The sequence below is a fragment of the Sander vitreus genome, chromosome 6 (assembly GCF_031162955.1).
Source record: "Sander vitreus isolate 19-12246 chromosome 6, sanVit1, whole genome shotgun sequence".
Taxonomy (NCBI): domain Eukaryota; kingdom Metazoa; phylum Chordata; class Actinopteri; order Perciformes; family Percidae; genus Sander; species Sander vitreus.
The window spans coordinates 5324831-5613188 of record NC_135860.1 but is presented as its reverse complement, the minus strand read 5'-3'; the positions used below and the strand labels follow the sequence as shown (position 1 = coordinate 5613188).

Below are 288358 nucleotides of genomic sequence, written 5' to 3'. Positions count from 1 at the left end.
GAAATAATGATTCCCTTTTGAAATGGTGATACACTGTAGATTGCGGGAATGAAACCTTTCACTTTTTCAAAGACATTTGTTCAGCGGTTGGCTGTTTCATTACACAGATAAGCCACAATTAACAATTAAGAACAATTAACATGTAAAGCTACACCAAGACCTGTTTTTCAGTCATTTTCTCATTCATCGCCTCCTTTCAACGACTGATACTAATTATGTTTGAGTTCAAAAGAGGATTATGATCATGTTGTTGGACTTCAAAGGCTGGCGTCAATCTGTCCTCAAGAGATTAATGTGAGAACCCACTAGCTTTCAGAGATGAATAAACAAACATATTGCACATTTTCTCCTGCCAAACATCTTGCTGAGCTACGAAAATAACATTTTAAAGATGCTGAAACAGCTTTGCTTACCTACCAGGCCTGGTACAACCCGCTGTAGGTCCTGAACATGGCTAAACACTAATCACCAAATTTGGACAAGCATCCCAAAGGTTTTGTTAAAACAAAATTCACTGCCTCTACATCCTAAATGTTCTAGTCTGCCTATCACCAGACCAAGCTCATTCTTTTAAGATTGAACATTATTCTGGGGAGTCTGCTCTGTATTTTCTCTGCACAAGAGGCGTAATCAACGGGCATAGGTCAAATGACTCTGTATGCAATCACGTAAGGCTTGTATCATGTGGACGCGCCAACAGTTTTGTTGTCATTACTTAGAATTCCTCATGGGGGAGATAGAAACTACACACTATAGCTTAAATATATCTGTTATATACAGCAAATGCATTTACGGCAACATCAAACCCCAAAGTTTGGTATGACACAAAATGTTTTATGGCACTTCAAAAAAATTATAATTTGGTACAGCATCCACAGATGAATTTGGGCTCCTTTCTTCCGCACAGGTGACCAAAGTGGCTGTGAATGTCGGTTCAAGTTACAGAAATGGTCGAACACAGACCTCTCCAATCCAATGTCGGAAAGGTGTAAGGCGGGGGGGTTCCTGAAGATATTCCACCATCAGATAAGCAGGTCTGTTTGGATACTGATACTTGCCCCTTAAGCAGCCACTTACTCTCATGTTGTTACATCTCAGTGTGTTTAGTGATGAAGTCTCCACTACTGTCCAGAGCTCAGAAGCTAAACACAACAAACTGTAACATGAACAGAAACAACTCATCTGTTAACAGTAAATTCATCTAACACTGTTTCCTATCCGCATAGCACTCCCCTGGAAGAGTATCTCCCCCCTCCCTCCTGCCACATTTATCTTCCATTATGTGTCCTGTACAGTACAGCAGTGTGTTGCTTGGGACAGCACAGCGATGAACAGCACGCAGGGAATGCAAACAAACCATTAATCTTCTCCCGCCGAGCAGAAAAACAACCCACACTGAGAGCATTTTTCTAAATACTTTTTCCTGCTTCTTTAGTCTATGTTGTTAAAGCTGGGAGAATGATGCAAACGATAAGGACACAGTGTGGCCACAAGGAACCGCAAACAACTGTTTATTCATATTTTACTGTGGGGAACACAGGGAGACGGAGAGGACGTCTGGAGTGTCTCTGGATATTAACAACGGCCCTGTGTGTGAATAAATAAGCCTAAATAGAAGTAGCAGCAGTGCATCGTTTTTCTCGCTCTCAATTACAGTCACAGTTGCAGCTTTTATTATTGGCCTGTAAAAGCACCTGTGCTGCCAAAGTGTAAAGAGGGAAAAAATAATAAATAAATGTAGGATAAATAGAAACACATGTCAGTAGCAGTAAAAAAAAATAACCAAAGATTATGCTAAAAGAACATCCACAGTGTATATGTGTTCTACTTAAATCCATGAGATCTCTGTCTGCGTCATGAAGAAGGAAACTTCTGGAAACTAACCAATACACACATGATGAGCAATCAGATGTGATTGTGTTGCTAATTGGAGAGATATTTTCTGTGGCTCCGTGGCACGACATGGTTGATTGTGTTTGAATAGCCGCTGATTGATTGTAGCCTCGTTGCAGCCAAGCTGCGCACGCCGTGAGGGAGAAAAAAACACCCAAAACTTGGTTTCCCAGAAATAAAGAGTTATACACTTCTACACTCGACACACTTGCAACGCTCTTTAGGCCCTAAGTTTAGTCCGACCGCAGGGCTGAAATGACTTGAAGAGTCACTGTTGGAAATACATTTCAAGGTCGGATTTTGTAATGGAAAAGCTGGGTAAAGCAAAGCATGCCGTGTCAGAAATAACACTGTAGCACTCTCAGTCTTTAACCAGCTGTTTGACTTGATTTTGTTAAACGAGTAAAAACAAATCTGACAATAAAGTGAGATATATATATATATATATATATATATATATATATATATATATATATATATATATATATATTTGTTTCAAGAATTCTTAAGAAATGTGTATCGTTTTTTTGATTCAGCTTCTTTGTTCAAAATACAAATTTCTAGAAACTTCCTAAAACATTAGGAACAGTTCTATAATTTATAATAATGTCACTTCAATGGCTACTCCATCTTGAGAGACACATTTGAAAAAAATGTAGAGGAGGAGTACAAGTAGTTTTTGGTTTGGATTATTTCAACATTATGGACTCTATGGTGAAATAAAACGTTTTGCTTTACATCTTGCTTGATCCGGTCTGTTTGTTATTGTGTCTAACGAAGTCTGGCTCTAGGAGAAGTCTCGTTCTGAAATCTTGTCTTCCACATTGTCTAAAATTATGTAAATATTCAGCCATGATATTGAAAATTGTTTAAGATAATCCTAAGCTACGCTTTCTGTCGTCGAACACAACAAACCCTTCCCCGGCACTCCTCTCTCCAACTCTCACTCACAGGTTTCTATTGCTGTCTTCCCACAACAAGTAACTTCTCCTTAAAGCTATAGTGCGTAGTTTCTGTCTCCCCCATGAAGAATTCTAAGTAATGACAATAAAACTGTCGGCGCATCCACATGATACAAGCCTTCCGTGATCGCGCAGTTGCTAGTATAACGGACTCTTCAGAAGAGGTAATTATCTTCACTCGATTTTCTGCGCGCAGAAGTCACCGGACGATACCAGTTTCTAAACATAGCCATACTGAGAAAAACAGAGAGTTTTTGTGGAGCTGATAGTCTTAATTAGCTTTGCTTGAATGTATCGGACGTTCATTAATATAAAAAAGTTACGCACTAAAGCTTTAAGCGAGACTTAGACACTAGAGTGTGGATCAGGCCGCATTTTTCTGTCCGAGCCCGGCCCGCGTCCGACAGACATTAAGATATTTATGTCAGAGCCCGACCCGAGCCCGACACAGTTAAAATCTCATTTTTTTTCTCATACTAATGACACATGTACATTTGTAGGAAGGCATTTGGAAATGTCAACAGATGAGCGCATCAGCACACACGGGGCAACAAGCGCACGTTAACACAGGTACGCATCTACATAATAAGCTTTTTTAAATTTTAAATGTTCAATGCCTTATCGCGCTGATGTGACCGAGCCCGACCCGAATCCGGACATAATTTTCTAAATATCTGTCCGAACCCGGCCCGGGCCGTACTTACAATGTGTTACTTAGTAACATTCCACCACTGGATGTGACGTGGAGCAGGATTTCTGAGGAGCTGAGTGGACTTTGAGTTGAGTCACCTTTTGGTCGACAGAGAAGTGGAGTGTGTCAAGGAAGAAGTGAAATGACAGCTGTAAACAGTAAGAAGCAGTTTAAAGTCTGACAGCGACAGCATAATGGTTAAATCAGATGGGTTAGAGTAGTGGGAACTCCAAAAGCCGATCATCAGATGACAGAACAGGAGATATGCTTAACTATGCTAAAAGTATTTTTCTGTATGAACTTTCACTGAGCTTTTAAACTTCCACTTTGAAGTAAAATCCATTTTGACGGTTGAAAATGAGACTAAATTGCAGTGACGTGACACAACAGATGTTTTTGCTGGACTGAGGCACGGAGGACACCCAGCTGCTCCAGTAGACATGTAGGCCTACTGACTGGCCACCAGTCCCGGGGAACTCCCAGTTGTGGTTGTGTGTTGAGCACATGAATAAAAATCTGATTTCTGATGAAAAAACAGCATGCTCCATAAACCTGCTCCCTGGATGCATAAAGGTGAAGAAACCCCGAAAAAGCATCATTAATTCTGCTAACAGAGCTGCAGGGGCGAAGAAGGAAAACTTAAAAACCATGTGTCTCAGTTGCACTAATGGCAACACAAACCCCTTAATTCCAATAAGGGTAATATTTTCTCATGTCTGCACTGCAGCAGCAAAGGTCTTCAGCTCTGACTCAGAGCGAGTTGGAATGCGTCCAGCAGCTCCACTTGAAAAGTGAGTTTCACATGATTGACCCTGAAATAGAACAAGACAGCCATAAAGAGCTCTGCTGCACCCTTGGATGAGGTCTGTGTGGGAAAACCTCACGTCTCTAGTTTTGATGATTTTAATGTTTTATTCTAAAGGGACTAATCAACATTTCCGTCCATTCTGGGCCCAGAAATGTCAGAATTGGGGATGAAAAGTGGACCAGACAGAGTCGCTGGTGTGAAAGTCAGTCAAACATTTGTCATTACCTGAGAAATGTAACATCTCTTCTCTCCCAGCCAAACTTCACTTTCATACCAACCTATACATCATTTTAACGATTCAATACTAGCAAAGAAAAGCTGTAAAAGTCCCTTAAGACCAAATGCCTTTCTGTGACATTTCAGGAGGGCGATTACACCTGGTAAAACAATTTAATGCCTTGAAGGATCATTGAGCATCAAACGATTCTGTACCGGGAGTTAATTTTTCCATGCTTAAGGGACTATGGGGGAAGCTTTTAAACAGCCCGTCCTCCCCATGCTTCGCTGCCGTGCCCGTCCTACTTTGAATAGAGAGATGATGGGTTTGAGTCACCTTGGCCTGCTGTGGTCTGTCTCGTCACAGAACGGCAGTCCCGTCCAAATCAATGTCTCCCAGACTCAAGTGCTGCCATCCCTGAGTGTTAGAGGGAAAACAAGACCCCCAGGAATTTGCACACACACACACACACACACACACACACACACACACACACACACACACACACACACACACACACACACACACACACACACACAGACTTCATCTCCCACTCTCGTCACGCCTTCTTCACTCCACCACCGTAAATTACAATGACAGCGGCACCAACATCACCACAGAGGAGAGAAAGCAACACAGAGAGATGAGAAACATGAGAAAGGAAGGTCTGGTGATTAGCACAGGTCTCACAGCCCCACCTTGTGTTCAAAGGCAGGAAGTGACACACACACACACACACACACACACACACACACACACACACACACACACACATCAGGACACACATCAGGGTGGAGAGAGAGGATGAGTATTGCTACTCCAATGGTCAGAAAAAATTGATTGGTCAGGTGCCTAATACACAGCAACACATTCATCATTTACAAGGTAAAGCAGACTCACACACAAACATTTGCTCACATGCACACTCATAAAACTGGAGCTGGGCTCCTTATTTAGAGTGTGAGAGTGTTATTTAGAGTATAGAGTGTGTAAAGTGATTATCATGCCTTATTGTCACTCTGAGTCGCAATTGCACAAGTATAAAACAACTGTTTTATACTTTTATTTTTCTAGGGATGGCAGTCTGTCAGTCCACTACTTTGGTCTAGTGCCAACATATATAACAAATATTGGATGGGTTAAAATTGAGTACAGGCATTCATGTTCCCAAGAGAATGAGTCCTGCCCAGTTTAGTGATCCTCTGACTTTTCCTGTAGCGCCACCATGAGGTTCACAGTTGTGGTTTGAGTGAAACTATTGGATTGCTATGAAATTTGGTAGACATCGGCGCTTCATTTAGTTTGAATTATAATTACTTTGCTGATCCATCATCTTTTTTTAGCACCGTTATCGGATCAAAAATGTTTGTCCCCTTGGTGTTTATGACCAAATACATGCAAAGAAACTGACATTCTCATGAGCATCAGCTGTACTTTGTGTTTAGTGCTAATTATTACTACATTTTAGCATGCTAACACACTAAATGATAATGGTAAACATGGTAAATATTACCTGCTAAATATCACCATGTTATTAGAGTACGCTTTAGCAGTGCACAACATTGTTGGAATCACAATGGACTGTAGGATCAAAATCTATGCAGCAGAACCAGAGATATTCTATTTTTGATTCCACACATTCTTCTTCCTTGTCAAAATCTGGCGCCTACATTAACCACAACGCAACTTGAATGCCACCAACTAGATATGGGAAGGGAGTGGAGCATCACATGGCAAGTCATTAAGAACAGGTTCTTATTTACAATGGCGGCCTGACAAGTGGCATAGCCACTTAGGGAAAGGGCAGGAGGGTTAGATTATAAATACAATAGAAATACATACAGTTTAGAAATTACATAAAATACAATTTGAAATACTACACAGACAACAATAAACACTTATAACGAGATAAGTGCACAGGTACAGGACTGTTAAAGACAGGTAAAAAGCATGTACAAGTCATCAGGGTTTTATTTAAATATGTAATATATATTTAGAATGTAACTTCTTTATAAAGTTTTTTTTTTTTTTAGTGTTGGTTGTTTTCTGTATTTGTTGCTGTCATGGTCATTGATGTGACTGCCTGCTGCAGATCAAATTTCCTTCAGGATAATGTTGACCACCAAAACAAGTTCCTTCCCGAGGCTATTTTGCAGCGGCACTGTTGCTGCGCCCAGCTCTTAGCGCCGCCCAAGATGATTGTGATTGGTTTGAAGAAATGGCAATGAACCAGAGCACGTTTTTCTCCCATCCCGGAATGCTGTGTGGACTAGTCAGACCTTCCTCTGCACAGCTGTGGGGAAGGTGTGGCAATGCGAGACTACATATGCAGTAGTACTACATAAGACCTGTTAACATATTTGGATGTTAGCATTAGCATTTGCTCAAAGTACAGCCTCACAGAGTTGCTAACATGGCTGTAGACTCTTGTTTTTACTGACGGCTCCTAAAGCAGATCATATCCTCAGTTTTTAAATGTGCCGTTAAAAAGTAAACAGTCAGTTTTACAGATTGCAGCCTGGAAATGTGATCGCACGCTGCTGTGCAGAACAGAGAGTGAGATCATGGTGAATCAGCAGTACAGCAGAACAGATGAATCATGCTCTTCTTGGCATCAAAAACATTACAGTCAGCCAGCTGACTTGGAACAGATTTACTTTTATATTCATAGTGGGTATGTTTTCAGGGTGTATGGCGGTATATATACGGTGTCTACACTGATTTTATTCTTCCTGCAAACATAAAACAAGCTGAGCATGGGGAGTCGTGATATTTAACTTTTCCCTCCCAGGGGAACTTAGGGCTGGGTGGTCCCAAGATATTTAAAACATTCTTTGTATGTGCCACTGTGGGACAATATGAGCCTGATTTTAGCCAAGTTCCCAAGCTGTACTGTAAGTGAGTCATCATTGCACCAGGAAGATTCCATCTTATCTTGAATTACATGCTTGTCCCTTCTTATTGTTGGATTAATATCAGTACAAAAGTCAATTGCAAATGAATCGATCATCCGTGCACGTTATCACAGATGGATTTCATTCTCTCCATTTCTCCCTTCCACCCCCGTCTCTTTCCCCGCAACATCTGTGTCAAATCTAAAGAATACAATGCCACCCCACTCAAGCATACTTAACACTTATCCATCCAATCTGCAGGCAGGTCTCATAACAAGGATCTGCCACGGGGCCCGCAGCCTATTGCTTCTTGATCGGAGCAGGGGGGGACCAGGAAGGGGGGCCCGGCGAACATGGAGGACCAGGTTTTGGATTGTTCTAGGGGTTAAACTTAATCCACAGGATTTCCATCACAAAAGCCTTCTCAGCAGCGAGCAAACGTGACCTTGGGGCCTGCCAGGGACATACTGAGGAAGTGAATTCACTGAAGCGTCCCCTATTCACGTGAAGGCCTTATAGGTCGCTGTCTATCACGCCGAGTACCCGACCCTCGGCCCACCTCCTCCTCCTCCTCCTCCTCCTCCTCTTACACTGGCCAGAGTCCCTTTATTATGCTGATCTAATGACTGTGGAGGGTAATCCAAAAGACCTTCATTAGAATGAGGGTGGCGTGTTACACACTCAGCCAGATCTGAACTGACACCGGGCGCCATACCTGCCAAATTGGGTGAGCTTCAAAGGCATGCAATAGAAGCAGAACCCTTTTTTTTTCTTTCTATAATTCTTAAATTATCATGTGAGACATTCCTTTATCACTGATACACCTTCAGCGATACAAAGAGCAATCAATATGATGCTCACTTGACAGAAAGCAACAGTTCCACACAGGAAGACATGTTGCTGGAAGGCCACTTTGCAGAAGATGTATTTTCTGATACGTATGTATAGTTATGTTGGGTAATAATGCAGAGGAGATAAATATCTCAATGGAACAGTGTTGTGATAGCACTTGAATGCCAAAAAGTCATTCAAAAACATTGTATTCATGGTCTTGGCTGTCCTGGCTAAGACGCTCAGTATGATTCGAAGCATACTTAAAAGAGTATATCAAACTTTAAGACCGGAGTAGATGCTTGAAACATACAAGTTTGTACAATTTGTCATCCAAAAACATCTTAAAGTGTTCTGAACAACCAAACTCAAAGGCAAAATACTTTTATTTTGCACACAAAACGTGACAGAAGTCATTTTGGGAAGGACAAAAAAAAAAAGAGAGCTTGAAAGAGAAGTTAAAATCCTGCATACTTTCACACCTTCACACACACGGCCAATCAGATCATTGGCCGTGATTATCGGATTGTCAATCCCAGAAAGTTACAGAAAAGTGCCTGAAGGGTGTGTGCTGTTCGATGATCCAACAAGCACTTTGTTTGAAGCACACTGATCCACTTACGCAATGATTATACAACCGAGTGCAACATCATGAATGCTGCATTATCCCTGTTTGTTCAATTGATTGCATCAAGAGTGTGTTGCAGCCAGGAGGAAGCTATGATGGCAGGGTTTTTTTTGCTATTTCGTTTTGTACAGACATTCATGGTCCCCTGAGGATGAACTACTGTATAATGGCTTTGGTGTTCCTCTAACATTTTCTCTAGAATTGCCAAAAGGTCAAATTTGTCAATTATTCAGTGAAATATCTCAAAATCTACTGGATGGATTGGCACAAAATTCCCTAGACGGTGTATTCTAAGAACTTAGGTGATCCCCTGACCTTTCTTCTAGTGCCACAACGAGGTTGATATTTTCATTTATTGAAAACCCTCAACAACTATGGGATGGATTGCTGTGACATTTGGGAGAGACATTTATAGTCCCCAGAGGATAAACTGCCATCATCAGGTCAAAATTGTATCCCATCTAATACTTGTATGATCTATAATACTCTAATAATCTAATACTTATGATCAAATACCTGCAAAACTAATATTCCCATCAGCCTCAGGTGTAGTTTGTATTTAGGGCAAATTTGTGCATGTTAGCAAGCTAGCACGCCAAACTAAAATTGTGAACATCCTCCTAAACATCAAAAATTCTAGCATTTTATTGGTGAGCATATTAGCATTCTGACTTTAGCATTTAGCTCAAAGCCACTGTGCCTACGTACAGCCTCACAGAGCTGCTAGCATAGCTGTAGCCCATAGACTCTTTGTCTTGTTTAATTATTAGTGATAGCATTGCACTTCATAAATCATTGTTCTCTCAGTGTTGCAGATAAACCTCTTCAGTCCAACAGACCATTTGGTGGGACCATTATTACAAACTCATGTTGTGCAGACAAGCATTGTTCAAACCCAGAGCATAATTGTTAATTATAGTCTAGAGTCCAATGTTTCCCAGAATACCAAATATGTTGCAGTAGACATCAAAAAGATTCCATGTAATGCAATTCTGCAGCCATAAAATTACCAGTAAGTGTAATACAGCATCATTAAAGGAAAAGACAGATTTTGCATATCTTATATGTGATGTTGTCCAAGAGTGAGTTTAATTTATGGGAATATTTGGTAACATTTTCTGGTATATCTCCACCTCTGACAAATGTCTTTATAATATACAATCAGAGAAAAGTAGCGTTAAAAGATACAATAAAGGTTTAAGGGCAGGGCTGGATTATCAGGAGAGTAACTGCTCCCAGGCTCCAGGCCTCAAAGGCCCCATATTTATCGTGTCTCAGTTGGTTTTGATGAATTACCAATTTGTTCAGGAATATGCACCACTAAATCAATATCAACTCAAATGATTAAGGGTCTCAAAGCGGATGCTGCATTACTACTTGTCCCGTTTACCTGTGTCAAAATGTACATGTCTCTTATTCGTAAATTAACTTGTGTTTAACCAAATTACCACAAACGGGGTCAGTGGGGGCCCACAGCAAATGTCTGCCACGGGGCCCCCTTGTGAGCCATGTTTTTGGGTCAAGCAAAATGAGCCAAGTTCATGATGGAGAGAGAAGTCACAGTTTAGCTAAATGAAATGCAGACTTTTCCCCCCTATTTTTAGAAAAGCATGTAAGCTGCCTACATGATGCTGTTCCCATGATCATTTGCCACCTCCCTCAGTCACCACTCGTGTGAATAAATGTATTGATTGTGCTGGATCAAGAGATCTGTAGTGACAAGCAGCAAGACTTTGAGCTGGTGAGCATCCACTCTACTCCAAAGCTGTGAAGGAGATTTGAGGCTTGAAAACTCTTTAAGAAACCCGTCATGTTACTTCTCTATGCTATTACCTCTCTTTCCCCACACTTGATCATTTTCTCTGCCACCATGTGACCTTTTTCTTCTACTATGTAAGGTTAGCCGAGGCAGAGGCCCAGTTTGCAGTCCAGATGTATTTATTCACAGGATGGTAACATCAATCTCGTGCAGCCATATTTTGTGCAAAGCCCATCCCAAGAAAATAAATTAACTAAAGAGAAAAAAAAGATTTACCAAGAAAAACATGGAATAACTAAATGCAAAACGGTGAACAAACTACAATTAAACCCCCTACCCTGGTAGCTATCCACACTTGCTTCAATCACTTTCCATGCTTGTCCATCAATGCCTCATGAAATCCAGCCTCCTCCCTTTATCAGCTAGGGGCCCACCAAAAGATGCTGATTAGTATTTGATTTTTAATTATCTTATAGAGAACAAGACCTGGTCCACAACTTCATCCACACATTTATTATTAAATTACAAAACATTCTAATAAACATTTTAGGCAAGTACTTTTGATTCAAATTGCATTGCTTAATGTCACACGAGTAAAAATCTGCAAGGTTTGGCTGCCTGGGTAGCTCACCTGGTAGAGCAGGCGCCCATGTATAGAGGTTTACTCCTTGACGCAGCAGCCCCAGGTTTGACTCCGACCTGCGGCCCTTTGCTGCATGTCATTCCCCCTCTCTCTCCCCTTTCATGTCTTCAGCTGTCCTATATAAATAAATGCCCAAAATATCTGCAAGGTTTTATTTTGTATACTTACACTTACATTTAGGTAGAAGGGGTAGTTAACCCTTGTGTTGGCTTCGGGTCACACTGGCCCGTTTTAAATTTTTGTTTTATATCAGAAAATATTGGACGTAGAAATAAGCGCTGAAGATGTGTAGACGAAAATTTGGAGAAACGTTGGAAAAAGCAAAAACAAATTGTGAAAAAAAGGCGTCACAAATGTCAGAAAAAAAAGGTTGAAGGGAAGACAACACAAGGGTTTTTTTTAATATATCCAGCATCAGTTCTGGCTACTTACCTATTTTACTTTAGTGTTAGAAACTTCACCTTAAACTTAAAGCACTTTAAATAGTGCCATTTACTGTGTAAAAAGAAGTGAAATGTAATGACTTATGCATCATTCTCAGCACAGTCTGGACTTTATTTTACAAGCACCTGAATCAAGATTTGTATGTTGAATTTGACCCAACATGGAATACAGAGCCTTTTGTAAAAGTCATAAATTATACCTTGTTCAGGCATTACAAATACAAACACACCTTTGACAGCCTCAAAGCACACTCTTGTAAAACCTGCCGTTGCAACAATCTGTCATGCAAATTTGCAGGTCATACATTTCACAGTGAAAATAAACATCCTCGGCCCAATAAACCTATGTAAACAGAAGAAGAAAGCATGCTTCAATCACACACTGAGCCTTTATGTGTTTTATTGATCCTCAAACAATCATCCCGCAGGGAGGTGAGACTGTGAACAATTTTGAATCATCATCATTTATAATGTTGTCTTTGTTTGAGGAAATTCTGCCCAAAATATGCATAACTGTAATTAACTTACATGTCACACAGGAGGAGTAAGTTTCACATTGAGGGCTGGTTTGGAGCCAGTTATTGAACAATTTATTCCTCATAGTTTACGACTGAGCTTCCCCTCAGGCGTTCCTACAGATCTCAGAGGGTTGACTCTTGAGAAGGCAGAAGAAAAGAACAGTGCTTCCAGTAAGCCATTACCTCTGACTATAGGGTTATTAATCCAGACAATAAAGGCTTTAGCTTCACAGCAGCGCATGTTTTACATTTACAGTGTGGGCTTTTAGAGAGAGTTACGACTGTGCAGGAAAATGCTTTGGTGTTAACAGTGGAAGGGGGGTAACAGGGGTAACTATATATCTTGTTGGGCGCCCGGGTAGCTCAGTTGGTGGAGCGGGCGCCCGTATGTAGAGGTTTACTCCTCGACGCGGCGGGCCCAGGGTCGACTCCGACCTGTGGCCCTTTGCTGCATGTCGTTCCCCCTCTCTCTCCCCTTTCATGTCTTCAGCTGTTCTGTCAATAAAGGCCTAAAAATGCCCCCCAAAAAAAACTATATATCTTGTTAACCAGTGGTGGAGGAAGTATTCAGATCCTTTAGCTAAGTAATAGTAGCAGGATAAGAGAAGATACAACTTTATTTATCCCGAGGGAAATTGCTGTGCAGCGGTTGCAATACAAAGTGGGAAGAGTGCAAATATAAAAAAGTGCACGTAATATGTAAAGTAATACAAACGTCTAAGATAACAATAAGGAGCAAATGCAAAACATATAGCCTATACAATGCCGAAATCAGGTTAACAAATGGATCATAAAAATATAAACAGGTTAACGTATACTGTAGGTTGCATATATAGATATATATGTACAGTATCAGATCTGAAGTATAGGTAAGTGTAAGACATGGTTCATACAGAATAAGCAGTAATGCAATAAAAATACTTCATTGTCCTGCAATGAAAATGTCACTTAAGTAAAGCACAATGAATTAAAAGAACATATTTTTCAGAAATATGGCTCCTGTTATGCTATCATATTATATTAGTGGATTAATATTACTGATGCATCAATGTACAGCATTAACTATTGTAGTTGGTCAAAGTGGAAACAATTTGAACTATTTTATATCATTGTATTTTATAAGCTCATCATATGTTTTGTGTGTAAAAACTAAACATCTTCACTAAAGCAGTGAAAAAAACTTTGTGGGATAAAAAGTATATTTCTCTCTGAATTATGTAAAGTAGCATGACATGGAAATACTTAAATAACGTAAAGTTGTTCAAATTGGCACACTGGCATTAATGCATCAAAGATCCACACTAATGGAAGAAAATGGTATTTCACATGTAACTGTCTCATAATTAGGGTTGGGCATCGTTTAGATTTTAACGATTCTGATTCCAATTCCGATTCTTCCTTTCGATTCCGGTTCTTGACGATTCTCGATTCCGATTCTTTGAGGGGTGGAGTTGAAACGGTCACGGATTTGAAACCAAATCCTCTAAACGATTCCAAACGATTCCAATAAAGAAACGATTCCGATGGAATCGTAAGTAGGAATCGGTTCTCGATGCCCAACCCTACTCATAATCTCATTAAAATTGTTGTGATTTTAGATCCAAACCATTTAAATGCTTTTACCTTCCCCTGTGTCGGCACAGACACTGTCCCCTATAAGGAAGATGTAATCAGAAGTGGCAGTCATATGGTTGCAGTTAGTTTTAGCTGTTTTGTATTTAACATAATGAGGGTCTGAAAAAGGCAAGACACGGATTGAAACACTAAACAATTATATGTAAATCCAGCCAGCAGGAATGTCAAAAATTTAAACAAATGCACTGGATTAGATCAGATGGAACTTTAACGACAGTAGATTCACAGAAATAAAACCCAAGTATGTGTTGTTATCATTTCACACTTTATGGTTTAAATTGATGTCTGTTTTCAGTCCCGCCAGGATTTCGCTGACTTTTTTTTAGATTGTTGGGCCCAAAATGCCTGATTTCGCGGGAGCTTTTGTAAAAAAAGTTTGTTGCAATTAAGTTGCGGGAGACAGTGAAAGTTGCAAAAAAGTTGTGATTTTTTTTTTTGTATAGTTCTAAATAAATAAATAATAAATAAAAAGGAAACTTGTTTTGGGGAGAATAAAATTACTCTGGGCTGAGTTTTCCTAGGAACCTTACCAAAAAGGCTCAGGATGCTGCAAATGTTGGTATAATATGAAAATGGCTGGTGGATTTAAGACAAAAAAATAATAATTTATTGAATGAATCAAATTTGAACATATCTATCAGTGGCTTGTTGATCTTTACATTGTTAGTTATTTTCCTATGCTGGCCTGGGCTGGGACACACGTTCATACGGTTTGATAAAGTACTGACTTTAACTTATCATTGCACTTACAATAATGAGCGTAGCTGTCCTCAATTTAGGTCATTGTGTCGTCTCATTGATGTTAAAATGTATCGGACGGTCTGAAATGTTTTGCACGGTCTTTCGCTGTACGTTTTGTTGGTAAATGAGTCACACACACGTCTCGTCTTCATATCAAAAACAAGGAAATGATCAACCCGTTCTCACTCCCGATTGGTCACTGGCTCTCAGAGTCCACGTGGGACTGCTGTGATTGGTTGAAGTCGCGGGAAACTTCAGGTTATTGGTCAAATGTGCGGAAAAGTTGCGTGATTGGTCAAAACTGCGAGTCGCACCAAATTCGCGGTGATTGGTTGAATTTCCGACGTCACGAAATCCTGGAGGGACTGCTGTGAGGGACTGCTGTTTTGGTTTTCAGTAACTTATTTACACGCTCATAGTATGCTTTATTATTGTGCACTGTCCCTGTAAAGAAACCAAAGGTTGTGGTTTCGGTTAGATATTGTGCTTCAAGTGACTTTTTTTCCAGCAAAAATCACATTCCCTTAACCCTTAACCAGACTTAACCATACAATAGGTTAACCCTCTGAGGACGAAAGACGCAACAGTGAGTCCTACTCAAAATGCGATGTTACAAAATTTCATTTCAGACATTTATTTACTATTTTTAATCATATACTGTATAACCTAAGACTTTGGTAAACTCATTTCAACACATCAAAAGTTAAGGTTTGTTTTCAAAAGAGATTTGAGGACTTTCAAAAAGCCAGCATCAACGTTTCAGCTGTAGCGCAAAATTATCTCTTTACACATCGCTCTAGATAAAAATGTGGCGTCACTACACAGAAAGCTGAGTTTGTTCGGAACACTGTGATGTCAAACACATAGGGATCAGTTATATGCAAATGCCTTCAAAAGGTCAATTTAAGAAGATATGTGAAAATGTCCTTATATGTTTTAGTTGCTATGAGTGGATATTGTATAGTAAGACATTTTGCAGATGTGTTCTATATGAACATTTAGTGACTTGACAAATAAGTTAATTAACATTTCCTCATTATGTTGATAAAAGCAAACAGCTAATCTAGGCTGCATTACGTTTCTTTCGAAACATATCTGCTGTTGAAGATCAATAGTGTATAAACGGAATGTTTAGGAGACTGGGTTAGTAAAATGTGAGCATGCATGTAAATCTGCGAGACAACATCATCATGTAAATGCGCTAAATATTCAGGGCCATATGCCTGAACCAAAGTCTATATTTTGAAAATATATATATTATTATATTATATTATTATTATTTAGTATTTCAAATTACTCTTGTTTGAGGAAAATGATACTGGTATAAAACTGCAAAAAGCAGTTCCTGTGTTACTACCTAAGACAAACTGGAAAAAGCAAGTGTATTTATTATATTATTCATTATATATATTATTATATATATATATATATATATTATATGGCATAAAACCTGACTGAGGTTTTCTTCTTGTGCGTAAAAGGATGACTATAAGACTATAAGGATGGTATGACTTTGACAGCTATTACCACTATGCCCCAAAGGTGTCATTTTGTTTAATAATAAGAGATATGTCTGATAATTCACCAGTAAATTGATGTGTGGAGGTGTGTTTGAACTGAGATTAGATTATTAGAGTGTAATTATATACACATCACTATACAGCTGGTTCAAGGCAGCTAATGGCATGAGTAATGGCTGCGGATCTGGATCCATTCTGGATCTTTTTTAGTAGACATTGGACTGAAACATGTCTGCCTTGTGATTGCATCACAAAGTGTGGATGTGGAACTGGTGTTGGAGATAGAATAAGTGTTTTAAGTGCTCTGTGGGTGCTTTGCTGAGAGTTTGCACAGTTTCACAGTGAGTGAGATTACATTCAATTTAAATATTCCATGAAAGTGCTGCGGCAGCACAGTGTTGTTTGAACTAAAAGAATCGTTGAACAAAGTATTTGATTCATGCGTTGACTTTTCCTCTACTGGTTTAGAGCTATTTCTTGGGTTTGTTAGTCTATAATATCTTTCTTCTGTCTAGTGTGGAGCCTCAGGCCCTGTTCACATTTGGGACACCAAAACAGACACAATTATTTTGTATCAGTGCTGCAGGCATTTCTGGATAATGTGGATTAATGGAGTGCAGTGAACATATCACAAACAGCTCTGTCAACAAAAATGCAGAAAATGTCAGCCACTGCCAGATGTTCTAGTGTTTCGTTAAAAGTTGCACAGAAGTAGCCAGGATTGGGACAGTGGTAGAGCAGATGCACATATACTGAGAGGTTTATGCCTTGACACAGAGGTCCATGGTTCAAATCCAACCTGTGACAATTCCTGCATGTCTTCTCGATCTCTCTCTCCCCTTTCTCACCTAGCTGTCCTATCAAAATAAAGGTGGAAAAGCCCAAAAAATTGGAAAGTTACATCTGCACCATCACGTTGATTTTTGTGACAACTATGAGGCTGACAATTACAGCATTTCACTTGCACTTTCATTGACACATCTGAGGTGTCACACCTTGTATGTGACTCTAATGTTCACAGTTGAACAGTCATTTATTTCACCATGTAGCCTACACTGTGTTGACTAATGTTCATACTGTATCAATCTCAAACTAATTTGACACAAATATCTCAACTCAAGGCAGCCTTATTCATTTTTTCCAGAGCTCACTTTTTCTGTTAGCTAGCAACTACATGCGTATGTGTGCCTTTAAAACTTAAACTTCAGTTTTAAGCATTAAAGTTCATTCTTGACTTTTTGGGAACAGTGTGTAACCTAATAGTTTAAACTCAAAGATCCACTTACACGTAGCTTGTTGCATCATGGTCTTCTTCGCTGAATCATGTGATTGACAGCTAGTAAGTGGACTGTGGAACATAGATGCAGTTATTTTCCTCCCTCTTGTGTTTTTGCTCCTGCTGCTTCTATAAAATCATGAAGCGGAGCCATGCTGCTCAAACATTTTCAACTCCAGTGGACACATCTTCACCTGAATTGGCACCATGAAAGACAACAAATCGGTTATTGTTTGTATGCATCCATCCTCAAAGCTCCTGATTTTAACTTCATGCTCAGCCTGAAAGCACATGTAGGCTCTGTGCGCATAATATGGCCCAGTTCCAATGTCCCCTCCTTATCCCTAAGAACTGAAACCCCAAAGACTTTAATGATTTCACCTGTGCCATCATTGTTAATCTAATTGTCAATGCACAGCTAACCCTCACAACACCCAGCAATGTTACAACCATCTTGAGTTATCCAATAAACGACACAAGTAATAAACATTGGAATCTTTCCAATCTCCTATCCATCCCATATGACGTGAACTGCCTGAGTGCAGGAAATGTGAAGGCTTCAAACATGAGGAACGGGACAGCACTTTTTTTGAACTCGTTACCTGATCAGACGCATTTCTTTGTACGGCACAATGTGAGACTGATGCTTCATTCTGTTTGTACCTTAATGAGCTTGATCGTTCGTTGTTCGCTCCCTGTTTATAAGCAAAATAAACATATTCTGAAGTCACTATCATGGTAAGGTTATGAACGTGTGTTGTGGATGTGTACGATGCGGAATTACACTGCTATTGCGGTTTTAAAGTCACAACACTCTATGCATTGTGGGTTATTCCCTTGAGCAAAGTCTGCAGACTTAATAGAAAGTGTGCATAAGGAGCTTGCTGGTTTCACAGTGGGACAGCCCCAGCCCGCACAGACTTTGCATAATCTGTGAGTGTGTGACAGGGGAGAACTGGGCCCTTGTGGGGAAAGTTTTCACCCACCCTGTCACGGCAATACCTCGTCCTGATTGGCTTGCTTACATTTTAAGTACCAGTTGATAGGGCAAATTAAATTGTGATAGGTTAAAAAGTTGGTCTGTCAAACAAAGAGAGAGTGGTTAAAATGTTTTATCTTGATGAACTAACTTGTATATTCATGCGCAAAACAACACTTGTATGTCTGCTGTCTGATGAATTGTAGCCTACTGCAGTAAATGCTGGACAAAATAAAACAATTATAACGAAATGTTGAATTATGATTCACACTTGCGATGATGTGATTATTATGTAACTTGCATAGGGGTGGACATTGGGAGTGGACCCATAGTACCCCTATGCTGTGTGCATTACACCTAGGGAACCATTGAATGGTTTAGCACCAAAATACATTTCTGATTTTCTGCTACATTATGAACCATCCAGAGCTCTCAGGTCGTCTGGGACAGGTCTGCTTTCTGTCCCCAGAGTCAGAACTAAACATGGAGAAGCAGCGTTCAGTTTCATGCATCTGAAACAAACTCCAAGAAAACTGCACGTCCGCTGCAACGCTGATCTTTTAAATCAAGGCTGAAGTTTGATGCTGCCTTTTATTAATTTCTTACACTGCTCTGTAACTTTTATTATTGTATTTTATACCTGTCTTATTATATTGCTCTTTAATGTTGTGAATCAATATGTGAATCACTTTGAACTGTCTTGTTGCTGAAATGTGCTTTATAAATAAAGTTGCCTTGCCTTGCCTAGGGAGGTGAGGTAGGCAGGGCAACAGTTCCTGCACATGCATGGGGCCCATAGTTTCTGTCTACTCCCCTGCATACACACAGAAGAGCGCGATAAAGACATTTTATAAAACAATGCCAATTTACATGTAACAGGACCAACATCTTTTATTTTTTGTATTTTAATTAATCAGTCTATGGACCATGGTCTCGCGCTGGCTACTTCTCTTACCAATGCAGCGCACGTGCTCGAGCAGTTCGCGCAGGCCGGGAGCGCGCGTGGAGGCGGTCCGGGGCTGCCTCGGTTTTCTGTAATCGCTTTTCTGCTGCTGCTACCTCCAGTTAAATAGCTAGGACACGGGAGCGAGCAGACGGCCGTGTGAGGATATACTTTTTTCGGTACCTTGGGATTAACGACGCGGAATTGCAGCATCGACGGCCAGCCGCCAGGTAATATCGACACACGCATTTAGCCGCCCCTCGTAATGTTAGAGACGCGAAAAGTAAGTAAATGTCCCGTGAAAAGTGTCGTTTTCCAGTGAAGAAGAAGAAGAAGAAGAAGAAGGAGGAGGAGGAGAAAAAAGGGGTGGATGTGTGGGACGAGCCTCCCTTTGTGCCGAGACAGGGTCACTGCTCTTCAACGCACAATGTGGACACTCCAGAAACGGCGAGGATCCGCACATTTTCCTCCCGCTGCTCCACTGGCCTTGCCGCTGACTGTCCTTCAGCAGCCCCGCCATCGGCTGTTTCGGACGAGTCCGGCAGAAACGCCTTCTTCTATGCGTATTTTCATTGACTTTAAAACACCGGGGCCTGTTCTGCTTTTCCCTTCTTTTAAATATCCCTCAAAGGTAATGTAAGGCACCCTACTCTCCGCCTCCTCCCCCACGGCCTTGTAACGTTAGCAACGTTAACGTTAGCGAGCTCCAAATAATGTTTATGGTCGCTTTTGTAGGACGGCTCGGTTTCACGCCCCCGGTCGACCCCTATTGTGTTTTTCATCCCCACAAATGTTGACCTACCCGGTTAACCTGAAGAATTTAAGTGCTGTGTGATAACACACAAACATCTGAACTTGTCTCCGGTGTTATTTTCGGGGAGTATAATGTCTCCGCATCGACCCTGGCATCTCAAATGATCCGGGTACATTTTAGCCGCCTATCATTACCGTGAAACGCCCCCCGGGGAAGGCGAGCTGTCCGCCACTTCACAAAATCGTTTTGATGAACTTCTTACATGTCACATAGCTTATATCTGTCTGTTTTTATATTACAATTCAAGAGCCAACATATCTATTTTAGCCCTGTCTTTGTCGTCTGTAAAGGGGGGTATGAATTAACCGGGGCACTGCTCGCCTTCACGGATGGGCTCTTCCTTTCCAAGTGTCTTTTCTGATCTGTCCCCGATGAGATGTGTTACTTTCTGCCTGCAGTGATATAAAGAGCTATTTTATTCATTTATTTGGTGATATAATTGACCCAAAACCACAATAACATCCATTAGCTATGTGTTTAAAAAAAGAAAAGAAGGGAGAACCATGACACAGGGCAGCAGTATGTCTGTTTTATCAATCTAGGCCAGTAAAGCTACTCACATAAAGTCTTCCAAACAATTAGCCTGTAATATATAACCCCTAACCGATTATTAGGTGAAAGGCTTGTTATATTCCTTTTTACAAGGGACCCATACATCTGTAATTCACAGCACTGTAGCCTTTGACAAATGTCTTTTCATTAGCTCTCACTTTGCACATCGCTGCTCCGCTTTAACTGTCATCCACATCCAGCTGTACATTGATTAAATTAAACCCATCTTGCTGTGGCTTCCCTCAAATCTACCCATTTTGCTGAGATGCCACAGTTTGACATGCAATTGTCCAGAGTGGAAACTTGCTTTCCCTGCTAACAGGTTGTTGTGTGACATTTCTTTCCAGGGCCCACGATGTCCAGCGAAGTGCAAAGACCGGACGACAGCCCCAGCACCAGCGGGGGAAGCTCAGATATTGAACAAAGGGAATCGGTACCACCTGAACAGGAGCGAGAGCAAGCACAGCCCAAAAAGAAGGAGACCAAGATCTCGAGTAAAACCGCTGCTAAACTTTCAACTAGTGCCAAGAGGTAAGAAGAAGTGAGAAAAAAAAGCTGGCTATGGAGAGTGGCATTTACAAAGGGGTTGTTTGTTAAATTAAAGGCCTCTCCCCTTGTGCCCTGAGGGTGTGAAGTTATATAAAAAGACTATAGTCCCACAGGCATTGTCATTTCAAACATCCACGCTATTCAGTGTGACACTAAACCCACAGAAAGGAGGTAACTTGCACAGCTCGGCAATCTAGTGTCATTGCTGTCATTCGAAAGAGATATTCCCATTCCGGCCTGTTTGTTTGAATAGATTTGCCTCATGCTCTGCAGCGCTCTTGTCTCCTACACCGCCAACACTTACCTCCACCAGTCTAAGCACTTATTCCCCAAAAAAAACAGGCGATGACAGAATTATTATGCAACCAGTTGTGCAAAGGGTTGGCTGAGGCTGCTCAATCTTTTTATAACAGCGACTGATGTTGTGAACATCTCCCTTTTGTACGTCTATGCTTCACTTAAAAGCAGTCTTTGTGAGGGCCTTCAGCAAAACAAGGCGCTGTAACATGGAGAGGCTTCACTGTGGTCTTAAGTACTGTGTTTATATTAGCGTGAGTTTAGCCTAAGCGTTTGCACTCGGTTGCCCTTCACAGTCTGAATCATTTTGCACGGCTATCTGAAATTCTTAAAGCAGTCGTGTTCATCCTCATGCTGATTTATTTTGGTTTTTGCACCGCAGACTGATTACAATGAGAAAGATCACATAAAAACTTAAATCTTTTTATATTATATTTAGGATGGAATGATAAACCCAGTTCTGTGGCCCTTCACATGGACAGCAAATTAAGTTATTTACAACTGCTGTAATGATATTGGGAATATGTGCGATGTTCTCAGCAGCTATGAGAGTGTTGGATACTATGTTGTTGGTCACATGGTTAAAGGTGGGATTAAAAGCAGTATTTACCTCATCACAAGCTTGAAACACACTGGCTTCACTCACTACAGACTTGTCCATTGCTTCAGCTTTTATTATCTGGAGATTTGCCCTCCCAAGATAGACTTTTAACAATAAAATCCTTCTCTTCCAGGATTCAGAAAGAGCTTGCAGAAATAACACTAGACCCACCTCCAAACTGCAGGTAAGAAGATGTTCTCTTTTCAAAGCATTTCTCTGACTCTCTAATGAGTGATGGACGTAGAGGCAGAAACATGCTTCTTGTCTCTTAAAAAAAAACAAAGGCCAGGCTGCAATGCACTCGCTTTTGTCTTGTTCCCTTAAAGCTGTTGTTTGTGTTTTGTTTGAGATGGTAATCTCAGGTGAATTACAGAATCTGTAGCCTATTCTGACGTTGTTGTTGTTGTTGCTGCATAATGCACGCCACAACCTCTGTTAAAAGCGCAGCTCTTTAGATGACAGTATTATGGTTGCACTGAAATGGTGCAAAATGAGCAGCAGGGTGACTTTAAAACATGTTTCGATTCTCGTGTGTGTGTGTCTGTCCCCTGCTCTGCTGGGGATTTACCACAGACAATGGTTATTGTGTGCTACTGCCACGGCTCCCAGTCCTTTTGAGGAAAGAGATACGGTCGCGAGCGAGTGGCACACCACATGTGCATCAGTCTCTCTTGACATGACAAAAGGCGTGCCTTTGGGATGTAGCAGCTTTTATTAGATTAAATAACACAAAGCAACACTGTCGTTGATTGTGCTGCTGTCTATTACAGCACAATAATTACTCCCCGAATCCACTACAAATTTAAGAAAGAAAATGGAGGCCAGTCCTCGCCAAAATTGAGGACACTTGTGGGAGATGCTGATTTTCTGACAATTTTTTAGATTGGCTGTATTCGTTCATAGGCACCTGCTTAAAATGACTAAGGAAAACAGCTTTGTTTGACTCATCTGGCGATTTGGAATTACTTCACCCGAGACAGCCTTGTTTATTGCATGAATTAATCACCCCTGCTGGGTCTCATCAGAACCCCGCCATCATTAACGATAAACATTGAGCTAACCTTTTCATTCCAGCTCACAGCCCAGTTTTGTTATTGTACTGGGGGCTAAAAGAGATGTTGTTTTCCTCGAGGACTCTAATCTATTTCAACCCCCCCACCCCACACACACACACACACACACACACACACACACCTCCTCACATGAAGGATTTAGCTGGAGGACACGAGTAAGTCATTTGAAAGTAAAATAATCGCTAGCGGAAATTTCACAGTCATCGTCTTAGCGGGGAACTAGTTGCCTGGGAAACAATTAAGCTTCTTTAAGATAATCCTTGTGTGTGTGTGTGTGCGTGTGCGTGTGTGTGCGTGTGTGTGTGTGTGTTCGCTTTCTGTAAACTCCAAAATGATACTAAAATCGAATAATGTGTTTTCTGTGACGCACCCAAATAGATGAGCCCTGTGTTAGTAATACCGGGGGGGGGGGGGGGGGGTCAAGACGCATCAAACTTAAAATTTCTCATGCAAACGATTACAGCACCATTTACATCCTCGCGTGAATGAGCGCAATCGGTGGAGCTAGTGTCGTCATTTGTATTCCACACGCTCCCCGCTCCCGGCCAGGTTAGCCTGAAAGGTTATTCATTTCTTTCCCTGTGACAAATGGAGTCACAGACTGTTGGCCCCCTTCAGGAGGCAGACAGAGAGTTGTGTTAAAGAGATTCACTTCGGCACATTCAACTAACGCTGCGCTGGGGGGCCAGTTGATGTATGTCACCTCATCTGTATCTCGGCTGAGGAGCCCCTCTGAGTCCCTCGCCACTTTGTCCTGGTCGGAGAGAATTTGCCATCATCGCGTTATCACGTTAGTTAAAATGTGCGGTCTCCTTTGGTATCATGTACAATCTCTTCAGTACCGCCTTCAGGGCTCTGTGTGCATTTCTCTCTGCAAAATGGAGAGCTGTGCTTCGTGTCTTTGGGTGTAGATGTGTGCTAAGAGAACAGAATTTATCATTTAACGCCTCGGAAGTGTTGAGGATCTAATTTAGTGAAACATCTGTGGCAGGAGGTGTCGGCTGATGAAGTCCAATAAAACGCCCACGCCTTTTTCTTCTAGCATCCATCTAAGGTTACCGTGTTAACCCTCAGCTGGGTTTAATATCACAAACTGTTGTTACAATAACCCGTCTGTGTTGATAAATCACACACTTACTGATGTTTCCTTGCTTTCTGTGGCTATGAAGAGTCTGTAATTTGAATGCTTAAGTTATTAAAAGAAAGTACATTTCCACACAGTGTGACTGAAAACTGTCATACCTTTAGTGCTATGTCACTACTTGGGAAAAGCAAGCCAGTATTTCAATTTGTCTCCAAGCTTTATCTCACTCTCAGCATTGTGACAGCTCGCTTGTCACCTTGGCAGTTGTCATGCATCAAACGAACACGAACACGTTGAAACCCAAGAGGATTTGACGTGGCAATTATTCTCACTGTCATACACACTTCAAGTATATTGTACAGGCAGCTTGTGCTTTTACACCTATTGATAGAAATGAAGCAGCATCTGAAAGGAAGAGTGTTTTCCTGTCCTGCAAGTTTCACAAATGTAGTAGTAATCTTACTGGGAATAAAATTTGCATTAGATGCACTAAAAGAGGAACTTGACACGCTCATTGGTGTTACTAAATTCTCACTGCCATAAACATTTAAATTCACGTTGACATCCAGTAAAAGCAAGCAAGAGGACTTGTGAACAAAACTGTAAATACCTAGTACAATTTGTCCAATTGCTTTTTTTTTTGCTCACCTTTTTTTACTTTTTTTTTTGCTCACCTCTTCCCCCAGTACATCCTCTGTGGAAAAGTGTTATACTAAATGCCTGACATTAGGGCTGCAACTACCATTTATTTTCACAATTGATTACTCTGCACAATTTTCCTAAAGCCCAAAGCGATGTCAAAGTCAATTTATTTATATAGCACATTTAAAAACAACTGGGTTGACCAAAAGTGCTTTACAAGGTAAAAACAACAATAATACAACCATTGAATACAGAGTACATCACACATGAAAATAATAAATGAATAAAAGTTGTTTTTATTCCTGAAAAGGCTTGTTTTTTCCGACCAACAGCCCAAAGAGCCAAAGATATTAAATGCAATGATATAAAACACAGAAAATCAGAGAATCCTCACGATGTATTGAGAAGCTGGAACCAATGAATGTTTGGCTTTTTTCTTCTTCTAGATTGAATCACTTAAAATATTATGAAAATACTTGAGTTTGAGCTTTAGCTGAATTGGTTTAAATATAATGTCCGTCCAAAACCACAGGAACAATGTTGGTGATTCTTAAACTGAATCATTCGACTTTGTCACATTCATGCCCCAATCACAGTCCATCTCTCCCACATTTGATAGGCTCCTGTCAAAAGAAATACTCCTTTCTGCTTCTCAGTTCATATTTCCATACTTATCACTTCCATTTGTGCATTTCAATTGCTGCTCTATCACAGGAATTGTTTTAGCTGCATTTGCTATCTCGGTGCTGCGGCTGTTGCGACCTGTTACTATTCCTTCCTTGTAATGTTGATCCACCGACGCCAACATTTCAAGCAGAAACACATTAACATTGTTAAAATAAAAGCTACTGGTGTTGTACCTTGCAGTTCTGGACCACTGTGCAGTTTCATGTGTTGATCTTCTTCTCACAGATGGCCAAAAAGATACTCCCATTACAGCTACTATGGAGTGATGGCAGAACAATGTTCAGCTGCCTAAAACATAATAGTACATGTCAGGTTTTGGGGTCAACCCATCTGGATTCAAAGATTGAGTTTTTAAAGCTGCTATTGTTCACTGACGTTCAGCAATCACAACAGAATTATCCATTACAGAAGAGGCAGAGATACCAATTTCTCATCCCGAGGCAGCTCCGATAGATTAAATGCAACACAGCCTCAAGCCATGGCGCATTTTGAGTAACAAATTCACCCCCCTCCTCTGTCACGTTGGCAAAAGGCATTCGTGGAGTGTAAGAAACCACTAACTGAGGTGGAGGTAGATAAGGTTGAGAGAGAGTTTATGTAGCAAGTAAGTCATTTACTGAACTTAATTACAGAATAGCTCCTGTAGTGCTTTGGACATTACAAACTGAACACTTAAACCGTGTAGAAATAAATACACAGAATTGGATCTTTATTCAAGCCAACTGACTGGTCGTTAAGCCCCACCCCCTTTAGTTACTGTTGCTATGCCTGTCACGCATGACGTCCTCGCACAGTGCACAGAAGTGTACATTGATGCCGTTGGCAGATTTACCACTCTAAATTCTTGATAATTTTTGGGGCCTTGATTACAGACAAAAGTATCTACTCATTTCTAGCTGGCGGCCCTCCGTTTCTGCCAGCTGAAATAACTGTCACTGGCAGATATTATAGCTGTAGATAGCTGGCTCATTATGTCACCGTTAGCTCCGTGAGTTGCTTGGAAACATTGAAACCGAAACAACTTTTTAATGTTTCCATCTGACTCTTTTTTTATTTTTTTTTTTATTTATTTATTTTAAGCAAGAATCTTGCTTAATAAGGGGTTTTGCATTATTGCGTCAGCATTGTTCTTGTCTTGCAATGTAGAGCGAGTTAGTTATTATACTACAAGTAAGAAAAGTAACAACACGACACACACACACTTTGTACTAGAAAAGGCTACTGTCCACATCAATTGTGATCAATATCACACACAATGTGCTCTTCAAATTTAGATTTTATGGAACTAAAGCTTCTTCTTTTTTTTTTACTAATATCTTACACTGTTTGCAGTGCTTCAGTATGTGGTGAAATCCAAAGCTTGACAGAATAATATTGTAAAAAGGTTAGCTGTAATATTTGGCTGGTCTTTGAAACAAATAGCCTTCCTCAGTCCCTGAATTTTCCTGGTGTGATGTAATGACCCCACGATGCCCAAAACAGAGCTGTCACTCCCAGGATGACATCATGCAAGCTGCAGGGAACGGCCTCTTCACGAAAACGCACGCACAGCTGGTCACTGCATCGCATGCTCGCTGGCTAAAAGCCTTGACATGAATATGTATCTCCATCATCATCAAGACTCGCCAAGAAATGAGACTCTCTATAATACTGTAGGTTCTGACCCGTAACTCTCTTCTCGCTGATGGGATCATCTTCGTGTCTGTGATAGCTGCATATTAGTTTGTGCCATGCCCCTGGGGGATCATGTGCCGGCGACACACCCAGCATCATTTGTCACAGCGTTACCATTAAGCACAGCAGGGAGGGTTATTAATATTCATGAGGGGGTGAAGGGATGTAGACCGGAGGCGCGAGGGGGGGGGGATATGAGCTGCAGGAATACCTCCTGGGTGTTCCTAGCTGATCACTGTGTTGTGCATGAATTATTGCAGGTAGGATCTTTGCAATGTGCTGTCAATTGAACACGAAGAAAACAAGCGGATGCTTTTTAGATGACGGCAACATTTGACCTCGGGTGAATCAGCCACCCTAATCAATGTCTTGTTGCATAATCGTCGCCTTTCATAAATATTGATGAATTCGAGGCGCCCATCTGTGTCTGACGCTGGCGCATTCCTGACCTTTCAGTGAAGGCCTTGTCCATTGACCACAAAAGCTAAGCACCTTCGTGAAGGCACCGTTTCAGAATTCGAATCGCTTTGTTCACCAAGCAGAATATATAAAAAGGGCTCTACTTGGAGACGCTTGTGTTTTGAAGCATGTCAAACATTTCCATAGGCACAAGGTGGGGTCAGAGGCTAATGAGGAAGATTGGGCAAAATCGACCTTCAGAGGTGATAAAATGCTTGTGAAATAAAGTGAGGAAATACTAAATGGAAACAAGGTTATAGAATTGACTTTATGTTTTTCTGTTGCATTATATGGAAACAAAGAGAGGCTATGAGAGTTTTTAAAAGCAAGTAATTACCAAAGTAAACCACGACTGAATACTTTTTTTAAATAAAGAGGGGGTGAACGCAGGGCTTTTAGTCTGCAGCAATGGAAAAGGCAGCAAATGAACAGTTTAAAGTATTAAAGTGCTATGCTTTTTCCACTTTCCTTTATCTTTTTTTGTGCACGTTATAGGTTTACAAAGTGAAAAAGCCCAAAGTCCACCCCAAAGGGACTTACAATCTCCAACAGAAAACACTGTTCACAAACTGCTCCAAACAGCTCTGTTGTAGTCCAGCCTTTACTTCCGTGCGTCACTTTGTAACACACGTTATAATGCTCGCCTAGCAGCTAGCGTGGCACTCCCTCATACTCTGCTTCTCACCATAGACAGTATATAAGAATGGACCAACAGATCCCGTTGCTCTGGACGGAGACCAGTGAAGGCCTTTTCCGGTTCCGGCTGCGCAGCCTCCAACTGAGAGAGACGACGTAAATGTGACGTGACCAACCTGTCTGAAAGTTGTAAGTCTTCTGGTAGCTGTGCCAAGAGAAATCTCAATCATTCCCAATCTTACAGCGACAGAGAGCGTAGGTATATGTAAGGAGATAACATGGACACAGGCTAATTATTGCTAACCAAAATGCTAGTTAACATTAGTATTTAAACTTAAACAGCTAATGTAAGTCGAAACTGCCTGCGAGCTTCTCCTGTACTATACGGTAATTCCTCTACTATGCAACAGTAAGTCCCGTGGTTATGACACAATCGTTAGCCTATTTTTACAAAAACGTCTACTACGGGACCATAACGTGAGATACAAGGTAATGGAGCCTTTTATACATTGTCGTGTTTCTTTAGAAATAAACAATGGACAAATAAAGCCTTTTAAACGCTTCAGATGTAAAGTTATTTGCTGTCAAAGTGGCGTCAAAATGAATGGCAGTCAGTGGAATGCTAATGGGGGGTGATGGCTTGTTAGCATCAAAATGGCGCCATAGTAGGTTTGGGTTGTGAGGAGACGCTTACCCCCTTGCTTCTGACTGGCTTGTAGTCCTTACCTAGCTACTGCGCATGTGCGACTCCCAACAAAGATGGAACAGAAGTGAGATGCCTCACTCTGTAGCTAAAACAGAGAGCTCAACACACAGGGTGAAAAGAGGAGCTACAGCAATGTGCAGTACAACAAAAATATGGTGTTTTTTGAAAATTAAACCATGTAAACCTATTCTGGTACAACCTCTAAATACAATTATGAACCTGAGCATAATATGAGCACTTTAAGATTTTATAATATTTACACTAAATGTATTTTATCTAAGATAAATAAAGTGCCCTCAAAAAGGACCATAAGACAGGAAGAAATATGCTATCTGAAAAAAAGCAGAAGCATATTATAGCATACAGATGGACGGTGCCAGACTGGGTTTTGCTGATTTGTTATGGCCCCCATTCTCCTTGTGCACCTATGAAACATCTGCTGAAAATAATTTCCTTTCCGATCAAACCAATCTGCCCTCATCGTTTTTCTCCTCACACAAATGTGCTCCTATAGAGCGACGGCAACATACGCTCTGCCTCTGACGCCGGCCTGAGTTTAATTTATCCTTAATGTTTTCCACTGCCGTACTTGTTTGACAGCAAACACAATCTGCCTTGATTCATGTGTGTCATTGAATTCTCAATGTCCTCATTTGTGAGGTAGTTTTCAGGCAAACACTTGTCCAGAATGTTATTAATGGGTTTGTGGGGAAGCCGAGCATGATGCACGCCGTGTGGACATTTTGTGGTGGAGTGTGGCCATTACACTGCCGGTTTCACAGAAGCAGCTGAAGTCATTGAGAGTGACTGACTGGTAATCTGACATGAAAGCAAATGGAAGAATCTTTTGGCAAGCGAAGAAATACAGTAACTCACAAGTAAACCATTTGCTTGAGGTCCCATTACTCGTGTGAGATCTCCAAACCTGATAGATTCCCCCCGGAATTCACAAATCATAACTCCTGCCAAGACGGTGTAAAGTGTCTTAATGACATACAGTATTTGCGGTTTGGGGGTTGAAAAGTTAACACTCTTAACATGCTGCAAATGGTGAAATGAATAATAATCAGTGAAAAACATCCCAAAGGAAGGCCCTTTTCTCTGTGCCGATTTGTTTAACTCGCAGCTTAAAAATCCTGTTACATTTCTCTTCCTGCAAACCTGAGGGCTAATATTATGTCAAGGCAATAGACCAACGGAGGATCAGGCTCCACAGCAGATCTGGCAGCTCAGCTTGTTCCAATCACTGACATTCTGGTAATAAGTCCATTCCCTCGGCCACAGGGCCAAATGTCTGCCCAGAGTGCTTTTGTGGAGGGAGTCTGAAGAGAGTCTCTAATTATGGCTGAATAGACTTTGGTGCAGGGCTGTGAAATTATAAATATTAACATCATACTCCTGACTAACTCAGTTAATAAATTGCAAGAGGCTGCAGTTTTGTCTCGGAGGCAAATCTGTTTTTAGGCAGTTTCCTTTCCTGAAGCAGTGTTCCTGTGTTACCCTGGACTGCACACCAATTTGCATGTCGGCACAAATTCTAACTTGTTTTATTCAAGTAAAGCACAGTGTTTCCTCTATGTTGATTTTATTGTGGCGGTGCGCCATGGCAAAATTTCTTCCGCCACGCCACACATCAGAAATAGGGCAGACGCACAATAGTTGCGGTTGCCTTTTAAATGATCCTGTCGCTCACATTGCAATTTAACAACAAGTAGAACTATTCAGAGGTTATTGGGCCCGTCCAGTTTAACTCCACACACACACACACACACACACACACACACACACACACACACACACACACACACACACACAGAGAGCAGAGCTGTGTTACAACACGCAGCACATGCACCTGACTGGGAAAGATACCGCTACGCTCGTTACTGTAAGTAGGCTACAATAAAACCTAAAAGTAAATGCGTATCAATACCCACTCACCTGTCTACGGGCATACACATGTAGGAAGTCATATATTTCAATCTGATCTGTCTGGGCAGTCCTCTTGTCCACCGTGCTGTTTACACAAACAAGGCTCTACTCTACTCTAAATAGCGAATTTTGACAAACAAGCTAAAACAAAAGCTGTCGGTTTGTAGTCTAACTGTTTATCTTAGTTTGCCTCAAGTCTTGAAATTTTGACAAATTCTTGTAAACTTAACTGCTGGCTAAACTAACCGTCCTCTGCTGGAGCATTTATGGATTTATTACAAGACCAAAACAAACCAACGTGGCTACTTAATATGCACGTGAATGACGCAGTCTTTATGTTCACATCTTCATTCTTGATGATGATGCTGGTTGTATTCTGGCCCTCATGACCCCTGACCTAGGACTAGGTATAAATTAAGTACATTTGCACAGTGATATGGTATAAGGGCTAGGCCCAAGTACAATAAAACAGGATGAGAAATAGTATTATTACAAATATATTTTATATTGAATAGGGTAATAAATTGGGGGGGGGGGGGTTGCTGTTCTGCCCCCACTGCTAAAAACAAATCCTAAAGGAAACCCTGAAAGCAAATGTTTATAATTACCCCTTGACAAGACACACACACACTTTATACTAGAAAAAGCTACTGTCCACATCAATTTCAATCGATTTTGTGGAACTAAAGCTTTTTTTTCTACTATTAGTTGTTGTGTAATCCTTCACCCTGTGTAAACTGCAATGCTTTGATGGTTAAGTGATCTTTTTATGACTCATGATGTTGTGCACTCTCCTTTATGCAGAGCCTGTGTGTTATGGTAATGATATATGCTCTGTATTATTCATTTTTAGCCAGAGGCAAACATTTGCACTGCATCAGACGCCGGCTGCCTCTAGCAGCTCGGATGCGGAGAAGAAAAATGCTTACAGCACCGAAAACTCTGTTGTACCTCAGAAGCATCTTGCTAAAGTTAAATGGCTGAGGAAAATAAACAGATCCCCTGCTTTATTTTCAGCTTTGTTAATGTGACTTTAAACCTCAGTGAGGGCAAACTTCCTGAGTGAAAGGCCAGTTCTTCAAACCTCTCTTTAGAAGTACTGTATACTTCCTCAATTCAATACGGACTGCTGTTTACATTGATTCAGCCCAGCATGCAGGGTTGCCCTCCTGTGAAAATAAAATGGTGCTATTCCCTCTGACTTGGAAAGCATGCAACCGCCTACTCAACCATTTCCCGTGTTGCTGGATAAACCGTCCGGTCAGTAATTGCAGTAGTCATTGTACACATGAACAATAAAAGGCTTGATTAAAAAACAAGCCATGTCATTTGAGACAATAAAGACAAGAGAGCAGAGGAAGGAGGTGGCACCTCGGCCGTTGAGCTGCACAGTAATTGGTCTTGGGACTCTTTCACGGTCGGGGGGGAAAGAAGATTGCTTCATTAAAGTTCCTCTTCTGATATCCGCAGCAGCCACAAGACAATCTTAACTGAATGAAGGTGCCTTTAGGGAAAAAAGGTGCCTGTGGGGAACAAACTGGAATGGCAAATAATGCAGATAATGGCTTTATTTGAGCATAGCAGTATTCACACGCTCCAAAACATACTGATTCACATTCAATTACGTGTTTACTTTCCTGTTTTATTTATCAGCCCCTTGGTGCAGTTCTTGGCTCAGACAGCTATTTACCTGCTCCCGTAAACAGCTCGCTGTGTGACAGGCTGCTTTGGGAACACGCTGGTGTTGTGCTCGGTGGTATCGCTGTGTTCAGTGTTGTTTTCCCCAGTAACATATTTGCATGATTTGTTTTCTCACCTGTGTATGTTCTAGGCTATCTGATCTTTTAAATGTAACCTAATCTTAAAGTATCAAACACCCGCGTTAGACCTGAAAGGTGGCTGTAAGATGTGTGTAGTTTCTCCTTTCACAGAGCAGCGGTGGTCGGCTTGGATTCACGCCGGTAACGGTGGATTTCTTCAGGGGCCAGTTTTTGTACTCTTCATACCACTCGTACAGCACTTCCTTACATATGCTCAGTATGTTCCAAACAGTCATACTACCGCAGAATAATTACTAAAATACTGCTTTCACCTAGGTGCATCTGTTACAGCACCCTGTGGAGATATTTGTCACAGGAACTAAATTCACCCAAACATTCTTGTGGTTTTGAAATCAAGCTGTATCTGTATCCGCTGCAAAGCAAAATCATTTCTTTGAAAGCGTGTGAATGTTTCTCGACAGTTTTCTGAGAAAAGAGGTTTTACTTTGTGGTTGCCTTATAAGGCCAGACATTTCACAGATTACTTAATACAACACGGTTAGTTTAATAGAACTGAACAATGAGTGAAAAAATTAACATCCTCTGCATATTCTTGAATTGTGGACCATGAAGCCTACTGTGAATTAACTGTTGCCAGTGCATACAGTCTGGCACTAAGACGAGTCTTTGAGGGCTTACCAGGGTACTCTTTGGTGCTGCTTCTGTGACAGTAGAGAGATGACTGTATGTTGTTTGTCAAAATGAAAGTTTCTGTTAGACTCTATTACTACCACATAGACCCATTTTAGGTAAACCAGTTCCTGCTGTTTCCATTCAACTGTGTTTTTTTTACTCTTGCATTATTGTATAGTTGTCACTTTCAGTTTTGTTCTTGATGTAAGAACTTAAGTTTATTCAGGTTTTTCATTGCAATCTGCTCTGGAGTGTGGGCTAAATTCCCAAAATGAAATCAGTTTGGATATCTAAGATGACATTTATTTTCCAAAAGAAACTTTTTTTCTGCCCATAAATATAATCAAGGTAGATGAATTCACCTGTGAGTGGCACAGTCCTATCTCATGACTACATCTCTTTCATCAACTTAACCTGAGCCCTGATATCTGTGGGAATCGGCTCTGGGTGACAAGATTGGTTAGTGATTTTGCAGAGATTAGCCCAGCTCTCATGCTGCAAGATAAAGGTTATCGTTTGCATTGGCACCAATCTGCAGAATGCCCGGACTATGAAATAAGGCAATGCGGATAATTACATGGAGCAGAGAGGACACCCTGGTCTCACATACTGCACTGTATCATGAGGAGGAAAGGTCATTCAATATATATGGAAATTATTATTACTCTGTGATTATGGGGCACAGCGTGGGTAGTTTTCAGGAACTGAGAATGAAAGGTAACAGCGATGAAGTAGGTCTGTGGTAAAGTGCTCCTTATATTTGAAGAAGAAGAAACCATTTTCTTAATCCTCCTTTACTCTCAGTGCGGTCTCAGGGTTTCAAAGTGTCCAATCTATCTCAGCCTTGTGTGCACTGATGAGTCTTTGTCGAGGTGAAGCACTGAGCGAGGTCAGTGTGGGATGCAATTACTCGCTCCCTCACAGGTTCCACAAACACTGTGACTGAATCATGGTGATGATGCAAGCTGGTGTTGATGCTACATTTAGTGAAGGATCTGAACGGTTGTTTCTAGAAAAAATAGGAATAATTGCAAGTAGATGATCTGTGAGCGGAAGAAAACTCAAAGAAAGAGAGCAGTGTGAATCTGTGGTTCAACACTATTTTGGTGCTCTGTTGTGGAGGAGGAAGCCCAGCTGTCAAAGTGGGTTTTACATGAGTGTAATCTCGCAGGACAGGGCAGTGGCAAGACTCCCACGGACACCCGCACCCTAATGCATCCCAGACCCCTTGAAACAAATGACCCAAATACTCACTGAATCAAGGCATTTGGCTGACAGGGCACTGCAGATGTCGTGTTACTTACACCGAGGTTAGTATTATTGCAGCCTCCAACAAAGCCCGTAAGCATCACTGTTACACCAGTCAACGTCATGTTTTTGTGCTGAGCAGCTCTGTCTGCTAAAGAGAAGATTGCTTTCCCGTAGAGAGAGAGAGAGAAAAGACAGGAGTGACACGGAATATTTGTCTGACTGTCGCTCTCAGTTTTAGGGCTTTGTGTTAGATTATCGTGGGTTGTTCTTCTTAACGCCTTCATTGACTTACCATTAATTCAATGATGCTATTTTTTAGGCAACAATGAGGACTTCGCAGCCGTGCATGACTAGTCAGAACCCTGAAGAAATGTTAGTTTGAAGTTGCTCTTGCAGAATAAAAATTCATATAATGTCTTGGTTACCCAAATATTACTGTGAATTGATTCTGTCAGTTGCAGAGCATAATATTCTACACGGCTATTAACCCGGGTCAAGAAATCATCAGCTATTTAACTCCTGTCATTAAGCGTGCGTTAATTAAAGCCTGGCGAATGGGATCTCATGCATGCACTCACTGATGCGGATTGACGATTTCCTCACCACTCCCCTCTCCCAAAACGAATGGCCAAGCGAAAGACTGTCAGATCCTGAATGAGCTGGCCCTCAACCAGCTGCAACAAAGCACCACAGGAACGCCCGAGCCGGTGGGGGGAGGAGGTCTCCAAGCAACAGCCAGCGGTGGCATGCACATTGAGCTGTTGACTTAGCCTTTATCCACAGCCCTTGTGCAGTTGTCAGATCCCCTACAGCAATCTCGCTGCTGAGTGAGGACCTCTGCCATACCCGCTCATCTCTATTTTTCCATCATCTCTGAGTTATTATCGCGGGTACAAACTCATCAGCCTCAAAAGGAATTGAGCATCTGCTTTCAATGGAGATGTTTGGAAATGGAATAGTCGGTTGTCTTCTTTTTTTACCATAGTGTCAGGGAAGCTTTTGAATAGTGTGGAAAAGTGTCACCTTGAGGTGTATGTGGCACAGAAATGTAAGTACAGAGGGGAGATTGCCCAGAGCAAGAGAAATAAGCTGTCTATGTGGTTCTGACAGGAAATGTAGAAAGTAATGTTTGGAGAGTTGGAGAGGGATCACAACAAGTTCAGTTGATAATTTAGGTCAATCAGTCAGGATCACACTGGCTAATTACAAGCCAAACAGGATGTGCTTGAAATGAACTAGTTTGAACAACACGTCATCGACCACATCTGAGATGTTTATAGCTGTTCTGAACGGCCAAACTCAAAGACGGGGTGAAAGACCGGCCGTCACAAGCTAAGTTTCCATCCAATTGTCAATCGAATTATCTAAAGTTCGGTAAAAAAAACTCATGCGAAATAAAGCTGGTGAAAGTGTGTTTCCATCCAACAGCTTCAAAGCGAAATAAAAACCTGTGCGTAATGACGTCACATGCTGTTTTGCGATCAAATTGGTATATCGAATTGATTTTAGACATCTTAAGGTGTTTCCATTCATTTTCGCACTGAATCGCACGACATTCAAGCAAACATTTGCGAACAAAGTTTTGCTAGACAAAATGGATCGCGATTTTTGGCCCGTCCCTTTCCCCAGATGTCGCAAGCTATCGCCCTCCGGTTCCAACCGAGAAGCGTATCGCCATTGCGCTCTACAAACTGGCTACATGCGCAGAGTACAGAGTGGTAGGCGAAACGTTTGGAGTCAGCAAAACCACCGTGCACCGGTGTGTTTACGTCGTGTGCAATGCCATACGAACGAGGATGATGCGAAGGTATAGATACCTACCTGGAGTGGATGAGGCGCATGATATCTCGCTGCGTAACTCCAGAGCGCACCTTGTGCCACAAGTGTATGGCGCAATAGACGGGACTCACGTCCCGATTAGACCCCCTGCTGAAGGCTACAGGAATTTTGTCAATAGAAAGGGCTGGCCATCAATCATACTACAGGCTGTGGTAGACGATCGTTGCATCATAAGGGACATTTGTGTCGGTACTCCCGGCAGTGCGTCTCTTTGTTCGTCCACTTCCTTCTGTCTTTGTTGACATCCGCCATGTGTGCAAACAGAGCGGAAATACTGGGCGGAAATGAACTAAAACTTCTTCTTCTTCATTTTGTGGCGGGTTGCAACCATAAAATGACCTAAAACTTAATCGCAATTCATTATTTATTCGGCAAATAACGTTTCCATCAGCGTTTCTCGCATAAGCCGTATATCGATCAAGATAAAATCTGATGAGACGAACATATTTTCTTTGAGTCGATATTCATGTAATTCAATCGAATTTTACTGTTTCCATAAGGCATTTTTCATTTGATATCGCTTAATTCGGATAAAAACGTGTGAATGGAAACATAGCTATAGACAGGAGAGAGACGCCATACTCAGTGAACTCAAATGTTGGGAATAAAGGTGAAAAGGTTTCGACAAGCTTTCCTGGAAGGCTTTCATAGTGTTGCACCCGTGTGCCAGAAGTGATTTTGTGAAGAATGAAGGGGGGGGGGAAGAGAGCTTGGGAAAGAGGTTTAATTTTTGCCTACACAAATCACATCTGTACACCTGGCCGATGTACAGATCGGTAGTGGGGGTAGCAGTGGGAGTGCTTGTCAGATTCAAGCGTACTGCTGCTTTGAGACTGCCCCTCTTAGCGGGCGTTCACACCGAACACGCAAGGTGCTGCATTGGTGAGGGGTGTGTTGCTTCAGGTAAAGGTGAGACATGAAATGTAATTCAGGAAGTCCAGGTTAATAATAATAATATATTTTATTTGTAATGCACTTTACATTTGGAGCAAATCTCAAAGTGCTACAGTTAAGATCATAAAAGCAATATAAAATACAAATAGTGCAACAACTTGCAGGGTTAGTTAAAACTCTAAGATAAAAACTTTTTATATAAAAGTCTCAATAGTTTGAGGTGCCCTCAGATGGTCGGGGAGGGCATTCCAGATCCGAGGAGCGGAAGAACAGAAAGCCCGATCACCCACGGTGCTGAGTTTAGTCTTGGGGAGAAGGAGGCGGTTTGAGTTTGTTGAACGGAGGTTAAGTAACAGATCCATGAATCGGAAGGTGAATCAGATGCACAACAGTTTTATAGTACTCAGGGACATGATTTTACAATTCTAGAAAGTTAGCACAGCGGCAACTATTTTATCTTTGGTCAAGACGAAAGTAATCCACCAGAAGTGTGCGCTTGCACACAATTGATCGGCCACCACAATATCAGCTTTTATAAGTTAGTCCTGTGTTTTGTTGTTGCGCTTACACCCGACTGTGTCACTGTACTGGTATCATTCAAGTAAATGGGCTGCAGTTGTTCTGGATGTGGCCTAATAGAAAAAAGTCAACTAATTGACAGTTGGGATCTCGGTCGACTGAAATTTTTTTAGTCTTTAGTTAGTAATTACATAAAAGTAGTCACAACTATGGCTATTTGATAGGCACCGCATCTAAAGAGATCCATTTGCATTTATCTGCAGAGGGACAATAAATACTATTAATATTACATGTGGACAGATTAATCGGTTAGTTAAAGAACTCCTTTTAAATTGTATTTCTTCAGTCAAGGGCATCCCTTCAAGTTGGTCATTTATTGAACAGAAATCTATTCTATCTATCTGTTTAACGGTGAAAAAAAAGGGTCTGTGCGCCAGGCGCAAGGTAAGGGGTAAGGGTAATGCAAGTGCAATAAATCAGTCAGAGTGTCATCTCCCATTCCCTTTAAAAGCCAGGCGCGTTTATACCTTGGCGCATTGCTATTATGATGGCGGATTTGCTAAGCAGGAATGAGAGATTTTCAGGAGAAGAAACTGATCTGCTCGTGCGTGAAGTGAAGGCGCACAAGCAGATCATATCATAATACTATTCCACATTGTAATATTTTTATTTTTAATCGTGTGTGTGTGTGTGTGTTTAACAAGCGTAGTGTGTGCCCACTGTGCACAAGCCTAGGCGCATTTTACTAATGTGCTGTTAAAATAACAATGAAATGCTGCGTTATTGACTTTAGACCAGGTTTTTGTTGGTCAATGGCGCGATCACTTTCCACTGCCTCAAGATAGCAATACGCCAAGAATGCACCTGAACACACCTCCCTGTAAGACCAGCATGCCCATGGGCGCAGGTGCATTTGCTATTTAAACAACGTAGACGCTGGACAGGGAATTGAAAACTGCGTCGGTCTTAAACCTACAAAGAAATTTGCGCCAGTTAATAAGATGGGGGGCCCCTGTGTCAAAACTCCAGCCATGGCCTGATGGAAGTATTGAATCCCTGTGCTCTAATTTAATTTCTGTTAAATAACACAACAGAAGAATGTAGGAACGGCTGAATATGACCACCAGTTTGTACTGCGGTTTGCCCTCACTTTATATTGTTATGACAGGCTTTCCAAGCACAAGTAGCAGCTGGCTATCATATGTCAACATCTGTCTCTGTGGCTATAAATCCTTGTATTTGGAGGTCATTTCCTGTACTTGGTTCAGATAGCGCTCTCTGTCTGACCAAAATGCAACACAGTTTGTTTGGAAGAGAAACACACAACCTGGTCATATAGATGAAGCATCATTTGTGCCTGCCAAAACGAATGAAACCAATGTTGTTAATACTCACTAACATGTCCTTTACCACCTTATTTGACAGCTTGTACAGCAAGCCCCCGCCATGTGCATGGTGGAAGTTATCAATTACTGCAGCACTAATTTAAGTATCAGGTTTACAAAGACCAGTACTCCGTATGTGTCCCCTTCTTACACACCAACAATGCACAGCTTTGTCTCTTTACATTCTTTGCTTTTGTTAATTTATTTCCACTCTTCTTTGTGCCTGAAACAACACAAGTCCAGATTGGGGACGTCCTTATCGACAGTGGATTTTGAAGTAATTCCCCAGAGAAGAAGTAATCATAATTAGCTAATTAAAGAAGGCTTAAGAGAGCGGCGGTGTGAAAGAGTGGCAAAGTAGATAAGTGGAAATGTGCAGTGTTGATACTGAAGGAGGAAGGAAATGTCTTATTTCTATTTATGGAGAAGGATCTGTTTTTCAAGGGCATGCTTGGAGCCAGATGCTGTTTTTAACAGTTTGCTGTTTTGAGGTTATTACACAGGAAATCTCTGTCTGAGATTATTTGTTTATGTCTGAATAAAAGTGAATACAACAGCCTTGAGAGAAAGCAAACCCTGTATGTCGGGCAGTTTGCATACACACATTTGTAAGCACATCTGCCAGAAAGCTAAGGGCTGGCGTTAAACACCATCCCTGGTAATTACATGAAATCGGAGGGATTGTTCATTGTCCCGGGCTTTGTGATCTGGACATTGTCCCGTTCTCCTTTTGGCTCTGTGCCAGCTCAGGGTCTTACCACAAACAACAGTGGGGGAGGGAGTTCTTAATATGGAAATGGCATTAATTACTAGGCCTATACAACAGATGTGACCTCCATCCTCCACGTCAGCATAAATACTCCTCTCATGAATGAAAACTGGCTCGAATATGAAATCATTTTACACTGGTTGGTCGTTAATATCTCTCTTCTTATTGTGTGAAAGATTTTCTTTCAATCTTTGTTTTTACTGAACACTTGATTAAATGTTTAAATGGATTCACTGGTGTGTGTCAGTGTGGTGCGTGTGCTTCAGTAACTCAACTCCCAATAGCAGGTAATCTAATCTTCCAATCACAGTTTTTTTGAAAAATAATCTAAATCCTACTAAAATAGCCTTGAACTAAAAAAGAAACCCACAAACCTCCACGGCTTCGGCATTCCCCAAATCTCGATCATTAACTTGTCAGAAGCCAGAATTTACCGCCTGAGCTGCTCTTTTTTTCCCCAAATCTCTGTCAGCCCGCCGGCAGTTTGAACACCAGGCTGCCAGGTCCAATGCGCTGTGCTGATTAACATATTAACAGGTCTTTTGTTTCAATTTTCTAGCGCTGGCCCCAAAGGAGATAACATCTATGAGTGGAGGTCGACCATCCTGGGACCCCCAGGCTCCGTGTACGAGGGAGGCGTCTTCTTCCTGGACATCGCCTTCACGCCAGACTACCCATTCAAACCCCCCAAGGTCAGCCGCCTGTAGACATAACTCTTATTATATTTGGATGTTTGAGTAGCTGACCAAGTATCAACTTCCTGCACAGAGTCTGGAAACGTGTGGCGAAAATATCTGGGTCATTTAATGATCAGGAAAAGAGATTGTGATACACACACTGTATGATCACACATTTTCTTCCATCATAGACACACTTTATTTATTTATTTATTTATTTATTTATTTTATTTTGCAGAACTATTGCAGGTTCATATGGCCATGTGGTCATTACCAGCAGATACGGAGAAATCTTATCTCAATATTAACTATATTATAGGCACTTTAACTTAGGTTTTAGTCCTTTTTTATATTAAAACCTATTCATAATTATTTTGAGGAAGGGTTGCTGAAACTACAAAATGGCACATGTTCTTCGGACGTGCACGGTCTGTCTGCTTTCCCATGAATATTAGGGTTATCAGAACAGACTCTCGTTACCTTAAATTATATGGGGCATGTTTTTTTCTAGAAGCCCTGTGACCGACTGGGAATCTGTTCAGGGTTTGCCCTGCCTCATGCCCTGTGTTTACAGGATTAGGCTCCAGCCACGGACCATTTTTTATATCGACAATGTCAGTCATCAGTTTGCAAACTGGAAGATGAAGTTATGGGGTCTCACAGGGTCTTTAGTTATTTTCACAGGTTCACACACCTGTTCACAAATCATGTCAGTTTCGGTTCAGACATCTCTCTAATTATCCTCCCAACACACAAATACGCCTTGAAATGAGTTAGAATATACCAGGTTAGGGACTCTCTAAGACTCTCATTATCTTACATTATATGGGGCATGTTTTTTCTAGTAGCCCTGTGACAGACTTTAGTTCAAAATCAGTGTGTTTGTGTATGTTATTGTTCTCGGGGGGTGTGACAGGGAGTGATGAGAAAAATGCAGTGCAGACAGATTGCGCCAAGCTCAAGGTAATCCCCACTAAATAGCCTATAATGGCTGATAAAGTTATGTAATTATCATTCAGCTTTTTTGGCCAATTAACATAGTTTCATCATAGCAAATGTTTCATGGCCCAGTACTTGGCCACTGCTCGGGGATTGGGATCCCCCACTGGTATAGAAAATGAGTGGATAGATGCACTGATGCAGCGTGACCTTTTTAATGCAGGTTGACGACAGCGTAATGGCAGAAAGTAAGATAGTAGAGTACATTAAATCACACTGGTTTCATGGCAGTTCAGGGTCCGCACTAAAGCTTTTTGACATGCTATACAGCTTGGTTTTCACTTTGCTACGCTTTTCTTTTATGAAGAATCGTCGTGATTCTTTTAGCTCACAACGTGGGTCGTGCCAAATCCTGACCTGTTCATTGCATAGCGTCATCTTGTTTTTTTGTGTCTGCAGAGTACTTTAAGGATGTTGAGAGGATGTCATTCTTGAACATGCAGCCTGTCAGGGCCAATCTCCCTTTAGTTTGCAGTGCACCCTATTACCCTTTCACTTGGCCTTCATCCCCCCCCACCCCCCACCCCTTTCTGTTATGGACACCCCTCCCCATGCTCGCTCGCCCTCTCCTCTCCCTCTTTCTCGCTCTTGTTGCTGTGTAACCACCAGCTCTGTGTTTGACAGCAGACTCAAACAAATCCACAGGCTCCGGCCCAGCTTTGTGTTGCCAGAGGGACTTGAGTGTTTCCGCCCCCGCCAAATACCTCCTACCCCTCCGACACACTGTGATCTGCAGCCAAACACCCGCACGCGCGCACACACACACACACACACACACACACACACAAAACCCTTCGGCCTGTAGCTGCCTTACAGTCCCCTCACTATAGAAATGCTCAAGTGAAGCTGAGTTGCTGAATGCACTCAGACCTCAGGCTTGGGAGTTTTAGACCCAGAACCTCGCTTTTCTAAAATCTCAAGACTCTGAAAGAGAAACAAGAGCTGACAAGTATGCCAGGTGGATTCATTTCTGAACTCAGGCCAGAAGAGGAGCTCTGTGTCTGCAGAGGTGGAGGGGTTAGTTATTTATAACGTCCTGCCCCTGTGTGATTTTTGGGAATGCCAAGGCTCATTAGAGGTTTCCTCTAGAGGGTCAGGAGGGCCAGATGTTGGTGATTGGAGCAGCGGGGGCAAACAGTGGTGTCAAGTCTCAGAACCAAACAGATGTCAAGCTCAAATCTGAGCCGAGGCAGACGACATAAACAGTGGGAGGTTTAGTTGTTCAGGGTGTTTGAGCGGAGCACATTTAGAGCCTAAATCCAGGGAACTTTAGTGTACATGTTATGGGTCACTGTTTGAAGCTGTGTGGTTTGGGGAGGGTGTTTACTGTGACGAGTAAAGGAATTCCTTTGCACTTGGGTGCTGGGGTCCAATATTCAAAGAGACAACAAAACTGTTGTTGTGGTGTTTGGATTTTACATCATGCTGCCCTCTGTTGGTCAGTCTGATTCAGTTAAATATCATTCGAAAGTGTTACTCGATATTAGATGGAGTAAATGCTGTTTTCAAGCCATTGAAAAACCCAGAAAACAAAAATCTAAATAATATATGTTTCAGTGACTGTAATAGAATACAGTCATTTTATACATCCTGTATATTTGTGGCTACATGCTCGTCCAGCAAAGGTGACAAATGGTGTTAAATGGAGCAATTGAGGAGGACCCATTACACTGCTACTGATGCTGATGCATGAGCGTTAATGTGAGAAAAGGAGGAAGGTGAAAGGCTCGCAGCAGCCTTTAACTGTCCTCCACGTCTCACCTTATTACTCCCAGTTATAACAAGCTTCTCAACCTGGCAGAATACACAGCAGGTCGACTTTCTTTACTCCATCTACTGCTAACATGCTCATATTTGAGATTACAGTATATCATAACTCTTTCTTTTCTCTGCAGGTCTCTGTTTTCTGTGTGTAACAGGAATGTTGCTTGCTATACATCTGTGGAGCAGTGGTTTCTGTCTGTTGGTGGTGGCAGTTACGAAATTAATTAAAAAGCCATTTCGTTTTTCAATTTATTTTAAGTTGCTGAAGAAGAACATCAGCAAATTTGTGTTACAATGGCAACATCCTGTTATTTTAGTTGTTTTCCTGGTTATTTATTATAAAGTGTTTATTGGCATGTAAATACTGGTGTCACGATTCGATTATGATTATCCTGTCAACGACTCGAATGGATTCAATATCCCAGTGCATCACGATGCGTCACCTCAGCAGAGCGCAGACAAAAGGCAAAAACAAAACTCAGTGGGCAATAATCGGTTATAGTCTGTCACTGCATCGATGCAGAATCGTCCAGGTCCGCATCGCGATGCATCGGTGCAATGATTCATTTCAACACCCCTGATAGATATTAGTACATCATTTACCCAGTACACAGTTATCTTTCTTCTTAAAGGTAACCGTTCCAATAAAGTGCGGAGTGAACAACAAGAATGAATTCACATCTTTTACACCTACATTTTCTTTTCACGCAGTTCCGATTTGTTGCTGACATTTCTTCACACTACCAGCGTCACTGTTAAATAAAGTCCTGTCTTCTTGTACTTGGCAAATGAGAACATTCTGTGTCTAAACGGCACCGATTTGTGTGTCTGCAGGTAACTTTTCGTACGAGGATCTATCACTGCAACATCAACAGTCAGGGGGTGATCTGTCTGGACATCCTGAAGGACAACTGGAGCCCTGCCCTCACCATCTCCAAGGTGCTGCTGTCCATCTGCTCCCTGCTCACAGACTGTAACCCAGGTAAGATCTGCATCTTACTGCATTGATCATCTGACGTTTGTTAAATGATTTTTATTATGAGACTTTCAGTGAAGTTAGTAGGTCTCTTTATCCACCTCAGTCAAACACGACTGAGAGTTGTTGTTGTAGTAGTTGGCCAAATATTACGCAGTCAAACACTATGTTTACTGGCTATTAACGGTGTATTAAGTACCGTAAGCCATGACCAATTCAAACCCTCATTGTTTCTCGATGCCATCTTAATACTGACAGATCTTTGGCACAGTCGCTGTTGGAAAAAAATAAAAGTGAGCTGCTGACAGGGGAGAGCCACAATAAATGTTTAAGGAAAAACTAATATCATGTAATATGATATATAAAAAGAACTGATGATATGTCAGTTACTTTTCTTGGATTGATAACAAAATGTTGTGCATGAGTGCAGGCTGGAAAATGTGTGAAAAGCAACAAAAAACAAACTCAGGACCTGTTATAATTGGGTCAGTGGTCCACCTTTTTAAAGATGTAAGATGGCCATTTTGTGCTGTCTTACATGTAGCAATTTTGAGTTCACTATGCGAGCGTAATGGAAGTTTGGGGAATTAACTTGCAAGATGGTGGTTTTATAGTCCTGTTACCACCTTTCTCTCTCTTTACAGTCTTAGTTGCTCCTGGAGGGGTTGTCTAAGCTGTTAATATGATTAACTGGTTATTGATACAGCTGGACGATGTAATCAAGTCTACTTGAAGGTCACCACCCCATAATAAAATGAATGCTGCATCTATCCCCCAGGCAAAACTCTTTATAGTTTGGAACCAACACCAGTCTGGTAGATGGCTTAATGATCTGGAATGAAATCGAATTGCATTTATATCAGTGTGGAGTGGGAAATTTAAGAAATCTAATACAATGTATGTACTTCTATTATAAGATGCTTGGATTTGCAAGTGATAACTGTTGGGAAAGAAATCTTTCTGTTGAAGGTAACTTCATTTTCAATTGACTTTCAATTCAATTGAAGAAAATACTTGTACTTAGTTTCAGAAGAAAACCGATGATTACTGATGCATTGAGAGCAAAACACAGCAGTCTGGTGGGATCAGTGTCAGGATCTTCTCTGAACTGGAGATGGTTTTATGTTGTCAGTGGCAAATGGGAAGGAGCTATAATATAGAAAAGTAACGCACACCAAGGGTTGTAGTGAGGTGCTGATCACCGGAAGTAGACTTGAAAGTAGGAAGAAGAAAAAGTGCCGCACACTCTGGCTCCATATGGTGAGGTGGTGAGGAATTGAGTCTGGGGGTTACCAGGATGATACATTTACATCTCAGTGGTACTGGCGTCGCTGTTGAAACTACAGAAGATCAAAAGACACTCACATGGCCAAAAGGTTACCACTTAATTGCTTGCTGATAACTGAGGGCAATATGGAAAACAGAGTAGTACATTTGTTTGGCCCTCGTCACCTTATGTCACATAAGCAACGGTAAATTAAAGTGCATGTAGAAGAGCAGTTATTGCAAATAACAAAGGAAGAGTGTATTTAACACTGGGATAAATGCGTGGTTTAGATCCGTGCATAACTAAAAGAGTGTTGGTTTAGCCTGACGAGCCAGACCCACATCAAGATGTTGGGTCTGGGAACTCACCATTGGCAGGGCTCAATCCGAGGGGCGGGATAAACGGTTGTCTTTCAAATTCCCTCTGCACGCAATAGGATAGCGCTACAACCAACCAGAGCAACGCTAGTTGATAGATTAAACTTTTGCCGAATCCGGGCGGCAAAGCTCCAAACACATCTTCCTTTTTTAAGAATGACTTCAGTGCCGTTCTTTGTTCTTTTCTCAAAGAAAAGCTTAACTCCAAGTCTTCCAGAGTCGCGGCCAAAGCCAATTCGAAAAACCGCCGTTCGCCAGCAGCAGCAGCCATAAGCCCGCCCCCTGACTCTATACACGATGTGATTGGCCCGGCCAGAGTTTGGTTTTTCCAGCTCACAAGCCAACGGAGAGTTGCTAGACGGACCCTGGCTGCGTCTAGATTTCTAGGCTAGTGTTGGTTGGTTGCTGGCTGCCTAAATACGTTTTACTGTATATGACACTGAAAACCAGCCACTACTGCATAACTGATAGCAGATATAAAATCCAGTATTTTGGAGATTCTGGATCCGGTTGAGTTCCTGTTTAATAGCCTCTTTTACAGAGCTTCCTCAAAACTGCCGTAAAGAAGATCCGCCATTACACCAGCTTTGATTTATTTATTTTTTTTAATTTTTTTTTACACTGAACCAAACAACAGCGGCATAATGCTGCCCCAGTGTGTGATTTTTAATTCGCATGCCGAAATTCCCGAAACAAAAGAGGCGTAACATGCAACGTCTGCATCTAGTGGGTTGTGCGTGTAGTCCCGCCATGCCGGCTGTCCCTTTTAAACAAAACGGCTGTTTATCCAATAAATTGAGGGTGTTAAGGAGTGTTTGTCATCTGCAAATTAAGTTTGCAAAATCATTTGATTTGTATATATAACCAAAACACTGCTGTTCCAAGAGATCCAAAAATAACTTGATCATTTTAGTTACACAACTCATCTTCTCTAACACAATCGTTTACATAATCTGAGCCTGAGAGGATGAAAAAATGTTTTTCTCTGTTTTACAGTAGATGCACAGTTTGTGACTCCTGCTCAACTGAGGTAATTGATTATACTTAAGGATTTACATATTGTCTCTCTGTTTTATATCTTTCAGCCGACCCTCTGGTAGGAAGCATCGCCACACAGTACCTGACCAACAGAACAGAGCATGACAGAATAGCCAAACAATGGACGAAGAGATACGCCACATAGACACCCAACCATCCCCTCCTTTACTTCCCTCACCCTTCACCGTATCTCTCTCTCTCTCTCTCTCTCTCTCTCTCTCTCTCTCTCTCTCTCTCTCAACCATAGTCCGTCAAAGCACACTCACTAAGTGCAACAGTATACCTGCCCTCCTATCACCCGCCTTGTCCTCCCCAACATTTTATCTACCTTTTCTGTGTTAAAAAAAAAAATCAAAAAAAAATCAAACAAAACAAAAAAAAATGTCCTTTGTTCCTTGTTGACTTGAAAGCTTCTTTTTTATACAAAGAGTAGATTGGGATTTTTATTTTCCAATATCTGAATGTTGGAAGTATTGTATTGGAGAGAGAAAAAAAAACACAGAATATTATAAATATGATACGCATTGTCCTCCAGCTATACAGTATGTATTCTCATTTTCTTAGTGGCACCTGGAACAAACATGCAGAATATATGCTTTTACTTTGTTTTCCTTGTTGTTTTTTTTGTATGTGTCATCAGTATGTTACCTGCATGGAACAGGAAGGTTTGCGTCAATGGATCCTTCATGCTTTTTAACTTCCTCTGATTTTGTTTGTACTGTATGTATTTTTTCAAAGGCTTTTGAGGCAGACCACAAAAGTATAGGTCTGCCTGTAAAAGAGGCAGGACTTGTATATTTACTGGCTACCCGCCACCTCTGCAATTGCAGAGTGGTTTGTTGTGCACTTGTATTACTGAAGCACCCAATAAAACACACTGTGGTTGGCTTGTGAGAAAACGATCGGCTCTGTGTGGGATTTGTGTTTTGACTACGGCCTCGAATATTTACACCTCTTCGCTGATCTTTCATCCACTCAGTCACAGCTCAGGCCTGCCTTTATGTCTCACACCCACCTGATTATAAAACTTTACAGTCTGAAACATTAGCTCAAATACAATAAAGTTCTTATCCGATATCTGCTCCCTTGGCTCATTATGACTCCTGCTGTATGCTGTAGCTTTTACTACCTCTATCAAGCAGGTAAGATGTTTTCATGTGTTAGACATTTAGTCTGCAGGATATCTCAGAAACTCATGAATGGATCGCCATGAAATTCTTCCTTTGAGGAAGAAGTGACTGTTTTTGGCGTAATCCACATCTGTGATGTCTTTTTGTTAGTTGAGCTTGAGGGCATGTTTACATGATTAAGATGTCAGATTAGATGGTATAGGAATTAACTGAAAGACTCTTGTCATTGTAATTAAATAGCTTTTTGATGTTGAAGTTGGTTATTTGGTTTGTTTTAGCCATGCTGGCATCGTGGCTCTATTGATCGGTCAGTCCACCACTTTGTTCCAGACTAAAATATCTCAGTATCTATTGGATGTAGTGGTACAGAATTCAGTTCAGACATTAAGATCTTTTGGTCACCACACTGAAATAAATACTGTTACAAGTGAAAGTCCTGCATTGAAAATGTTACTTAAGTAAAAGGACCAAGTCGGCTCTGTGTTTTACAGATTTGGTATTCCAGTTAGGATCCTGGAAAACCTTTTACATTTTATAAATATTCTCATTGGCTACTAGTCTGCATAAATAATTAGATGGCCATTAGTCTGCAAGAAGGTAGCCAGTAGGTTGCTTGCCAAACTGGCTAAAGCCTCCACGCCTGCATTAATGGGTGCTGAGATAACACCAGATATATATTTGCCAAAGATTAATGGAAAGGATTAGGTTCATGTGTTGCAGTAATAAAATGTAACTGAATTAATTAGTATTTGCTGGATCTTAAAACTATAACAAGTTGTTTTTACATGGCTTCCTGAGGTGTGTGGCCTTTGACGAGAGAATATTAAAGCATAAATCTTTGATACTCCACCGTGAATCATGGGTTTGACTCAGTGTATGCATTATACAGCGTCAATGAAGTGTTTAAAACAGACAGATGTAAAAAAAAAAAAAAAGGATTCTTCTTTGTTAACATTTTAAGACACTGAATGTATAATTCAGGATTTGAAAGAGGTGAAAGATGAGCACATACTACTGTCAAAATATTGACACTACAGTGTTCACAATTTGACAAGATTACCCTGTTACGGTACCTTTTAAACTTACACATCCACCAACAAGTAACGGTACATAATATGTGACTCATTTGACTGCTGTAAGTCACTGCTTCGACCTTACAAATCTCTTCCTAAATTATAAGTAATTGCACCAGATGCAGTTAAAATAGGGGGTTTGAAATGTTGGTTGCACATGATGGATGCAGAAGGTGCAGAAAAGAAATGCTCTTTAATACAGAAATACAAACAACATCATCTCCCTGAAACTGAAAATGTGCTCCATGCAGTCAATATTTTCAACTCAATGGCCCGATAATAATACTTTTTTATGAGTAATTCTTACATGCAAATGTGGTCAGTTTAAGTGTCTTTTCAGTTTCTGTGGCCAGTGATGCACCAATTCATGCAGTCATTGCTGAAGTTCTATTACACAACCCCCCTGAATATAGTACAACACATCACACTATCTAGATTATATCCTTTATTATAAATAAATAGCTGGCATTGAATTTGTGGACAGGTTTTAATTATCACAGTGAGGGTTTTATTTTGTTGTCTGTCAAATGTTGAGCAAATATCTGTAAAATATATTTATTTATTATGCTTTAGTTATTATTGGTTTGAAACTGAATCAGGCACATCCTCTGATTAAATAGGCTATTGAAGTTAATCAATGTAACTCAAAGTTCACAAGTTCGACCTCATGTTGCCAACAAATGTGACGGATCTGGATGTTAGATTCCAAAGAACACATTAAACCAATCAAATAAATGTACATAGGTGAGTTAAACTGTATACAACTCACATATATATATATAGGTGAGTTAACCTGCATTTAACTCATATAATGTAGGCTGTCCTGTTTCCAGAGTAGGACCGGAGCCGTACAGCCCACTGCAGCCGCGGTAGGCTACTTCCGTTCCGCAGAGGGCGACAGGCACCAGCCAGCCTAGACTGTGGCGGAGGTCCAGACACAATAGATTGGGTAAGTTTTATTAGCGAGAAAAATAGATGAATTAAGGTTGATGTTTTACCGAGTGGTCAAAGTATACGAAACGGTCTGCCGCCTGTGTGTGTTCCCAGGTGAAGTCGAAGGTCAGTTTGTTTGTACACCCGCTGAAAAGAAACAAACAACACGGTCGTGGATAGTTGGTTAGACGGAAAAAGGGCTCCGACTATGTACTGGAACGGAGTTGTTCCTGGCTGCTGTCTGACGCGTTTAATGTTTCGTTGTCACATTTGTCCTTGAAATACCTATCTGTACGCTTTGTTTTAATAGACATAACCGCAACGTTATGTTTAATAACCAAGACAACCGACGTGTATCACGGCCAGCCGGTTGTCGGTTCACTTGTAAAGGATGCTTAGCAAGCAGCTTTCCCCCACGCCGTTCCAAGAAGTAGTCTCATCCCTGAAGTCGTAGGGCCTGAGTGTTCGTTACCAGTTGGAGTTGAGAGGAAGGGGGGCAACCGCTAGCAGGTAGCACTAGCTCTGTTTAAGGCTAGGGGGGTCCCGGGTCGACACCATGATAAACTAACTATAACGTTACATTAAGGGGCTTTCACACCGCCGCCTCCAGTCATTTTAATGACGGGAACGCGGCAGAGGGAAAGCGGTTTTGATCGCGGCGCTAGTGGTATGAAGCGGTTGTCGCCAACGCGCACAGATTCTGCTCTGCCGCTCGGACCTAGTTCACCGAGCTGAACCGCTGGCGGTTGCCGCGCGGAGGTGTGAAACCAGCTTCAGTTGGCATTTAATTACTATATAGTTAGCAGTCTTGAGTTTACCGGTGTGAAGTGGTTGATTTCAGTAAGTGTGGGTGTGAAATGATTAACTTAAGTAAGTGCGGGTGTGAACTGTGCACTCGGAAACGTTAGCTAACGTTAAATATATGGAAAATAAAAGCGCATGAGCTATCAACAGATTTGTCTCTCACACACACCCACTCACACTCTTTAACTCACTTTCACTCTCGCTCTCTCTGCTGGAGCATAATTTCCCAAGTAATTCATAAATATTACTTTAAATCTAAATTTGATATTGACTCAATGTTTTTCTCGAGTTGCTAATAATTATTTTCACCAAAACAGGTATACAGGAATAGAGTAGTTTAAATACCAGAGTACAGAGAAGTGTGTCAATATTTATACTCTACCTGCTGCTGTGGCATGTAAACCAGCAGTTTCTTATGAAAACATGCAAATTAATGTTTATAAATAGTGAAAGAGGCCAGTGTATTATGAAACCAGCTAATCGGCTGTTGTGGCCACGCAGAGGGCAAATTAGCATCTGCTTTGGTTAGAAAGCATACTGAAACTGCTCCAACTTCTCGCAGCTGTGATGTTAAAGCTAGAGTATGGAACTTTTACATATAAATGAACGTCTGTAAAGGCTGTGACACACCAACCCGACGGCTGACCTTCAGCAGAAAAGGCAGTCGTTCTGACTGCCTCCCCGAGTTGGTCAAAAAAGTGCCTCGGAACACACCGAAGCTACGCCGACTTGAGCGTACGTTCTGAGCGTGCGCAAGACGTAATACGTCTTCATAGCAGCAGGCGGCGCTAATCTGTATTGTCGGCCAAAAAGATTAAAACCAGCAGCTGATTGGGCGAACGCGTCATGTGGGTCTGGCTTCTCCCCGACCATAATGGCGGCTCGTTCGTAAAATACAATCTCGTATTTTACGAAAATAGTTCACCGAAACGTGTTTCTGAAATCATTTTAAGCGAGAAATGGGCCATGCAGTTGCTGAATCTGTCTTCATTTCAGATCGACAAAGGTCAGTTTAAAAGATTTTTGTTCGATTTTGAGAGGCGTTCGTCAGGCTCATCCCGCTCATCATTTCCGGGTTAGCACTCCACCAATCAGATTGGTGGAGTGAGTCCGACTGCCCGCCTTCCGATTCAGCATGTCAAATCGGCCCAAATGAAGGCCGACGGCTCCTCCGACTGACGACACGGCACGGAACACACCGAATAGACTCGAGTCACTGACCTTGCCAGACCGTCCGGCGGCCAATAATCGGGTTGGTGTGTCAGGGGCTTTACGTTCAAGCCCTTGCTGGTCTCGCATTGCAAGACCTATCTACACAGTGCTGTGTCAGCGCTGGAGTATGGTCCGGCTACACTGCTTATCTATCTGGGATAGGAGAGGGGCACACTCTTATCTGTTTGTATTTCTTTAAACCAATCCCAACTGTCCTGGGTGGCACTAAGCCCCGGATGCAGCGACGGTGCACTTGCAAATTAGATAGCGGACGCCGGATGACATTCTTTATCCCAGCAATGTACATCCGGTGAGCATGACTAAGCCCTTGCTAAACAAGTTTACGCAATGCTGATTAAGCTTATCGCCGCCAGGGAAAGCTCTCTGTATTTCTCAATATACAGGAGTTGTGGTGGTTGGTTTCAGTGGCAAATTTTTTGTGCTGGCGCACTGTAATGTGTTTTTTTTTTTTTAAAGATTATTTTTTGGGCATTTTCAGCCTTTATTTTGATAGGACAGCAGAAGACATGAAAGGGGAGAGAGAGGGGGGGGAATGACATGCAGAAAAGGGCCGCAGGTCGGAGTCGAACCCGGCCTGCTGCGTCGAGGGGTAAACTTCTATATATGGGCGCCCGCTCTACCAACTGAACTATCCGGGCGCCCAAACGAGTAGATTATTAAAGCCACAGCCACGTTGTCACATGAGCAGTACACAGAGTGCCGTCAATCAACTTTGCTCACTCATGTACATTTCTTCACATTATAGCTGCTTATTCTGGCTGTCTGAATGGTTACACAGTATGTCAGTCTGCCTGTATTACCCAATACCTTAACGGGTAGGAAGGCGGGAGAGACCACGGCGACGCAGCATTGTTGTTAATGCCACTGCTTTTCTGAAGCACGTCGACAGTGTCTGTGTTCTCTCACTGCTAATGGTGGGAGACAAAAGTTCCGCACTCCAGCTTTAACTCGCCTTGTTTTGTTGTTTGTGTTTTCTGTCCCTTTTAGGTTCCGGCTCTTCTCCAATCCAAACCGGTATGTCGGATGAGGATTCCCGTGCAAGCACCAGCTCTTCTTCATCGCCGCCTTCCTCCAGCCAAAACAGACAGAGGGACACACTTTGCAAAAAGAAACGGGAGAGCAAAGCCAGCATGAGCAAGACCTCCAAGCTGCTTTCCACCAGCGCCAAAAGGTAAAAATAAAACCCCAGATTGTATTTTAAGAATATACAATTCAGTCAGTTGTTTTCTCCTGATATAGTTTTGCTTTAATCTGATTTCTTTCTGTTAGTAATTTGGGATTTCTCTTGACAAAATACCACTTTTAATAATAATACTTAACAAACTATGGTTGCATTTAGCTGATTTCTTGTATGGATAAATTGACAAGAGTAGGCATGAAGAAACTTCCAGTGCAGCTACAATGAGGTTTGAAAGCAGAAAAAAAAATGCAGAAGTGTCAACTGTACATTTCCGAAGAACAAGCTGTGTTTTGTAGTACTTCAACTTGCATCATCATTCAGCTGTCGTAAAGGAAGAAATTCATCATGGAAGAGTATGCATGATAATTTCTCGTCAGACAGTAGTTTCAACAGGCCATAACCTACCCAGTCACAAGATATGCTGTGACAAGATATGACTGGGCAGCTCAAAGCTTCCTTTTTATCCCCTGAGGAAGAAAAAAAAACTGAAGACCTCTCACAGCTTACTTTCACAGTCAGTGTTGCTCTGCGTTCACACAATCAACCGATAGCAGAAATTACATTACTCACAAACTGATAAGATAAATAAGGGTAATTGTAACCGGAAATCACATTTTATAATATTGCTCAGAAGATCAGAGATGGTTTATAAGTTTCATTATTTAATTTTTCTCGTAGCTGAAGGACGTCCTGTGGCATCTTTGTAATAATCATGTTTTTATGGAGGAATAAAGTTCTTCCAGTGACGGATTTGATTCTTTTTCTGTGCAGGATTCAGAAAGAGCTGGCTGATATTACACTGGACCCTCCGCCAAACTGCAGGTGGGTTTCATTCTTTTGCTTTAAAGGTCTGTTAATTTTCTGTCCAGTGGTGTACACATTATTATTATTATTATTATTATAAATATCACACTATTTCTACCTAGTAATACCTAAACTCGGATACAAAGTATTCCTCTGAATCCCGCTATTTTATTCCTGTTGTTTGAGGTAACACGAGGCTGTAACTCCACATTATTATAAGTGGAGATGTCCGTACACCAAAACTATTTTTAGTATTTGTGCAAATTTTAATTATGCTGTCCTCAACGATAAATACAATTGCGTTCCAATTTAGTAATTAAAGCCACTAAGAAACTAGAACTAAAATGGACTGATGACATGACTCGGTGTGCATGACTACTACTCGTGTACGGTCATGGATAATATTTCCTTTTTAGTCCATTCACATCTGGTGAATTACCATGCACCATTAAATGCACAATTAGTTGCAAAAATATTTAGAAAGTTATTTTTAAAATACAAAATGGGCTTATTTTCAGTTTAAGAATCTAGGGCTGTACCGAATACCATTTTTTTGATCTTCGAAGCTTCGGTGCTCTTCAACAGCAAATGTTCGAAGCTTCGGTGGCGGCCGCAGCGGCGGGGGAAACCAACATTTCCAACCGCGCCTGAAGGCAGCTTTATTTCACGGTAAAAGAGACGAAGCGAGCGATGACGCCACTGCTTTGTTGTTGCGGGACACAGCCACCTGTTACACAAACTGCTGGGCAGTTCAGTTGCATCTGTTTCGTTTTTTACCTTCATAGTGTTTAAGACTTTTCTTTTTTACGATCGAGGCAGAGATGTTCCCTGTTACTGTAACGTTACGGGACTCGCCCACTGCGATACGGACTGACTAGTCCGATAGCGGGTTAACGTTAGATGATTGAATATGTCACTTTTGGTTCTTGGAAATTGTGATGGGCATTCTTCACTATTTTTTTGACATTTTGTAGGCAAATTCGATCAACTGGGGAAATAATCCAGTTTAATTGAAAATGAAAAATAATAGTTAGCCATCAACTCATATGGTGATTAGCATGAGGACTTGGGTGTGACTGCCCTTCTGCAGCTCGGTTTACTTTAGTGTTGCGAGTTGAAAGATTATCCTTAAAACTAGACGGTCTGGTCTGAGCTCCCATCGCAGCAGGCGTCCTCCCTCCTGCGGTGTCCTGAGGCAATTCACTGAAGCCCTCCCTGCTCCAGGCTGCTGTTCTGCAGCAGAGCCTGACCTCTGACCTCCCTGTGAATGGAGAAAAGAAAAACAGAGGGGTCTCTCCCATCATGGCTCTTTAGATCAAACAAGCCACCTCAGGCCACAGGCCAACCCAAAAATGAACACAGTCTTTCAGTCAGTCTTAAAAAAAAAAAAAAGTCAGTTGCTTTTTTAAGTTGTTGTTACTGCTGCCAATATTTTCTTTAGACTTTTTCTCATGTATAAAACAACAGCTTCTCAGGCTGAGTCTGGGTGGGAAAATAGTGATTCTATTCTCTCTACCTTCCACCTTACAATCAACCAGCCTTCATTTGAAAGTTAGTTTGTTTTATAAAATCAAGCTATTAGTTTGCTGCAGGGAAGCCCGTGGCATGTGCAAATGTTTTACTTTACCACATAGCCCTAACACTTTGCAAGTGATGGAAAATTGCAGCAATCTGAGAAGACAGTTTTTATTATTATACAGCATTTACTTCAAATTATGTTTTCATGTCTCTGACTGTATCGGGACTACAACGTGACGAAAATGGTTATTTTGAAAAACGGAGACATTTCCCTTCGTTGACACGCAAACGGAGAATTCGCCTCTGAAAACGAGTCTTTCTAAAACCTCCGGCCAGAGTGGAGATTTTTGAAATCGTCGTTTGCATGTAAACTGAGACAAACAGAGGTTTAGGCAGCCGAGAGAGAGCGAGAGAGAGGAAGTGATTCATTGCTGCTGTTGCTATTTTCGGGATTCTGATTGGCTAACGTGGGCTTGAGCTTCTCGTTACACTGCCACCTACAGGTTTGGCATGCTCTTGACGGCATATATACACGGGTACATGTAAACAAACACTTTTCTGAAAACCTGACAGCTGTGCACAATGTTGTTTTTGAAAACTGAGAGGTTGAAATGTCCGTTTATGAAAATAGCCAGCCACGTGTAAACGTAGCATTTGAATTCTGGATTAGGGACGGATGACTGCAGCTGTAGGTTCTGACACTGAAGTAGAACTGCAGTTTCATGTTACCGCAAAAGACTTGTGACATTTGGGCAACTTCATTATGGACTACCTAATTACTACACAGCTTAAAACACAACCTGCAGCAGCACATGTTGGATTAAAAGCCATGTTTAATTAAGTACCTTGATAATGTATTTTGTAATAACTTGTTCATAATGTAAAAATACACTCAAGCTTAACTTGTTATAGATAGAGAAGGTAGCACATCCGCATTTTAGTGATATTAATGAAACTGAAGTCATTCAATGAAGTTTTGTCCTTCATTTCTTTGTGGCTTTTTATCATGTACTCATAACTTTATTGTAGAGATTATTGAAATTAACGGGCAGTAGTTGTTAAGAGTTCCAGCATCACTATAATGCTGCAGAATATTGATCAGTTGAATTATTTTTTTTGACCGCAACTAACAATTTTATTATTGATTCATCTGCAGATTTTCTTAATTCTTTTTTTTTTTTTTTTTATCAGAAACGAGTAAAAACTAAAATCTCATAATTCCCCAAAACCCAAAGGGACTTCTTTACATTTTTTGTTTTGTCTGACTCAACAGTCTAAACCCCAAAGTTATTCAGTTTGCAATAATATTAAACGGAGAAAAGCAGCAAATTCTCACATCGCAGAAGCTGCTGTCGCTTTAGTTGATTATTTTCTGTCCATCGATTAAACGACTGATCATTTCAGCTCTGTATTAAATGAATCCATCTCATTAAATCAAAACACTTCCTCTGAGTTAGTGATTGGTCCCCACAGATTTGTAACGGAAGCAGGTTAGAAAAATGTACAGGTTTCCAGCCTGAGCTGCAGGGCGAAATCAAATTGCCGGCAGATCGGGCTGGGTTTACCCAGTCTAGGGAAAGGCTTCTTCACGCCAGGTTTCATAACTGTATCAGATGTAGCTCAACCAACATATATCTTATATGATATCAAAATGATTTGATCCTGTATCCGTATCTTGCATCCTTTAATGGCTTATGATGAATGCAGATAAGAGTAAAATGTTGTTAAGGCTGAGTGGGAGAGTGTGTTTGAAGGAATGTGTTCATATCGTTAAAATCAACTCACTTGGGGCACCCTGGTAGCTCACCTGGTAGAGCGTGCGCCCCATGTACCAAGGCTCAGTCCTTACCGCAGCGGCCCGGCGTTCGAGTCCGACCTATGGGCCCTTTGTTGCATGTCTTTTCTCTCTCTCTCTTCCCCCTCCCCCCCCCCACTTTCCTGTCTACAACTGCCCTATCCATTAAAGGCCCAAAAAAAATCAACTCACTTGGAAGTCAAAGGCTTTCATATGGTGGATGTTTTCATCTGTCATATCTTTTTTAACACCAAGTTAATTAGTCCAAAACTGCGCTCTCTGAATTGATTTTCGATGTCGTAGCTGGCACTGAAACTCTGCCAAACGTCCGTGTTAACGCTGATCAAAAAGCACAGCAGTGCGCACCATCTGCCCCCCCCCCCACACACACACACACACCCAACATTTTCGGATCAATACTATTATGTCTTGTACGCATGGCCCCAGGGGGTTTAAGACCACATGTTCTGCATGTAAGGGGGATAAAGGCGGGGCAGCTTTGAGGAAAAATCAATACAGATTACAGATCATGACACATAACACATCACTGGGGATTTGCTTTGAACTGGGGCATCTTCTGAATAATGCACAAGGGAAATGAAACTTTCATCGCACCACATTTTTAAAGGGGGGAAAAAATTACATTTTTATGACTGGTAATCTGTGAAAGTCACTTTGCAGAAATGTATTAGTGCACGTTATGTCCAAATTGTAATTATGAATTAAGGGCACAGGAAATGTGACACATTATATAATTTGCACATGTTATATTTGCTTTCATCCATTGAAGGCAGTGCAGTAACTAGGTTTCCCATGATGCTTTTCCCTTGATGCTTTTGAGTTTGAGAAGTAACGGAAATGTTTCATACAGTATCTACTCCTGCATAATGAATTCGGGTAATTTTGGTGGAATTTCCCTTTTATGGCACACGTCGAGCACATCTTTTAATAAAAACTGGCATTTATAGACGGCTTTAGTTCAACTCCTTACTGAAAGTGCAACGCCCACAAACTAAAGTAGGCTTTAGTTGTGCAGCGATCCATCCAGTTATACATATGAATGAATATGTGGCATTCATACTGTAGTACACACTGCATTGATTACTCCATTGATGTAGAGCCAGTTGCATCTGCTTGAAGCTACAGAAGCCCATGAATTACATTTATATATTGACACGCTTCCTCCGTGCGTGGGTGTATTTTTCCCTCAGTCTTTTCCTCTGACTATTTATTATGCTGTATTTACTGTTAGATTGACTTTGTAATGGTGTGTTTGTTTTCCCTGGTGACATTTTTCTTCCTCAGCATCACTGATGAGACATTGTGATGTAGAATGGTAGATAAGAACAGAATGAATATTGATTCTTTACATTTTCAAATATGAATCATGGTGTGCAGTTGCAGATTAATCCAATCCATGTTTTTGGGAAAACTTGCAATGCAATAAATGCAGTGCATTATATATTGACTCGATATCGTTATCGCGCTATCACGTTGCGCAATATTATATCGAAAGTGTTGCGATAACTATGCAATATTTTGTTTATTTTGTGGAGCGCTGCGTCCCATCCGTTGGCTGCGTGGCTTAGTTGTGTTCGATTTAGAGCCCGCTTGAAGTGCTATAATGATCATGTTTCATTGGCCAGTTACCGTTCCACTTGCACATGTTAGTACATGTCAGCACACGGGTCCACTACTTAACAAACCCTATGAAGTGCACCACATGTGTGCATATTTCAACAGAGTGACAGTGTAAGTGAAGAAATGGAGACAACAAAACGGAACAATCGAAGCGAAAAAAAAGTGTCCTGTTCTTTCTATTTATTTATTTTATACTGTCCAACCAGTAAACATGTCCTGTCCTGTAGACATGGTCCTTATTTATTTATTTATTTATTTATTTATTTATTCATTCATGTTGTACCAGTCCAATATGACAGTCAGTTGAAATAAACCTTGTGTTGTATTTGTTATGAATCTATTTTGATGCGTTTTCCCATAACTTTTGTAATTTTACATACAGTAGGTTTTAAAAATATCAATTAATATCGATATCGCAATATCACATTTTGTCAATATCGTGCAACCCTAGCGCCTACACACAGGTAACGACATGCTGTTATCTCATTGGTTGCACTTTTGAAAGGTCAGCGGCAACTAGGTCAAAGTTGAAATCATTGAACTTTGAGCGCAGCGTAAATCCGAGCGGTGCGCGACAGCAGGGGTTGCGCAACGCATAGTTGTGCGGGACCACCCTCCCCATAGGAAATCAATGGAGCGGCCGTCACAAAACGTTTTTTCCGCCTATCGCGTGTCGGCGGCTTAAGGCTGTGGATTCAGCACCAGAAAACATTGTTCCTGTGTGGATGTTGCATTTCCCAGTGCTTCAGTTTTATCTAAGTGCTTGTGCAGTTGTATGTGAAGGTATTTGTTTGTGTCTGCAGTGCTGGCCCCAAAGGAGATAACATCTATGAGTGGAGGTCGACCATCCTGGGACCACCAGGCTCCGTGTACGAGGGAGGCGTCTTCTTCCTGGATATCGCCTTCACACCCGACTACCCCTTCAAACCCCCCAAGGTACTGATATTAGTACTACACGTCTGTTAGCACTCATGCAGGCTGTGATCAAAACTTAACGTATTGTATAGATGCCAACCAATAGTATCCTGACTCGGTTTTAAAACCACAGAGACAAAATGATAGAAAATCTGATTACTTTAATACAAATCTTTACAGCCGCATTTCACAGGTTGATGCGAGAGATTACTCTTCAGGCGTAAATTGGAGTGTATTACACAGAAATCCTTAAACCTGACATCAGTAAACTGCACTAAGCTGACTGACTTTCTGACTCAAACTGAAAGTTGAGATCTGACATGGGAGTTTTTTTTTTCTGCTGTCACAGATGTTTTCTACTTTTTTGGTCACATCCCATGAAAAGACCAAAACCAACAGTGTTACTTATCTCTGTTTTCTCAAGACTTTCTGACTTCCTGATCCTGTCTTTGACACTCAGCTTTGAGCACATTGGTTCCTATTGAAGATGTACATGTTTTTTAAGTGAAACAAATATATACTTTCATTTATTTAAAGGCAAAATAATTTTCTTAAACTGCACTGTTATAGGAAATTATTAGACCTAGACCTTATCTTAGCTTAAGGTTTAGGTTTTTAGTGACCATTACTCAAACAGGTGTTGGTATTTTTGTAGACTAATTTAAGCCACAGATTTGTTCAGTTTTTTCGACAACAATGGACACAGATGCTCTATGGCACAGAGCAATAACAATGAATTGTTGGTTTTCATCTTTTAATGGGTTTAAAAAGAAAACATTTAGAATATCACCAGACTTTAAAACGGAAAGAACTAATGCACCAAGGTTTTTTTTTTTTTTAAGTAAAATAAAGCCTCTGTCAGATCAGTTGCACTTAACTATTAGCTATAGATTGTGCTTTTGTTTGAAGTGTTGGAGCAGAAACAAAGTGCAGACTGTCTTTTTTTACTGAGGCACAGCTTCTCCTGTAACACAACAGCACTTACTATGATCCACAATACAGGATTTTCTGGAAAAGCTGCTCTCTGCAGTTAAAATGTATATACAGATTGACATTTTTGTTGGTTCTGGTTTTTGGAAAAACTCTATTGAAAACTCTGTTTGACCAAAGTCCTGACAAACATTTTTGCTGTTCTCTCTTGAACACTTTAATATGTTTGTATTTGCTAATTGATGTCTGTGATTTCTCCTTCATAATAAGAGCTTTCTTTATTTTTTTTTGTCTGTATATTGTGGATCCACAGCAGATATTCTGTGTCTTGAGGAGATGGATAGTGGTTCATTTGTTTGTCCCCACAAGGATTATTCGGACCAATTAAGCTACATTGTGTAATAATGTGGTCATCATGCACTTTGTAGCAGGTATTTGTTTCTGCTTTTTGTTTGGCGCTAAAGCAAATTCTTTACGTATGTTTCGCAGCTCTCGACCATTATATATTCTTGACAAAATATATATTTGGTGCTTTGTGTGTGTATATGAATGAAAGGTTTGGTTTACTCTGTAAGCATCAGCCGGAAAAGCAAAGGTGAACTTAAAGTGCTCATATTATGCTCTATTTCAGGTTCATAATTGTATTTAGAGGTTGTACCAGAATAGGTTTACTTGGTTTAAATTTCAAAAAACACCATATTTGTTGTACTGCACATTGCTGCAGCTCCTCTTTTCACCCTGTGTTGAGCTCTCTGTTTTAGCTACAGAGTGAGGCATCTCACTTCTGTTCCATCTTTGTTGGGAGTCGCACATGCGCAGTAGCTAGGTAAGGACTACAAGCCAGTCAGAAGCAGAGTATGAGGGTCTGCCACGCTAGCAGCTAGGCGAGCATTATAACGTGTTACAAAGTGACGCACGTTTGTCACGGAAGTAAAGGCTGGACTACAACAGAGCTGTTTGGAACAGTTTGATCAGATTTCGGGCTTTTACACTTTGTAAACCTGTAACGTGCACAAAAGATATATATACCACAGTAAAGGAAAGGGAAAAAGCATAATATGAGCACTTTCAGATTTAAAAATACCCACATAAGCCCCTCTTTATGAAATGCAGCTGCATCTTTTGATGCTACATGTTCTGCAGATCTACACTGACATTCCCACAACTCACTTGTTCTAAAATAAGTTTTATAAGAACATTTACTATAAATAGATTATATGTTTATACTGCTGGCCTATGTCCTGATAGCTTTAATGAGAAGTTCTTTAATGTTTTTTGTGAAAGCAATACAGTGACTTCTCTGCAAAGGTAGTGTTTCCTGGCATTTAAATGTACCTCTTTGGGGCAGCCTCTGGCTCACCCAGTAAGAGCATGCGCCCCATGTAGGCTGAGTCCTTTGCAGCGGCCCGGGTTCGAATCAGACCTGCGGCCCATTGCTGCGTGTCATCCCCTCTCTTTCTCTCCCCATTTCCTGTCTATCCACTGTCACTATCGAATACTGGGAAAATGCCCCCAAAAATAATCTTTAAAAATAGAAATGTACCTCTTTTCAACCACCAGAGGGCTTTCATGTACTACAAAAAAAGGTGTTCAGTGAAGCAGTGACTGCAGGTTTAATACTGAAGGTATAGTTAGTAGTTGGTGTTTCTGCATGATTCTGTCCAGTATTCACCTAAGTCCAGTCTTAATATTTATTTATAAACAATATAACAATTTATCAGTAAACATAACACCCGTTTTAGTTGAAATGGGTGAGACTTTGGTAAGTTTGTAGGAAAAATAACATAAAGCTTGAAAACATACATATCCTCAATACATGTCAAGGTCGGCATAATGCAGCAATATGTAACTTTACACATCATATCTGACTTTTATTGACTGTTTTCAGTGTTTGTCGTGGTCAAGTCTCCGGATAAACAATACTAGGAAATGGTTTGTTTGCACCCTGACTGTGAACGGCACCGTTTGTGTGTCTGCAGGTAACATTTCGTACGAGGATCTATCACTGCAACATCAACAGTCAGGGGGTGATCTGTCTGGACATCCTGAAGGACAACTGGAGCCCCGCCCTCACCATCTCCAAGGTGCTGCTGTCCATCTGCTCCCTGCTCACAGACTGTAACCCAGGTAAGATTAAGGCTCGGTAGTTGAAGCCCCATCACAGTGACCAAACTGCTGAAACAACAGGCTGATGACTTGTTGGCTGTCTAAGGTGGACTGCACAAGTTTACAGTGAGATGGTGTGTGTTCAGCATGCTGCAACGAGCAGCTAACATAAAGGTTTTCTCTCTGTTATTCTGGCTCGTTTTATCAAAATGTACAGCCTGTTTGCAGCAGGAGATAGTGACGGCCATGTATCAAGTGGACTCTTATTTCATTTATTGTCTCGCTGGCTTTTTTCAAATCTCACCGATATCCGCTCCACTTCTCACAGTGCGTCACATCAACAATATGTCCGTGAGGAGAGACAGGTGGAGGAAAATCAAACCCAAGGGTTCAGGCTGAGGTGCTTTTTCAGAAGGTGACTTGAGTCACACGACACGCTCTTTAAAAGCTACCTAAACGGCTTGTCCATGGTTTTCACATAACCGGAATCTGAAACTCTTTTGTCAGCTGCCAAACCCGACGGCATCTGGACATTCTGTTCTATTTTATAAATGTTCTTGGCTCGTAAGAGTGAAATCAAAGAGGGAGTTTTTGAATTTAGCTTTAGTCCACAGACAATATTAATATTGTGCCACAGATGACGCACCTCATTTGTTCTGACGTCCCAAGTGCTGCACCTAAAATTATTTCTTGTTTATAAATAAAGAGAAATGGCAAATGACTAGCGCCAGATGTTAATTCAACAAAACAAAATGTGCATGTCGATAACGACATTCACATTTTTGTTTTGTTGAATTAACATCTGGCTATTTATATTCATTCATAAGCCCTTTAGTGACTTCTTCCTCTCTTAGTCTGTGTTTTATCAATGCTATGTGCAGACAAACTTAACTTGAAACCTATTTCTCTGTCCAGCCGACCCCCTGGTGGGAAGCATCGCCACCCAGTACACGACTAACAGAGTGGAACATGACCGAACAGCCAAACAGTGGACGAAACGATACGCCACATAAAGCCACAGAGGACGGCAGTGGGGGGAGGAGGAGGGGTGGGGGGCTCCGGGTGGTTTGTGTTGGGCGGGTTATTTCTATCTCAGATTTTTAGTACTTTATTGTCTGGTATATTTTTTTGCTTCCTGATTAAGTTATCTTCACAAATATGGTAATAAAGGAACACAATGGAAAGGAAGTCTTGTCTGCCTCCTTTTTTCTTTGACATAGTTAACTAAAGGGTGGATTCCACATGCAAGCCGGCTGGAAAATGCCCAGTCATCCCTCACAATGATGCTGAGAACACTTGAATATTAGAAGTTGCACTTTAAGATTGTTATAATATTTTAATATGTTGATGACGTTGAGGGTAATTTCTGTATATGTCATTCATAAGCAGTATATACTCAATGAATGGCTTACAAATACTTTACACGTGTAGTTTAAAGGAGATAACATTTTTAAATGCCTAAGAAATGGCTGTATCGTCTTATGACATTGTTTTGTGATAAACCATTTCTTAAATGTTAATATAGTGCCTATAAATGCTATATAGGGGGGTGTTAAAGTACCAATAAAGTATAAGACAAGTGAAGAAATGTTTTTAATTTGTCTTCTTGCTGTAGCTGCCTATTTAAAAAAATCTAACTATATTTTCTGAGCCGTTTTAGGTCTTCAAAAGGAATAAATGATTTTTCAAATGAGTGAGATATAGAGTTTTGAATTGAATTAAAAATGAGCTTTGGCTGAGAGCCACAAACTAAAACAAGAAAAAAAAAGATATTGCCATCATTATCCTTTTAGAATGGTATCTTTTTTTATTATATTTTTATTTAACCAGGTCTAACCAAGGCCCAAAGGTCTTGATCTGGCTAGAACATGCATTTGTTTTGGAAGAGAGGGAAAGAAAGACGCAACTTATTTTTAAAACTATTTTAGTTTTTTTAAACCGCAGCTTGCAGTATGCATAGCAATGAGCTGATGTATCTATTTGTGGCTGTGTAAGGTTACTAACTGTAATGAAGAAGGTGAAATGTAGCCACCAACTTAAATTTAAAGATTGATGTAAAACCACATCTTACAAAAAAATACATATTGCATACTTGTCTAGAGACCTGTTCAGACCCGGTATTAACATGCGTCCTGGGTAAAATGTGTCCGATTTTGTGGGAATCGGACGCAGTGACAGGCATTAACAATTACTTTTAGCTTGTTTGCTTATGTAGGTCATACAGAGGCATCCGTATTGACTTGAGACAGTTTCATAACCAGTTCAAAACTCCTTGTTTTAGTTTTCAGCTCTTGAAATACTTGGGGTGACTGAAAGGTCTTGATGACCTTATGTCCTGCCAAGACTGAACCATTCCACAGAAGCCTGAACTCTGGCCAGACTGCTCAATCTGGTAAATAAATACACCCTCAGTCTTTACAAGTGTTAGAAGTATGCATGGTTTTTAAACTGACAAATGTTTGGCTCTATATTTATTTGAATAATCTCCTTTTGAAAAGGTTGAAAAGAACCCAGACTATTATTTTCAAAACACAGCTGGTTTTGTACATGTGCCATAATAAATCCCAAACATGAAATTCCTCTGGTCAGCAAGTGTAAATGTTAAACATTTACATCAGTCATTCACATTGTAGGTACATTATACAGTTGAGCATGTGATATTTACAATAGCCCAGAGAGTACACTCATGGTTACAGTAAACATGATACAGGTACAAGTAATTAAATGAACGTGACAAAAGACGAGAACATATTCTAACCAACCATGTTATTAGCTTCCAATTACATTAAAATAGATCTGCACAGATAGGAATTTGTACAGTGTGTACTGTGTTTTTTTATTTGGGAGTGCTCCAAGTACATTGTGGTTTCCTAACTGATCTAGTACACTGATCACATTTGCAGGTCACATATCCATGTGAAATATGAAGTCTCAGTGTTCAGTGAATATATATTTCAGAGCATAATTAATAATATCCTTAATAATAAGGATCACAGTGAAAAGAAAATACCTTTTTCAAGTTTTTATCCTGCGTAGCTGTATTAATTGTTCCATTGTCTCTTTGATTATGTCAAATGTAAATATAGTTGTTTTTTTTCTATTCTGGTTTATCAACTCAGAAAATCCTCATCTCACATAATCTCGCAGGTCAATGAAACAAATGTCATAACCCATGACCCAAATTACTTTGCTTTCAGGAATTCTAACTTGTACAGCAGCACCCAGGCCAAGATTAATCATGATCACTTTGTAGGGAGTGTAAGAATGTAATGCATTCTACCACTCCCAATGCTTTCTATCAGATGAACAGAATGCAATACCATGAGGAGTCAAACCTGGGCGTTAGTGGGAAGTGTCCTGGTCGTGGGTGTGCTCTTTCTGTTGAATTACTCTGTAAACCAGTCCATGCAAATAATACTTGTACTTCAAAAAGGTGTTTTAAAAGAGGCAGAGCATGTATTGTCTGAAAGAAGTATGTATGTTTAAAAAAAATTACAGGTGTGGTTGATTTAAAATGTGTATTACAATTTAGAAATTCAGAAAAAAAGCAATCAACAAATATAAAATAACTGTGATACTTCATGCTTTGTGTCCATTTGATCTGTTGATATAATGTATTCCTACACTATCAGTATGTAAGGAAGATTCAGCGTCGTCAGTGCTGTAAACACTATTCCAATTAGCATAACTTACATCCTCCAAGAAATGATCATCTGCAAATCTTTTGTATGACCATTTGTATATTATTTTGGCATTTGCTTTACGAATTTTACCCTTTCTACAGAGAGCGACCATATTGTGGTCGCTGAAACCTACAGGGACAGTATTTGAGCGTAGTTCAGGGACATGTGTGTATATGTGATCAATGCATGTAGAGGAAGTATGACCTGCTTGATTAGTGAAAACTCTAGTTGGAAGCATTTATGAATGATAATATTCTTTTCTTCCTATTCTATTCTATTCTTATTCTAAAGTATGGAGCTGCTCCGTACAATGAATGGGATACTGTTTGTTTTCTTTTTTATACCCAAATAAGCTTTATTCTATTGTAGTGGTCTCAGTTTTGAAACTGAAAATGTACTCAGACTCAGAACATTCCCCTGGCTGCTCTCAGTGTTATCTATAACATATTTTCCAATGTATTGTCAACGGAGCAGTTCCAGACTTTATACTTGATGACATTGAAATTTGAGTATTAGCACTCTAGCTTTTGGATTTGGGAGAGATTTGTTCATGTAAACTTATAGTTTTGAACGGTCTTAGACCATAGGGATAATATATGCATGGATTTTGAAAATGTGCGTAGTAACCCTTCAAGTAGATGTTTTTGTGAATACTTTTACTTGAGTGAAATCTTTAATGTAGGACTTTTCCTTGTACTCTGTAAAGAGTATTTTTACAGATCGTTACTGTTGCTTTTACTAAAGTATATAATGTGAGTACACTGTACTCCACTATATCTTTACATTTGACATTTATAGTTACAGATTCATATTCAACGTGAGTATTTCTTCCAATTCTGAAGTCAATGTGTACAGCTTCTTAGTTGCTAAAAAAAAAGTGATTTAATTGACTCAAAACAAGAATAACTTAAGACGTCAACATTCACGTTGTGCTCTGCAACGTGAGCTCTGGGTTACCACTCCTGTTACGTCCACAAAAGCGGTTGGCTCCGCCCCTCAGAATGTCCTGAAAGTGTGTCACTGGGTTAAAGTGGTAGGCTCAAGGAGGGGGCGTGGCTACGGCCGCCAAAATGGGTCAACATTGAGAGAACATTTAGTTCTTCTGACTGAACCGCAGTCACACACAACAATAGTGGAGCTCCTCCGATTCAGACGCATCCAAGTGACTTGCTCTCTCGGAGACTCAGACCTGTAGTTTAATATTTATTCTTCTCCGTCGTCTTTTCGTGACAGTGGCAAAATTCGTTACAGACAGTTGAGTTCAGCTGAATTATCTGCTGGAAATTTGTTTTTTGTTTTCTCGAACAGAGATGTCTGAGGACATCCGGACATCCAAGCCTGGTAAGGGGACACTCTTTAATACAATGTCGCAGTAAAATACAAAGGAATCTAATGTTTTCATTGCATGCATTGTGCACATACTTTGTTGAAGTGATGGTTTAACATGTAAGGAAATTACATCTCCTCTATAGAGGTCTAATTCATTCTTAAAAACTGATATCACACATATAATGCATCAGTAATGTGTATAATGCAAGTTTTATTATGCTTTATCTAATTTATGATACCAGTGGAAAGGAAGCCCATACAGTCATTTGTGGCATACATATATATATGTGTGGGTTGAATTCACTGAATGCATCATACTGAGCATTTTTAAATACATCCAGGCAATAAGAAACTATTTTTAGGAGAGCAGAACACAAATGAATGGCGTCCAGCCATTGAAACAATTGTTGTTTTTTGCTGTAGTGCAGGATCATATACACTGTACACTCAGTTTTTGTAAGTTATTTTATTACATTGTCGTGAAGGCGATCCGTGTTTAAAAAAAAAAAAAAAATGGGATTAGGAGTGCCAGTGCGGCGCTGCGTCGGTGCTACATTTACATTAGTCACACAACAACAGTATTTATCTTCCCCGTTCTGCTCACATGGACAGCGTAGCCTAGTCATGTGTCCGTGTGTACACGCGCTCTTGGAACACTCCTCTGATTGGTCGAGGGGCGTTCCTCTCCGCACTCACGCTTTCAATTAGAACTCTTCTCTGATTGGCCGGAGCGATCCGTGACGCAGAACATTGTATAATCCACACTGTACCAGAGCACTCAAGGCGCGAGGCTGCACTGCAAGGTACACGTGAGATGGTGAAGAGACAAAAGCCACTGACCCAGATTCTGTTCTACTCGCTCGCGCTTCGCTTTCGCAGAACTGCATGACAGGTCCACGTGTGGCTGGGCTGAGAAAGAGAGCAGTCATGGTTGGGGTTAGGTAATCCTCTGCTCTGGCCTCTAAACGTGTTGAAGAAGAAAAACACACGGCAGCTTTTACACAAATATTCAAGTAAAGTACATAAACATTTTATTTTTAAATGGAAACATACTTAGGCATGTATGCTATTTAAAAATTGCACTGCCCTACTTTTAACACCTCACACTGGGAGGAGCAGCTTAAATTGTAGTGCTTTGCCCAGGGCACTTAGATAACAGAACTTTAAGATAAGATAAGCCTTTATTGATCCCCCAGAGAAAATAAAATAAGAGGTATATAAGTATAATTATAAACTAGAGCAAACGCATTGTTTAATTAATTTGTAATTATTATAGTGAATATCTTGTTACTCTGAAAGCTAATTCTTTGTATCCCATCTCATGCAGGTTTTTTTTAATACAATCCCCCAGTGTTGTAACAGAGTTGCAGGCTACATGGTTCCACCAAAACTTTGAATTCCAATGGTGGATGGTTTCCCCTCTGCATCATTTTATTTTACACAACTATTATGTTACTCCAGTGCTTAGTGACCCTGCCTGGAACACACACACACACACACACACACACACACACACACACACTCCCTTTGCATGGAGACCCTTGTATGTTATGTAATGTGTTATCCAACCAGCAAGCACTGGAGGTGATAAACCAGGCCAATCTCAGCAGCAGTGAATAACCCAACCAGGAAACACAAACATTCTGGACTACTTCGCTGTCTAGGCTTGTCAAAGGTACATGCTGTGCTGCCAAGAGTTTGTTTATTTGGCACACAGGACTATATCTTTTGTTTTTTGTTTTTTTCCAACACTGCAGTTTCACTTTGGTGATCATCTCTGGGTCACAGTGACTTTGGCAAGCTTAATGTGCAGTAGAGTTAAGAAAACATTTGATATGTGGGTGTGGTGGCTATATGTGTGTGTGGTTTTTTTTGTTTTGTTTCTCATAAATAGATTAACCTTTACAAGGTGTCACACAACCCAAGATAGCAAAGTTTCCAGTGTGTGTTTGCTGAATGGTTCATATCAGAACAAAATCAGTCGTATGTGTCTTAATACCAGTTGGTAACAGATTAAGTATAGGATATTGGATGCAGCAAATACTATTTTATTCATTGCCACTAGGGATGTAACAATACACTCAACTTAAGGTCCAATACGATTCACGATTTTAAGTTCGCAATATGATTTTCCCATGATGTTTTTTAACAGAATGAGCTGCAGAAAAAATGACTAAAAAATATTTATTTATTTATATAAACTGTGCAAAGCAACAGATGTGTCCTCTTATCAAAAGTGCAACTGAAATTGTATTTTATCTTGAATAACAACTTAAAAAAAATTGATTTTAAAAACAAATCCCACATCTAAATAACTAAATAAATAGAAATAAAATCTCTTCAACAAATAAATAAACTAAGAACACATAGTGACGTCTGAAGTCAAACAAGTGTAATCAGTAGATTACTCTTTAGGCCATTTAAAAATTGCATCGCGGTTAATTTTTCATCTAAACTGGTTGTAATCTTTACACATTTATATCAACTTTTCATTACATCCCTAATTGACAGCCTTGATTAAAAAAAAAAGGGAAGTAATTAACCTGCTATAACAAGTCACCGTCTCTCCCTCTCTACAGGAGGAGTCATTGCCTATATTTCCTCTGGCTCTGCCTCCAGCCCAGAGTCCTGCCTGAATAGGGGCTACCTGTCGACATCACAGACAGTGCCCCGCCCGTCGCTGCCCAGCAGGGCTGTGGGCATGGTGGTGGATATCTCTCCGCCAGCCAAGAATGGCCACCAGCGCGGCGGCCACGGCATGGAAAAGGCTGGGCGCTCCTCCACATCTGCCAAGAGCAGCATAACCAGTAAGCACAACATCAAAGTCTTATTTTTAAAATATGATGCTATTGAGAAGGAATGTGGTGCACATGAATCACGGCTTATCTTTGTTTCTGCAGAAATCAATGGCATGGTGCTGTTGTGCAAGGTGTGTGGTGATGTGGCCTCGGGCTTCCACTATGGCGTCCATGCCTGTGAGGGCTGCAAGGTCAGTTCCCAGAATGAAGCGTTGCCCCTCTGCAAGTTTAACTCATATCCTCCTGCTGTCTTTACAAGCTCACATATGACTAATGCTCCCCGTGGGGATCTTGTGCTTCATTAGGGATTCTTCAGGAGAAGCATCCAGCAGAACATCCAGTACAAGAAGTGTCTAAAGATGGAGAACTGCACCATCATGAGGATCAACAGGAACCGCTGCCAGCAGTGTCGGTTCAAGAAGTGTCTGGCTGTCGGCATGTCCAGAGATGGTAAGCACTGCATTTAGTTTAGTTTCAATCACATTTACTCTTAAAGCCTATTCTTTCTTTTTTTTGGTGCTCTTCATTAATCAATCAATCAAGCTTTAACTTTCAAACATAACACAATACAATTCAAAGTGCTGTACAGTGAAAAACAGTAGACAAAACAGAGATTAAAAAAAGTGGATTTAGAAACCAGTGCACACTAAGACAAAAATAAACAGTAAAATGTTTACAACAATATCAGTCATTATAAATTAAATAAAACCATATAAATCTTTATAAAAATCAATAAAAAAACTGTTATCATAAAATCCACATGACATTACTTGAAAGCCAGACTAAATAAGTGGGTTGTTAGTCTCCGTTTAAAGGTGTCAATATTTCTAGCTCTTTTCAGATCCGTAGTGACTGAAGGCAGCGTCACCACCATACGTGTTAATCTTGACACAATCTAATGGCTGTCCTTTTTATTTTTTAATCCTAGCTGTCCGATTTGGCCGCATTCCAAAGAGGGAAAAGCAAAGGATGCTGCTGGAGATGCAGAACGCGATGAACAACATGATGAGCAACAACAGCCAGCTGCACAGCATGCTGCACGGCCACCCGAGCCCAGCACTTTCCATGGAGGCCATGACCAGCGACGCCAGCTCTTCAGCCTCCTCTTCCTCCTCCTCCTCCTCCTCCTCCTCCTCCTCCTCCTCTACTTCCGAGTCCCCGACGTGCTCCAACCCTTCCTCCCCGCAGTGCCCCCAGGACTCCGAGTCCGTGGTTTCTATGGACACCAACTCCAGCTCTGCGTCCTCCTGCGCGTCAGACAGCGGCGAGGACGAGGCCGTCGTCACAATGAGCAGGCAGCACCGGGACGCCTTTGCCTTCAGCCAACAGAGGCCCCAGGCCTCGCCCTTGTCCGGCCCCGTCACCCTGGAGACGAGGTGCGACGGCCGCATGGAGGATCAACAGGAGAACTGGAGCTGCTGGAACAACAATGTGGTTGTGGGAGGTCACCAGCAGAGTTCACACAGTAACAGTCAACACGTCGCCGACACTGCTTACAGGGAGGAGAGGGCAGTGAACCAGCAGCAGCTCAACAGCACCCCTAGCTGTGAACTACCAGAAGACAGCCAAAGACAGCACGTATATCGCACACAACCTGCCTCAAGAGGTTATAATGGGCCGACCAGCTGTGTGAATAATAGAGCACACTTGGTGAGTAGTTTACATTTTTTCTCATTCTTGAAATTCATATTACTAGTCATTTATAGTTTTGTTTGTAGTTTATTTTGAACATGTAAAAAAAATATATATATATATCTATATGTAATAAAATTAACAACATCAACATGTACATCTTAGCACAATCTTCCAAAATTATTGTAAGTGATTCAAATAAGAAATACCCTACTACCCCCTTTTTCTATTTTTATCCTTTATTTATACATGTTCACATACACGTACTGTATATCTACCTACCTACACTCACATAAACACATGCATACACATAGACACAGATACATACATACATACATACATGCATATACACACACACACACACACACACACACATTTACACATTTTTTCGGGAAACTGAAACAAAATGTAGGCGTTTGATCACCCTCCCTGATTGACCTTCTGTCCTCGTGTTTTTCCCCCAGGTCTGTCCGATGAACACGTCACCCTTCGTGGACCCCAACAAGCCGAGCCAAGAGATCTGGGAGGAGTTCTCCATGAGCTTCACCCCCGCCGTGCGGGACGTGGTCGACTTCGCCAAGGGGATCCCGGGCTTCTGCGACCTCCCCGAGCATGACCAAGTCAGCCTGCTGAAAGCTGGGACTTTTGAGGTAAGAGAGCAAACAAGCAAAACGTAAACACTTTTGTTATTTTGTGCTCGCTTTGAAGTCAAACGTGGCAGATTCTTCAAATACCTGGAATATAGGAGCCACTGCGGATTTCCCAAACAGAGCAGACTGTCAGCTGTGTGCGCTGACTAATATTTGCTGCAATAACAGTTGGAATGGAAATGAAAGAGACTTGACAAATTCTCTTTTGGTGCCGGATGTTCCTCACCTTCTGCTTTCTTTGTGTTGGCATTCTAATCTTGATTCGGGAAACTAGAGCGAGAAGCGACAATCAAATTCACATTTATCTTTTTTGGAGTAAAATTCTCATCACACACTCGACAGCCATTTTAATTCTAGCGCTCACCTCCATACATACACATGTGCCACCAAAACAAGTTCCTTTCCGAGGCTATTTTGCAGCGGCACCGTTTGCTTTGCGCCGCCCAAGACGATTGTGATTGGTTTAAAGAAATGCCAATGAACCAGAGCACGTTTTTCTCCCATCCCAGAATGCTATGTGGACTAGCCAGACCCTCCTCCGCAGAGTTGTGGAGGAAGGTCTGAGCCAAGACTTTTCTAGTTGTAAGAGTCGAGGCTAACAGAGACACTCGGATCTACAAACTTATCATAAGATGTCTTTGAGTCCTCGTTCACCTGCACAAATCAAAACCATAAACTAAATATCCTGCTTCCCTTCTCTTGACTCCCAGGTGCTGATGGTCCGATTCGCCTCTCTGTTCAATGTGGTCGAGCGGACGGTGACCTTCCTGAGCGGCAAGCGCTACAGCCTCGACACGCTACGGTCGCTGGGCGCCGGCGAGCTGCTCAACTCCATGTGCGAGTTCAGCGAGAAGCTGGCGGTGCTGGGGCTCGACTCGGACGAAATGAGCTTCTTCACAGCCGTGGTGCTCGTCTCAGCCGGTAAGAACACTTCAGTCTGAATTTATTGATGGATGTGAGCAGGGTGCGATTTGCTGGGGGGGATGCGTGAGATGTATATATACCCCCCCCAGTGATTAATGCTACTTCACCAATAGACAATATACAGTCATGTGAAAAAATGAGGACACCCATGCTAAAGTTGACTAAAAAGAGGAATTAAAAAAATCATCTTTTGGAAATTGATCTTAATGCCTTAATTAAAAAAAAATGAAGAAAATTAAGAAAAATCCAATCTTTAAGGACACCAATTTTCTTTGTGAATGAATAATGTATCGTAAATAAATAAATGTTCTTCCTTAAAATACAGGGGGCATAAGTAAGTACACCCCTATGTTAAATTCCCATAGAGGCAGGCAGATGTTTATTTTTAAAGGCCAGTTATTTCATGGATCCAGGATACTATGATCCTGATAAAGTTCCCTTGGCCTTTGGAATTAAAATAGCCCCCCCACATCATCACATCCCCTTCACCATATCTAGAGATTGGCATGGTTTTATTTCAGTTAGCCTAATAGCTGGTTTGATTTGCATTGATGATTTTATGGAAAGTACCCCATGCAAATCTCTAGGTATGGTGAAGGGTATCCACCCATACCCATAATTCCAAGCGGCAGTTGCTGGTTGTATTTACTGCTACCGAGCTCCGGGACACCAGCTACCAGCGGCAGTTGTTTAGCCGCCAATTAGGTGACTGCGAGCCGGGTACGGGCAGCGCCAAATGACCTTTCAGGGGGCGCGGTAGTAGAGTTTAGCCAGAAAAAGTGAGCGTCATGCGGCGCTGACTGTTAAGTTTAGGCACAAAAATGACTGGTTAAGTTTATGGAAAAGAGGATGATTTGGATTGAAACATTCCAGAGGAACTAACACGTGTTTCCTGGGTGAAAGTATTTAGTTTTCACCGCAAAGTGAACTCCGCCCTCCGACTTGAAAGCGCTGTGTTTTATGTTGACACCATTTTGTGCTATTTCATTTTGAGATTATTTTCCAGTATATATTTAAGTGCGTATTTAAGTGTTTTGGCATGGCTGGCCGAGTGGCTCTGTATCCATGGTATTGAAAGAGGGATTTCATTCTTGCATGTTTTGTTTTGTTGTGCATGATCAAAAAACATATTTTTTTCACAAATCGCACCCTGAATGTGAGCACATTGTACTTTGTTTAAAAATCTAAAAACATCATTGAAACCCTGTTCTGTCCTCCCGCGTTAAGCCTTTTCTCCCTTCTTGTTGTGGCTCAGATCGCTCAGGGATCCAGGACCTGGACTCAGTTGAGGCCCTGCAGGACAAACTGATCCGGGGGCTGCGAAACCTGGTGATGCAGAACCACGGTGAGGAGTCAGCCACCACCTTCACCAAGCTGCTGCTCAAGCTTCCCGAGCTGCGTTCACTCAACAACATGCACTCAGAGGAACTGCTCTCCTTCAAAGTGCACCCTTGAACGCTTACTGACCTTATCCACACACCTCCACCTCCACCTCCACCAGGACCTGCCTCTCACTGGCCCCTCACCCTCCGTATTCAGACCAACCCAGTTGCGTGTTTGTTTTCTCGAATGTATTAAAAGTTGTTTTTTTTATTCTATTTTCCTTAAGTAGGCCATGTGGGGTCTAAAGAGAGAAGAATATAAAATCTACTGTATTTATAGAAGAGATAGCTTACGCTTGTTGCACACAAACACACGCAAGTGCATGTGTGTCAGAGGTTCTTAGTTCTGCAAATTTGAAGGCGCTTTTCTATTTTCCAGAGAACGAAGAGTACTTAACTGGCTTTACGAAATGACATGAGTAGAAACCAATTAGTCAGTCCGAAAGCCATTCAAAAGTGTATTCTCTGACGAGCGGGTAAATGTGAGAGACGGTATATACCTTATGTACGTAATATTTTTAACTGATACATGTCGGCGAGAAAGGCAAGCTATCCGAAAAGTATCGAAGAATGTGTGATGATCGCTGCTAATGCATGGCTGTACTTAATGCAAACAATTATTACTTGCATCTTCTCCCCTTGCCTCAGAAAGCATCGGTTCACAGTTTCACTGTATATATACATATTGTTTGTTTTTATTTAAATTTTTACATGTTCATGTCAACTGCCTGTACACTGCCTGGTGATTTTTTTTGGGGGAGTCGCTGGCATCATTTTCACTATAACAACAACACTACATTTGCACGTTCTGGAAAAACCAAGTAACATGTAAAGGCTACATGTAAACATAGTCACACAGGTGTGTTTGCCATTTTCCTACTTTCCGAATTTTCTTTTTAATCAAACTGTGTATTTTCAGCATAGCACTGAATTTGATGTTTGTCATGCAATTTTGTTGAAATATCTGTTTCTTCGACTGGCAACACTGCCACATGTAAATAACTATATAAATATATATATATATATATAAATATCTGATAAACATAGAATATAAATAAATACAAGTGAGGAACACTCTTTGTACTTTGTGTTTTTATTGATATCCAAGTATTTTTGAATGAATAAAGAGCTAAGCAGAAAAATGAATCTTCAGAGCCGTAGTGACTGTTGTTCTCCACTAGGTGGAGCTATTTGCCCACAGTGTCTGATTTCAATTTTAACTTGAAAATCCAGTTTATCTAAAACTAGTTTCATAATAGAACTTTAGTGTCCAATGATCCACGAGTAGCCTGCAGGCTGACCTTCTAATTTACTTGCTTGCATTTCTGAACTCCAAAAAAAAAAAAATGCTTTTAAAGAAGATGCTAATCTGAAAGCTTTTTTTCTCACACCATTTTAATGTAGAGGTTGGGTTGAATCCTCAGAATATTTGATCGTGTTAAAATGTTTCTTACATGTAGCAGAATAAAGTGTGTGTGTGTGTGTGTGTGTGTGTGTGTGTGTGTGTGCGTGCACAGATTTAGTGCCTAAATTAAAGACCTAACACTTCTAAATCGCCTAAAACAAAAGGCTGCAGAATACACCCACGCGGACAGTAAGCATCAGGCTGTATTTTTTTAATGGTGAAAGCAAGAGCCAAATGTCAAAATCAGTGAAGAGAGGTGTAAAACAAATTGTGCTTTAAAATCACTAAAACAGCTGGGCGCCTGGATAGCTCAGTTGGTAGGGCGGGCGCCCATATATAGAGGTTCGACTCCGACCTGCGGCCCTTTGCTGCATGTCATTCCCCCTCTCTCTCCCCTTTCATGTCTTCAGCTGTCCTATCAAAATAAAGGCTGAAAATGCCCAAAAGAATTATCTTTAAAAAAAATCACTAAAACTGCTGAGTATACAGAGGCAGCCTCAGATTTTAAACTATAAGCACAATTCTGGCCTTCAGAGGTTTATTTTCCACAAAAAGTCAATGTTTTAACAAGAGATTGTCTTGTATTGTCTCTGTATTCAAAGCTCTCCAAATGTAAATTTTCAGAGTCCAACGATCCATGGGCAGCCTGCAGTTGATTTTCTAACTCACCTGCAATTCATCAAGCACAAAGGGAAAACACCTGTAGAGGTGCATGGTGCGTTTGTAGGGGCTTTCTTCAAATCATCTCCATATAAACAATGAACAGGTAAATATTGACCGTATACTTGACTGTGCTCACATAGAGACTTAAAATATGATTATGTCATTATGTCATGATTTTGAAAATGTAAGTCCTGAATGCTGACCTAAAAGTGTTTTTTAGATCAGCATAGACTCCAGCATAGGGGGGCGGGGTACTCTGTCTGATGTTTTATGTTTTATGTATTAAAACATGCAGGTATAATTTAACTAAACAATGTGCAAAATCAGCTCTCACCTTGTGTTAGGAGGCCAGATTTAGAAACTTGAATGTGGCTCAAAAGGACTCAAAATAGGCCAATATCCACACTCAGCAGACCGTCTTCATATGTTTAACCATCCTGTTGTCCTCAGGTCAAATGTGACCCATTTTCAAAGTAAAGTAAAACAAATAGCCCATGGATCACTAAGGGTTTATCTAATGCCTGCAAAAAGAAAAATACACTGTATAGAAAACTTATCAAGTATTGCACCCCAGATGCAGAAAATAAATATAAAAAGTATAGAAATAAATTAACTAATATTATGAGGATATGTAAGAAAGAATACTATAATAAAATATTAGATGATAATAAAAATAACATTAAAGGTGTATGGAATATTCTAAATAGTATCATTAGAAATGGAATTAACAATGGGAAGGCAAGTTACCCAGAATTTTATATTGAAAATGACAAAATAGAAAACATGGAAGATGTGGTTAGTGGTTTTAACAATTTTTTTGTAAATGTGGGACCAGATTTAGCAGAAAAAATAACAATGACTAATTTACAGAGACACAACAATTTAAAGTGGCTATATGTAACTTTCAGTTTGTGTTGATTGTAGCGGCTGCTTTGGACAAAAGCGGTAGTGTTTTTACCACATCTGCTGTCGTAAAGCTCTTTTCTATACGGTGCTGTATTGACCACTGTATTACCGTTGGTAGTGTTACAGGGAGGTCATATAGTTGTGATGAATGTTTGTTTTGCTCAGACAGAAAATCATTCATTTACAATAAGAGAATAAGCATTGTTGCATTTCAAGTGTTGCATACGGTAACTTAGATAAACCAGGTATCACTGTTACTGTGTTATGAGCCAAAGCAAGAAGTTGTTGTAGCAACCAACATAATAATAACTTAGATTAAAGGTGCCCTGCCACACGAAAACATTTTTACTTGCATTTTTTGAAATATGTTAGGTCCATATGTGTTTGTGTTATGTCGTGAATGTGAAAATGAACTGCTACCTCCTCTGTCAGCTCTAGCCACTGAAAAGAAATAAGCGGAGAAATCAGGCCAATTACAAAAGCTGGTCAGTCTGTGGTGTTACCTGAGCTCATTACTATTCATGAGCTCGCCCAGTTGTTGGGTAAAGGATGCTGATAGCCAGGCTTTCATTGGCTAGCTGTTAGCCAATCAGAGTCAAGCAGCTTAGCTCGTTGAATATTAATGAGAACTGGCACAAATCGAGTCTTCCTGCAGGCTTTCTATACCACACTAGAATAAATAAATAAAGTGATGTAGAAATGAATGCAAGAGTAATCAAAATACAATAATATAAACATAAGCCTGTTATTCTGGGCTATTCTGCATAATAAATACTTTACTTCTGGTACTTGAAGTACATTTTGATGCCAATACGTTTGTGCTTTGACTAGTTTGAATGCAGGACTTTTAATTGTAACAGAGTACTTTTAAACTGTGGTATTGCTACTTATACTTATCAAAAAATACCACACAACTCTCTCTGTATTTCTCAGTATGACTATGTTCAGAAGATTGTGATTGTGACTTTTTCCGTGCAGAAACTCGAGTGAAGATAATGACCTCTTCTGAAGAGTCCATCATGTTTTTTTAATCCTCCGTGTCCTCCTTGGCTACTAGCAACTGCGTGGGGAAGGGGTGGTAGCGCGTGTGCGATCACGGAAGGCTTGTATCATGCCATTACTTAGAATTCCTCATGGGGGCGACAGAAACTACGTACAATAGCTTTAAGCTTAAGTTATTATTTCATTATATATTATCAGTGAGGGAAGATGTACTCAGATCTGATACGGCAGTGGAAAAATTACAAGTCCTACATTTGAAATGTTACTCAAGTAAAAATACAAAAGTATTAGCACCATAATAGACTACTAAAAGTAAAAAGTGAAAGTACTCATTATGTAGAAATGGCCTGTTTTTGAATGATAGAGTTAATATATTTCTGGATTATAATTAGCGATGTAATCAGGATTGTATGACTTAATGTTGTACTTGGTAAAGGTGCGGGGCTAATTTTAACTACTTTATACACTGCTGGGTATTTTGATCAATAATAATGCATCATATTTTATCTTGTGTATTTTATTGGTATTAATAATCTGACTATGTATCTAGTAACATGAATGTAGTGGAGTAAAAAGCATACAGTAGCATAAAAAGGAAATACTCAAGTAAAGTACCTCAAAAGTGTAGTCATGTACAGTACTTGAGTAAATGTATGATATGAATGAAGTTTATCTAGAAGAGTGTGAATGTGATTGAAATTTATGAGGCGATCCAGTGATGATTTTACTGGACAAGACTATTTACTCTGTACAGCGCACACAAACGCAACAGCCAAGTGTCATTTTGGCCTGTCATAAAGTTTCTAATGTAATTGTAAATTAGCGACGGTACAACTAAAACTTTACTTTAGATGATACATCGTACTGCTAATACATGTTTAGTTTTGCTTACTTAATACTTACCTGTGGTTAAAAACTATTTGCTCATAGTACATTAAAAAAAAGTTTAACTATTTCTTCCACTTCGTCTTTGTCTCAACAGGTGCTGAGTTCCTTGTAAACATGCTGGAGATGACTTGGAATGAGTCATCAAAACTGGAGTCATCAAACCACTCTTAAAAATTAATTCTTTCTTACCGTCTAAGGTACCTAGAGGTTGTGCCAGAATATGTTTACATGGTTTAATTTTCAAAAAACACCATATTTTTGTTGTACTGCACATTGCTGCAGCTCCTCTTTTCACCCTGTGTGTTGAGCTCTCTGTTTTTAGCTACAGAGTGAGACATCTCACTGCTGTTCCATCTTTGTTGGGAGTCGCACATGCGCAGTAGCTAGGTAAGGACAACTAGCTTTTAAGAAGCAGAGTATGAGGGCCTGCCACACTAGCAGCTAGGCGAGCATTATAACGTGTTACAAAGTGATGGACGTTTGTCACGGAAGTAAAGGCTGGACTACAATAGAGCTGTTTGGAGCAGTTTGTGAACAGTGTTTTCTGATGGTAAGTGCCTTTGGGGTGGACTTTGGGCTTTTTCACTTTGTAAACCTATGACGTGCACAAAAAAGATATATAACACAACAATGGAAAGGGAAAAAGCCAAAAAGCACAATATGAGCACTTTTGATTAATAATTTGGTCTATAAAATGAGAGAAAACTGCAAAGCAAAAAGTGATCAAATTGTCTGTTTTAATCGACCAACAGTCCAAAATATTCTATTAAAAAATGTAAAAGGCCACCAACATGGTTCACACAAGTACGAACGCAAGATTGATTTCACACACCTAGGTGCGTTCTGGAGGCGTCCGCTATCTTAGCGCAATGCAAGCTGACGCTGCAGTCTGAGCGTTGCAGCTAGGGGGTGTTATAGCATAAAAAAGCTGACCCCTTCTGTTTGGGTTTGCTTCTGCTTACTCCGATTCTCCACTGGGCGCGTGCGTCTGTGCTGCGTTCCGATTTGTTTCTGTCCTCGGCCATGCGCCATACCACACCAGGAGCGTCTGAGAAGCAGAGCGTTTTGCTGCCTGACTCACATGTTTATTTAGCTAGTATCTACCTTCCACTCCAAGCACTCCTACAGTTACACTCCATGCCTTCTCTTTTCTGTCCTGATAAAAAAGATCTGTGATGTCGTATTATGTTCTTCAACCTCCAAGATGAATCGCTCGTTGTCCGTGGTGTTGTAAAGGAGACATAAACGATATTGGGAGGTGTCTTTTGGTGAATTGACTGGATTGTCTTGCTGTTTCACAAAAACGTGCTCTGGTTCATTGGCATTTCTTTAAACCAGTGACTGACTCAATGACGGCGCCTCTGCAAATAGCCTCGGGAAGGAACTTGTTTTGGTGGAACGTGTACGTTCAAAAGTTGTTGTTGGCTGGGCATGGGGTTGTCATTTTTTTTTATTTCTGTTTATTTGAATAGGGACAGATACAAAAAACATAGATTATTACACAAAGAACAATCCGATGCCTGTATCACAGTGTTTATAGCCATGGCTAATTCGCAACACCTGTCCCTAGAAGGGCTTTTAACTTTCATTTTAATTTTCATTTACGTACCTGTATGGGCCATGTTTGTGCCCTAAATGGCAATAACTCTCTACATATGATGAGCTGGAACTGGGGAACTTTAAAATTACTCGACGATAAACGATGAATTGAAAACAGTTGCCAATTTGTCAGCCTAGCTGTTAGAAAACGAAAATCTCTTGTGTGTGTATTTTTTGCTGAAACGTCTGCCTGTTGTTTGTGACCCTGCAGCAGATCAGAAATCACGGAAAACAGTGGTGAGGATGAAGATCCAGTCCAGTGCAAACATGGAAGATCCATATTGTAGTGCCGAGCTACACAGTAGGGTGTGTGTGTGTGTGTGTGTGTGCACAAACAACAAAATACTTTGATTATCATCTTTCTTCTTCTTTAGTTGCGTACAGCACTTGCTAATCAAGGCGTGACTGACTTTAAACTGACCTGAAGAAACGGCCAGTGAAGCAGACCAGAAAGTACAATGACAATAAAGGTACACACACACACACACACACACACACACACACACACACACACACACACACACACACACACACACACACACACACACACTCAATCTTCTCTTAAAATCAATTTTGTCTTTCCGTTTAGATGCTTGTTGACGCTGTAAGAGCAACTCCCATAAAGATGCACCACAGCATCGTTCATACAAAGAAGGTTCACTGTATGTAGTTCAGTAAGTTACTCTGGAAACACATAACATATGTTAATATGTGTGCCATTTTAAGTTAAAGATTGGAATCAGAAAAGCTCTGCCTTGCCGTGTAACTGTTTTACTTCTTGTGCGTTATATGTCACTCTGAATAAATCAAAGTGTTGCATCTGTTAAGAGCTGATTTCAGTTTTGAATGAATTTCCATTAGACAGCAGCGTGTTGTGTGACTTAGAGGTCATTTTTAGTGATATAGTGACTTAGAACCAATATATAAATTCAGAAATATTTAATTTTTTTCCATTTAATGTCTTCCATGATACTGAACGTAATTGTCATTATTCTTTTATCTTGCACTGCTGTTTTTGTCCATCCTCATAATGCTTTCATTGTAAAGGGAGTTATAAATAATGACCGTGAATAAATACTTCATACATTATAAATGGATGAATTAATGCATAAGTCTGGTAATATCCCATATTTTTGTCATCATCAAAAAATCTCATGGAAAAAAGCATTGAATTGCTCCAACTAGCAAGATTGTGTTTGCATCCAAAGCCTGAAATGTCTTGTTGTCTAAAAACACTGCTGCACTGGGTGACATGTTTCTTCATTACAATGAACTAACACACTGTAGTTGATTTTGACTCAATCCCACATACACTCCCTGCTGCCCCAAATACTCACTCAAGCATAAAATGCGTGTTAATCCACGGTTGAAAATAGTCCCCAACAAATGCTCTATTTTTCCACCAGTTTGAGTAACGTTAAAAATACAGCTCAGCTGTTGTAGAAAACTACAATTAAATTAAAGTGTATATTGGTTTAAAGGTCCTATGACATGCTGCTTTTTGGATGCTTTCATATAGGCCTCAGTGGTCCCCTAATACTGTATCTGAAGTCTCTTTTATATAGGCCTTAGTGGTCCCCTAATACTGTATCTGAAGTCTCTTTTATATAGACCTTAGTGGTCCCCTAATACTGTATCTGAAGTCTCTTTTATATAGGCCTTAGTGGTCCCCTAATACTGTATCTGAAGTCTCTTTTATATAGACCTTAGTGGTCCCCTAATACTGTATCTGAAGTCTCTTTTATATAGACCTTAGTGGTCCCCTAATACTGTATCTGAAGTCTCTTTTATATAGACCTTAGTGGTCCCCTAATACTGTATCTGAAGTCTCTTTTATATAGGCCTTAGTCGTCCCCTAATACTGTATCTGAAGTCTCTTTTATATAGACCTTAGTGGTTCCCTAATACTGTATCTGAAGTCTCTTTTTATATAGACCTTAGTGGTCCCCTAATACTGTATCTGAAGTCTCTTTTTATATAGGCCTCAGTGGTCCCCTAATACTGTATCTGAAGTCTCTTTTATATAAACCTTAGTGGTCCCCTAATACTGTATCTGAAGTCTTTTATATAGGCATCAGTGGTCCCCTAATAATGTATCTGAAGTCTCTTCCCCGAAATTCAGCCTTGGTGCAGAATTACAGCCACTAGAGCCAGTCCCACAGTGATCTTTACTTAGGATGTGCCATTTCTGTGTCTGTAGCTTTAAATGCTATTGAGGAGGAGAGAGGGGGGGCAAGGTGGAGGGTGGGGGTGTGGCCTTGACCAACTGCCATGCTTCACTCGTTTGCAAGCCATGATGTCTCTCTCTTTCTCATGGGTGGGCCAAATTCTCTGGGCGGGCAAAGCAGAGAAAGGGGAGGTAACCTTTCCCCTTATGACGTCATAAAGGGAAAATTCCAGATCGGGCCATCTGAGCTTTCATTTTCTCAAAGGCGGAGCAGGATACCCAGGGCTTGGTTTACACCACGGTATTTCTAGCCACTGGGGGATCATAGGCAGGCTAGGAGAACTCATATTAATGTTAAAAAAAACCTCATAAAGTGAAATTTTCATGCCATAGGACCTTTAAAACATGTAGCCTACATGTACACTAGAGTCCGGATCGGGACGAATTTTTCTGTCCGAGTCCGGCCCGCGTCCGACAGAGCCGTGACCGAACCCGGCCCGAGCCCAACAGGCATTAAGAAATTTGTGTCCGAGCCCGACACAGTTAAAATCTCTTCTTTTTTTCTCACACTAATGACGTTTGTTTGTGTGGAAAGCCCGCTTTTATTAAGCAACTGTAGGAAGGCATTCGGAAATGTCAACAGATGAGCGCATCAGCGCACACGGGGCAACAAGCACACGTTAATAAGCTGTTTAATTTAAAATGTTCAATGTGTTAACCTTTCCTGATTGCTTTGTTTCCGACCGTGGTCAGACAACCAGGGGACAAACCTGAGCTCTCTTAAAGGAGCCGCAGCACCATTTTACAACAAATGCCATATCGTGCTGATGTGACCGAGCCCGACCCGAACCCGACCCTCATTTCTAAATATCTGTCCGGTATCCATGCCTTGATGTACACACATGTACGTCTTTGCGAAAGTACAGACTAGAATATTGTTGGCGTTGGGTTTTTCATGGGTTTTGTTGACAATAACAAAAATCTATCCTTATATGTGACAAAATAGAATCAATTTCACTAAACAGTTTAACAAGGGAAATGTATGAGTTTTAACATTCCAACATGTTTTCTAGACAGAATATATTGAACCATTCTGCAAAGTCGCAGAACACCATCAATTCTTTTGAACTCTCAGTTGATTATTTGTAACAAATCTATACGTGTCATTTATTTTTTTTAAAGTGCCTGCCCTTTTCCAAACAGTTTTCCAATGACGGCTTCTCAGATGGTTCTGTGTAACAAACCTGACGTGTCAGGTTATGACTTTGCAGCTATAACCCCAAAATTTAAAGATGTTTCATATGCAACGTTTAGCAAAATCCCAGAGGTTCTATAAGTGATCATTTGATTGGTAATGTTATAGATAAAGGTGTTCATTTGAGCCTTTTATTAATCCCTGTTTTTATTGTTAATGAAGTGCTTTTGCACGATCTCTAAGGTCTTCCACAATGTTCCACATATTTATTCTACTTTTGACTTGTAGTGTTTTTGCTTGTGTAATAAATAAACTTAAAACTGATGTACTTTGTTCCAGTGATAAAGGATTTCTATTTAAAAAGGTAACAAATGACACTTTATTAGGTGGTGAGAGAAGCACTTTTTTCTGTACTTTTTCATGTAATGCTATAATGAATTATTATGAAGGTGACCTGGATCCATTAAGATGGGTCAATGAAAAATAATTAGTTCATTACAGTTTTTGCTAAAATGTACACTTGCCCACTGTGAGACAATGAGCTTCCTAGCAGAAGTGGCATTGTGTTTGATATAACTTAAACTGAATTGCTGACTGAAACTCCAAAATGAATACAGTGAACAGCAATCAATAAATCCACTGTTGCAACAATCTCACTTTTAGTTAAAGGTCTTAAAGGTCCAATGTGTAGGAATTTCTCCCATCTAGCGTTGAGATCATATATCGCAATCAACTCTCTCGCACCACACAGTTCAAAGTACGTATTACAGCTACAGTAGCCAGTCTCTTGCTCTTTTCAATATCCTTTTTTATTTTTCTGGGCAAAGAAGAAGACTCCTGTTCCTCCATGTTTCCTTCTTCAAACTTGCCGGGGCCGGGAAGCTACGATACCCATTAGCAGCATTAGTATGGAGCTAGAACAGTGACAGTAACCTGTGGTATTGAAAATAAAAATTGGCATTGAAACAAATATTGGCACTGAAAAATGTTGAACTGAAATATAAAACACAAACATCAAGAAGTAATAATCTCACAATGCTATTTTATTTCACTTTGACATTTGTTTGCTTTATGATTTTTTTCATGAGTTTTTCAATGTCAATCTACATTTTTTCTTGATGTCTGTCTTTTTTCAGTGACAGTTTTTTTTTTTTACGCTGTCAGGATTTTTACAATGTCGCTGGTTTTCAGTTTCAACTTTCTGTCACTGTTTTGGTGTAGGGAGGAGGGGCCTGAGGGGAGGGACAAAGAGGGCGTGGTTTACAGGTAATTTGCATAGGCTACTGGGAGAGACCGCAGCTCCACAGGAATCCTCACAGATCCATGTGTTATAACCGCATATCTACAATGGCTTCCACAAGTTCACCTGGAACCTCGAATCTCAAGTAACTCTGTTTATCTCTGCCATTTCTTTTCACGTAAAAGCAGGCTGGTTTAGTGTTAACTTTAAATGTAGGCCTAAGCTGTGCTGTTTTGGCAGAGGTTAGAACTGTTCTCTTAATACATCCATGGTTAGCACACGTCAGCTAACTTGTGGCTAATTGTAGCTAAGTATCCCACCGGGGATGTCAATCTATCTTCTATAATCTAGTATTTATAATAACAGTAATTCCTGTCCTTTAGGAGTCCTAAGGCCAGTGTTATTGCTGGTGCACAAGGCTTGACTCGCTTGCATCTCTCATTAGCTCTGTCATGGATGTATTAAGAGAAGGAGCTCCTCTCTCTCTACCTGCCGCTAACATTGGCACGGAACGTTAATGCCCCTCCCCCATAACTATCCTCCAATCACAAGTATAGCTGTTGACTTACAGGTTTCTAGGCAAATCACACTAACAGGCAGAACGCGTTCACTGACATCTCCTAAAACTGGGAACACACAGTTACTGAAAAACTGCCTTAGCTGAACGTAACAGTTAACATTATCATGTGAACCAGTCCAGTACAATATTTTCTAACTGTTTAACTGATAGTGTTAATTAGTCAAAAATATTATCGGTTAAAGGTTTACTTGGACATAAATGTATAAACTTGCCTGTAAACAAAAACAAGTATGTATGTGGTATTTCTGGCTTAAAGGCATAACCTTTACATTTCTCATCCTATTTCACTAAGTTGTGTATAATTACAGGCACCTTCGACTGGGAGGCAATTTATGGAGAGACTGCTGAGAAGGCTTCAGGAAGTTCTGCAACGTCAGCCTGTGGATTTTGACTATTTACACTTTTACACAGTGTTTTACACTTACACTGTTTTAAGTCATGAAATGGGACTTGTACCCTTTTGCATAGACCAGTAGACATTAACCCTCATATGCATTATCATTGCATTTACTGTAATTTGTTATGAAATATAGAGTCAAATTCTTACTTGAATATATTTGTTATTCATTGAAAAGGTACAGCTTTAACTGTTTTGCTGGAGTCCATACTGTAAATGCATGTCATTTCAAAAACTGTTAAGGATTAAAATCAGTACTACATATAAAGTAGTAGTGGTATTTGTCATTTTAAAATAACAACAAAATGGATTTCCTGTGTTATCCTGCCATGTTTATGTGTGAAGAATCACAAAGTTAAGTGCAGTCTTGCAAAGCTATCTGCCATTGTCCTAGGAGGGAGTCACAGGGTTAGTGGCTGCCCTCAGTTCTGCCATAGTCTGCGGCCTCAGAGGGCACTGGATGGGTGGTAAAAGTACTCCACTGGCAGACTCTTCTGTCACTCTGTCATTGTCCCCTTCCAAGAAAAGATCTTGTATATCCTGTAATTGACAAGTAATGTTAAAAGACTGCAGTTTTTTTTGTAAATGAAATGCACACTTTAGGTGTGCGTTTAATTTGTTATGCACATATGGCCATAATAAATATCCAAAACAAAATAAAAATAAAATGTTTAATTGAACATTTTAAAGCTGCACAGGGTCAAGGTCCCTCTGGAGGCGTGGTACAAATATATAGTGGGTACAAAATAAATACAGACTGTTGGAGGGATCTAGCAGGCGACCCTCTTAAAGACACATCAGTGCACTATTAATATCACTTTAAACCCCCAAGTGGGCTAGCTGATGTGGTATTAGCTAGCGTTAGCGCTTGTTCAGCTAACCGCTGCCTAAACAGCACAGCTTAGGCCTACATTTAAAGTTAACACTAAACCAGCCTGCTTCTATGTGAAAAAAAATGGCAGAGATAAACAGACTTACTTGAGATTTGGAGGTTCCAGGTAAACTTGTGGAAGCCATTGCCGATATGGGTAATCTGTGAGGATGCCTGTGGAGGTGCAGTCTCTCATATCATGTGCAAATTACCTGTAAACCACGCCCTCTTTGTCCCTCCCCTCAGGCCCCTCCTCCCTACGCCAAAACAGTGACAGAAAGTTGAAACTGAAAACCAGTGACATTTAAGTCTGGGACTTTAAGTTAAGTTTTAGTTAAGTGTGTGACGTCTCCCAAAAGCCTGCAATCAGGAAATAAATGTAAGACTTTTTAAAATACTTTCTAAGGTCTTTTTGTTCTTTTTAAAAGACTTATCAAGACCTGCAAGATACCTTGCAATTACAGTCAGAGGTTGGACACCAGTAAAATGTACTTAAAAGACCTTCTTTGACATTACACAACCTGACCTCAGCAGGGAGCTTAACTTCTGGTAAACAAAGGCAGCAGCTGCAGTGACACTACATATCCATTTACTTTAATTTTACTGGTTTGAATAAGAAATCACTTCGCTTGTTCATCTCTTTTCTTTTGCCGTCAGCAAACCAAATAAAACAAATGACGTTTTGATGCACCAATTGATTCATTCAAATGTTCCTGTCCACGTGTGTTTTGGTACTTAATGGTATACAGTGGTATTTAAGGCAATAGTATTATTTGGGGAATACCCTTTCCTGTTTTCATCTTGACATTGCCTCTGTTCATGAAGTAAAGTGTTCCCAGTTTGGTGTGGAGGAACTTGACTGGCCTGAACTCAACCCCATCCAACACCTTGGATGAACCCAATGTGTAAAGCGTGTCTTTTTATTCCGCCTTGTGTGTCTTTTCTTTCAGGTCTTTTATGTAAAGCACTTTGAATGGCCTTCTTATTTAAAGGTGACTTTGACATACAGTCATACTTTGCATATGAAAATATTGTTGTAGAGTATGGGGGTTATGTTTTCTTGCTCTATAAATGTGAGGATCAACTACGAAGACTTCAGATCTCAACCTTATACCAACATTCAACAGAAGGATTTTAAACTTGTGAGGATACTTTTATAATTCTATTGCACTATTACAATAAACAAGGACTGCAGGGGAATAATTATCCTATAATATTATAATAATTATTAAGATTTTTATTTAAGAGCTGGTAGAGGGTACGTTTCAAAATCAACATTTTAAAGTTGCTCATGTTCTTTCACATTCGTTAATATTGAAACTAAATAGTTAGAATCTGAAACCTTTACATCGTTTACATTGTGTTGATGATTTGCAGGTCAAATGGTGTTCTATATGTACAGGAACTGGGATAACTTTGCTTTATGTAGACAACTTGTCAGTGGCAAAACGAGCACCTTTGTAGACATAAATTGAAGGTGCCGATTGTCCTAATGGTTTCGCTGACTGCTGAATGCAGACTTGCTTAATTCTGGACCAATGTCAAAGATCGTTGTTCCCATCAGTCACTTAGACACAAAAACAAATGAAAATAGGGTCCAGGTTGGAAAAGAATGAAGTACATTTAACCCAATTTTAAGCTTGACTTCTAGACTACATTAGAGCTGCAAATCAACAAAATCATGATTATTAGGCATCACCAAAAACATTAGAATGATCCAATGAATACAAAGTACACCACCAATACATCTTTACTTTGCAGTCCTATAAGGTGCCTCTACACACAACTTATACAAAGTACACAGGTGTTTTCACTTCTTTTCTCATAAGACATTTTCTTCCTTTGTCTCCCATTAATGTTGTTGCAGCCACTTGGACTTTACCTATTCAAGTGTTTGTGTTCACACACACACACACACACACACACACACACACACACACACACACACACACACACACACACACACACACACACTCCACGGCACTGTAAACTTGATGAGTCAGAGAGTAAATTCACAGAGGGCAGGGATTTATGCACTGTTAAAAGTAGGATTCATTAATATCCCTGCTGGCACTTAAAATACAAAATTAATACAATAATTTTCACTAGAAGACATTTTTTCCTGTGGTGTTTTTAAAATAATAAAAAATTCCAATTATGAAATGTTAATAATAATAATAATAATAATAATAATAATAATAATGTTTCAGGAATACTGGCCAGCTCTGGCTGTTATCATTCAGGACATTCACTGTTGTGAAGCCAAACGTTTATTTAGTGAAAGAATTAAACAGTGACAGCTGTCATGTCATTGACACTCTGCACGAGTTGCTTTGTATTTAATACTATTGTATTTTGATAAAAATCCTTCCATACATTTTTCAGATTTTTATTTTACTTTGAAACCTTTAAAATTGTGTTTTTATCCGTTCAAATGATTCACTAAACAATGAATATGCCCTGTCTCACCAACCCTCAGGATTCAGCCTCCACTCCTGCTCTCACTTTCCCCCCCGTAAGTACTACTATGTTAACTTGGCAAAGAACTGGACCGATGCTCAGCTTTACTGCAGAGGGAAATACTCTGACCTGGCGACCATTGTAAGCATGGATGATATAAGCAGGCTACAACCTGCTTTCAGCTATTCATTGGCTTGGATCAGCCTGACAGATACCCCAAAATCCTGGAGGGATAGCATGGGCAATGACCCCAACTCCTGGAGATCATCAGCGACTGGTGAAACGAGCAAAACTGGTTACCAGAACTGGGCTGTAAACGAACCAACAAGCACAAATGGAAATGAAAACTGTGTGGTAATGTACAGTAACGGAAAATGGAATGATGCGCCCTGTGGAGCACTCAAAGGTTTTGTTTGTTACAATGGTAAGAAAAGATTTGAGTTTTTGGATTTTTCTCACTGACTGCAATTGTTCACTCGTGAATTTAGTAGAAAATGTCACAGCTACAGGCCTGAAGCTTTGCAGATGCGTCATAGCTCTCCTTGTGAACTTATCTGGCTCCATCTTCGACCCTTTTTACACCGAGTTCATTCATTGAATCCAAACTGTTTAATGAACGATTCTTTTTTAATGATTATTCAGTTTTACGTTATTTTCAAGTAACAACGATGAATCCCTTTAACCAACCAATCTCATTCTCACCAATGCTTTAACTCTGAGTAGCTGTGATGCAGCAACAGGAGTAATTAAATGAATTGTTAAGCTGGCTTCATTTCTGTCAATTGCAGTTACAAACCAAAATAAGAAAACCTATGTGTTCATCTCAACTTCGAAAACGTGGATCGGCGCCCGTGACTACTGCAGACAACACCACACAGACTTACCGATGATCGAGAACAATGTAGAAAACAATGCGGTCTATTCTGCAAAACCAGCCATTGCTCAACCCTGGATTGGTTTGTACCGAGTGCCGTGGATGTGGTCCGACAAAACCCAAAGCTCCTTCACACACTGGAGTGCCAGCCCAGATAACTATGGTGGTGACCAGTTCTGTAGCGTTGAGAATCCTGCCCATAAATGGAATAACTATCCCTGTTTGGCCAAGGTCCCTTTCATCTGTCATCAAGGTGATTGTTCAACAACACAAAGACATTCTTTTGAGTTTTATCAACCAAAATTGACAGTATGTGCCTTTTTGTTTTGTGACTGCATGTTTGTTGATCAGTTTCAAAATTGAAGACCACTGTGAGGATGAAGTTCAAGACTAGAGCTGACCTAACATATCCAGCTACTAACTCCCAGATCCTCCAACAGGTACAACTCTTTCACTGTTTTGTTTTTTGAATATGTATGACAGGAAACTACAGTCTACTGTACTGTAACTAGTCCACTGGTACATATTAATAAATAAAATGTTTGTATATTTCTTTCATTCCTCTTCAGCTGGATGCAGAGCTAAAAAGACGTGGATGGACTGACTTCAAGCTGCGATGGAAGATTCAGCCCAAAAATCAGGTGGAAGAGAAACTCACAGAACCTCCAAGCTTTTAAAGAGCCCCTGATATACTCCTTTTCATCTTCATATTTGTACTCTTGTACTCTACTAGAATATGGTTTACCTGCTTTGATGTTCAAATAACATACAGTACATATTATGTTTCTCATATTGCCTCCTACTGAAACAGTCAGTTTGAGCTCTTGGCCCGCCTTCCTGAAAAGCCCAGTCTGGTCTGATTGGTCAGCTGACCCACTCTGTTGTGATTGGTCAACCAAATTTAAACAAGCCACATGTTTTAATCCAAAACATGATCTTTTTCCTGAACTGAACGTAGTCGTCATCGCCGCATTTTTGTCGGCTAAACTCAACTACCAACGGCCGCTGATATGGAGCTCTATAGCTGGCGTCACGTGACCAACCAGTGGTCGCCTAATTTCGTGAGATATCGTTTTACTTCACATCATGGAACCACACATCTTTGTTGTTGTTGTTGTTGTTGTTGTTGTGTATCATCATGTAGAAACCAAAGTCACCTTTGTCCAACTCCTTATTTGTGTATTTAAATTTAAGCAAAAACATTGCAGCACAATACTGTCAGTGTCACATTGAGGTTAACAGATGTTTACCAGCAGATCTGCATTTATGTTTAATATATTTCATAATATATTTTCATCTGCAAAACTCCTCAATGGTATAATGATTTTGTTGTGTTTTTAATCAATTAATTCGTCTGTATAATTACGCTTCAGATATCCGTATAATAAATCCATATCCATATAGTAAATTGAGATAATTAGGCTTTCAGTTGTGTGCTGCACTTTGACTATTAACTATGTGAGCAATAATGCCTGAAACATTGACCTGATATTTAATTATATTTAGCTATTTTGATAATAGATTAAATATTGCAGTCATTTTCCAAGCAAAGAACAATATTAATTAGTTCCAGCTTGTAAATGTGAAGATTAGCTGCTTTTCTCTGTCTTGTATGTCCAGAAATGGAATATTTTGAGTTCTGGTCAAGACATTTAAATACATAACCTTGGAATTCAATATATTGTTTTGGAACTTTTAACTATCTTCTGACAAATGGAATAATGGAAATACTTTTTAGCCCTACAAAAAAGGCTTGGCTATTCTGTGTTTTAGCTTTCATGTACTACAGCTAAATGAAAAAAATGAAAAACAATTAAACAATTTTCATTGCTGTGTGATTGTATGGCTGTGTGTCTTCAATGATGACAATTATGTTGTTGCTCTCCTTGTTTGCTATCCGCGTTACTATTTTACCTGCACTTAAACAAATCTGTCAGTTTCTTACTGACTTGACTTTATTACTGTCATCACCAGCTTTGTTTTAAATTGCTGTTTTAAGATATGATACTCTGCTTTAAAAGTAACTAAAAACAGTTACTTACGTACTCTACTTAATACTGTACTCAATATTGGTATGACTTTTTAGTTTTTGATGCAACCAACAACATTACGTAACCATCTAATTTCTCATTTGCATTTTTAAAAAATGAACTTGTAACAAAACAGCAGCAACAGTGTTTTACTTTTACCTGTAAAATGATCAAATACTGTAAAATTATTGTTGTTGTTGTTGTTGTTGTTGTTGTGTATCATCATGTAGAACCAAAGTCACCTTTGTCTAACTCCTCATTTGTGTATTTAAATGTAAGCAAAAAATTGCAGCACAATACTGTCAGTGTCACATTGAGGTTAACAGATGTTTACCAGCAGATTTGAGTGATTCCAAAGGTGGGAAATGTGCCACTTTGGGGATTTAAGAGTTAAATAAGGGAATGTTAAAACTTCTTACAACACTGTTCACCAGGATTTAAAGCTATAGTGTGTCGTTTCTGCCGCCCCGATGTGGAATTCTAAGTAATGACAATAAAACTGTCGGCGCGTCAACATGATACAAGCCTTACGTGACTGACGTGAATTTTTGCTTCCAATAATTTGCATAACATCCAAAAATGATCATGAAATGGGTCTCTTTACTTTGGCAAACCTAAATAGGTCTATTTATCAAGCAGTGTTGATGTTTTCTGCCTCTACTTCAGTGTGGATGTAATAGATAATGGGTCTACAGTAAGCGAACACAATAGGTGAGTTTGTGGATAACTTACTGACTGTTGTTTTAGGTTCAACATTATAAAAATGAATAAAGGATTTATCAGTTTGACTAATGTCATTGTATTCATTGTCATGAATGTAAAAATTCCCATGATCCCCAACAGGTCAGGGTTACAATTTGGTTGGAGACCAGAGAATACAACCATGTTCCAAAACACATGGCAACCGTTTATTAATCGGCAAGAGTGGCTTTGACTCTTGATTTTCAGTTGTTTAATAGACCAGACGCAATCCTTAAGAAAACATCAAAGAGGAGCTTGACTTAACAGAGAGCCCTTTTAAACCTGTTCAGTCCTTGTCTTCCCATTGCTGAGTGTGTGACAGTGATAATAAAGAGATATAGTGCTCTAATAAATAACCACTCAATGGTGCCAGGCTCCAAGGTTTACAACAGCTTGTAAAGAATCAAAAGGAAGGCTGAGGCTCTGTTATAGTTGCTAATTCTGCTCCTACTTACCATTTGGTGCAACGTCATATTTGGACAAAATGAGGAGCAGATAAAAAGAATTTTACAGTTTCAACAAACCCAAGATGTGATTTGTGTTTGTGGGGTTTTGTATATTTATGGTTTCCTTGATGACTTTGACGCAATCATGACAAACTCCTTAATAATAACAGAGAAACTCTAAATAGTAAATTGTTTCTAATGGTTTAGGGTTAGGGTTATTTATTAAGTGTAGTTCTTTGGTACAGAACTTGTACATGGTACATGGTCCTCGTTGGATAAATCCTAGTGACTTTGGAGATCCTCTGACTGTTCATCTGGTACCACCAATAGATCAAAGTTTGCACTTGTCCAACACAACATAAAACTCCCATCAACCTTAACTGTACTTCAATGTCAGTACTATAACATGCTTATTACACACTACCATGCTAAATGTACTCATTTCAACATATAAGATGATAACTATAACTAAATAACTAAAATAAATCAGTATGTAAGTGTGCTAACAAGCCAGCATTTAAATGTTACATGTGAAAGTCAGCATACTGTAGTTGTGTCATGCATGCTTATTGTAATGCTAATGTTATTACACGCAAAGCTAAGTCTTATTACAGCTGGATAATAGCTCATTCACTGTGCGGGAGACAATCCCAGGTGTTTCCCATAGAAAAGCTTACCAGACAAAAAGTTAACCAGACCAAAACCAACCAGTAAGTCTTCATCAACCAGTAAGTCTTCATCCTTGAAACTTTTTCTCTTGTAAAACCAACACATATTAAGAGATTTCGCATTTCAAGGATCCTAGTTTTTCTGGTAGATGCCAGAATTTAACCCTAACCCAAATTCTGTCTTGTAACCTTTATTCTTATTTGTCACATGCACACAGTACAATGTAGTGACATTTTATTTCTGCAGTTTAACCCATCCTACGTATATAGTAACTTGGGGTTCAGTGTCTAACCTAACCCTAACCCTAACCTTAACCCTTCATAGCTAGCTAGCTGCCAACTTAAGGGTTGACGCTTGTTTTGTTGGAATTGCTTTCAAACAATGCATTTCGTTGTACAAGAGAGTAGGCTTCAAGGACGACGACTAACTGGTTTGGCAAATGTATGTGTTTAACTTAAGTTAACATAAGTATTTCCAAAGCATTTCTATGAGAAGTATCCAGGACATTCAGGGTACAGCCAGACTAAATACAACAATACCTCCATTTCTTCCACTGGAGCTGTCAATCCAAATGGAGTTCAGTAATAGTAATTTTGAGGTACCTTTGGTAAACATTCTACCCTCTTAACTTCAGAAAGTTGGCATTGTCATTGTGAGCATGTTAGCATGCTGACATTAGCATTACTTCAAAGCACAGCTGTGTCTCAGTACAGCCTCCAGAGACCCGTTATTTAATCAGAACAAATCAGTGTATCCGAACGTCCTGCCCCAGAAAATAATTGATGAATGGCTGAATAGATGCACTGCCATCGCAGAATGAAAACAAATGACTGAGTGAACATAGGAAAGATCGATCAAGATGGAGAGAAAGAAAACGTGAGCGATTCTAAATGGGACAGAGGGATGAGAAGGAAGACGAGGAAACGGGGGAGGATGGATGAAGGAGGAGAAAGGAGGACAGGGGAAGACTGAGCTGGGAGGGAGGTCCAGCAGCAGGCTGCAGGAATGTTTCACATGCCTGTCCTCTGGATGACCTGGCTTCCCTGGAGTGTGGGAGATACTGGGAGTAATTAGCCTCCTTTAACATTGGATCTGTGCTGCCTCTACGCCTCAATGGGGTTAGCAGTGGCATTGAAGGAGATCAAGTGTATTTATATATTCAAACAAAATAGCTTCTGCATTCTTCTTTGGCACCACCCGCCTGCAGCACTCTGTCTCTTTTTAATTGATAATTTTGTAGACTATTCATTTCAATCATTTTCTATGTATTTCTTTTTTGTTTTAGGTTTTTAGGGCAGGGAAGTTGTATTCAGTCATTTTCAGTTGATGAATGCCATAAATTAGGTCCATTATTTTGAAGTGGAAAAGATTTCCTTCCCCCCACCCACCAACCCATCTTGCAGCTGACCTACTTTATCTCTGTGTAGATTTAATTATGGCTACTCCTAGCTGCAAATATTTCTCACTTAAAGTCAAGGGTCAAGAATTGAAGTGGACAGGAATGAAGAGAAACAGAGCCTAAAAGTATTGATTTTGTAAAAGGCCACATGGATTCAATCATGAAATGCCAATACGGGATCATCAGTGTTAATCTGCTTTGCTTTGATGTCCTTTATTTAAAACAGGCAAGTGTCCCTTTATGGCAAAACATGAATTCAGAGCTAAATCCTGAATGTTCTCCAGCATAATAATACTAATCTAACTGAACTTGTGTGATTTTGGGGGGAGTCGGAAGAGTATTTCACTCAGTTTAGGAATAATTTCAATATCATCAACATCCAGTGAAAAAAACAATTCTTCTTCTTACACTTATGAAATTATGTTAAAAGTCATTGGAGTATTTAAAAAATGTATCTCCAAGATCAACAAGACACAGTTTTCTTTCGTTCCAAAAAAGAAAATATTTTGAGGCTACATTGTTCTTAGTGAACAGTGACAATATGTTAGTAACAGATGAGGATACCACTCTAATGTGGACTACATAGGTAGCTAGAGACACAAGGCTATTAGCTTAGCTTAGCATAAAGACTTATTGTTTATATGTTTTAATTTGTACATGTAAGGTGTCCTTGAGTGTTGCGAAAGGTGCCTATAAATACAAATGTATTATTATTTTATTAAAAGCAGGGGGAGCACTGCAGCTAACCTGACTCTGTCCTACCAAACAACTCAAAAGCTCACTAATTAAAACCACAACTTATCATTTTTACATTTTGTAAACATGTTTTATTTATTAAAAAGAGACACAATGTGTAAGCCTTTGTCTCTCGCTTTTCCCTACGTACATAAACGTACATAAAAAGTATTGTAGCTTGAAATTGTACTTAAGTACCGTACTTTAGTAAATAAATGAAGGCTACTTACAGTAACTTTAGATACATTGCACCGCTGATTCCGCTACTAGCATAACACCTCAAGGGGGTAAGCGTCTCCTCACAACCCGAACCTCCTATGGAGCCATTTTGATGCTAATAACTTTACATCTGAAGCGTTTAAGGACTCTATTTGTCCATTGTTTATTTCTAAAGAAACACGACAATGTATAAAAGGCTCCATTACCTTGTATCTCACGTTATGGCTCCGTAGCAGACGTTTTTGTAAAAATAGGCTAACGATTGTGTCATAACCGCGGGACTTACTGTCGCATAGTAGAGGAATTACCGTATAGTACAGGAGAAGCTCGCAGGCAGTTTCGACTTACATTAGCTGTTTAAGTTTAATTACTAATGTTAACTAGAATTTTAGTTAGCAATAATTAGCCTGTGTCCATGTTATCTCCTTACATATACCTACGCTCTCCGTCTCTGTAAGATTGAGAATGATTGAGATTTCTCTTGGCACAGGTGCCAGAAGACTTACAACTTTCAGACAGGTTGCTCACATCATATCTACATCGTCTCTCTCAGCGGCGCTCACCGGAAAAGTGCTTCTAATATCCTTTACTGGTCTCCGTCCAGAGCAACGGGATCTGTTGGTCCATTCTTATATACTGTCTATGCATAACACCACCGAATCTCCAGCCGTTTTTTTTCAACTGTTGACAGTTGCATTGTGGTAAGCGTAGGCGCCATGTTTTAAAAAATATAACTCTGGTTCTGCTGCATATATTTTAATACTTTTTTCAAGTTAAACTTTAAAATGAGGTGGGCTACTTTAACTTTAGTCTACCGCGTTTGAGTAAAGGACTTCAGTACTTGTTTCCAACCGCTGCTGGTGATGTCAGACAGCGGCTGGGTCATGCGGAGGTCAGCAGCGGAGGAGGTTCACGGGGAGTTCACTCGCATACATTAGGTAACACCATCGCTCGCTCTGACATAACTAGTATGAAGCAGGTTGAGTTGAGACATTTGTCAATAAAGAAGAGATAAGAGGAAGAAGTCCTGGGACTAACTTTGTTATGCAAAACAGCCTCCAAATGTGGATGTCTTTAGCGGTTATCGTCTCTCTGCTGCAAAATGCAAACCGTCTGTGGGAAATATAGGTCCGTTCCTGAGCGCTCACGCCCCTTTGAACGCAACACAGACATGTTTTACAGTTGAAACACCGTTCGCATTAAACTCAAAACCGAGAGAAAAAACCCTGCTGAGAAGGATTAACATCGACACACCGACTTCGCTAAGACGGAAACCAGAAAATGTTTGACTATGTTGAATTTCAAGCTTTCGGTCCCGGTGAACTCATGGACTTGTACACTTCTACATCCAGCCCGGCATGCACGCTGCAGGAGCAGGACCAGGATCTGGCAGCCTTCTTCCCCGAGCTGATCGAGGCGGACTGGCAGCAGCACCGGTGCTCGCAATGTAGGTGGAAACTATATGTTTAGGTTCAAATTTGAAGCAGTGATGTTTTGGTGAACCTGTGGTTTTATGGGGAAATATCAACTAATTATCAATCACGTTATATGAAGTTATTTTATTGATGTGGCCCTATAATCAGAAGTGGTTTATTTTCAATTTGTGGTTTACCACTTTTTTTTTACAATCTGTGCTTAACACCCTCCATTAGACTCTCAAAAATACTTTAATATATTGGCTAAACAAACATATCAGGTGAGTTTAGTCACCAAGAGGTCAACCATTTTTAGCCATGCATACTAATGCATTTTCAAGTGAAATCCCATATCTGACTGTAGTTTGGACTTTACCTGGTCAGGTGTGCTAAAACAAGATAACACTTTATTTATCCAGAGGGAAATTGTTGTGCAGCAGTTGCACTACAAAGTAGTAAGACCGTACATTTATAGAGTGACAATATAAAATAATAAGTAAATCAATCAGTCCAAATACTAAATATACACAATGACAAAAAAATCTAAACAGGTTCAGGTATGGATCAAAAAATATAAACAGGTTAACATTATGGATCATAAAATATGAACTGGTTCATTTTAGGCCTGTTGGTTGCATATAGAAATGCATGTATAAGAACAACTGTCTCATTGGAATAACATTTCAAAACATTAGGGTGCACTGATAGGTAGATGGATAATGAAGATATGTGGCCCATCCCATTAAAACAGGTAATGTGGGATGTTGGCCAAGGGCTTTTGCAGTAGGTCGCCATTGTCAGAAGTTGTGTACAGTATGTGTACAGACATGTGTTGTGTGTGTTTTGTTGTTGAACTTCATGCAGAAGTTGACATGTACTGTACATTAATAAACACTTACAAATGTCCTTATAGCTGTGTACAACTACATTATAGTGTTATAATATCCCCATTTAATACTTGTTTTGTACACTGCTTATATATGTAATAGGGGAGGTTAAAGTAAAGGGAAAACACTCTTAAACTTTTTACTGTGATGAGTTTCTACTCGCAGGAGTTTTCTTTTAAACAGAAAAGAGAGCATGGAGAGCAGCAGTAAACAGGGTACTGTTTTAAAGCACAGAGCAGTTCATGGCAGTGTGGTGGTCTGTGTTTGGGACGGCGGGTTCACCGGACGGTCATTGGCTCAGGAGGTCAGAGGAAAGTCAGACTGTTGTCAGTGGTGGAAGAAGCACAAGGACAACAAATGTTTAAAAAAAAAAAAAGTCCTGAATTTAAAATTAAATTCAAAAGTAAAAGTACAGAATGTACTTGTTCTGCAGAAAGATGGCCCCTGTGACTGATGTATTATTATGTGACATTAGCAGAATCAAAAAAGGATTTATTGCCAAGTAAGTAACACTTAGAAGTAATTTGCCTTGGTTGATGGTGCATACATAAACATAAATATATTAAAAGGAAATAAACAATACATGTAAAAGAAACAATAACATAAATAAACAAATATGTACAATATAACTGTTTTAACAATAAGAAAAGAAGGCTGTCATATATGACAACAAATCAAAATTCTGTGGGCTTTGGTTTGTTGGTTGGACGAAACAAGCAATTTAAAGATGATAAAGACTTTGGGCTCTAGGACATTATTATGAGCTATTTTTTGACATTTTATGGAATAAACGAATAGGCATATACAAATAATTGAGAAAATAAGTTTATTAGTTGCTAGGGCTGCAACAGGGAATATTCTATTTAATTGATTTATGGATGTTTAATTTAGCTTGAAGTGGTTTATCAAAACAGTACCCTCTTTATTAATATCAGTACAACCAAAATAACATTAAGCAGCATGTAGCATCTACAAATAAGCTTATACACAACTTTTTTTCACTGAAGTTGCCTTTTAAACTTATCTCCTCATCTTTCAGGCAGCTATTTGACTCACACAATGCATTGTCTCGTACATCACATAACGCCACTTAAATTGGGATGGGGGCAACCTCTTTCTCCCTTCCCCCCCGACCAAATCACTTACACCGCCCCACTACACACACTTTCTGTTTCTTCTCCCTCCCTCTCATCAGTCAGCTGGGCTTGTGGCATGCTCCTGCATTGTTTTCTGTTGGAGGAGCGCTCGGGCGGATGGGGGTGTCCTCGATTGACTCGCTGATTCCAGGTTCAATCAGAGGCCACGGGTTTGAGGGGACGTAGATGGGCAATTTTTCTCGTTTTTGTCCCCATTTTCAAAAATGTCTTTCTCTGTTTTCGGTGGAGGCGATCAGAGAGCCGGCGGGGAGGCTGAGCGAGCCCCACAGAATGGAGCAATTCTCCTCTCGAAAGTGGTTTTAAAGTCGAACTGTAGACTGTTGTGAAATGATACAATCAACTGGAAATATAGAGAAAAGGCTTTGCTACAATATGTGCAGCTGTGTATATTATGGAGAGGTAAATTCTACATTAAATACATTTCCAAAAAAATAAAATGACTGATGGTTTAGGACTGGTGAAGAGTCCAGTTTTCTCTGGACAGAGCACCTACTCTCCTTATTCATGAGACAGTTTGGGTTTCACTCGATAGTTTGGGTTTCTTAGTTGCAGATATATGCTTTCGCCAAACGGCCTTATTTTCGTTAGTTTGTAATTTTGCAATCTACAGTGTAGAACCGAAAATATTTCCATGCACTGCTTCTCAGATGCTTCAGTGTTGTGATTGTCCCATTAGCTCACTAGTATTTTCCATTTTCATTTATTAGCTTAGTTTACCGATAGGTGAAGAGGCATTAGGCCTCGAATGGTTAGGGTCAGGATATCCCATTGGTCAGAGACCAATGTCAGGGACCTGAACATATCGGGTTTCCAATACACTATAGTACCCAATACTATAGTGTAGAGTATACTATACAGTCCTTCCAGAAAAATGCGGTGTTTTTTTGTGATTGTTGCGGGCAAAAATCCTTGATTATGCGGCACGTTTTCTTAAAAAATGCGATGGAATATGCGGGATATTTATGCAATTTTATGCGATGACATTGCGGGAACTTGCAAAAACATCATGGCTTCATCGCGGGGTTTGCAGCTTTTTGATGATGTTCACGTCGCGTAATTACATCACTTCATAACGTTCCCATGGCAACAGGGGGAAATGGCTGCTCTTGTGTGAAGTAAACGCAACATTTTTCAACTTTATGCTAAGATATATGTGACTTTTTTGCAACGAAAATGCGGGGATTATGAAATCATGCAAACCCCGCATATTTTGCACAGTAATCGGCAATTTGTGCGGCAATTTGTGCGGCAATTTGTGCGGCAATTTGTGCGGCAATTTGTGCGGCGAAAGTGCGGCGTATTTGAAAAAATGCGGCCCCCGCATAAATATGCCGACTGTGGCTGATTATACATTGAATTATGCGATCGCATAATCACGTTTTTCTGGAGGGTGTGACTATAGTGACAGGGCATGCAATACTTCAAGAATTTTAAGAGCACCCTCTTCTGGATCACAAGGCAAACTTCTTTAAATGATCTGTTGCACAATTAGATTGTACATTTTGCATTTGAACGGGTCATTACAGTTACACCCATGTTCAAACGAAAGTTCAAATTTTGATCAAAAAGTAACAGCCCCATAATAATCCATTGATGAAATGTCAAAAAGAATTGTGAAAAATGCATGTTAAAATTCCCCACAGCCCAAAAAGACATAGAAATAGCACAAATGTTCAAAACCCAAAGATATACTTTCATGCCGCTGTCATCTGCAGAATCAGATTTCTTTGATAAGCAAAAAGTTTTTGACCTATGAGTTACAGTGTGTTACAGTCTCCCTGTTGTGCTTGTTTATGAGTGTTGTACGTGTCATATGTGTGTTTGCAGCCGTTGGAAGCCAGAGCTCCAGCTCCAGCTCAGACGACCTGTTCGCCAGCCCCGCCTCCCCACCGCCGCCTCCTCGCACTTACAAACCCTGTTTTGTGTGTCAAGACAAGTCCTCGGGGTACCACTATGGCGTCAGCGCCTGCGAGGGCTGCAAGGTAACATGTCAGCCCTGTTGTCCGACTTCACAACATCTCTCCAAATGCTCTAAAAAAAAAAGTGCAAAAAACTGTATTCTCATTTTGTAAATATGTGGCATGCTCTAAAGAAGGAAGATGTCTCATTTTGGGATTAATATTTTAATTGACACCAGCTCCAAAGCTCACAAGTACATTTGTAAATCACATTAGTCAGTTAATGACTGCTATATTTGCTTGGAGAAAACACCAACATCACTACAGGGCCTGAACTTAATATACATAAGATAAATAAACGTGTGTGAGCAACTTGTTGTCCAGTCAATATTACAGTAACTGTGACTTCCTTCTAGACACACTCTTTTAAATAATCTGATTTGTGTAATTCCAGATTTGTGTTGTTTCTACCCTGCAGTTTTACGTTTGGGACATTTGTTATAGAATCAAATTGAGTTTCTGCTGAAAATCAAGCTATTTAAAAGCCTGATGCCTAATTCAAAAGTATAGTGGGCCTACACATAACAGTAGTTTAATTGTGAAAACACATTATTGGTAGGGCTGGACGATTAATTGAAAATTCATCGACATCGAAATTCTGAAGCTGTTATCGACTTATTTTTCCCATGACGATAATTTCGATAAGTTTTTATAAAACTAAAATGTGACCTTTTTCACAAGACATTTTCCTGTCAAGCAATGTGTGCCTTTATTTCAATTGTATACATGTTCAATAAATAGCCATAATAGTTCCCGCTTTGTGTGTTTCCTTCAATTATTTTAAAATCACAAAAATAAGCACTCTGGAATTAGAAAAAATATCTCGCCTTCAATATTTGAGCCTATTTACAGAACAAACCTTGCCAAAGAACTATGAGGACGAAAAAAAAAGGAATCGCAAAAAAATGAAATTATCTTTCATTTATCGTAATCGAGGTAAAATGTGCAATTAATCGTGATTTTGAATTTAGGTCATATCGTGCAGACCTAATTATTGGACCCTGCTATTATTCCCAATTTGATTGATAGATTTTTTTTACACAGACTAACAATACAAGTCTGCTTAAGGTTTCTTTACATCTGTAATTTTTGCAACATTTAAATAAAAAAAGGCCTATATTTCACCGTATACTATAATCCTGATTTTTCAACCACAGTATAAGTCAATATCTCAAAATTTACTTGATAGATTGGCCCAACATTTTCTAGAGACATTCATGGTTCCCACATGAGGTACCCTAATTACGTTGGAAATCCCCAGACCATGAATGAAGTAAATATCTTAATGCCTCATACATTTATGCACAATGTCTTTTTGTGTTCTCAGTCACAGTAGTTAGTTATTAGTCTGGCTCAATGGATCTACATTGCTGGGGTATAAAGCCTAAATTCCCTCCACTTCAGTTATCTCCACTATTTATTTTGCAAGGGTACTGTTGCTGGATCCGGGGCTATGGCGGTTGTGATTGATTTAAAGAAATACAAACGAGCCAGAGCGTCCCAGAATAGATAAGCAGTGTAGCCAGACCATACTCCAGCGCTGATACAGCACTGTGGAGATAGGTCTGGCAATGGGAGATTAGTCAGGTATTGACTGCTGTATTTGGAGAAACATAAGCCCAATATCACTATAAACACTCCAAGTATAACGATATATGTACCTGTTCACATTGTTAAAACGATTCCAGGTTGGGTCTTAAAGTTAAGCCAGACTATTTTCACACATTTAATGTCTTCTCTTTACTCTCCTGTTGCCTTCGCAGGGCTTCTTCCGCCGCAGCGTGCAGAAAAACATGGTGTACACCTGCCACCGAGACAGAAACTGCATCATCAACAAGATCACGAGGAACCGCTGTCAGTACTGTCGGCTCCAGAGGTGCTTTGCAGCAGGAATGTCTAAGGAGTGTAAGTGTTTGATCCACTCTGACTCAGCAGGAGGCCTCTTAAGACATCCTCTTCATGCTGAATGCTTAATGCTAAATTGAAAGGACATGATAACACCTTCAAGGACAGGGTAGATAGTAGGTGGTGGACAGTGGATTATAAATGCCATTGATCAGAGAGAGGAAGATATAAGAGGTAACTAAAAGGACAGTATCACAAATGTGAATTAAGCAGTAAAACCAAAGTCCAAGAAATGCATATTTAAGACTAGAGATGGTCCGATATAATTTTTTACTTCCCGATACCGATTCCGATACCTGAACTTGCGTATCGGCCGATACCGAGTACCGATCCGATACCAGTGTGTCATATATTTTATTATGTTTTAAGAACTGTATACTACTATCCCTGTATGGATGTGATATTATTTATATCTTTGTTATCGGTCTGGCTCAGGTTAAACTCTTTGTGAAACATGAATGCCACAGAACGTTCTTTTATTATCCAGTTTGACAGTCAGTTATAACGGAAAAAGAACATAAATAAACTACTTTAACGTATTTTTTCTTTAGAGCTTTATTACGTCGTATCGGATCGGTGCATAAACTCCAGTACTTCCCGATACCGATACCAGCGTTTTAGGCAGTATTGGAACATCTCTATTTAAGACTATAGAAACCACTATAGTGATGGTCTGAATACATAGCTTTAATGTGTCCTAAAAGCAAAGATAATAACAGATGCACACTCATTTTAATCAATCCTAACATTGTAACTTCCTTTAACTGTTGGTTTGTTCAACTAAATTTTGAGATATCCACTTAAGGGTGTAATCCCTCCACCAACCCCAGTTTGTTTGATTTACTCACTAAACACTCTTTAAACAGTGTCAACTCTGATTGTCCAGTTGCCAAAATCCAGATTACAGAAATTCTGAGTTGATAAAAATGTTGAAATCTTTAATTATTACCATGTGCACTCACAGCAATAAGCTTAATGAGCAGCAGTGAGTTGTCCTCAGTTAAAATAATAGCAGTAAATGACAATGTAAAGTTAGTAAAGATGGAAATAAATCAAACTAAATGGGATTTTGAGTAAGAATGGTGCTTTAATAATTTGGCAATTATCATAGAGAATTTCACATTTTTCTTTTTGAAGACCTTCAACTTCAATGTTTCTGCCCAACTTCTGAAACCAAACTCACGCCCTTGTGTGGACCCACGAATACGGAGCCCGGGAAGGGTCACGGCAATATTTTATCAGGGGACTACTATTGCGTTACCTCGCAATATGTTTTGCGTTCTCTCGCAATATTTTGCGTTCCCTCGCAAAACTTTTCTTCTTCCATTCCCAAGTAATGGGTCTATTTCCACTCAGCTGCCCAGCTCAACTCCACAATATGGATCAGCTCGTTGAATTTCACTTTGAGCTGGGAATGCTGATACAGCCTACTGCTCAAGGGACACATTCATATCTGTCCTATAATCAATAACTATTTCTTAAATGAATGATTAGATAAAGTGTGTGTGTCGCACGTGGCGATGAACCAATAGCCTACTGATCAAATTATCAGAGAATCTGCAGCTCCCCTCGGAGCTTTATAGAGGCTCCGCTCATGTTTTGCTAACTCAGCTTGTGTCTATTTTATTTCTATGGTTGTATCAAATTAGACAAATAAATATGTTCTTTATCAGACAGTAAACAAACACGTACAGATATAACCTATTTAGACACCACCTACATTAGAAACTGCATAATATGCCTCTATTAGACACTATACATTTAAAACCAAATAGCCTAATACTTGTAAATTATTATAAGACACAATTTTATCTAATTTGAAATCAAATACAATCCTATTAGATCCCAAATGTGTTACAGTAGACGCCATGCTACCAAATTGTAGACTTAGACACTTTTACCAACCTGGACATATAGCTTAATTAGACAGCAGGCTGTTATTATAAGAATGTAATGCCATATCGGGTATCGCTACTTCACACGTCCCTTACAGCCCATATGCAGACCGTGATGTAATTGTTGATGTAAATCTGATGTAATTAAATGGATTTGTCCTACACAGTATAGCCTGCAGGAATATAGACTATTACAGGTAGAAAATGAACACATAGGCGACTGGAAGGGTTGTAGCCATAGTTGATTGTAACCACAGTGCAGGCAGGCTGGATTTTCACGTTTTTGTCCCTGAACTAACGTTCTCTCTTTGTAACACTACTAAGGAGCTGCAGATTCTCTGATAATTAAGTGTTTGTTCATCGCCACATCATGCGAACCTCTGACATCGCACCTTCTCTTTTATATACATTTAAGAAATAGGCTATTGATTATACCCTATATGAGATACGAATGTGCCCATTGAGCAGTATATCAGCATAATTCCCAGCTCAAAGTAAAATGCAATGATGAGCGGCTGATGGGCAGATGAGTGGAAATAGACACATGGCTCAGAAGGAATGGAAAAAGAAAAGGTTTTGCGAGGGAACGCAAAATATTGCGTGGGAAAGCAAAACATATTGCGAGGTAACGCAAAAGTAGTCATCCGAAAAAATCTCGCCACGAAAGAGGGACAGCTAAAAGAAACGAAAAATTAACATCCAGTAGGAATCAGTGCTAATGTTAGCAAGGTGGGCTAACGTTAGCAAGGTGGGCTAACGTTAGCAAGCTGGCCTAACGTTAGCAAGCTGGGCTAACATTAGCAAGCTGGGCTAACTAGCTTTCGCTTTTCACATGAAAAACTAACTTAACAGCACTAAAGTATTTTACAGATTTCTTCATGAAAAGTGTTTTATTCAGTTTCTGGAAAGACAAGGTGCTCTTGAGTCATTGAAATATAATTTTAAAATTCTTTGAGCATGTCATCCCTGCTATATATTGGGGGTGGCAGCAGAATTTATTGAGAAATTCTCCGTGAACTTGAACTAGTAGGGTTGCATGATATATTGACTAGGGCAATACCGCGGGTCTGAGCTCGTCACCGTCGTCACCGCAAAAAAAACATTGGCCACGTTGTGTCTAATGACATGGATTCATTGATTCTAATTACATGGATTCAATGATTCTAATGACATGGATTGTGTCTGATGACATTGTGTCTTACATGGATTCAAGGTTTTCTAAACAAAACTTATCATCAAAAGATGGAGCAAATCTGACCTTTTACGAGTTGGGGAGTGCAATGTTCCATGACACATAATAACATTCCATTCGTGTTGACTATTAGGATTAGAGATGGTCCGATACCATTTTTTGCTTCCCGATACCGATTCCGATACCTGAACTTGCGTATCGGCCGATACCGAGTACCGATCTGATACCAGTGTGTCATATATTTTATTATGTTTTAACAACTGTATACTACTATCTCTGTATGGATGTGATATTATTTCTATCTTTGTTGTCGGTCTGGTTCAGGTTAAACTCTTTGTGAAACATGAACAAACACAATGAATGCCACAGAACTTCTTCTTTTATTCTCCAGTTTGACAGTCCGTTATAACGGAAAAATAACATAAATAAACTACTTAACGTAGATTTTCTTTAGGGCTTTATTACGTGGTATCGGATCGGTGCATTAACTCCAGTACTTCCCGATACCGATACCAGCATTTTAGGCAGTATCGGAGCCGATACCAATACTAGTTTCGGTATCGGAACATCTCTAATTAGGATATGCGAGAGTAGCCTACCTGTGTAATGTCTTGCATCGGAGAAATGTCACATTTCTCCGTTCTCAGCTGAGGTAGACACATTAACGTTACAGCTGCAGTGTTTACCATTGCACATTAGCCTAGCAGCAAGAGCTGTAATCGGGCCTTAAACATTCGGCCCGAAAAGGACCGAGCCCGACAGAATTCGTTTTCGAAATCGTCAAAATAACATTTTGATTGACAGCTTTTTAAAAGCCCGAACCCGTTTACAGCCAGACTGTACAAAAGGCCGTCTATCAGCAGTGATTAGAGTACATGTCGGAGAATAGCGCGGACACGCGCTTCACACAGCAAGCGGGCACACGCACCACTCGGCGGAAAGGGGAGAGAAAGAAAAAAGAGACTGCGCTGCACGCACACAGCTCTTTTGTCTTTCGTCAAGAATGAGTAATTTATACATTTATTCATGACTAACATAGGCTAAAGGCCACTTGGAAGTTGGAACAAAGAAATGAAGTAAGTCCTCCAGAGGCCAGCCTCTGTTTCACCTCCTCAGCATCCATTTGCACTCTAATCGAAACGCATCACCTGACCGCTCATTTACCGCGCAACACGGAGCGTAAGCCCGAGCCCGTGTAAAATGATAGAAGGTTAAGACCGAACCCGACAGGCAGAGATCTTCAGCTCTACTAGCAGCTGACGGAGTTTCCTTCTGTTTATAGCTTTATCTCGATAAAACGGCACGGTTGAATGTCAGCCTGCATGCACGTTAGACGGGCTGCACTCGGGCTGCAACATATGTTGTAAGGTTTAAGCCAATGTTTTTTCGGGGTTAACGCCATTCACTTTACCGGCAGTATTGACAATAGATAAAGCCACCGTGTCTTGAGAAGCTCTAGCTTGCTGTTTTATTGTTCACTTTTAACTCACTTTACATCAACTTTGCTATCTCTTTTTCCTCACAGCGGCACTCATACGCTACTCTGCGTTACTGCTCGCTCTCCTCCGCGACCACACGTGCACTGACGTCACTCACTTAAGGCACCCTGCCATTCTCGCTCTATCTTACGCTACTCTTGTAAGGGGATGGCGGTATACCGCTCTACCGCAGGAATTTCTTGCTTTTCAACCGCGGTAAGAAAAAATCCATACCGTCCCAGCCCTAATATCGACTCAATATCGTTATCGCAATATCATGTTGCACAATATTATATTGAATGTATGCAATATTTTGCATACATTTGATATACAATAAGTATTAGGGGTGGGAAAAATAATCAATTCTTAGATGCATCGCGATTCTCTCTAGAACGATTCGATGCTCGATTTTATTTTATTTTTTTAAATGTGTTGATTTTTATTTAAAAAAGCATGGAATGACTACAAAACAAAAACCTCAGTAGACAAAACATTTCATTAAAACTTGTGTGTGACAAATACTGTATATGTCAAAATCTAAGCTTTGTCTAGGAAGTGATTAGCAAACTCAGATTTATATGTATATTTTTTAAAAATCACGCATGGAAATGTACATCAAAATTTTTTTGCATCGATAATCAGTTTAGAATCGATGGCCTAGGAATTGAATCGTGAGGTGTAGAGTGTGGAGCGGGCCGCATTTTTCTGTCCAAGCCCCGCCCGAGCCCGACAGGCATTAAGATATTTATGTCCGAGCCCGACACAGTTAAAATCTCATTTTTTTCTCATACTAATGACACATGTACGATTGTAGGAAGGCATTCGGAAATGTCAACAGATGAGCGCATCAGCGCATACGGAAAAACAAGCGCACGTTAACACAGGCACGCACCTACATAATAAGCTTTTTTAAATTTAAAATGTTCAATGCCTTATCGCGCTGATGTGACGAGCCCGACCCGAACCCGAACATCATTTCTAAATATCTGTCCGAGCCCGGCCCGGCCCGGCCCGTCGGGTATCGCCGGGTCCCAACGGGTCCCGACGGGCTCGGTTCGGGTATCCATCCTGTAGTGCCAAGAGATTCCCACCCCTAATAAGTATGCAATATTTTGTTTATTTTGTGGAGCGCTGCGTCCCGTCCGTTGGCTGTGTGGCTTAGTTGTGTTCGATTTAGAGCTTGAAACGCTATAATGATCATTTAATTGGCCAGTTAGCGTGCTACTTGCACATGTTAGTACACGTCAGCGCACGGGTCCACTACGTGACAAACCCTATAGAGCGTACCGCGTTTGTGCATATTTCGACAGAGTGACAGTGTAAGTGAAGAAATAGATAGAGACAACAAAACAGAACGAATCAGAGAAGAGAAAGAAAAGTGTCCTGTTCTCTTTATTTATTTTATACTGTCCAACCAGTAAACATGTCCTGTTCAGTAGACATTTATTTATTCAGGTTGGACCAGTCCAATATGACAGTCAGTTGAAATAAACCTTGTGTTGTATTTGTTATGAATCTTTTTTGATGTGTTTTCCCATAACTTTTGTAATTTTACATACAGTATGTTTAAAAATATCAAAATGAATATCGATATTACAATATTCAACATCAATATCGCAATATCACATTTTGTCAATATCGTGCAACCCTACGACCCAGAAAACAAGAGTGTGTGTTATGTGAAGGAGGGCAGCAATAGGGCAGCAGTGAAAGATCCACCCATCCTCATGTTCTCATTGTTGCTTGCTCACACTCAGACACACACACACACACACACACACACACACACACACACACACACACACACATTACATAAATACATCACATGTAGCAGACAGGTGGATGCTATGTAACTGCTGGCTGGCCGCTTCAGTGTGTAATATGATCTCACTTGGAGTCTTTACACAATGATGACAGAATGTAGGGCGGGGGGTGGGGGGGGTGAGTAGCTCCTCTGACATGTGTGTAGCTGCCTGAGCCGAGTCAGTGGGTTGCCCTGAAACGTGTTGAAGTGGTTACGAAGTGTTTATGAAAGACTAACCTGCTTAGGCTGCGCCAGCCGGCTTCACATGCTCCCTGGATTAACAGTTAATCCACACAGTCTACTGCCGACTGATTTTATTGAAAACTATTTTCCACCAGAGAAAGAGTTCCACTAAAACATTTGAACCACCATTGAAATTCCATTCACCTCCATTGTATTGGAATGGAGGCATTCCTCTGAGTGACTGGTCTCTAAACCTCAGTAATAAAAAAAATGTCTAAAAATACAGTGGTGTGAAAAAGTGTTTGCACCCTTCCTCATTTCCTGTTCCTTTGCATGTTTGTCACACTTAAGTGTTTCGGAACATCAAACCAATTTAAACAATAGTCAAGGACAACACAAGTAAACACAAAATGCAATTTGTAAATGAAGGTGTTAATTATTAAAGGTGAAAAAAAATCCAAACCATCATGGCCCTGTGTGAAAAAGTGATTTCCCCCTAAACCTAATAACTGGTTGGGCCACCCTTAGCAGCAACAACTGCAACCAAGCGTTTGCGATAACGTGCAATGAGGCTTTTACAGCGTCCTGGAGGAATTTTGGCCCACTCATCTTTGCAGAATTGTCCTAATTCAGTTACATTAGAGGGTTTTCGAGCATGAACAGCCTTTTTAAAGGTCATACCACAACATCTCAATAGGATTCAGGTCAGACTTTGGCTAGGCCACTCCAAAGTCTTCATTTAGTTTTTCTTCAGCCATTCGGTGGTGGACTTGCTGGTGTGTTTAGGATCATTGTCCTGCTGCAGAACCCAAGTTCGTTTCAGCTTGAGTACACGAACAGATGGTCGGACATTCTCCTTCAGGATCTCTTGGTAGACAGCAGAATTCATAGTTCCTTTTATCACGGCAAGTCTTCCAGGTCCTGAAGCAGCAAAACAGCCCCAGACCATCACACTACCACCACCATATTTTACAGTTGGTATAATGTTCTTTTTATGAAATGCAGTGTTCCTTCTACGCCAGATATACTTGGACACACACCTTCCAAAGAGTTCCACTTTTGTCTCATCGGTCCACAGAATGTTGTCCCAAAAGTCTTGGGGATCATCAAGATGTGTTCTGGAGAAATTGAGACAAGCTTTGATGTTCTTTTTGCTCAGCAGTGGTTTTCTCCTTGGAACTCTGCCATGCAGGCCATTTTTGCCCAGTCTTTTCCTGATGGTGGAGGCATGAACGCTGACCTTAACTGAGGCAAGTGAGGCCTGCAGTTCTTTGGACGTTGTTGTGGGGTCTTTTGTGACCTCTTGGATGAGTCGTCGCTGCGCTCTTGGGGTAATTTTGGGCGGCCGGCCACTCCTGGGAAGGTTCACCACTGTTCCATGTCTTCGCCATTTGTGGATAATGGCTCTCACTGTGGTTCGCTGGATTCCCAAAGCTTTGGAAATGGCTTTATAACCCTTTCCAGACTGATAGATCTCAATTACTTTCTTTCTCAATTGTTCCTGAATTTCTTTGGGTCTCAGCATGATGTGTAGCTTTTAAGGATCTTCTGGTGGAACTTACTGTGTCAAGCAGCTCCTATTTAAGTGATGCCTTGATTGTGAACAGGTGTGGCAATAATCAGGCCTGGGTGTGGCTAGAGAAATTGAACTCAGGTGTGGACAACCACAGTTATAGTATGTTTTAACAAGGGGGGCAATCACTTTTTCACACAGGGCCATGATGGTTTGGATTTTTTTTCTCCTTTAATAATAAACACCTTCATTTACAAATTGCATTTTGTGTTTACTTGTGTTGTCCTTGACTTTTGTTTAAATTGGTTTGATGTTCCGAAACACTTAAGTGTGACAAACATGCAAAGGAACAGGAAATGAGGAAGGGGACAAACACTTTTTCACACCACTGTATGTCCACATACTTGTTTATACTTTTGGTCTGGTCTTACAGGCTTAGTTTGGGGCAACACTTAGCAGTATAAAGCAATTAAATAGATAGTATACGAGTTATTGCAATGGACGTCTTCACTTACAAGGAATTGGTACAGTATGGTGAATACAATAAACATTAAAAGGAAATAAACAATAAAGCAAGTAGTGCAACAGACAAGAGCATAAATAAAGAATAGAAATTTTGCAATGAAACAATCACTTAAACTATAACCGTTTCAGAACAAGAAAAGCAGGCTGTATGGTTTTGTGCAGGATGTGCACCAATGGTTAGAGCTGCAAAGATGAATCGATTAAACAATTAGTTGTCAACTATTAAATTAATTGGCAACTATTTTGATAATCGGTTTGAGTCATTTCTTATGAAAAAAAAGTAAAAACTCTTGATTCCAGTTTCTTAAATGTGAATATTTTCTAGTTTCTTCACTCCTCTATGACACTAAACTGAATCTCTTTAAATTCTAAACATGACATTTGAGGACGTCATCTTGGACTTTGGAAAACACTGATCGACATTTTTCACCATTTGCTGACGTTTTATAGACCAATTAACTAATTGGTTATTCGAGAAAATAATCAAAAGATTAAGCAACAGTGAATAGAATCATTAGTTGCAGCCTTAGAAATGTAAAATATAACTTACAGAAAAGTGTCACTGTAAAAAAAAAAAATGGGGAAAAACATGGATCTAAAAGTTAAACTGGCATTGGAATTCTCAGTTTTTATGAAAGGAAGTAATAATAATACGGGAGTTATTGTGGTATATTTTTCCATTTTTCAGAAGAGGATATATCTTTTGGGGGGAGCGTTTGTTTGTGGAAACGGTATCTACGATTCAATTCACTTTTATCTAAGATTCAAGCCTCTGGGTGGCTGTTTGACTTGGCAGGGGTTGACTGACGTGACTGAGAGCTGCTGTTGCTAGGAGACAGACGCGGTGTTCTACTGGTACAAGACGTTCCCCCCCCTTTTTTTTTCAAAAAGCTCACAGCGTTGTTTATGTTCTGTTGACTTTAATTTAAGTCAAGCAATGTTGAAGCAAAGTTCAAATTAAGCAATTTAAGTTGTCTGTCCTTTAAAACTGTCACAAGTCCAAACAAATACTAAGGACATTTATGTATACACACACCTTGGATATATATATATATATATATATATATGTATTTCTTTGCATAAATGCAATTAAGATCCTTGCATCTACAGACCCTGTCACTGTTAATTAGGATTCTTGTGTTTTCTATCACTTCCAACAATGTCTTTGTCTTTTCTGAATTGTGTGGGCAAAAAATAAGTATCTTGTATCTTCAGCATCAACCACATACCCTTTAAATTTAAGAAAGAACAACATCAAAATGCCAAATGTTTTTTTACTTTAACTTTTAAATGAAGTGCCATCGTTTGAACTGTTTGAATCCCTTTTGAGTTATTTCCTAAAGGTCTTTATAACCTGCGTCATTCTTCTCCTCAGCAGTGAGAAATGACAGAAACAAGAGGAAGGGGAAGAAGGAGGCGGTGAAGATGACCATCATGGAGACGTACGAGCTGACGGCAGAGCTCGGCCTGATAGTGGAGAAGATCTGCAGGGCTCACAGAGAGACCTTCCCCTCTCTTTGCCAGCTGGGAAAATACACCACAGTGAGTCACGACCTGAGACCTGACTGTTGAAATAATATTCCTCTACAGAGAGAAAATAATCTGCAAAGAAGAAAAGATCAAAGCGGTCCTCTCAGTCCAGAGGTTCATTTGATTTATTATTTTATGGATGATAGTTAAAAGGATCGCATGAAGATAAAATACAACAGGACATATACATGGAAGTGGCTAAATTGTCCCAAAACTTGACACATTTCTCTTATTTTTTAAACATTGCTTTGTGAGGCGAGTTATTAATGTACAAAAGAGAAGCAAAACAAGTGTTGAGTTGCTGAGCTTTTCCCCATGAGCTTAAAGCCTGATGGGAAATGTAGGATTATTGAATGTGATTTGTAGCAAAAAGGTATCTTAAAGGGATAGTTTGGATCTTTTGAAGTGGGGTTGAATTGAGGTACTTATACATAGTCGGTGTATTACTTCCAGAAGACGACGGTCGGTACGCCCCAGTTTGGAGAAGAAGACAGGAGTACCGACATTTGTGTTCCGTTTTTAATCGCCTAACACTCAAATTGCGTTTGTCCCCATTTACTAAAGGAATTGAAAGCAAACATCATGGCTGCTGCTGTTGTTGTTTAGACTATCATTGTGTGGTAATTTAATCAGTGCAGATTGAACTGAAATATCTGCGTACCTTAAACACACAATGAAAACAGCATGCTTTGGTGGTTAGTTTGGACATTTCTCCTCACACCATGTGTTTTTAGTGTCTTTTAATGTGGCTTTCTGAATCCTGCATCTTTCCTGAGACGTGAACCTAAACATCTCTTTAACTACAAACATCTTCTTCGTCTTTTCTCCTCCATCCAGAACTCCAGCTCAGACCACAGGATCCAGCTGGACCTCGGGCTGTGGGACAAGTTCAGCGAGCTCGCCACCAAGTGCATCATCAAGGTGGTAGAGTTCGCCAAGCGAGTGCCGGGTTTCACCGGCCTGACCATCGCCGACCAGATCACTCTGCTCAAAACTGCCTGCCTGGACATCCTGGTACGGCTCTGTGTTTCCTGCAATTACTTTTTACTTCAAGACTTGTAGTAGGAACTTTGTGATAATGACTTAAATAAGTTAGTAAGCTGTAAATAGTTGTATTTTACCTGCAACCACGCAATATTTTGAATGAATTAATGAAATCTTTATTTCAAATGATTAATATCTAATCAATTATATATTAATCGTATATATATATATATACAGTATCAAGTCAAGTCAGCTTTATTGTCAGATGTGCTATACATGCATGACATATGGCACAAATGAAATTTCAGTCCTCTTGGACCCACGGTGTAAAATGCAATAAAAAAAATAAGTTTTCTATAAATAGAAAAGACATAAAACAATCAACAATTTAACATGACATAAAATGAACAATCAACAAGACATAAAATAAGCAATCAACAATTTAACAAGACCCGGGGGAGAGGAGGTAGTGATGAGGGAGGGAGTGACGGTAGAGCAGGAAGGGAGTTGAGTCTCCTGACAGCCTGGTGGAAAAAACTATCATTGAGCCTGCTGGATTTGGTCTGGAGACTGCGCAGTCTCCTCCCTGATGGCAGCAGCCTGAAGAGGCTGTGAGATGGGTGGGTGGGGTCACCTGCAATCCTGGTTGCTTTGCTGGTGAGGCAGGTGTTATAGATGTCCGAAAGGGGGGGGAAGAGAGACACCAATGATCTTCTCAGCTGCTCTCACTATTCGCTGCAGAGTCTTGCGGCAGGATCACACGGTGATGCAGCTTGTCAAGATGCTCTCAATGGTGCCTCTGTAGAAGGTATGCATGATGGGGGACGGGGCTCCTGCTCTTCTCAGTTTCCGCAGAAAATACAGGCGCTGTTGGGCTTTTTTGGCCAGTGATGCCGTGTTGTGGCTCCAGGACAGGTCTTCAGAGATGTGCACACCCAGGAACTTGGTGCTGCTCACCCTCTCCACTGCAGCACCGTTGATGGTTAGTGGAGTATGCTGGGTGGGCACTCTCCTGAAGTCTACAACAATCTCCTTCGTCTTCTCCACGTTCAGGTGGAGATTGTTGACCTTGCACCACGTGCCAGCCTGCTCACCTCACTCCTGTAGTTTGTCTCATCGCCGTTGTTGATGGAACCCACCACAGTTGTGTCGTCCGCAAACTTAATAAAGAGGTTGGAGCTGAATGATGGTGTGCAGTCATGAGTCAGCAGAGTGAAGAGGAGGGGGCTCAGCACACATCTTTGGGGGGCCCCTGTGTTCAGTGTGATGGTGCTGGAGGTGTTGCTGCCGAATCAAACTGCCTGTGGTCTCCCTGTCAGGAAGTCCAACAGCCAGTTGCACAAGGAGGTGTTGAGCCCCAGCTGGTCCAGTTTGCTGGGGGATGATTGTGTTGAATGCTGAGCTGAAGCGTTGAACAGCATTCTGACGTAGGAGCCTTTAGTCTCCAGGTGGGTGAGGGCTGAGTGGAGGGCAGCGGAGATGGCGTCATCGGTCGAGCGGTTAGACCGATACGCAAACTGGAAAGGGTCCAGGGCGGTGGGGAGGACAGACTTGATGTGCTGCATGACTAGCCGCTCAAAGCACTTCATGAGGATGGGAGTGAGTGCGACTGGGCTGTAGTCATTGTAGCAGGAGGGAGACGACTTCTTCAGGACCGGGACGATGGTGGTGGCTTTGAGGCACGTGGGGACATCACAGCACGTGGACTGGTAGCTAGAGAGGCCAGTTCACCTCCTGGGCACTGCCAAGGTGCTCTTGAGCAAGGCACCAAACCCCCACCCTGCTCGGGGTGCCTGTCCATCGACAGCTGCAGCCCACTCACTCCGACATCTCTCCATTAGTGCATGTACAGATACTGAGCATGTGTGTGTATTTTAGGCCTGTGTATAATGTGTCTTATAACAACAGAGTGAAAACATTGTAATTTCCCTTGCAGGATTAATAAAGTATAAATTATTATTATTTATTATCTTTATATATATACACGATTATATATTAATCGAGTATATATATAAAGACACTAAAAAGACATGATGTGAGTAGAAATATCCAAAATAACCACCAAATTATGCTGTTTTCATATATATATATATATATATATATATATATATATATATATATAATGAATAAAAGAAGAAGAAAAAATGCGACAAATTTCAACATAACCTAACACTATACCTGTTCAAAAACTGATAGGAAGAAGCCTGGGCTTTTCAAGTCCTACCCACAGTCGTTACCAGACACAAATTAACAATCTAATAAGATACACTTAACAGACATCTCAAACTCAAAGAACTCATTGACCTGAATTACACTTAAACGCACGTGTACATAAATACACAGCTCCTACTGCGATTCAAACCTTCTGTGGATCGTGACTCATGGCGTCAGCTGACACTCATACTAAAGACAAACTGACAGGTCGGCTGGAAGAGATCAGCCCTCTTTCGTTCACTGCCAAGTCTGTCTGCCATCATCACCACCAGGGCCTGATCATTTACTCTCGCTCTCTGATACCATCAAGGGAGTGCCATGTGCGATCAAAAGCTCTGTTTTTCCCTGATGAGGTGTTCTGGGACTTTTGTTTGCCAAGTTGTTTGGTCTTCATATTTGTCACTTCCTGCCAGGCACCATGCACCACTGCAAACCCAGAGCATGTTACACAGTGAAATAAAAGGTCCAGTGGGACTGATTTATATTTAATGCTGATTTATATTTAATGCTATTCATCAGGGACAGTGCACAGTAATGAAAAAGTAAAGATACATGTTTAAATGTGAAATATGAAAAGCCTTAAATATGATTAATTTAAATTAAAAAGATAGAATCAGAAACTTTACCTAAAAAGGGAGCCTCTTCCAACAAGACAGTCATGCTACTTTGTTTTTGTTTTTTACTGAAGTAAGGGTACTGTAGTGTACAGGTTATGTAATGCATTACGTTATCCTCCTTTTTTTTAACACAATCCCTCACAGTATAATGTTTACCATGTTCAGCTTCTTACTTTATCATGTTAGCATGCTAACATTTGCTAATTAGCACTAAACACTAAGTACAGCTGAGGCTGATGGGAATGTCATTAGCTCTCTGTTTAAGTAATTTATGATGCACTTAACTCGTGCCGGGTGTCATTGTTTTTTTATTATGGTATTCTACATTTAGTTTGAACTCTGTACCTTTTGAACTCATCCCCATTCTGTCGCAGCCACCCAGTCTGCTGAGGTCCGACTGGTCTCTTAGGGCTTACAATTATATTCAATGTAACTTCTGGCAAAGTGCGATACATCTTTTTTAAGTTATAACTACACAATTACATACATTTTGCACATTGTATTCATGCATATGTTTAAAGTGCATACTATATATCTATGTATCTATTTATCTAAAGTCAATAATAATATATGAAAAAACAAGTCTGATTAGTTCTGCTGGTTCAGTTTGACAGATTTTGTGATCTTGTCTTATAAGGCCACCTAAACCGCAAGCAGGCTTTTAATGTGAAAACAGATGGAGGAAGTTTTAGGTTTGCATGATTAGAAAACAGCAGCAGCAAATTATCAAAGCCAGTGTAGATCAGAACAACAATGTGTGATGTGTGGTGGGTGGAGCATAGCAGGCTGAACTTCACCTGCTGTTCTTTTACTGATTTAAATTACCTTAAATGCTGAAAAATAAAATGAGCAATATATAGAGATGCATGAAGACACTTGAGTACAAATATGACGTGCAGCTTGATTCGAGCCAACACAGGATGTAATTCTTTTTAAAGAAATCTGTCTGTCTGCAGCTGCTTCTGTCCCATATTATAACGGCATGTGCCACAATGTCATACTACTACTAACTATACTTGTTCCCCTGTTAAACACATACACATTTATCAAATCTTTTTTCCTCTTCTTCCATCCAGATCCTGAGGATATGCACTCGCTACACTCCTGACAAGGACACCATGACGTTCTCCGACGGGCTGACCCTGACCCGCACCCAGATCCACAATGCCGGATTCGGACCGCTGACAGATCAGGTCTTCACATTTGCCGGCCAGCTGCTGCCACTGCAGATGGACGACACGGAGAGCGGCCTCCTCAGCGCCATCTGCCTCGTCTCTGGAGGTACTGAATGTCAGAAGAAAATACAGCCTAAATTTAGTATTTAGTTTGGTTATGGTGGGGAGAAAGTGATACATGAAAGCAATCAACTATTCCTTTAACAAGCTAAACATTCACATCGGTCTTTTTTTTTTTTTTGGCTGTACGAACAGACCGACAGGACCTGGAAGAGCCGTCTAAGGTGGAGGTGCTGCAGGAGCCGCTGCTGGAGGCGCTGAAGATTTACTCCCGCAAAAGGCGGCCCAGCATGCCCCTCATGTTCCCCAAAGCCCTCATGAAGATCACTGACCTGCGCAGCATCAGCGCCAAAGGTCAGGAAGCAATGCCCTGCGAGTAGATTATTCTCCATAAAGTCCTTCATTTGTCACAAATGATATCAATGATATAATAACTTATAACAGTGTGTTCACACCGCCCACGTTTCGCATTTCCCACAAAGCCAATGCAAAGACGCGACTAGATGTGAATTTGCGGCGGCCAAAGATAGCAGCACAACGGGAAATTCCCATCATTCTCGTATCTGCAAAAATTAAAGGTATAGTAAGCAATGTTAATCCAATACACTTTTTGTCATATTCAGTGAATATCTCCTCACGGTGTGTTAAATCGCGAGTTAAATCGGCCGTCCGAGAGTATACCAGGCAGACACACAGCTTACAACCTGCAGGTGGAGGCGCTGGAGACAGGCTCGGTAATACACGCCGCGGGCCGCTGTGGACTTGTGTCAGTCTCACAAGCGGTTTCAGGTTTCAGGAAAGTGGCTGCATGTGTCTGACAATGCACAAAACATCAACACCGGTACAAGCCTACAGCTGTCCGCTTTCTTTTGGAAGGCTGGCTGACAAAAATTGCCACTTACTAGCTAATTAATTAACTCCCAACTGGCTGGCTTTACAGCAGTAGCGACACAACTAATCCACAACCTAACGTGAGCTAATATTGACTCTGCTATATTTCGCTTAGTCATCAGAGACGCTAACAAGAGTGGTTGATATGGGCATGCGTGTCCATGAATCTGGGGGGCAGAGATTCTGAAGGGGGGGGGGTGTATTTGTTCGGCAGCTGAGTTGAAATATCAACAATCTTCGCGCAGCATCGCTTACTGCACCTTTAAAATAAAACTTGAGCGATCAAACACACGCGAGTAGCGCGACACAAAGCCAATTTACATGGTCGGTGTGAACACAACATAAGACTTAGATCTGTTATGGGGGGGTGGTAACCCTGTCGCCAAACATTATCTGATAGTGACAAAAACTGGCAGTAATGTGTGCTTTGTGAAAAACATGTACACAGGAGCTGAGAGGGTGGTGACTCTGAAGATGGAGATCCCGGGCTCCATGCCGCCTCTGATCGAGGAGATGCTGGAGGATCTGCAGGTGCTGGAGAAACACTCTGAGGAGAGCAGAGCAGAGGCAAACACCAGCCAGCACTCCCACACACCGTCTCCTCACAGTACATGATCTCTTCTGACTCTGTACTCTGAAGTCGCTCAAAAGAACATTGGCCCCCATCTTCCCTCCCAGAGAAAACACTAACAATATCAACTACAGATGCAGTCCAGAGGGTTGCTAGTGTCTTACCTCAGTTTCACAGATTGGTTGGCAAAGACGCCACTGTGTTCAGTTGTCACACTAATGACCACGCTGATGAACAAAGAGCTAATTTCTGCTTCGAGGGGAAAAAAAGAGAAGGATGCAGTAATGTTTTAATTTGTCACAAATGCATCACAATTGCATTTTTTAACCCCTCCTGGCAGACACCTCATGACCACTGGGAATCACACAGGTTTCTACTGTATTTATATTTGCATGAGATATCACATGGATTAATTTTTACCTCATTAAAAAGCAATGCCTTTAGAATTAGTCTAGCAAAGTTAGTAAACATATGGACTCAAAACGTCTACTTTTTGTACACGCAATTTATTGATTTTCATATGTGCCAAAAGAAAGCTCCGGACTAACTGTTGGAACACATTTGGAGGGAAAAAAATAGAAACATCTTTTCTGCACAAAAGGGAAATATAAAAGCAAAAACATGATGGCGATCCATAAAAGTGAATGTTCACAACTGGCATTAAGTTCACAAATGTATATAATATAAACAAAAAGTGAACAAACTTTGAAGTGAACTGAACGAATCGATTCAAATCAGCAAAGCGATCCGTGATTGCCACCTCCAGTATAGTCGCTCAACGGTAACTTTCTGTGAAATGCGATACATTGCATTGTGGGATTGTTTGCAGAAATGAATGTACATGCCATGGACACTACTTTGTTCGTTCCACCGTGGCATGTTCTTTTGAGAGGACTACATAATACACTCCAATCACACTTAGAGTTCGGACACTTAAATAAAATGGCGGTGGGTAAATGTAGAGCACTGTATATTAAATTGGGAGTCATTTCGGACACCTAAGAACGCTGATTGCCTAAAAACGATTCCCAAAGACTCCAGGAAGTCACTGTGTCCAGTCAAGAAATAGTCCCGCTCATAAGCCCCCGTGAAACCACAAATAGTTTTTACACTTTGTTTTGTACAAATCAAACAAAGAACAAACTAAACATGACATGCTAGTTAGTGAGCTTTAGATGTAAAGATGTATTGTTAATTTTGGGCAGAACCAGGCTAACTGTTTCCCTTTGTTCCTAGTCTTTATGCTAAGCTAAGCTAACAGGCTGCTGGCTCCAGCTTTACAGTATATTAACAGCATGTAGACATGAGAGTGGTATCGATCCACTCAGCCAACTGTCAGCAAGAATGCAAATAAACTACTCCTTTTTAAGAGCTTGTCGTTCAATGGACGTCAGTGTTTTGCTGGAGATCTGCTTGATTGTTTTGCAGTATCAAATATAAGTACACTGTAAGTAAGCTAAAACACAACTTTATTATTTTACACATATTCTTAATGCAAAGTTTTAATCCCAGATGATATATTTGCAGTTATTGGTAGGACTGGATGTTGATAGAAATGTTCAAATTTCAGTATTAATAATGAAAAGTTTGTTATACCTTGTTTTGAGGAGTTCTGTATATACATGTTTTCTACAAATTTTAGTTTTTTCCTTTAACAAAATAACGCGTTTTTTAAAATGCATCCGTGTTTGATATCGTCTTCTCACAGATAACCATACATTCGTTTTTCTTAAATAAAATACCTTGTACAAGTTGTACCTTAGAAAGAATACTGATAAAAAAGAAAGAAAAAAGGATTATGGGAAATATGGTCTAATGTTTGAGAAAACAAAAAGCCACCCATCAAGCAGCATCGTCTAATTGTTGGCAAAGCATATCAGAATTATATATAAAATCAGAAACTTACATTTGTGCCTAAAGAAATGTACATTTCATGAAACAGAAGGATGTTTTTAAAGTGTATACAATATCTACTGTAAGTAACAATACAAGCAGCCTGTATACTGTAAGAACTCATGTGCCTACTCTAAATGTGTCAACATCTTCCATATTTTGTGAATTTTACATATTTTGCCAATTTAACCTGGAACATCATATTTCATGTTTTTGTTGGTCTATTAAAGTCTTGTGTACTGGATTTTATTTTTGCTGTTTCATGTTTCCACTGAAGCTGCTGTGTTTTTTTTTTGTCATTTCTGAGGCGACAGCAGTATGTTTTACGTTGGAGCTGAGGTTGTCTCATCTTCTCTCAAAAGCCAGGTTCATACTGCCCCCTGTGGTTCATGTAAGGAAACTGCACTGCCGTACAGTAAATATTCAAATTGCATCGTTTATCTGTTCAGTGGTAAACGCTATTATTCATGTAGAATAAAAAGCTCATTTTATGATGTGTTAGTGGATTACTTGAGGCTTTTCATATAACTCATAATACATTTTCTAAGATGTAAAAAGTCACCAGTATGGACAGGTAGTTTTTTTTTCAGTAAACATTAGACTAGGGTTTTATTGTCTGCTCCCAAGCGATGATGGAAGAAGTATTCAGTACTACCTCAACCTACCGAGTACCGGTAATACCTCAATGTAGGGATACTACAAAGCATTAAACTGTACCCAATATGCAGAATGGCCCATTTCAGAATAATATATTATTGTATTATGATTATTGATGCATCAATGTACACTTTAATGTATCATTAGTCTAAATCTTCAAAGGAACTAACGTTATCCAACAAATGTAGAGGAGTAAATATCACAGTGTTTCCCCTTTGAAGTGAAGTAGAAGTATAAAGTTGCAGAAAACGGAAAAAGTACAAGTAGCCTACCTTAAAATTGTAACTTTCCATCACTGCTCCCAAATGAGCAAAAATAACAGCACACAAGTTAACGCGCTCGTTGTTTTATGTGCACAAAAAAATGAAATGTGAACAACAGCTTCCTCAGTTGTTTATTTTTGCACATTCTGCTTCTCTGTCCATACTTCTAGCCACTTCCCCCCCCCCCCGTTCCCCAAGCCTTCCCCTCTATTAAGCCAATTAATGCCAATTTCCACCTGTCCACTAGATGCCCTCGGACTTTCCTCATGCTGGTCACCTGACGCACACATCCTCCTGCACACCTGTGTCCCATTTCCCAGTCACCATGTCAGTACATGTCTCAGAGCCTCTTTTTTTCCCAGTCAGTTGTCAGATTGTCATGTTGCTTCATGGCCGAGCATTGCAGCCACCTGAACCAGTAAATCTGAACCTTGAACCCCAATCACTAATCTGTTTCTGCCTGCCTTCCTGCTGTGGATTCTCAGTTACTTTTGTTTGGGCTTGCTACCCATGCCAGTAAGCATTTGTATTTTTACTTTTTCAATAAATCACTGAACTGGATTTTCTGCATTTGGGTCTTTTCCCTTGTTGTTGAACTCCCCTCACTACCAGTGGTGGAAAGTAAGTAAGAACATTTTGAGGCTGAGTATTTCCATGTTATGCTACTTTCTACTTCTACTCCATCACACTTCAGATGGGAATATTGTACTTTTTACTCTCCTACATTTATCTGACAGATGTAGTTACTTTTCAGATTAAGATATTGCATAATAAACCTATGATATGCTTATAAAATGAAATGAGAGGGTTGTGTGGAGCTGATAGTTTTAATTAGCTTTCAACTCATTTGGCAATGGCTTGAATGTAACGAACGTTTATTAATATCAAAAAGTTACGCACTAAAGCTTTAAAGATTAAACTTGTGGTTCACAACCTTTTTGGCTTGTGGTCCCTTACAAAAAAAACCCCAAGAGTCTAGTTTGGGAGTTGTTGACCGTTCAACCAAAGAAAAGTTCTGAGCAGTGATGGGAAGTTACAATTTTAAGGTAGGCTACTTGTACTTTACTATTTCCATTTTCGGCAACTTTTTACTTCACTTCAATACAAAGAGGAAACACTGCTTTTTACTCCTCTACATTTGTGTGATAACTTTAGTTAGTTTGCAGATTTGGACTAATGTAATCTAATGATAGAAATTTTAATAAAGAAAAACCCCTCAGATGGTTGCATTATCCAACATTTCACACAAAAGCAAAGATTAGAGAAAAAAAAAAAAAAAGATTTGTGTATTAAAACTGTCATCTTACGATCCCTGCGATTCATCTTGTGACCCTTTGTTGGGGCCTGACCCCCAGGTTGGAACAACTGGACTGAACTCTATTATACAGTTGAAACTAGCTCCATCTTGAGCAGCTACAACAGTAAAATGTTGCTTAGGCATTGGTGCATCTGAACAATCAAATATAAACTTAGGACAAAAAGTAAGGACATTTGTGTTTGGTAGGTTATTTCTCTGTGGTAACCATGCTTTTTGGCAATAAATCTTATACTATTGGAAAGCCTGTTTAGTTCCCTTTCAAATGGTGCCCCATTTGTAAGGAACATGTATTTGTGGGATGAGCAGCAGTGCTGAGTATGTGGGTTGCGCCCATGACAAATTTGCCAAATCTTCTCTGCCAATGCCAAACAGCTTATTTTGCTGTTGCTATTGACACTTGTTTTGAGCTTCTGGTAGCCCCAGGTGCTGCCAATTAGAGATGAGATTCTGCAACCAGTGGCTATACCATATCTCCACAGTCTGGGACCAAACGCTCACCCCCATAGGGCGGGGTTTATCAGAGACTACCTCCAGAATGTGGGAGTGGAGAGGATGGAATGGCCTGCCAGCAGTCCTGACCTCAACCCCATTGAACACTTGTGGGATCAGCTTGGGCGTGCTGTTCATGCCAGAGTGACCAACACAACCACGTTGGCTGACTAGCGACAAATGCTGGTTGAAGAATGGGATGCCATCCCACAGCAGTGTGTGACCAGGCTGGTGACCAGCATGAGGAGGAGGTGCCAGGCTGTTGTGGCTGTGTATGGTTCTTCCACACGCTACTGATGCTGCGTTCATGCCACCTGGGAAGAACAGGGACCGCCCCCGTGATTACGTTGTTTTTCCGACTGCCAGCGTTCACATGGTCGGGATGCATGTTCTTCTGTTATATTGGTGTTTGGCATAACAACTTGTTGCATGACTGCCACTAACGGTTGGCCGTAGCCTAGAGCATCAGGTGTGTGAAAATATGGAGGCCACAATAACAAAAGATTTGCTGCTGTTTCCTTATACGAGCATTGTTACCACAGAGAAATAATCTACCAAACACAAATTTCCTTACTTTTTGTGCTAAGTTTATAATAATAAATCGGTCAGAGGGGACACTTTTCTGCAGGAAGAGTACTTTTACTTTTAAATATAAGTATATTTTGCTGCAGTACTTCTGTACTTTTACTTGTAATGGAGTAATTTACATTGTCATTACTTTTAAGGTACATTTCTTTACAGCAAATGACCAAATGCTTGAACTTTATATTAACGTGATAAATGATCACAGATGGACATTAAATGCATTAAGTAGTTTATTTCATATATCATTTTACAATATATATTCCTTATACAGATTATACTGACAAATCCCTTTTATTTAAAGTGCATAAAGTGTTCCTTCAGCTGCCCTCCACTCTTCAAAATGACAAACGTTGAGTGAATTACATACAAAGAGTATATTTTAGATGTTACTCACATTGGAAATGATAACAGTATTTCAGAGAGCGTGTTAATATCTAAATCAAAACATTTGACCCGTTTTTCACTGTCTGCCGAAGCTGCAGTCAGACATTGTGATTATGGTTAAAAATGAATGTTGAATTTAAGGGTGAAGGTTTGGTTTCTTATCTGTAGCTTTTGCAGCTTTGGCTCACGGCCATTTGAAACACCTTCTGTAATGTGCAGTCCTGTTAAAACAGGCCAAACCTCAAACCGCTGAGTTTGGTCCTGAGAATTGAACATGCTAGAGACAGATAAACCTGAAAAAACAAAACTGAGCGCCTGATCCCCACAGATACAAAAAAAAAAAAAAAAATCTCTGGATAGTGTTGGAGTGAAAGTGGTTCCGTGTGTGTTTTTGCAAGTTACAGGCCAGTTCACTTTGATTAGAGAAGGATCTCTTGGGCTGAACTGACTGAATAATTAGGTTTACCCTCCGTTACAAGTACATATTAAATTATCTTTGGAGATTTACACAGTCGCATCAAATGCACGGACAAATGATCTGCAACATTCAATATTGTTGGGCTTTAGGAGACTGTGACAGACATTTTTCACTGTTTATAGACCAAATGAATGGGTCCCTGAGGAAATGATCGCCACAATCAATGACAAGTGTTCGTTGCAGCCCTACAGTGCTGTCAGCAGCCTTATCACAACAATAGCTAAGCTTTCAATAGTTTAAGTGCCCATACATTTTGTTCACTTTGAATTTTTAAAGTTTTATGTAAAAATAATTATACATTGGATATTAAGAAGATTCAATTAAAGTTATTACATTTCGAAGAGTACATATAGTATTTTTGTGAACTCAGGCTGATGCAAATGGTGCAAAATGTGTGTTTCCAGCTGTTTCTGACATCTGATGATGAATGTGGACCATAGGCACTTGTTTTCTTGCTCATTTCTTTTCTCTGCTGTCCTGTAATTAACACAACACATCAAAGATTATAATGATCTAAACCACAGCAGGTCATTTTTAGTTAAGTGTAATCAGGAAATGATTTGCTATTACTGTGGAAAATAAATGTATAGATGTTAAGACAATTAATTGGCATCTTAAGTCTTACCATACAGTAATCCAACTTTCATTCACAGCAGTCAGTCCAATAATTCTCTAACCCTTTAACAGCTCATACCACATTTCAAAAATCAATATCACACGACGGAGAAAAATTAATTGCATTGTGAGTGAGCTCTTAGGAAAGGTGATCACAACTGTGTTTACAGTTTTTACTGAAGAGTAAAGACTGAAGTTTAGGCGTCTGTCTATTGTCTGTCAGAATGGTAAAATGTCACCTGCTGTGTGTTGCTTTTATAGTAGCTGTTCTCCTCCAGCAGCTCCTCTATGATCCCCTAAAAAAAAAAGGAACATTTGTACAGGGAATCACTTCACCGGCAGACTGACGTGATGTGGAAATGAAAGAATTGTGTTCCAAAATGAGATACTGGCTTCAGCAGGAGAAACCAAAGTTGACACCTGCTCCTACATATTAATAAACATATCCATAGTATTGAAACAATATTTTATATTAAAGAAAATATTTGTTCATTCCTGATTAAATGGAAGGAATAGTTTGACATTTTAGTTAATATGCATATTCACTTTTTGCTAAGACTGATGCCACTTTCATTGTAAGTTAAATATGAAGCTGCAGACAGACAGCTTAGCTTAGCATAAAGACTGGAAGCAGAGGAAAACAGTTAGCCTGGCGCTGTCCAAAGGTAACAATTAGAATCTAAAGCTCACTTTAGATTGTTTACTCCGTACAAAAACCAAAGTGTAAGCTGTGGTTTTACCGGGGTTATGTGCTGGAACTATTTATTAGCCGGAAGCAGTGGCTTGCTGTTTCCCCCGCTTCCAGTCTTTGTGCTAAGCTAAAGTCTCCTGGATGTAGCTTAATATTTACGGATGATAGTGGTGTCGAACTTCTTCTCTTCACTCTCAGCTAGAAAGTGAATAGGCGTATTTCCCGAAATGGCTTCACTGACGACCTATATTTTAAATCATCAATCATGTTAAAACATCTGCTAATGGCCTTCTCAGAGAAACTGACCTGCAGCTGCTGATATGTGACTCCATCTTTGAGATTCCCATCACCTGTCAGAAGCAGAAAAAATGAAAAGGTCAGAAGGCACCACAATGCACTTTGAGTTTGTGCAGGAGGAGATCTGCCAAAGCGCCTGCAATGTTTAGTGTTTGAAGCTGTGACATAAGTCTTACCCGTGCTGTCAGCAGTGTCTCCTGTGAAGTGGTAAACCAGAGGCCACCAGTCTGAACTGGTTGAGCCTAACTCCATCAGCTCTGGAGAGGAGTGGAGGAGCTACAGGGAAACGGAAAGGTGATCCTCAACAATCTTCCCCAATATCTCAAACTAGCCTAATGTAACAGCATTGGGATGGTACAGTTTGTTTCATCATTAATAACTAAAAGAGGATTTAAATAATACCCTTTTTTCTAATAATCAACATGGCACTTACATGCTAAGTCGCAATAATTCTGACAAGGGAAGGCTAATGTAAAAATAAAAAAAACACACGCCTGTTCTCCCCCAGAACTCCGACTAAGTTTGAGAACACATTACTTTGATCAGCCGATTAATCGATTACTCAATCGAAATAAAAACATTGTTTCTACCATTTTCTTTTCTCTTTTTTTTCTTAAAGCTTTTCTATGATGATACATCTTTGGGTTTTGGACTCGAGTGCAGGTAAGCGAGTTAGTCGTGAGGAATGTAAATCGACCGAACAAACCTTGCTGAGCTCCACTTTGAGGTTGTATGGATCACTCCCGTAGTGGAACAGAGACTTTTTAAATCTTTCGATGATCCGTCGTTTGATGTTGTGGTGCGGAGCTGGTGGAAGCTGGAGATGAAGAAAAAAAAGTAAGTTGATAATAAATAGTAAATTATCATTAACATTCAAGTATCAAAAAGTAAGGATGAAAAGCAGCCTGTTTTGCATGTTGATGGCCAAGTTTTTGATGAATTTGTAACAGAATGTATGAGCCAAACAGTCACGAAACCCTTTACATAAGATTGACCCTCTTAGAATTCAGTTCTTTACTATATTTGGACTAGTCTCGCATTGCCAGACCTTCCTCCACAGCGCTGCGGAGGAAGGTCTGGCTAGTCCAAACAGCATTCCGGAATGGGAGAAAAACGTGCTCTGGTTCATTGGCATTTCTATAAACCAATCACAATCGTCTTGGGCGGCGCTAAGTGCCGGACGGTGCCGCTGCAAAATAGCCTCGGAAAGGAACTTGTTTTGGTGGAACGTGTACGTTCAAAAGTTGTTTTAGTCGTGCAACAAAAAAACTCAGATTGGACAGATGGTCTAGCTAGCTGTCTGGATTTACCCTGCAGAGATCTGAGGAGCAGTTCACCATAGTTCTCAGAAATCCACCGTAGTTTAGAATGCCAACACAAAAAAAGTGAAAGGTGACGGACATCCGGCCGAAAATTAGGGACATCGGGCGGAATTTCCGGCGGCACCTGAACAATCCCGGAAATGAAACGTCGTCGATATAGACTTTGTAGTATTTGTACTGGTGAGATGTGTCTGCAGCGTTGAACTACACTTTGATAAGATCTAGCAATAAATAGTTGTATTACTGTACCTGAGTGATGTAAATAATTTTGTGCAGCTGCATGAGGAGCCTCTGAATGGGATCATCAATCTGCCGAACCTTCTTCTGGGAGACACAGATCACTGCTGACACTGAGGTGAGAGCGAAAACAAACACAGGCTAATAAACAGGACAGACGCATTTTATAAAAGACGTTTAGAACGTCTGCTCTTTGGGTTGTTTATGGTTGAAAATGTACCTGGTCTTGGTTTAATCTTTGTAGCAGTATAATCCCCACTGAGATGAGAGGAAAATCGAAAAAAAGCAAGTCAAGAAATTGTGCAGCTATGAGGAAACTGTTTTTATCTGAGCGTTAGTCCATCAACAAATGGCGGCCTCCATTTACAGATAACTGTTTTTTTAACATGACTAAATGAGGATACAATATGCATTTCCCACTGACCATACAGAAGTGGGTAATGTGAGATTTTTCACTTACCCAGATTGAATGTGGTCAGGTGTAAAACAAGCACTGGACTTTAATCCTTTGAGCAACACAAAACAAGCCAAAAGATGAAATCAAACAGTGAATCAACTAATCTGAAAAAAAAAAACTTAAATAATATAAACTTAAGAGCTGTAAAAGACCGGCCGTGTTACTGCAAAACTGTCGGTTCAAATCCCTAAGTAAAAACTGCTACCCAACCTCATGATGAATACGACCGGGAACAAACCATAGTGTTTTCCTGTAAAGGCAGTGGTGTCCACGTTGGTGTTGCATGGTTCAGCATCACCATCTGAGGCATCATCTAAAAAAGGCACACAATTATTTACAACACGTAATCATTTTTGATTCCATATCTGTCCCAGTCTGTGTTAAATTCTGTGCAGTATGAAACACCTTGACTGATTTTCTGCTCGCTGTGGTTTGAAGTGCAGGCTGCAGAAGAGCGTGGTGTCGGAGATTCAGTATTCATTAAGGATTTTTCCTGCAAAAAGTGCAGCATGTACTTTTTTATAATCCTGCAGAACATACTAAAAATGATTATTTACAACCGTCATATTTAATCACTAATTTGCAGCTACTACAGAGGTTCTTAGTTATCTCTTTGTACAACAGTAAATCATATCTAAATAGTCCTCAAAGACGTCCTTTTTTCATTTTCAAAATCCAATTCACCTGAGACAGGTTTGTGTGACAGCAGTCCGTCCTGCTTTTGTGCTTCTCCAGGAAGTACTTCTGCGCTCGTTTCCTGTCTCTCTCTGCTCTTCTTTCCAGTGCATTCTGGGAAGTGTAGAGGCCATCCATCAGCCTCATCATGAGGTCGGATATCCTGGAGCTGACGGCCACAATGTCCGGTCGCTGGTCTGCATCTGGACTCAAACACCTGGACAGGACGTCCCATAAAGGAGTATGGTAATGTGTGAATACTAGTGCTGTCAAACGATTCAAATATTTAATCGCGATTAATGTCATAGTTAACTCGCAATTAATCGCACATTTTTATCTGTTCTAAATGTCCCTAGATTTCTTTTTGTCCAATTATTTTTTTCTCATTTTAATGCTCTTATCAACATGGAAGAGTGGATCGGCTTGCTTTGTGCTTTTGTCGCCTGGCTTTGAGGGGGGGGGGGGCGGAGAATTGGCATCAGCTGTGTGCTTGGCCATCAAGTGGTATTTCAGACTGGACGTGCTGCGATGATAGCTCGGTTCACAACGACAAAACACACGGATCACTTTGGTCTTGTCAATGGAACCATTTGGCAACTTTTTAAAAGTAAACTTTCCATTCAGAATCTTATTGACATTCATTTTGGCGTCTCGTGCTCGCCATCCACTCAAAACGTAACGTTAGCATACTACTCTTTGGCCGGCTCGCAAGCCCAAACAAGTGTGTGCGGTGTGCCTGTTGTTTTGTTCCCATTCTAGCTAGATCCCGTGTGGTGTTGTAGTTTTTCTAACGTTACTAGTTGTTGCAACAGCATGTGAAAAAAACTACAAAGTTTGCTATGCCAAAAAGAACGTTAATCTCGCGATAAAAAAAATTGACGCCGTTGAAATGGGTTTGCGTTAACGCCGTTAATGACGCGTTTAACTGACAGCACTAATGAATACATTAGAGGAACTTTATTACTGAATTACTTTTAATCTGTAACAATGAAACCACAAAAATAATACTATAAATAGGATCAAATGTATGTCAGAGACAAGTATGCAAATTAATTATTTGAGCTGGATTTTATTTAATAGTTATTCTAAACTAATAAATTAACTTGTGAGTTTAAATCAATAACTGAGCCAATAAAAGCCTTGGATCAAAATGATAATGTGTAATGGTGCTGAGGCTACTGTCCAACTTACACTAAAGTTTTGACTTTAAGGATTCAGTTTAACTACTGATTATTTTTATTTTATTTTGAAAGACCCTATATAGAAATATAAAAGTCTCACCATCTGATCATGTCTGTGACTCTCTCTGAGAAAGCTCCTTCTTCAATCGGCTCGTAGACGGCCTCGACAATCTACCAGCACAGAATAAGACGCAACAATAAGTGTGTGTGTGTGTGTGTGTGTTGAAGTTTATTCATTTCAAAAAGGGACAGTGTATATTAATGAACATTTCGAAGAATGTAAATATACAGGATTAGAGCCAAAGGCTAATTTCCATTCTTAGTCACTGACAGGTTGATGGTCCCTATAAGTTAAGTTAAATAAATAAAACAAATCAGAGTAAAACATCACAATAAAAAATAAATCTATCATAAATTACAGATCAGCGACATTTTTTGCAGTAGCCCTTTTTTAAACTGTTTGGAAAATGAGGTGATAGTTGATAATTCATGTATTGCGCTTGGTATAGAGTTCCAGGTAGTGGTTGCTCTAAAGGAAAATATAGCCTGGCCAAATGCACTTCTCCTAAAGGGAACAGTGCAGTTACCTCTGGAGCCTGCTCTGGTTGTGCTGTTTGAGTTCTTTTTTTATATATTCCTGTAAAAGAGGTGGAGCTAGACCATGAAGGATTTTAAAAACTAATAAAGAGTCAATGTATTTCACTGTCTGTGTGTGTGTGTGTGTGTGTGTGTGTGTGTGTGTGTGTGTGTGTGTGTGTGTGTGTGTGTGTGTGTGTGTGTGTGTGAGACCTTGCTGGCCAGCGACAGCATGTTACTGCTGTAGAACGGAGGCTGTAAAGTAGCCATCTGGTAGAGGATGCAGCCCAAAGCCCAGACGTCGGCTCTCTCTCCGTACGGCTCGTTCTTCACCACCTCTGGACTAACAGGCACACAAATGTTTGTATGTGTTACCTTATGAGAAACGCCCCCCCGCCCCCAATGCATTTGCTTAACCAACCCTAAAATAACAGCTCATTGACAAAGTGAGGACCGCAAAACATGTCTCAACTTTCAAAATATGTCCTCGCTCTCAAGAGCACACACACACACACACACACACACACACACACACACACACACACACACACAGCTGTTGTCAGGACCATAAACACTCTTGAGCTGCTGTATCGGCTGTTTCTCGAAGTTGCTAACAGGCTGTAAAATCATAAAAACAGCTCTGCCATACTTCCTTAAAGGGTCGGTTCACCCAAAACACATTTTCTCACCTTCTTCTAGTGTTATCTAGCCATGCAGATAGTTTTATTTGGACAGCTTTTGAGATATCTGCTCCCCCGCAATACAATCAACCACAATTACAATTCATTTATTATGCTGTCTTGAAAAATGATGTTAAACGTTTTCAACAGATCTAGAATTCAATGAGAATAAGAGAGAGAAATAGTCCTGATGAAAACTCCTTAGTAACCCTTTAAAAACGACCAAGTAACCTAATCTAACTGCTGGATGTTTAGAATAGATTTCCTCACCAGGAGTAAAGGATGGTGCCGACCACTGACGTTAGCTTGCTGTTCTCCTGTTTCTGCTTCGCGAGGCCGAAGTCAGCTTCAAACGGAAGAAAGACACAGGTTAAAGTTTTCTAATAGGACAAGACGGGGAGAGTGAGAAACTGTTGACACTCACTGATGGTGACTTTGTCCTTTTCCCCCAGCATGATGTTGTTTGGTGTGAGGTCGCGGTGGACTATTCTCTTTTCCTTGTGCAGGTACCTCAATGCCAGACACATCTGGGGGAACATGGAGAAGATACAGATCAGTTAGTGATTTAGTTATTAAAAAGACTTTGGAGAGACGGAGATGTTTCTATTCAGACAAAAATGTCTGTCCATTGCCAATGGAAATAATTTACGCTATATTTAAAGATATAGTGTAATCTTTACACCTCCTCCACGCAGTTGCTAGTAGCCAAGGAGGACACAGAGGATTAAAAAAACATAATGGACTCTTCAGAAGAGGTAATTATCTTCACTCGAGTTTCTGCTCGAGTCACCAGACGACACAATTTGTGAACATAGCCATACTGAGAAATACAGAGAGAGTTGTGTGGTGCTGATAGTCTTAATTAGCTTTGTAGCAACTCATTTGGCAATGGATTGAATGTAACGGACGTTCATTAATATCAAAAAGTTACGCACTAAAGCTTTAAGGCTTTTATCCAAAACCTGTTGCTATAGGCCAGGCTGAAATTCCTCAACCGCAGGAGAATGGGGGGAAAAAAATGATCTTTTGTAGTGCCAGGAATATGCAGCAAACAGTCTTGTACCTCACTAGTGTTTCCACATTTTTAGTTTGTTTGATGTGGTCCCACATTCCACTCTAATGAGCTGAAGTAGACCTTCATCAACACAAATGTTCCAAATGTGTTCATTTTAAACTAGATGTTATTTAACACTTTCCGTTATATAAAAGTCTTCCACCACTGTTTTACGGCAAATGTAGAATAAAATGCAACCGATCTTTCTCAAGACATGTCTCTAAATCCCTATATTACCAACACGTAATAAAGTGGAGATTTGTTTCACAAAGAAGGTTAATTTGAAGAGTTGTTGTTGCCTGTATGAATATATTCCAAATTCTGTCTTCTGTGAACGTCTGCTGCTTCTCCTTCAGAGAGTTCAAATGTTCAGCCAGCGGCACTCCCTCGATCAGCTCCATCACGATGTACAGCTTGTCGCCTAAAACAAACAGTAAGATTGGAGTATTTGTTGTATTCCTTCCTTTTTATAGTTAGGGTTAAGGCCAGTAAAGAAAATAATGAATCCTCACCTTCCAAAAATGTCTTGTAGTATTTAACAATGTTTGGGTGTGTCATCTAGAGAGGAAGAAACATAAACAACAAAAAATATAACGTGTTCAGAGAGCGTGTAATAAAATTGACTCTTAATGGTTAAAAATTGAATCTTTGTGCCTGTTCTTTGACGATCGTGAGCTCAGAGATGATTTTCTCCACGTTGCTGTCTCTGGACTTCTTGTCGTTGCCAAACGCCGGCTTATGGAGGTTCACCTCCTTCAGAGCCAAGAGGTTCTGGCCACTCTGCTTTCGGACCTGTCATTGAGTATAATCATTGGAACCAAAGACACTTTTTATATATTTTTTTTGGGGCTTTTCCGCCTTTAATTTTTGACAGGACCGCTAGGTGAGACAGCGGAGAGAGAGGGGGGAAGACATGCAGGAAATCGTTACAGGTTGGACTCGAACCCTGGACCTCTGTGTCGAGGCATAAACCTCTCAGTATATGTGCGCCTGCTCTACCCACTGAGCCAACCCAGCCACGGAACCAAAGACACTTGATGTGAACCCTTAAATGAGGTCACAAAGAAGCTAAATTGACTTCTGCTTTAAGGATGTTTGTCGTATAGAGCTATGCGATATGGAGAAAATCAAATATCACAATATTTTTGACCAAATACATCGATGTCGATATTGTGGCGATACTGTAGGATTGACTATTGGTGCTTTTACAAAATATTTACACAATAGATTTTTGATAAATAATCATCAGCGATGTGGATATAATGACTAAGTGGGTAAAGGCAAATAATAGAACAGCTAGAACAGTCTGGTTAACTCAGAAAATGATGTCACTCTACTGTAATGCACTACAATCATGAACACAACACTTGTCATATTACGATATCCAAAATGTAAGACGATATCTAGTCTCATATATCGATGTCGATATAATATCGATATATTGCCCAGCCCTGGTTTGTCGTACCTTGAAGACGCTTCCAAAGGCGCCGGTGCCCAGATGTTCCAGTATGGAGTAACCATTGATGACTTTAAGGGGAGGTCGGTTCTGGTCCACAGTCTCGATGTTTTCTCTCAGACTGTCCAGTTCCTCTTCCTGCATTACAAAACAGACAGAATTCCATCCATTTGCAAGTTAAAGAATCCTTCTCGTCAATCTGCAAAGTTTATTTATCCCAAATCCCAGTAATATTTATTTTTATTTTGCAGCCCAAAACCAGCTTAATAAACAGCTGAATCCATTCAGAAGCTGTTCTCTTACAGTGTAAAGTGAGACTTTGGTTTGCAGTCCCTCGTAGGCCGCGAGGTCCCGCGCATAATGTCCAACATCAATAAACAACTCAAAGAGGTCTGTGGGAAAGAGTCTGAAATGGATAAGACATTACATAACAGCATTAGAGAACTTTTGAAGAGATTTTTCTCCAAAACAGATTTCCAACAGTAGCCACGTTTAAACGATTGATGCATGATATGAGCTTAAAGTAGGTTTTTTCTTTTTCTTTTCTAAAATAGACATGTTGTAACATCACCTTTTAAACAGATGTCTGTTTCTTTCCACGCTAAAGAGAAACCGAAGGGTTCGAAACGCATAGCACTGCCGATATGCAAAGAAATGTACAAATATGTTACTCTCAGGTAGCAACAACATCTACATCTACATAATAATGTAATTAAATGCATATATGAATGCCATATACCTGCAAAGGTGTGACCTTTGGTCCAGAGTTTTGAGGTAAAATCAACTTTGCGATTACATAGACCCCATTTTCCTATGAAAAGAATGTCAAAATTAATTGACGCAATGTTTTACAATGTTTTACATATAGTAATTCCATATAAAGGTGGACTTATTCAGACCAATCCTCTCAACTATTCAGCTCTTCGTCTAAGGACCTTTTCCTTACCTGCACAATGTGGTGAGCAGATGTGTCATCCAGACTAAGCTCAGTCAGAACTGTGCAGCAGGCTGGAAAAGGGATTAAAAAGGATATGGCTTAATTTAAGAACATATGCATGCAATATTGTAGTCTCACACAGTCCAATAAACAGCTGTAAACATTAATAACTCACTCTCCAAACCACAGGAAGACCAAAGAATGGAAACACTGACACCTCCAGATTGTAAAATTCAAAGTTTTTCTGCAAATTCTTATTGGGACAGCCATAACAAAATGTTTGTCTTTTACCCAAATTAGTTTAATTTCATAGTGTTGTTTTACAACCATTTCCTCCAAAATCATAGATACAGTAACTCATGTCTCACTTCAGGAAAAAGCTGTTTACATTCTAAGCAACTGATAAGACTCCTCTGGGGGCAGAAGTTACTGTGCAGTGGCAAGCACACTAGCCTTTTTTTTTTTTTTACCATCTTACATTACAGTATTAAAAGCACAAACTCTTACTGGGTGATTTCTACATCTCAAGAAACCCTAAAGACAATGCGGTAAGTTGTACAGTCCCTGACCTGAATGCAGGGCCATAGTGTTGTCCACCTCCTCCTGCGGGCTGAGCTCCTCTCTCATGTGCTCTCTCTGGATGCGGCCGACTGCGTTGGCGCTGGAGAGCGTCTCGATGGACGAGCGGTCAGAGACGTACTGCCTGTCACTGTGAGAGTTATTTTGTATGTCAACAACAAATGTAAATAACAGCTTTTTTTTTTTGCCCAAAAACTAATCTTTAAAACTGAAATGTCTTGTGACGCTGGTTAGTCAATTGTAATTGCCTCCTCAGTCATTGGTTGTTAAAATACTGAAGGTACATTTTTAGAAGGCCAGAAATCACAGCACCTAGTAGTTAACATCCCGCAAATATATCATGGTAAATGTTATAATAGTGTGGGACAGTATAAATCGGAACCGTTTTCCCTTAAATACTCTGAGCGACTGCAGACATTTAGTGTTGTAATTCCATAAAGTTGGGTGAGACAGATTTACAAAAGACTGGTCAAAATGTATACTGCAGAGGCTCCAAAATCACTGAATCCTACAATATCCATAACGCAACCAACAGCCTATTTTTGTATGACCTTGCCTGCCTGTTAAACGCGGATGTCTTTCCATACCCCAGTTTGTAATGCAGGCTTTCTGCTAAACATTTGAAGTCTCCAAAGCTGAGCTAACTAATGAATCTAATGAAAAATGCTATCAGGTTGCATTATGAGAAATGTAGGATCCATTGTTTTTGAAACCTGAACTATACTAGAGATTTAAAGTCAGCATACTGTATCTTGGCCTCTGTGGTTTGATTTTGATAGTTCTTTTTGAATCTGTCTCTTGTGAGTCCCCCAACTTTATCGCGTAGTCTCACAAACCTGTCGAGCAGCCGGAGAAGCTGCTGCACCCCGCCCCAGCTCCGGATCTCCGTCCTGGTGTCGGGATCCTGGCAGAGCTGGACCAGGACCCAGGCGACGCTCCACAGCAGCTTCAGGTGCTGGCCGTACAGCAGGCTCAGCAGCACAGGCAGACCCTCCAGCTCCCTCAGCTGGTCCCTCACCTGCCACACCGGGGACAGGAGCCTCAGCAGCTCCGCACTCATCCTGGAGGACACAGCAGGTTCAGTCTAGCCTTGCTTGTTTTTATGTTGTTTTAAATTATTTAATTTGCTTTCTAGCTGCATTTAAATTGGGGATTATTAGTTTCTTATTCGGTATACAAAGTGTCTTATGTTCAATCCCTGCAAAAGCAATGTGTCTGTGTATTTTCAGATAAAACGACATAAGCTGAGATGTGCAGAAACTTGATTTGTTTGTCTAGTTTTTTTATTAGCACAAATGAAGGAAGGGTGGTTCCCACAATTTAGACGCATCTGACTGTGACAAATACATCAACAATTTAGTGATTTCATACCTCTTTGACAGCAGGTCATATTCCTGCAGTATTACCATTAGGTTCTCCACTATGGGAAGTTTGCCAATCTCCTCCTTGCATTCTGGGCTGCAGAAGAAAAATGGCTTACAACAGATGAAATCATAAATGTATTTAATGCATTATATAAAGTATTTGGTTACCTCTCAGCTAAAGTGGTGAGTGCCAGCAGGGCTCCCAGCAGCACACTGCTTTCTGTTGTGGAGAGGAGCTTCACCAGTGTCTAGAAGTAGAAATAGTTTAAGACTTAACTTTTTCTCCACAAAGTAAGATAAGATAAGCCCCTCTCAGCTGTGCTTAAATGAAACTATATTGCACACATCCCTACATAACATAAAAACAACATTCATTCAACAGCCAACATTCATCATATAATAAATATATTGCACCATTCTTAATAATATAACATTGCACAGATTAGTAAAATGAATTGTAAAAAACACTAATAAAATGCAATAAAATGTGAAATATGGAGTGCAGAGTCATTATGTGTGTAGATTTAAGGACTGGATGGCCTTTGGAAAGAAGTACATTAAATGCAGATGAATTTGAGATGAGAGCAGAGATACTCACTGACCATCATGCTACAACAAAAGCATGACTTTATATGGTCATACATCTCACAAAGAGAGAGAAAACATTTGCTATGACTCTCCATCAGGGTTTTCAATGCTTCATTTGACAACTTAGGGTAAATATTTGCACCCTGGAAGCTGCAATGTTCACTATCACCCACGGTATCAAGTATTGGATGGAGCGAGCCACAATCCAGACACTTACTATTCTTAAGCTCCCACAGAGCTTAAAATGTCAAGTTTGTCATGTGGGTGAAGTGAGAAATTGTTAAAAACTGTGTTAAGTTCTGGGAAGTTGAGGACCCAAAGGCAGAGAGGTCATAATGTGTCTAAAATGGAAACGGTTCATCCTCTGGGGAGCATGAACGTCCTTCCTTACAAACTGCATGTCAATCTGTGCATTTAATTGTAATATTTGTTGTACAATGTTATGCCTGATGTTGGTGCTAGAAAAAAAAGGTCAAAGGGAGACAAAAAACATTAAGATTCATTAGCTAGGGAAAATTAATATCCACTGGTGGAGAGTTGGAAGGTGCTGGATGGACAGACTGGCCAACATTGTCCTCCTTAAGACCCAGTGCTAAATAAAACAATAACTGAAATGGAATATAATAACTAAACGGTGAAAATAAAAAAAACATTCAAAATCCAAACAATGATACAAACAATAAAAATATATATATATATTAAGACCCTGCTGTAGCCTTCACAAATACATTCAATATACAACATGTAGTGAGTGACCAGTTCCGGTGCACCAACAGGAATAACTTTCCGTTATGGCATATATTTCTTCTCAGACATGAATATGATTTGAAAACAAACAGCACATAATCACAGATAACCCTATCTTATCACTCACCCTGTGAGCGCCGCTCTCGATGACCCAGACCCTTTGGTCTTCGATGGCAGACAGCTTCTGAAACATGTCTGCAGAGCAATCAGCAAAGGCAGTGTTGACGAGGACGTACACAAGACTCACATTATCATTTAGTGTGTCTGGATATTGCCTTCAGAATACTCACAGGTCATCGTGACCAGCTTCTGCACAGCAAACGCCTGTTCGCCACAAGATATGTACATGGCAGTGACATGCTCCATATACTGAAAGAGAAATAAAGCAGCAGTGAGGATGACATGCGATATGTGAGGATAAAACCCAAAACGCAGCTTGTTTAGACAGGTGAAAATTATCTTCGAGAGCATTTACCCTGGCAAGTAAATTGATGCCTTGGAGCTGATGGAGGATTTTCTAAAAGAAAGCAGGTAAAAGAGGCATGTTTATGATATTCATACAATACATAATAAACAATAAAAAAAATTAAAAATAAAAATTCTCAATTGTACCTGATGGTAGGGATCTCTGATCAATAATCGTAGGCAGATCAGAACTCTTAGGACAGACTCAGGCAGTGCACGGTCAATCCATTCACTATAAAGGGAATAACATTGTCAGTATACCTTGTGTGAGACAAGAGCAGAAAAGCTGCAGTATTTCAAAGCTATTTTACCTGCAGAGTCTGTTCTTGACCAAAGATGCAAGGATGTCAGAGAAGTGTTTGTGCAGTGGGTGGCTGCTGAAACATCTTTGGTCTCTGTATGTGATGCTGAATAATTAACATATATATATATATATAATTAGCTTCACAATTGTACCTACTGTATTTGATTCTTGGAAAAAATCTTATAATGAATGCTCAGCCACGAAAAACACAATCCATTAACTTCTGTAGTTCTTGACAACTTTACATATAGAGCTGCATTATCAAGCCGAAATGCATCAGAATCTGTCTGAATCAAGAACAGGAAGTTGGCACCCAATGTCTGTCCAGATTCATAATCTTGTTCATTTATTCTCTGATCACATAGTTCCTGAAAATCTTGCCAATATCAGACTATTTCACTTGGGTAAAGTTCTTGTACATCTGCTTGTGTTTAGACACCATTTAATATTTGGCTTCTTTGTTGAATGAACAAAACAAAACAATTTAAGATATATTTTTCTCAAAGAGAAAACATATTGTTTTGTATTGTAATTATATCTCCACTAATAGTGAAAAAAATCATACAAAACCCAGCCCCACGTACATATACACACTTGTATGTTAACTTTAGTTACAGTTAAGGAAAAGGTTTAAATTGAACTATAGCTGCATTATTACTGTGTATTTTTGTGGTTAGTTTCAGTTGAATTTTAAGATAACATAAGAAAAACCTTTATTCATTGCCAGCAGGGAAATTCAGTTATTGCGGCCACACAAGATATATTACAGCTAAAGACACAATACAGATGAATAAAGAAAGTAAAAGAAAGAAATAAAAAGATATATTTGAAGAAAAAAATCACAAGGTAAAGTGACAGGGGTGTGTTTAAAGAGGCAGTAGTGTGACACCAGACTGATGATATGATCAAGTAATGGTAATTAACATAATACGGTAACTTATGATATAGCATAGGATATGTATGAGGTGAAGGTAGTGATATATAGTATAATATAGGTGAGGAATTATTTAAGATTATACATTTTATTTATAATTCCCAGGGAAGAAGAACCTGAATTTTTCCAGTTCAGAGGCTTCAGTGGTGACGTCGCTCTCACTCCTCTGTCTGTTGGTATCTTTTGGAGTATGCAGGCCTTGAGATTTGCTGGCTCCACTGCTGCGTGCTTTACTGTGACTCAACGCTGCCACCTGCAACACAGGGAGTCTCATACTACAATATACACACATACCTAAAGAGAAATATGAACTGCCTCAGTGGCGTCATTTTGTTGTTGTTCACCTCGTGTCTGGGAATGCTTTTGGCAAGCAGGGACTGAAGCCTCCTGAGATCATGAGATGCCCTAGAACACAGCGTGTTATCAGGCGGTTTGTTTTTGTCATATCAGGGGAATTCATTTTAAATTATGTAACAGACTATTAAATGACTGTGAGGAGGAGATCACTTGGCTTACTTGCTCTGGATTCCTCTGGATTTCAGGGGCAATTTTTCTCCTTGTCTCACTTTTTTTACTGGATTGGACATTTTCAACATTCCCCATGAGTAACCTGTGATTCAACTTCAGACATTTTTGGCACATAGTGACATTTAGACAGTGGCGGTGTACATTTACTTAAGTACGCTACTTACGTACAATTTGAAGGTACTTGTTATTTCCATTTTATGCTACTTTCTACTTCTACTCCACTACATTGTAAAGGCAAACATTTTACTTTTTATTCTATTAGCCTACATTTATTTGACAACTTTAGTTAGAATTGGATTATTAATAGTAAGATAGGAATCAACTAATACATTCTGATATATTATTATAGGTTAAACTGCATGAGAGTAATTAAAATGAGCTCCACCTTTACCAGCTGCAACAAGTCATACACATGAATGCATCACTAATTATAATCCAGTGATATTCTGAAATGGGCCATTCTGCATAAGTAAGTAACGTTAACCTACTTTTACGTTTGATATAAGTATATTTTGATGCTAATACATTATTACTTTTAGGCCCTACTTAAGTACGATTTGGATCTGAGTAGCCTACTTCTTCCACCACTGCTAGCTTCTGTGATAAGAGGGCTAGCCAGACTATTTATGTTTGGCTAAAGGAAGCGGTTGAACTAAGCTGTCCTTGTTTGGCAGTTAAAGAAAGACAAGTCAAATGTCTCTTACCCTTCCTCCAGCATCGCAAACTAGCAGTAGAAAGTTTTGATGGGCTGAAATACGATTTTTGCTTCATTAAATACCCTTCGGTATTTAGTCGGGCATATAGGCGACATAGATGTTTTTTTCTTGAAACATCAAACGCCCCTTACTTTAGCAAATAAGTAAAAACAATGCTCAGTTTCACTGAATTTTTATCCAATCCAGGTGTGCAGTATTAGAGAGTCCTGGTTGCCGTGGATACAACAGACGCTATTCGCATTCCGTCACCGGGGTATTTTGACACCGGAATGTCGTTGAACAACTTGACACACAAAGTCACACATACTGTAAAATAACTGCCACTTATGATCAGCAAATAAGTAATTGACTCTTGAATTGACTTATTAAACTGATGCTACGTGGATAAATCAGACCCCATCATCATTTAATATTTTTTTTAATTAAACAGTATGATCGTGGTGACAGAATATGAGTTTTAAATCGTTTAGCATGTAAAAAAAAATGATGTTCCACATTAAAAAAAAAATCTTCTTTTTGCCCGTTATCGCGAGAACACATCAAGACTCAAAGGAATTACATATTATCGCGAGAATGGAATGTTCCTCCCTTTGTAATTCACGTACAATTTACGTCAGCCTTTCGGCGTAGGTTCGTTGAGCACGTCAGGCGCTGCGTGACTCATAGTGCGTAGCTCAGGCAAAAGCAGTGAGAAGGGGAATGTCGGCTTGTGAATGATCGGTTTTGAGGCGGCAGGGAGCGTCAACGTTATGGGTGAGCGTGCTGCAGTCAGATTCTGTAACGATTTACTCATAAACCCGCGTTGTAAACTACACCTGTGATTATCTGTGTGTGATAGGATTCGCTTTTAGAAAATGTGGCCATGCCCGCTTTTTAGCTTCTGCAGTTGTCTGAGCAACCAACGCCCAGTCGTCCGCCTCCACTTGGATGGGTTGCTAACTAGCCAGCTAGTTGTTAGCCTGGGCTTTTGCTAGCAGGCTGCATAACCTAACGGGAGAGTCATTTCCTGCCTTTAGCGCTTTAGCAAAGTCTTTAAGTAAACGTTTCTGTGTGTTTTATGAGCTAACATAAGAAGCTACGTTAACACACATGTTAGAGTGGCATTCAATTGTTAACTTCTAAAGCTTGTCCACAATCTCTAGCAATTAGACTAACGTTAATTAACTAACTTGGTGTCGTATGTTGGATTAAACAGCTCACGTAAATGCTAACTAACGTTACTGCATGAGAGCTGTAGTGGCTCTGTATTTAGCTGTTAGACTTTTGTATACGTTAAATAACGTTAACCAGTCCCACATTATGCAAAATACAGTTAATGTAACGTTAGATAGACGTGTGTCTATTCAAAATGCTTCTTTAAACGGGGAGAACGACCACTTTCTGTCGTTTGTGTGCCCTAGATGGGGGCTGCATTAGCGTGTGTGTGTGATCAATAATTTGATTAAACTGCCATGATTGGATTGTTAGGCAAACAAAGCCAAAGCTGGAAGATGTGTCACGGTAAAACATAAGGAGGGCATTGCTGCCATCTAATCTGGATTACAGTGGATCTAGTACCTTAGAGTCGATGTTTGACTTTTTTTTAAATGCACTGGCTTCAGACTGTGAAGTCAGAATACTGTAGCGTGTGTTTCCCTTAAACTGAAACACTTTTAAAATCTGCTCAAGCAAACTGGTATCTTAGTTCTCCACCTGCCACCACTTCCTTTAGCGGACCTATCACTGGAAATAAAAAAAGACAGCTGTCATTTTTAAAATCACATCTGAGTGAATCTCACGTTTTATTACATCAGTAGTAATTAAATATGCTTGGGGATGGTTTGCTAATTAATCTCTTTGCAAAGTCCGATTTAAAAAAAAAAAAAAAAAAAAAAAAAAAAAATTCATAAACTAAAGCGGTAGGATGCTTCTGAGATTAAAGTGCACAGCTTGTAGGCAAATGAGCATATGAAATCAAAGTGTCACACAGAAGATATGTGGGCTGCTGTTGGTTGGCAGGAGATGCTCCAGAGTAAAAGGCAGAAATCCTCTCCTAGCCAAAGGCACACACACAAAAAAAGCTGTGACCATGAATGGGCCTTGCTTTATGGTGCTACTGACATTAAAAGGAGCAAGTGGAGTGGAATATGTACCAAACTGTCTGTGTTGTTAGTAGCCCAGATCATAAATCATTTTCCCTCAGGCTTCTCAGCTTGGGAAACTGATTCTGGAGATAGAATAGTTTGTCAGATGACCTGAGATTGATTCTCTGTTGCTTTTTTGTTTTTGTGCGCTCTCTCCTTTGCTTTCTGACCCTGGAAACGCTGGCTTTCCCTGCACATTGGGACCGCATTACATTGATCTTCACAAAACAGCAGTACAAACGGTACGTTTTGAAATTATCTCTATACTTTAAATAAATGAAATAACTGGCCAGTATTTTTGGGATTTAATATGTGTATTTTTTTTTTACTGTCTTACAGCAGCAAAAGAATCTGGAAGGATATGTTGGCTTTGCAAGCCTCCCCAACCAAGTGTACAGGAAGTCTGTCAAAAGGGGCTTTGAGTTCACCCTAATGGTTGTCGGTAAGAACACACACTGCTCAGCCCTCTGTTTGTTCTTGTTTTATATAAATCATTTCATTGTATTTATTGTGGTTGGCATTTTAAAGTCCTTTACTGTGTTTTTTTTTTTTTTTTGAGAAATAGAGATTGTGTGTCATATTTATACACAAGGGACATGCCCCCAGCTTTGAAGTGTTAATTGCTGAGTCGGAGAAGAGGGGACCATTGCATTACTGCTGTTCAAATTAATCTCGATGTCAGGTCCTTGACACTGTCTCCCAGAACGGAAACATTTGGGATTGATTTATCTAGAGCTGCACTCAGCCAATCAAAAATGGAGACATTCTTTTAAAATGCCTGGATGTGGTGGTTGACACTGAGCCAAGATCCTCCTCGGCTGATCAGTCCCTGTTTGGAGGGAAAATGTTTCCTCAGGTCACAACCATTTCCTGTGGTGGGGCCGAGAGAATTTACCCAGCATGCCTCTAAGAATAGCGCATCTCCCATTGCGTTTCAACAACACTTCGCTTCTACAGGCTTTTTGCTTACAGTGCTGCTGATACATGTCAGTTACATGTCAGTGTGCAGTTTATTATTTGGTGCTTACATCCGCATAACAAGGCACTTGGATTTTGCTTGTGCCTATTCTCTGCAGTGTCCTCTGTAAAAGCTGCTGGATCGTGACCAAGTGGTCCACTGGGGCCTGTGAATGCTTCAATGTGTTTGCAACAAATTGCTTAATTTTGGGAATAATTTCAGAAAAGATGCAAATGGCATCGCATCTAGCAACAAGGAAAGTAAAGGAGGTCCTCTGGGCTTGTTGGTAGTTAAATGTTTGCCATTGTTTTTATGGTATCACCCTCTTGCATGGACACAAACACACACACACAATATTTAGCTATCCTTGGCTGTGAGCCCACATGTCCCTGTCGTGCAACGCAATGCGTCATCAGTGTGGTCTGAGAGAGGAAGGGAAGGAGAGAGATGGGACTGGTATAACCAGCAGTGACTGGCACGTCTGCCCATGCCTCACGAAACACATGACCCAACAACCTGTTCAGTTCAGTTTGCAGAGCAGCTCATTTCACAGCCCTGTCATCACTTCACATTGCAGTAAATTTAACAAGCACATACCCATAGCACATAGTTACATGCCATGCATAAAATGTTCAACAAACAAATGCTATGTCTGGACTGTAGCTCTGGTGTAAATGTTGGCTCGTTAAATATTGACTTGTGGTTATCTGCTAAGGCAGGCAGTGTTCGTGGTCGTTTCCACTAATGACTCTTTTCATTGGGAACTTGGGAACTGGGCACACAATGGCCAACCAAGCTTGAGAAGCCTCCCAGACCACACAGCCAGTCAGCTGCACATAACAAGAGCCATTGTCTGTGTTGTTTCCTTAGCCTTTTAACTGTTAACCCAAATGGATTAATGTCTTGGGCAAATGTCAGTCTCATTCCCGGACAGACACATGGCCTTTGATTGTCTTTAGGCTGTCAACAGTGCTCTTTGTGTGGATATAGTACAGGCGGTTGGGTTTATGTACTATGCATTTTCAATATTTTATTCAAAGTAATGCTATGCGTTTCAGTCTGGTCAACTTTCTAATCACAACATGAAGAACACAAGTCCCACTGTTCCTAAAATACATTCTGATTTTAATCTCCCTTCCTTTGCTTATTTCCAGGTGAGTCAGGGTTGGGCAAATCCACGTTGATCAACTCTCTGTTCCTAACAGATCTGTATTCAACAGAGTACCCTGGACCTTCACATCGAATTAAAAAGACTGTACAGGTACATTTCGAAAAATAAATATTATTTTTGAGCTGAGATGTTGCACAGGGTGTTAAAAACACATCTGCTGTCTTAGCGTGTGCTGGGGCAAAATAAATAAACCGATACGTAGAGGTGAAATTGTCAGTTTGTTTTTAAATAACTAAGCACTTAGAAGACCAAATACCCGAGTTGATAATGGCATTGGTATGCCGTTACACTTTGTGGCTGTGGCTGGTAAGATTCTCCAACACACCATCAGCTATGGCAGCTATCCAAACCGTCTTTTGACGTTTTTATTTGAAAATGTGGCCAGGGCTGAACAAACAGAACCAACAAATACCAATTCTGTACTGTCTCATAGCACATCTGTGTTAATGCAATACATGTGTACCTAAATAATAGTAGTAGTTACCTGCCATAATGTCTTCCAAGATGAATAAAGTAACATTAAACAGCTTGCTAGTAAACATTTAAATCAAGACAAGTCATTTTATTTGTATAGCTCATTTAAACGGTTGACCCAAAGTGCTTTACAGGTACAGCAGGGAAGGCAGAAACAGCATGCCTTAAAGAGACATAATCAAGTGTGCAAGGTTCCATGAATATAGTTAGGCAAAAGTAAAGTCAAATAATGTAACAGAATAAAACAACAATGGAACAAAATTTGCAAATACAAAAAGTTCAGTTCAGTTCATAGCTCTGAATCTTAAAAAAAAAAAAAAAAGGAATTAAAAGCAAGAGAGTAAAAATGCGTCTTCAGGTTTGATTTAAAACTGGCAATTGTATTACAGGATTTGATATGGGGTGGGAGGGAATTCCAGAGTTTGGGGGCTACTACAGAAAAGGCTCTAGACTAAAGACTCTACATCGAAACGTTAGTCACTGTTTTGCACCTTAAGTAATAAAACCATCAAGTAAGAAGACATCTGTGTTGCACCGGCTATTTTTGTGGTCAGCAGAAGCGCAGAGAACTTTCTCATTTTTATCTGAAGGATCGGTCCCCTTTGCATCCGCAACTGGACCATTAACACACATTACATATGATCATAAAAAACAAACAATAAATGCACTGTTTGTAAAACATTGTGATTTACAGTATTACAGTTCCAGAGAGCCTGCTCTGTTTAAGAAAAAAAAAAGAAATAAGTATCTACTCCTTTCTCACAATATGTCATGCAAAATAAACAACACAGAACATAAAAATAGTTACCACTCAAGTTTTACATTAGCATCATCATAACATCATCTGAATAGTGTAAGGAGAAGAGAATTATGGGGTTTGGTGAGAAAAGTCTCTGTTACTTTTAGATTGATTTGTATTTTGTAATGAGGTCTGATTGACTCTTTAAGACATGCAGTAATACCTTATTTTCTCATGATGGTTTAAACAAGTCGGCCTCGCTGTCAGCTGCTGCAATGAATGCCTGTATCTCAGTCTTCCATAATTACACAACCTTGTACTGGATTTTGAGTGCCTCAAGTGCTGCTCTTTATCTGTCTGGCTCCTGACTGACAGCATTGCTATCTCCAGATGCTTGTGTGCTTTTCTGGCTTCTCAGCATAGTTAGCTAATAGCACAGTTTGACACGGCATGTTGCTACATGCTGCTAGCTCAAGTGTTTTCTACGTGAAATATATGATCTGTGTTGCTTATCTTCCAGTCATAATGATTTCACAGTCCTCCTTCCATATTGTGTTTTCGTTTTTTACTATTTAATTAGACCGTTTGGTTTCAAAGGCACAGTTTGTGGCAAAAGTAAACACAATGTGCCCTTCATTTTTTTCCTCCTGTGCCAGGTGGAGCAGTCCAAAGTTTTAATAAAGGAAGGCGGCGTCCAGCTGCTGCTCACAATAGTTGACACCCCAGGGTTCGGAGATGCTGTCGACAACAGCAACTGGTAAGGATCACCACAACTTCAGCTCAGCACAGACAATGTTCCTTTTATTTAGAATCCTTAAAATGTCAAAGCTACTCTTTAATATTCCAAAAAGGGTATTTCTGGGTCTTACTTGGGATTTGTTTTTTGTTTTTTAACGGAAGCTGTCATTTGTATTATGCAGCTGGCAGCCAGTCATCGACCACATAGACAGCAAGTTTGAAGACTACCTGAACTCAGAATCCCGGGTGAACAGACGACAGATGCCTGACAGCCGAATCCACTGTTGTCTGTACTTCATTGCCCCCTCGGGACATGGGTGAGTCTGGGAGACAAATTCATAAGTCAATTAATATATTTTTTTTTATTGTGGACGCTTTTATTCAGACCGTGCCACGCCACCCATGTTGTTAGTATGGGCTCATCCAGTAAGAATCAAGCTCTTTCATCACAAGGGGTTGGAAGTAAGGAATACATAGGTATGGAGAAAGGAAAACGTTGGAAGTGAATGGGCGAACAGTGAGAGGAAATGAGTAAATAATTGTGTAAGGAGGGAAATGAGAGGTCAAGAATGCCCCAAAGGTCAGAGAAGCAGGTTTGTAACTGGAAATGAGGGTTGCTGGCTCAGATCCCTGTACAGTCTGAAATAATCCAGGGAAGGGCAGTCAATAAAGCTCTTCCTCTTCCTCCTTTGGCATTTTCAGCGAGGTGCTGAACCTCCCTACTGCTTCTGGAACAGCTTGGTGGCCAACAGCACGAGCTGTGGTCATGCCAGGCTGCTCCTGAGTGTGTGCAGCAAATGTGTCTTACTCTGTCTCTCCTACAACTACTCCTGCAGGCCATTGCTGTAAATGATAATGTGAGACTGCGTCAGCTTGCAGCTTGCAGTTTTGCAAAATAAGGGTTAAAACTTGTGGAAAGGGGGTGGGGGGGGGGACGCTGGCAAAATGCCTAGCTGATGATACTGATCGCCAAATGTTTCCTAAAGAGATGACTGTGTGGAATTTAACTGTAATGTTTATTATTCACAAGCCCCCAGATTGTCTGTAGTTAGTTGACCACCCAGATGTGCTCATCTTGTCTTTCTTTTAAGAAGTGTACGTGAATTGTCTAATGCACAATTCAGTTGAAGTGTGGGAGTAGTGAAATTGAGAAACTTCAGAGGTTATTTCCTGCCCTGAAAAAAAACAAACAGCTGATAGCATTTGGTCGATAACGCATTCAAACGCATGTATGGGTTTAAATGTATGCCAATATGAAAGGCTGCCCCTAGCTAAGGCGCTTAGCTTATATATATATATATATATATATATATATATATATATATATATATATATATATATATACATACATATACAAACATACATACATATACAAAATGAGCGTATGCTGTTTGCCGTTGAAGGGCAGAATAGTGTTGTGTTTGCGTCTGCTGTGTGGAGCCTGCATATTTGTGTATATGCAAATATCCACCGTGTGCTCACATGTCCTTAAAGCTGTTGACCGTGACTTACTGTAAACAACGAAGAAGCCTATGTACTACCCTCTCCTTGTGTTTGTTTTCCTCCTTCCTCTGTCTGTCTGTCTGTCCTCTTTGAGATATTGTTTGTACAAGCCTGTCCTCTGTACCCACACAAGCAGTGCTTTTGCCTTGAGGATGGACAGCGTATGTCCTCACGCACACACATAGAGCTTCCCCTCATAACAGCAGCTGACTGCTCTCACACAGCAGCACAATGACCCCCAACACTGAGAGACAATCTGAACATTGAACTCTCAGCCCAACTCTGGTGACTGGTTTTCTCTTAAGGTTCGAGGACTCATTAAGGAAGAAACATGGCTGAGTTTTCTGACATTGTATCAGTATGTAGAGCTGAAACAATTAGTTATTTTTCAAGCAAAAATGCTGTACATTGTCCAGTTCCATCTTATCATTTGTACAGATTTTTTCATTTTCTCTGTTTTATATCATTATAAAGTAAATATTGTTGCGTTCTGGACTGTTGGGACAATTTGAAGATGTCACCTTAGGTTTCTGGAATCTTGTGATAGACATTTGTCACTATTTTCTGGCATTTTGTAGACCAGACAAATGATCAAGAAACACAATTGACAAATTAATTGATAATAATTGTTCGTTGCAGACCGAATATTATGAAATACTGTCTTGTTTCTATTTGTTTGTTGGTATTTTACGTATACTGTACATTGCTCGTTCTCTCACAAAATATGTCATCCTATTTGTATAAGACAATTTGGGAAATGTGCTTGTTTTGGAGTTGATGTTTGTTTATTCTCAGGAAAGACATTGGACCGGGACGTGTTTTGCGTAGCCTGATGGGTGCTGAATCACACTGACGTTGCTGTTTTGGGGTTTTCTGCATTGTAGCTTGAAGGAAGCACATTCTTCCTGTCAGTTTGTGTAGGCTCAAAGCAGACCTCAAAAGCTCCAGACCTTCAGGGCTGGTTTATATTGCAATTCATACATAATTTAGTGTGTTCTATTGACTTAGATATTGCTGATACAAAACAGCTATAAAATATTGATGTCAGCCAGCATTTAGCAATGAACTGTTTGAGTCAGTCTGCTCCTATTTCTGTGTATTGTTATGTTTTTTTTTAATGTGTACTACCACAAAGGGCATGCTGATGTGTACTCTGTGACTGCTCCATAGACCAGCTGTCATTTGTTGTTTGCTTTATTATAAAGGTTTAACATGCCCACCGTGAATGCAAAGGCATCACTTGTGTCACCTGTTAATGATGCTATCTGCGGTACATTTTTTTAATCTGATGAATTGAGAACCAGTGAAATAGTTTTTTATTGTTGCTCTTCTTTGAGATACAAACAGTTGTTGGCTTTCTTAAGAGTGTCAGTGCAGCACCGGTGCTGTGTATTGCGACCTGACAGACATCCCACTCACAAAACTAACCGCATCAGATGGTGCTTCAGGGCAGATTTAGACTCCGAGGGATATTTCCACTGTGCCCTCAGGAATCAAATAAAGATAACATTTTATTTTCTAACAAAATGCAAAGGCAAAGCAATAATTCATTAATGTCAAATACGATTTATTCAGTTTAAAAAAACAGCCAAAAATAGCGACGCTTTCTCACGACTACACGGGTCATTTTCTTAGACATTACAACAGATCAGTCGTGCGAAACGGATACTTTTCTATATTTGGTATAGCTCCACTCATCTTTGTGTTGTCAAAAAAAAACATGATCAAATGGAAATATGAAGCCAGTCATTCCCAAAATATCCCATTTACCCCTATAATGACGATGGAGTAAACTCCACCACAGTTTGATTATTTTGTTCTTAGGTTTGCTAGACAGGCTGGAAAATGTAAGATATCAATAATAAGGTCAAGGTACAGAGTGATTTAAAAATGATTTAACACTTCTTGCCGTATCCAGTTAAACAACATGTAAAGCTGTCTCTTTATCTCCATGCAGACTGAAACCCTTGGACATTGAGTTCATGAAGCGGTTGCATGAGAAAGTCAATGTCATCCCGCTGATCGCCAAAGCAGACACCCTCACCCCCGAGGAATGCCAACAGTTCAAGAAACAGGTCAGTGGTTTCCACAGCTGCTTACTACTGCAGAAAAGGTATCCGAGAGCATTCTGTTTTAAACTTTGGTCATCGGTATGATGGTGGAAAAATGTGCATTGCGAAGCAACTCCAAATAAAGTAGATCCTCTTTGGTGTGACAGCTGTTTGTACCACAAAGTGCTGCACTGTGTTAAAGGTTTTCTGTAACTTAAACATGCATATAAACACACAAAGAAAGTAGTTCCTGTAAGAAGTTCTTTATGTGTGATGTGTTGTACTTTTATTACACGCATAGTTGGTAGACGTCAACATCTTTTAACCAGTCATACTAACTCAAAGTTGAGTTTTGAATTGATTTAAATTATGAACACAACTAAAAAAAATAAAAAATAAAAAAAATAAAAAAGTATCTTCATCATCAAGCTAGGCTGAAACTCAATCAACATTTCTCAATGGAGTTTGGAGAGCGTGTGACCACAAAAAATGTGCCGTTTTGAGTGTGTCAAGGCAGAATGTCGTACAAATTCACATTATCATTTCGTGTAACTAACTGAAACCATTTGATTTCTCTCTACTGAAATGAAACCGTTTTTCCTGGCTCAACATTAGGCGAAGGTTGGGCCCGTTTTCTTCAGCCATTTCCCATTAGCTCTGCCAGAAGTTGCTAAAAGATCTTCTCTTTTCCTGCTAGATCATGCGGGAAATCCAAGAGCACAAAATCAAGATCTACGAGTTCCCTGAGACGGATGACGAAGAAGAGAACAGGCTGGTGAAGAAGATAAAGGTATTTTATGTCACCTAACACGTCCTGTTACACAAGTGTACTAATTTGCTACACATCCAGACACTCAAACACTTATATGTATTAATAACGCCACGTACTGTTGCTTTGCCAGGACAAGTTGCCGCTGGCTGTAGTGGGAAGCAACACCATCATCGAGGTGAACAGCAAGAGGGTCAGAGGGAGACAATACCCCTGGGGGGTGGCAGAAGGTATGACTGTTTAGTTACTTAAATATTACCACAGTGGGAAACAAATTAATTTGGAAATAAGTGATTCATCCAAATAAATGTTGGCGTAAAATGTGTCACATGAAATATACAATAGGGATAAGAATGTTGTGTAAATATCAAACATGTAAGAAAAGTTCTTGTGTAAATATCTAAGCATCATGGCAGGACAGCATTTCTGAAAACGGGAACTGAACATTAGTCATGTTCCCAATGTTGCCCTGCATGGCTAGGTACAAACAGTTCACATATTCACTGACTTCTCGTTCTTCCCTTCTAGTTGAAAACAGTGACCACTGCGACTTCACCATCCTCAGGGATATGCTCATCAGGTACTGAAAAAAACCAAAGGGGATAAGGAACCTGCATGGTTTCTAGTTCTAAAACGCTTCAGTCAACTAGGCAGTTAATAAGCAGAGGCTCCGTAAAGACTGTTAAAGTGGTTTCTGATAATATAAGTGTTTTTTTTTTGTTTTTTTTTGTACAAAAGGATAAATGAATATCCGTTATTGTTTAACTTGGATAGTGTTGTAGCTGGAAAGAGCAGTTGAAAAGTTATCCAGAGATAAAATGATTTGTCGTCCCTGCCCAGAACTCACATGCAGGACCTGAAGGACGTGACAAACAACGTCCACTATGAAAACTACCGCAGCAGGAAGCTGGCTGCTGTCACCTACAACGGAGTGGACAACAACCGGGTTAAAGGTCAACTGTGCACAAAGTAAGTCCTGGACAAAGTACGCTAGGCAGGCAGGATAGGTTCACTTCTTAAATAATCTTATCCAACATCTGCCTGCCTTATTGTTTTTTTATTTTTACCTGCAACTTAAGAGTGTGTAGAATAGAACAGGAACTCTGAATTGACTCAGTTACATGACTCAGTCTTCAGTTAATTTAGACAGTTTACAAGCCTATTAAAGTTTGGCAGATTAGTGTAACACCAAATAAATGCTGCTAAATAGTAGCTGTATATAGAGGGCAGGTTTTCTCTTAACAGGAGTGTTGACGGGTCCAGTGGTCATCAAACATCTGCATCCGAATAGTCATTGTACAGCATTTTAGATGTCACTTCTTCATTGCTGAATAGAATGTATTTAAACAGTTGCAGGATGTGTTTGGGACTAGCCTTTCATTCCATGTAGTACGTTTGATATAGTAAGTTTTGTTGGCTTTAAATTGGCCTAATGTTTCACAGTTGCACGTGTTAAACGATGTGGGATACATTTGGTAAACAGGGTTTCTGCAGGTCCTATAAATCATGGAATTCAGTTTCCTCTAAAAAGCCTCACATTTAATTTACAAAAGACTTTTTCAAAATATTTTCTCGTGCCTACCATAGTCAGTAATGGAAGTTACTGATTGTTGGCTGTTGGGAGGCATTGCACACTTGAACTAAAAGTGCTATTGTTTTGGCAGTGGATTGTTCAAGCAGAAGGTCGTTAAATCCATTTTTTGGGGGTGTTCCAGTCAGCACCATCAGACCTGTACCAAAGACTGCCACAACTGCTGGCTACAGTAGCTAGGAAGCTCATTGTGTAATTATTGGCAAGTGTCAGTTTTAGCAAAAACTTAAATTAACTTAAAAATAATGAATCCATCCACTTTATGCTCCTAATTCAGGTCCAGGTCACATTAATTTAACTTAAATAATTGGGAATTATTGTTATATACTACTGGGAAATACTGAAAAAGTATATATAATAATTATAGGTCATTTCATGCTTTGGCCTGTGTGATCGATAAACGGATATTAAATTGCGTTCTATGTGGTAATAAAAAAGCCCCAAAAATATTAAATTTAACTTTCTGCACCTGCAGAAACCCCGATAAAGCTTGGGCCTTTAAAAAGTGATTGCAGATGGCTGAGTTGTTGTCTCATTATTTACTCCTATCCAAATTTATTTAGGTTTCTGCTAACCGGAAAAGTCTCTAACTTAGGGGAGTTCATTCATCGCCGATTCGTTCTCCGTTTGTGATGTTTGACAAACACTCGATGATTGTGCTTTTTGTCGTAGCCTCTCACTGCACTACTTTGCATAAAACCATGCCACTGATTTTCACAAGTTCTCATTCAAAGCACCACGCTGCTTTCTCATTCATGTAGACACAAGCAAATGGCTAACTCACTAAGCAAAAATTCTAGCTCTACAGCTGAACAGAGGCACTGATGCTAACACACAGCTCAACATTTGACCAACTCTGCTAATGTATTTGACACCTAGCTCACATGGCCCACATTATTTTTTCCAAGCTTTTTCTTCCTCCACATTTGCAGTGAAAAAGTAGCTGAAATCACAGAACACGTCTAAGAGACTGCAGTTTCATTTTAGTGCATGACCTCATTATTGCATGCTGTGTGTGTGTGTGTGTTTGTGTGTGTGCGTGTGTGTTTTGTGTGTGTTTTGGTTGTATGTGTTTTTTGTTTTTTAGACTTGACACAGTTGAAGGAATGTAAGTGGTCATTTTTTTCACTTATTTTTGAAACCCTTGTGTATGTCTGTACTCTTTATCTACTCTCCTCCGTTGGCTGCATTTGGGTGTTTTCTTTCCTCCCTGTTGACTTAGGTCTGCTGCCCCTCCCCCCCCCTTCCCCCTGTCAGTACATATTTCCAGGAACAGTGGGAGAACAACTGTGAATTGCTACACTTATGAATGTAGTTTGACAGTTATGTATGTGATGCCTTAATTCCCCCCCCCCCCAACAACAAAGCCTTTTATTCTTTCCACTGGTGTATTCATCGCTACTTCCAGCTGCTGCTGCTGCTGTTAGCCCTGCTTGGAGTAATAACACAGACCTGCACATGAGCTGTATGGAGGGGTTAAGAGTGATATGAGATGCACAACATTAACTGAATGTCATTACTTAAAGGAGCACTCATCTTGACGAGCCTTTTACTCGTGGTGGATTGATGTAACTGACATCCATAACCTCTCCTCATACTTCATGACGGGTCTCTGTACACTAACACTGCAATCAAACATCCTGATGAGCTTTACTAACATTCAACCCACCACCTGCACTAACAGTCAGTGTTCACAGGTTCCTTGCATTACCTTTTGGGTCCTTCTGCCTCCCAGAAATGCCTCGTGGTTGGTTCCTGTTCCCGTCACAGCCTTGTTGGATCACCGTCTTTCCTAAAACCTTTACCTCTCGCTCCGTTTCCCTCCTGCAACCCGATATGCTGTATTATTTTTGAGAAATGAGGGCTAATGCTGTCACGATATAATCTGGGATTTGTATAGAAATATAACAATCTTCTGCCCAGATTTCAGTCGGTTTGTTGTCCGTCCGTCTGTCAGCTCTTGAAGAGAAAATGCCGCATATTTTACTTTCAGCTGTTGAGTGGAAGCAGGTGAAAGTAAAACATGCTCCTCATGCTCCTTTTCTCTTTATCACCTTTATCAGTTTTCTAATCTGCATGCAAACGCATTCAAGAGGTGAGGAAATGCTAAAATAAGACTTCTGTTTGCAGAACAAATTGAGTCCAAGACTTGAGTTTGTTAACACTAAATTAAGTTAATGCAATTCAGTTTTGAACAGTCATACTGTTAGACTGAAATTCTAATTGTGACAACGCTAATAACGGGTGACATTACTGTTCACAATGTATAAGCTAACTGATGAGTATGGCGAGGCCTGTGATGCTCTGTAGTGCTGCTCTAAAATGTGTGTGTGTGTGTGTGTGTGTGTGTGTGTGTGTGTTGGTGTGTGCGCTCCATCTCTCCTCGTGCAGGAGTCCCCTGGCCCAGATGGAGGAGGAAAGGCGAGAGCATGTGACTAAGATGAAGAAGATGGAGATGGAGATGGAGCAGGTGTTTGAGATGAAAGTCAAGGAAAAAGTGCAGAAGCTCAAAGACTCTGAAGCAGAGGTAACACACACACACTTACACACACACACGGTTCAATAAATACTGCAGTTTATGTCCTTATGAGGTTACTCATCTCTGTCTGAGCTGCTTCCTTCCTCTTGTGCTGACGTGTTTCAGCAGTTAGAAGTGCGACTGAGCTCTTATGAAACTGATTTGTGTAAGTGGATGTTCTGTTTTTGATGGAATCACTGACATATTTTTTTTTTTATTTCTGTGTAGATTATTGCAACCCAAAAAAAGAAAGAAATGCACTTCAGTAGGGCTGCACAATATATCGTTTCTTTTATCGTTCTCGCAATATACACCTCGCGAAAGGCTGCAACATATCGTGAAAGACACTCAGATTGTAACTGTTATCCTTTCATGTCTTTTATACTCATTTCAATGTTCAATTTGTTCAGTTAATACATGTTGGAAATGATTTCCTTTTGATTTGTTTTAAAGTAATTCAATTAAAGTAATTTGTTGTATTTTAGCAGAATACTGAAAGTAGAAGAAATGCAGAACTGAGTGCACTTTAATATCTATTTATTTCAAGTAATGTTATCGCGATCTTCAACAGTGTCATCATATATCACACATTTTCCTCATATCGTGCAGCCCTACACTTCAGCTTATTGATTACAAAACATATATTTGAATCAGGAAAATAGGAATATATTAGGGCCGATAATCGGGCCGTTTTTTGGCAGTTTGCAGATTATCTGTATCAGCGTTTTATTTGCCTGAAAACCGATCAAGTTAATGAATTAAAAAGTGCACTGCTCTGGCTCGGCTACAGCTCTGTCTGTCCCTCTGCTTCGGTTTCACTCACCACTGAGTCTGACTTAATGTCCCGCCCACAGCACTATCTTTTACTGTGTATTATGTTGAACGTTTCTAATTTATTAAATAATTGCTTAAGTAATTTAAACGCTTTTTTTGTGTTGGATTTTGTAACATTCCAAAATCTTAATTTTGACTTAAAGATTTTCATTTTCGCTGTAAATGCCTATCGGTTTCACTAACTACTAATGATCGGTATCGGTATTGTCCTTGAAAAAACGGTATCGATCGATCCCTAGAACATATACATTAGGGTTGTGGAACATTGCTACTACACATACGTTTACATCATGCTGGCTGACTCCTGTCCAGTCAGGACTTCCACTGTTATGTAACAATGCTACATGAAGAGTGTAAAAGCAGTGCAGATTTGATTGATTCACAGACCAATTATAGATAGTATATATAGATAGTACCGATAACGTTTTTTTTAAAGATTATTCTTTTGGCCATTTTAGGCCTTTATTTTCATAGGACAGATGAAGACATGAAAGGGGAGAGAGAGGGGGAATGACATGCAGCAAAGGGGCGCAGGTCGGAGTCGAACCCACGGCCGCTGCGCCGAGGAGTAAACCTCTATATATGTGCGCCTGCGCTACCAACTGAGCTAACCCGGCCACGATAACGTTTGGTTTCTGTGCAAAGAAAAACCATTGCACATCTGACCAAATCTGACCCTGCCGATGAAATGAAACATTGAAGGAGCTAAACCTTCAAACTAACTAATAAATGAACCATTAAGTTGACCTTCTCATGAATATCATCATGACTTAAAGTGTTATTTCTCTGTGCATTTTCCCATTTTTGTCTTTGTTAAATCAGCTGTACATTTCTCTTTCCGGTTTTGTTCAACTTAAATTAGTTGTTTGGTTAAATATTACAACACAACGAGGCTCTTTGGTTTCTTTTTGACACTGTTATAGTATTATCTGTTTAAAAGCTGCTCTTTGCATTGAGTATAATGTGTAATAACAACCGAGTGTGCAAATTTCCCCTTGGATATTATCAAAGTATTCTTCTTCTATAACCGAAGAGGGTTTTGTATTGTGTGAAAAGTTCACGTGTTTTGCGGTCTGTGTTCAGTTTTTTTTTGTTTTTTGACTGCATGCGGGACAGTGCTTTAAAATACAAAGTGGTGACGTCCTCCTCCTGTCCTGTCTGTCTCTGTGTAGCTTCAGCGGCGTCATGAGCAGATGAAGAAGAACCTGGAGGCTCAGCACAAGGAGCTGGAGGAGAAGAGGCGTGTGTTCGAGGAGGAGAGGGCAAACTGGGAGTCCCAGCAGCGCCTGGAGCAGCAGAAAATGGAGGCCTCCAGGTACAACTGACACTCACTGTCACACTTTTCATGGTTCTTCTGTCAACTTTAACAAACCATGTGTGGGACTGACACCTTCATAGTGAGCCGTAATGGATTGGTGCCCCCTTGTGGCCATCCGAAGAAACGCGTTTATTGCCAAGTAGGTTTTTACATAGGAGGAATTTGCTTTGGTATTTTGGTGCACAACGGTCACAACAAACAAAGTAAGAGGAAAAAAAAACAAGTAATGCAAAAGTCAAGACTCATTAATATATAAACAGAAATTTACAATGAAATTGTGTAAAACATATCTGTTTAAAAATGAAAGGGCAGCAAGAGTACAGTGTTTAAAACAAAGAGAATGGAATGTGTAAATTGACTATTATTTTTTATTATATATTGGATTTGTTCTGCATCAAAAATGGACAATTGGCAGTTCCCTTAGTGCAGGAACTCCACCCTGCTATTCCGGAGGTCTGAAAAACTGTCTATTGAAACGGCACTTTGCACTGTGATACATTCAGCCATAGGCGCCGAAAATACTGAGCACCCACGTGTGCTAGGCTGCCAGTAGGCTACATTCATTTAAAATGAAACGTTGCAGTTGGTGCTAAGTGGAGCGTCTGTCATAGTGTGATTGGTTATGTCGCTGTCAGTCCCCTGCTAAAATGTAATGACGCATTTTTTGTCTATGCTGTAGGGGAAACAAAATCCAGCGACTCTGGACATGTGGCTCTTAAAGTAAAGTGTGAATGAGATGAGATGAGCATGCTTAAAGGCCGTTCCTGTATCAAGAACAGTCAATGTTCAAATTTACGAGGAAAAAAAAAAAACACCCTTGGTTATAACTCTCGTAAACTCAGCTGATCTGCCTCGTGACGACTGTATGGGTGTAGTTTGAACACATGTAAGATTTTGATTCGAGGGTTTCCCCCTGAGCTCACGCACCATAGACAAAAGCACAAATTCAGAAATCTCCCACGGGAAGAAAATAAATCTTAAATCAACCTGGTCAAAACCCGTGGACATAATTAACTGGTGTTAATTAATCACACGTACACATTGCCCAAAGCCAAAAACATGGGAAACCACTTCTATAGACAAGTTATACTTAAGTGTACGGCATATACGTGCATCAGGCTTTTTAATATCTTCTTTCCTATAGACATATCTCACAAAGTGATGTATGCATTTGCTACAAGTAGATCTCAAATTAAAAGAGCCGAAGTGTAGTTTGAAGTATATTTATACTGATTATCCTGCATGTGTGTGTCTCCTCTCCTGCAGGACTCTGGAGAAAAACAAAAAGAAAGGCAAGATCTTTTAAAAGACAGTCGGCAGGACCACCCAGACTCGAGTTGTTATTATGTTTGCCAACGTTGCCGGTCAGGACACCAGTGTGTGGCACTGACATCCCCCCCCCCCCTCTCTCCTTCTTCTCCCTTCCTCCCACCCCTCCTCGTCTCCTGTCCCTGCTCTGTCTGCTCCCAGCCACTAGAGGGGGTACTGGGGGTATTATGGGTATGTAATGAGGTGGGGGGGTCTGAACATACGGTCAGAACCGCCACCACAGAGCCCCCTCGCTGCCTCAGTCGGGACTCAACATCAGTTTATAAAAACATAACTCCATTTCAGAAAAGGCCAAACCCATATTATTTTAATTGTTATTATTGATGTTATTATTATTATTATTATTATTATTATTGTTGTTATAACTGAATACTGTCGTCCCCCCCCCTGCTGCTCTTTTATTTCACCCCAAGGTTGCTTTTTAAATGACTGATGTGTACAGTTTTATGGAGAGCACAGACAAAATAAAACTACCCATGAATCATGTCCGACTGTTGTACAATCAAGTTCTGGTGAATTGAATTTGTTTACAGGAAAAATGTAACTGAATATGAACATTAACCTGATCTTCTTTTGTGTATTAAAGTAAGAAGAGGACAAGGCATTAACTAATCCTTTTTTGTTTTGAGTGTAAACCTTTAACCCCCTCCTTCCATCAGTGTGACAGAAATGAAACCAAGAAAAACAATAAAATGCACCTTGGGCCTTTTTATAGATTTAAAAAAAGAAAAAAAAAAATGGCTAAAGCTTTTTTTTTCTGAAATGTAACGCTTTCTTTTTCTTCTGTGTTTAGCTATTTCAACTAGCCATGGACCACCATTTATAACGTCATAAGTGTTATATTTCACTTTAGTTTATTTTTTTATATATACCGAGCCAGCTGAAGTGATAACTTCTTTTGTATGTTTAGAACATCCTCAGAGACTTGAGAGCAGCGTCCACTGTAACACACTTCCACATGTAACAGTGATCCATGGACGCTTTAAGGAAAAACAATATTTCAATCGCTCTGCGGGAACGGTCTGTGGGAAATAAAGAGTCAACACCGCATTTTGCTTTGGCTATGTACTCCATCTCTGTATTTTTCATTTTTCATTTGTATTGTACAAAGTCACTTAATAAACCTGTGATGATATTGAGGAGTGAGATGGGTTTATTATGAAAACTGTTCTGTTGTGGAAAATTTTTGGTTAGGTGATGATATTTTTTTTTTTTTTTTTTAACATGAAACTTCTTTAAATATTACTGTTAACTTTATTTTAGTCACACATTCAACATTTTCAGACTGTTGTCCATTTTATTTGAACACTAGATGGCGCTGTTTGCCTATAAGGTTCTCAGCATTGACAACTGTGTTGAACACTGCTGTTAAATGTGACATTTTAATGAAACAATGACAGACCAAATACAAGAAAAACATGTCAGTCTGAAATTAAACAAAGTAAGAAAATAATCGCAGATCCTCAATCTTCTGTGCACCTCACTGGGCTCCTACAGGGATGACGTCAGCGGTTACCACGCAGATTTTCACCCAAATTGCCCTTCAGTATATTCAGTGTCACTGTTGGAAGTATCACACCCTGATCCTCAAAGCTCCTTTTACCCATCAGACCCACAAAGGTGTGAAATCTATGCCCTGGGAATTAAAACATCTGTTAAAAATCTGCAGTGTCACTTTTTTTTTTTTAATGTCCAGAATTGATTTAGAAGAAAGCAGAGGCAAAGGATAATACTTGCGTTTACGTGCTGTCTGCGTTTTTGCTGTTTGGAGAAAAGAAATAGAATCAGACCTGAACGCAGCAGTCTTTAACATAAAGCAGTATACATTTGTGCTAATTTCCTTACCGGAGTCTTTCTTCCCCATTAGTCTGAGATATTGACGTGGTCCTGGTTTTCTGGTCATTCTCACAAACATATCTTGAATTACATCAGAGTTTGGCCATGTGTCCTTGTTAGACAGAAATAATGTAAAAACAGAGATTACTTCTTGTTAGATTAGCTCTCATTTCTGTATAATTCCAGCTGCAATTGAGTCAAAGAAATCCTCTTACTTACCTACTATCTCAAGTTATTTTGTGTTTCAGTGAGTAAAGACTTTTCCATCCCAAAATATTTTGGGAAACGGTAGATGATATAGTTTTTTTTTCTTATTCTAATACATTCACAAATACGTTTAATAAGTCTCACCTCTTCGATGTCTTCTCTCCAGTTGTCAACATCCATTTCTTGAGAGAGAACAGTTGTCAGAAGCAGCACAACTATTGGAACAAGTTTAACGAGCTCCATCATTGTACACCGTGCGTAATCCCCCTTAAATGTGTCTGCGTAAAAATCAAAAGATGAATGCTTTTCGCCTGGATTACAGTTATTAATAAATATTTGTGTGCAGGTATGTCTACACCTTTCTACTGGATTATTTTAGATGCTGAAAGAGAGAACAGCAGCGCGCCTTCCCTGATGATGCACCACTGGGTCACAGAGCTCCCTTTCTGCACAGGGGCTTTTACGCACAGCTGGAGTGGATGATGTGAGTCGATAATCGTCTCCAGCAATTATCGTTTGGCATATTTTATAATTAGTATGTGTATCATGCACTGGGTTCATGGACATATAATGCTGGACTTTCTGAGGTATAGGCTAATTTGATAGGTAGTGTACTACATGGCTCACTGGGCTCATCCATTCTGTCTAGTGTTAACATTACAACTCACAACGCAAATCTGACGTCCAGGCCGTCAGAATATTGTCCGATTCAAGTGACAAGTGGGAAAAGCACTTCCAAAGTAGCCAAAACTATGTATGTGTATTACTAAATTAAAAGGATTGTTGTTAGATAACACACACACACACACACACTTTTTAGTTAACATAAGCTCCTAACATTGTACATCAATAAGATATATGCTGAATGGCCCCTCTCTGAGTATCGTGTTCGTGTACCTACTATATGATTACAATTATTGATGCATTTCACAGTGTAAACAGCATTTGAATGTAGCCGGTCGAAAATGAGACAACTGCTTTACACTTTGCTTGGTAATAATCATCCATTAAGAACTCATCATACACAGAAAGTTATGTCTGTATATAGCCTACCTGTAGTCTATACTTTTATTTTTGTGCTTATTGTTGTAGATGCTACATATAATGTATAGTATTCTAGTTTTATTTGGCTTTTTGTACTTTCTTTTGCGGGTATGACACTTTAATTTGTAACATCTGAATCTGTGAAGGGCTACCTCTAAATATAAATGTAGTTTCAATGCATAAATTAACATTGAATTAAATTGAAGTAAATTATTCCCAAAAAGTAAAAGCAGACCAAAAATTGGAATGACTTATTAATTTAGGCAAAGAATCCTAAAGTGTCGCGAGAAATTGTCATTTAGTTCACGTTGAGTTGCTAAATGATCATCCCAGGCTGTTCTCCAACATAGATACAGTGTTATAAATACATGATAATGATTTCCTGCCACCTCTTAACACAATATATTTAGTCGTGGCATTAAACTTCAAACCCAAATTTGAATAATCTGATCAATTTGCCGACCAATAGAAATCCCGTATCCGAGCTGTCAACCGCTCGGTTGCGCTTTTAAGGCTGTCTGTCCACGTGGGGCCGCCGTAGTCAGCAGCACGACACGCCTCCAGCTCCAACTCAAAAGCAATGCTCAAAAATAGATGAAATTAGGAAGTACGTCAAAACGCCTTTTGAGAGAGTTTAACAGCAGTTGGACCTTTTAAACTCAGATAAAAGAACGAAAAAGAAATGCTCAGACTTGGCTGTTAAGTTCACGGGTCACTCGCCGTGAGCAGGGTCATGTCTTTGCTGCCTTCAAAGTCCTCGGTGTTGTGGCTTCTTCTTGTTGTTGTTGTGACAGCTCACAAAAGTGAAGCTGCAGGGAAAGTGAAACTGATCGAAGATGGGGCGGCCTCAGCCTGTGAGTCCCGAGACAACGCGATAAGCTTGAGATCCAGTAAAGACTCCTCGCCGGACGGGCCGGAGCCAGGAGACCCCGCGTCCGCGTTTACTGTCCTGACTCTGAATGGGGAATTCTCCTACCAGCCCGGTGCTCTGCGGGGACCTCTCATCATCCACGCCTTCTCCAACAAGTCAGCGTTTCTGGAGTGCATGTGGAGCTCGGAGTCGTCCCTGACCAGCCTGGTGGAGGAGCTGCCCAACAGTACCCAGGTGCTCTTTCTGTCCCTGGACGACTCTGCGCTCAGTGATGCTCTGTGGATGAGGGACCAGCTGCAGCGGGTCGCCCACGACAGGTGACCGGAGAGGAGCCACTGCTTTAAGGCAAAGTGTTGAAATGCAGTCCGGGTCCAGTGGCAACACTCAAATACAAAACAATGTGGCATAACTTACAAAATGAACTTGCATCTGTATGCTACAGTCAGGGAGTATCAGTGGTGGAAGAAGTATTCAGGTCCTTTTACTTAAGTAAAAGTAGCAATACAACAATGTTAAAATACTTCATCACAAATAGGTCATGCATTCAAAGCCTTAATGAAATAAAAGTACAGAAGTGTTATCAGCTAAACTTACTCAAAATATTACATTTTTAAATATATAAAATAAAAAATATAATTTTAAATATAAAAAGTAAACGTGCTTATTATGCAGAATGATAAGCCTCACTTACATGTTGCATCTTGCCAAGGTGTGGTTTTAAAGCAACATGAAACAACAGAGGCCAAATCACCTGTTGGGAAATTTGCTGGGTTATTAGTCTAAAAAAGTTGGAAAATAATCTAATGGAACAGTCTTAAAGATCATGACAACATACTGTGTACTGTGTACATTTCAGCTGGACTTGTAGGCCTGTATATTGTTGGGTAGTTTAATTTATAATAAAACATATTTTATAAACTACTGCATGGTAATGAATAAAACGGTAACTATTATGTAACAGTAATAATAGAAGAAAACAGGAATTGCATAAATAAATAAAATCAATAAATAAACACACACATACTATATACACAATTATTATTATAAAAAATAAATAAATAGAATACATATGTAAATTAAAAACTGGCACAGCAGTTCATTTATTATTTATAAAATATTTTTTACATTATTTTAAGAATGTATGCTTTTTTGGTATACTATATATTTGGTATACTGCAGAAGGCTGAGTATCAACATTTGATTTAAATAAAACCATAATGCTTAACATCAGTTCTACGCTCTCATGTCTTTGAAAACCACATTTAACCTCCTGCATGTTTCTGCAGTAATAAGGAGGTCATGTCCAGGCTGCACTTCTCTCCGGTGCCGGTCTTCGCTCTGGGTAACTGGATACCCAATGTGCTTTACTATTGGCGCTGCAGGGCGCGCGGCTGCGTCTTCTCCCAGGCCATTTTCAAATCCAAGGGTAAGAGCCCCGTCTCTTCACGGCCCTAATGGGTCTGAATCTTTCACTGATTGTTGGGATTATTGGGAGTGGGAGTGTCTTTTATCAGTAAAATGTGTAAAGTAATACTACTATCGCTATTAAATACAGTATACTGGTAGATCTAGTAATATTTAATCTGCATGAGACACATTTTCTCATCATCTCAGCGTCCCAATTACTCCAACTACAGTGTACATTTGTCTTTTTTTCCCCAAATCACTGGCTATGGTCTTTTGTATGACCACAATAACTGACAAAACTTTTAAGTTCTCTTTTTGCTGAGTGTTTGCTGTATATTGTTATAATAAAGATCCTCTCTTTTTCTGTAAAATATACATTTTTGTGTGATGTGTTTTTGCATTGAAGAGCTTGTATAAATTAACCATTTTGGTGCTATCCAGCCAGGCTGTGTGGATTTATACTGCAGCTTAAACCCTGCAGGTTTTTTCAACTATATGTCCCCATCTGTTGGGGCTAGGTGCCAGTGGGAGGGGGGGGGGGGTGTGGGGGGGTTGGTATCTGTCCTGTGATATGTTGAATTTACATCTGCAATTACTATTGTATGGAACAGTATTGTTTGCCTGTTTGTTTTATAACTATGTAAAATCCAATAAACAGATTGTTTACCTGCAGGTTTATCTTTGCTGTTAAGCAAATAAACAGTAGTATCACAGGTTGAAGGGTTGATGGGTTGAAGGTGTGCATTTAGGGTGTAATGATACAATCAATTTCATTCAGTAGTTTTTGTGTTGTTTGAAGATTTGAGAGATGAATACAAACTGTTTCCTAAAACAGCAGCAAGCGAGCACTCACTCATGTTGCATTTTTTTGTTGACTATTGTTTTTCTGTCCTCCCAGGGTGGAACATGCCTATAATCATCAAGAGACTAGATGCCAGGTATGATTGGCTGATGACGCGCTGGGATCAGAAGTCGTATCAGCTGATAGAAGCAGGTGATGGGTGTGAACCTTGGCCCTCGGTGGCGGGTGCTGTGGCCTGGGTGTCTGAGGGCAACTGCTCTTTCTTCACCAAGGTCTGTTAATGGTGATGAGCTTGTTGCTCAGATTGTTACCTCCAGATCGTAAAAAGGTCTTTGACGATCAGCAAAGTAATATCCAGCAAGGACTGTTTGGAGAGTTTACATATTGAATTACACAACATGTACATACATAATTATTTTCTGCTCATTTGTTTCAAAGCATGCACATTAAAGGGGACATATCACTCAAACATAACTCACTACAGTACCTCTGCAAAGGTGGGCCATATTTTTCCGGCAAGCCAATCAGAGCTTTTTAGGGCGGGTTTTAGGGAGGGGGGCTAAAAGAGACAATCGTGCTAAAACGGAGCATTTCAGATAGAGGGGGAACCCAAAATACAATTATGACTCTGAAAATGAGCATAATCCTTTAAAGCCCATGTTGCAGGTTAATCACCACTGTTGATTAATAGGTACATAAATCACTCAACATATGTATGTCATTGTTAAAAATGTCTCCAAATAGTGTTAAAGGCCAGTTTTTGTCGTTTTTGGTATTATTGGGTTTTTTAACGCAATTCGGTGGTGACGTCACGTTGGGGAGACGGGCCTCAGCCTAGTACTAGAACTATGGTGACTGACTGGGATGAGGAAGAGGTGTTTTTACTGTCAGTGAATAGCACTGAGTGAAAGTCAATGTTTTCTTTATATTTAGTGACAGTGATCATGTCGTTAGTTCAGATAAGTACTGGTAATCTAGCTAGATCTAGAAATAGAAGGCATCATGCTAGCTATGGGCTAACTTGCCAGTCAGTCCCACCTGTGAAATCCCCCGACGTTGTAAACACATTTTTGATTAGATATCTCACGTTTTGATGGTAGCCTACTAGCTCCAGTAACAACATATTTGCCTAGTGTTTATTTATTACTTGGACAGGGATGCTGTTCGGCTTTTCACAAGTTTAGACAGCTAGCTAACGCCGACGTTTTGCTAATGTTAGCGCAACAGCGTTAGCCTAGACGGCTAGGTAAATATTACGACTGCCTTCGGAGTTTCCTATATCTGCGTCCACGTTCTGCTTATTTGTTTCAAAGCATGCACATTAAAGGGGACATATCACTCAAACATAACTCACTTTGTGCTTGTGCACAAACATTTGGATATCTGGAGTGACTACCAACCCACAAACAGTGAAATAATAAGTCCTGAACAATTCCTTTTCTGCTTATGTGTTTCAGTTTTATAAATGTTAGTCATAGACCTGTTCAAAACCTTCACTCCTCCCATCTCCCTGAGATGTGACCCTCTGTAATTTACACAGTCATATTTTCTTTCATAAGCCAGCTAAAACAACAAGAGGACATATAACGGAAAGTCTTGAATAATAATATGTTTCTGTTTGGTTTTATGACTTATAACAATAAACATTCTCTTGTTGCAGCTTCTCAAATGGGAATATTTCTTTGTTTTATAATGTAAATTGAATATCTTTGGATTACAGACTGTTATCTGAAGAAATCTCTTTAAACTCTGGGCAATTATGGTCTGCTTTTCTCACTATTTTCTTACATTTTATAGACTAAACTATTAATCGAAAGAATAATCAACAGATTAGGTGAAAATTATCATTAGCTGCCATTTGACTTTTTCTTCTTTATAGCCAGCCACGATGCCCTCCAAACTTTGTTTTTAAACACACAGGAAGTATTGGCTTTCATATAATCAATCTTCAATCCAAACCCTCCAGGTGCAGAACATGGCCAAATCCAACGCCTCCGGTGTCCTTGTCTACGCTTTCCCCGGTAACCACATCCAGGACATGAACTGTGACGGGGATGAGTGCGACACAAAGTTGGACATCCCCGCTGCCATGGTGCATCTGGAGGGTTCGGTCTCTCAGGCACTCGAGTAAGACACACTGACCTGGAGGATTAAAACCCTCTTCATTTTGATGGTTAACATCCTTGTACACAGATTAACTGAACACGTTGAATGTTAAAGTAACTATTCTCTAAAGTCTGTTTACTTCCTCGCTACTGAAGCTGCTCACCTGGTCTGGTCTCAACTTTAAATGATGTTTCCAAAATATTTTATAAGCTTTTCCACTTTAAGCTTGTCTCTTAAAGTGCTCATATTGTGCTTTTTGGCTTTTCCCCTTTCCTTTATTGTGTTATATATCTTTTTCTGCATGTTATCGGTTTACAAAGTGAAAAAGCCCAAACTCCACCCCAAAGGGACTTAACCATCTGCCAGTGAAAACACTGTTCACAAACTGCTCCAAACAGCTCTATTGTAGTCCAGCCTTTACTTCCGTGACGAACGTGCGTCACTTTGTAACACGTAATAATGCTCGCCTAGCTGCTAGCATGGCACTCCCTCATACTCTGCAACTGACAAGCTAGCAGTACTTACTAGAGATGCACCAATTGACCGGCCGGTGACCGAGGTGGCCGATTTTCACGTCATCGACCATGCCGGTCAGTCTGACATATGCCGATTTTATGCCGGTCAAATGCACTCACATGCAGCAACACCACACGTGCACATGCAGGCTTTCCGCTGTATGCATGTAGCAGCGGCACACTGCCGCTCCATCAGCTGTTTATGAAATGTCATACAGTCGTAATTATACACGGCTCGAACAGTCAACCGCTCTCTCTCTCTCTCTCTCCCCCTCTGAGGCTGAAAAGAAAACTGGAACATAAGCTTAGCACTCCACACACAGGTCCGTGAAATATATGAAGCTACAGTTTATCGGAAAATAGCGTTAGGCACACTGACTTTGATAATTCGGTTTATCCAGACCCCAGATGAGACAAAGCTACGTTAGCAAGCGGTGTGGTCCCTCTGCCTCCGACGCCCGCTATTCCGCTGTAGGAGGCAGCTGTAAAAAAAAAAAAAGAAAGAAAAAAAAAAAGAAAGAGACGCTGTATTCATCCGACACGCTGTATTAACCTTACTGTTTATGCTTTCCAGGTTAGTGGAGATGCATACCGCTCAAAACCAACATTAAAAACTTAATCTTTAAAGAGTTTAGTTTTGTTGTTAAACTGTGTGTACAATGAGCGGTGACATTAAATAATCTGTTTCAGGTAACGGCACTCTAGGGTACCATCTATTTGTTGGATTGTTCCGAGGTAACGTCGGTAACTAACGTTAGATAAGCCCGTTAGATAAGCAACGGTAGTGTTCACATTTATGCAATGACATAAAAACAGCTTGCTAAAACAAGGAACTACGCTGTTTTCCGAATAGCGTTACTGTTGACGTTCAAACAGGCCTGTGTGTGTGTTTTGAGAAATATCTTTATACTGCATTATGGCTATATTTATTTTATTTTATTGCCATTACCTGTTTTCATACATACAGAAGTTTAGTTTGCTAAATATATCACATTTCTTTAGTTGGATATTGGATGTGAAAAGAAGGAAACGGTTCTTCCGTAACATTGCACTTTAGATGTGTGTGAATTTCCCACACCAGGAGTAATTTATATAGTTGTATTTTATAGCGATCAATTATCTATTTAAAAAATGTTCTATGCAAAATGTAAAATTTTCTATTAAAGAAAAGATAGAAAATAAATATTTGTGTGTACTTAAAAGTGGTTCAGAAAAAAATGAAATCGGAATGGGCTAAAATCGGTATCAGCTGGTCAAACTCAAAGACAATCGGAATCGGCCTAGAAAATTGTAATCGGTGCATCTCTAGTACTTACTGCGCATGTGCGACTACCAACAAAGATGGAATAGAAGTGAGATGTCTCACTCTGTAGCTAAAACAGAGAGCTCAACACACAGGGTGAAAATAGGAGCTGCAGCAATGTGCAGTACAACAAAAATATGGTGTTTTCTGAAAATTAAACCATGTAAACCTATTCTGATACAACCTCTAAATACAATTATGAACCTGAAAATGAGCATAATATGAGCACTTTAAGAACAGAGAATCTAACAGTAAAAGTGTAATTATGTGTTAATGTAAACTCATTAAAATCCTTGTTAGTTTTTTTTTTTTTTTAAATGTTGTACCATACTGTATCATTCATCATTGTGGTATGATCCTTCTGAATTTGTATTGTAGGTTGGGACAGCTGGTGTATGTCTCCTTCCAGCACACCCCGTCCCCAAACTTCTTCATCAGTATCGACCATCAGGGGGCGCTGGCTGAGATTGGCTGGCTTATTTACCCCTCGTTCAGCTTCATCAACTGGCAGGCACAGTGGTAAGCACACAAATGAAGGTCTAAATGGTTGAAGAGACTCTGCAGAAGAGTTCATTCTATTTTTAATCTATTTACTTGACTTATCAGAATAATAGATCTGCACTTTAGATGGTGGGAGAGTAGTCTCTGAGGGGAAATGTCTCTTAATATCGAGCTTAATAATCAGTTGGTTTAAACTAGGAAAGATGATCCTAAACCGTACAAAAATCTGAGTATTGAAACACCAATTTTAGTTTAAATTTCTTGGAAGAATCCTTACATTGATAATTCCTACAAGAAATGTATCTGTTTTTCTTCACAATCTGAAACGTAGGCATACTGTATTTGACATTTGTATTGCCATCATAACAACCTCACAACAGAGTCATTGTAACGGTTTACTAGGGCTGTCCTCGATTAAAGACATTTTTAGTTGACTAACACTCATACGACTTTGTCCACTAATCGATTAGTTGATTTAATAAACAGATCTGTAAAACTGAGTTACTTGACAAAGAATCGTTCAAAAGCACCACTTTAAACCTTGTGTTTACCAGAGATGTGCTCATACGTTTATTTCAAATAAGTCATTCAGCATGAAAAAAGTATAAAAAAATGACTAATCGACTAAAGAAATCTCAGTCGACTAAGACCACAACAACCGATTAGTCGACTAATCAACTAAGAGGGGGCAGCCCTACAGTTAACATGTGTGAAACTATGTTTCTGTGTCTGTCTCCAGGTTTGATTTCTATGCAGATCTGCAGACCAAAATTCAAAGTCCTGCAAAGGTTGTTCCTGTTTTTGACAAAGTCCAAATGCAGGGGGAGAAAGGAGCGGTGGCCACAGTCGACCTGCCTTTAGGTAACTTCATATGTGTGCCTGATGTTATTCTTCTATAGATAGATAGAAAGATAAGATAGATATTGTCCCATGAGGGAGATTTGTGCTCAATGGAGTTTTAAGCCCCCTTAAAGCTACCTCTCCTTCCAGGTAGCGCTGCGACCGTTGACTTCAAGGCACCTAACCTTAACCCTAACCGTAACCATAACCATTGCCTAATCCTAGTGCAGTGCTGCCTGGAAGGAGACGTTGGGGGCTTAAAACACTGATAAACGAGATTTGTTTTCACAATCTGTTTCATGCACATTGCAATGAACGTGGACAAATACATCAACAGATAACATCAAGACAGATACTGTATATAGACACATAAAAACAACCACATTTACGACGACGACACCAGATCTATACAAAGTCAGCAGGATAGTTTGTATAGCAGTGCTATGGCAGAAGCGACAAAACTTCTGCCAAAGCGAGTCCTTCTACACCTCAAAGTCCTGTATCTGCGGCCAGATGGCAGCAATGTAAAGTGTGGATATAGAGGGTGATTGGTGTCATTGACAATGGCGACGGCAGTGCATTAAGACAATGTCTGATTGTGTTCAATAGTATGAAAACTATAAATGTGTAGCTGAGGTATGAGAGGACTAGCAAACAGACTGAGGTCTAACCTTGATGATGCAATCTATTTTATGGAACATTTCTATCCAAAGCATCCATTAGGGACCACTGAAAACAGCTAACCCTGTTCTGAATAACAACATTAGCGTGCAGAGGTGAGGGGATTTTGCATTAGAGCATCAGTGTGAACTGCAGCACGAGGGGAACTCCTAACATTTTAATGATACTAACACTTGCACACTATGTCTCTCTACAGCCCTGTCAGCCTTCGACATGCTGGAGCTGGATGCGTCCCTGTCGTGTCCTGGCAGGAGAGACTCGTCCTGCGCTCACTGGGATCACACAGTTCAGCTGTTTGTCTGCTGTGATCCTCTCGGTTCATACTGCAACACGGAGCTGGGCCGCTGGATCACTGCCTTCCGCAGGTACGATGTTGATCATGTGAAACACTCTGATGGCACGAATACAAAAGATGAACATAATAATTACTATTAATAATCCACAGTATTTGTGGAATGAATACATGTATATGTGCTGCCTGTGGGTCTTTCAAAATTCTGAAAAATGGTAATCTATCCAGGGTTTCCCCCAGTGTATTGCAAGCCCACCGGGCCTAAGTTGCCCCCCACCAGGCCTAAGTCTCTGTAAAACATTTAAATGTATTTTTAAGATGTTTTTTAAACTACAGTTACAGTGGGACAGCTCTAATAGGAACTTAGGGGTAGTCATATTTTCAAATCTCCAGTTAGCTTTTAGCACTGACTTATTGAAGGGCCCTCTGGAAGCTGTTTAATTTCGCAATTCCTATCATGACTCTTTTATCACAGAAAGTATTGGTCTCTACATTAATGCTGCCATCAGTATGTGACTGGCCCCAGCCCGGCCTTCGTCGGAAAAAAGACACTTTCCTTCGGGCTCAACAGCTTTTCTGGGGGAAACCCTGCTATCTAAATGTAAGGCTTTAAAAAGTAATAAAAGGAAAACCTGAGACTTATATTAAATCTGTTTTGCTACTTTCGATTGACAAACACTTGAGCAAAGTATACTCAGGGTTTCCGTGGGGTCTTAAAGTGGACATATTATGCTTTTCCGTGTTTTCTGTCATATCTACAATGTTATAATGTTGGATTTTCATGTTAAATGTGGCCAAAACTTCAAATAATGAGGTAAACGTATTTTAGACAAATCCCTGTGAGCTAAAACTTTCAGATTTCCAACTATTCTGAACGCTCCGTTTTCAACCGTTTCTACTCGGCTAAGTGTTACGCAACTCTAAGCCGGCCTTCTATGATTGGTCATCTGCTCCAAGTAGGCAGGACTGGAGTGTTTTTTTTAATTTTTTTATTTATTTTTTTAAGCCACTGCGGTGTTAACATTGTCGAATGTAACTACATGCTAACAGCAGTAAAATAAAACTTTGTTTTTCTGTGAGAATCCTGTTTTGTGTGATATGACTGTACTCTCTGTGTGTGTGTGTGTGTGTGTGTGTGTGTGTGTGTGTGTGTGTGTGTTATTTTGGCAGAGGTATTGGGCGCTGGCTGACGGACGTGTCCCCTCTGATCCCTCTGCTGGACAGCAACAAATGCACCCTCACCATGAAGACGGTCCCCTGGGCAATGCCGTGGATCGTCTCCCTTAACCTGAGGTTCAGTGTTCGCAACCGGACAGGTATAAACTGTCACAACACTGAACCTACATTTGACAACTGTGAAACCTGTCATGATGTTTGTGGGTGTACTGAGCAGGTAGTATAGTGAGGCATTTACTGCTTAACAGTGAAAACACACCGGGCGCGTGTTTTCATTTCAGCGCCCATGTTACCCAATCTGTCCGTTCATACCGGGCGCGTAGCTTCCACGTCGGACCGCGAGCGAATGTGTAAAGCCAGGTGGGTAATCACATTTATGGTGATTTTGGCTGTCTTGACTTCTCACAGCGAGACACGCGATCAGGCACACGGAGAGAGAGACCGACGGACGGACAGAGAGAGTGACACACACACAGCCACAGCCACATTTACCACAGTTTTCCCTACTCATAGAGAGAGAGAGAGAGAGAGAGAGAGAGAGAGAGAGATTTAGGTGAAAGAGATGGGTGGATGCCAGTGACCTGAAAACAAGGGCTAGTGAGTTATTGCAGTTTGACCCACTGATTTGGCTCGCTTATCAACACAGTCAGCAGCAGCGTCAGTGACACAGCTCATTGAGGCAATTAAAGTACTTTAACACACTTAGTTCTGATTGCCGCAAATGATACACATATTATATACATATATTTCAAGATTCGGTGTGACTCACACTTCCCAAGGCTATCATCATCTCCAATGTACGTCACGAATAAACATCCACAGAGCCGGTTAGAAGTCAAAGAACAAAGAACGTGTCTAAGAATCTTCACATTTGAGTTTTCTTCAGTATTTTAGTAATCCAGTGATAGTTGTCTGTACATCCATGTGTACATAATCACACCTGGATGGCTGTGGCGGCACTGTGAGAACTTGGTGTGGAGTGGGCTGAGGCCTTGGCAGCGGCCCGGGTTCAAATCCGACCCGCGGCCCTTTGCTGCATGTCGTCCCTCCTCTCTCTCCCCTTTCCTGTCTTCAAGCTATCCTGTCGATTTAAAGGCCATAAAAAGCCCCAAAAATAATCTAAAAAAAACCCTGTAATTTCCCATTTTTGGGATCAATGAAAATCTATCTGTACACTGCAAATAGGAACTGCTAATAACTAATCCAACTTTTAATGGGCAAAATGTAAACAAATAAGCTTAAAAGATGGGGCTCAAATTGTAGCCCAAAGCTGACTTACTTTCTGTTTACATGCTCCAAATGCGCCAGGGTTTCTCTGTTTCATTTGCAGAAAGTTTACTTTATAACAATGTAAAGTATATATCAATATTTCAATATAAAATAGCATATACTGTGATATAAAAATGTGTCCATATTAGGGGTGGGAAAAATAATCGATTCTTAGACGCATCGCGATTCTCTCTAGAACGATTCAATTATCGATTCTGATAAGTTAATAATCGATTTAAAAAACAAAAAAAAAAGAAACTTTTTTTTAATATGTTGATTTTTATTTAAAAGTTACTGTCTCCAGACAAGTACAAATCAGAAAACAGAGTGACTGAAAGAGGATAGGATAATGGACAACAACTTAGAGTTTAGGCAAGAGTGCAGGAAAAAAAAAAAATAAAATGGCCAAAAGGCAAAAAAAAATTAAATTGTGTATATATACACATGATCTAATAAGACATACATAAAATAATTAGGCAAAACATATATAGGCTGTTGATCTACTTTATCACATGACATCTGACCACCTCATGTTTCATGTTCTAAGAAGCCAATTATCCACCTTTTAAACATGACTGAGCCTCTGACATGGAAGATTACTGGGTGAAGGGGACTTTCACAAGCATGTTTAAGGCTTAAACATGGAATGACTACAAAATAAAAACCTCAGTAGACAAAACATTTCATTAAAACTTGTGTGTGACAAATACTGTATACAGTTGTGTTCAAAATAATAGCAGTCACTAAACATCACTAACTTCATAAATACATTTTTTTGGTAGAAGTGATAGTTCTACATGTCACATAATTTACTAGTAAGTGTTGTAGAGTCATAGAAAACCAACAGAACCAACAATCATGACATGACGATGATTTCAAATGCCTTGAAATGGCATCCAAAGACTGAACGACGTGGGAAAAAACGGTCAACTACCATTCGAATGGATCGAAGAATAGCCAAAATGGCAAAGGCTCAACCAATGATCAGCTCCAGGAAAATCAAAGAAGACTTAAAGTTACCTGTGAGTACTGTTACGATCAGAAGAAGGCTATGTGAAGCAAAGCTATCAGCTAGAAGCCCCCGCAAAGTCCCATTGCTGAAAAAAAGAATGGGTTGAAATTTGTCAAAGGACACATTGACTGGCCAAAGGAGAAATGGGGCAACATTCTGTGGACTGATGAGAGCAAAATTGTTCTTTTTGGGTCTAGGGGCTCTGACGACCCCCATGCACTGAATTCAAGCCACAGTACACTGTGAAGACAGGAAAGCATGGGTGTGCAAAAATCATGTTATGGGGATGTTTCTCATACTGTGGTGTTGGGCCTATTTATCGCATACCAGGGATCATGGATCAGTTTCAATACATCAAAATACTTGAAGAGGTCATGTTGCCTTATGCTGAAGATGAAATGCCTTTGAAATGGGTCTTTCAACAAGACAATGACCCAAAACACACCAGTAAGCGAGCAAAGTCTTGGTTCCAGATGAACAAGATTGATGTTATGGAGTGGCCAGCCCAATCCCCAGACCTCAATCCCATAGAAAACTTGTGGGGTGACATCAAAAATGCTGTTTCTGAGGCAAAACCCAGTAATGCAGAGGAATTGTGGAATGTAGTTCAATGGTCCTGGGCTGGAATACCTGTTCACAGGTGGCAGAAGTTGGTCGACTCCATGCAACACAGATGTGAAGCAGTTCTCAGAAATTTCTTCACTTTCTGTAAAGGTATAACACAAACCTGATCAATTTTGGTCATGTTTTGATTTGGAATTGAATGTGCAGTGTTCCCAATGCATTGCTATTATGGAATTAAAAGCTATTCTAAGGATTTTGAGCATTATTCACTTTTTTAAACACACTGCTATTATTCTGAACACAACTGTATGTCGTCAAAATCTAAGCTTTGTCTAGCTGCTTTGTCTACGAAGTGATTAGCAAACTCTGAGTAGCAAACTCAGATTTATATGGACATTTTTAAAAATCAAGCATGGAAATGTACATACAAAATTTTTTGCATCGATTATCGGTTTAGAATTGAATCGTTGGCCTCTGAGGTGCCAATCGATTCCCACCCCTAGTACATATAACCCAGCCTCACCTCTAGCCACTGCACTGGTTGGAGGTGTAACAAATCATGGTTTAATTCAACATATTACAGTGTTGTCACAAATATTTCAAAACGGCAGTAATGAGTGCCTCACAACTCTATTTTTAAATTAGTATACATTCAGTTGCATGTACTACAAAAATGTAGTATAATATCATCATGTCATCAACCACAGCACTGCAGTGTTTAACAGACGTCATCATTGATTTGAGACCCTTTACTGTACATCAAATGTTATTCACCCTTTTTTGCTGATTTGAAAGGTGCTTTGATAAACATCATTTTAGCAGCTAGGACATAGAGCTCTAAATATGTGCATCACAGTGTTGTTTATAGCATCCTTGTTGTCAAAGCAAACACCAGCTGCGTTATTATTATTATTTTTTTAAAACACCAAATTCACAACAATTTTGTGCTCAGATCTGAACTCTCCCACTGTGAGAACGGAGAGCTGCGACTGAAATAATGTGATCCCAGAACATTTTCTGTCCATTTTCTCTCACTGGAGGAGCTTTCAAAAGCAGGGAGCAGAAATCTCTCTGCAGGAAGGACCAGTCCATCTGTAAATACTTCCTGGAAGATATCTGCATCAAAATGACACTCACAGCAAAGATGAAGCTTTTAGTTCCAGGAAATACTCCGCTTCCTTACAGGAACAAATACAGTCTGTGTAATTATGACACAAAGAATATTTCAGGGAGTAAACAGGAGCCTGTCAGGCATGATTAGAGGACAGATACCAGTGGGGTTTTTTTTCAAAACATGCCGCCATACACTTTTATGATTTTATGAAGTGATGTGAGTGTATATAGAGTTAAAAAAAAAGAAGACTCATCTTTACCAGCTGCAACATATTTCCTCCACAACTGTAACTTTGTCAAGTAATTACTACGCAAACATTTTCATGAGCTACAAAGTCTTCTGTGTTGCAGATCATAGTGTAGAGAAGCTCCGCCCTTTCAAAGTGATGTCACTGTACAGCGGGGGAACTTTCAACAAATACTACAACATGAGATACCAGCCAACTAAAGTCTCTGTCCCGGCATCTACCAAAAAGGTAACGGCTCTGATGGCGATCACTAATCATGTAAAGAGCTTCTTGTCTCATCTCAGCAGCTATGTGTCTGTTCTCAGGTGGAGCTGTACGCCGTCATCACGGCCCACGGCTACGATGACAAAAAATGCGGAGAATATTGCATCACCTCCCACAACTTCTTGATCAACGAAGTTTTCAACAACACACTCACATTTGATTCCGCAGGTGAGAAATGTATGAAGGAACCTTTACAGGAGGTAATCCTACTTCAAGGTCCATTTTTAGTAACTGTTGTGGAGCTTTTGATCATATCACACCATCTTCATCAGCAGATGGAGTTTGCCCACTTGTAATTCAATATTTGATGTTCAAATGTCCAGTTTTCTGACCTTTTTAAGGGCCTTCTCATCCATGTGGCTATAAAGTTGAGTCAATATGAAGGAGCAGTCCTTAAAGTATTCAGAACATTTTAAAATATAAACATTTGTATAACTGAAAGTTCCAGAAATGGGCCTTGGAGTGAGATAGTTTTGTCCAAGATCAAGAATGAACTTTAAAACTCAACATTTAGAAGTAAAATCTCTGTTAGTAAGTTGCTGTTAGTATGTTGATCAATAACCTAATGTCCACCCCCTTAAAACATACATTAATAGTCAATTTGCAAGACAGTTATAAATGTTTTTCTTTGCCTAGTTGATGTTCAAGTGACAAGCCTTAAAGGAACATGCCGACTTATTGGGACTTTAGCTTATTCACCGTATCCCCCAGAGTTAGATAAGTCCATACACACCCTACCATCCTTCAAACAGGCCCTCAAAACTCACCTCTTCGAACTTGCTTTTTCCTGTTAACAGACTTTCCCAGTTTTTCCCTCCTTTCATTGCCTACCTCTCCTGCTTTGCCCGTGCTTGTCCATGCACCCATTTGTTTTCCTTTTCTTTTTGTCTGTCATGTAACCTTGTCTACTTACCTTTTTTGTTTGTAACCAAAACTGTAAAGCGTCTTTGATTGTTTTGAAAAGCACTATAAAAAATAAATGTATTATTATTATTATTATTATTATTATTATTATCACCGTGCGTGTTGTAACTCTGTCAGAGGCACCCACCGCTAGCCTCGCTTAGCATAGATCCTGGAGGTAACCGGTGACAAAATAACGCCAACATGTTTCTATTTACATGTTGTGATTTGTATAGTCACCATGTGTACAAAATAACACGGCCATCTTCTAACTGTATACATACTGGGAACTATTATTCTCAGAAAGGCGAAGCAGTGCTACTTCTGCTACTTGGGCGGAGTGATATGCTCGCAGCACCTGAGAAGCGCTGTGGTGAGGAGCAGAGAGTAGCAGTGCTTCGCCTTTCTGAGAATATAGTTCCCAGTATGTATACAGTGAGAAGATGGCTGTGTCTCATGTGATGTTATTTGTACACGCTGTGACTATACAAATCACAACATGTAAATAGGAACATGTTGACGTTATGTTGTCACTTATTCGGAGCAGTAGGCTACTGGTTACCTCCAGGAGCCGTGCTAGGCTAGGCTACCGGTGGAACCGCCGGACAGAGTTAGAACACGCACGGAGATGAGAAGGGTATGTATGGACTTATGTAACTCTGGGGGTTACGGTGAATAAGCTAAAGTCCCAATAAATCGGTGTGTTCCTTTTAACTTAATCATGAATTATGTAAAATTCCGCACGTCGATGGCCTCGCCTGTTCTTGTTTTTAATTGTTGATGTCGTCAAATGTCTTCTTTTGTCCAACCAACCGTCCAAAATCCAAAAGATATTCTCTTCACGATGTAATAAAACAGATTTTTTTTTTTTTAAATAAAGTGCTCATATTTAAGAAGCAAGAAAATAAAATAGTGGCTTGGTTAAGTTCTTGTCAATTACTGTTCTCTTCATCAACTAAATGATAAATTGGCCTGAGGACTTGACATTGAGTGATTGATTGATTAAATGGTAATTTCTTGCACTGATTGTTCTTTTTTCATATCCTTTTTGGGCTCATGGTGGGGAACCATCAGGAACTCCTCTGGGCTGCACTCTGCGGGTGAAAGATGGCGCGGTACCAAACGAAGCCGGCACGTGGCTGTACGGGCGCGGAGGCTGGTGTGATGGACTACAGGTCGACCCCTGGAGGACCGATATCACCAAACAGGTACGGCCCTACGACCCCACACTTTATCATTTTAACCTAATTGTATTATCAATCTCAAACCTTTTCATTTAATCTACAATAGCTGTTGTTTAAGCTGCAGTTCCCCTCAACTCTACGGAGATTTTGGTGCCTTTCAGCTTATTGTTTTGGTTTTATGGCCCGATACTTAATGTTTTGGCTCTAAAACTGATCTACACAACCTGCTCAGTACCAAACAGCCGACAGACACAGTTAGCGACATAGTGGCGCATTTAGCAGCTAAAATGGTGGATATTTTACTTGAGTTGGTGGAGACCAAAACAAGAGAGGACTAAATATTGGACTTACATTCATCAGGTGGCCAGAAACATGACTTTAAAGGGGTGATAGAATGCAAAACCGATTTTACCTTGTCATAGTTGAATAACGACAGTTTGGTGGGTAAATAGGACATACATAGAACCTCAAAATCCCATCGACACCTCTTTCCTCTGCAAATCTCACAATTTGAAACTGCCTCTGAAAACAGGCAAATCTCAACGCTCCTCCTTATTTGGCTCTAGTCTCTACCTTTGTCACGCCCCAACATTTACATAGGCTACGGCACTGATCTGAGATCAGGTAGTCTTCTGAATAGGTCGCGCAGATCTCAGAAATTGTATACATTGTTCGTCTGCTATTTCATCACTAAATTCACTTCTGAGACTTTTTTATGCGAGAAATCAACTATGTAGAGGTCAAATATGGGCCGTTTACAAAGATTTATGGCTAATTGCAAATGTTGTCCGACTGTGTGTCGGAGTTCAGCAGCCAGTGCTGCCTGGGTTGCTGCCTCGCTGCCTGGCCTGTTCTCCTTCACAGACCCACGGCCCGCTGTGAGCTAGATGGAGCTCCGTCACGGCTGGCAGCCCCCGGCGCTCCATACCCTCGCAAAGTGACCGTTTCTGGGTTACTCGACTACCAAACGCCGCTGCCCTGACAGAGCTCCAGGTCCTGTAGCTCGCTGCTCTCCCTCCCCTCTTCCTGCTAAATGGCTGGTGTGTGTGAGTGAGAGCGCGGTCAGCAAGCTTGTTACGCCCGCAATCTCTTAACACAGGTTACAGTTAATCTTATAATGGATGTGTGTGTTGAGTTATTTAAACAAACGATTGAGGAAATAAACTCCGCAAGTGAGCTGGATGGAGCTCTATCAATGACAGCTAGCTCCGTCCTAATGAGACCTCTGAAATTTACAAAAATGCATTAAATTCAAATCGGACAAAAGCGTTTTTAAGCTTTGTAAGACCTTAGGGTAGCTGTGATATACATGCCGTGACAAAATTCTAACTGTAAATATATAATAGTTATGCCGGCAGCCGGCCAGCTCGCGGAGCCCCGAGCCCCGGTAGTCCAGTAACCCAGAAATGGTCACTTTGCCCTGGGTATGGAGCGCAGCGGGCTTCCGCTTTCTTGTCAGACTGTGGAGCTCCTGAAGTCCGACACGTCTTACAAAATTTGCAATTAGCCATCAATTTTCGTAAAACGGCCCATATTTGAGCTTTACATAGTTTATTTCTCACATAAAAAAGTCTCAGAAGTGAATTTAATAACGAAATAGCAGACAAACAATGTATAACATTGCAGTGACTGAAATATGAGCCCTGCTGTCTCGTCTCCAATGTATGTGTATGTGGTTTGCTCAACCGATCAGCACACAGCTCATCTAAATATTCATGAGCATACCATATTTGGAAGAAAGGCTCTTGTTCCAAATAGGGCCATATTCACAGGGTAGTTTAGGCCCCATAGAGGGTTTTCACGAAGCGTCATCAGACCAGAAGTCGCCATGTTGGAGGTACTCCGCATCACAGCAAAGCACAGTTACTGAAGTAGATCCCGAACGGCGTCAAAGAAAATGGTTAATTATTGCCGTGTTTTAGGTTGTACCAATAGGTCAGACCGAGAAAAACATTTGGAATATTATCGACTTCCAAAAGTTATTAAAAACCAGGGAGAGGAATGCCAGAAGTTATCAGATGAAAGGAGGCACTTGTGGTTGGCAAAGCTCAACCAGGATCTACGAGGGGAAAAAACTATTGAGAGTCACTTGGCTACACCTTGAGTATCGCAATGATATCATACAGTTAAGGTTAGGTTGATTAAAGACGTTATTGCATTACTTACTTTGGCCTTCACAACACATTGGTCGTTAATGACTTGGTACTGCGTCTCCCTCACCCATCCACCATCTGGTTATAAGCCTCCAAACTTTTGTAGGATTGAAGGTCTTCCGCTGTGTATGGGCTCGGCGAGAAAACCAGGTAGTTGACTATATCGGGATATGCAACTGAAGGAAGAATCACCGGGTCGCCATGGATCCAAGAAGAGGGAGCCAACTTGTAGGGATCTGCACCGCCAGTAAACTGTAATATCGCGCCTTTTTTGTGGTCCAAGTCCTTCCATGCCTTTGCATCTTGGATGCGTTTTGATAAGCTTTTCTGCTGTTTAGACATAAAGTATTAAAGCATCCAAAGTGCACAATACTCCATTACTCCATTCAGTTGTTTACACCGAGTGCCTCCAATATGGCCGCGCATCCAGGTTACCGCCCAGAACGTGACGTCGGTGAAAACCCTCTATAGAATAGCACCCGGGCCATTTTCAGCCCAACCAATGTTACATATCCTATTAGGAGACCTTAAAGAACATTGTGAAAGACCCTATATAATCATTATATCACCCCTTTAAATGAATGCTGATGTTGCTTGTTATGCTGGATGTGTAAATTCAGTAACTTTTAGGTGATATCAGGTGTTTTTTTTGCTTGTCAGTGGTCATTGAAGAGAAACTGATAACTGCTAGTGGCAAGGCCATCAAGCTTCCAATGCTGGGAAGCTGTTTGATTCCTCCCATCAAAAAAACACCACTGTGGACACGTACCTCAAGAAATTGTGGTCCAAACTGTTTGGGGGAGCATGCATTGCTGTCTTTTGTTGCTATCAAAGTCTTCACATGGTGGCTTTAAAGGAGCCACCGATGTGATGTCTGTATTATTTACTGAGTGTGTCGATCCTTTTCTGTTTCTGTCCTCTTTCAGCTGAACATGAGCAAGTTTGAATCCAACACTGTCGTCTACTTCGGCTTGTTCGAAGGAAAGGATCCTAATCCATCCAGGGACCCTGGATACATCATCATGTCTTCTTTTCTAGTCTTTTACAAATGATGCCACTCTGTAAAACTCAGCATTTTAAATGATGATGTATATTAATGAATCTGTTATTGAATGTAAAATCAAAGTCAAAGATTAAAATTTCTATTTTCCTATTACTTTCAATGACTGTTTCCATTACTCTTTCTCCTGTTTCATAAACTTGTGTAGACAGGAGGTAACCTTAATAGCACTGATGGAAAATATCACCCACCACGCTCGCCCAGCACAACCATCCATTTGCGTTTTTTCTCAAGACGTTACCCCGAAGTCAACAAGAAGAGCCTTGCAGCTAAATAGGCACTCAATGTGCTTTTTATGCCTCAAGCTGAAGATGCATTGTTCTGAGAGCAGCAGCCTCTCCTCGACAATTACATGTAATCACGTCCAACTTGAAACTTTGAGGTGAAGAAAGGGTTTCTCAGTGAGTCATCATACTCTTGTGCGTCTTATGCGTCTGAATCCTCTTACTGGCTATTTGTTCTTTTATTAGGCATTTATGTAGCGAGGATGGATCAACTTCAGATGTGGAAATTAAGGAGGTTTAATTTGCTGTTGTAAATGTAGCTGTGATACCAGCTATTTATGATGTGTGTTTCGAAAAAAAATATTGAATCTTGTAGGTGCATGGTCAAATACAACCAGCACTTAGTTTCTTTTGTGTGAAATACTCTGTACATGTGGGCATCATGCATTAGTTTACCTTGCATTCATTTAGCTTTGGGCTAAAGCTACTGACATTCTACCTGCAATGCATGAAATTATAAGTTTATTTGCTTTGGTTTCTCCTTTAATGACAATTCACAGTATTATAAAACAAACATAAACACATTTAGACAAGTAGAAAAGAAATACATCATTGTATTATACAAAAGGGCTACTTTTTCTGAATAGAAAGGTTAGTGGTTACAAAGTTTGTTTTATTTTTAACAGAACTGTTCCACAGTGTGTAAGTAACATCACAGGCATCATTTTCTTTGCATTAGCGTAGCTTGGTTCACACAATTAATACACAAATCCCTCTGGCCAACAGGAAAAAAGACAAGAGTACTTCGCCTACTGAACGATTTTAAATCTTGAAATCCATTTTCTGCTAAATTGGTTTAATGATGCCTCTTTTATAACATTCTCTGTTTTTTCCCCCCCCCTATCCATGTTGAAGTAGCTACAAGTAAAATACTAAGGCTCTGAACTTGGAAGTGAACCTCAAGTCACAGTAAAATGTTTTATCTGTGACTACCGGTACATGTGCATGTTAGACCTTGAAGCAGGTTTCTCGGCAGCTCTTCTCAGTCTCAAACTGGTTGCTGTTTCCTTGACAGCCTCCGAACCAGAACTGAGCACAAGAATTAGCTGTGGCGTCGTAGTACCACTTCACTACGTAGTCCCGGCATGGTCCTGGATCCAGCACATGGCTGCAGCGTTCCTCTGGATACAAAAAAACAAGTGGCAAAGATTAAGATTCTACAACCATGCAAGCAACTCTGTGAGGCTGTACTTAGGCACAGTGGTGCTTTAAGCTAAATGCTAACACCAGTATGCTAACATGCTCACATTGACGATGCTAACATGCTGATGTTGAGCACGTAGAATGTTCACTGTCTCAGTTTAGCGTGTTAACATGCTAACCTCTGATAATTAGCGCTAAATACAAAATACAGCAGAGGCCGATAGGAGTGTCATTAGTTTTGCATGGATAAGTATTACAATAATTACATGGTCAAGTTTCATGGCCTCTATCCAGTAGTTGATTTCGCTCAAAACCACAAATGTCAACTGATGGTGGCGCTAGAGGAAAAGTGGAAAAGTCAAGGAATCAGGATTCATCCTCTGAGGACCATGAACTGTCTGTGTCTTGTGTCTGTGCAAAATGTCTATCGAGTAGATGTTGAGATATTTCAGTCTGTATTACCACTTTAATGTCAATTTTAACGAGCATATTAATGTTTAAAATGTCAGGATACTAGTCTTATAATGTAATTATGTGACTTGCTGTCCACGATATATCTTATTCACGATGCACTATGTTCGATGGTTTGAAAGTTGACATTTTGGGAAATATGCTATGCTAAGATAACTAACTGGCTGTAGCATATATTAAGCTACAGCCAGGATATTTATAGTGACATCAATCTAAATATCCTCATCTTACTTTCTATAAGAAAGCAAATAAGCGTTTTCTCCAAAATGTAAAATTATTCCTTTAATTTTGGCTGATTTCTTTTATGTTTGTTTACACCATGTTTCAGCTAAAATGTCAGCATATTATAACGTATAACATTTTGAGTTGATAGCCAGTAAGTTCATCTGATTTTATTCAAGACTTTGACCTCATTGTCTCAACATTTTCACCGAAATAACAATATGCGTGCAGAGGACATCAAATGTAAAAAACAATTTATGTTAGAAAACATTCAGTGCTTGTTTCTTTTTCCTCAACTGAACATTTAAACCAATAATTTCTTTATCCTACAATCTCTTCAGCAGTTACCTGATAAGGTGTCAGAAGGCAGAAATGGGGGAGTCAGCGGTTGTGTTTTGTCCTCAGGCGGGGCCTTTAGAGTGGGACCCGCCGGCCCGATGGCTCCCGTCATCACCACATGGTGGTTGGGGTCCTTCATGTCAAACTGTGGAAGGAACTCTGTGACAGGTCTGAAGGGTTCCCTGTCGAAATGTGGAAATCTCTGAGTCTCTGTCGGTCCGCTTCTGTCATCTGTCTTGGGTCTCTGTGGAGTGATGGGTTCTCTGTCGGGTTGTGACGCTGGAGGGCCGGGCTGGAACAGAGCAGAGAATCTACTCAACCTTTATTTATCCAGGTAAGATAATACAAACATCATGTTGTAATACCATGATCCATTTGCACGTTTCAAAAGGTAATATTGTACTTTTTACTTCACTACAATTATCTGACCGCTTTCGGTACTTTACAAATTAAGATTTTTGCACACAAACGTAAAAAAAGCTAATAAAATATGATGCTTTGTTATTACTTAAACTACCCAGCAGTATGTGCAAGTACAGCTGAAATGATTAACTGATTGAAATGAATTTACAATAATAATGTCTTTCCAAGTATTAAGTCATAAACCATATGTACCATAAGTATTGGACAACTTAAATTTTTGAGCTGATGATGGCTAGATGAAAAGTTAATGGGTTACCTAATGTATTACGTTACATCCTAAGGGGGACATAAATATCTAAACCACATTTAAATCCATTTAATAGTTGGATGGAGACATTTCACTCAAAACAGCAAATGTTAACTTCACGCTGGTGCCAGAGGAAAGTCAGAGGATCACCAGAGTCATTAAGATTCATCCTCTGGGAACAATGAATGTCTGTACCAATTTTTGTTCCAATCCATCCAATAGTTGTTGAGATATTTCAGTCTGGACCAAAGTGGTGGACCAACCGGCTAAAAATACAAAAGGTTTTTGGATGTTTTAACTTAGTTGTCTATGGATATTAGAAACACACACATATATATACATATATACATACATATACATACATACATACATACATACATATATATATATATATAAACATAAAAACAGTTTAAATTGATAGAAATTAGGTCGAATAATGACTGATTTGTTCTTCTCACCACCATCTGTACTTTCCTGAAGTCTCCTGTGAAGGTGGGGGTGTCGGTATCTGTCCTGTACGGAGGTTCTTGAACGTTACTGGCGACCTCGGTGATTCCTGGAGGCAGTCCGGAGCTCGGGACGGAGCTGAACAAACGTTTCTCTCCATCCTCACAGATACGACTCAGCAGTTTTCTCTCCAGAGCTGCAATACCAGAAGACCAAAACCGTAAATATACACTTATATACTCTTCTGCATAGTTTAATCTCTGTTTTTCTGAGCACCAGTCCATGTACAAACGGCTTCACTTTCATGTTATTAGCCTCCCCGGACAGCCACGGATCAAATGTGAGCAGTTTGCGAGGTCTTGCTCATGAGCAATATGGTAGTATATGTTCTAAAAGATTGGTTTTCCCAGACTCGCATCCAAGCTACGGTATGTTTTTTTTCCGTCATTTATGCACATAATGTGTAGAGAATGAAGCAGTGCAGTACCTTATCCATTTAAAGGTGCTGTAGGTAGGATTGTGAAGATCCAGGACCTAACCAAAAAATCGGAACATCGACAACTTCTCAGTCCCTCCCCCCTTTCCGCTAAAGCCCAAACCGGTCTCCTAAGCCCCTCCCCCCACAAGGGAGAATGAATGCGTGTGCATGAGCAGTGATTGACACGCAGTTAGACACCCCCTCCCCGGCCCTGATTGGTGCATCTAAACAGGGAGCGGTGGATTTTTGCAAATCGCACTACAGGCTGTAGGTGGTGCCAGAGGAGCTGGATTTTTTTTTTAATTACCTGCTTCATGTAGTTCTACTGGAACATAGGGTCAGTTTCAGCAAATATGACAGAAAGTTAGTTTTATAAGGCTTACCTACTGCATCTGTAAGGCTGCTTGAGGGACCGTCACTTATTGCTGCCACCAAGTGTCAGCAGAAGAAATTGTTTAAAATGTCTTACTACATTTGAGTTTCTTAAGTCTCAAATTGTCAATGTATGTACTTAAGTTCCTGCCAGCGGTCATATTTGAAACCTGAAATAAAATGTCGGGGTATTTGTCTTTTAGTATTTTACATATTTTCTAGTGTAACCGTAACGCTGATAAATCCACAAAACACATTTTTGTCATTGGAATTACTTTCTGCCAAAGAAATAGTCCCTACTCTTTAGACTAGCCAGAGAAACAGTGACACTATTCTTGTAAAGAGATGTTACTGTTAGTTTTTTATTTTTTACATTAAATATTAGTCTCCATTGTGTTGGAGTGCAGGCAGAAACCTCACAGATTAATATCTTAAAATCTGGGCAAATAAAACCAAAACCTGCACAGCTTGATAGCCTACTACTAGTGATGAGTAGGAAAATGTGTTTTGATTTTTAATTCAACCCTTTAATATGTACATTATGGTACAACATTATGGGTTAACGATTTAAAAACATATATATTTTACATATTTTTCATATTCTAAATTTCTATTTTATTAATTATTCGTGACCTTTATAGTACCTACTTTATTATTGTTGTTGATTTTCTCTTACTATGTTTATTGTTATGCACCAAAATACCAAGGCAAACTCCTTGTATTCCTTGTATGCTCACCTGGAAGTGTTTTGAATTCATCGATCAGGTACATGTGGTCACTGTCGGGGTCCGAGGCGATGAGACTGAGCTCCTTCTGGAACTCCTCATACAGAGGGTCGCTCTCATTCACCACCCCGATCACAAACATCTCGATGTTAATCCCATGAGCTTCTGAAATGGCGCTCTCCAGACTGACCGCGTCTCTTTTATCGGCCTGCCCGTCCGTGATGACGATGGCCACCTTCCTCACACCTGCCCGCGCCGCCTTGAACACCTGGTTGGCCTGTTGGATGGCGCTGCCTGTGAACGTCCCCTCGCCCAGGTAAGTCATGGAGCGCACCGCAGACTTTATCTCATCACGAGTGGCTTCCTGTCTGAGGCTGACCACCACCATGTTGATGTGGCTGTAGAGGACCACACCCACCCGCGTGGTGTCACGGCTGACCGAGGCTCGGTCGATCAGGGTGTTTACAAAGTCTTTGATCACGTTGAAGTTGTCGGGGCCGACGCTCTCGGAGCTGTCGATCACAAAAACCAGCTCCAAGGGGGTTTGGCGGCAGGTTACTCCACAACCTAATGCAACAGAGAGACACATACAGGTTATAGACATTAAAAGATTGATACATATTCTAAATGAGAGTTTCTGATTACTTACCGCATATGGATCTCACTATTTTGATAATTTCTTCCCTCTGTGAAAGACAGAAAGTGCAATACTTTTACGACAAACTGTCACCTTGTTACTGTAAAGAAATAAATCAGTGATTATTACGAGGGTAACGTTCTAGCTTTCGGCTTTAATTTGAGGGTGTTTAAATCCATATCAGTTGGAACAGTGTAGGACTTAGCAGGACAAGGCCACTGTCCATCCAAAATGAATGTGAACATCCAGCCATCAATTTTTTTAAGCTTATCCAGGGACAGGTCTCGGTGGCAGCAGGCTAAGCAAGGTAGAACAGTCGTCCCTCACCCAGTAACATTTTCCCTCTCCTCCTGGGAGATCACGAGGTGTTCCCAGGCCAGGTGAGATATATAATCTCTCCAGTGTGTTCTGGGTCTACCACAAGGTCTCCTACCAGTTAGACGTGCCCGGAAATCCTCCAAAAGGAGGCGCCGAGAAGGCGTCCTGAAACACCTCAACTGGCTGCTTTCGATGTGAAGGAGCAGCGGCTCTACTCCGAACTCACTCCAGATGTCCGAGCTCCATACCTTATCTCGAAAGGCTGAGTCCAGCCACCCTACTGCCTCCTATCAAACACCCTTAAACCTGAAAGTCAGACTAGAATATTCAGAATGAGGACTATTTAAGGGTAAAATACATGTTCTTCATATACTCTCTTTCCCCTAAAGTTGGGTGTTATGTATGAAAAAGGGCTTCAACTCCGTCCCTGTTCATCTGATGTGGATATGAATAGCTTCAAATTAAAGCTTTTTAAAAATTAAAGGACAGCACTTTAACCCAACGTGCTGAAGTACAGGACCGAAATAATGAAAAACACACCAATGTCCCAATGTAGTTGACTGCACTGCATGATTCTCACTGCAATGAGTGATGCACTTTACTTACTGTAAGTCCAGGTTCTCCCTTTTGTCCCACTCTACCCTGGGATGTAAAATAGATCATCATTTATTAGTTTTGTTTTGAGTTTTCACATATTGAGAGATTTGCTTGAAGACACTTAAATCCCTCTAAAAAACAAAGTCCAGTACCAAAGGTCCGGTGGCTCCGGCCTCTCCATGTTCTCCCCTGTCCCCCTTTTTGCCCTTTTCCCCTCTGAAGCCTCGATCCCCCTGCAGGAGGAAAGAAACCGTTGTCTTAAAGAATCACACAGTACGGCTGAGATAGAAGATAAAAGAGGTATCCTATCCCCCAACCCCATTCCAACAGAGCCCCTGTAAATATGCACACATCTGTACAACTGCCATTGGAAACCTTTAATGAATAATAGATTAATATAAGCATGTTGCATGCAGTTCACTGATTTTATTTTTCTAAGTGCTGAAGTTATCTTTCGCTTTTGTCCGAAACCACTAACTTATTTACATATTTGGTTTTAGATTCATGCAGTTTTTCATATTTGCTAGGTTTGCTGTCACTTCATATTTAATGTTGACTATGTTCATTATGCAGGTGCTGATATTATATCATGTTACCTTGTCCCCCTGCAGGCCTTGTCCAGGAGGACCTCTGGGCCCGGGGATCCCCTGAAATCCTGTCTCCCCCTGTAAACACAGAGCACAGTTCATGTCCAGGAGAACTTAAACAACAAGAAGGAGCTAATGGACAGTTTCTCTCTCTAAGCTCAAGGGATTTATACTCCTAACAGGGCAGTAAAGTCATTTTAACAGAGATATAATGACTATTTTGTTAGCATTCCATAAAAACACGAGTCTTAGCTATTAGATTTTTCAGCTTTATTTTGTTGAATGCTAAAAATAAAAACTACTGTCTTATCGTTTGACCTGTATATTTGAGTCTTTAGTCTAAAACAGAGATGTCAAACTCAATTTCACTAAGGGCCACACTGGAAAATCTGAATCACATCAAGGGCCAGTTTATTGTATAGTTTATTGACATTTCAAAAAAGTGAAATATCTTGACTGTGTTATTGCATGTCTCATATAGTCTTCTGACTTAGTTTGGGTGACATAAAGACCTTAAAAAAGTCAGCAAAAAAGTAACTTAGCCAAAAAAAAGTCCCAGGAAAACGACAAAAACATTTAAAAAATAAAAATGTTGGAAAAGGTGCCAAAATTGACAAAAACTTCCGAAAAAGCAACAAAATGTTGAAAAAGCGACAAAAACTAGGTAGGCCAAAAGAAACTGTGAACCTAAATTGATATGCAGGCCGCATCAAAATCTGCAAGAGGCCAGATTTGGCTGGCGGGCCTTGAGTTTGACACGTGGCCTAAAACATAGCTCACCAATCACTTTGCTTAACAAAAATGGACAAATAACACTCCAGTGAGTCCTATCAGGTGACAATTTCCATTCATAAACTGCATATAGACTATTTTGTACAGTCTATGGTTATAGACCGTAGCTACTGAAAGTTTTCGAGTCTGCAACTGACAGCTGACAATGTTACCTTTTGTCCTTGGATGCCTTCTCCAGGTAAGCCCTGTGCACCAGGTGGTCCCATTTGGCCAACTGAGCCCTGCAGGAAAGTAAAACGGTGTCTCTTTCTGGATACCAACATTAAATTCAAAGGGAAATATATTTATAGTTTAACAAAAAAAAAGCCAGATTACCTTGGGACCAATTACACCAATTCCTGGTGGCCCAACAGGTCCAGGAGGTCCAGGCAAACCTCTGTCTCCCTGAACAGGAAACAGATAGTAAATTATAAAAACTGTAGAGATATCTGTCATTAACCACAGTAATCTAATCTCAGACGAAAGGAAGACAAAAATATATATATATCAGGCTTATAAAACATCTCGGCTATAAACACAAGGATGGAAAGACACAAATATACAAAGCAACAATCAACACAGCAAGAAAGAAAACACCTGAAATACCAAAACATATTTTCTATTTCCTGGATTTTCATATTATCCATTGTCATATTATACAATAGTGATTATTTGTGATCTAAATATTCTCAGAGAAACAATTAACTTTACTGTAAATGAAATCACCAGAGAAGTGAAAGTAACTTCTGAAACAGAAATGAACAATTTTGCCACAGACACTGTCCGTGTTTTACGTTTTTCCCAAGGTGAACCTATACCTTTGGTCCAGGTAAACCGGCGCCATCTGATCCAGTCTCTCCTTTCAGACCAGGAGGCCCCGGAAGTCCCTAAGTAAGACACGGTGTGAGAACAATGACAGAGTGCGGGTGTAGAGTGATGAAGGGGGCTGTGATGGAGGTTGATACTCACTGTAGGGCCGGGGTAACCGTCACCTTTAAGTCCAGGTGTCCCAGCCAGCCCTGCAGACCCTCTGTCCCCCTACAAACCAAAACATGCCACTTTTATATCAGTACTTTCCATGGTGGAATGTAACTAAGTACTGTACTTAAGTACAAATTTGCGGTACTTGTACTTTACTTGAGTCTTTTCTTTTCTTGCCTACTTTCTTTGCCTACTTCTACTCCGCTACATTTCAGAGAGAAATATTTTACTTTTTACTCCACTATATTCATCTGACAGCTTTCTGCACACATGTAGTATATAAAATAAACTTTTTATAAATTAAACTACCCACAATATACAGGCCTACAAGTCCAGCTGAAATGATTAGACAATTAAACAGAACTGTTTGGATCGTTTACAGTTTCTAAAATGTGAGGATTTTTCTGCATTGAGTACTTTTGCTTTTCATACTTTAAGTACATTTTCCTGATTATACTTACATACTTACATTCTTTACTTTAGTAACATTTTCAATGCAGGACTTTTACTTATAACAGAGTATTTTTACAGTGTGGTACATGTAGTTTCTCAAGTAAAAGATCTGAATACTTCTTCCACCACTGAGTACTTTTCACAGGAGGATCAGTGAAGAGTAAACCTGAACCTAGTCTCGCTTTGCCAGACCTTCCTCCACAGCGCTGCGGAGGAGGGTCTGGCTAGTCCACACAGCATTCCTGGATGGGAAAGAAACGTGCTCTGGTTTATTGGCATTTCTTTAAACCAATCACAATCGTCTTGGGCGGTGCTAAGCTCCGGACGGAACCCCGGTGCCGCTGCAAAATAGCCTCGGGAAGGAACTTGTTTTGGTGGAACGTGTACGTTCAAAAGTAGTTTTGTTGTGCAACAAAAAAAACTCTGATTGGACAGATAGTCTAGCTGTCTATCTTGATTTACCATGCAGAGATCTGAGGAGCAGTTAAGAGTTTAATATACAAGTTTAAAATTCCAACGCAAACAAAGCGGAAGGTACCAGGCATCGAGGAGAAAAGATTGAAATCCGGCGGAATTTCCGGCAGCAAAGGAGCAATCCCGGGAGTAGAACATCATGGATATAGACTAACCTGAACCTGAACTCACCTTTGGTCCAGGTAAACCTTTCCCCGGCTCTCCTACAGCTCCAGCTGGACCCGGTTGGCCCGGTTCTCCCTGACAAAAACCGGAAGAAGATCAATTGTTGCTGTTGACAGTTTACAGCTGCGGTTTGTTTGCACCAAACAGGCTTACCTTGGCACCAGCTAGACCCCTGCTTGGTGGTCCAGTTGCACCTGGTGGCCCCATATTTCCTGGTTCCCCCTGAAAAAGAAAACACTCATCAGGTTAACACCAGACAAAGGGAACAAGGTGGGAGTTGGACATCCGCAGTTTCATTGTAAGAACAATTTTAGGTTTCAAATTATAATACTTTAAAAGTGTGAAATAACTCATTATGCTCTGTTTAGTCTACAGTATGTGTTTATTAGGGCTTGGTCGATATAAAGGTTAACCAGTAAGTAGGTATATCTGCGATATGCATAAAAAAATTCCTTTACATAAATCTTTGAATGACATAATGGCATTTTACTGCAAGTTAGACCCCCGGTTTAATATATTTTGGTGTATTTTTAACGTTATAATTTCATTTACAGCTAGGTTTTGTTCACTTAAATCTTTATTGACACTACATTTAAAAACAAAATAACAAACCCACAAACACTAGAAAACAAAGAAAAGAGAAATCTGCGGAAGTGCCTTTACATTTTTACAGCCTTAGAGAGTAATGTTTTGTAGTAACACTACTGGCTAGTGTAAAACTGTTATATGAGTTTCACATAGAATGCTTCTTTATGTGTTTACCTACCTTTGAGCCCATCGGCCCCATAGGACCGACTGCACCTGGCTGTCCCCTGGTCCCCCTGTCTCCTCTGTCTCCCTGCCAAAATAACACAAAACTGTTATTGACATTCTTCTAAATAATCCTCACTGTAGATCACTGTATGTGGAAACTCAAATAGTACAGTACATTTATAGATAGTCTTTATATACTGTACATATCAGCTGTGAAAAAAGTCTGTTACCTTTCCTCCAGGTGTGCCTTTACCAGGAGCACCGTCGGGTCCCCTGGGCCCCGGTAACCCAACGTCACCCTGCAGTGATTTGAAAACAGTCAATGAAGCAGCAGACTGGTAACACCAATTAAAATATATATAAACTTAGCACAAAAAGTAAGGAAATTTGTGTTTGGTAGATTATTTCTCTGTGGTAACAATGCTTTTTGGCAATAAATCTTATACTATTGGAAAGCCTGTTTAGTTCCCTTTCAAATGGTGCCCCATTTGTAAGGGACATGCATTTGTGGGATGAGCAGCAGTGCTGAGTATGTGGGTTGCGCCCATGAAAGATTTCCAAATCTTCTCTGCCAATGCCAAACAGGTTATTCTGCCATTGACTCGTTTGGTGTTTGGTGGATTGGATGATTGAAGTTTGAAGAAACAAGACATATTGGCAATTTAACTATTTATTCATTTCACAAACAGGAGACTCAGTAGCGTGTGGAAGAACCATACACAGCCACAACAGCCTGGCACCTCCTCCTCATGCTGGTCACACACTGCTGTGGGATGGCATCCCATTCTTCAACCAGCATTTGTCGCAAGTCAGCCAACGTGGTTGTGTTGGTCAATCTGGCATGAACAGCACGCCCAAGCTGATCCCACAAGCATTCCATCCTCTCCATTCCCACATTCTGGAGGTAGTCTCTGATAAACCCCGCCCTGTGGGGGCGAGCGTTCGGTCCCAGACTGTGGAGATATGGGATTGCCACTGGCTGCAGAATCTCATCTCTAATTGGCAGCACCAGGAGGTACCAGAAGCACAAAACAACTGTCAATAGCAACGGCAAAATAAGCTGTTTGGCATTGGCAGAGAAGATTTGGTAAATTTTTCATGGGCGCAACCCACATACTCAGCCCTGCTGCTCATCCCACAAATGCATGTTCCTTACAAATGGGGCACCATTTGAAAGGGAACTAAACAGGCTTTCCAACGGTATAAGATTTATTGCCAAAAAGCATTGTTACCACAGAGAAATAACCTACCAAACACAAATGTGTATGTATATATATATATATATATATATATATATATATAGTATGTGTGTGTGTGTGTGTGTGTGTGTGTGTGTGTGTGTGTGTGTGTGTGTGTGTGTGTGTAAAAAAGAGAAAACCGGTTTAGGTTCTGATGTTACCTTTTGTCCCGGGGCTCCATCCTCTCCTGGCTCACCAGGTATACCTGGTAAACCCTTGGACCCCGGGTCACCCTGAGAGAGGAAAGTAAGGTGCAGGAGTATGGGCGGGGCACAGACTGATCAACTGAATGACTTGTTGTTGATTGTTTCTGCGGCTTTATATTTTAGAGAGCTGCGACAGAGCTACAGTGTGTGACCTACAATGTCAGATCCTTCCTCAGCTGGCAATATTTTACTATTAAACTTAAAAAAATACAGTTCGACATTTTGGGATAAACCGCTTAGTCGCTTGCTTGCCAAAAGTTAGACTAGAAAATCAATACAACTCTCATTTCTGTACTTGAACTACGGAGCTAGAGCCACGAGAGACTGGAAGCGGAGGGAAAAGCTAAACAGGCTCCAAACACAATACACAAGCTCACTAATTAACACGTTATATCTTGTTTGTTTAATCTATTCTGTACAAAAACCAGAAGGACAGGTGTTTATGCTAAGCTAACTGGCTGCTGGCTTCATATTTAGCGTACAGACATGAAAGTGGTATCGATCTTCTCGTCTCGCTCTTGGCAACACAGTGTATTTCCCCAAATGTGGAACTATTCCCTTAAAAGGGATCTATACTGTAGAGTGGTAAGTGTTCAGAGGACTTACTTTAGGTCCTGGCTCTCCAACACCTCTCTCACCTGTCGGGCCACGTTCACCTGGGAGGCCCTGATTCCCCTGAAAACAACATTCACACATTCAGTGGGATATTCAAACTTCATATTCAAAGTCTTTACTGTGTGGAGCTCGACTTGGAAACTAAACAGGGGAACTTCCAGCAAACATGATACTGATATTTTTTTGAAATGAAACCACCTGTGGGAAATTTTTGACAATAAGAAAAATATACACCACCACCATTTTTTTTTATTTATTTTTTTTTTACATCAGTATAAAGGATAATCGGGTCATAATTAAATATTTGCAAGAAATTGGGAATCAAAGAAGGTCATATTACTGAAATGACAAATGTGTTTTACGAAATTTGCAATTTGAAAATGTTACGTGAAATTGAAAACCCTGAATAGAGCTTAGGATGTAAATGCTGAAATTGAATGCTTGCATGGAAAGGCTCTAATTCACAATAACAATTTTTTTTACCTTTAATTCTTCTTCTTTGTTTTCTAGTGTTTGTGGGTTTGTTATTTTGTTTTTAAATGTAGTGTCAATAAAGATTTAAGTGAACAAAACCTAGCTGTAAATGAAATTATAATGTTAAAAATACACCAAAATATATTAAACCGGGGGTCTAACTTGCAGTAAAATGCCATTATGTCATTCAAAGATTTATATAAAGGAATTTTTTTATGCATATCGCAGATATACCTACTTACTGGTTAACCTTTATATCGACCAAGCCCTAATAAACACATACTGTAGACTAAACAGAGCATAATAAGTTATTTAACGTTAATTCTTCTTCTTTTTTTTTTACTTTTTGGGTTAGATTTAGGACACAGGAATTAAAAATGAACCATATATATAACTTATAAACCATACACCAATAGCACAATAGCAGCCTCTCTGTTGCTTCCAGGAGACTGATTCAAACTACCAGGCATTTGATTGACAAGCCAGCTGCATTGGTGTGATAAAATATGCAAAACAATTTAGATGCAATCAGACGGAAAATCAGCTGACAGTCAATCACATAAGCAATCTGTTTCTGAGACAAACATTTTGTTAAAGTTTCCGCCCCTCCAGTCCTACCTTTGTTCCTGTTATTCCAATACCTTGAGCTCCTCTGGGGCCTGCAGGTCCAACTGGGCCTTGATCACCCTGCAAGACAGAAGATTAAGTTTAAAACTAATAAAGCGATGGGAGCACGTGGCCTGCTGATCTGTCTGGCAGAAAGTTGTAGAAGAAGTATTCAGATCCTTTACTGTTAAATTAGTAATACCACACTGTGAAAATACTCCACTATGAGTAAAAGTCCTGCATTCAAAACCTTACTTAAGTAAAAGTATTATCAGCAAGATGTACTTATAGTAACGTATCAAACGTGAAAGAACTCATTGTGCAGTAAAATGTTTCCTGTCAGTGTTATACTATTATATATTATGTTTCTGGATTAATATTACTGTTGCATTAGTCTCGCTATGCCAGACCTTCCTCCACAGCGCTGCGAAGGAGGGTCCGGCTAGTCCACAGCATTCCGGGATGGGAGAAAAACGTGCTCTGGTTTATTGGCATTTCTTTAAACCAATCGCAATCGTCATGGGCGGCGCTAAGAGAAGGGAAGGAACTTGTTTTGGAGGAACACGTGTACGTTCAAAGGTTGTTTTAGTCGTGCGAGAGAAAACTCAGATTGGACAGATAGTCTAGCTAGCTGTCTGGATTTACCCTGCAGAGATCTGAGGACCAGTTAACAATAGTTCATCCAGACATCCGGCCGTAAAGAGTGACATCCGGCGGAATTTCCAGCGGCACCGGAGCAATCCCGGAAGTGGAACATCGTGGATACAGACTACTGTTGCATTGATGTGTTTGTTGACATTTTTTTAATGCACTGTATTCTAAACGATCATCATGTGTTTGTAGCGTTGCTGTCCTGTGAGAACCACGTAGCTCTAAAAAGTCTTTTCATGGTGTCAGAAAAACAGCTCTGTTTTCAGCTTTGTGACTTTATTTAACTTAAGAAGTAGGAGAATTTTCCCAAAACATAAAGAAAGACCTAAATCAACACATCTGGAGGTACATGGTGTTCACTGCACAAGAAGGGGATGAAAAAGTGTTGAAAAGCAACTAAAGCTGTGAGACAAATGTAGTGGAGTAGAAATAACATTTGCCTCTGACGTGTAATGGAATAGAGGTATAAAGTTGCATAAAATGCAATAAAATGGAAATACGCAAGTATGTATATCAAATTTGTACTTAAGTACTGTACGTAATTAAACATACTAAGTTACTTTCCACCACTGGCATACATTAAAGCAGCTTTTACCTTTTCTCCTTGAAGTCCTAAACCAGGAGCACCGACTGGACCTGGAAACCCAGGCGGCCCATGACTTCCCTGAGAAAAGATTAATACAATAATCAAAGAGCCAGCGCTGCATCAGAGTATATGAGACGTGGGTAAGTACTCAAAGCAAAGGAAATGTTACATTATCAGCAGACAGTTTCCTCTGGTTGAGTAAAACGCTTATGCATACATGCATATTATGCTTACATATATTTACCTGGTCACCTTTGATCCCAACACCAGCGAGTCCAGGATTGCCCCTGGGACCCACGTATCCTCGATCACCCTAAAACAAAAGGTGGAAAGTGTGACAAACTGCAGACATCGTCATGGAAAATGTTTCACATGTCAAGTTTTGTGAAGGTGAATAATGCAAATGCCTGAGTAAATACACAATGTTTTGTAGCAATCGGTGAAACATTTTCTGGTTGTAATTTAGATGAATCAGTCTGTTCTGCTTTGCACCTGCAGTGAACAACATCAGATGCATCTGGGCCTTGGTGTTCATTATCACTGTCAATATCCAGACTGCTACTCTGTCTACTTCAACCCTTCTACTTATAGAGTTATACTCTGTTATACAGTATTCATTTTAACAGGGACATAGCATGGACCGATGCCACATACCACAGCATTTATAGCCTGAGCTAGTTGGCAGTTCTTATCCCTAGAAGAGCCTTTATACAAATAAATATAACTTAATAGGAATACATATAACACAACAACACAAAACACAAACAATGATACAATAAGAAATACCATAAAAACCTATATTGAAAAAAAGTTATTTAAAAGCAATTGCACCACACATACAAAGTGTTGTATACTTTTTACATACACAAAATTTGCCTAGGTATTTTGGTGGATAATGTTCACAGTAAACAAAGTAAGGGGAAAAAAAGGGTCTGCGGAAGTCAAGAATCATAACTACAAAAAATAGAAATCTTCAGTAAAAATGTATCTGTTTTAAAATGTAAAGAGGTGTACAGTTTCTAAAACGAAAAATGAAATGTGTAAAAATATTGACTAAAGAATGTGCAATTGTTCACAGTGGGAAGAGTATGTCCAGTAGAATAACTCTCAAAGACAAAGACAGTTTTTTCTTGAAATTGCAGCAGCTGAAAAGTATGACAAGTACAAGGTCAATAGATACTTTATTTAGTGTGTGGTACATTATTGAGAACCACTCCTTCAGCCAACACATGGTTTTTAAACTTGACTCACCTTTGGCCCTGGAAGCCCCTCTCCTGGTGGTCCGGGGTTTCCTTGTGCCCCGGCTGATCCTGGGGGACCCTGAAACAAACAAACAACTTTTAATAATAAAAAGTCTACATATGTGGAGGCTTCAGTAAATGCCAACAAAAGACATGCATGTGGTTCTAAATAGGACAGAATGAAGTTGCACTGTTGAGCAACTTTACATATTGTGTGCTCCAGGTGGCAGCAGCGGTTTGAAAATCCAATTCCCAGGAATAGGATGCAAGTAAAGTGCACTGAACATGCTCATGTTTAACAACTTGGCCAGTATTATAGTACATGATGCGTAATAACAAAAGAAACCATTTTCAACTCTTCCCCCTAAAAAGAGCTTTCAGTGTTGGACTGTAACTAAGTACAAGTTCTTTACTTAAGTATTTCAATTTTAGGCTACTTTATACTTCTACTCCACTACATTTTAGGGGGCAATATTATTATTTTAACTCCACTAGAATTATCTAAAAACTAAAGCTACTTTGCAGACTGGTTTTACATACAATACATATGATCACTTTATAAAGTGTGATACATTGTTATAGATTAAATTATCCCAACAGTGTATACTCCACTCTAACCAGCTGTGATGTCAAAATACTGCTTATGTGTCAATGCATCAGTAATAATATCAACACAACATTCTTAAAGGGGCTACTCTGCCCAACGAATACTTATACTTTTAATACTGTAAGTACATTTTGCCTATAATACTGTTTTTTTAGTTACAATTTTGAATGCACGACTTTTAGAGTTTTTTTTACCAAGTGGTATTGCTACTTTTATTTAAGTAAAACATATGAGTACTTACACCACTGGTAGCTTTACATTTTTACCAGGACAGTTTTACCAGTGTCACTTGCCCATTGAAACTGTGTAACTGTGCACAAGACCTTGATGCATCGATACAATATAAGACCATTGTTTTATACTCACTGGTAGTCCAGGTTCTCCTATTCCAACAGGACCTGTCAGACCTGGTCTTCCCTGAATGCCTTTTTCTCCCTGTAAGCATCACACATGCAACAGCACCACTCAACAACTTTCAACACGTACAACTTGTTTCAGTAATTACAGTAATTAAAGAGTGAGGATATGTAATCTATCTCTGGCACTTATTAGGGGTTTGTTAGTTTCTCACTATCGGAGAAAACTACTAATTTAAAGAAGTTTTCTCATCAAACAATCTTTCCAGCTGCAGGAGATGTTTTAAAATGTTCTTTAACTCCAATGAGAGGGGTGATAAGATAAGATAAGGCCAGCAGTATACACACAGTAGTACAGTGCAGTACAGTCTCAAGAAAAGTGACATAGTGGTGTGATTTGTAACAGGAAAGTCAGCAAAGAATAGTATATGAGAGTAATATGATACCATCTACTATAGCAGTGTACCCCAGAACAGTATATAATATGATTAAGTAATTATACATAGTATGTGTCTGTATTCATTTTGATTTGATAAGATTTGAGGAAGATTATGTGACAGTAGAGGATGTTTTTAAGGTAATGTTGATATAAAAGAGTTACTTTGGCTCCCGGGAATCCGATACCAATGTCCCCCGGTGGTCCAGAAGCACCGTTGGGCCCTCTGTCTCCCTGTTGCAAGTAAACAAGTTCAGTCGTTATGTGATGGCAGTTCAACACTGCAAATAGGTGTGAAATGAAATGAGAAATATTGGCCACATACATCTAGTCATCTCCTCTTTTTTAATTAAAATAATAATTCATACTTTTTATTGATCTCCAGTGGGGAAATTACAATTTACACTCTGTTAGAACACACTACACACAGGCCTGAAATACACACACATGCTCAGGACCTTTACATGCACAAATGAGGATGTCAGAGTGAGTGGGCTAAGGGGGGTTCGGTGCCTTGCTCAAGAGCAAACTTGGCAGTGCCCAGGAGGTGAACTGGTATCTCTCCAGATACCAGTCCACACTCCCTACTATGGTCCGTACAAGGACATGAACCATCGACCCTCCGGTTCCCAGCCCAACTCCCTACAGACCGAGCAACTACCACCCCATTTTTGTGATTAACAATTTTTATTTCTTTAACAACACACAAAACATACAATTCGCAACATGAATATATCCCCCCCCCCCCTTGTCATCACCACCCACCCAGACAAAAATCAAGAAGAGATACACACAGTAACTACAATATTCAAGACCATTTAATAAAATAGTAACAAAATAGACAATAACCTGTATGAACTTATGTATAAATGACAACACCATAAGCCCATCATACACGTCTCTCTCCAGCACAAAGCTTCGTAGGAGCCCTCCAGAAAGCTCACATACTTTCCCCATTTTCTAGTATAGACATCCAATCTGGCAAACCGTTTATATTACTATTATTTTCAAACGTTGTCACCCTAGCCATCTCAAAAGCCCACTCCTGGATTCACGGCACCCCTTCATTCTTCCATCCTCTTAAAAGAATCTGTCTGGCTATCGTTAAACTAGTCTGGACCCAGCTTCTCATGTGCTTATCCATCCCCTTAGGATTGACCCAGTCATCTTCTCTTTTATACTTTATGCACTAACATGTAATGTGTTTTTGTTCAAAATGAATAAAAATGTCTTCATTCCTGCAGCTCACCCACGTATAACCACATAATTAAACAAACCTGCATCCACTGAGATAATATCTAAATAACATTTTCACCTTCCTGTAAACTCTACATGTTTGCTGATGACTCCCTCATTACACAGAGAGATTCAAAACTCAACCAATAAAATCATGACCAATAATATGCACGAAGAAAGAACATTTGCCGGAAAACCTTGGCGGAGGTAATAATCACCATCCAACCTTTTCACTGAGCTACATCCGCAAACTGTATCATCTTGCAGAAGGAAGCATACTCATGGATGAGGCTTGTGCTTGTGACAGCGCAAGCTTTTAACATTAATGGCATCCTCCTTGGCTGAGCTGTAATGTTAGCTAGCTCAGGTGAGCTAGCAGTATTGAACTATTAGTAAGAAAACTATTGTTGCTATGAATTCTCATGAGTACAGTGACTATGTTTCGTTCTGCGCAGTGATCCGGTTGGCAGGTGTAGTTCGGTAGAAAGAAAATAGTACATGATTTCTGGAAAGAGACATTGCTGTTGAGTTTTTCAAATGTATTTTGTTGTTGTTTTGAGCACCACATGCCGATTGCCATCTTGTTTCATTATATTGGAGAGAAGGCTGACATCTCTATAGCCGATATCTCCAACACTGGACAACTCACACCAAAACAATCTAGATTGATAAATAGCACAACAGGTAAGAGGGGAAATTAATTTCATTTTTTGGGTGAACTGTCTCTTTAAAGGGGTGGTTCAGAATTTTGGACATAGGACCCCATTTCCAAGTTAGCCAGTGTGTTGAAAACAGTCTCCACTGATAAATAACACACTGGCTAACTTAGAAATGGGGTCCTATGTCCAAAATTCTGAACTACCCCTTTAAGTAACACTAATATATAAATGTTAGCTTTTTAGGGAAGTCGGTGACCATTTACATCCTGAGATGTTTTACATGCAACATCTTCTGCAAGAAGAACCACAACCTCATGTCTTTTCGATCTTGTTTGTATGATTTAAACTGCAGTACATTTATCCGTGGGGAATTTAATAATCACGCTCTCCCCACTCTTTTAAAGTGCTTATAAAATAGATTTAATTAGATAGTGTGAAACAAATGAATGACGTTTCTGTCATTTACAGTAGTATCTTTGTGATATCTGGTGGAAAATACTATAAACATACATATTATACATTGAAGCCAAATGGCCTGTAGTCTTGTTTAAACCTTTGTGGCATTTAAGAAATAAAGACCAGTCCTTTGTTACTTCTGTAAAACTCGCACTTGATTAATGTCTTGACTTTTCCTGGAGGTGCTATAAATCACATTACATTATATCTGTATAAAGACATCTTTGTTAAAAAGCTGCAGGACAGCTCTGTGGTGATGGAGCCATCAGCATCTTATTGGCCCTGGGCACACATTTTAAAGGTCGTTTTTATTTTGCTCCAAATGTGTGGGAAACTGTCTGGGGAGCAATCAACAACTCCACTATTCTGAGTAAGAATGATCACACATTTCTGAAGGATCATAAATAGGATCTTTAGGTGACTAAAGAATCTTGCTTTTACATCTTTGGGATGCTGATGACATTTAAAATCAAAATTTGTATTTTATCAAAATAAAAATATTGAGTTTCTTAAAAAAAGAAAAGAAAAAAGAAGCTCTTTAAACCTTAAAGGAATAGTTCAACATTTTAGGAAACATGCTTGTGAGGAGTTGTATACTATTACACTATAGCACTATTTCTTGGTGAACAGCCGTGCAACCAGTGGAGATGCTGCACAGAAGTGCTGGGCAGATGGATAAACCATCAAGAACTTGTTCTAGCATGTAACCCCCCCCCCATATATTTCTGTTTGTGTACGTATTAAACAAACAAAGAACAACATATTGATTGAGTTTTAGAGGTGTTGCTATGTGTATTTTTAACTTTGGGCAGAAACAAGCTGACTGTTTCCCCCTACCTCCAGTCTTTATGCTAAGCTAAGCTAATGCCCTCCTGACTCTATGGCTCCATACTTAACGCACAGACATAAGAGTGGTACCAGCGGCTTACTGTCGTCAAGAAAGCGAATAAATATTAACTAAATATTCAAAATACATCTATCTAAAAATGTTCTGACAAAAGGGGATGAGAAAAAAATCAGTGATCAGTACAAAGCAGTGTTATGGGCAACCGTTAGGTAACGACACATTTCAATGCATCTCTAGGTCTTGGGGAAACTTACTTTAGGTCCTGCTGGGCCCTCAGGTCCCATGTCTCCTTGTGGTCCTATCACACCCTGCAAAACAAATTTAAAACCTTATACAATCCTTCAATGTAACATTTAAGTTTGCTTTTAGTACCTATTGTTTTAACCATGATTTTCTTCATTTTGCAAAAATCTTTCATCATGTATGAATTTAAAATGCAGCCCCCGTGTTGTATGACCAAGCATCAGGTCAAAACCAACACACCACCACTGAAATCACTAAAATCAACATTCACAGCTTTCATGTCCTTCGATTCTCAGGCCAAGCTCACAAAATAACAAGGTTATACTGACACTGTGCCAGTAGCACAGAGAAGGAAGAGTGGTGCTGGGCGGCCAGGTCCATGCACTAATCCCACCACACAAAGTCTGTTCCTGCAAAAGAATAATATCCTGCAAGCCTGGATTCACTGCTTTGGATAGCCACATTAGTATCAGGATTACCCATAATCCAATATTCACATTCCATTAGTGCAGAGATGAATAAGAGGCAAATTCCACTTCCATTTTTCATATTAGAGAGTGAACGGACTGTCTGATGTCTTTGTATCAATATGAACAGCAGGCAGTAAACTGTATGTTCAGGAGCGTGAAGGATGAGTGACAAAAACATTTAAAATAATTATGAAATTGCTTCTTAATTGCAAAGCTGGTGTGGACTGCATTTCAGTGATTAATTCATCTTATAATAGGTCAATAAGAACTATGAATCTAATGATAGGTCAATAAGAACCATGAAAAAAATTAGAAGTTGGTGTTTTTTTAACAAGACAAGAGTCTAAATGCTAACATTAGCATGCTAACATGCTCACAATGCTACATGCTGATGTTTAAGTATAATGTTTACCACTGTCTTAGTTTATAGCATGCTAACATTTGATAACCAACCCCAAACACAAAGTAGCCTACAGCTACTGTAAGACTGATGAATGTCATGTAGTTTTCCATTTTTTTTTTTTTCATAAACCAAAGTATTGGACAAATTAAAAAATGTTTACCTGATACTGGCGCTAGATGCAAAGTTAAGGGTATACAAAGTTATTGCACTCAAAACATAAATGTGAACCTCATGTTGGCGCTACAGGAAAGGTCAGAGGATCACCAAAGTCAGTATAGGATTCATCCTATAGGACCATAGATGTACAAGATTTCATGGCAATCCATTCAATAATTCTTAGTTGTGCTCTACCTGTTCTCCTTTCGTGCCTCGCTGGCCTGGAGGTCCCTCAGGTCCCTGCAAAATGACACCTAATTCATTACGAGAGGCAAAGTCGTTGGTATTGATTAAAACAATGTAGTTAATAATGTTCATACAGTGTCACCCTTTTCCCCTGGAGTGCCACAGTCTCCTCTCTCCCCCTAAAAGACCAAACACAAGATTAGACTCTTATTTTCTGAGGACAGTAAAACAACCGATAAGCATGTTGCTAAAGCTAAATGTCACCCACCTTGTTACCCTTATAACCTGGCCGACCCTGTAAAGAGTAGTAGGTGAAAGTTTTAAAATCTGCATTTCATCGAATAAGAAGCATGTTACTTGGTAGTAAGAGATTATTTATTTTTTACCTCTGTACCATCACTTCCAGGTCGACCATCCGAGCCAGACTCCCCCTTATAAAAAAAAGAGAACAACATACAATGAGCTGCATACAATCAGACACTAAAATAGTTTGTGTGATGACTTACCTTGCTTCCTTTTAGACCAGGTTGCCCTCTGAAGCCTGGGTCCCCTTTTCTACCCTGGAATTAGTAAAAGTTAAGTATTGGTTATATCCTAAAAGACGAGATGATCCTTTGTATGTTTGTGATGACGAAATAAAGAATGAGTATCTGATCATTTTGGTAAAGAATGCAATTTTTATACAGAACTCACCGGACTTCCTTGAGGGCCCCTCTCTCCTCTTTCACACAAACAAACTTGGGCCTGTGGACACTAACAGAGAGAGAAAAATACAAAGTCAATGCAACCACATACACAAATTAACCAGAGAAGTAAAATGCTGGAATGCATTGGAAGCCTTACCCCTTCAAATGCGACTGCACCCTGGATGCAAAACATGAGACAAAAAATGTCAGTGGCAGTTCATTCACTCACAGAAAAGATCAATTTATTGGTTTTGGAGAAACCTTGGTACCTTTGTTTTAGATACTGTCTTCCTTTAACACTATTGCAAGCTATAACTGTGAATGAATAATATCACACTTTTCTGGAACGCAGAACAAGCCATGCCACTCTCGGACAGGTCCTGACCTACTGCAGATATTTGACATTTCTGTGCGTGTGGAAAATGCAAAGCAGGCGGGAAAGCCCTGTCATGCAGACACAACTGTGTCACTGAGATGTGAACCCGCTTTGAGGACAGAAAGTGCAGAAAAAGAGGGGAATATAAACCCCTCTGCATGCTGTTGTTACTGTGATAGGCTGCTGGGTGTGCAGTGGATCATTAGTGCTTCTCAACCATGTGTAAAACCAAACAAATGGGGGAAAACTATATAACATACATTTATGTGAATTAAATATATATATATATATATATATATATATATATATATATATATATATATATATATATATATATATATATATATATATATATACAGGTGCTGGTCATATAATTAGAATATAATGAAAAAGTTGATTTGTTTCAGTAATTCCATTCAAAAAGTGAAACACAGACTGATATATTTCAAGTGTTTATTTCTTTTACTTTTGATGATTAGAACTGACAACTAATGAAAAACCCAAATTCAGTATCTCAGAAAATTAGAATATTGTGACAAGGTTCAATATTGAAGACACCTGGTGCCACACTCTAATCAGCTAATTAACTCAAAACGCCTGCAAAGGCCTTTAAATGGTCTCTCAGTCTAGTTCTGTAGGCTACACAATCATGGGGAAGACTGCTGACTTGACAGCTGTCCAAAAGACGACCATTGACACCTTTCACAAGGAGGGCAAGACACAAAAGGTCATTGCTAAAGAGGCTGGCTGTTCACAGAGCTCTGTGTCCAAGCACATTAATAGAGAGGCGAAGGGAAGGAAAAGATGTGGTAGAAAAAAGTGTACAAGCAACAGGGATAACCGCACCCTGGAGAGGATTGTGAAACAAAACCCATTCAAAAATGTGGGGAAGATTCACAAAGAGTGGACTGCAGCTGGAGTCAGTGCTTCAAGAACCACCACGCACAGACGTAAGCAAGACATGGGTTTCAGCTGTTGCATTCCTTGTGTCAAGCCACTCTTGAACAAGACTCAGCGTCAGAAGCGTCTCGCCTGGGCTAAAGACAAAAGGACTGGACTGCTGTTGAGTGGTCCAAAGTTATGTTCTCTGATGAAAGTACATTTTGCATTTCCTTTGGAAATCAAGGTCCCAGAGTCTGGAGGAAGAGAGGAGAGGCACAGAATCCACGTTGCTTGAAGTCCAGTGTAACATTTCCACAGTCAGTGATGGTTTGGGGTGCCATGTCATCTGCTGGTGTTGGTCCACTGTGTTTTCTGAGGTCCAGGGTCAACGCAGCCGTCTACCAGGAAGTTTTAGAGCACTTCATGCTTCCTGCTGCTGACCAACTTTATGGAGATGCAGATTTCATTTTCCAACAGGACTTGGCACCTGCATACAGTGCCAAAGCTACCAGTACCTGGTTTAAGGACCATGGTATCCCTGTTCTTAATTGGCCAGCAAACTCGCCTGACCTTAACCCTACAGAAAATCTATGGGGTATTGTGAAGAGGATGATGTGATGCGCCAGACCCAACAATGCAGAAGAGCTGAAGGCCACTATCAGAGCAACCTGGGCTCTCATAACACCTCAGCAGTGCCACAGACTGATCGACTCCATGCCACGCCGCATTGCTGTAGTCATTCAGGCAAAAGGAGCCCCAACTAAGTATTGAGTGCTGTACATGCTCATACTTTTCATGTTCATACTTTTCAGTTGGCCAACATTTCTAAAAATCCTTTTTTTGTATTGGTCTTAAGTAATATTCTAATTTTCTGAGATACTGAATTTGGGGTTTTCATTAGTTGTCAGTTATAATCATCAAAAGTAAAAGAAAACACTTGAAATATATCAGTCTGTGTGGAATGAATGTATACATTATACAAGTTTCACTTTTTGAATGGAATTACTGAAATAAATCAACTTTTTCATGATATTCTAATTATATGACCAGCACCTGTGTGTGTGTGTGTGTGTGTGTGTGTGTGTGTGTATATATATATATATATTATTATATTTTTATCCCTTTAATCTATTTAAGACCCTTCTGATGTAGAGTCCCAACCCCAAGATCGGGAACCACTCTATCGGATGTAGGTCAAACAGTATTTGCAATCACTGCTGCTTTCTTGTGAGGACCCTCTGACATTTTTGATTGGTTGATTTCAATATCTCAAATTAAGTTTAAAGGTGTGTTTCAATGTGGGATGAGACAAACTCTCAGGATCAATAAACCCTTTGAAATTTCATCAAGTGCAATCAGAGACATGATATGGGTCAAGATATAACATAGCAATGCTTTTTTCATAGCGACATAACGCTCATTAACTTTGTTAAGAAGTTATTTGTTAATAATTACTGCTCTGCGTTTGATCTATCCTAACTATTCAGTGTAAGTAAGTGTAAAGCCACAGTGCTTAAAGACCAATTCCAGCTCTAAGGTCAATGGTTTTGGACAAAGGACTTAAACCAGAGCTACCGGAGGGAACCCACAAAATCCATACAGAAAGCATTCCTGTTGCTGCTGTATGTGGATGTGGACATGGATAGCCTGTTGTTCTTAATTCTCTCAGTACTGCAGTTAGGCTAAGACTAACAGCACAAAGACAAATCCTGTCACACCACATAGTTTGTTAAGAAAAGTAGACTGAATTTACTTCAGTAAAAGTCGTTTCAACTTTCTGGTACGGATGAAAGCCAAACATTAAAGCCCCCTATGTGTAGTTTTTTTATGAGATTATAGCATCTTTCAAATTATTCTGATAGTACGAGGTTTTATTTGTAGAACAAGCATACAATCCACGTGACAATGAATGCAGTCTATGCGCTGTTTTTAAACCTTCATTCTCGATGCCCCGGGTTTGATTCGTGGTCTGCCCCAGCGTCTTTGTTTTTGCTACCACCACTAGGGGGTGACAAAGTCAGAAAGTTTCAAATCCTACACATACAGTACAGTAAGGGCTTTAATAATTACAGCCATTATATGGTATACAGGTGTACTACACTGACTTGTAAAGTCAGTCAATACCAGTAACACAATGATCACTACCATGACTTAATACCAACATTTCTTGCTTTTGGGATGAAAAAAAAAACACTCTTGTGAAGACATCCTGTCCCAAGGGACTACAGATGAAAAATAGCCTTTTGGCTAATTCTGACATTTTTAACCCATGCAAAATCATGCTCTTTATTAATTTGCACTGTCCCCTTCTTAAATAAACTGAATTGAATTGTTGTTTCTCGTGTTATTGCAGGTGCCATCTTAACTGAGGTCATCTCACTTGAAGCCAACACTCACCATCTCTTTGAGCAGCTTCTCCTCCAGCTGAGGATCAAGAAGACTTTGGACAAACTGCTGAGCAGGTGTGCTGGCGATGGCCCGGAGCTTGGCGTTATTCTGTCTCTGCTGGCCGATGTCTGATAAACCAACAGTGAAGAACTTTGTGCCGTGACCTTTGGCCTCTGCTGCAGCTGCAATCACATCAGGGTTACGGGGATGGTCGACCCCGTCAGTCATCAGCACTGCAACCCTGACGCTGTCCGCCGGCGTCTCCTGCACCAGCATCTGCGAGGCATTGGTGATGGCGTAGGTGGTGTAGGTGCCATGGCCGATGTAGTTCATGGTGCTGACTCGACTGTGAAATGAATCCAGGTCTTTCCAGGCTGAGAATCGTTGCTCTATTGACACAGAGCTGCTGTACTGAAGTGCAGCCATTCGCATCTTCAGCGTCCAGCCGGCTACCTGCAGCATGGAGAGGCGGGTGCTGAAGCTCAACACGAAGGCCTTCTGCTTCTCAAACAGGAATATTTTTGCACTCTCCGAGCTGTCCAGGATGAATGCCACCTCCAGCGAACAAGTCAGATCTATGGGAGAAGGAAACCAACAAAACCTAAGGAGATTGCAGAAATTCACTAGTGGAAGATAAGAGAATCTGATTGCAACTGCATAGTCATTTTTGTAGATAAGTCCAACCTAATAGAACTGCAAGAGGGAGATGTTCATATACTGGTATATTCCTGCAGTAGAAACGTTAAAACGATTCATTGATTTGTTGCCTAACAGAAAGCAACTATGTTGTTGGTTATATTGAATATATTTCAGTTTTTGACTATTGGTCAGCCAAAACAAGCAAAATCAAGAAGTCACCTTAGACTCTTCGAAAAACATTTTTTGACATTTTATATACTAAGTAATGAATTCATTAATTTAAAAAAACATATCAAGAGTTTAATATATCCTTAAATGATTGATAATTGCAGCCCTAGCATGCATTATTGTCTGCCACAGTGTCTTTTTACACACACACTTAGGGGCTTTAAATTTAACAAATTTCATGCCAGAAAATTAAAAACATGTATTATTTCACCAGAGAGTTTTAATCGAACGCTGATGCAAAAGTATTTTCATTTTTATTTAAACAATCACAGGACACTCAGACTCTAAAAGGGTTAAGGTTACAGTTCAGTTCTTTAGGGCTGAGCTGCCCTCAAAGCAGAGAGACCTATCTGATCTATTCACTGGCTATCTTTTCAACATTAATCGCAATGTGTACCTGATAATCTGGCCTGAGCCTATAGGGGTAATAGATGGTGAAAATTTGAAAACACAGCTATAAATAGGATAATGTAACATGCCAGTGCCAAATAGTGAGAATGCTGCACATAAAATGTTAGCTGACAAATGGTAATTGGTTGCATTTATATGGTGTTTTAATCCAAAGTGCTTTAAAAATTGGAAGCTACCATGCAAGGTGCTGGCCTGACCATCAAGAGCAATTTGGGTTTCAGTGTGTTGCCCATGGAGGAGCTGAGGAACAAACCTCCAAATCTCCTGAGCCATGGCGAACCACGATGGTCCCACTGTGACCTGTGAGCTTTGGTTTTGTGGATTCAATCACTGGGATAAAAAGCTTAATAAGGACTTTAGTTTTAGACCTGAAGTGGGATTTTAACACCAAGGACTTGAGACTAGAGGACCTGGCTATTATGCTGGCAGCCATATAATCATTTAACAAATATGGATATGGTTTGTGTATGTGCTGTGGAACTCTGTAAATTAGCTGCATGTTTCCTCACATAATCCCACCCAGACATATAAATGTTGCACATAGTAATTGAAGCTGTGTATCTTGAGCTGTGGATGTTGGTTGATCAATGTCTGGTCCTCCTACCTGGAGTCTGTTACACCCGCCCCAGGATACAGTGACAGACCTTCCCCACCAACATGTCTCATTTAAAGAATTACCATTTCCTCCGTCGTCATGCAGCCTGTAGTTGTTCTTGCGCCCTGTCTTTCTTCTCTGGCCTATGGCCCCGTGTACCAGAGCCAACAGCAGAATGCAGAGCCCCACTCCTCTCCTCAGGTTTCCCCTCAGCAACATTTCCATCCTAGCAGAAAGTAGTTTACAAGACAAAGCAATAAAATGCATAAACTTACAGTGGATGCAGAGCACAAAATATTCAACCAGTATCATAATATTTACCTGTTGTATATGATACTATCATGCATCCTACTAACCACAGCCCAAACAGGGAGCTGTAAAGTGTAGGACAGTAATGACAATGAATACCATGATTCACTCAAATTAAACTGCTCCTGATACTGACAGTGTGCTTTATAAAATGCCTGCAATGTTAGTGAGACAAAATGTGTTTAAAGCCAGAGTAATTTGTGCAAATAATTATTCTAAACATGCTGCAACCTTTAAATAATCTCTAAAGTAACTGAGTTCATGTACATTAATAAGCATCTCTAAATGTAAATGTTTGAATAACATGTCTAAGCCGTAGTACACACATTAAAGTTGTCATTCAAACTGTAACATGGCACTACAAGTAAACAAATTAAGGGAGCATACTGTTTTAGGCATGCAAAAAAAGTTGTTTTACCTAGAATCTCATTTAGCTGCAGTCAGTGCTTGTATTCCAGTCAGCTGTGGCTCTTTGGGGGGCATTTCGCCGCGAAATCAAGTCCTATAAACCGTGCTGAGACAAACTGAGGACCATCAGATGAGCTGGTGTGCTATGCGTAGCCGGGGGCTCTGGGGCCGCTCCAACATTTCAGCGCTCCAGTTCAGAGCTTGAGGATTGATCGGGAAAGGACTTTATTTTTCCTGACTCTGTGGCTGTTCACTAACACAATATGTTCCTGCAGGAATATTTTTGGAATATCAGAATAGTGTAGATAGACTACAATTCAATTTCTCACTTTAAAACGATATCAACATAGCTATTTATCAAAAATAAAGCACCCTACAATGGCGCACACACACTACTCTGTACGAATATTAAAGGAGCATTGTGGTGTTTTTACGTCAGGGTGCGATGGACAAGACTACCTGTTTCGCTTTTCGAAAACGTTGCAAGGGTTAATACAGTTTTTGCTTCATGTTTGGGCTGTTGCGCATGGAGATTGTTTGGATGCTGTGCGTAAAATTCCCAAATGACTTGAGATTATTTTACTTTTCCACTGTCGCCCACTAATGTGAAAACCAGATGTAGTATGATTCCCATGTACAGTACAGATGTTAACCTTTTTTGTAGTAGTAGTAGTAGTCGTAGTAGTAGTAGCAGCCTACTTTTAAAGTGAGATACAGATCCGTGCACACTGATTACATTCCGGAAAGAATATGTTCAAATAATATGCTCAGTCTTAATCGATTGTGTAAAATACTTTGATAATTCGATGGGGTTTGAAATCGGTCCGTTGCTTTCCTTTCTGTGGTATTTTCATACACTTTGGTTACGGCACCATCTGGTGGTAAACTGCATGTAGGCCTACGTAACAGTAAGAGTAACCGGAACCTTGATCATCTGACATTCCGAATATGACGGACATGTTTTGGTGTAACACACAACATTCAGTGGGGCTCTACGTGCCCCTGCCCGACATGTGCATGCCAAATCGCATTTCACCTGCTCATTTAAACACTGCGTGTTTGTAAGTAACACAGCATCGTTGATATTGTAAAGTGTTAGCAAATGTTTTTGACTGCGAGCTAAATTCGCGCTAGCTAAACGTTCATGCTTTAGCTCGTCCTTCACTCGTTAGCATTAGCTAGCTTAGTTGAGTTAGCATGTCAACAAACTTTGGACTTTAGTTTTCACTACTGTAACACCTCGTCATATAGCAAATTAACTACATCGTTTACTTCACATGGTGCTTTTATTTCAAACAAATACGTTGCTTACTAGCTAGTTAGCATCAGGTTGCCTATTTTCTTTTGCTATAAATTTAACAATTGTAACGCTCAGATCTACATTAACAGTTCAGCTAATTTACAAGTTAACGTTACTTTTAATATATTTATGGGATTTCTCAGTGCTGTGTTTCTGGCAACATGCACCTATTTCAGTAAGGTGAGGTGTGTATAATATCACTAGTATTTATCCATGTGCTAACTGCTCTGTCAATCTGTCCAATCTCCAGGTTATAGAAGGCAGAATTCCTTGAGATTCTTCTAGCTGCTTCTGAATCATGAGTGGCTCCAAGCCGGACATCCTGTGGTCTCCCCACCACCCGGACCACTATGTCATCTGTGACTCTGAGCTGGGACTGTACCGTATTGGACCTGTGGGCAGCTCAGAAACCAAGGCTGGCACTCTCCCTCTCTCTGAAGAAACTGCTGCTACTTTACTAGCCATTAACTCTGACACCCCGTACATGAAATGTGTGGCCTGGTACCCAAAGCATGAGCCTGAGTGTTTGCTCGCTGTTGGCCAAGCTAATGGCAGAGTGGTGCTCACCAGCCTGGGTCAGAGCCACAACTCCACATGTAAAGAGCTGGTGGGGAAAGAGTTTGTGCCCAAGCATGCCCGTCAATGCAACACTTTAGCCTGGAACCCGGTGGACAGCAACTTGCTGGCTGCTGGGTTGGACAAGCACCGGGCAGACTTCTCTGTCCTCATATGGGACATTAGCAGTAAGTTTTCTTCAGAGGCCAGTGTAGCCTCTGAGAAGATTCGTCTCTCAACTGTGGATTTGGACTCGAGCTCAGTAGTGACCAAACCATTGTATGAGTTAGGCCAGAACGATGCTTGCCTGTCCCTCTGTTGGCTGCTTCGTGACCCGAAGTTGCTGTTGGCTGGCATGCACCGGAACCTCGCAATATTTGACCTGAGAAACACAAGCCAGAAAACGTTTGTCAACACTAAGGCCATCCAGGGGGTGACAGTCGACCCACACTTCCCTGACCGTGTGGCCTCTTTCTTTGAGGGCCAGGTGGCCATCTGGGATCTGAGGAAGTTTGAGAAGCCCGTGCTCACCCTCACTGAGCAGCCTAAACCACTCACTAAGGTATGGTGCAGTTTGGCGCCACACTACAGAATTTAAATGCTTGGAGGGCAGAATACAGTTTGATTTTGAGGAGATGAGAAAAATGTTTAAACTCAGTCCAGGTTAATTGGGATAAGAACTGTGTTGTCAAGGTTTCTTTGGATTCTGAAGATGTAGTTTGTTGTAAAATATTATACAGTAGATTTTATAAGCTGAAAGTTGGCGTTTCATAATTTGATGCTTTCCTTTCTCATCTCAGGTCGCTTGGTGTCCAACCCGTAACGGCCTGCTGGCCACACTGACACGTGACAGCAACATCATACGCTTGTATGACATGCAACACACTCCTACACCCATTGGGGATGAGACGGAGCCCACCATCATCGAGCGAAGCGTGCAGCCCTGTGAAAGCCAGATTGGCAGCTTTGCCTGGCACCCGTCTTCTCAGAACCGCATGGTGGTGGTGTCAGCAGCCAACCGGGTCATGACTGACTTCACCGTGTTTGAACGCATCTCACTGGCCTGGAGCTCCACCACCTCGCTCATGTGGGCGTGCGGCAGACACCTGTACGACTGCGTGGAGGATGGAGCTGAAGGAGTGGAGAGCGTGATTGAGAAAGACATCGCCACTAAGATGAGGCAGAGGGCTCAGTCCAGGTACGGGCACGACACCGTCCAGGTGTGGAGGAACCACCTGCTGGCGGGAGGGAACGATCCCCAGCTCAAGTCTTTGTGGTATGATCTGTTCTATATCCTTTGTGACGGTGAAATGGTGGGAATACCTTCTGAGTGGAGAAGTGATACTGTTTTCGTATTTATGTTGGTATAACCGTGATTGTGATATGGTACACCTGCATTTCGATAAATAAAAAAAACATTGATAAGGTAACACAGCTCAGTCTATGTATATTAGTTGTGCTTTACAAGTCCTTATTTAGTGTTTTCTCTCTCCCTTTTCACAGCTAACTAGTCAGATGTGCAGAACATGAACACAATGTGTCTTTTTGCCCTTTATAGATATAGATTATATTATTGTACATAATATCTAAAGAAAATATATTAATAGAGGTAAATAAAAGATAATTAAATAGATTATTATCATAAGTCACTATCTAGAATTGTCTGTGAGTATAGCATCTTTGTAACTATTTTGATTGTGTACATTTAGTTTGGATTAAAATGAGACAATCCAGATGACAATTGGTGGGGTTGAAAACATCCTTATAATAAAACATATATAGATACGGTTTTGTTTCAATAGGCAGAAACCTACAGCAAGCCTTTATAGATCCTACATTTTGAAGTTTGTCTTCTATAGTAAGTACTAATTCTTGTTTTGATGGTAAATAGTAAAAATGTCTGAATTTCTTGGATTCAGCAGCAGTTTAACTGTGTAACTCTATTTTAGGTCCAGTTTGAATGTGAGTTATGTGATAAACTTCTGTATTAATTGTTGTTCTTGTGCACCCCGATCTGCCCTTTTTCGTGCTATCATTATGTTGTTTCAGCTGCAATATCTGTTACAATTCCTATATAAGTATCACATATGAAGCAGTGTGCAGAGGACATAGAGCTGAAACTGCAGGGGAACAAACAGTCAGTGGTCTACTCTGGTATCAAGAACATTGTAAAGACCAGCTCAGGTAAGTCAGTGACACACTTGTCACTCATCTGAACCCCCTGAAAATTTCATATGATAAAATGCTCCTTGTGAGGAAGAATCAGACCTTAGTTAAATAGCATTTGTAAAAATAATTAAGATTTTATTTTTTTTTATCTTACATTGGTGGTACATAATTGCTCATTTTGAAAAAATGGACTTATTTATCGTTCTGTGTATGTCGTCCTGGTTCTCCCAGGCACAAAAGAGAGCCGCAGATGCTGGAACGGTTCAGACCGCCAGACAGATTTGCCACGGTACGACAGTGAGGAGCGCTGCCTTGCCCTGCGGCTCTGCGGCTGGATGAGCCGGGGTCCCGACATCGGTGTGGAGGTATTCCTGCGATCGCTGGAGCAGGAGCGTGAGTGGGAGCGGGCAGCCGCCGTGGCTCTGTTCAACCTGGACATCCGCCGGGCCATCCAGATCCTCAACAAGGGAGCCACCACTGAGAAGGGTGAGTGCTGCAGCACTGCGGAGGGTGGGAGGGTGTGAGGGTGTAGGCAGAGAGAGGGGAGAGGGGCGGGGGATAGGAAGCACGTGTGTCTTTGAAGACAAGTGTTGACTAGAAATAAAATTGTTTCAGACCAAACACATTCAAATGTACCATAGTCATTTTAAACTGACATACATTTGTATAAACTAATTTCTGTGCTGCAACCAGTGATTCTTTTTTTTATGAACTATTATTCTGCAGATTAGACCAAGAAAGTAGCATATCCTCACATTTGACAACCTGGAACCATCAAATGTTTGGCATTGGCAATCAATTATTAAAGTAGTTGCAGATTACTTTTCTTTCTACCAACACATTGATTCATTGAATAGTCGTAGCTGTAATGTGCTTGGGCTTTTGTTTTGTTTTTTAATCATCTTTGGCTAAATGAAATTATACATGTAGTGGTTCAAAATGAAGCAGGAGCGGTAAAAAATCCAACCAATTTAATAATCAAAAACTTTTAAACCGACTTTTCTCTCTCGCCAACCGAGATCCCATTGATTTACACTGCACAGGGACCTACTGCTGCATTGTTTGTTTTCTTGTCATGCTGCTTCAACAGGAAATTATGTAGGCAACACTTAGAAAGCGATTTATTTATTTTTTTTAAGATTCTTTTTTTGGGGCTTTTCCCTTTATTATATAGTGACAGTGGATAGACAGGAAAGGGAGAGAGAGATGGGGGATGACACGCAGCAAAGAGCAGCAGGTCGGATTCGAACCCGCGCCGCTGCAGGACTCAGCCAACATGGGGTGAACGCTCTCACTGGGTGAGCTAGGGGCCGCCCCATAAAGCGATTTTGACTCAGGTCTAGAGCGTGTATAAAAAAAAAAAACACACAGCTTAGAAATGTGGTAAACCTATTATTGTACTCTTCTGATAAACATCGTTTATGTCTTAGTGTGCTAAGTGCCTCTTTTTCTTCAGAGCCTTTTAACAAATGAAGTTAAGGTCTTAAGGAATTTCAAAAATGGAACAGCAGGAGAACCTTGTTTTTCACACAACACTCATCCTGCAGTGCCTTTCACACTGAGGTCTAATGAGAAGGGCGAGAGAAGGCTGTTGTTTACACACGTCTCTTGGCTTAGAAAAATTCCACCAGTGTAGGCCAAACATTTTTGTGCCGTGTGTTCCACCGAGTGTTTCCTGAACATGACTGATGGTGATTCATTAGATACGGTGTGTCAGCAGAGACATCTCAACAGTAAGTGTTTTTTTCTTCTCAACAGCAGCTCTGACTCAGTGTACTGATTCTCATCTCCACACTTATACAAGCATTAAGTCATCATGTAGTCTGACATGTACCCAGCTTTTTTTTTTATATATATATATATTTATATTATATAATTATTTAGAATATATATAATCTGCAGGCCAACTGAAACCTGCTTTTCTTTTGTTTCATTTTTTTTTTATTTTCTAAAAAAGGTACCATATACCAATAGTGTTCTTATTCGCTCTCTTGCAGAGTTAGATGAGAAGAATCATCACTCTGTCCGCAAAATAAAAGACCACAGTCATGAGATGCTGATCTTATCATAAATCTAAGCCTGGCTCTATCTAAAAGGGGGGCGGGGGGGATTCTTCACCTATACAACTCACTAATTAAAGTGTTATATCTAAGCTAATCTAAACATTTCGGTTTTAACCATAGACTGTAAAAAGGTTCTAACGTGTAAATAAGAAGCGCTTTCGATGTACTGGTAAGTGAATTGTTTTTTAACCTTTGGACAGAACCATGCTGGATGTGTCCCCCTGCGTCCTGTCTTTATGCTAAGCTAAGCTAACTGGCTGCTGGCTGTAGCTACAGACATGAGAGGGGTATCGGTCTTTTCATCTAACTCTTGGCAAGGAACAGATAAGCGTATTTCCCAAAATGTCAAGCTACTTTCAATGATTGAATGGAGTCTGTGGCTGAATATGTTTAAATGAGTTTTACGTTACTTTTTTTCCTTTTCTGTTGCTTGAAGGCGCTTGAAATCTCTTTCTTTAGTTTTGTTTAAATGCTACTCCCCGATGAAGGAGACCACCGATGACCAAAGATTGATGGGATTGTTTTTAATGTGAGCTAACCATAAAACGATGGGCTTTTTGAAATAATTCCTTTTGCCTTGGAACTTCTTTTTCAATGTGCCACAAAGCTAACTCGCCTTGAACAATTGTCTCAGAAGTGCCATCAAAAAACTCTTCTTTTTTTTTTTTGTCCAACCACAGATGCAGCACTTACAGTGAAGACTTTTCACATAGTGACTAAACCTGCATGTCTGACTCCCTCTCATTCCCAGGTGACCTGAACCTAAACGTGGTTGCCATGGCTCTGTCAGGCTACACCGACGAGAAGTCCTCCCTGTGGAGGGAGATGTGCAGCTCTCTGAGGCTGCAGCTGAAGAACCCCTACCTTTGCGTCATGTTTGCCTTTCTCACCAGTGAGCCTGGAGCCTATGATGGCGTGCTGGTATTGAACCTCTTACTATCATGGGAGTTTATAGCTCTATTGCAAACACAGGGAAAGGTGGTGAAAAGAAAAGATGTTTAAATTGGCACTCTTTTCTCACTGAACAGTAGCTGTTTTGTTCCCACTTTATGAAAACTTTTACATATTCTTAACACTGTGATGAATAGGTAGTTAATACTCCAGTGGTCTTTATTGGGGAAATCCTCAGGTGTACAGGAAGAAATGTTTCAAGCCATAAAACACCTCACAGAAAATGTGCCTGTGCCCAGGACAGAGTGTATGTTTGTGCTTTTTTTTCCCTCCCTCAGTTGCATCAGATGCTGTTACATTTATGTATCTCTTTAGACCTTATGCTGGCCAGAAATGATGACTCCATGTTAAGAACATTTAGTCAGTCAGTTGATTAGGTGTAAAAGAATTGTCTGCAGAGCTGTGACACAGGGCAGATATTTTAACATTACAAGCTAATCATCTTTTGTGCCAGTATGGAGACACATATGCTATGTACTGGATGTAAGAAGCTTGTTGCAAACTGAATCTCTCTTTCCCCCCCCCCCCAAAAAAAAAAAAAAATGTGACCCATAAATATGTATTTGAAATGACAAAAGATGATGAGATTTTTTGGTCTTTATTTCAGTATGAGAGCAGTGTTGCTGTACGGGACCGAGTTGCCTTTGCCTGTATGTTTCTCAGCGACGCACAGGTAACACAACAGCAGATTATGTCCTCATGACACCATACGGTAGTTATGCATGTCTCATCCTGTAACACAATTTCCTAATGAATTTCTTTTTAAAAGTGCGGTTATTCTTCTCTGATTTGATCATCTTGAATATTTGGCTGCAGCTGCCTCGATACATGGACAAACTAACCAATGAGATGAAGGAGGCGGGCAACCTGGAGGGCATCCTGCTGACAGGTTTGTCTAAAGATGGCGTAGACCTCATGGAGAGCCACGTGGACCGCACTGGAGATGTTCAGACTGCCAGCTTCTGCATGCTAAAGGTTCACAAAAACAGACACATTATGCAAAGTTGGAATTTATGGAAATGAAGTGCTGAATGATAACATGTTTTCTAAGGCAACAGCAACAACATATATTATATATATAACAATATTTTTCTTCAACCATACTTGAAGCAGGTTACTGTTTATTGTTTGTGGATCAGTTGAACCTGTCTGTCTGTGCAACACAGTTTTTGTATGTTGGATTAAATGCAAAATGCTATTTAATATGTGTTGTGCGATGCAAACTGCAGATTGGGTAAGTACAGGGAAAGTACAGGGACCGACCAGCCCTAAGAAGCTACAGTAAATGAGCCCAAAATCAAAGGTTTAATCAGTAACCTAAATGAACTAAACATAAAATTGCAACAAAGAAGAAGAAAAAAGGAGCTCTCTGTCTAATCGCACCCTTTGAGAAATCTAGGCACGTGCTAAAACTTGCCCCTTCATTTCTAAAAGTACACAGCTGTTATTCTTAACACAATTGCCACCTCCAATAACAATATGATGCAAGCCTCTTTGGAGTTGTTTGCTCTCATGCATTGGTTTCCATAAAGAAGACTATGGAAAGTGGTGGTGGAACCGGTCTGTAACTTATTCACTTGCTGGAGAACACCTCTCTTGGTTTGCTTTAGTTTTTTTTTCTTGTTCTAACCTGCTCTTGAATAGAGCACTGCAGTGTACAAGGCATCCACCTGTGCAGTAGTTGCATATACATATACACAAACATGTATCCATTCCTCCAGAGGGATGGGTGCAGGAAGAGGTAGGAAGGGTGAGACTTGTAGAAGCTATTTTGTTCAAGTAAACGTTGACTATTTGTTTTTGTGACACGCTTCACAATGCTATGTGTAAAATGAAGTAATAATGTGAAAGAAAACTCTTTTTCCAACAGGGTTCCCCAGGAGAAGTGTTGAAAGACCCCCGAGTCCAATGCTGGATCGAAAACTACCGCAACCTCTTGGACGCATGGAGATTCTGGCACAAACGGGCCGAGTTTGACATCTATAGAGGCAAACTGGACCCCAGCTCCAAGCCACTGGCCCAGGTAACGGACAATTTCTAAATAATTGTAGTGCTGAAATGAAATCGACTGACGGAAAATTATAATACTTTTTATCCATTTATCAACATAAAAAGTCAACGTTCACAAATTCTTTCATTTGTTTTACTTGTTTTGTCGTAATTTGAATGTTTTTGGGGTTGTAGACTGTTGGTTGAAAAAACAAGAACTTTTTGGCTCTGAGAAATTGTCCTGAACATGATCCACTATTTCCTGACATTTCACACAGTAAACGATTAATCTGAAAATAATGAAGAGATTAATAATTGATGAAAAGAAGCATACGTTGCAGCCATAAATACTTGTATTTCATCATGCTAATCATTATAGGTTAGTGAATAAGTTTTGGTACCATTTTCAGAAATGTATGTTTCAGTGTTTCCCATACATGAATTTATTTGTGGCGGCCCGCCACATTATCAACATTGACCATTGTTTTTCACATGCAGCCTAACGTTCGATACGATAGCTGACGTAAACGTTAGCTAACGTTAGCGCTTGTTCCAGCGGACAAGCGTAACATCAGTTAAGTTAACTTTAACTAGCCCGGTTCTATGTGAAAAAACAACGGCGGAGAGAAACAGACTTACCTCGCTGTTTAGGAGTCCCAGGTGAACTCATGGAAGATAGTACCGTACGCTATCTGTGTGGTGATGCCAGGCTTCGGAGCAGTATGCTGTGGACATTCTCTCCAGATAACATGTACGTTACCCTCTCCTTGCTCCATCGCCTCCACCAGAAACAAAAAAAGATTGAGAGAAAAAAACGACATGGAGAAAATACTCAAAATATTGTCATTGAAAAACACATCAGAATCCCAAAAAATATCAAAATAAAATAATTTTTTAAATGCCTACAAAACATTCAGCTACCACCACAAATATGATCAAATTTCCTAGGAACCACTGTTTGCTATTTCAGTAAAACAGGACACTCCTCCTGACTCTAATGTAATAGGGCACTGGCAAACTCGAAGCAGTCTGTCCTGTTCGTTTATTGTCTGAAATATTAGTTCCCCTCATAACAAAGAGAACGCTTGTACTGTTTATTATAGCACAGGTAGTTTGTGCCAAGCTCGAAACACCCACAGCTCTGCTCAATTCTTGTCATTAAACCTGTGTTCTCAATCTTTGTCATTTTCTCTGTTTCAGATGGTACACATGTTGTACTTTAGGAGACCCTTTTATAAAGCCTTATACTAAAAATGTTATTATGAGTATGCTGTTGCTGCAAGCAAACCTCGGCACTACCTAACCGCACCACTGACATTCCAATATTACTTATTACTTATCCCAATATTGTTATTGGGATTATTGTATGCTGTACTATCTAGTGCTTATCTTGCTCCCCCTTCAAAGTGAAAATCCGACAGCTGGCGGACGTGTGCTCGTTGGTTTTACATTCATGTTCACCGGTTCTTATCAACCGACCTTTGTGTTTGTTCTTCTGCGACAGGTGTTTGTGAGCTGCAACTTCTGTGGCAAGTCTATCTCCTACAGCTGCTCAGCGATGCCCCACCAAGGCCGCGGCTTCAGCCAGTACGGTGTCAGCGGGTCACCCACCAAGTCAAAAGTCACGAGTTGCCCCGGCTGCAGGAAACCGCTGCCACGTTGTGCCCTCTGCCTCATGAACATGGGAACACCTGTTTCTAATTGCCCAGGTGAACTGGCCTGTGTGGAGTGTGTAGACAGATGCTCAGCAGATATTTTTAGCAACAGGCAGGCATCTTGGAGCAGCTTAAGTTTCTGTAATACTTAACTGAGCAATTGCAGGGGAAATTGTGTGGACTTTGATCAGCATTTAGAGGCAGTTGCACCTGGACGTTCAGTGGCCAATCCGGTTCTCGTATTGCTGTGATGTCACACATACCAACGTTGAAATAGTCAGTCAAATTTTATTGATTGTAAATATTGACTTGTGGATACATCTTTTCTGGCAGGAACAGGGAAGTCAGATGAGAAGGTCGACTTGACAAGGGAGAACAAACTCGCTCAGTTCAACAACTGGTTCACCTGGTGTCACAACTGTCGACACGGCGGGCATGCTGGCCACATGCTCAGCTGGTTCAGGTGAGACTCACTGGATGCTGCACGTGTGGATCGTTTGCAGATATATGTGAACAGGGTTCCTGCTATGGTCTGTGTACCTTCTGTTCATTGGATTTATATTTCTGAAGCAAAATTACAAAAACCAATCCAATATCCATTAGTACAAAATACAAAATGGGGCTTTTTTTCAAAGATATCAAGAGTTGATAGCAATAGAAATCAGACATAAGATGAGAGTTAGGCATACATTGGGGGGTGTTCAGCAAGTGTCTGCAGATTATGGTATGGTCAACGATAATTCTCGTTATTGGAGGTCCTTTTAATCCCAAAGTGTACACGTGCTGTGAACAAAACATTTCCTCTCTCTCTGTGATTATCGTGGAAGGCAAAGTGATTCTATTTCTACTATTCTGCTTCTATAAAAAGTCTGTACTGCTCTTAATTACATATGTTGGGATGTTAGAGAAGGATGTATAAACGTGTTGGTTAGGAGGCAATCATGGCGTCCTCTTTAATGGTAAAGCTAATCCTAAACAGTAGCTGATATTTATCTATTACTGACAAAGGCAATGTTGAGTAAAAAGTATGTGCCTGTGGCAAAACAATTTAAATGAAAATACAGAAATTCAAGCCATAGCAATGAAACAATTTTTCCAAAATTCCATTTTTAGAAAACGTCAATTAATGGAAGGTACACTGACCTGCTGTGCCCCTTCTGTAGCTTGTTTTTTTTTAATTGAACTTACTGTGTCCATTACAGAGACCACACAGAGTGCCCAGTGTCTGCTTGCACGTGTAAATGCATGCAGCTGGACACCACAGGGAACCTGGTGCCTTCAGACAGCAGCTAAACAGGAGACACTTGTCGAAAAGAGAAGCCAAACATCAGCCCGAAGCCAACCGGTGCAGGTTCACTGCTGGCACCTGCCACACCGACAACTGGGCAAGGGACAAAGGGTGCCAGCAGTGTCCTTCTCTGAAGTGGCTGCTTAAATAGAATGACATACTGATAAGTTATAGTCTAGTAAATGTAATGTTGTAACAGAGCTCTATATGAAGAAGGGAGGCAGTGTGTGTGTTACTGATCTTACTAACTGAATCAATGACAGAAAGGGAGCGAATGCAAACTCACTGCTCTGCTAATGTAAATCCCACTCAGGAGAAATACAAGAGGCTCTGCTGTAATCAGCCTCTTCCAATCTAACCTGAATCAGGCTTATGGTTTTATTGTGATCTATTAAACAAATCAAATGTCCACTCACACATCAGGTTGTAAAGATGTGATCACAGGTGCCAATATGTCCAAGCTATATTTTGTGGTGTTTTAATACGCCATTTAACGTCTGTGTTTGTCTTACGGAAGGATCTTCACATACCTCATGAAAGCATTGTTTGGGGTGAAGGATGGTACCCCAGGTGACAGAGCGGAGTATAGCGCACAATAAAAAAAAAAAAAATCTCTTGCTCTCTTCATGTTCCTCTGTGCCACTCTTCATCTGGCACTGTGCGGGAGGGTTTCCATTGTGAGGGGTGGTTTTGGGGGAGAGGATGAGGAATCAGAGAAGGTAGGGGTGATGAGGAAGACGGGTGGGAGGGTGCGTCTGTATTCACCAGCCTACTCCAGGCCTGTGGTCCATGAAAGAAGCTCGCCAGAAAACAGCAGCTGCTCGGCATTCTGACAAGACCCTCCAGATTGTTCCCCTCATAAAGAACCTCAGCTGCCGGAACACTATTGACTCAAAGAGAGGGCGAGAGAACAGACAGCCTGAGCCCTGTACCCCCCTCCTACACCCTCTGACATACACAGACTTGCCCTCTCTTTCTTTCTCCCTGTCTGTGGTGCCCAAATTGCACCCAAAAACTATGCATACCACACATCAATCCAAGGATGGGCGCCGTCTGTGGGGGGACGGCCGTGTGTAAGCCGCATTGTAAATGGGTTTTCTCTCTTTCTCTGCCACCCACCCCACTCTGTCACTAACCTAGGGAGGCATTGTAAGTGAGAGGCGGCCTGCACCAGAGCTGGCTAAATCACTTAGTCATGGAGTAGGGAGGAGGAGGTGAGGATGAGGGGGGCACAGGAGCTACTGTATGCCGCTTTCACCAGAATTTCTAACCGGTGTGGGAGGTTTTATAGGCCTGCATGCCCTTTTGTGAACTATTTTGGAGTGGGGCTGACAAATTGGCGAGCCGTGTAGCATCCTGAAAAACAGGGTGGCTGGAATTTCATCCTTTCAGTGTTTCTTGTGTTTGCCTTTTAAATAAATTCCGACTGACAAATTGGAGCACCGCTGAATGGGCTGTTTTCCAAAAGTTTACATGGTTTATTTTTACATTATCATGGGTTATAGACACAGATGGCGTGGCTTTTCTATCATGTGCGTTCTTTATCTTTGCTTGAAAGCATTGAGTCACACATTATTCTCCCATGGGAACTCCCACAGAATCACAGACCATCAGTCTCAGGCAGAGAGATGGACACTAGTGAAAAACAGATACACAGTAGATTTTGGACCTCAGAACTAGACAAGTAATATACATATCCATATTAGATTGAAAGTCAATTCTTCCCTTGGAAATAGCAGTTGGTTGTAGTAGATGCTGGAGTTTATCCTCTGGAGCTTTCAATCACATCACAATCTTCCTCAGCACATGGAGTTTACCCAGTTGTTTTTACCGACTTCTCGTGCACGTTGGCTTAAAAGTTGAGACTGAAATTCACTGTTGACCTTGAAAAACAGCAGTTAATGAACAATCTCACCACAATCAGAATGAGCTTTATTGGCTGAGGTTTAAGCATAAACATATAGTCCAGAACAAATGCACTGAAAGATACACAGACACACAGCTCAAACAAGGCTAAACAAAGAAAAGCGAACACAAACAACTACTTCGGTAGTTATTACAGTAAATTGTGTATTCAATGCTGGAATAAATATTGTATGGATAATGTAAGTGAATTTAGTCCATTCTCAATGGAAAAACAAGGAAATTAACCATTACATTTCCATAACAATTGGGCAAACGCCATCTGCTGAGGAAGATCGTGTAATAATGATAGAAAGCTCCATTAGAGCTACTAATGGACATCCCCAACTGTAATATGTATTTGATAATATATGTGTAATATATATTGAATACAGGAGCATACACGCGGAATTCACGAGCATTATTTTTACATCTTAATTTTCACACAAAAAACTTTACCCAGTTCTTACCTGATTGGATGAAAGTACGATCCAATGAAAACTTCCACCAATCAGACCCGTTTCTGTACAACGCCAAGATCCAATAAAAAGCTTAGAAGTGAGGAGCGTAGCCCGCCCTCAGGCATCAGCCAGTAGTCTGGCCGAAACAACTGTCATTTAGAGTGAGTGGACATGATGGGGAAGACCGAGCGAAAGCTGGAAAACACGAATTAAACGTCTCAAGAAGTATGAAAAACAACTTTTAAAGTTACTTGTGTAATTGTTAAAGCTTACGTCGGCATGTGTTAGTATCTTACAGGTAAGTTATCACCAAAACATGCGTGTTTTTGTCTCGAGTGCATGAGTTGAAATAAAAAAATAAAAAAAGGAAGCTAACGTTTTTTTTGCTAACAAGCTAATGTTTATCTTACCGTTCCCCCTCAACACCACCACCTTCTCCGCTTCTAGAGGAACAGCAACTTTGGCAGTACGTCTTTCTTATTGCGAGGGGAATTACAGCCTGTTTCGGAGGATGTCAGCCCCCAGCAACTCGCTTCAGCAGCCGAGGGTGAGACGCAGCAATGCGGGCTCCCCCGGCTCGTACAACAACAACAACAGCAGCTGCCGTTTGCACCCCATCCGTGCCACCGTGCCCTACCAGCTCCTGCGTGGGGGTCAGAGCAGTCCGACGCGGTCACAGACCCTCTACGGTGGTGCCACGAACAGCAGGGGCTCAAGTCCCCCCTCCAGTCCGTCACTCAGTTCAGGAAGTGCAAACGCTAAGCAAAGACTGTCTCCCGAAAATAAGGACTCCTCTTGTCCCCCAGACTCCCCAGTTTCCAGAGGTAAAAACGCTTTTCTTCATCTGTTTTGCCTTACATAAGCCAAGAAATGCCATGTCACAACGTGCTGTTGCCCACTGATAATTTCTCATGGTCACTTTTTTGTTACGGTAACTGGTATACAGTTGCACAATTTAATTACCGTAGAATGTTTTAATTGTGCAAAAAATGGGGAGAAATATATTTGAGGTAGTAAGCTATACGTTTGCAGCAAGTTTGGAACTTGATTAGCAGAAGGTTGACGCATTAACTATTTTGCCTTTCAACCACTTACACAATTAGGCACTTATAAAGAGAATAGAGTGCACTATTGGCTCTCTCATTTCCTATGGACTTTTGACAGGAGAGAGGGGGAGGAGAGAATTGGCAGAAAGACATGTTTTCAGTTGTAAAAGGGGCCACGTCGGTCCCAGTAGAGGCAGTGCTGAGCGAATAGTCAGGTGTTACTCTGACCTCACTCCATACATACAGCATGGAGGACACCACATTAAGAACAAATGCTGAGCTTCACCATGTTGCCTTACACATTGATAAACGGAGGCCAGTGCTGTGTCGTTCAGTGTCAAGCTAAGCTGCTCCTTGAAAGTGATATAGAGATAAACCGGTCCAGATAAAAAGGACATGAGAGTTCAAGCAGCCCTAAATCCGCATTTCCTAGTGTTATACTAAATCTCATTTATGTGACAGCCTTTCCTGCCAAATATGAACACTAGCTAGTTTTCCAGACTGGTAGCAGTATCTTTTTGTAGGCCAGAACTGAATTCTTTTTTTGTTTTTTTTTGCTGGAAGAATACTGCTTTTTCTGTAAACCCTGTGTTTTATGTACAAAACGCACACATAACCACACAGTATATGGCGAGGCACATTGTGATATGTCTGAATACAGCTTGCTCTTCCAGTATGTGGAGACAAAAAGAGACTCCTTCTAGTTCTGTTAACCTCTTCTGACTCTGCATCAGTTCCCATGAAAAGCACAAGGTATTCTAACTACGAGAGTGTTCTGTAGTTTATAAGATTAGGTCACAAATCGCAACACGCCACACGGCAACCACAGTACACCAGCTGGATCAATGCTACCTTCATTAGTCACATTTAATAGCTTCTCCCTCTTACATTTTTGTGCCAAAATGGCAGCCCTCTTGTTACAGTGCAGGATGGTAGTTATTGTGGAATTTAATGTTTGATGTGCTTCACATTCCTGAGTTCTTTGAATGAGATGACCTCCAACCTTGACCAGTGTACCATGCAAGGCAGGAAACGAAATCTCCTCCATAACAACTGAGTAGGCAGACTTACCAGGCATGACGAATTTCACCCGTGTTTGGCTAGCGTTTGGTGTTGATTTCCCACCCCAGTGGCATGCCACACATACCTCAGTCCTCTGAAAGAGACAACCTCTAACCCAGGCCAGTGTCTCATGTTAGTGGTGACGATGGAGACTTAACCCTTCTTCATCGCTGTGACCTCACAGTCCAAACACGCAGGAGAGGCCTCGGATGATGACGACTATGATCATATCAATGTAGGGTAGGTCGGTGGCTACTAGCAGTCAAAAAATGCAAATGTGATTGAGTCATCTTTCATTACAGCAGCCCAGCTTAATGTGACCAAAGCAGGAGGTTTTGCTTTGTAATGTATCATTCATTGTATTACTTTGAACCCACTTGCAGACATAATGCTTACCATTTGGTGGGAAATTAAGCCCAAAGTGCCTTGCACTACCATAAGTGTTAGTGCCAAAAATGTCACACTGGTAATGGACTGCACTAGTGTTCAAACAGTTCAGATCATAGCCTAATGATGAAGGACAGAGTGAAGAGTATTATATTCCACATAATGACCTTTTAGGTTTACCAGCATGACATCATTCACTTACCACACGGTCCCAACAATGATAGTCCTGCTCTCTGTCAAAGTGCCAGCTGTGCTGAAACAGCCCTGCTTCATTGTCACTCATTCAAACTGCAGAGTAGGACCAAATGTGAAAATGAGCGTGTTGTCCAAATCAATGAACTCTCGTGGAACTGTGCAGTGTTTTCTGCAGTTGTATTAGCCTGCACATAACAGACTGTGTAGCATCTGGTTAACCTTAACTTTGACCTTAAGTTTGCTCAGTCTTTTCTGCTATAAAAGTCTGAATTGTTAGCACTATTAGCATACCCTCCTCAGCCATTGAGATGCACTCAAACTAGTCCAAGCTAGCTTGTTGTGAGAGGTACCCACTGGACTCGTTGACTGATGCTAACGATGCTACAAGCCATTTCCTGACCAGCTGAGGGACAGATGCTGAAACTTATTTAAAATATCATGATGACCGCCAAGATTTATATCATTATTCATATTGTATGAAAGACACTGCTTTAATTACTGCTTGCAATAAGCACACTTTTTTTTTTTTTATCTTAAGCAACTCATGTAGAACATTTTTGAAATAGGAACTGCAGGGTGGCCCAGTGGTTAAAGAGATTCTTCCATGAATATGTAATTGATGTTTTGTATTTAAATGATACTGTACATAAACGCACAGTATCATAAGTATTTATAGAATCAAAAATGATTGATAGTGGGTAATTCCATGTTTCATTACTGCGTAGGTAATTTGAATTAAATATGTCCAAGACCATCTATGTGTGTCTATTAAAGTGATACATAATGCAGTGTTTTTCCTAGGTTTGTGGAAGACGTAGGTGCACGTATTTTGCGGAGGGTTTAGGGGTCCTACCTGAAGAAAATTTTAATAATTTTGGACCATTAATTATTACCATATCTGTCTGAAATGTCTATAAAAGCTAGAGCAGATAATACATAAACAAAAAACAATCAAAAAGCTTAAATACTTGCTAAAGAAGTCCAATGGGGACCCACTATAAAAATGAGATCGGTTTTAAAAAAAGTATTTTGTTAGTTTTGATGCTCACATTGATTTTACATTCATTCCCTTGGTGGGGAAATCCCTGCATAAAAGCCCTACCAGGTTTAGCACAAACACAAATTTTAAAAAACATTTTATTAAGAAATTCTGAGTTAACAAATGAGATTTTGTTCTGTGATCACAAGATAAAGCTAAGTTTTAGTGAGATTTTTTTTTTTTTTTCCTTTCAACAAATGTCGTGCAGCCTTGTGAAAACCTGCAGGAACCATCTGCTATGGTTTACTGATCTGGACCACATGTTTGTTTTCACATTTTGCTCTACAGTTAATAAACCACCCATTTATCCCCTGAAAATGCAGAGACGTTTTCACAGCTTGCAGAATGCCTGGTAAAGAAAAGTTCTTATTAAAATTAAACCTGAAAATATTCCTTTTAATATCACATACACCATCAGCAGATGGACTGCTTTGATGTCTTGTTTCACACTGTTTCTTTTTTCTCATCAGGAGATTATTCTAGTCTGGCAAGTGGGGAGACGATGGAAAATAACCACAATCCCAGTTGTGAGAGCACTGGCTTGGCCTATATCAATATTGATGGAAATTTAGCCTGCTTCCTTTGTCTACAACGCTTCAGGGAATTTTACTGTAGCCCAGTAAGCTTACTTAGGCAATACCTTTGGGTGGTTAGGCCTGTGTACTCTATGAACAAAGAACAACAATGAACGGCTATGTAGTTCTGCTAGGAGAGGGGTGCCTCATGGAGATAGTTTAGTCTGTGTCTATTGGTTTGTGTGTTCATGTTGGAAATGCCTCTGCCTAAGCCTACTCGGATAAGGAATGGAACAAATGAGCATGTTTCCTGATCATCATGTTATTCCTTTATTCTGTCTTTGATGCAGAAATGAAGGAGCTTTCGTTTGCTTTTAGTAGTAACACAAAGTGTAATTGAGGCTAATAAATTTAATCCAGCTCTTACTGCAGTATCATGCTATTCTCAAGCTAATGTCTTTGTGTTTGTGTGTTATGTTTTTCTCTTATTTTTTTTTAACTGCGCGTCACTGCAGGAATGTTGAGTGGATGCAGGCAGTATTAATGTGCATTGTGGTGTGGTTGTTTGAGTTCTTATGTGGGTGGTGTGTGCCTAACTGTTCTGGCTCACAGCAGATTGCTCTCATAACATCAGATACTCCTGCTCAGCCATTTACATTTGCTTCAGGCCTCAGCTCTCAAGCCTGTTGTTTGCCCTGCACTAATACTTATGAGATTAGAAAAATTGTCCACACTTTAAGAACAAGAACAGATTGCAGTGCCAGGTCTTGTCTCAATAAAACACTGTTAATTGCGGTAGTTAACAGGTGAAGATGTAATGTTTTCTTCTTTTTGGAGATATTGTCTTAACTTTTTTTCAGCCAGCGACCTGAGTAACAATTAATTCTGGGATCGACAAATATATTTCTATTCTTGTAATGTGAAGTTTTACCCACAATGCCTTCTGTGCTCCCACTACGCCACATTAAAAGAAACTAGGCCAAGAAAAAAACAAACTTATTTTGACAGTAAGACTTTGACAATTGCTTTTAGTTTCAGGTCGTTACGATTATTTGCCAAAAATGCAAACAATTATATTTTTGTGTCACTTAAAATATGGCCCCCAGTCCTTGGCTACACATTTGTACTGAGATTTATCACACAGTTACACTTTAGTACTGTATGTTGAACTTAAGTCTTATTGACACAATCAGGAAAGTTGGCATACTGAATTCAAAGATGCCTCAGGGGGGTGTTTGGGAATATTGCTTACTGTGTGTGTCTTTATTCTTTCCCAATTCACAGCAGAAAGGTCCAAGTTACAGGTTCGGAGTTCCAGTGCTATCCGGCGGACATCTTCCCTGGATGCCATCACAGGGCCATACCTCACTGGCCAGTGGCCTCGGGACTCCCATGCACCCTACCCTTCATGTATGAAAGACAAAGCCACACAGGTACATACCATTCAGAAAAACACTATCTTGGCTAAAGGCCTGAATAGGGTTGGCCCATATCATATTATTTGTTTATAATAGAGTTGCAAAGGAGGAGGAGCCGCTGGTTCTGGAAGTCTCTTTCCATTGCAAATTGTGTATTCCCATTGCAAAATTGTTTTAAACAATATCTTAATGTTACTAAACAGAAATGTGTGACTCCCATAGATAATGCAATGATCCTGTTGGTTTATGCCATAACCTCCACTTGGATGGTAGACTGGTCAAAATGGTACTATCCATGAGCCTCGGCTGCTGTTGCCTTGGAGAAGAGGCCAGTCAGAGGTGCAAATCAGTGGTGGCAAATTCAAAACGTTAAAAGGGGTTCTCAATCTTTTTTCAGCCAAGGACCCCTTACAAGATAGAGAATACCGGGACCCCCTAGGTATAGATTTGTTAGATTAGAAAGTAATCTAACTATTATAGATTTAGAAATTCAAATATTATTCCATGAACTATAAAGTCTCTTGTAAAACATTTTTTTTTATATCATGATCATTTAAATGAATGAATATGAAAAGTTTTGATGGACCCCCTGGCAGCGTGCCACGGACCTATGGGGGTCCCCAGACTCCATTTTTCTCCCCTAAAGTTGAGGTGCATACCAAATCACTGCATCATCTTTGGTTCCAGAAAAAACAACAACCTCGGAGACAAAGAGAAGAGGCGCTACATCACACGTACACATTTGTTGTCTTCTTGTTACCAAATTGATCTAGAGACGTGATGCATGATCTGCCTGATTCAGCTCAGCAGGTGACGTTGATTGATTGATCATTACATTGTACATTCGGATTTGGGTAATTAATCAGTAAAGTGCGTTGCAACGTCCAGGGAAATGAATAAAATCAAGTTTGGAGTCAAATGCCTTAATCAGTGTTATTTAGGAGGGGATGTGTGAGATAAAGCTCACTGCACAAGAAACACCAGGCTGAAGTTTGTTTAATAATCATGAGCAGCAAGCATTTTAACCCAATATGGTTCTCGTTATTTTAAAGTTTGACATAGCAAAAATACCTTTTAAGATATCGTAATATGGCCATATGGCCCGCACTTTGGCCAGAGTGTTTGGTAAATACCCAAATTCCACACTTTCTTTTCATTTCTCCCAGCAAATTAGGGTTGTTAGGATTTCCAAATAATTGTTGGTTTGTGTCGTAGTAGCTGGTAAGACAAATTTACAAGCTGTGACCAAAGATTTAACAAAGTTATTGTAATCTGGTGGCTGGAGTCTGCTGCTCATACAGGCCAAATCGACTTTGATGTAAATGTTTTGAAATTCTCTCATAGCACTACATTGTAATACATTATAACACTTCATAAGACCTATGCATGGATTTCATATTGAGCCTCATCACATTATTCCTGGATAGCAGCCCACACATGATCACCCACTAATCTTGCCATGTGACGGATGGCTAAATGCAGTTTTTCTCAAAGAGCTTAATTTTTGGGTGGTTGTTGGTTTGGAGTGGCTTTGTGTTATGGAAGAATATTGACTATGCATGATCATGGCAAGGGCTGCTCCCTCTTTACTAACAGAAGCCTTTCATGTGTCTGAATGAAGACCGCCAAGCCTAATTTACATGGGCTTCATCCCTTTAACCCCTCATTTGCCTCGCATTTCTTTGTGTGTAGGCTGAGGAAGTGGTGAGAGGGCCTACAAGATCTCTTGAAGTGGCTGTATGCAGAGTAAATACCTCTTATTACAGGGTTCCTGTGCAGCCCTGGAAAGACTGGACAAGTATGGAAAATCAATTTGATAATTATCAGGTCTTGAACGTCTGGGCACATAGACACAGTGTTCTTGTAGACATACTGTTTTTTGGCACATTGTGATAATTGCCATAGTGACAGTGCTATAGTGACATGGCCTCGTTGATATTTCCCAGCCATTATTGGCAAAGATCTGATTGAAGGCTGACTAAAATGCAAATCCAGTTTAAAAGATTTGTGTCTGTCAAAGCTGTGGGAATTTGAGATGGAAAACATTTGGCTATTTTGAAATGATGTGGTAGAGAGTGACACACTTGAAAATCCTTGAGCGATTAAATGCACAAACTCCCCCAAGTATAGTGAGAGACCACTTCCTGTTAAAAGGCTATGCCTGGGCCCAGCTCTCTCTATTAGACAACAACAGCAGAGAGCAGCAGACAAAAGGCTTCTGGCCTCTTTTGTTGTGCATTACACAAGTTCAAGACAGCCTCTCTTTTGAGCTGTTATGTAGCCTTGCATGGAGGTGAAGTTGTTTGCACCTGTCCCCCAGGCTGTGGCTGAGTCGAGGAGAAATCCTACTGCTTACCACCTGGCCCTCGTGGCTGCACAGCCCGCCTGCCTTTTGTGTGGGAGTTGAGGAGCAGAGGGCCCATACATATGCTAATCACTGTTCCAGGATAGGTCTGTGTGCCATAGGCCCTCTGGTTACAGAACACAGAGAATGCCTGTATGAAGATTAGGGCCCTGAAACACCAAGCCGACCTCAAAGAACTAGAACCGACAAAGGCAGACTGATCAAACATTTTGCATCGCCTCACGTCTTCTGTTAAAAGTTGCACTTGAACACAACATAAAGACTACAGCCGATGGCTGACCATTGACATGCATGTACGTTCTGCGCCTGCATGAGAGGAAATGACTAATGAGCAGTCTGCATTTGTAATCTGAAAAGTAACGGAAAGACAAACAAACCAGCCTGCTGTTTTTTACTCCACTGTGAATATGCTTAAACTGTCTTATTATAGGACTGGGATATAAAATGAGAATATCTCGGAAACATTTGGAACTGAAGCTGTAAACTTTGCTTCACAGATGGCTTCCGATTTAAAAACAAAGGTGCCTAACACAAGTTGCCCTCTAATGCTTAACGGCGGCCTGCCGTTAACTAGACATCCATCTTTCGGCATGGTGTGTCTGGGTCTTTAAAATAGACGCACACAATTAATCCTACTTTAGTGCTATATTACATGGTATCTGCTATCACTGTGCCCCATTTTTGCTTTATATGAGCGTAATGTTTCGTGACTATAGAAGAATGCAGTAAGAACAAACAACAAAAATTCCATCGTAGAGACATTTATCTGATTTCTGTAATGCTCAGTGAGTTTTAGACACGCACAAGATAACAGATACAACAAAGCCAACTCACCAAGTCAGAATGCATGTTCTGCTCATCTCTAAAAGCCATCAAATGATAGCAGTATAGCAGTGGCACTCTGCTCACATGTCTCAACATGCAATCTAAACAAACCAGCTAAAATTCCACTGCACTTCTATTGAAGCCCAGTCATTATTTCCTGCTTTGGAAGAGAGCTGGATTCTTGAGGATGTTGCCTGCATGTAACCCTTTGGGTGGGAAGCATAATGGGAAGCAAGCTGCAGGCTACGGTAACAGAGTTTTATCTGCACAGCAGTACATTATCAGGCGCAACACCTGGTAACAAAGTCTACAAAACACAAAACTCAGTCCGGAAGTTCAAGAGCTAGAATGATTAAGGGGCCTCTGGGTTAAATAAAGGTGGGTGTTCTTGTTAATAGTTAGTAGAGGGGGAACCATGTCAATCAAGGAAAATAGGCTGTAGTATTTTAACTGTCTTACTATGTATACCTGGGGGAAAATTAGGAGTTACTGAAATATTTACCATAAAGAAAAATGTAACCTCTACCTTGACACCTGTGGCCCATGACATATCTAAAGTTTAAAACAAAAGCATGGATAAATTATAGAAAGTCCCTTTTGTGTCTGAAACATTGAGTGCTTGGTAATGGATTTATAAACCCACAAGCACATATTTGTTTAAATGTCAGCTAAAATGCCAACAACTAGAGTACTAGGTGCAGGCTTAATTCTCACCTCAGTTGTCCTCATTAACTGAACTTTTTTTGTATTCTGAAAGTTGCTGTCATCACTTTTAAAAGTAAACACACATTCATTACCATATGTCAAATTATAATGTAAAAACGATTCATTTGTTTTAAGCCTCATGAGAATGAAGGAACACTTGAATATGGAAAAAAAATATCACTTGTAAATAACTGAATAGAATGGGTTTTTAATTTAAATGTCAAATAACACCACTTTGTTGTGCCAGAGTGACAATGAACCCCTACCACGATCCCCTCCATTTTTCTTTTTTTTTTTGATTGTCAAATTTATTGTGCTTTTCATTTTTACCAGTATTGCGCAGCTTTATAAAAACCTACACATATCACTTACTGTCAAATGAAAGTGTTTCATATTTCATTGAGTTACAAGTAGTGTGTAGCACTCCCTATTTGACGTCATAGAACATCTGTGAGAACTTAGTTTTTCCTCAACAGCTAAGTCCACAACTCTATAAAGCCTGTCTGCCCTTTTACAGCAATCTGTATTCTGTATGAACAGATTAAGCTGCAACATCAAGTCCCTCAATGTCTGGCAGAGGCATCAAACGGCACAATCCCTTCCATAGGCCATGCACAAAATGTTAATGCTAAAGGCTAGCTTCACATCTGCCATCCAGCGTAGCCAAGCACAGTGGTCCCTTTTATGAGAGCACAAGCACCCATTTAATTCGCTGTCCTTTTCTGGGAAAACCAGCGCCAGCAATCCAGTGCAAAGGGCTTCACGGGTGTTCCTCATTATTCAGTGTGATATTCCATATCATAGGGCAAGGCTTCTGCGTTAGTTGGAGAGCCATAGAGGTTTTTCTGTTTGTGTGGGGTCAGACATAAGGCAGTGTAAAGACACTGACATTTAAGATGTTTTGTACTACTGTGCTGACCATAAAACGTCAGATGTTTGAGTATTTGTTTGAGGACCAGAGGAGCTGTTGATATGCATAATCAGGGGGAAGTATGTGGTTTCAGACAACCCTAGGAAACCTCCTCAGCCTGTTTCTGTTTTTTGCATATATTTACATAAGTTAACCGTTTCCTTGTTTATGCAGTAGAGTTCTAAAAGACATGTTCAGTGAGACAGAACTGCCTCTATGCTCTCTGGTAGGGAATGTTTTGTATATGAGATGTTTTCTTACTATGTTACTAACGACAAAATTCTCTGTAGACTCATTGACCTAGGCTAAGCCTAGCATTGTGCTGTACATATTCTGCCAAATCAGTGGTGTTTATAGGCTAAATAGTTATATTTATTTATAGACTAACTAAAGGTGAAAAGATGGAAACTCCAAGGTGGGAAACTAGCACCTGCTTAGTAAAGTCCTTGTAAATGTCACCAGTGGCTGATGAGGCAGGTAACCATACATTATTTGCTAGCCCTGTAATTATTTTCTCAAACTATATTTGGCTTGTTAAATGGCAGGTGGATTTCAGAATGTACTAGTTGGTTTAGCCCATAGACAAAATAAATAGTTGTATGCCCTGCCACAGATGTTACCATTATTATGTATTATTATAACATTCTTACTAATGGAAGCAATCAAACATGCTACGACTTTTTTCTTTTTTCTGTTGAATGTAATTCTTTCCTCAGGGATGGCATCTTATGAGGCATTTGTTTTCCTCATTTTCATTGATTGCAGATTTTCAGCTTTACTTTTGAGCAGACAACACTCATTACTGCTTTTAGCCACCTCTTTCTCAACTGTTATCCAAACATTTTACTTTTTATGGTATTTAGTTGATGCTCACTGACTTCACAATGAGGCGGCACATCGGCTATACGTTTTTTTTAAAATTTTTTTTTAGGAGAGGTCTTTGTATAAGCTTTTAGTTTTCCTTCTTCTCCTGCACAGGCTTTTATTTACTTTAAATCCATGTACATTTGAGTATATGTAAGTAGAAATGTGTGTGTACATATACTGTATTGTTGTTGTGCAAACAAATAAATATATAAAATGAATAAGGACATTTAATAAGACATGTGACCCTTGATGGGCATATATTCAACAAGACTGAACAAGGACTACATCTGTGACCTTTCCGTTATTTGATGCCTGTAAATATTAGGCCACCCTGCCACGTTAACAAATCTCAGAAACTGCAGCTTACTTAATCCCAGGCTTTAGTGGAAATGTACTGTATTCTATTTAGATATATTTGCATCTACACACAATGGAAATGTTGTAAAGCTCTTGTGCAGGAGTACATCATACTTATCTTTGTGTGCCTATGCATCGTAAGATATGCTATTTGGTGGCCACAGTGTTGGACAGTACATTTAGTGCATGTATCGATAGCATGAGTTGTGTCTATGTTAGAGGAAATTATAGAGTTGTGTAATGTATTTGTGTTTCAGACTCCAGGTCTCTGGATTGATGAGGGAGCAGAACAAGGAAGTCCTCACCAGCGGTCAGCCTCCTGGGGCAGCGCGGACCACCTCAAAGAGGTAGAGCCAACGGTCTTAACCTTGCTTCACCCAAGTCACAGCTGCTTCTGACAACAAACCCCACAAATAGGCAGATTGCTGACTACTCCACTGTGCTAATCCACGGACCCTAAGAGAGACCAGACTGGTTTAAAACAATCACACAGCCATTTCAAAGAGCATGTTTTTGTCTTTTTTTTTAAGGTTCATTCCATTTATTCAAAATGTGTTTGTGTTTGATTTGTCGGGGTCTGAGGTCAGCCTAAATATTACGCTCCTTAAAGTTGGTTTCCACTCCTGTCTATCTGCTGGGCTTGGTGGCCAACCAACCGACCACATGGAGCTATTAGGTCTCCAACTCTCCAGACCACAGTCTAAATTTAACCTCCTTCTCTCCTCTGTTTCCCATTCAATTGCACACTTGCATCTCATTATGGCCTGTTGTTTTTGAGAGATGGTGCAGGAGCTCCTCTCAAGGGTGATCCCGCCATATTGTTCCCACCTTAGCTTGCACGGAGTAAACTGATTCAGGGTATTTCCACCAACAGATTTGACATCTGTGTGTCATCAGTATTTATTTTCAAAATATGAATGGTACACACGTCTTGGGTTTTGGTTAGTATTGACCACACTCAGAGCCGTTTTCTACAAACTCACAAGTACACTTTCAAGAATCCACTTTAACCAGTTGTAAAGACCACTATGCAGAACTACATTCCAAAAATGCTAAAGAGCGTGTTATTCCAGTTCATAATAAGTTCAGCTTCAGTGGAACAGGCTTTGCCTTTACTGTGTTGACCATGTGTCGCCTGGCCAAGCTACGGTTACACTTGTCTGATCATGCTAGGTGCATTAAAGCTGTGGTAGGCAATTTATTTTTGGCATTGTTGGGCATAAATTCCATAATGACTTTTCAGCATATTTTACTTCTAGTGTTCTGGAAAACTAGACGTCTGTACCTCTTCTTGGCTCTGTTTTCAGATTTTAGAAAATCAAACTTGTTACTCAAGACTCCAATCGTGGTTACTCAAGATCGCTGATAAGCGATCTGATTACCAGTCTGACAGGCTACAGTACAATGTGTAACTGGACATAACATATTATGGATATGCGGAGCGGCTTTCAATTTCATCAATGAAATTGCCTAACCCGACTCGGCTGTTCTGCCCCCTGATTGGCTGACATGCTTCTGTGTCGATAGCATGCTTGTCAGTTATTTTTGTCATATTCTTCATTGCAGCGGCTAATTATCCACTATACATTTAAACCTAACGTTACAATAGTTCACTAAATCACTCATAGCAATCTCCTTTTAGCGACTTTCTCGCTAATCCCACAGTTGTTTACACCATAGATTTTTTATATTACAGCCTATGGTTTACGCTATTAGCTCGGTTAGCTACTTTCTCAACTGTTAACGTTAGCTGCTGTTAGTCCCCAGTAAAGTTAATCGTGCAGGCTGACCTAATGTAGCTTCCGTCCCCTGGCAGCAGCCGGAAAGGCACAGCCCATCAGGTGTCAGATCCATGGAAAAGAGACGGCAAACTGCTTTGTAATTTAACGCTAAGGATTTAAAATTCACGTGTCACTCGAGCTGATTAACGAGGCTCAGCGGTCAGACTTAATGTTACCGCTTCACCAGAAAAATAAACCGTAGGGTGCAGATTCTAGATATTATAGTTCTGATAGTAAGTTAGTTAAAATTGCTTTAAGATATGCGTAGGAAAAACCAATCGTCGATCATTCCTTCACTCATCAATATACAATCTGATCGCCAATCGGCACAAGCCTAGAAGAGACACGTTTTGCCATATACAGCCACAAGAGATGCAAAAAAAAAGTATTTCCCGACTATGGACTCCCAGCGCTGTGATCTCATGAAATCTGATTTTTAGAATCATATTTTATAACTTACATTCAAGTTTAAATGTACACACTCCCTGTACAACTAGGCCCGCTAGAAAAATATAGTGTTCCAACTTTCTACAGACAATCGTAGGACCTTGGCTTGTACGATCAATAGCATAGCACAGCCAGGAAAACCTCTCTTTCTCATCCTCTAAGATTACGTTAGGATTGCCTGGACTTGTCATTATCGACAGCTGCGGTCACTCAATGAATGATGTGAATTGTATTCTAGCTCTTGAACCTCTGCAAATACATGTGTGGGAGGACATCTATGAAAAGAGCAAGTCTCTTTGTTGACTGTGTTGCCAGGTTTACAAGATCAGCGTTGAAGACCACACCTTTTGTCTGCATAGTTCAACTGTGTCTGTAAGGCTCACAAAGGGTATCCTGTTTTTAGGCTGATACTGGGCCAGATGCAGAAACACCCATTGACCTAACTTGTTTCATCATCAGACATGCGTGGCTGATTATATGCACTATAGTAGCCTGCAACAATATTCAAGTGAAGTCAATCTTTATGGGCGTACACAGTAGCACAGCACATATTTTTGTGGAAGAGCCCAATAGTGCCATATTAATGTTGCTAGCCATGGAAGAGAAGACAGCCCAGCCATTCTTAAAATGATAAGAAAATATGGCACAATATTCTTATCAGTGTAGGTTGCACCAAACACTAACCTTGTCAGATGTATTATTATTATTATTATTATTAAGATGCAAGTTATTTTCATATCATTTAATTTCAAAAATTTCTATTCAATCTGCTTTCAATCTGCAACTATTTTAATTCTCTATTGTTTGTCACTTTTTTTAGGCAGAAATGCAAGATTTGATAGTTCCAGCTTCTCAATTTGCAGCTTTTTACTTTCCATTATAGTAAATTGAATATCTTTTGGGTTTGGGACTGTTGGTGGAGCAAAACAAGATATTGGAAGACATTTCCTTGTACTTTAGGAAATTGTGACAGAAAATATTGGTTGCAGCCCTGGGAACACCTTCTGGCTTTATTCATTTCACTGTTGGGAAAAGTTAAAATTCACATGTTGACAGTAATATTGCCTTTGCATCTCAATTGTGATCTATCATTTGCTGAAGTGATGTTACTTTTTTTCCAGCAGATTGCTAAACTGAGACTGCAGCTGCAGCGCAGCAAACAGGTCAGCCGGCAGAGCAAAGACGGCCTGCAGCTGCAGCAACAAGTGCAGCATGGCACTGCATGCCAACCGCAGGTAAGTTATTCATGTCAATATTCTTGCCATGCCAAACTGAATCACTGGTAGCTCTTTTCCGGTGTTAAAAACTGACTTTGGTGATGCAAGATTTTACCCTGACAGCGGGTATATGAGAAGGTAGCTTAGTAGCCAGGCAAAAAACATACAAATGAAACAGACGGTAACCAAACCACAGCTGTTGAAGATAAGAGCACTGAACATGCCAGTGTTAAGCAAGGTGGCTTTCTGTCTTACTCGGTTAATGGTATCCAATTCTGAATCAGGGTTTTACTTTTTCATTTGCTACATTTGTTTAAGTTTGGTAATTATAAAGCTGTAGGTTATCATCAGCATGCAATAATTATGTAGTTGGTACACCCATGGAGTGTAAGCAGACTCACAGGGTGACATATTTTAAAATCTGAAGTAAATAAATAAATAAATAAAATCTGATAAGTCCGTTGGCTTCTTCACTGGCAACTTTACTCTCGGACATCATGCTTTGAGCCAACTAAGTAGGTGGCTCAATATACGTATACTATACTACAAAAATATCATCACAAGAGAATCACAATAACAATAATTTGAAAGTCACAATAAATGACAAAATACAATATCATAAATCACCAATCTCAGAATTAACTGTCTTGCTAGATACAGTGTATCATGTCTGTCTGCTACAGCTCAGGGTGTGTGGAGTTGCTATGGCAACAAGTGACAGCGCTAACATAGCTTTAGCTCAACATTCCTAACAATAATCACTGATACAATTACAATTTGGCACATCTAAACAAAATTAACAACATCGGCAGTCATGCATACCCCTTAGGACCTTAGCTAATATCAGGCAGCAAGTTGTTATTTACAAATGAACAAAATAAGTCTTAAATCCTCGGAACTGCGTTAGCGTAATGGGTGACAGCCATTTCCGCTACAGCGCCGTTGTTTATGAAAACGCCACTAATCAAACATGCAATAATAATCTCAACATAATGAACGGACTAACTACATTATTAAAACGCACTACTATGGTGTAGAGTAAAAGTGAAAGTGCCTGTTTATTTTTATATCATGTTTTGTATGTGACTTTTAGGCTTGTATATAGGCCATATGTGATCATTATCCAGGTTTATGATGTTTGTTGCACTGTATTTGACTGAGGAGGTCTAGTTAATGTGTCCATTTTGACCAGTTCTGTCAAAAGGAGAAGGGGAATGTGTCTGGGCATGCTCTGTCCTCTCCTTGTTTGCAGTTCATTCATTAACAGATGCCCAGCAACAGTACACATCAACCACTGTGGGAAAATGAACATAAACAGTGATATGCTATGCCCCATACCCGCATGTGGCAGATCACAATCATGGCTGTGTTTTTGTTCCCTATGATATTTAATCCAACTTCAGTAACATGTAATTAAACGTAATGCCTCACCCATTAACTGTCTCATAAAACTGGCTTAGTGGCGATTCAATACCGCAAGCAGAACTCAGTGTCAGACATATGCAGTATTATGTATTTAATTGCACAATTGATCTGAATTGTGAGATGATTCATTTGATGTGTACATCATTTTTCACATTTTTATTTTTTTTATTTTTGTCGGTCTTTTCAGTACAAGGGAACTTCATCCACCCTGTCAACAATCCCTGTGCCAAAATCCCTCATATGCCGGGTGCCGAGCAGTGTGGAAGGCATCAGCCACGAGCTAGAGAATGTGTTTATCAGAGAGGACTGGGAGCAGGGGATACAGGTAGGAATGTGTACACACACCAGCAACGGGTCAAGCAGTTTTTAAAAATTATTCAAAGTGCTTGTTGAATTGCAAATGTACAAGGTTAGTGTGTACTACATATGACAAACTCACCTGACACTACCTAATCTATCCATTTGCATGTAAGTCTTATCCTCTTTTGTCCCAGTTGAATGTCAGATTCATGTCACATCGTACAGACTGTAAATAAGATGAGCCAAGTGGGGAAAAATTGTTCATGGAAGCTTCCTAGTTGCAATTATGAGTAGGATGTTTTGTACAATAAAATGTCTCTGTTGGTGAAAAGAACTGCATAATTGTCAACAAAATTGTGTCAAAGCGTATTAATGAAATACGATCAACGCAGCTAATTAAAAAGGAGCTACATATACAGTATAGCCTACACACACTTGATAGGAAATTGCTACATAATGTAACACAATAGAAATTTAGGATTTATTTCTATTTTTCGTGTGAGTTCTGGGCTTTCCCTGGGGGTATGTGCATCAACTCTCCAGAAAAGCAGCACTTTCCTCAAATTGGCTCCCTGGATTGGCATATCCTGGCTGCTGCACCATAACTACTTTTTAAGTACGCCCACTGTCCTACAGGTGTCAGTTGACGCAATGCTACTTGACGCAGACATTGTTTGTTGCACCTAACATTGGGCAACAAACATTAATACTTTCTGAGTCTGTGAAATATTTGTTAACATAATTAATGTTTGTTGATAAAGGAGTGAGACAGGCCTATATGTTCAATTTGGATTACATCAGAAAACAGATTTCCCTCAACACCAATCAAACTTTACGTTTATAAACATGAATATGCTTATGATCAAAATTGTTGATATATTGCTTAAAATGTATTGCATGCACACAAACAGTCTTATAAAGTCACTTGTTGCAGCATTGTGCACCATACTGTCAGACAACATATATTCTCACTCACACTGAATTAAATCGCTTAGAGACGAGGACACCCGTAAATCTTGACTGATGTGGGGTACTGAACCTTGGCAGGTCTGTAAAACTTCCTTCTTAGAAAGTCACAGACACACACGCACACACAGTTTAAACGCATATATAAACCTACCTACTACTACAGATTTACAGCCTGCTGTGCACCAAGCACTTTTTTTTTCCTGCTCTCCCATTTGAATCGGTTGTGCTAAAGCAGAATGCTCTGCACACATCACGCTAGTCATCTACTGTCAAGTATTACCATCTGGTGTGGTGTTTGCTTTTCCAACTGCCCTTTAAACAGAAGACAAACGCACCAAAGGCTTTTCAGTTACAGTCGTTATTATATTTAGGACGTTTTTGCTGATGCTCTTAACCCAGAATGACATTGTCCACTGAGTGAGCAGGTAGCTGTTCAGCGAGTTGCACAGGAACAGTTCACATGGGGATTTTCAAGGACACATTGCCTGTTATGGGTGATTGAATGTAACCTTTGAATTGGTGCTAAGCATCACCACTCTGACATTGTAGGATCAATGTACGTTAACGCATGACCTGTCACCACCTCCTCCGCACTCTGACCTCTAGGCCATGGATGTGGTGGATGGCCGCCGCGCCCCCTTCCCTCTGCATCACTACAGCAGCAGTGGGGACACGCGTGACACGGACACACAGGCCCCTTCAAGTGGTGACTCCAGCCCGTCTCCCCGCCCCTGCTGCTCTGACCACGTCCACTCTCCTGATGGAAGCCCATGCTCTGCAGAGGAAATTGACAAAGGTGTGCTTTTTGTTTGACAGATGCCACTTTATGCCTGATTTTACACTTCATTGTCTGTTTACAGGTCTTGGGGAGTGTGGCTACGTGCAAAAGTTGTGTAAATCAAAAAAATGTATAAATTGCCTAAATAAGTTATGTTATGAAATTAAAACGTGGGGGTTTGAAACAAGTGAGCTTACCAGACCTATGTTGCCTGCTCCTCATCTCTGCTTGAGGCTACATTAACCTTTACTACTTCAGGTAGCATAACACACCTGAAACTCTGACCAAACTGTTGGCAGTTGAGTTGTATTATGGGTAATGTAGGGGCAAGGTTTTAAGAAGGAAGACGTGGAATAAAATAGATGTGAATAATTCTGCTGCATCAATTTTAATAAACTTCCAACTGGAGTATGACAATGTTATAGGAGTGCAAATCAAAATCGATGTACTCTTTAAAGAAAATGTAAGCAATAAGGATTTTTTATTTATTTGCTGCTTGCACTTATTCTGGTTTTGAGTATTTTATTGGTCAATTGTTACTTACATGCGTCTCAAAAGGGTCACATAAGTTACATAGATTGTTCTCTGGTCTTAAAAAACATTGACAAAGATACATGGACAACACTGCACACTAAAAGTGTTTGAAAGTGTATTGAACCTCAATACTTTTTGGTTAGATACTGAAAGCTGACATCAAATTCTTGCTTAGAATGTTCTTTCTTGTTTTTTATTTAAATTGGAATTTTGACAGTTTTTAATAGATTGTATTTTATTTCAGCGAAGTGTCTCTATGGAAGCTTGTGTTTAACATTTTAGTAGTTTGGCTTCTTTTGTTCAATGAAAAAGTGTTTCGTAGAAAAGGATGTTAATACAGTGATTTAGTATCAGTACAGAAACTTGTATTTGAAATCTTAAGTGATCCACAGCCCTACTCTAAGCACATTGCCTAACTGTGTTTTTTTTTGTTTTTTTTCCTTTTTCCTATGTTATATTATTTACGGTATTTCCAGACACTTTGTGCAGTTCTCCTCTCCCAAAGTTTGCCACATCTCCCAAACCTAACAACAGCTACATGTTTAAACGGGAACCTCCAGAGGGCTGTGAGAGGGTCAAAGTGTTTGAGGAGATGGTGTAAGTATTTTTTTTTATTTTACAATCTGTTTTTAAATGCACCCTGTGTGAGCACTGCGTGTACTGACCACTAAAAGAACAATAGATAAAGTACTGTACTATTTTATGGACTCTGAGATCCTGTCGGAGGATAAGTACAACAAAGATACCAAGCTTATTTGCATTGTACGTAGGTGGCAGGGATGAGGGCAAAACTGCCGTGTAGGAAAAGCGTCTTGTATTTAATCAAAACAGTCATATAAATAGAATATAACAAGCAAAAGTACTGAGCTCAACCTTCTTTGTCTTCAGGTCTGGCAAATCAAAAGGCTTGCCTCTCTTCTCGTGCCCTGACAAAAACAAGGTGAACTTCATTCCCAGGGGCTCTGCCTTCTGCCCTGTCAAACTCCTCTGCTCCTCCCTCTTCTCCCCCGTTTCTCCCTCGTCCTGCTCCTCCGACAGCCCAGGGCCTCAGGTGACCCCAACTCTGCCAACTGCACCACTAGCTACTTTTCCGGCCTCCGCTGACTGGAGCACCAACACAAGCACAGGCATAAACCTAGACAACAGCACAGACCGCCAGAGCCCCGACACAGATGTGGGGAAAGATGGCTCAGCACAAGTTCTCCTCACCAGCTAGTTCTCAGGTATTCATAACCAAACCACCTACAGCTGAAACATTACAGCTAGTCAAGTGGTATGGTTTAAAACAAAAAAAAACGAAACAAAAAAATCCTTGCACTCCGTTAATCTTAACGTTAGCCAGCAGGGAGTGCCCAAGGTCTAGAAATGACAAACACAAAGTAGGAAGCTTGATTGTTTGGTCATTGTCGTCCAGATTTAAGAGTGCTGACCTTGGGAACAGCCTCCCTTTACCCATCACTAACCTAGCCTTCTCGTCTGTACCATGACAACACCCATAAGAAAAGCAGCTTTGCTTTCTGTTGCAAAAAAAGAAAAGAAATTACTTCTCAAGTGATTGTGTTACGTGGCGCTGGCAGTTTTATAAAGATTTAATTAATGGAAAAAAAGCATCTGCACACTCAAGTCTGTGCAAGATCCATTTCATTTAGCAAGCTTTTGGTCAGACTTTCTTCAAGGCAAAAGCATGTAGCCAGTAACCAGTAAGTCTTGCTCACTGTTCTTGTAGCACCAGCACCTCAGCTAAGCCTGATACACGGTGAGCTGTGTTTTTTTTCTCAATTAAGATGAAATTAAAAAGGAAAAATCTTAACTAAAATAATACACTTTCTCATGTTATCTAACCAGCTTATTGGCTGTTCAGTGTTCAGCAAGCTAACATCTATGCGTAAGCTTTTTGACAAAATGGGGAAATGCTCGATTCATGTATTAAGCATATCAGGATGTCTTACAGTCAGAATACATTGCCCCGTGTTAATCACAATGTTTGCACTTGTTGAGTCATTGGCTCAGAATGATACAGGCCATGGCCTATTTTTAATTTAAAAATATTTGTAGCACAATGTCTTTGTGAAACCAGCAGTTGCTTGAATGCTCCAGCCAACAGCTTTTCTAGTTTGATCACTATGAAAACTTGGTTAGCTCAACACAAAATGCAAATATCAGCTTTTTCAATGACCAAATAACCAATTACAAAGAGCACACCTCCCCCATTGTTTTATTGCCCCACACTATACATAACAATAACTCAGGTCATGTGGAATGTACTTGCATGGACTATGTTGCCTTTCCCTAGTGTTTATAACTTTATTCTACAGAAAGATATTCCAGTCTTTTGCAGAAATGTTTTTTTTTTTTCCCTGGAGAGGGAGTTTATTATGGACTTAATCAACCGATTGGTGTCACATCTTGTGACAGATGACTTTTGCGTTAACCTTAACCTGTGTTAAGAGTTTCAGGTGCTACGACACATTCCAGAGATTGCCGTTGTACAGGTCAACCGCGAGTACTCTTGTAAGCGGAACTAGCTACATAAGCTACATCCTTCCAAATTGAGAAGTTGACAAATATGTTGTTTGTTTCACCCCTTTGTTAAATATGTACCAAAGCAATTTGCATAACAATGACAGGCCTGTCATGTATTTGGGACACGAGGCACAATTTTTGTGCTAGAAAGAGAATGTTTGCATTTCGTATAGTTTATAAACAGTTCATCGACATATAAACACTCGTTGAACCAAGCCTAAGCACTTACTTGGAAGGTAGATGATAATCACTATTTTTATTTTAGACCAATTTGTAAGTTAAAAACAATCAGAACTTGAGTGTGCAATTGATTTTTGTTTGAAGTAAAGCTACACTAACAATTTTTGTGTAACACAGTTTGGCTCAATATTCAGATCCAACCAGACATGCCCTAATGTTACCTGCATATGTTTTATCCCCAGAACATAAAAAAAAAACAAAAAAAAAAAAAACGTCATGACTGATTTTAGAACCGGTAAACTTTGAAAGGAGAATAAAACTAGCAAATGTTTCATTCCAAAATGTTGGTCTATTAAGCCACTTGCACACAGAAACACAAATATGAACAATATGCAACACATTCCACAAAAATTAAGTTGAAATACTCTCTTCTGCTTGCAGCTCCAAGAGTTTCAATCATACTAACTGATTTTATTCACAAGCTGTGTATTGCGCATTTTATGTAGATCTTGTGTGTGTTTTTCAATAAAGAAAACAAAGTCTCTTTTTGGATTGGTATTTAATCTTTTCAAAGGCCACAGACAGATACATTGACTAATAATTTTAATATTCAGAAGCATGGCATTTATATACAAATAGGAGTCAAGGTAAGGCAATCAATATATTTGGTTATGATTTAAATATATTAACAAATTTCACATGGCTTAAACATCAAAAATGACACTAGGCTGAGTTGCAACAAAATAAATTCACAATCAATACTTTATAAGGAATCAAATAATTATGAGGTTCTACATTGTTTTGTGATTTAGATTAAGGCGTTTACTCTTTATATATATATATATAGATATATATATATATATATATATATATATATATATATATATATATATATATATATTCATTTTATGCAGCATTGTAGTCAAAATCCATATAACATGAGTGTATTTTCATGATTATCCCAACTTTCCAGTTAGTTTGGCTCTGAAAACAATTGACTGAAAACTGCATATATTTCCCATTAAAGCCAATAACTGAGCTAAACAAATCCAAATGATAAAAATACATTGATTAAAAATCTCACATTAATATAGAAGCATTGTTCATTCAATCACACTTTTACTGGATAACATAAAACAAGGCATGCAACATGCAGTAATAAATGAATGATGTGTATTTTTCTGGAATCTATTCAAAAGGAGTAAACAAATACATTATGTCGCAAACTAATTTAAAAGCATAAATAATAAATAGGAAACCTCTTGGCTCTCTGTTCACCTGTTCAAATGTGGTGTGAAAGTTGCCAATAATTCTGGTCAGTGCTTAGTGTTGAATAGATTGACAGAACAATATTATTATTATTGTAATAATAATATTTTTACTCCATGACCACTGTAACTTTACTCAACATTTACTGTATGTTGTAACCACATGAACTATTGCACTGTGATCTTTGATGCTTTTCTTTCCGCTGTTAGTGTAGTTTTCCCTGTGTGCAGTCTTCACTAATGAGAATCCGAAATAAAGCATCAATGCTTCTAGAGAATACAGATTTTCAAGGCAGCTCAATGTCAAAGGCTTCTTGTTCCTAAGTCATACTGAGGTATCCATGCTAAACATTAAATATTTAACCCAACTGAAAGAGCCAACAGGATTAATATGGTTGTCTTGTAAAAGTTTCTTTCACAATGAAAAGAACGAGAGCTAGTAGTTGTTAGTGGGACACTTTAAAACAGCGTAATAGTGCCACCATGAGAAAAAAATCAGATCAATTTCTTGTAATAACAAGAACATTTCTCTTGTCATAACAAGATACTGTATGTCTCGTATAATAAGATACTTTACTGATATGAAATGTTATTACAATGTACAAGCCTTTTTGGTGACTAAGTTTAGTTGTTATAACATTTCAAAGTATCTTTATAATATATAATAGTACAGTGTGTCATTATCAGGGACCTTTACTGTATATATTATAACAAGAAAAAAAATCAAACTATTGATTATTTTAATTATGATAATTACCTGTTTGGTCTATGAGATGAAGTGATAATGGCCTTTCTAATTATTTTATATTATATTTTCTGACCAACAGTCCAGAAACCAGATATTCAGTTTACTTCCACATATGATAAAGAAATCAGCAAATCCTCACAAATATTTGCCATTTCTTTTGCCTGAAGAATTACTGAAATAACTGAATACTTATCACAATGTTTGCTTCAGCTCTATATCTACTTGAAGTCTTAAGAAGAGACAATTGTTTGTGTGCGTGTCGGATCAGATTTTTCTCTGGTCACAGTGGCAGCTACAGTACTAGTGCTTTACCCGCCCATTCTAGATCACCATGACGCTGAGGAAGAATTATGCATTTTGAAGTTCGTGCTCTGCGTCAGTTTTGCCGACCGCATCGGGATTGGAGAGGGGGTCCAAGTCGGCAAACAAGTTGAACCACGCCGAGAGATCTTTGGACATCCCTGCTTTCTCTGTAAAATGAGTTAAGAAGGGTAAATGTCACTCAGAGACACTGCTGAAAATACGAACGCCTCCCTTTTATACTGTAAAAGGCTGCATCTGGCTGATATCCAACATTATGAATGGAAACAACCCACAAATTCTTTAAAGGTGCCAATAAACACAGGTTGCAGTTTGACACGTCTCTTTGAATCAGTTAGTGTTTTTCTTTTAAGTCCTTTTTATCTGTTTTACTCATTTGCCCCATTCCTACCTTTCACTGCTGGCTTAGAAGGGTTCTGACTGGCTCCAGAGGAGTGCTCTGTTGCCTGGGCGACAGGCTGTGGAATGATCCCGGCCCAATCTGAAAATGGAGACGCAGATTTTTAAATGAATCGACTGGGGACGCTTAATGTGTCGAAGCATGATCCAACAAATAAATCACGCTCTTCATACACACTGCTGATGTGAAAGAATGTTGTGTAATAGACACACAAACGGCAATTATCAAAAGATTTATCACGGCAAAATCACATCTGACATTATTAGTGGTTAATTAGATACAGGCCAGAAGTTGCAATTACAACTTTTAGGTCTTTTGGGCAAATTTATTTAGCTTTTATCCCCTTTGTGTATCTACAAAATCCAGTATGTAGCAACACTAAACACCGCCAGGGAAGACACTGGAATGTGCTGTTGATTTAGACTTTTGTAACAAACAATCTGCTCCGAAATTAAACAAATGGGTCCAGCTGGCTTAAAGGACCAAATAACCCTTTGAATCCTCTGGGTATTTTAGTACATTATGGTATTTCAGTTCCAGCATTCTCTACTAATGTTGCCTTTATTGTACCCCCCTCTATTGTACACAATTTTTGAATGAATAAAACCTTTTTTGATGAGAAAATCCTTAAAAGCTTTGAGTGTAACTGCAGCTTCAGGTCGTATTGGATGCATCTGAATGTGCTTGACTTATGAGGATCTGGAGGTTTTCCTTCTCGAAGATTTGTTATAGCTTTGTTTTACATTCTTGGTCTCAAGCCATTTTACTTTTGATCTGGCTGTTTGGGCCGTATGGTTAAAATCTGTCTTTTTTTTTTTTTTTTTAAACTCTGAACCAGATTCCTTCCAGGATTTGCCTGTTTTTGTCTCCAATCTTTAGGTTAAATGGAGGTTGTGAGCTTTGGTCTCTACTGCCCATGTGATGCTTGACTTGAGTGACTTCTTTGACCACTCCGCCATATCACCAAAATCGGAGAAGTGCTACACCTACGCTTTTCTTCCTGCAAGATCTTTAATAACAGCCCAAAACCTCTGGTCCTTAAGTACTCAAGATCAGCCTCTTGAACAAGGTTCTTCCTGCCCAGTACCCCAGATCAGTTTAATGAACTGCTCTTACAGTCTGCATCGCTTTTTCCATTTAATATATAGTGGTTTAGCAACAGCAAAATGAATTTGAATGTAAATCAGTAGGTGCAAGACAAGTTTTGAGAGCACATAGGTAGAAGCGTTAAATTAGTTTTCAGTAAACGCCTGATGTTTTTCTTGCATGCTGCCAAAAGTGATTTTTGCGCTTTAAACTACTACACTATTTGCAGTCCTTGCACGTATGCGCTCCTTCCTGCGCTTACAGACTGATTACAGTTTGAATTGGCTTCATGCTCATTCAGTGATTTTTAAACTGTTCTATACTTTTACCAAGTTCTGTGCATTTACGCAGTCCTGATTTAATTCTGTTGACAATTCCTGGGACTACCAATTGTGATTGTTTCTGCTCTGTGGTCCTCTAATTTGGACTTCAAGCTTTGATACCAATTAAATTAAAGCAGGTTGAATATGGTTTGACAACTTTTAAAGGCAGAGCGTGCTTTGTTGACCAGCTGGATTCTTAGCTTCCCTTTCAAATCTAATCACCATCTTGCCTGCCTCAGATCCCATAGAACATATGCTTCTCCTCAACCTGTTCTCATTCACTGGAGTTATCCTCTAGACTTACTTCTTTTTCGTATTGATACTGTGCTATGCTCTGACTCTGAACCATGCAGGAATTATAGTTTACTGTCACACTCATTCTAAACCACTAGCTTTATTCGATTCAAATTAGTGTCAGACCTGTTATACTGCACTGAAAGGTCAGCTTCATGATTTCATTCAGGAAATGCATACTGTAGGGTTGCACGTCTTTTTATAGCTTCATAGCGAGGCTACTCGCAACCCTTCAAGTTGGAAATCAAAAAAAACCAGAAGGGCTGCTAGCAGCCAGTGCCCAGGCCCAGATGAAATGGAAAGTAGTTGGCAATTACCTACGGGTAAGCAAATCTAAATGCCATGTTATTATAGCCTTCTTTCTATTACATTGACAGACATGGGTTTGATAAAGCCACTTTTCTCCCTGTGTGGAAATAATTGGCTACATTGGGGAAAAGCAGCAATTTCTTTTGCATTTGTTAATGCACTTATTCATGGAAAACAATGGAACTTATTTAGTTTTCAGGCATATTGCTTTCTCCTAAGTACTTCATTAAATAAGGATACTGGTGGCTAATTAAGATGTTTAGGCAGAAGAGGATGGTGGAAACATCGTGGTCTCATTTTGATAATCTTGCTTAATCTTGCACCTATATGTACCCCTTCTCTGGTTCACTCGTCTGGCTCACACAAGGACAAATGCACACACTTATGTTCTGACCTGAGAGGGAAGAATGCAGATTATTTGTGCTCTGGTCCAACAGCTGAGATGGTAGAAAGAAGGAGTTTTCCTTTTGCTGGGTCTCCGCTGGTCTGCCTGATGCTGTGCTCGTTCCCTCCTCGGTGTCTCCAAACACATCCGTCCACTCTCGAGAGAAGTCGCCCTCATCCACAGACATACTGCCCAGGATCTCATTCAGTAAGGCCATGCTGTCCTTCTCCTCTCCCTCTAACTCTGGATAGACAGAGAGATGATCTCCATTCCCTAGAGTGACCAGGCAGGGTGATCAGAGGACTTAAACAATAATGCATAATTATATGATAACAATACGGTAACGTTACTGATGATTTCTTTTAACTGCTTACATTTGTTTCTCTAACATTTTCCCAAAAGCTGCATTTGTCTTCTGCATTGCTTTGCTTTTGTAAACGGTAGGTATAGGTGTTTAAGGAATCTTGATATTTCTAGAGCTGAAACGACTAATCGATTAGCAAAAAAATATTCAGAGACTATTTTGATAACCGATGCCAATGTGAAATTTTAATATTTGCTTTTTTCTTAGTCTTATATAATTGTAAACTAAATATCTTTGAGTTTTTGACTGTTAGTCAGACAGAACAAACAATTAAAGACGTCACATTGGGCTCCGGGAACTCATTTTTCACTATTTTTGTACATTTTATGAACTAAATGTATTCCCATAGGATAAAATACTATTATAATAACATTTTCTTTTTACCTTCTCTGGTCTTATCACTGGGGCTTTCATTTACTAGTGAGATGAGTCTGTAGATATGGCAAACGGAAGATCAGTTTAACATTTTACACAAAAAGCAGCAGTTGTGTAGAAAAACTTAAATTCAGCCCAGACTGGTTCAGTGTTTATAAACATACTCTCATACTTTTTACCATTGGCATGCACGTGTTTGGTCTACCTGCATGTGGAAAGATCAAGATGAGATAACTCACTGGTCGTCTGTGGTCTCGACTTTCTTTCCATCTGCGGCATTTGCTTTAATTTTCTTCCTTCCCTTCTTCTTAGCCAGCTTGTCCATGGGGCCTTGTAAGGTCTGAAAGAATAACCAACCCACTGATTATAGGTATTGGCCCATTCTCAAGATATAGAACTACTTTGGCAGTGTCTGAATTTAGATATCATCTGTACAGGTCAAGATGAGCTCTGACCTTAAGTGAGGAGAACTCATAATGCTGACAGCCCTTGAAGCTCTCATGTATGGCCGCCATAGTGTGGGATGTCTTCTCCCAGAAGTGCAGAAGTGTTGTCTGAAACGGCAGAACAAGCAGAGGCCGCATATTCAGCCAGTCACGGTTAAAGTTATTCACATCAATTCATTTAATTATTGTGTCTCCTCGCGTGGTCTGACCGTTAAATCTCCATGCACTTTTGTTCCCTTCATGTTAGTCTTCCTCCTTGGCTTAACCACATGTGGTAGAGCCAATGAAAACACCCTATGGAGTTTATGCAAACAACTGGAATTTGTGGTATACCTGGTATGTGGTTAAAACATGAGAGAGGAGGTTGCAGCGACTGGCTCCCAGCAGGTCAACCTTCTGGCAGACATCATTCTTCAGTTTGTCAAAGCCTGTTTTGGTAGTGCGCACCTGGGCCTGAACCTGAGATGTGTAACGGATAAGAAAATGTCCCAAATGAAGCTAAGCACCCAGTATTATGTATCACACAGGTTTGAACAGTGAAAACACAAACACTGGAGTTCATGTTTGTGCAAGCGTATGCAGAAAAAAAGCATGCTGGGTTCTTGATTTGTACAATATAGTTTGAACCAATGGAACAACATTGGTTGGTGCGTCCTGCCCTCTAGTGGCATTATTTTGGAATACTCTTTTCCGGCTTTGTGCAGCTTGTGTGGCCTTAGGTATTGCAAGAAAATCTGGGCTGAAGTGATTAGTTAGGTGATGATATTTTGTATTCCTTAATAACTGAATATCTTTGGGAATAACGCAAGACGTATGAAGACGTCTCCTTGGGGCTCTGGGAGCTTGTGATGGACATTTTCCACAATTTCCTGACATTTTTTCAGACCAAATATTTTATTGAAAAAAGAATTGACAGAGTAATTAATGATAAAGGACTAGTTGCAGTCCTACAGCAGATAGCTTGTTGGAGCAGACATAATAGATTACCTTTCTCCCACACACTGTGTTGGCAGGTTTTTGACATTTCTTCCATTTTTATTTTGCTTTGGCCAGAAAAAAACTTTATATTGATTGATATTGAAAGCTGAGTAATAGCCATTACATTCATTTAACAAAAGCGCAATTCATTGTCAAACTGATGTATTATATATATTGTGTACAAATAGTGCCTTGTAATTGCCGGTGTACAGGTATATAGGCATTTTTCACAGAACACAGGAAAAGCACAGTTGCAAATAATAACATGGAGTGCTGAAAAAGGCAAAATACATGAAATGGAGCTATTATGTTATTAGTTACACCTGTGCTTTCTGTTATGACGTGTCAAAATGTCTGCTGTGAAAAGCTTCATTTGTCTCACCTTTGATTCTGCCTCATGTATTGTGTGACAGACAAACCTTGCGAAATTTCTCCATCTGTTTATGAGTATCTGGATCCAGCTCCTGAGATACGTCCTTCATCCAAAGCAGCGCTCCACGGTATTCGGTCCTGGACTGCTCCATTCGATTCACTGTCAGCCACGTGTCTGAGATGGCTCGATAGCGAAATGTTTCAACCTCCTGGTACAAACGGCACAGAGGGTTCCTCAGAGCCAATCTGTACAGGATGTAGTGTTGAAATGAAGTATTAAGGTGGAGCAGGTTTGGCATTAAAATCTCCTTTAGCCTTTTATAGTGCACAATACAGTCTGCTGAATGATTTTAAGTCTCAAAGGAAAATGCTCTTCCAACCCCAGCAGGGCAAAGGGTTGGCAGTGTCTTGCAAAAGCAAATAGTTGAGTCAAGGAAAGGCCAAACAACAAAGCAAACTCTACACAAAGGATAAGTAGTAATCTTAATTTTAAGAAACGCCAGCAGAAACAAAATCACTAGCAGCACACAGAGGCTACCAAACCTGTCTGTCACATTTGTTTGCAATTATTTGCCAGTATTCTCAGGCTATCACAATAGCTGTAATATGATATTATGATAATTTAACACTTGACTTGAGTATTATTAATCAGTATGTGTGGTTGTGTTGCCTCATTTTTCTAGTACGCAGATTATGACAGATTATAGAAATCAAATAAACTCAATCCTAGTTCTGTGAGTGTGTATCTGCTGTTTAGGAAACGTCTTCTGCTTTAATAAGATTGTTCAAATCCTGTTGGTGAGACTTTCCTAGCATACCTAACTCTGGGATTATATTCGGACAAATAAGACACTCCCTAATCCTTTTGGGGATTTTATGCGATAAAGTTGACAGACCTTTTACATAAAACTATTTTCCAGTTCAGCTGTAACTTTCGTATGAATTATCTGGATGTTTCATGAGGGTGTGGCGTACATATGTCATACATACACTGATGATTTGTATGTTGCCTACCTCTGTTGGGAGGAGAAGCAGAGTGCTTTCCCAGTGGCCTGCATGATCTTTCCAGCCCTGGTTTTATCCTGCGTGCCCTGGGAGCGCAGGAAACGACCCAGCTCGTTCTCCTCTTGGGAAAGAACTGCACAGTAGATATGGTAAATGTAGTTTTTAATTGAAATATTGCCGATGATGTTTTATGTTCTGGACATTCTTCTTTATGACAAGTTAATGAAACGCAACGGATGGATATTCATGTTTTTGTGTCCACTGTTAATAACGACTCTTATAAATGAAATAATATTTACATGTTGCAACTCTAAAACAAAGCATTTAATGGAGTACGGATTTTTCTGGAATACAAACTTGCATGGAAACCCCCTTTTGTGGACTGCTCATAATTTAGAGATTCTATTTCCACCAAATACTTACAGCAGATCCTCCTCTGGTACTGCTCGATGACTTTAAGCAGCTCCATGCATGTTCTCTGGATGGAGTGGAAGACCTGCAGATTAGAAGAAAATCAGCGTAAACACCAAATGCCTGATCCTCGTGGCTTAAGTAAGACTTAGGTCTGAATATGTGAACATCAAGTCACTTTCTGCACAGTACAGCTCCTTTCTTATGAGTTATTTTCAGAAAGACAAATAACGGATATAGGTCTATGATACTTTATTTTTTTTAAGCTATATCTACAACAGTGGATGTGATGCAACGCTATGAGGTCAAAATATAAGTGTTAAAATGTCACATCAAAGCTTTGAAAACATGAGCTGTGATCTGGTATGTACGATTGTAAATATCCAGTTCATCACAATGCTTATCAAGGCCCTGGCCTAAATTAAGGCGTGATGTTCCGGCTTTTATGAGGTATCGATTTCGGGTCTTAAATTCACTTCACTCAGCATAAATGATGGGGATTAGGAGAGGCAGCCTAATGTAAGTTTTAAGCCTCAAGCAAATACTGGCATCGCGTGAATCAAAAAGCCATTTTAGTCACTGCAGAGTCTGCCACAGGGAAAGTATCTCCAGTGTTTGTTAATGTTTCTGTGATGCAACTGCGGCCTGACTTTCTGTTCCTTGAGTTACTTAACATGCAGTAAAACTACAACACTTTCATATTCCTCCTCACCTCCAGCTTGCCGTCCAGATCTGCATCTGACGCCACCACATGTTCGTCCTCTTTCTTCCCAGTGACCTTAATCAGCGTCTGTTTGGTTTTCCAGTACTTCTGCTGGAACTTGTTCACCACGGATGAGTCTTGACTTTGGATGAAGCGGTCAAGATAGTCTTGGGAGTAGCCACTGCAATAATGCAGAGATTGGACCAATGTTGTGACTGGTGCTTTCCTAAAATGAACTGTATAAACTTCTTTATTGGTTAAAAACAGAGAGGCATATACTCACAAATTAGCTCCCTCCATTTTTTTAGATTATCTGTGGAGAAAGCAGAGCGAACTTAAATACCTACTGGATAACAGATGTAGTGAGGAATATGTAGCAGGGCCTGGGGGGGCAGTTGTAACACATTTTCTTTTACATTTCCCACATTTTTAGCAAACAAAAGTCAGCAGAAAGTGTATATTATTGTAAATACATTGCAGAATATGTACTTGGTGAAATCAGTGTTTTCATCATAACTTTAATGAGCCTGTCAGTTGTAGCATGAGCTGAGTCCATCTGTTGGGCGTTACCTTGAAAAACCTCGGGTTTTTTTTAAAGCTTATTCAAATCTCAGCTGCTGCCTGAGTTTTGACCGGAACAAAGAAACAAGATCATATTTCACCTGCGCTGACTACATGTTGCTTTTCGTCGAACTCATCACAACAATGTACTGATTATTTACTTGTAAGCCCAGGGGCCTTCCACCAGTATTTTACCTTATGTTTTTTTTTTTTTCATTTATCAAAATATACTCAAAGTACCAAAGGTAAAAGTACTCATTGTGCAGAATGGCCAATTTCGGAAACATATATCATGTTACAGGATTGTCATCATTGATGCATTAATGTGTTCATCACTTTAATGTTGCAGCTCGTTAAGGTGGAGCTAAAGGTAACTACTTTATGGGTAGCTTAATTTATATGTATATTTTGTATTCATAATCTAAATCTGTGAAGTTACTAGTAAACAATATATGCCGCTGAAATGTAGTATAGTATACATAAGTATATGTAGTCTAAAATGGAAATTACCTCAAAATGTAATGTATTTATTAAACAAGAGATGACTCAAACTTACTGACTGAATTTGACATTACTGACCTCTGTTTCTATAAGTCATAATAAGGTGTGACTGAGGTCTTATTTGTATTTCCATCCTTTCAAACATTAACCAGGGAACCTTTCACCACCAGAGTAGCTTTTTAGTGTCTGGGGGAAAGATTAAAAACAACAAAACTGAGAGGCATCACCTGCTGTCCATCAGGGATGATCATTTTTACGTACAACTCACGCGTCACGACTCCTTTTAACGGGATGGGTTATGATGCGATGCAATAAACGCGGCACCCAAATAACACAGAAGAAATGCGTTGTGGTCAATATATGTGTTTCTATATGAATTAACCAGCGCATATATGTCAATATGAGTACAATACATCCGCGCCCATAGCAATAAAATAAAACATGTCTATGTCCGCGCCGCACCACAATAAACACAACGCCTGACTCACTGCGGAAACCAAGCGTCGCCCTTTGAAAATCACACAAATATCACAACATAAATGAGAAAATATAAAAATAAAAGCACAGAATGTTGCAAACGCACCTGATAACATGTATAAAAAAAAAGATCGTTATATTCCTTCCATCGTTGCTCGGACTGCAGCTCTGGCTGTAGGCCCCGCTGTATGTGTACGCACGGCTGACGTCATTTTAGGGTTAGCTTCCCTGATGCCGCGCGCATCACGTTCAGACGTTTGTCTCGTGCAAACCAATATTACTAATATATACGCACTAATTGTCTCGTGCATAGCGGGGTGTTTGTGTACCATTGTGCAAACTGGTTTCATGGTTGTAGTCTAGAGAACAATAAGGAATAAAAAACTAATAAAAAGAAATAAACTTTATTTAAAAGGCACTTTTCAAAACAAAGTTGCTTTACATGGTACAACCCTGATATAAAACATTTTCAGAGTAATAACAGCAAAGTCAGCAAGGTAAAATGGATGTAAACAGCATACACCAGAATAATGCTGTTTGTCCATGTAATAATATATACTGTAATAAAACAGTATACCATGTAAACGTAATATAGTATAAGGTGAAATGTAGTAACATAGTATAACACAATACATACAGTACATTATATATAATAAATATATCAATATAATGGTGTGTATACACAATACAGCACGTAATACAAATATAGAATAATGTTTAACAAAACATATAAATCAGTCCGACAGAGAGACAGTGGAGAGGGAGAGTAGTGTTAGTTGTGCCAGAAACTGTGGAAATTAGTTATAGCTTTAACTTTGTGCCCTCTCAGCAGCACTGGGTAGGTTTCCTGTCACTTCCAAGTTCTCATTAAACTGCTCTACACAAGTAGTTTTTTTTAATTAACTGGTTCAGATAATGTGGTATATGAAAGGTGTTGCTTGTAGTGACGAACACAGAGAATTATCACCCGACTCTTCAGTTCCCCTCAGCTGTACAGAGAGTTTTAGCACATTTATTTTGATTTTACAGCTTTTACAGGTTTTGTATCCTTGTAAACTGAATTGCTTTGGGTTTTGGACTGTTGCTCAGACAAAACGGGACATTTGAAGACACCTTGGACTTGTGATAGCTTTTTATTTCTTTTTACATTCAGTGGACTTAACAATTAACTGATGAATCAAAAAAGTATACGCAGGTTAATTGATAAAGAAAACAATCGTCAGTTGCAGCCCTACTCTATATTAGATCAAATAGTGTTAAAGGTCGGGGCTCTCTCTGCAGACCAACATCACCCTGCACATGAAACATCCAACAGCATGTAGTTCTGTATTTGTCCAAAGGATGGCAGTGTAACATAAAAGGAGTGAAGTGCACCTTTTAATAGTCTCCTCTTTCCTGTTCGGGGCCCCGAGCTTTCATCTGTTGGCTTCAATTTATTTCATCACACTATACTGCAGCTGATCTTATAGCATGTACATTTTGTTGTCACCTAAAGGGTATTTCTTGGTTTGCTTCAAATTGATGTACCTGTTTGTAGTCTTGGACAGTATTTGTGCTGCACAGTCACGAGGAGTGTGTGTGAGCAGCATACAGATAATTTTACTGATCAGCACTATGAAGTACATTTAAACAGTATATTAAGGATTTATATTTGGAAAGGGTGTTCTATGTAGAGCTTTGTAGACTTAATGTGATTATCACCAAAAGAACGTTAAACCCTTTGATCCTTGAACACACTGAGGTCACTTTCTGCACAATACAGTTCCTTTCCATCTGCTTTGCAATATAGAAACACAAATGTTGTGGTTATTTTGCATCTTTAGTATTGTTATACAGTCTGATTTCCCAAACAATGTTCTCCAGGTTGCCTCGGCGCCCTTCCAAACCCTGACCTCTGACAGCATCTCAAGGCTTTTGATACGAGCAGATGGATAGACGTGTCTCTTAAGGAGAAGATATCATCTCCATAAAGACTGGTGTCCTTCACCCCTTCTGATCCTCCTCCTGCACTTACCCACCTTATCTTCAGATCCAAGATGGTATCGAATCAATTTGAGTTCACTTTAATAAGACAGGACAACAATCAGGGCCTTAAATTAAGTGATGCTGTTGGGGGTTTAATTCAATCAGGACAGAGTCAGAGAAATTCCTTTCTGATATTGATCAGGGACGTGCGTCACTATTGATTTTCTCTGACATTTCCTTACTCCGACTCGTGTTATGTGCTTCATTCGAGAGATTTTCTTTGTATTTAAGAGCTACTTCTTTCGTATTTCACTGTCATCTACTGTACACCAGCTGACGCCAGAATGGCCAACACATTGAGTTCCATTTTTCTGGGACACAGTCTAAACTAGACTTTATGTGCCCTCAATATGAATGTTTGCAACCCCCCGAGAGTGCCCGACCTGACCCCAAAAATTGCTCTATTGACTTTTTCCATCCGCAGTTATGTGTGGTGATGGGTAACCATGACATTTAGGTTTGCACCACTCCAATGTGATCCCTTGCTTGGCGCGAGTTGTCGACACAGACTATAGCTCAAAACGGGTCACAGGATCAAAAGCGTCTCTTGCCTGGAGGAGCCACTGAGTCGATCCTTTCCATTTCTGCCCCAAATTGTGTTCTCTCTCTCTCTCTCTCTCTCTCTCTCTCTCTCTCTCTCTCTCTCTCTCTCTCTCTCTCACACCAGTAACTTGCTGGAACACATTTAGATCCTGAGTAGAACTCCTCAGTGCCCACTCATCACTCTGCGTGGTGTTTGAAGATTACTACGCTCAGAGACATCCTCACTGGGCATCCAGGCAGCTTAGAGGCCAAAATCCATAATCCCTTACCCTTCATGGGAATTCTCCATGCACTTCAACATGCTGAAATACAGCCCAGCTGCAGCAGCCACTCATGGTCGAGGAACTACTGCAGCCGGAGGCCGAGATAGATGGATGACATGTCTCGATGAATGGAGGAAGTTAGATTTAAAAATAAGTTATATACCGCAGATAGTTTCTGCCCAGAAATCTAATCTAAAAGAATGTTTCTTGCAGGGTATTTTTATGTCTAATGTATGCACACTACTTGAGCCTGTCCTCATCCACTGGTAACTGTTTTATGTATACCATAACGACCCAGAAGACATTATTTACTGAAAATATGGGTACTGTGGTGGGACTCAGCAGTTGCAAAGCCTTTCTACCAGGCATCTCAATAAAGAATTTCCTCTGAGGCTTTAGTGCTTTATTAAAAAGCGTAAATAAATGTAGGTCCTTAATTTAGTAATCTGCATGAGCAAGTAATATGTAAAGTTCAGCTGTTGTAGCTGTAGGACCAGTGGGGTTTCATTTTTCCTCCTCTAGGCTACACTCTAATGCTTAGTTAGTCTACTCTGCTAAAACCGCTAAATGTAAAAGCTTGGGGAGTTTGACTTGCAGCAAACAACAAGAATAATAAAAGTATAACCTCATTCACATTAGGTATTTTGTCCTTATGAAAGCATTTCTTTACCCTAAACCCTTTTTTTTGGGGGCATATAAGCAACAATAAAACGGAGATAAAAGAGAAACGGTCAGAGCAGGTTTTATTCTAACATCAGGTAGCAGGGTCACATATGTTGAGCCAGTGGTTTCTGTCTCTGCACCATCTGTGCACACATTTTTTGATTAGCACAAAGTCCAAGTGATTAACAAGGATTTATGTTGTCAACTTTTCTGAGGCAGTTTGCAAGGACATCTCCGTCAGTCCGTCCGTCCCTCCCTCAGACTTCATACGTTTGTCTTTAACATGTTGAGCTCCAACTTGGACGAAAAGTCAGCATGAGTGCCCTTGTTCAGCGAGGAGCTGGACCGCTACCCAGCACTACCGGCCTAACCTGTATCAGAGCGTCGCAGCTCTCTCTCTCCCCGCTGTTTGGCATGCTCCGTGGCACCGAGCGCTGAGGGCAGAGCGTGTCACCGAGCTGGCACCGGCCTGAACTCATTCAAGGTTACTCTTTGATTTAATGGTGATGCATTTTTTAAAACCGCATCATCCCTCTCTCTCTTGCCACCGCGGCTAGTCCATCTCTGTCACAAACACTGGCTGTGCGTCTCACCTTTAGCAGTAGAAGCACCAGGAGAGGTTGTTTAAGATATAAATCAATGGCAAACGAAGCCCCGGCTCCGGTGCAAGCTGGCCCTGATTTGTTTTGCCAGCCTGTTTTAAAGACAGGGTGGTGAAGGAAAACTGTTCTATATATTTAGAATGTGACATGGGAAAATGGTCTACTCATCATGCGGACAGCTTTTTGTATGGGCACTTACAATTAACACTGACTCCAAAGCCTTGATGTTTTGATACATAACCAGGTGTTATGGTGAAATTTAATACCTTGGTGATTTTCTCTCCACGTCTGAAGATGTGAATAATGGAGAAACGTATTAATGTGTTTTTTATAGTGTCTTTGTCTAGTATAAATGGCATCACCTACCTCTATACTTCAGTGATTTTTTTTGACAAGGTGATATTCGGTAATCATCACCTCTCCCTGCTGTTGTTTCGGTAAATAAACAATGACAGCTCTCCGTATCATTAAAATAGATTTTCAACCAGTTGAAAATCTTTTTCTCTGAGATGCAGCTGCTCGTGAACGAGCCTAATTATTGGAATATTAGCATTGGTGCACACTCGCCTCACACACACACATGCACACACACAGATCAGACAACATTTAACTTTTTTTTCCTTTTCTTAACTGAAATTAAATCTGAGGTATTCAGGCACGAGAACATCAGCCTTTGTGTTGTGTGCCAGCCTGTTATGGATGGAGATGAGGATTTCTGATAGCAAAAGGAAAAAAAAGGTGATAAATCAGAGGATAGAAATGAGCCACATTCATGAGCCATGTAATCCTCTTATACCTCATGTCATTTTGAAAAGCAAACACATCTTTGACATCAATTCTTGTGTGTCTGGTTTGACAAAGCTAACTCTCACAAGAATTGGGAAACTGCATATTCACACCAGAAAGCTGATGAGCAGAAATGAGTTTGACAAATGCAACTTAGTGCTAAGATACTGAAGTCAATGGAGGGACTATGCACAGCTCTGCATGACTGATCAGCGCTGTATCAAATAAAGGATAGGCTTCCAGTATTTCTGTAAATGAATTTGTTAAATTTTAACATCTCTTCTCTTAGAAACATGGTTTTAAGAGAATTGCTCAAAACACACACTGTTTCCTCTAAACTTCTGCCTTCATCTCTTGTAAAACTAATAATATCAAAATTTTATCAATTTTTCAAATGGTCAATTTCATGAAACAAATGATAAATCCAGTAAGAAATTCAACCTGTGAGTTGTTCTCTAACCATAGACTGCATATAAAGTTATAGAGGATGACCCCTAACTCCTTCTATAATCTCGTTTATATAGGGCTGAAACGAATTATTATCAACAATTCATCTTTTGATTTTGTTTTTATTGTTTGATATATCCTTTAGTCCATAAAAGGTCAGAAAATATAAAAACATTTTGATCACAATTTCTCCATATCCCCTGGTGACATATTTAAATATCTTCTTTTGTTCAGCAGATATTACATTTACAACTATAAAACAGAGAAAAGCAGCACATTTTGCATTTGAGAAGCTGGACCCAGAGAATGTTTTGACAACTCTGCTTGATAAATTAATTTTATGTTCATACAGCATTTCTGGCATGTCCGTCTGTCCTCACTTATCCCCTTTCTCCTTATGTGAATTGAGGGTCTAAGGATAGACGGGGTTGTATGCTGAACAGACTGTAAAACCATTTGTGATTTTGGACTGTATAAATAGACTGGATTTGACAAGTTATGAACCAGTTACTCATGGACTTTTTGAGAATTCATTAAGCAAAAATGCAGAATATTTACTAGTTCCAGGCAACTTCTCAAATGTGAGAATCTTCTGGATTTCTCAGTTTTATGTCATTACAGATGGAATGGAATTTATTTGTGTTTTGGAATGTTTGTCAGACATAACTAATTTTAAGACATCACTTTGGGCTCTGAGAACTTGCAATAGATTAATTGATAATGAAAATAGTTGTAGTAGTTGCAGCTCTATGAATAACAAACAATAATTGATCAGAATACTTGTTTTTAAATTGACTAATATGTTTTGTTTCAGCAGTACATTGATATATTGACAAATTATATAATTATACCGTCAGTTGGTGCTTGGGACTATATATATATATATATATATATATATATATATATATATATATATATATATATATATATATATATATATATATATATATATATATAAGGTTAACTTAACCCAGTACCCATTGGAAGGAAACCATTCAGTTACCAGTCAAACCCAACACAGTGGGTTGTTTTAGCCTGGTGTTAGACACAAAAAGCTCTAAAACTGTCATAAATGTATTATCTAAAAAAGCGCAAGAGTAGAATATGAAATAGAATATACTGTATGCAACCATACTACTACTGTATATACTTAAGATGGGTTAAATAACCCAATAGTTATATATATACATATAATACTAACGCTTGTCTTGGGTTTGATTGGTGACGCAATGGGTGCTGCTGGGTAAAGTTAACATAATATTATGTTTGTGATATAGTGACCCAATCACTGATGATTTTTAGTGTGTACAAATGCACAAGACAGATTTAACAAGACGCTGTATCTCAAACTGTTCCATTAGTCACTGTTTTTTGCAATGTTGGGATTCTGTAACATCAGCTGAGAATGTATGCTTATTTTTCTGTTACATTCATTGTAATTTGATAAGAGCGTTTTCTGATACTCCACGTGCATGAGTGTCAAAATCCTCAAGGTCCATTAAAAAGAAAAAGGGGGTTTAGCAGCATGATCAAATGTGAAAACAGCTCTTGTCTTCATACAATGTGGTAAAGAGTGGAGATTTGTTCATTTGGTGCTGAAAGCAACCGAGACATCCTGCTGACAGATATTTGAAAGCGGCCTAATTTCTTTCAGATTCATGATGAGCTGAGTAGCATTAGATCATAGATGTGCAAACAGCAAAATGGGAGAATTAGACAGTCGCTGCTGTCAGCCATTATCCAGTGTAGTAAGAATTGACAACATTACAATTCAGTCTGTGAGACCTTTTATTAAAAGCCTCAGAATATTCTTAATCATCAAAGAAAAATCTCTATGCCAAATGTTATATAAGCAGCGGGACAGAATTAAGTAGAGCATAAACTTAATTTCATGTTGCCACAATTAATTCGATTCATATGGGCTTAATAGTATTGTTCATTTTCCTGCATATTTAGGGGTGAAGTGTTCGTACCTGGTTATGTCTGGGGGGCATTAAGTCTGACTAATGAAATGACTCTATCCTCTGTGGCGTTTTAATCTATTCACTGGGAAAGTAATTGACAAGCCCGCAGTATGTGCATTAGGATAGCTCCGGCACCAAAGGACAGCTGTCACTAAAGCAATTAAAATAACAAAGGTTAATTAATTCTCTCCAGTTTTTACCTGATATGAGACATTCACAATGAGTACATTTTCATTTCCGGCGGACTAATAGTGTTTTGAAGAGAGTAATTTATTTGGGATTTAAAAAAATAAAAAATAAACACCAGCCATTGTCTGATAGAGCCTTTAATATGTCAATACCTCACACAAAACTGTGCCCCAGGACAGCTTTCAGCCCAGATTTGAAATGAATTCTGCAGCAGGACATGATTTGAAATGACAATTGCTTGTTGTTTTTTAAACTAAGATACCTATTATTTCCTCGCAAACGAAATGTGATTTGTTTATAAATGAGACTCGTAAGGATGTTTTACACTTTAAACAGTTAATTTGAACAAATGTCTATGAGTGAAAAAGAAGCATTACATTTTCACTGCGGTTCGGGGTCAAGCAGAAGAAAACCAAGATGCAAATAATTACTATGCCAACCACCTCTGACACCACGAGAGCAGAACCCAAGAACTTTCTAATCCACCTAAATGTCAAAGCAGCATTCGCAGCCCTCCCTCCGTGTGAATCTCCACAGGCTGCCAAAAGGCCAGTGGTTAGTCATCTGTTTACTCCTGCAGCTGCTGGGTGTCATTGGGACTCTGAAGGAGAAATCCCATGATTCTCTCTGCCATTTCTGACAGCTCCCGCCCAGACCACATTAATCAGGGATTGTGGGCGAGCTAGGGGATAGACGGCAGGCTTGAATGGCTCCGGCCCAGGACAACTGAACCGAGGGAGAAGATCTGGGCCCAAAGATAACTTAGAGACGTCCAAACACTGCCAGGTTGTAATGCTGTCGGTTTCATTCATACACATAAAGCTCGTTAAACGGACAGAGGAAACGGCTAGTTTTTCTTGTTGCCGGGTGAACTGGTGCTTTGAAATTAACATAATTTAAGAAGTGTTGGCTTTAAAGAGGAGTTAAATGAATCCCACTTGTGCAAATTACTCTCTAAGAAAAAAGATTTGCAACTGAATTCAGGTTATTAGATATCTGAGATCAGTTTGAGTTTAATTTCCAACGTTTTAATAATATAACTCTACAATCCACATTCCCTCTGTTTAATCATTAGATTGAGTTGTATTGAAGGTACAGTCAGTGATCTGAAAGTTAACAAGAGGTTAGCCCATATCGCTAAAAGACAAAACATAAAATTAAAACCTGCAGTCACTCCCAAAGTGATTGACAATGATGATGTTTTAATAAAGGGACTAATACCAGACTAAACAACTAAATATAAGCTTTTTATATTTCCAGATGCTAAAGATTGTTTTAAATCCGTAATGTTATTAAATACCGGAGTAAAACAGCCTGATATCTGCAAATAATATAAGATTTAAAACACACAAAACTTGTAGTATTTGATGTGTTTGGCAACTTGTGGCCAGTGCAACAAGCCTGTAAACACTGACAAATTATCGCCTCATAAAGTTGAAAAGACAAACTGTTAGCTTCTTATTTACCCTTTTAGCAGACACAGAGGAACGTCAGTATTTATTTTGAGTTGTGTTTCTGGCCACCTGGCCAGTGGAAGTTAAATATTCACACTCCTTTGCTTTCTACCAACTCCTGAGGGAAATAATCTGCCTGTTTAGCTGCTAAATGCTCCATTATGTTCACCAGCTAGTAGCTAACTTGGTCTGTCTGCTGTTTTGTGCTGGGCAGGTGGCGCACAGTGGGTTTATCAGAGCTTTTTCTGTGTAAAAAAACAAAAACAAACCTGCCTGCTGCTTGAAACAATGCTGATGTGAGAGTGAATCAAAACAGTGGGTTGTTGTTGTGGGTCATAAAAAACAAAACAATAAGGTGAAAGATGTTCCAACGCTCCGCACACTCAGGTGGTAACTTTCTGTGGGTTTGTCACACATTTCACATTAGACATGATCATTTGATCCATTGTTGAAATATTGATTAGTGCAGCTTTAGGTTATATTTGTGAATACATATGTACATTATTAATTGGGCTTTAAACAGTACACAACATAGTATGTTGTATTTGCCCTCAGGCGACATCAGTCAGGGAACAGATCTATCTCTCAGTAGCTCTCACACCCAAACACTTTTTTGCCAGACTGTTTACACTTGTAAGATTATGTGCATAATGAGGCAGCATTGTCTGCAAAGTGCTGCTTTAATTCGTTAAAGCTGAACAAACTGTCCCTGGCACATTTGGCTAGGGGTGGAGAGATATTAAAGTCACTTTATTGAGATGAAAGAACTGGCCCAAACAGCAATCTGAGACATTAGTCATTCCTTCTTCTCGATGACAGAAACATGCTCTCAATTTACGAGTCAGGTGCTTCCAGTGATTTCTGCCAGCCTTGTTCCTCCACATCATAAATTCCTCTTTATGCTCACTCATCCCACAGGCAGACCCCTATTCTTTAGCCTGCCTTGTCAGAAAATACACCCCATGTTGGCATATTGGATGTTGTCCAGGCTGCCATTAGCAGTTACTGTGTTGTGTATACCATAGCGTACACTGTGAAAGAGCACTGAATTTAAATAGACAGCAGTGATTGCGCCCCTAGGTGCACATTTGTGCTTTTTTACAGGTTTTCAATCGGCACTTTTAATTCATTCTTTCTATTGTGTTGACTCTGCAGAGCTTCCACTTACACTGTGTTCATTTCCTCTAAATGCTTCACGTGGAGCCGGTGGCTCCCAATTTATGTAATGAAGGTTTAATAGCCAATTGGAACATCCAATATCATTAACAGCCAGTGTTAGTCTCATCCAGATTTTTTTTGATAACCAGAGGTACGAACATTTGATAGGTTGAATGTGTGATTAGCACCTGCTGTTTAATATATGTCCTGTCTCCTCTGGAGCAAGAAACCACATTTTACCACATCTCACATTTTGACATACCATTTGTTCTGTTTCAGCCTTTGTTAGATGGACTTCCTTGTCTTCTGCTTTTCCTAATATCTATTTTTTTAAACCCTTTGAAACACCTTTGATCTTGTTTATTTCTCATCATCCAGCACTTTTTATATACTGTATACTGTGTACAGATAGTTATTTTTGGATACTGCAGGGGCACTTTGGCTCTGACACCTCTTACTACTGGCTGATATCATGTTAATAATACAGGAGTTGAAATGTATTATACTGGACTTGTTGTAAGCCACAAAAATAAGAGCAATGTCTAAAATGGAAATCTGGGACTGAGAAAAGAGGAGCACAGTTATCTCTTGATTTTTTTAAGCAGCAGTGCAGAAAATGATCTTCTGTAACTCTGTTTTCTTGTGTGTCTTCTGCAAGTTTTATTTATTTATTGCGACATTTACTTGTTTGCATGTTTGATCTGATTGGAGCTTCCCAATGGTGTCATTTACCGTGTCCTTAAAACTGCTAAGACATAACACAAAATAGAAATATAAGTACTTTTTTTTTCTTTGTCCCCCGTGACTTGATGAAGATTACTTCTGACAGCTGCAATAACATGAAAATATAGATGGCGTTATTCAGTTGTTTACCATATTCGATTCATGCATGGACATGGAAGAGATTCCAACAACAATATCAGAGAGGTATATTCACTCTTAACAATCACACTGCAGACAACAACACTCAAAACATGTTTGCCCTCCAATGCATACTAACAGATTCTTCGTATTTGCATTGACATTTACGTGTTTGCAATGATTACCACAGACTGATTGGAAATGACAGAAAGCATGATTGAGACGGAAATACACTATCAACATAAACAACTAAATTAGCAGGAGAAAACATTAATAAAATTGTTTTCTGGTCTTTGTGTGGAACCCACAATATTTACATAAATACAATCAGCATATTTTTACGGTTGGCTTGAGAATTTCCTTTCAATGTAAGCAGCTATGCATATGATATGAGTATCGCAAGCCTATAAATGCTTCCCTAAATGCTCTCATAATGACCTCGGGGTAGGTCTGTTCATTGGAGCAATATCAGTCTTGCGTCAAAGATATGTTAGCTGTAATAATGCCTGTCAACGTCTCAAGTTTGAAGCGTCTTGATTCCATTTTCATTCCAATAATCAATCGCTCAGGACACGACAGCCTGTCTGCGTCTTTTTTTTCTTCTTTTTTTTTTGTTTTTGTCCTCGTCTGGTTATATGATCACCCGGTGGGGAGGTACGGGGTGTCACTGTGGTAGTTGTAATCTGGACACACCTTCTGCACCAGCTTGTAGTCGGTGCTGTAGAAGGTGATGAAGATGCAGATGACTTTAAAGGGCTTGGAGCACAGCCAGGACACGTGACTCTGGGTCTGCTCCTGCGGACAGCTCTGCGAGGGGTCATGGGCACACAGTGAGTTCCTGGTGCCCTTCTCTACTTTCTCGTACTCCACCCTGCAGTTGAACAGCTTGTTGTCCTTGGTCTCCAGAGCCGTCTGCTGCTGCTGCTGGTGAGGGTGGTGGAACTGCTGGTGCTGCTGGTGGACCTGGAACTCCACAGCTTTGGTCGGTGGAACCAGTCCCACAGACACGTTGCCCTGACCCGTCGAATTGTGGCGGAAGTAGACGCTGAATGTCCCGTTACCATGATCCACGATTTTACCGGTGATGAGAAGGTTGAGCTTCACCGTCTTGATGTTGGAATGGAAGTCACCCCAACCAAACATCTTCTTGAATTTGCCGGTCTTGACGATGGGCCTCCTTTTTGTCCTGGATCGAGAGTCCCGGGGGTTTGAAATGTTGTAAAGCCAGTTCCACTGCTCCTGTTTAGAGAACGAGTCTGCCTCGTCATAGTTCAGATCCAGAGAGGTGAAGTTCTCTTTGCCATAGAGGGTCTGCGACAGCAGACGGCTGATGGAGACGGCCTTGCTGCTTTCAGTCCAGTAGGTCTTCACTTTGGATTTTGAGCTTTCTCTTACGTCAGAATTTCCTGAACTTGGTGAATCAGCACTGGTCACCTGGAAGAACAAACAAACAAACAAACAAACAAAACATCATTACTGAAATATTTCAACTTCTAACCAATCAAAAGAGCTCATACTTCCAACAAGGCTGCACAAATTTAGTCACAATTTACCTCTGAAACAGCATCAAAATACATGTGGTGACAGACAAACTCTGTATATTAAAGCTTTTTATAGGGATACAATGTGCAAAATTCCCCACTCATGACCACCTGCTTATGCCCATTAATAGTAAACTGTCCTCCCAAGAAAACTATAGCATCTGTCCTTTCAGAAAATGCCCCAAAAAACAACACGTTTATGCTCAAGTGACAAAACAGCTGTAGGAACTAGGCTTGTGTGTCGGGAACAAGGGAGGAAGTAGTTTGATGGCGACAGTGGTTATTATATTAACCATGATCATAAAGGTCCCCTAACATTACCAAAGTAGTAATTTTATCTCACACTGCAATGTTTTCCAAACTTAACCAAGTAATTGTTGTGCCTAAACCCAACCAAACCTTAACCAAAGCGTTTAGATTGTAAAGGCACAGATAAACAATGTGGTGCTGCTGACAGGGGCGTCAGATCATAACGTTTTTATGTTTCATTCTGGAGGGCATGGACAAACAACATATTCTATTCACAAATGACATATTCTGTTGTTGAATTTGGAGGAATAGTTCATTTAAATCTATCAAGTTGGAATAACCCATGTTATGTGCATGTAAATTCAAAACCTTTAGAGTGGCATTGCAGTTTATCACAAATAGTACATGCCCCCCAGATTTTGGCAATCAATTATACGAAAACGATACGGGACATTTGTTCACTGTTATCTAACAATGTTATATAGACTACCTAATTTGATGAAAAGCAGTCATCAAAATCAATCATCCAAAAAAGTCTAAATATCGGAAAATCATTTCCGGGTGGGGCCTACATATCAAACGCATTTTTCTGTTTAGAACAAATTTTGAATCTCTACAAAATTAATTAATCCACAAAATTAAAAGAATGTCGCAGCCTCGGTGGACCAGACCAGTAATTCTTGGAACAATTTCACACCTTTCACCAAATTAGTTCCAATGCAGGACTCAACATGCTCTTCATTTATTTTCCAGATATACCTGTAAAAACGCAAACCCAGTGCGCCACAGCTGTAGCATAGCCATGGAAGCAGCAAACAAACGAATGGGATCAACGAGATAGATTCTACCCGACTTAAAAAAAAGCTCGGCACGTGTTGGCACATTTTGTTGCCTGACCAGAGACGTAACAAAACCCAGGTTAATATTTGAGATGTATTTAAAAGATGGAGACAGCTTAGAGCCCAAAAGGACACAGAGTTGGTAAATTTCCCCCTGAACAGGTAAGCATTGGCTTTAGGCTAATTTATTATGGCTACTAAGGATGGGCATTTTATGTCATTTCAACATGCGTGTACTCACTCACATTGAATTATCTAGAGTACTCAAGTTGGTTACTCGCAAAAACAATAGAGACACAGCCAGTAAAGTGATCCCAACTGGTCCTGGCTAACGCCGCCATGCTAACACGCCATAACTGCTAATGTTACCGGAGGACCAGGCAAGCGGACACAGGCTGTTTACAACATGTTACAAACGTATTCAGCGGCCGTTGCCGACAAACGGTTGGTAATTTTCAGCGGTTGTTGCAGTCATTTTAAGCCAAAAGAGTGTCTGTCATGTTATAGCGGTTGTTGCAGTAATTTTAAGCGGAGATAGGGTGGGCACGGGCTTTTATGAATGTCAACATAGCCAGCATCTGACATTAGCTGAGTTACTGCTATGGAGTTATAGTGCGTTCCATTTACCTCGGAACTAGGAAGCTGGGCATGATGTCACACCCGAGTTGAATGCGTTCCATCTACAAGTCAGATTTTCATTGTTTTCATTAGCTCTAGCCAGGTTAGCCATTGTTAGCAATGCCAGTTTATAACCAGAATCAGAATCAGCTTTATTGGCCAGGTTTGTGTAAACAAAGGAATTTGACTCTGGTTAATCTTTGCTCTCAAAGTACAACACTCACTTAACATAAAACAGAAATGACAGTAATAAATATTTAAAAAAAAATACTGTTAAGTGTACACTATAGCAATACAATAGAATTTAGAGTTTTACAAAAAATATACAAAAGAGAGGGAAGGAATAGTGCATAGTCTGAGATTTTAGGATTTAAATATGAATACAGTGCAAAGCAGATCAATGCAATGGTAATATATTAATAACAATATTGTAATTGTAGGATTGAAATAGGCATGATGTAGATGAGCCAAACAGTGATGATTGACTTTGTTTAGTGTAAGGGGGGCTATTTCTGAGTGTTCAACAGAGTGACTGCTTGGGGAAAGAAGCTGTCTCTGTGTCGGCTGGTTTTGGCAAACAGTGCCTTGTATTGCCTACCAGAGGGAAGGAGGGTGAACAGTTTGTGACCAGGATGTGAGGGGTCTGCAGAGATTTTTGCTGCCCTTTTCCTGACCCTGGACCGTTACAGGTCCTGGATGGAGGGAAGGTCAGCTCCAATGATCCTCTCTGCAGCCCTAATTGTCCGTTGCAGTCTGGCCCTATCCCGTTTGGTGGCTGATCCAAACCAGACAGTGATGGAGGTGCAGATAACAGACTGAATGATGGTTGAGTAGAAAGTGATCAGCAGCTCCTTAGGCAGATTAAACTTCCTTAGCTGCTGCAGGAAGTATAACCTCTGCTGGGCCTCCTGGGCATTGTTACGCATTACGTAACAACGCATTACGCAGTTTTTTGTGCATACAAACAGCGTAGCAACATGTCCACAGATATAAGTTGGACAGGAATGTGTGTACGACTGATTCAATAAGACACAAATAACACAAAAGTGCTTATAACTGTATGTTACTACAGCTTTCACAATTGTTGATGCACGGAGCAGCCATGTTGGATTTTGAGCTTGGGGTACACTCGGTGGTTGCCCGAGTTCCGAGCTCGGAAATCCGAGGTCAGGGGGCATGTTTCCGACTTTGACCTCGGAAAATCCGAGTTCCGAGTATAAGTGGAATGCACTATAGCATCTAGCAACATTGTTGGATGCTGCGTTCTCAACCTGGCAACCTCCGTGAACTTCGAGTCTGGGAAGAAGGGGCCGGGGGAGACGACTGTCTCCAGTATTTTGAATTTTGACTGCCGTAACTATTTTCAACGCTAGCTTTCAGTATTACACATTGGACCTTTAACCTTACATAATCCAGGTCTTTAAGAATTGTCCAATTTCAACGTTCTGTCTGACATTAGCGTTGGGTAGACCAATGTATGCTGAGTGCTTTGTAGTTGAAATCTGGTGACATGTTTGTGGGATATCCTGCTAACTAACCAACAGACACACAGGACCAAAACCAATCTGCTTTGCAGCAGTAAGAAAACACCAACAAGCTTTATCCATCCACAAGCATGTCAGCACCACTTACAAACGGTGTTAATGCTGTAACCAACTCTTACAGCGTGTAAAAGATCTTGTGGCGGTTCGTCCTAATCAAGATTAAGGTATTCCTGCCATATCGAGATGAATGAAGTGCATCTTTGGTTCAGATGTGATGCAACAGCAGACTATTACCTGCTGAATGTGGCCTGAATGGATGATTGATGATTCATTCTGTGTCTCTCCTCTAACAATCACACAGATGAGAGAGCGACGATTCCTCGTGCACCCCACTGAGGCCCGTGACAGTTATGTCCAAACCCCGGCCTACGAACGTGACAGCAGATCTATCTGGTCGAAGCGTTTACATTTTGTACCTTCACCCTGCGATCGATACTCTGAAAATAAGGCCTTTCTCATTCAGAAAGTTCACTGAATGACGTTGTGGTACTGTAGGCCAGTGTGTGTCTGTGGAGCTCTCACTCTATAAACTGTTGCAGGAGTTGTGATCTTTCTTTGAAGTACGCGTTCATTTTAATGCTCTTGGCTTCAGAGTGGGGGAGTTTGAAAAGATGGCCTCCAGTTGTTTTTGAAGAGGCCTCCATGATGGATGACCTGACGTGAATGAACCGTTAGTGGCATTGTGGAGATTTTGGCTCAGTAGCTGTAAAGTCTCTCTACCTCTCTGAATAGAGTGACATAACCTAAGCGTTTTTAATACATGTTAAGTGGAGTCTTGTCTAAGTCTTTCAAACCCAGAAAATGTTTGGAGATAGACAATCTTTGCAGACGGTTGGTTTTATAAGAGAAAAAAGAAAGCTGCAGGATCTTCAGTGCAAAATGATTGTCGTGACGAGGCAAAGAGAAATGTTAATTTCAGCAGTTTCGTTGCGCAGTGGGGCAGTTAAGCTGTATTAATGAAGACCTCCTTTTGTCTTCCATTGCTGGAAACAAAAGTCTGTCATGTTGGCCTCACTGGTGATATATTGTAAAAAGATAAAGTGAGTGTGAGGATGAGGGTGGCTTTCTGTTCAGGATTTATTGGCACCATTATAGTCAAACATAAAGCTGCTTAGGATGTAAAAGTTCAGTGAAACCTTATCAGCCAACCAGCTATAACCAGCTCGGTTATGACATTACTTATAGTCTTTAGTCCTGGGTTTAATAGTATTTCAGGTTTCAGCTTGTTTATGCTCATTTTAAAAGTGAAAATGGTACAAATAAAGGCATTTTATGGGATAATAAAGCTGCTTATTTAATATAATGGTTATTGACCTTATTGAGTTTCATTTTAAGAATTTTTTTTTAGCATTTTTAGGCCTTTATTTGACAGGGCAGCTTAGACTTGAAAGGGGAGGGGGGGTGACATGCAGCAAAGGGTCACAGGTCGGAATTGAACCCACAACCACTGCGGTGAGGACCGAGCCTCTGTACATGGGGCGCACGCTCTACCAGGTGAGCTACCCAGGCGGCCCTGACCTCAGATTTTTATACATATTGTGTGTTGCAAGGATAAAAATGCTGTTAAGGAAAAACTAGTGACTTGAGTTTAAACATGAATTCAGTTTTACATGTTTGCAATAATCGTCCAAATGACCTTTGACCCGTAATCCGAACTGTAAACCTCATTTATTTTTCATGAATATTTCTATTCTGAGTTGTGAAAAGACTGTAGTCTCTAATGATCAAATGAAATATCATTTTCTTAGTGCAGTAATTACTGACGATTCTCAGTAACTGGGTTTCAGTCTCAGTGAGGTCCTGAAACCAGATCAAGGGATATTAGGAAACTGCTTTGAGCTGGTTTAAGTGACTGTCAGACTTATTTGTGTGTGTGTGTGTGTGTGTGTGTGTGTGTGTGTGTGTGTGTGTGTGTGTGTGTGACATTTTAAGGTGCACCATCATTTTCTGCGACTTCATGTTGTGAATAATTTTGTAAGAGGAGGTGTCACTGGAATTTTTTGGTAGGGGATTTCTTCACTAGATTATCTGAAGTGCGTGCCAAGTCATCATCAGACCGAGGACCTTGTTGTTGTCAGGAACCCGTTCTGTTGTTGCCGGCGTTGTGTATGGTCCCCAAACTGTGACATGCAATTAGCTTTCATCTAAAGCACCTGACAGTCTCTGGATTAGAGCACTCAGAGGCACATTCACAGAGACCCCACTTCACGGATTAGAGCCCAACCTGTAATCCAGCCCGGGGAGATTAGGCAGATCAGAGGCAGTCCTGACTAAAGCAACGTTTATATCCAGAACACCCCGACTGACTGCACCAACACTCGGAGGGCCAAGATTTACCTCTTTGCCCGCTTCAAAAACATGCAAGCCAGGCACAAAGTGTGTGTGTGTGTGTGTGTGTGTGTGTGTGTGTGTGTGTGTGTGTGTGTGTGTGTGTGTGTGTGTGTCTGCGCGCGCGCGTGTGTGTCTGTCTGTGTGTGTGTGTTGGGTACATGAATGTCCCTGAAAGAGATACTGCAGAGAGAAAAGAGGGAAACTGCTGTTGGAAAAAGGACAGGAGAAAAACAAACATGGCAGTATAAAGGTCAACAGTCACACCTTGGTAACTTTGGATTTAATATTGGTTTGTAAATATAGTTTTTTTCTTAAATATCAAACTATATCGTCCACGGCTAAAAGTGAGATTTATTTTGCACTTAATTGGCTTTAACTGATCAAATTTGTATTCATTGAGGGGATGCTGCTTTTCTTTGTGATAGTAATTTAAATATCTTTGGGTTTTGGACTGTGGGTTGGACAAAACAAGTAACTCGAAGATGTCAACTTGAACTTTAAGACATTTAAATGAACATGTTCTGCCATTTTAAAGACCAAACAGTTGATCTATTAATCAAAGATATAATTAGCAGATTAATCAATAATAAAAGAAATCGGTAGTTGCAGCCCTAAAATAGACATAAACACACCCAGGTAGTAAATCTACTCTGAGTGGACCAATCAGAGCATAGCTGGATAACATTTGGGACAATGTAGAAAACAAAATATACATGAACATGTTGATTCTACTTCATCACAATACAATCTGTTAAAACAATCTATGAATCAAACAATTCTCTTTCATAGAAAACTACTACATAGAAATAATACCAACTGATATTTACGGACAACCATTGGTTTCATATTCTTTACATTTTGAAAAGCTATCATCAGACTCTTATAGGATAAGTCAGGTGATATTCTATATTTGCTTATGGTCAACAAATCCCTTGAGAAGACTCAAACCAACAATGAATTGATCCCACCAACTTATCTGTGTATTCAAAGCGTTCTTCTTCCTCTGTTTCATAGAGCTCCATTGTTGTCCAAAAACTATTAAAAACACATCAATGAGCCACACTGTTGCACTGGGTGACATGTTCCTTCATTACCATGAACACACAGTTTATTTTGACTCAATCTAACACACACACACCTTCCTTTTGCTGTACATAAATACTCACTAAAACACCCAATGTGGATTAATTCGCCGCTAAAACTAGTCCTTAACAAATGCACTATTGAATCCTGTTTGACTAACATTTGCGAAAAACTACAATGCCCAGCTTGTTATAGGAGAGCCTTTAAAAAGTTACATACATCCCTGTGTGTATGTGACTGTATGGAAGTGCAAAGAGACAGATGAAAGAATGGTTAAAAATCGAAGCAGCAGAGGGTAAAGGTATCCAGATTTATTTTGTCCGTGGTAACATTCTAGCTCCTCCCATTCTAGTTATTTCCCATAATTCAAACAAAAGCATCTTTAAACCACCTCTCTGGTAAATGTCTTTCAAACGCAGCATAAAAATCTGTGGATTGCCCCTTTTATACAAAAAAAAAATACACTAACAGAAAGTCATATCGGTCAAATGCAGCAGTGTAAAAAAAATTCAAACGTATCTCACGATCATATTTAGAGGCTTTCATTTCATGGCTCAGAGTTATTCCAACTTTTCGACCTGTAGGTTGTTATGCAGGAGCCCCCCCCCAAAACCCTATTTAACTGTCTGTTGTTATTATTCCCTGGCTCGGTGTAGGAGGCAGAATCCCTCAACAAGATAACACAAACAGCATCGGTATGCAGAAGTCTTTTACGAAACGACTCTCAAGATTGCCAGATGCAGCATATAGGCAGGCTGTTGGACAAACCTAAATGCTATCTACTCTTGGCGAGGCTGTGATAAGGCGCAGGCGTCCACTCTTTGAAACAGGAAGATAAACAACCCCGGCTTCCCTCGGGAGCTCGGAGGATATTCTATGGGCTGGACCCCCGAGCAGCCAACAAATTCCACCTTTAATAGAACCATCGGAGGAGCCGGATGGCTCTGCGGTGGGCTGTACACAAAACCTTGCAAGGAAGAATGAAAGTGTGTGTCAGTTTTCATTTACCTGAATGCTTCGGCTGCTGTGACTGCTGTGTGGGGGAGGATTTGTGAGTGCGACAGTTCTAGTTTAACAGAGGACGGGGCTGATAACAGATTTGGGCTGCCACTTTGCAATCTTGATTGGATGGTGTGTGTTCAGCTTTCGACTTTCAGAAATTAATAGTTGTTTTTTTAATGTTTTTTTGTGTTTGAATACCACACTGCAAAAGTTCTGCGGATTAATTTACTTCTTTCAAATTTACGGTATTAAACCGATGCTCATATCCAGAGAGGCTTAAAGCATGAGCAGCTATTAGGGGTACGTTTGGCTCAGGGACATGTGGCTGTTGTGGGATCAAACCTGTGACCTTTCGGGTATGAGATAGTCACTCTAGCGTCTCTCTCCACCTCCCAGCAAAAGCATATTTTAATCTAATTAATGACCTTCTGATGCCATGAATCACAATTACTTCTACCACAACACTCATGTTCAAGAAAAAAACCAAATATATTGGTTTATAAAATATCAGCTCCAAGTCTGTGTTTGAATGTTCCTCTACAAAGGAAGGTAGTTTAAGAAGCCTTAGTGTGCTGATGCCGTCTTTTAGAGTATTATCCAACTGTGCACTTGGGATATGATTGTCGTCATAGTCATTTACAGTGAATTTAACTTGTCTCGCCTTGTGAGGTCTCCCCGTAGTTGAGCTGATGGATGAACTAAGGGCATTTGACGCCCACTAAGAGTTTAGGTTCATACTCTCCCAGTGATATCAAAGTGTTACCTGAGGGGGGTCAGAGATGATGACAAATCACACAGTGTGTCAAGACATCACAGGCAGCTGTGGATGGAGCCGAGTCCTATCACTGCAGCACTGCTTTGAGAGGCCAGGGCACAATTATTACCATGACTTCTGAGGAGGATAAATACTATACGCACACAGACTGCAGGATATTAGAGCGGGGGCAGTTTGAAGACCAAGAAGAAGGAGGATGAGGAATAGGGGGGGGGGGGAAAGGAAAAAAAAAAAACTAGCCACCAATTTTTCAACTTACCCAGAGGAAAAATGCATAATCATATTATTTCACACACGACTTGGTTCAAAGGCGGCCAAAATAAGTTTGTGAGGTTCCCATGGGTCTGTCAATCTGTTGAAGGAGCTGCAGGCGAAAGCTTAGGATGCAACGAGTACGAAACAATTATGATCATCCCATTAAAGCATAGCGAAGCAATTTGGCAGCCCAGTCTGGAAAAAAAACACTCCCATCAAGTGATGCTATGAGATCAGCTCACACTACCATGATGCCATTGTACATATAACTCACATACTTGATAGTTAATGTTTGTCTTTATATTGTGACAATAAGGGAATCCATGTTAGTTAATGCTATTGCTCCTGAAATCGAAGACTTATTGTTGTTCCTTAAAAGCAGGAAGGCTCCATGAAGTAAAAAAAGAAAAAAGGGGGAGGAAATGATTAGTGCGCTTAGTCAGCTGTGAAATTGAGTTTATGGTTTTCAAGACGGTGAATTCAATTCGATAATGGGTATTAAGTTGTAGAGAATAATTAATAGTAATTGACTTCTTTCCATCACTATGCAAATTAAACACAGATAACACCACAGGAGTTTTTTAAGGCCAGTCAAGTTTGTAGGGATTAAGTTTATGGTATTTTTCTTGGGGAGAGGAGTGGCTCCTGTTCTGCTTTGATTGCTTTGTTGACAGATTCATCAGTGGGTGAGGGGTTACTGTCTTTTGGAGGATTAAAGGAATTGGGTTGTCACAAAGTGTCAAGGCATTGAGTTAAGAGCATTCTGGTATGTTAGTCATAATGGGCTCAGGCGGTTCTTCACCATACTGTCAAATATACATTTGTATTAAAGTGTGTCTGTAAATGGGAGAGAGAGGAGGGGACGATGCAAAGGAGGGATTGAATGGACAGTGCCGAGAGAGAAATATCCAGCGGGATTGTGGGTGGGTAGATTTGTCAAGATGCAGATTTGGATTTGGGAAGCTTGTGTTCACACTGGCATTGGCAGTTCATTTGTGACAATATTAATGTGTCACATCATTCAGCAAATAAAATCTGTCATTACAGGATTCAAATGTAAAGAAAACAATTTCAAAACGTGGCTTTAATCTACTATAACATAAGGAAAATTAGTCTGAAATCAACCAAATGACATTTTGCTTAACATTTTCTAGACTTTCACATTATCAGATTGCTCCTGACATCTTGCACAAATAAATTTTAACTCAAATTTGGCGTGTGAGGTTGTCCTTGCACTAACCTGAAACTCACTCATCAAAATGTCTGTTTGCGCACATTCCTCGATACACCTTCTACCAGACAAGTGCAGACCTTAATCACAGAGACTGAAGAGATATAAAATTTGGAGAAAAAAAAGGCCAAATCAAAAAAACAACAACATTTAACTCACCAGAGAGATGACTGACAGCAGCAGAGCGGCAGCCCACAGACATGTGGTCTTCATACCTCTTTGTGGAGCGTCCCCCCTCATGTCAAACTGTCCCTGATCTTTCTTCTCAGCCGCAACAAAAAAAATCTCCCTCTGACTGAGCCGGGATCAGCTGTCGAACTTGTAGGAGAAATATAGTGAGGAAAGGCGGTCCTAAGGCGAGAGAGCAGAGATGAATCTTCTCAGGCTCTTTCAGGAGGGTCAGATGTCTGCCGTTAAAACGCTTCAAGTGTCTGATGGGGTGATTTTTGATGCAAGGTTTGGAGGAGCTGTTACGACAACCGATGTGTTTGTACATCTGAGTGTCAGTGTGGAGGGAGGTTTTATATAGTGCGCTTTGAGGTTCAGAGAGAGAGAGAGCGAGAGAAAGATTGGGGGGAGGGATGGGGAGACAAATGGAGTGAGTGAGGAAGGGGGAGGGAGAGAGAAGACAGGGGGGAGCAGAGAAGGAGGTTCACATTATTGACTTTTGAGAAGCAACTTTTCTTTTAACATCGTCAGGGACTGACATCTAGTGGCTGGCAGCTGCAGTGGCTCCCCCCTCTCCCCTCCCATTAACGTCAATGAGAAAAGCTGCCATGTTGATCTCATGTTAAGAAGGTGGCACCAAATTACACAGCTTTCAATAACATCTTAGTCTCTTGTGTAACCCCAAAAAGAAAATAATATTTAGTCCTCTTTATTTCTACATGTAGTTTATACTGTATGCTGTGCCCCATTTAAGTACAAACTGTATGAAATGACTTGTAGTATTTAGTTGCACCTTTCAGTAACGGATTCTTCTCAAAACAATCACTTATCACTCCTAACGTGCAGAAGTAAGACACTTATTTAAATTAGGCTGTGTAAGTTTTTATGCCAAATAACACAAGCTAATATATTCTGCGTTTTTTATATATATATATATATATATATATATATATATATTCAAATTAGGTTTCTTATGAAAATCAGTTTTGTTTTTACTACAACTAATAAATAAAATAAGTAATTATTATTATTAGTAACGTTGAATACTGTCAAAGACATTTTTGTCTCAGACAGACATCTCTATTGTAGAGGACTAAAGCAATTTTATTATCACAATTTCTTAAAGTTGGTGGTCTTGTGAGAGACACATTTTAAAACTAGTCAAAAACGAAGCAACGGATGCTGACTTTATGTTTTTTAAATAGGTCAAGCTTCATAAACACTGGCTCCTACACATCCCATAATGCAACACAAAAGCATCTTTGTTAGAACACCTAACACACCTTAACTTTAAATCAAAAGCTAAAAGTTATTGTTCATTTGTAAACTTGGTGGACAAGCTGCTTAAATACACCTTTTAATGAACAAGTTAAAACCCTGTTACTGTAAGAGCAGACTGAGCTACCTTTAGGGACTCACATTTGATGATTTTGGCTCGTATTTACGTGTTTACTTCTTTAAGTGACTTATTTCATGTCTTTCAACCTAAAAGGATACTTCTGGTGATATTCTTTATTTTTCTTATTGTCAACAAATCCCATGAAAAGACAATGAATTAATCATACTAACAAATCTGTGTAGCCAAAACCTTCAATATATTATTCTGTATATATATATATTCTGTGCCATAGAGCTCCAATACTCACTAGAGCACTTAATGTGTAGATTAATACACAAAATAGTCCCCAACAAATTTAGTCCTGTTTATATAACATTTGTAAAAACCAAAAAAAAAAAAAAAAACTAGCACCCTACTGTTTTAGGAAATGATTGAGCCTTTAAAAGAAAAGAAATTCAAATTTCAACTATATATTTCTGAGAATAATGTCTTCAGAAGGAACGACTGGACTTAAGAGCCACAGACAGGCTAGGGAAGTTGGAAAGTATAGAGAGATAAATCGATGTATATGCCAGCCGATAAGTAAAATAAACTGCAGTACAGAAATGCCAAATTAGATTGTAACTTGTGGCAGAAAGCGTTTCACCATTAGATAGTTTGTCCCCCAGAGAGCACTTACAAGTTTATTTTTAATTGTGTCTCACCATCTTGGTCACAATTCTTTAAAAAAAAGATGGTTAGTCTTGCATTGCCAGATCTCCAAAGCAATGTGTTAACACTGGAGTATGGTCTGGCTACACTCAAATCTGGGATAGCTCTGGCTTGTTTGTATTTCTTTAAATCAATCACAACCGTCCTGAGCGGCGCTAAGCCCCGGATGCAGCAACAGTGCCCTTTCAAAATAGGTAGTGGAAGGGGATGTAAGGCTTTATCCCAGCATTGTCAGCCGGACTACTTCATGCTTTGTGTTTATGTTTAAAATTAGGGCTGTCAATCGATTAAAAAATAGAATCTAATTAATTACATACTCTGTGATTAATTAATCGAAATTAATCGCATACATAATTAACGGTGCCTGAACCGATACTTTTTAAGAAAGTAAAAAAAGAAAAGAAAAAAAAGGGTACTAAACAACAGTTGGTAACATTAAAGAACGGCTTGTTTATTGCTAAGACCATATGGTCAAAATTAAATGATTTAATAATAATGTATAACAATAACAGTAACTTATTTCACTAGTAAATTGCTGTTGAACAACAGAAACAACAACCAGATAGGAAAAGGACATTTACAATAACTTCAAATGCACCACG

At 40.1% G+C, this 288358-nt stretch overlaps 13 protein-coding genes and 1 long non-coding RNA gene across 22 annotated transcripts; 8 read left to right on the top strand and 6 right to left on the bottom strand.

The window, feature by feature from the left end:
- The first annotated feature begins 19465 nt into the window (after window positions 1-19465).
- On the top strand, window positions 19466-48192 carry LOC144519212 (ubiquitin-conjugating enzyme E2 E2). Its single transcript, XM_078252198.1, has 6 exons — window positions 19466-19611; window positions 21095-21278; window positions 22328-22378; window positions 40754-40886; window positions 44469-44616; window positions 47340-48192. Exons 2-6 carry the CDS (start codon window positions 21103-21105, stop codon window positions 47435-47437), a joined length of 606 nt encoding a protein of 201 aa, XP_078108324.1. The 5' UTR covers window positions 19466-19611; window positions 21095-21102; the 3' UTR covers window positions 47438-48192.
- Window positions 48193-50334: 2142 nt separating this feature from the next.
- LOC144519211 (ubiquitin-conjugating enzyme E2 E1) lies at window positions 50335-64542 on the top strand. Its single transcript, XM_078252196.1, has 6 exons — window positions 50335-50444; window positions 53453-53636; window positions 54417-54467; window positions 60207-60339; window positions 63228-63375; window positions 64270-64542. The coding sequence occupies exons 2-6, from the start codon at window positions 53482-53484 to the stop codon at window positions 64365-64367; spliced, it is 585 nt and encodes a 194-aa protein (XP_078108322.1). The 5' UTR covers window positions 50335-50444; window positions 53453-53481; the 3' UTR covers window positions 64368-64542.
- A 3583-nt stretch (window positions 64543-68125) lies between these two features.
- Window positions 68126-76826, top strand: nr1d2a (nuclear receptor subfamily 1, group D, member 2a). Of its 2 annotated transcripts, XM_078252195.1 has the most exons (9): window positions 68126-68378; window positions 69939-70041; window positions 70946-71173; window positions 71267-71355; window positions 71470-71614; window positions 72093-72814; window positions 73261-73446; window positions 74157-74367; window positions 75626-76826. In XM_078252195.1, exons 3-9 carry the CDS (start codon window positions 71068-71070, stop codon window positions 75823-75825), a joined length of 1659 nt encoding a protein of 552 aa, XP_078108321.1. In that variant the 5' UTR covers window positions 68126-68378; window positions 69939-70041; window positions 70946-71067; the 3' UTR covers window positions 75826-76826. The 2 variants fall into 2 exon arrangements, with proteins under 2 accessions (XP_078108321.1, XP_078108320.1); XM_078252194.1 differs by lacking the exon at window positions 69939-70041.
- Window positions 76827-99306: 22480 nt separating this feature from the next.
- Window positions 99307-124295, top strand: LOC144519209 (retinoic acid receptor beta-like). The gene is made up of 8 exons (XM_078252193.1): window positions 99307-99685; window positions 103525-103679; window positions 105419-105560; window positions 115526-115692; window positions 116518-116694; window positions 120572-120776; window positions 120926-121084; window positions 122070-124295. The coding sequence occupies exons 1-8, from the start codon at window positions 99520-99522 to the stop codon at window positions 122234-122236; spliced, it is 1338 nt and encodes a 445-aa protein (XP_078108319.1). The 5' UTR covers window positions 99307-99519; the 3' UTR covers window positions 122237-124295.
- A 3325-nt stretch (window positions 124296-127620) lies between these two features.
- nek10 (NIMA-related kinase 10) lies at window positions 127621-144893 on the bottom strand. Of its 2 annotated transcripts, XM_078252186.1 has the most exons (36): window positions 144651-144891; window positions 143935-144039; window positions 143763-143823; window positions 143535-143671; window positions 142492-142587; window positions 142328-142412; window positions 142191-142232; window positions 142006-142084; window positions 141843-141910; window positions 140549-140628; window positions 140388-140474; window positions 139853-140077; window positions 139007-139146; window positions 138447-138508; window positions 138240-138311; window positions 138072-138136; window positions 137804-137906; window positions 137510-137638; window positions 136699-136836; window positions 136557-136602; window positions 136344-136465; window positions 135415-135517; window positions 135261-135336; window positions 134524-134653; window positions 133835-133905; window positions 132563-132770; window positions 132284-132371; window positions 132117-132191; window positions 131882-131927; window positions 131642-131679; window positions 131434-131534; window positions 130569-130679; window positions 130039-130138; window positions 129872-129915; window positions 129114-129170; window positions 127621-128736 (listed from the first exon to the last, which is right to left on the bottom strand). In XM_078252186.1, the coding sequence occupies exons 2-36, from the start codon at window positions 144012-144014 to the stop codon at window positions 128716-128718; spliced, it is 3186 nt and encodes a 1061-aa protein (XP_078108312.1). In that variant the 5' UTR covers window positions 144015-144039; window positions 144651-144891; the 3' UTR covers window positions 127621-128715. The 2 variants fall into 2 exon arrangements, with proteins under 2 accessions (XP_078108312.1, XP_078108311.1); XM_078252185.1 differs by lacking the exon at window positions 127621-128736 and having other exon boundaries at window positions 128778-129170; window positions 144651-144893.
- A 436-nt stretch (window positions 144894-145329) lies between these two features.
- Window positions 145330-163913, top strand: septin7b (septin 7b). 2 transcript variants are annotated; one of them, XM_078252190.1, is made up of 15 exons: window positions 145330-145415; window positions 147017-147027; window positions 147125-147227; window positions 148898-149004; window positions 150784-150884; window positions 151048-151182; window positions 154326-154443; window positions 155117-155209; window positions 155322-155418; window positions 155717-155768; window positions 156029-156157; window positions 157867-157887; window positions 159171-159306; window positions 161304-161446; window positions 162716-163913. In XM_078252190.1, exons 1-15 carry the CDS (start codon window positions 145376-145378, stop codon window positions 162753-162755), a joined length of 1326 nt encoding a protein of 441 aa, XP_078108316.1. In that variant the 5' UTR covers window positions 145330-145375; the 3' UTR covers window positions 162756-163913. The 2 variants fall into 2 exon arrangements, with proteins under 2 accessions (XP_078108316.1, XP_078108317.1); XM_078252191.1 differs by lacking the exon at window positions 157867-157887.
- Window positions 163495-166406, bottom strand: LOC144519208 (protachykinin). The gene is made up of 4 exons (XM_078252192.1): window positions 164966-166406; window positions 164624-164726; window positions 164516-164539; window positions 163495-164414 (listed from the first exon to the last, which is right to left on the bottom strand). The coding sequence occupies exons 1-4, from the start codon at window positions 165065-165067 to the stop codon at window positions 164284-164286; spliced, it is 360 nt and encodes a 119-aa protein (XP_078108318.1). The 5' UTR covers window positions 165068-166406; the 3' UTR covers window positions 163495-164283.
- A 192-nt stretch (window positions 166407-166598) lies between these two features.
- On the top strand, window positions 166599-186225 carry LOC144519206 (uncharacterized). 2 transcript variants are annotated; one of them, XM_078252189.1, is made up of 12 exons: window positions 166599-167053; window positions 168023-168162; window positions 169042-169217; window positions 170912-171072; window positions 173248-173388; window positions 174110-174231; window positions 175088-175256; window positions 176354-176499; window positions 180669-180793; window positions 180871-180997; window positions 182807-182940; window positions 185996-186225. In XM_078252189.1, the coding sequence occupies exons 1-12, from the start codon at window positions 166599-166601 to the stop codon at window positions 186119-186121; spliced, it is 2022 nt and encodes a 673-aa protein (XP_078108315.1). In that variant the 3' UTR covers window positions 186122-186225. The 2 variants fall into 2 exon arrangements, with proteins under 2 accessions (XP_078108315.1, XP_078108313.1); XM_078252187.1 differs by having other exon boundaries at window positions 180654-180793.
- Window positions 186226-186897: 672 nt separating this feature from the next.
- On the bottom strand, window positions 186898-215118 carry col28a1b (collagen, type XXVIII, alpha 1b). Its single transcript, XM_078251793.1, has 34 exons — window positions 214977-215118; window positions 213030-213595; window positions 209532-209552; window positions 209382-209441; window positions 209195-209248; window positions 209075-209119; window positions 208957-208983; window positions 208823-208867; window positions 208698-208742; window positions 207485-207538; window positions 204198-204266; window positions 203607-203675; window positions 202644-202712; window positions 201637-201705; window positions 201402-201470; window positions 200168-200236; window positions 199067-199135; window positions 198416-198487; window positions 197247-197315; window positions 197030-197101; window positions 196417-196485; window positions 196270-196338; window positions 195160-195228; window positions 195009-195077; window positions 194527-194595; window positions 194364-194432; window positions 193429-193497; window positions 192985-193065; window positions 192842-192877; window positions 191930-191966; window positions 191293-191847; window positions 189717-189901; window positions 188598-188880; window positions 186898-187534 (listed from the first exon to the last, which is right to left on the bottom strand). The coding sequence occupies exons 1-34, from the start codon at window positions 215116-215118 to the stop codon at window positions 187362-187364; spliced, it is 3588 nt and encodes a 1195-aa protein (XP_078107919.1). The 3' UTR covers window positions 186898-187361.
- A 1454-nt stretch (window positions 215119-216572) lies between these two features.
- On the top strand, window positions 216573-229019 carry mios (missing oocyte, meiosis regulator, homolog (Drosophila)). 2 transcript variants are annotated; one of them, XM_078252180.1, is made up of 12 exons: window positions 216573-216671; window positions 217161-218027; window positions 218266-218759; window positions 219555-219649; window positions 219866-220120; window positions 222449-222618; window positions 223256-223321; window positions 223465-223623; window positions 224519-224671; window positions 226142-226346; window positions 226632-226755; window positions 227495-229019. In XM_078252180.1, exons 2-12 carry the CDS (start codon window positions 217209-217211, stop codon window positions 227583-227585), a joined length of 2631 nt encoding a protein of 876 aa, XP_078108306.1. In that variant the 5' UTR covers window positions 216573-216671; window positions 217161-217208; the 3' UTR covers window positions 227586-229019. The 2 variants fall into 2 exon arrangements, with proteins under 2 accessions (XP_078108306.1, XP_078108305.1); XM_078252179.1 differs by having other exon boundaries at window positions 226626-226755.
- On the bottom strand, window positions 223528-230035 carry LOC144519204 (uncharacterized). Its single transcript, XR_013502091.1, has 4 exons — window positions 229953-230035; window positions 226117-229463; window positions 225277-225416; window positions 223528-223617 (listed from the first exon to the last, which is right to left on the bottom strand). It is a non-coding gene; the product is annotated as an uncharacterized LOC144519204 (long non-coding RNA).
- Window positions 230036-230079: 44 nt separating this feature from the next.
- Window positions 230080-252332, top strand: glcci1b (glucocorticoid induced 1b). 4 transcript variants are annotated; one of them, XM_078252182.1, is made up of 9 exons: window positions 230080-230168; window positions 230391-230767; window positions 235472-235620; window positions 241892-241981; window positions 244984-245097; window positions 246692-246829; window positions 248380-248569; window positions 249562-249682; window positions 249974-252332. In XM_078252182.1, exons 2-9 carry the CDS (start codon window positions 230455-230457, stop codon window positions 250299-250301), a joined length of 1443 nt encoding a protein of 480 aa, XP_078108308.1. In that variant the 5' UTR covers window positions 230080-230168; window positions 230391-230454; the 3' UTR covers window positions 250302-252332. The 4 variants fall into 4 exon arrangements, with proteins under 4 accessions (XP_078108308.1, XP_078108310.1, XP_078108309.1 ...); XM_078252184.1 differs by having other exon boundaries at window positions 230102-230241; window positions 235475-235620; XM_078252183.1 differs by having other exon boundaries at window positions 230102-230241; window positions 244987-245097.
- Window positions 252333-252667: 335 nt separating this feature from the next.
- Window positions 252668-263322, bottom strand: ica1 (islet cell autoantigen 1). Its single transcript, XM_078252178.1, has 13 exons — window positions 263222-263322; window positions 261860-261889; window positions 261586-261757; window positions 260886-260958; window positions 260472-260595; window positions 259505-259703; window positions 258441-258566; window positions 258117-258215; window positions 257901-258001; window positions 257671-257717; window positions 256932-257195; window positions 254517-254606; window positions 252668-254274 (listed from the first exon to the last, which is right to left on the bottom strand). Exons 2-13 carry the CDS (start codon window positions 261874-261876, stop codon window positions 254153-254155), a joined length of 1434 nt encoding a protein of 477 aa, XP_078108304.1. The 5' UTR covers window positions 261877-261889; window positions 263222-263322; the 3' UTR covers window positions 252668-254152.
- Window positions 263323-274709: 11387 nt separating this feature from the next.
- Window positions 274710-285778, bottom strand: LOC144518913 (neurexophilin-1-like). Its single transcript, XM_078251792.1, has 2 exons — window positions 285698-285778; window positions 274710-275504 (listed from the first exon to the last, which is right to left on the bottom strand). The coding sequence occupies exons 1-2, from the start codon at window positions 285776-285778 to the stop codon at window positions 274710-274712; spliced, it is 876 nt and encodes a 291-aa protein (XP_078107918.1).
- Window positions 285779-288358: the final 2580 nt, after the last annotated feature.

What these genes read in the sequence shown, in the direction of transcription:
- nr1d2a (XM_078252194.1), top strand. Translation starts at nt 68,348, where the DNA reads ATGTCTGAGGACATCCGGACATCCAAGCCTG. An exon ending in ATGCCTGTGAGGGCTGCAAG is followed by an intron (nt 71,356 to 71,469) that starts GTCAGTTCCCAG and finishes GTGCTTCATTAG; the next exon opens with GGATTCTTCAGGAGAAGCAT. An exon ending in CGTGGTGCTCGTCTCAGCCG is followed by an intron (nt 74,368 to 75,625) that starts GTAAGAACACTT and finishes GTTGTGGCTCAG; the next exon opens with ATCGCTCAGGGATCCAGGAC.
- LOC144519208 (XM_078252192.1), bottom strand. Translation starts at nt 165,067, where the DNA reads ATGATGGAGCTCGTTAAACTTGTTCCAATAGTTGTGCTGCTTCTGACA. An exon ending in GGAGAGAAGACATCGAAGAG is followed by an intron (nt 164,727 to 164,965) that starts GTGAGACTTATT and finishes CTGTCTAACAAG; the next exon opens with GACACATGGCCAAACTCTGA. An exon ending in AACGCAGACAGCACGTAAAC is followed by an intron (nt 164,415 to 164,515) that starts GCAAGTATTATC and finishes TTTAATTCCCAG; the next exon opens with GGCATAGATTTCACACCTTT.
- mios (XM_078252179.1), top strand. Translation starts at nt 217,209, where the DNA reads ATGAGTGGCTCCAAGCCGGACATCCTGTGGTCTCCCCACCACCCGGAC. An exon ending in CATTGTAAAGACCAGCTCAG is followed by an intron (nt 219,650 to 219,865) that starts GTAAGTCAGTGA and finishes TGGTTCTCCCAG; the next exon opens with GCACAAAAGAGAGCCGCAGA. An exon ending in GCTCCAAGCCACTGGCCCAG is followed by an intron (nt 224,672 to 226,141) that starts GTAACGGACAAT and finishes CTTCTGCGACAG; the next exon opens with GTGTTTGTGAGCTGCAACTT.
- LOC144519209 (XM_078252193.1), top strand. Translation starts at nt 99,520, where the DNA reads ATGTTTGACTATGTTGAATTTCAAGCTTTCGGTCCCGGTGAACTCATG. An exon ending in GCGCCTGCGAGGGCTGCAAG is followed by an intron (nt 103,680 to 105,418) that starts GTAACATGTCAG and finishes TTGCCTTCGCAG; the next exon opens with GGCTTCTTCCGCCGCAGCGT. An exon ending in AGCTGGGAAAATACACCACA is followed by an intron (nt 115,693 to 116,517) that starts GTGAGTCACGAC and finishes TCCTCCATCCAG; the next exon opens with AACTCCAGCTCAGACCACAG.
- LOC144518913 (XM_078251792.1), bottom strand. Translation starts at nt 285,778, where the DNA reads ATGAGGGGGGACGCTCCACAAAGAGGTATGAAGACCACATGTCTGTGG. An exon ending in TGCTGTCAGTCATCTCTCTG is followed by an intron (nt 275,505 to 285,697) that starts GTGAGTTAAATG and finishes TTGTTCTTCCAG; the next exon opens with GTGACCAGTGCTGATTCACC.
- LOC144519212 (XM_078252198.1), top strand. Translation starts at nt 21,103, where the DNA reads ATGTCCAGCGAAGTGCAAAGACCGGACGACAGCCCCAGCACCAGCGGG. An exon ending in CTTTCAACTAGTGCCAAGAG is followed by an intron (nt 21,279 to 22,327) that starts GTAAGAAGAAGT and finishes CTTCTCTTCCAG; the next exon opens with GATTCAGAAAGAGCTTGCAG. An exon ending in ACCCATTCAAACCCCCCAAG is followed by an intron (nt 40,887 to 44,468) that starts GTCAGCCGCCTG and finishes GTGTGTCTGCAG; the next exon opens with GTAACTTTTCGTACGAGGAT.
- nek10 (XM_078252185.1), bottom strand. Translation starts at nt 144,014, where the DNA reads ATGTTGAAAATGTCCAATCCAGTAAAAAAAGTGAGACAAGGAGAAAAA. An exon ending in AAAGCATTCCCAGACACGAG is followed by an intron (nt 143,672 to 143,762) that starts GTGAACAACAAC and finishes CCTGTGTTGCAG; the next exon opens with GTGGCAGCGTTGAGTCACAG. An exon ending in TCACATATCAGCAGCTGCAG is followed by an intron (nt 129,171 to 129,871) that starts GTCAGTTTCTCT and finishes TTTTTTTTTTAG; the next exon opens with GGGATCATAGAGGAGCTGCT.
- LOC144519211 (XM_078252196.1), top strand. Translation starts at nt 53,482, where the DNA reads ATGTCGGATGAGGATTCCCGTGCAAGCACCAGCTCTTCTTCATCGCCG. An exon ending in GACCCTCCGCCAAACTGCAG is followed by an intron (nt 54,468 to 60,206) that starts GTGGGTTTCATT and finishes TTGTGTCTGCAG; the next exon opens with TGCTGGCCCCAAAGGAGATA. An exon ending in ACCCCTTCAAACCCCCCAAG is followed by an intron (nt 60,340 to 63,227) that starts GTACTGATATTA and finishes GTGTGTCTGCAG; the next exon opens with GTAACATTTCGTACGAGGAT.
- col28a1b (XM_078251793.1), bottom strand. Translation starts at nt 215,118, where the DNA reads ATGGAAATGTTGCTGAGGGGAAACCTGAGGAGAGGAGTGGGGCTCTGC. An exon ending in GGGGTCTAGCTGGTGCCAAG is followed by an intron (nt 196,339 to 196,416) that starts GTAAGCCTGTTT and finishes GGTTTTTGTCAG; the next exon opens with GGAGAACCGGGCCAACCGGG. An exon ending in TCAGGAAAGTACAGATGGTG is followed by an intron (nt 188,881 to 189,716) that starts GTGAGAAGAACA and finishes GCTCTGTTCCAG; the next exon opens with CCCGGCCCTCCAGCGTCACA.
- LOC144519206 (XM_078252187.1), top strand. Translation starts at nt 166,599, where the DNA reads ATGTCTTTGCTGCCTTCAAAGTCCTCGGTGTTGTGGCTTCTTCTTGTT. An exon ending in TCGGTCTCTCAGGCACTCGA is followed by an intron (nt 171,073 to 173,247) that starts GTAAGACACACT and finishes TTTGTATTGTAG; the next exon opens with GTTGGGACAGCTGGTGTATG. An exon ending in GGACCGATATCACCAAACAG is followed by an intron (nt 182,941 to 185,995) that starts GTACGGCCCTAC and finishes GTCCTCTTTCAG; the next exon opens with CTGAACATGAGCAAGTTTGA.
- septin7b (XM_078252190.1), top strand. Translation starts at nt 145,376, where the DNA reads ATGATCGGTTTTGAGGCGGCAGGGAGCGTCAACGTTATGG. An exon ending in GGCTGGTGAAGAAGATAAAG is followed by an intron (nt 155,210 to 155,321) that starts GTATTTTATGTC and finishes TTGCTTTGCCAG; the next exon opens with GACAAGTTGCCGCTGGCTGT. An exon ending in CTTGACACAGTTGAAGGAAT is followed by an intron (nt 157,888 to 159,170) that starts GTAAGTGGTCAT and finishes CTCCTCGTGCAG; the next exon opens with GAGTCCCCTGGCCCAGATGG.
- ica1 (XM_078252178.1), bottom strand. An exon ending in ATGTTTTAACCACATACCAG is followed by an intron (nt 258,216 to 258,440) that starts GTATACCACAAA and finishes CTGCCGTTTCAG; the next exon opens with ACAACACTTCTGCACTTCTG. An exon ending in ATGAGTTCTCCTCACTTAAG is followed by an intron (nt 258,002 to 258,116) that starts GTCAGAGCTCAT and finishes TTATTCTTTCAG; the next exon opens with ACCTTACAAGGCCCCATGGA.
- glcci1b (XM_078252182.1), top strand. Translation starts at nt 230,455, where the DNA reads ATGTCAGCCCCCAGCAACTCGCTTCAGCAGCCGAGGGTGAGACGCAGC. An exon ending in AGACTCCCCAGTTTCCAGAG is followed by an intron (nt 230,768 to 235,471) that starts GTAAAAACGCTT and finishes CCCAATTCACAG; the next exon opens with CAGAAAGGTCCAAGTTACAG. An exon ending in GCGCGGACCACCTCAAAGAG is followed by an intron (nt 241,982 to 244,983) that starts GTAGAGCCAACG and finishes CTTTTTTTCCAG; the next exon opens with CAGATTGCTAAACTGAGACT.